Raw genomic sequence first — 288,358 nt, forward strand, 5'->3', positions numbered from 1 at the left:
ACCCTGTAACTTCACTAAATACAGAACTACAATCTCAGTGAAGTAATCTAGGTAGAGTGGCCCTGTCATTTTAACTAGGCAATGTAAAACAAAACATGTTTTTCAGAAACTGATTTTTTTATATTGCAGTGTTACATCTACCTCTAGTGCCCGGCACTGACTGAGTAAACCTGATTCAATTCTTTCCCATCGGAATGTTTGAATGCATGCGCGGGCCCCACTATTAGATGCATTGCATATTGGAGAAGGTTTCAGACTTCGCTGAAGGTGCAGACATAAGCAGTCCAGAGGGAGTCTTGTCGCTAGCAAAAGGTAAATAAATCTTTATCTTCTTAACATTTTATTGCACAATGGAAGGGTGGGCAGGGAGAGGAAGGCAGCTGACTACAATAGGAACAGGGGCACTACAGAGTGAGGAATACAGATTTGTATTCCTAACACTATCGTGTTCCTTTAAGAACAATACTTGGAATTGTGGTAAATAATCGAATGTTCACATTCTATTATGCCTTTTATGTACTATGCTGCTTAGAGCAAGTCATTGAGTTATGCTGGGCAAATAAAAAATAAAGAAAGAAATAGGTATTTCAGTGCAGGTGGTCTTACAGTGTAATAAATAAATCTAAGACAAAATATTTTGTGTGCTCAAATCATTAACGAATAAATTGTCCATGTCTCTAGCACAGGCGCATATAAACACAAGAATAATGCTGTATGCAGAACTGTATATTTTAATACATCATATATGGAACAATATTTGAGTTTATACAGACATTGCAGAGGATAATGTAAGGTTGCAAAGTATTTTCTAGATCCAGTTTAACACAGAAAAAAAAAAATCAATTGAACATAATAAATTGTATCTGTTTAATAAAAAAAGTGCATTTATACGATAGATATACAAATTATTCGCTTGCTTAGCAAATCACTTTTAAAATCAATACATTTTTCCAGTTTAGCATGTGTAGTAAATATGATTGATCTCTAGTTAATTACAAGTCCAAGTTCATAATCACACGAACGGAGGCAGCGCTTACAATCGGCAATGCTTCCGAGCTGATACCAGATCAATTATAAAAAAGAGGCTACTAAAATATCTTCTAAAAGTTGCATGTGTTACATATCATTTGGTAATAGTAAAAATTGTAGTCATTGTTTAACTGTTCCACAGTATTCTTCAAAACCAGTTGGTGTTCATTGGGGCTTATTATTAAATATAGATCAAATTACTCTCCAGCTAAAGTTTTTGATCCCTGTTAGCAAAGTATAGGGTCCATGTGTTTTCACGTAGTATTGATAGTATAAAACGGTACCCATTGCTCTGGAGGTATATCAGTAAACAAATGTTCATGCTTCCATAAATATTGCAAATAGACTGTCGGGTGGTGAGCAAATCATTTATCGGTGATAAACGTTGGTGCTCATTTGGACATAAGCACACCAGATTATTCGGAAGGGTTTTTCGGTTGTCGCTCTTCTTCATTAGTGCCAATTTTTAGCAAATCACAATTTGGCTTCGAGGTATACATTTGAATTGCACATTGATTAAGAAGGTTCTCATTGTATTATGGAAATTATTTGGTACGGTGAATTAAATGATACGGGACATCTGAATGAGAACATTTTTCTTTTTGTTTTTAAAACAGTCTGATCTGGTCACAGTTGTTTATCTTTCATCCTTCAATAAAAAAAATCTCTTGGTACAAACAGATTTAGGGACCAGAAACTCAACTCATAACTTAGGGTCTCTATATTTGCTTCATATTGAAATAGGAGCTGTGCTGGAACTGAATTAGTTCCCCTTCAAAAAGTCAAATGTGGTGCAACAACAAAATAAACTTGAACTTAACGAGGGGTGCTGAAGTGCTACACCATAATTTTCTTGAATTATGCCTATGACTATCATAGAATTATGGGCGATGTAGTCCAAATACATTCGGCATTCTATATTTAACCATTTGGATTGTCTGTTAAGTGGTTAATCACATGAGGCAATGCTGCAGTGTTGGTTATATAGATATGTAGCGCTAACATACAAAATTCCAGCAGCAGACTCAGCGCATTGACTTCAAATTGATATGTGATTTACATGAAAATTATAAGAGGAATTGGTTTATTTGTAAATAGAAATAAAGAACATCATTTGGGAACCTGGGTAATTGTTTAAACATCTTTTTTTCTTTCCATGAATCAACTTTTGAAACAGGAATATATATATTTTTATATATATATATATATAGATATATATATATATATATATATATATATAACGACACTGTATGATGGCAAAAAACATCAAAAACAAAGGTCTCTATAATTTCCTCATTCTCTTATCTTTCAAAATACCTTAGGATAGCTGTATGTATATTCCAAACCACATCTACCCGGTCCTACTACTAGGGTCCTTACATCTTTGGTGGAACTCTCATGGACTGATAACAACTCTCAGAGTTCTTACTGAAATCTTATTATACAGAGAAGGCCAAACTTCAGAGTATGGGTTTGAGGATTCAAAAACTTTTTTTTTTATCAATGAACCAATTTCAATGATATTATATTCAATGTATGCTTAATGTATGGAGATTTGTTTGACTAGGTACGAAGATGACATCTTTTAAATGAGCTCCATTTCCAACCTCACAAATTCAGGCTCTTTCGATTGCATTGTTGCCTAAAAATGACAATGTTGCCTATTGACGAAGCAATGTAAATGAGCTTTATCGGACATGGTAAGTTAATGATCAAATTCCTTGTTTTCTCTGGTTAATTTGTTGTCCCTTTGTGTAATTACCCCTGATGAAGCTTCCAAAAGTCAGTTATAATATCCACCTGAAACAAGAAAATGAACTACTAACATTAAGTTATTTACTGTCAAATCCTACTCCGAATTTTGTCCCACCCTGTACTTAAGACATATTCGTAAGTCCATATTGTAGAGGAAGGATGTACATAAGGGAACATGAAGGCATATGCTGTCTTTACATCTCAGACAAAATATCGTGTTCACCACAGTGTGTTAATATAGCTTATGTATTAAACCAAGCCAACTTTTGGTAACGAAAAGACCACTGACTATGTTGTTGTAATAGTAGGGCAGGAATCACTTCAAGAACCAGTGCAAATATTTCAATAACTAACATGGACATAAAACGAAAAAAAAAGAAGAGAAAGTCGCCATGGAGTTTGTTCGGTTACTTCAGTTTCCAGAATATTGCTCTGTTCATAGCTGTAATAAAAAAAAATTGAATAATTATCAGCTTATGACTACACCTAAATTCATAGCCATCACGTATCCATAAAGCAGAGCACAAGTTAGAGGAAGGGACACTCCACTGCACAAATTTAAAAATAAATAAATACACCACTGTTTAGAAGATAAACCAATTCAATTATGCATTATTTTCATTGGTATATCTAAAACAGCTTGCAAAAGCTGCAGGTGCTCTAGGAATGTATCTGTCACCCGAGCTTAGCTCCACTGAACTAAACAACCAGGAAGTAGCAGTACTGATTGTCTGACTGACAGCCAGGGGGGAGTATCAAAATTGGTTTACAAAAGTGACAACTTCTATTGAAATCTGCACTTTTTGTAAAATGAAAAAAAAAAAGAGGACAAACTCAAGCTGAGGTGCTTTAGTGGTCTGAAGTGACCCTTTAAATATACACCTAATATGTTTAAAAACCCTGCATTTTTAGGACTAATTACTTGTTATATAATTTGATGGTAAGCTCTTTAGTGCAAGGCCGTAACCACAAGGGTTAATCCACCAGGTTATTCCCTAAACTCCAAATTAAATCTGAATAACCAAGTTGATATTATGGCTGAAATTTTATTATTATGGAGAATTTTTTCCGAAATCAGTTATTTTTGTCCCCGTGTTTCCTTTCAGAGATTAGTAAATAACCCTGTACCGCTTGCTCTAAATGAAACTTGTGATGTTGAATTTATGACTATTTCTTTTAAACCATTTGTACAACACTGTTGGCACTTTATAAACAATAGGAAAAAAAACCTGTAATCATAGTTCTTGGATATTGTCTCTGGTGGTATCACATATGAAATGTTCCTAGATGTTCTAATGATCTATTTGATGGTTACTGAACTGTGCATTTAGGATGAAGAATACTGCTTCAGCCATATTTAAATGCTGGAACTAAACATTACTTACACACACACAGTAGCTACTTTAGGCAAATGGATTTCCAAATGGATCCCCAAATGGATCAGATGAAGTTATTTGATGCTGTGTTTTCTGTAAAAGATACATATTTTCAAGAATTAGAGACACCATAGGAATGAGGCTGGGGTGAGAAGTCTCTCCTGGACAAAGAGATGGCTATAAACTATAATTCAAGCTGCAGAACAGGAGTTTTATTATTTATATTATTCAGAAAATGCATGTTTTATTGTAAGGCTATTACAATCGTTATTTTGCAGTGAAATGCGTAGGTTGTCTGTAAGTAGATCTCGAAAGGGTGATAAGGGCACTTTATACCAAACGTTTGTACAGAATGAAAATGAATTCAATGAAATGTTATTCCTTGTGGCAGGCCCCACTCCTACCCCTACTTTACAGGAAATAAAAAATGCAGAAGATCCTCAGACTTTTCATTCTAATTCATGCCAAGTGTGTTAGCCTATGGGCTGCTGCATTGACAGGAGAAAATATAGTTTTATAATCACTCCTTCCTAATGATTTGAGTGTGTATCTATTGCTTTTATTAATTAATTAATTTTCACACTCCAAACATATGGAAGTTTTGTGATAAATAATTATCACATTTTTATATTTAATGATTTTATTTTATTACATTTTTTTTGACAATATTAGTCTACTGATATTTTACAGAGCCAGATATTCAGTGATTATGGATAAGATGTTAACTATTAGAGAATTACTCACAATAGATAGAATAATTAAATGGACTTTGTATTTTTACATCTGCCAAGTTTGGATTTTGATGTTAATGGCAAGTACAAAGGTGAAAAAAAACATTTGTCTATACTTTGTTAAAAGGTTTACATTTTCACAAACATTATGGGAATCATTTTGGCATGTGACAAATATAGTCAGACTTACAGAGTTTTGTAATGATGCATTGAAAGGTTCTGATCCAAATGGATATTCAAACAACCCTTCCATGGGTTTTGACACGGGCATAGTGTGATTCCGAGGGGCAGGTTTTGGTGGTTCTGCGAATAAATCAGACAGTAGTATTAGTAGTAAATTGAAATAGATAAATAAATCACAAAGTTTGTGTCAATTACTATTTTTTATTATATGGCAGAAGCACATTGTATTATACACCTTGTTCTCAACACAAAAATCAACTTAAAATGGACACAAGAGGCACCAAAGCAACTTTAGATTAATGAAGCAATGTTGTTGCATAGGTTGTGCCCCTGTAATCTCACTGCATAATTCTCTGACATTTGTTTATGTTTATGCAGCCCCTAATCACCCCCTCGTCCCTGGCTGTGACTCACACAGCTAACATGAAGAAATGCATTTTTATGTTAAGTCAGATGTTAAGTTACTTTAGACGTTTTATATCCTGCTCTGTAAATTGAACTTTAACACAAACAGAACTCCTGCAGTATCTAGCAGCCTAATAATAGAGCAGGGTATAAGATATTCTAAATAAAACACACTGTGCAAAAAAGGACATTTACACATCAGATTTCCTTTTACAGAAAGTGTTCACAAGAGCTGTGTGAATGATTTGTAGCTAAGCTGCATAAACAATGTGATTTAACTTCTAAATCACAAAGAATTAAACAGTGAGACTGCAGGGGCAGTCTAAAGTTGTTTTGGTGCCTTTAGTATCCCTTTAATGGCCTCTCGAAGATGTAATACTAATTAAATTACAAGAGCACATACCGTATGCTTATGCCATTTAAAACAATCTATTGAACTTGCAGGCACTGTTATTTCTGAGTAATTGTACATACACATAGCACTCTTCCTTACCTAGCTCAGAATTCTGTGCTCACTTGTGCTCTGAGCACCTAGACTGACTAACATTTGACTGTCAGATAATTAAATACAAATATAATATATGTCCAACAACCTATGACTTATGTCAATAGATTCTGCAGATTTCTGAAATACAAGTGCATTACCAGGACAACTTTAACTTAATTAAGCACTTTTGATGTATAGATAATGCCCCCGAAGTTTCACTGCTCAATTCTCTGCCATTTAGGAGGTAAATCACATTGGTTTCTGTTTATGCAGCCCTATCCACACCTCACCTGCCTGTGACTGACACAGCCTGCATGAAAACAAAATGGTTTCATTTTCAATAACATTCTTATTTTAAAAGTGTGTATCTCCTGCACTGTAAATTAAACTTTAATCACCCACAGGAGGGTCTAGAAAGCTATTAACAGAGCAGGAGATAAGAAATTATAAATTAAACAGAATTAGCAAAAAAGGAAGTTTAAACATTAGATGACTCTTTACAGGAAGTGTTTAGGAAAGTTGTATAAGTCACATGCAGGGAGGAGTGGCTAGGGCTGCACAAACAAAGTGATTTAATTCCTAAATGGCAGATAATAGAGCAATGAGACTGGAATTTTTTCATCTATTTGTTTCCATAGTTTCCTTTAGAAAAAATATCTATTACTATGATGAATTTGAGCAGAATTATGTCAATATACATTTTATTTGTTATTGGACCATAAAGAGTGCTGATGATTAGGGTTCTTGTCATAAAGTAGAAGTACAGCTGGAAAAGTATACTTCTCTAAAAATAAAGCAATTTTTAGGGAAATAACCAGAAAATAAACACATAATTACCATTAATTTTAGAAGAAATCTGCTTAATGTCAAAGTCGTCATGATCTGCATTTTCTTGGGGAATTCCTACTTTGCTATTAAAGTAACTGGAAAAGGCTCCAGATGCACTGGCAACATTGTTTTGATGATGTTCTCCACGTCTGGCAGGAACAGCAGGTGGCTTTGTAAGTTGGTAGTCTTTGAACATGTCTTTTACATTCTTTTTTTCTTTTTCACCAAGTGGATCCAGAGCTGTGAAAGCATCACTTTCTTTCTGAGGCGTCTCTTTTAGAGGTGCTGGTCTGGGTGGTGGCTGAGGAGGTGTTGAAATGGCACTTCCTGATTGTAGTAATCCAGAAGATAGAGTTGGTGGTGTTGGTGGAAACATGTTGACTTGGAAAGGATTGCCCGTATTTTGTTGTTGAGGCCAACCATGAGATTGGATTGATACTGGCTGATTCCATAGTGCAGGATGATTTTGCACAGGTGGTGGTGCTATAAAGTTTGCTGGTTGATTCCAAGATCCTATAGGTTGTGGAGTTGTGAGAACACTGGGCTGATTAAAACCAGTCTGTACATTGACTACTGGGTTTGCTATCGGTTGAGTGAAACCTAAAGCCCGGGGATTCCATTGTGTCTGAGATGAACTGACTGGAAGTGTACCTAGAAATATCCAAGCATATAATTGACAGTTTTAATTCAGGAATGTTAGGTTCAAGTATTGCAACATATTTTACCAAGTTTTAGGAACAAATGCCCATCTAATTGTTCAGAAAGACCTAACCATATATATCAGATCACAAAACAATATTCAGAAAGTTGACTAGAAAAATAAGTGACTGTTGTGGTATCTCACATGATTATCTAATATGTGAAGATACATCCCATCTAGAACATCAAAAACTCTGGATGAACATTTAGAAAAATTAATCGCTGAAAAAAGCCATTGTTCATGATGAATTGCACTGAGATGCTTACTAATCGCCTATCAATATCAATGTTATGTACTTACCAAGAGGTCCAGTGGCAGTTACCCCTGAGAAGCTGGGAGTTTTAAATAGATCCATAGGGTTTACTGTTGTTGAGAGTGTTTGGGCAGGTAGGGATACAGATGAAGCTGGTTCAGAGTTTATCACAGAGCTCGATGAAAAGAGGTCTGAGCCAAATATATCATCAGATGATGGCTGTGCATGAAAAATAATGAATGTGTGTAAGTGACACTGTATTGTGTCTCCTAAAGAGGGATAGTTGTGCTTAATGCATTTATTGAATGTGTTTTCTCACGTACAACATATGTCTGAAACCAAAACCACACCAAGACAAAGCTACAAAAAATAAGAAGCAACATATGGAATCAAAATAAAGTACAAAATATTTTGTTACATCCCAAAATTTATTTTGCAAATCTACTTCAGTGTCCCTTTACAGATCTATGATACGGCTTCATATTATTTTTGGATCAAGTTTTTTGTCTTTAGAGCCCAATTATCTAAAATGATGCTGTGTTCCACTACAGTTGGGTAAAATGTCTTCCTTAGTATAAGTGTTAATAATGTACAACGCTAGGAAAATAAAGGCTTTTTTTGTAAATTCTAACTGCAAATAGGGACTGTTCATTGCTGTTTGCAGATGTAAATAGTAAAAATAAATAAGTAATACATTTAATAAAAAAAAAAAAGGCTAAAAAAATACTTAGCATGTCAGAAAAGAGACCCATTTCTCTTTCTCTCAAAATAAAAAATAGTCATCAAATCTTCTGTCTCTGAGGCAAGATGGGCTCTACACTATTAGTTGTGCTAAGGTAAATCATTTACTGCATGCTATCAAATGTCCATTTTAAATGTGATGGTTATATACCAAAATTATATCCTGCAGTATATAATGTATATACATATATATTTTTTTAAGTGTTCACCCTTAATGGGCAAATAAGGCCAATTAATAATTGTCATATATGCTAATTAATATATAAGTGGATTTAATTAATTTAATTATGCAAAAACAAAGGGCTTGTTATGTCTAAAAACTTTTTGAATAAAAGCATCAGTTGTATACACACCAGCAGGACACATACCTGCGGTCAAGGCAATGAATATTTGCAGTTATCCCTGGTTGCTCAACTCCTTCTAAACCTCCCAGCACCTGATAGCCATTCTAACTAGTTGAACAATATTTACACCATAATAAACCTTGGAGCAATATAAACAAATACATGGAATGATGTTGAGATATATATATATCTAATCACTTTAAAAATCGAGATTTTAAAATCGGAATTAGTTGACTATAATCCATTTGCCAGTCTGTGAATAAACAAATAGTTATGGATCTATTAAGAAATAAACAACTATCAAACAGATGAAGAAAGCTTAGAATGGAATCTATGATTTTAAGTATAATGTAGCAAATCAGTTCTACTTACCATACATACACAAATGTAAGGCAGCATAAAATAACAAAATTGAAATATATTAGTGAGAAGCAGTGTTAAATACAAATTTAAAGAACAGGTATGCTTTAAAGGGACACTCCCATGAATATTGGTAAGTTAGCTTATACATACCAAGACTAGCATAATGCTGTATACTTTATCAGCTATGCCTTTTTAACATTGGGTGTAACATCCTACATGTGTATCGGAAAAACATTACATAGTTACTAGGCTGAAAAGAGACATGCGTTCGGCCTTTCATTAACTTCAAAAGTTTCAGATAACTGTAGCCAGATATTCCTTTTATTTTTGTATGCATACACGTGTCTGATCTCCATGTGCTAATAGATATATATATATAAAGCTAGAAAGCTCAGAATTGTATTACCAAGTAATTTTAGGTTTTCATTTTTAGAGACTTTCGGGCAATTTCTATCTTCCACATTTCATGACAGTGTCCCTTTAATAAGTCAAGGATCATGCACTGTTTAAAGTGTTTTCTATCAATGATAAAAGGATAGGATTCAATTGCTAACTATTTTTAATGGAGAATAAAACAAGTTGGAAAAAAGAGTCACCTTTACACATCTCCTGCCTCTTCCTGGCTTGGCACTTTGAGGTGGAGGGCTAATTGTTATAGGGTCAGAATTAACAGATTCTGCCTTTTGACTGGGACTGCTGTCTGAGTTCCTCTTTATACCATTTTGCAGATCCACTCCTTTGGGTGAGCTTTCGGCAAAAGGATTTGGTTTGGAGCTGCTGTGGCAACCATTCTGTCTATGTTCTAGAACACCATTCGGAGTCCTTGTTTTCTGAATGGACTGGCTAGCTTTAAACGGCCACTGGTCTGTCTTTGCTTCTTGCTTAGAAGACTGGTTAGAGATTTGGTCAAACTGCTGCCCAAATTCAGTATCATTTGCTAGAGCACCGTTGGTTCCTGAACCATTTACTACAGTTACATTTTCTCTTTTTTGATTTACAGAGTTTAAATCATGTGCAGAAGAAAAGGCTGATTGATCTTGAGCAGCGAATGGATCATCGCGAAAGGGATCGGGATTAGGAACAGGAAAAAAGCTGAGAGTGGCAGAAAATGGATTTTCAGGTGAGAAAGGTGGCTGTGCTTTTGGATGCGGAAGAGAAGTAAAAGCATTGATCATGCCATTTGATAAGAAGGGATTTCCTTTAACACAGTTTTGATTGGTGTCGATATCAGTGTTTAGATCCACTAACAGGATCTCGTTACTTTCCTATTTATGTAAAAAGAAATGAAACAAATGGTTAGCACTTAGCTAAATCAACATTAACTTGCACAATCATTTTTTCCACAGAAAGAGTAAATATATGAAGCAGAATGTTGACAGAATGTAACAACATGCTTAAAATTACACTTGATCAACTCAAAGCAAGATATTAAAAGTAAAAATAGAACTTTCATTAGACAATTTGTATGATTGTTAAATGATAAGATTTATGAAAGGAGTTAATTTTTCACCCCAGATGTTTATCAGAATATCATAGGTTTGTCCTTTAACCGATTCACAAATGTTTTGCACTTACAATATTAATTTTATTTGCGTCATTAACAAATCCAATGTTATAGTAAGGGAAATGATTACATTTAGATTGCCGTGACACCAGCACAGCAAAATCTGTGCAACATATAGTGTCTGGATTAAAAAGAACTGCAGATTTAGAATACTTTGTATCTTTACTAGGAGCCTGGACATTTTCAGGGCAAAATATTAAAGCGAATATGTCACAATTTGGATCCATTAATCTTAATCTACAGGACGCTAAAGGGAGGTAAGTACACATACCCTGGGCCAATGATAAAGTTGGCAAAGGCAGTGGAGCTTGACTAAATCTCCACCATTTGCCAACCTTCAAGTTAAACAGTTAACTAGTTAAACATAGTCCCTCTTTGTCCTTCTGTATAACTCTGTAAATAAAAGCCACGTGGGGGGATGGGAAGGGGTACTGAGACATGCCCAAGTAAAAAATTGACAGATCCGCTTTACTATTTCAAGCGATACACCCCATCCCTACAACATATACAGCGCTAAGCTCAATAAAAGAACACAGAAAGTAGACCATACAGAGGATAAATATTTCAATAACTAGAGAATTTGATCATTGCTGCCTATTACAGTTACTTGATTTGTTTTTATTTTCAAACACATTTCTCAGTTGTTAACTCGGCTTATTGCGCAGTAACCAGCTCTAAGTCGTAAGAAGTCATCTCCAACCATCTATCACAAAATACATTCGGCTCTGGCATTTCCATAATTAATTTACAATGATGTGGTGGTGATGTCTTAATTTTGTTGTCTCTTAATAAAGAGGTTATATAAAAAAAAACTAAAAGAAATCATCACGGCAGTCTGTCTTCTTTCCAAACCGTTCACCTGATTCTAGCATCTACTGGTGCCCAGTATCATCTTTTTTCAAGGTATGTTGAATGTATAAACTATCATAAACATTTCCAGCTCCCAAAGATCCCAACATTGAAGTGGTGTGGGATCTCTATCGAGTGATTATGAAAGGTATAGCAACATTCAGCAAATGATTGAAGGTATCATAAGTTATAGGATCTGAGATAAATGAGTTAATACCATCCAGAGCCTCATGATCTTACTCAGCATTACAAACATAACTTTTCATTACGGTTGTGAAGCAGAAAAGTTAAATAGTAAAACCAATTTGTACTTTGTACATGTCTGTTAACAGGAGATTTCACATTAATGTGAACAGTTTCAAATTGCTTAACTTTGACAAACATTAACACAACACAAACAAAATAAACTCAAAGTTTCTCTTAAATCACATGACTGAATAAAATAATCAATAGCTGTTTCACAACCAAAAACAAACAAAAAAAAATAATTCTACCGTCCTTTAAATACGTGTCTGCTTCCTGTAAGTGAAATGAAAACTGAAGATAATTTGTGATGATATTGAGATGTTCTATCAGAATATAATGATCAGTATCTAAATCTGAAGATGTGATAGGAATAGAGACATCTTGCAAACACACACGTTTATCTATACATGCAATACCTGATCTGTCTGCCTTAATTTATTGGGCAAAGTCATAGTATCCTGCTCAGACTTCTGTACCTTAACTAATTTCGTATCAAATGCAAATACAGAGATCTAGGTTTTAATGTCTCTGCAAGATCAATAAAGAAAGATTTTTATTTTTTGCTCCAGTAAGCACCCGAGGTATTCTTCTTATAAAGTGATCCCATTTGAGAATCTTCTATAGATAGTCTGCACCGTATTTTTAATCCAGTAAAACATTTCCCCTTATTCTGCCTGTTTCAGTGAGTAGAAAAATATTCAATGTGTTACCATATTGCACGATCTAGTAAAATGTACAATGGTTACATCTCAGGAAAACTGCTCATCTTTCAATTAGCCCTTTAAGAACATAGTAGAATTGTGCACAAATGCATTTCAGCTGGGACAAATCAAATTCCTTTTAATCCATGCCAAACTGGAAAGGATCCATCCTGCCAGAATTTCCCTGTGGAGTCTTGTTCATTAAATAAAACTCTGCAGGTAAATTCCAGATGGATCCATTCATTTGGGTGTAGATTCAAAAGAAATTTGATTCATTCGTATTAGCTGTCGACAATTTGTGCACAAGTGTAAAAAAAAACAAAAAACGTATTTTCTGGTACGGTATTAGGGAACATGTATACAATCTCAATATTGCACACGAGAGCATTTTAATAAAAGATTGATTTAGGATTCTAGAGTCATTTATCATTAGACGTTCTTCAAAATATACATTTATATTTACAATATGAAATACCACCTTTGCATTGTTTGAACTGCTTTTTATTCCTATACATTTATATTTGAGTTCTTGGCAGCAAACACAGTATTGGCAGCTTCGACGCTGACACCAATTCCAGTATTGATTTTTTTTAATGCTTTTAAAACACCTACAGAAAGTGACCCTGAGAAACTGCCCCTTTGTTCTCTTGTTATACCATTGTACTTGTTGTTTTCTACACATGTACATAAGACATTGAGATCTCCATTTGCTACAAGTTGTAAATGATTCTCTGACATCAGGTCCTTCTAAATGTCCAACAGAATACTATGTTCTACAAAAAGAAATTAGGAAATGTATTTGTATTCCAGTTAATAGCAACTTGCAATGCATACGGTAAACTGTACTTACAGATGGACTGTTGAGGTCAGGGGGAGTGGACATGTCACCAAACAAATTCATCTGGTCAACACCCTTTGGAAAGAAGTAATATGTTATCAAAGTGTTCAACTCTGGCATTGATTTAGACCAAAACATTAGATGAATATGACACGATTGCTAAATGTTCCGGAAGGTCAATCATAGTTAGATACTTTATCTTAAAAAAATCTACTGCAAATAAAAAAGGTACAAACTTATTTTTCCAGTTCCGCTATTTTGCTCTATATGTAAAATTCACTTTTAATTCATTTTGAAACCCCAACAATTCAAACTTCCTAAATATCCCAGCGATGGACAAATATACCACCATGAAACTGGATAACTTGTATTGCAGTATTTAACCTGGGTGGTGCTACAATGTATAGAGCTTTCTGAGAAACTAAGATATTTTTTCCTCTTTAAATCATTAGTTATTATTTAATTCAGCATTGTAAAATTATACAGCCACTCAAGTTTTCAAGCAGTCTAAAAGTATGATTTAATTTATTTAGGCTACCCATCCATGAAACAATCAATTTCATTGACTAGATTCACAAAAAAAAAGGAGTGACATGCATGCAAATAAAGGTTGCATTTAAATACTTTTCCACAGTGTGGGGTCAAATCTAATAAAATTTTTTATATAAGCAGTTTAAATCTGCTAATAAATTGTGCTAAGACACACGAGAAGAATGAAGAAAAGAAAGTTAAAACCAGAGGAAAGAAAATGTCTGAAGAGGATAAAGATTAATTAGACAGGGTACTTGTAGTGTGTTTACTAATAAAATAACATTAAGAAACTTCTATGGTCTAGGTTTGAAATATAACTTTTATTATTTTGTTAACTTACTAATAGAGATGTCCCCAACAGTTCGCCGGGAACTGTTCGCCAGGAACTGTTCGCCGGCGAACATAGCTTGTTCGCGGTCGCCACGGCGGGCGAACATATGCAATGTTCGGTCCGCCCCCTATTCGTCATGGAGGTGGGAGGGTCTGGGAGGGAGGGTCTGCTGCTGATTGGCTGGAATGTGTCTGCTGACTGTGAGGTACAGGGTCAAAGTTTACTCAATGATGACGAATAGGGGGCGGACCGAACATCGCATATGTTCGCCCGCCGCGGCGACCGCGAACAAGCTATGTTCGATGGCGAATAGTTCCCGGCGAACTGTTCGGGACATCTCTACTTACTAATCATGTTAATGTTTATCTAATAACCTTCATCAGGACTAAGAGAATAAACTCATGCCCCCAGCAATGGAATCTGGAGCGATCACTAGTTTCACAACCTTAAATAAACAAACCTCTAATTCACCAACCTTGGTCCTGCTATTGTAACCCTTTTAGGAACTGTAATGTTTCCACTCCAGGGTTAAACATACCTCTAGTGGTTGTCTTCCTGACAGCCAATAGAGGCTCATCTATAGCAGCACTCAAGTTAACCTTAAACATGTAACCAACGTAGCTCATCGGAAAGCATCAAATTCAAAACTTTCCTATGAGAAGTATTTGGATGTGTAAGAGGTGCTCACTGTGCATCAGTCTTCGATGCTCCACTATGAGGAGCATTGGATTGGCCGTCGTAGAAAGATACGGATGACGCTACTGGGGGAGTCACGGGTTGCAGTTCCCAGAAACTCTTGGTACTGCTATAAAGTTACGCAAATTTTTTTTCAAGTTTTTACAGCAAATTGGGGGGAGGGGGGGATATAGGGGAACCTAAAACTAATCGAGCACTAGGACATTATTGCATTAGGATTACAGATTTCGATCCCTAATTCTATAGTGTTCCATTAGATAAGGCCTTTACTGGTATACAGCATATTTCAGTGCTGACACCTTTAGGGGACATGCTTCATTTATTGCTCTGTATCAGTGCACAGTAATTGTAATTTTACAACCCTATATTTTAGGTGAATAAAGTTATTCACTAAATTGAGAATTCAAATTGAATTTTAAATTTAAAGTAAAAAAACAGTACAATAGCGGACTTAGATATTTTTTTCAGTTTGGCTATTTTAACCTTAAATTTGAATTACTTTGAATGTATCTTTTATTCTCATTTTTTGTGAATAACACTGTGCATCTATAACGTAATTAAGAATGCTAATCCCATACATTGTAATTCTTGTATAACAGAAACTATAAAACACAAACAAAACTGTACATGCTATAATTTCATGGAAGAAATAAAAAATAATAAAAATAAAAACATGGGAACCACAAAACTACCACGACTGATCAGTGTATATGATGGTCAATAAAGACTCAGGATCCCAAAATGCTCTCTTCAAACCCATAACAAAAATAGATCCTTAAAAAATGTTTTCCCAGATTAAAGAGACAGGGTGTCAATGCTGTTGAACAAGCATTGATGGCTAGAATAAGAATAAAAATCACTGGCCTTTGAACATAGGCATTTGAGAATCCTGATGCAGACTGAGGTCTATCGATAAAAAGAATGAGATATATCATTAAAAATAAAAAAAAACTACCACCATTTTTACAAGAATGAATACCGGTTTAGGATTGCTCTCAATAAAACAAGTGAGTAAAAATAATGGAAAATGAAATTTTAAATGTGTTCAGACCAGTGATATGCAACAGTGCAATAGTGACATAAAAAATGCAAGAACTTTAATCAAGCTGCAATTTCAAAGGCACTGAATTTGGTTACTTGTATACACACAAGCTTTAGTAGATATAAGCATACAGAATGTTTAACTGTCAATGGATTCACTAGTTAAGAATTGGTGGATATGTGTATTTGTGTATGTAGATAAAATTACAAGAGCATACACAGGATAACAGGAAATTCAGTTTATTTCCTAGATAACCTATCAATATCATTGTTACAAGCCCTTTGCATTCTAATTGCTTTGGGTTTTCTCACCCATCCAAGGGCATACCTCCCAAGTGATCTATTTTAGATAGGAAAGTCCCTCTCTGACTCTCTTTTTTTTTAATGCTAATCTCCTTGTTGGTAATAGTTTACAATCATCTGTAAGTCTGCATTGACCATAAGGTTATTGGTATCAATTCAGACATTACAAAGATGTGACCTTCAGTCATATAGCTTCCCGTTAGTCGCATGGGGTTAAAGCCTTCTCTGTTTCCTAATTGCTAACCTCTGCCAGAGAATGAACATTCTGTAGAAAATGTAAAACACTTGAAATAAGTCCCTGAAGTATTAAATTAATGTGACACCGATTACAGAGTTTTAAGTATGCCTTATCACTTGAAATCCGATTTAAATGAAAGCAAGTTGGGACTATTAAGTGCTAAAATGTCATATTTTAATACAAGGCTTATTCACAAGGAAATGACTATCTGAAATTAGAAAAGATATATCATTCATTCTGCTTTGATTATCTTAACCAAGACTGACATCACTTGTATTACAAATTATGGTTTAAGTGGCCCAAGTATTCTTGATTAGAAAGTTCTCTACTCAGGGTTTTGGAACTATAGTGTCTTCTGTGAGATTAAACCATGGCATTTTTGGTTGGCAGAAGCTCTATATAAAAACCAAACTATAGAGACATCATCCTTCTGACTTCATTTATTGCACAGAAAGTGCAGTTTATATTTTTTTCACTATTTTGCACTAGATTTATGATAGATGTAGCTATAAATTATTTAGTATATATTTCGCCCTATAATAAACCGGCTCCCAGTATCTATGTTAGCAAGCACTGTTTGCCAACTCATTCTCTATTTTGATATTATTTGTATTACTTATTTTGTACATTTTCCAATGTCTGAATGATGAATGCAATATCTTGCAAAGCACAAATATTAAATCCGGCTTCTCGATGCAATTTGTCTTTCCTGTTAGCGGTGCAAAAATATATATTTATTTTTTAATGCTAAAGAGATGCCTAGCTGAGAAGTGAAGCTCCTTACTCAGATCACATCAATCAGACAAATTTCTTTGGAAGAAAAAAAAATCTTAAAACAATTGAAAGAAATTAGGGCTCCTGCATTTTTCGTATTCGCAAACAGATATGTTAAGTCTTCAGGCTAAAGAGGAAGTGACAGTATAGTCATGATATAATGGGAATGTTTATGGTAATTTGGTAACCATTTTTAACATTGTGTAGTACTTTATACTAGCACATAGCACTTTACAGCCTATCCTCGGGGATCCACAGAAAGATGAGGACTGTAAAGCGTTCCGACTGGGGAGATGGCCATTTGATTTGTATTATGACGCTAGTATTCTGAGGCCAATATGTGTGTGTGGAACATTTTAAGGAATGTTATTTTGGCTTTAAAATTATACCACTACATGTTTGACATGTTTCCCTTTACATACTGAGTTGAAGCAAGCAGACAAAGGAAAAAGAAGATCTGAGACACCCTTGTTTTTGAGATTTGTACATTTGGATCTTTTGTTCGTCAGTGCGCTTAACTATTTTTTTCCAATACCATGTAATACCATGTTATGAGATGTATTTTCAAAGTTCCTTTAAATTTGGTATATAATGGGGTTTGCCTACCCCACTGTCATGAAGGAGTTAAGCTTACCAGAGAGGCTATTGGTATATTTGACTGATGTCTAACAAGTGTTAGAGAACATAGAAAAGCTGGCGATTTGCATTGTAGGTACACCAAGTTATTTCTTAAACAAAAATGGACCCGATGAAATGTTAAAGGAACACTATAGTGTCAGGAATACAAAGTGTACTTCTGACACTATAGGTCTAAAATAACAGTTTAGGTGGCTGCGCACCTGTAAAAAGAGTTAAAGGTGATTCTACTCACCTTTCTCCAGCATCGTGAGAGTTTCCTTGTGCCTGGTTCCTTCCCCACACTGCCCCCTTTCCCATAGGAAGGCAGTGAGAGGTTGTTGCGCCTACATGGCAAAATGCCAAGCTGCACCAATCAGCATCTCCTCATAGAGATGCTTTGAATTAATGCATCTCTATGCGGAATGTTCAGCGTATCCGTGCAGAGTGTGGAGACGCTGAATGTCAGCAGCACTGACCCAGGAAGTACCTCTAGTGGTCGTCTGATTGACTGCCACTAGAGGTGATCCTTGTCAGTAATGTAAACACTGCCTTTTCTCTGAAGGGACTGGCTATAGGCACCAGAACTACTACATTAAGCTGTAGTTATTCTTATGACTATAGTGTCCTTTTAAGATTGGCTATTTTTGTCCAGCCCTGCACAATGCAGATCTTGAGCATAAGCGCTTCAGTTCCTGCATCTACAGGCATTTGCGATAAAATTCAGTCCTACGTCTAGGATTTTAAAGACTAATAAGAAGAAAAAAGTGCTGTTTCGCATCAGATACATCAAGTCAGTGTAAATATGCCATATAATGTTCGTTGATTTCTGAGAGGTTCTTTCTTCTGTTTATGTCACTATTGCACTACAATGCTAATAGACTTACCGACACTTAATTGCGGCCCTTAACAATCTTTGTTTTTGGTCTGACAAGGGAAGGAGAGATTTGAATTAAGTCAAGAAAAGGGGACATGGGCTTTACAGAGAAAATAATAATAATAATAATAAAAAAATTAAAAAAAAAAAAAAACAACAAAAAAACAATTTGCCCATGTCAGGAAAAGGAAATAAAGATTCATAGATTCAGAGTGAATAAATATTCCTTCTTCAGATTTTACATTTTAATATTTATAAACTGATTTATTGAGTTAGGAAAGCATCCAAGATAAATTATTAGACACGTATTCTTTACAGCGTTTGTGGCTTTGTTCTGCAAGGTTATCTTTATCACGTCAACATTCCACTGGAATGCTGATAAATTACCAATAAACGTAGATGAATAATTATTATGTGTCACTATGTGGTATTCCCTATTATGTCGCTATACAGTTCTAGGTATTCACAAACAAGTTCTATGTAAATCTGCTTGCAATTCATTCAGATGCTGTAATAATTTATCAACTTTCTTTCCAGGAACATGTATACATGACACAGATTGTTTTTATTATTAAAATATCAAATGCAATATATTACAACAAACCCACTTACCGGTACCTTCACCTCCTGTCCAGCACTGATCCTCATCCTTATATGATCAGTAGTAATATCGTAATTTTGCTTATTTTTGCATTCTGACTGTATTTTGGGAATCTGCATTTTCCAAAATACCAGCAGATTTCACGCATATCAAGTAATTGTTTTTTTTTTACCGTAACACTGTATGGTATAAAAAAGTATGTTTGCTTTTGCTGTTATCTCTATCATATAGTTTCTTATAAACTCTAATTCTTTATGACCCAGTGTCTAGTGTTTCAACAAAAGATTGAATCCTTAATGCTGCTTTTACCCAATTTGCTGAGCTAGCTATGAATTCCATGTTTCAAATAATGTGAAAGTAGATGAGAGGAGATTGTTAGCGAAGAGATTAAAATGATGGCAAGACGAATGTAATAAGCAGCAGAAGTGGAACAGAGATCTGGTTATTGCTGTAAAAATAGGTGATTAAACCAAAAATAAATGTACTATAACTGTATCAAAAAAAGTGTTGTTTTAAAAATATAAAAAATTGTGCAAAACCTTTTTAGCCTTGCATAACTAGTGAAAGTGATCTAGGACTTGATTTAATATGTTGGATAGGCTTTTCAAATAATGTAATAGTTTTGAATCAACTTCTAAAATGATTTGATATTTTGAAAAAAAATATTTTTTAATGTTTTATTACTCTAATACTCTATACTTCTATTTTTTATATTTTAATATATTAAACACGTTTTTTTTTTTTTTTAAAGTTTTTCCAAAAGTATTGGAAAAAACATATTCAAAAATATTAAATCAAGGAGGTAAACAGAGTATGCAAACATTGCACCATCGGGCTAGTGAAATGAGGCTGATTCGAGAAATTCATAATGTCTTCGGAGGTAGCTGAATGCCACTAGTAAGCTGGTATGTTCCGACCTGCAAACTATCTGTAGTGATTTATAGTATTATGAATGTTTGTCGTCTTGCAAGCTCTGTTACACCTTATATATACACGTTTTAATATATTATCCGCTTGGATTGATTTGCATTTTTATGCTGTTTTTTTTTCTGTGATTGATTATTATCATATGGAGCCTCAGATTTAATATATGGACAATACCTTTTACTATATACATATGATTGCAATGCTATATTTGACCATGTTATGATTTCTGTTTTTGTTTTACATTTTCCCCTGCTCTATGTAGTTTGTATATTTTTTATGGAAGAATGCCATGTGTTATTGACAGTTACGCACTTTGAGAATGATCTAAGCTAGCAAAGAACACATTACACTTTCAAGAACTGACTAATTTTCTTGGCTGTTGCAGCTTTTTTTTCCAATTTGTTACATCTCAAATGCATTTATCTTATTTCTTTTTGAACTAAAGAAAGTAAATGCAGACAAAAAAAAAAAAAAAACAAGACGTTTACTTACCAGTTTTATCTTGTCCACTTCCTCATTAATGCTGAGCAAAGCATCAGTGCCGTTCTAAAGACAATAAAAATATTTATTTTTGCAAATACTACAACGATTGAAATATGCGAACATTAACATAAAGTTCTAACTTCTTATAAGCAAAGGGTGAATATCTGTATATTATATATTTTAATATTATATATATTATTAATATCTGCATATATTTGAAGAATCAAGACATATACTTGTTTTATCTCCTACAATGTATAAGTAAACATACATTTACAAATTTACAGCCAATTATTTATATTCATTATTTTATGATACATGTATCCCTACTACATGTTTAAATGTATCACGTCTTTTAAATATGCAGTGGGATTATCTATGTAATAATGTGATGGATACAATGACTTTGTGGTGGCTGTCTTTCCCACCTTTATTAGATGCTTAGACAGGCATTTCATGTAAAACTTTGAACTTATATTTTAGCAATAAAATAATGCAATCTTGGATTATTATATAGTAGTAAATGTGGTGATTTTATTCTTTCAAAGTCAGCGGTCACAAAGGACTTCTGTTAAAAAGATTTTAGGATCAATACATTGAACACTGATACTGTATAACTAATTGTCAATGACTAAATAATAGTGCCACGTGAACCACTATGTAGATACCTGTGTGTGACGGTAGTCACCATCACCAAGAGCTTAAGATGGACAATTCAATTAGATATCTGGATGATTCCTATGATTAAGTCACCTGTGTCCATTGTGGGTGCAGGGTGTGTGTGTCATGTGATTGTTGGGGTTAAAAGTTAATGTGTTCTCCTGTCTTGCTAATGCTTGCAATCAACTTGGTGGATTTGGCTGTGGAGCTTGTACAGTGCCACCTGTTGGTTGCAAGGATCTAGCAACAGCTATATGCAATTATGCACTACCTGAATAGCAAGGCTTTGGGTACATTTGCATATTTGGGTAAATTTGCATATTGCTAAGTCTGCAGGCAGGAGAGATATTTTCTGTTAATTATTGTCTTTCCCACCCTTTATAAATATACCATTGTGTTATAATAAGTTGCTGCATGTTGTCTGCTTTGATTTGACTGTTTGTCTGTTGACTGTTTGATTTTGACTGTTGTTACAGCAATCTTTATGTAATGAACATATGGGCTAGTCCTAGGAAAAATAACATTTTGTATGTTAGCTCCTGTAGGAACTTTTGTCCTGTGTGGATTTGTAGGAATCCCAGTGACAGAATCTTATTTTACTGGTTGCAGGATCCCTCCAGCCCTGGGATAAAGCAAGAGAGCTAGGTCTGAGAACCTCAAGTGCCTTGGTAAAGGCAATAACTATAATCATTGTGTTATGGCTTAATTTATCCTTTTCTTTTGTTATATTTGCAAAATTAATTCAAATATGTTATTGAGAAAATATAGGCAATTACCATGTTGTTGCAGAAGTTCAAATCAAAATGATAATTATCTCTCACATTATCCTCAGCTCTTACTAACAGTGAAGGTCCAAATGTCCTTAAATAGTTGTATCCATCCCCATTTTCATCATACTAGAAGATCCACCCATTCTCGTAAAAAAATTTTAAAAATACAAATTCCCCACACTCTTTAATGACCCATTGGTACACATGCAAGGCGATTCTTTGTGATGGTTTTTAAAGAGTCAATTATAGTATTCATGGCCAATAGGAATAAAAACTACGTGAACATAATACATTAGATGAAAAGAGGTGCAGCATTACCTCCACAGGCTGTTTGCTTTCATCATTCTGCAAAAGAAAGAAATACATTGATGTAACAGAAATCTCTAATTGCATATTAAAGTAATTAGTTTAATTTATAATAATTTTTACTGATGCTTTTAGAATAAATAATTCTGAACAGATTGAGGATCTAACACTGCTATATTTTAAACTCGATGTTCCCAAGTAATGAGCATTTGGTGTAAAATGGAGAAAACTGTGGGGGAAAATAGTCTCTGATGCAGTGCCATTATGGTACGAAACGCGCAAGTGTCATTTTCTGCTGTGTCTTTTTCCTTTGCCAAGTCTTAGCCTGGAATTTTAATGAAGTAATAAAAGTATATTTTTATATTGCTGTATTGGGCATTTTTTTCTCCTTTAAAAGTTTGGCATCCAATGTTTTGTTTCAGGCAAATAATGCACCTGGTTGCAGAGAAGAATGGACAAATTATGAAATTTGTTGAGTGTGGATACGAGCTGGGAATCACTCACTCTTGTTACACCCTGCTACAGTGTTATATTGCTAAGGCCTGGATACCAAATATCACAACTAAAAGAAATCCCTCTGGATTCATATATATATTCATATTCAAACACAGAATGTCTATCTACCTAAAAGATATCCAGATCTTCATCAAAAGAACGTGGTGTGTTTTCCTCAGTTCCTTCATCTTCTATGTGGAGTCCATGTCTAATACTAGTTTATCCTTTTAGGGTTATCACAGGATTGGTGTGGTTTTCTAGTCTTTTCAGTCTGGTTTAATACATTCTAGGGCCACATACTTGTTCTGTTTCTTAGTGATGATTTTGCACTCAAGAGATCTGATATACAGATAGTTGGTCTTAACTTCCCTATTAAAGGGATACTATAGTCACCAAAACAACTTTAGCTTAATGAAGCCATTTTGGTGTATAGATCATGCCGCTGCAGTCTCACTGCTCAATCCTCTGCCATTTAGGAGTTATATCACTTTTGTTTCTGTTTATGCAGCCCTAGTCACACCTTCCCTGTCTGTGACTGACACGGCTTGCATGAAAAACAATGGTATAATTTTCAATCGTTGATTTGTTTCAGAATTTTTTATCTCCTGCTCTGTAACTTGAACTTTAATCACACACAGGAGGCTCCTGCAAGGTCTAGCAGGCTATTAACAGTGCAGTAGGTAAATAATTCTAAATGAAAAAGAAGGGAAGCACAACTATAGTAGTGCACAAAGTGCTACCTCAAATCAATTTGAAGAACAAGCAAGAATACAATCATTCCTGACAGAGCCCTTTCTCAATGCACTGCAAGAACAAAATACATAAAAAAATGGGCTCTGCCCGAAACGTCTGTATTCTTGCTTGTTCCTCAAATTAATTTGAGGTAGCACTTTGTGCACTACTATAGTTGCACTTCCTTTATTTTTTCTGTATTTTGCATGATCTGTGCACTGGAAGATCTACAATGTGTGGGGGGCAGCTGCACTTCTTAAGCTTTAACTGCATAATACTTTGTGATTATTATTATTATTTTCCTATAGGTACCATGGTAACCCTTGCCTCTATATAACTGTAAACGTGCAATAAAGGAAGCTTAAACATTAGATCTCACTTTGTAGGAAGTGCTTAGGAAACATGTGTAAGTCACATGCAAGCAGTGTTCATTTTGGCGGCAAATTTCAATTTAGTTGCAATCATAGTCTTTTGATCTGACTTGTTTTTGTTTTATTCTAGTTTTAGTCGACTAAATCTTAAAAAAGTTTAGTCGACTGAAATCTGACTAAAATTGTTAAGTCGAAAAAACTAACACTGCATGCAGGGAGGTGTGACTAGGGCAGAGAATTGAGCTGTGAGACTGCAGAGGAATGATCTATACACCAAAACCGCTTCATTAAGCTGTTTTAGTGGCTACAGTGTCCCTTTAACTACAGTGTATAGATCAGCCTTTCCCACATCTAGATTGGCTTGTGTGTTATTCATAACATCATTTTTGCTCATATTGTTTTTCTACTAGAAATCTGTTGTCTTCACAGACAGATAATGATATCCCCACACCTCAGAAATTTAATCATTCCAGATATCCTTGATAATCTGTAAGCACCCAAAATCACAGTCTGCTATACCCCAGCTACCCACACGGACTAGTTACTATAAACCCCAGTAACAGTGTAACCCAACAGCTCAATCTGAAGATCCAGCCAGAATGTGGCTTTATGGACCTTTCCCTGTGTCCAAGAGTCTTGCTAGTGAGGTTCCTCTAATCTTACCAGACTTGCTTAGTTCCATAAAACATCACACTTCCTGTACATTGTATGTGTTACTTTATTCCTTTGAGAGTTTATTCACGTTTGTTTTACTTAAAGTTTCTTGAATATAAAACAATATTTAATATGTTTACCTTACATTTCACTTGCTTTCTGTTTTCTATATAAAGTATTTCAAGGTTTCAATCATTTTCAGGAATTTAAAGTTACTATCAAATTTAAGGCCAATATAGTTGAATATGAAACAATCTCCAAGTCAGCTATGCTTCCAGTTCAGTTCATTTGTTTAAAGGACCACTATAGGCATCCAGACCACTTCAGCTTAATGAAGTGGCCTGGATGCCAGGTCCATCTAGGTTTAACCCTTTCTGCTGTAAACATAGCAGTTTCAGAGAAACTGCTATGTTTACAAATGGGTTAATCCAGCCTCTAGTGGCTGTCTCATTGACAGCCGCTAGAGGCGCTTCTGCGCTTCTCACTGTGATTTTCACAGTAAGAAGATGCCAGCGTCCATAGGAAAGCATTGAGAATGCTTTCCTATGAGACTGGCTGAATGTGCGCGCAGCTCTTGCCGTGCATGCGCATTCAGCCGATGATGGCGAAAAGGAGGAGGAGAGTTCCCCAGTGCCAAGGAAGCCCAGCGGGGGAAAACAGGTAAGATTTAACCCCTTCCACTACCTAGAGCCCGGCGGGAGGGGGGCCCTGAGGGTGGGGGGGACCTAGTGACCCTATAGAGCCAGGAAAACGAGTATGTTTTTCTGGCACTATAGTGGTCCTTTAAAAGTTGAAATTCACTTTTGAATTCAATTTGGATTCTTAACAATTCACTTTATTAAACAGCTCTGTTACTGTTTGTTTGCATGTGCGGTTTCCACTTACCCCACTATTGGCCTGTCTTAGCACTATTTCAGCATAGCCCAGAAACATCTTTACTCTATTTATAGCATGCAACAATTCAGAGCCCTTTCACAAAAGTATTCAAACCATTTAGAATTTAGAATTCAATTTGAATTCACAACAATTTTCACTTCACTTAACAACCTAGAATGAATTCACAGTTTATGTTGCTGTTTTACAATGTGTCCAGCAGGTGGAGCTCCTATAATGTGAAGCAGTCTTGTATAGGTAAGGTCATGTAAATATTATCCATAAACCAAGTAGTCTATGATATATGAGAAATTAAATAGTTAATAAGCCGTTATGTATCAGTTATATTAAAGGAATGTGTGAAGTCTGAAAAAAACAAAAATCAAACGTATAAATCTACACAACTTTGTTTGCCTCTCTCAGAACTGAGGACTGCAATTTTGGCTCCTTGTCAATGATTGTTATATGTCAGGGTTAGGTAACCTTCAGCACTCCAGATATAATGGACTACGTCTCCCATAATGCTTGTACAGCCATAATGCTGGCAAAGCATCATGGGAGATGTAGTGCACAACATCTGGAGTGCCAAAGGTTGCCTACCCTTGTTATAAGCTCTGCCTTTACATCTGTCAGTCAGCATTGAGAGAGCATAGACCAAAGAAGAGGAACAGAAACAATTTTTCTATTTCTCCTCTACAGATGCAATGTGTGCCTTGGTTTTGCCAGGACTGAACTGAATTATGATGTTCCAAAATTTTAAAAGGGATAATATAACAGTTTCTCACACAAAGATTTTTTAAGCTAATAATACCGTCAGTCAGTTCTTGTATTTCATGTGTCGGATGCTGGCAAAATAGGCAAGTGAAAAGATCTGAGTGACTTTGACAAGAGCCAAATAGTGATGGATAGACGACTGGGTAAGAGCATCTTCAAAACTTAGCAAAAATGTTGCAAGGAAAGACAACTGCTGAACTGGTGTCAGGATCATTGTTGCACGTAGGAAGCAAAGGCTAGCCCATCTAAGAAACCTTGGGTCCTGGCATTCATGTGGATATGTTACTTTGACACATACCACCTATCTAGAGATTGTTGCAGACCACGTAACCCCTTCATGGCAATGGTTTAACATGAAGACAGTGGTCTCTTTTAGCAGGATAATTCACCCTGCCACACAGCAAAAAATGTTCAGGAATGGTTTGAGGAACATGACAAAGAGTTCAAGGTGCTGCCTTGGCCTCTAAATTCCACCGCTTTCTATGCGACTGAGACTTTGGGATGTGTTGGAACAGCAAATTTAATCCATGAATGCCCCACCTCACAGCTTGCAGGTCTTATCAAATTAACATATTGAGCAGGAGAGTCCAGTACTCCAGCAGACATTACAATATGTGCGAGTATGTTCTGCAGTTATAACAGAGGTGTCCGCATCAATCACTAGAACAAAGATCAAATATAAACATTTTGTGCTAGTGGAATGCCAACAAAATAGAGTATGGAATTTATGATCTTATGAACCATATGGATGGGGATCTATTCACAAAACATCTAATTCACTTTTGCAATTTTGACTGATTGCGTTTAGATCAATTTTCCTGTATCTGGTCATTAATTATCATCTGTGATCCACGATTTCACTATATTCACTAATAACCAAATGGTAACTGAATTAAGCTGAATTACAATATCAGATGGATCCCATTGCTGCCGGCAACAGACAAGCAAACTGCAGCCAAAGTATATATTTAAAGATCCTCCCCTGGCCCTATGTGTATTCCGATACTAGATTTCATACCTGTGCCTTCTGCCTTATCTCTAATTAAAGGTACAATCCCTCAAGCTATATCTCCGTTACAATGTGCTAGAATAGCACAATGAATATTCTAAACAACATTGCTTCTCTTATTTATAGAGATCTCTAATAGAATTCCAGTTGCATACAAGAGGGAAACGGAGAGCAACAAACGAGACACATTATTAAAGATAATTAAATGGATCTTATTTTTAGAGGTTAAATTCCCTTGAACAGGAAATCGGCATTGCAAAACCAACATTAGATTTTGCAATTTAATCACTAGAGCAGTGTAAGACAGTAATGGAGGCCTGTGATAATAATATAACATAATATAAAGTAGTTGATGTATGTAAAATAACTCTGCTGGCAGACTGGTTTAAGGAACAAAAACTGACAATGATCTGAAAATGTGTAAAAAATCCTTTATCAGAAAAGCAGGTTACAGAGAAGGAAACAGGAGTCACAGGAAAAGGAAGGGCGTAGTCTATTTCGGTCAAGGTTAAAGCAAGTCACAAATGAAAAACTAAAATTGGTGACACTTGTAAATAAATGCCAAGGAAAAATGCATGGCTAGTTAGCTTTTTTAAGATATGATTTATTAATGAATATACTATTTTATTTAAAAGTAACTATTTCGGGGGCGTGGCTAACCACGGAGAAAGATGGCCGCCTGAGCCTTTAGCTCTGCACCACGAGCCAGGCATTAACAGCGATTTGTGAGACCCCTGTGGAGGAAACAAGCGTAAAACTGCAAGATGTCACACTCTAAAACTCGCCGACAGCAGGACAAACCTGACAAATTAAACTTCTTCGCTCAGACGAAAGTGGCGGCTTTGGCGAGACAATCCGCAGCCGCGGGAAATCAAGATGGCGCTGAGCTGTCTGGTGGTGGCAGTCCGGGATCGGAAGCGGGTACGCCACTGGACGAAGAACCACTTACCACAGCGTTCCTAAAACGAGCCCTGGATGATCAATCCCAACGGCTAATTACAAACTGGCAGGCCAGCGTCGCTGAAATCAAAAGAGACCTACAAGACATAGGATCTCGTACGACGCAAGTTGAAGCCAAAATGGAGGATCTGGTTGAGGCCCACAACGAATCGGCGGAACAAATTAAATCTCTTACAGATCAATTGCACCAATGTGAAGCAAAACTTATGGATCTCGAAGATAGGTCCAGAAGAAGCAACATACGAATGAGGGGGATACCGGAGACAGTTCTCCCGGCAGATTTGCCAAACTATGTACACGGCTTCTTCAAACTCCTAGCGCCTGAGATCCCAACAGACATGTTGCTGCTGGATCGCCTGCACCGGGTGCCAAAGCCCCAACATATATCAGCCTCCTTACCTCGAGATGTGCTCCTAAAAGCACACTACTTCCACGTAAAAGACCTGCTGATGAAGAGGGGCAGAACCGCGACAGATCTCCCCGCGGAGTACTCGAAAGTAAAGTTATTTTCCGACCTCTCGGCAGCCACGCTAAGACAGCGGAAAACGTTCCAGAAGGTGACAGACACTCTCCGCTCCCACCACATTCTATACCGCTGGGGCTTTCCAGTCCGATTGATCATATCCCGAAACGGAACCACCACTGTGATACCTACAGTCGAAGACGGGATGAAGCTTTTGCATCAATGGAACCTACCCATCTCCAACGAAGTACAAGCTCCTAAACCACCGCGGAGAGTGGACAAGGACTGGCACACAGCCCGCTAAAGATCCACGCAAGTATTACCGCTCAGGCGGTGCATGGTTGAAGGGACTCAGTCGTAGTCTCAGGCTAATGACATTTGCTAAATCCTACACCCTTTTAGCTTTCCATGGACTTACGTTTATGCTGCACTACCACGAGTAATTTGTTTAGAACAGGTCACGTTGACCTAATGGGGTTCTTTTTAGTTTAAAGATTGTGCACAGATACTGAGCTTTAAGCTAAATTATGGGTTTGGCATATACACTGACATCGGGGGTCCGGGTGGGCGCATACACCCCAGTAAAGGTCGCACTACACACAATGCGTACATGACCTTCTGAAAGCCGAGGCCTTCAACGGCCCTTGTCCCTCCTTAATTACTATTGGGAAGCCCTCATAGAGCACTAAGCCTTGGTGGGCTTGCCGGAGGCCATTTTATATTTTCTGTTTGTTAGAGGTGCGAGGTGGGAGTTCCCATCCGAGTCCCGTCTCCCCAAGTCTGTTGACTCTGTATGGTCAATCGAAGGTAGGGAGAGGCCGGACTCGGGGGATGTAGGGCCCACGCTGCAGTCGCACCACACATCAGGACATGGCTTCTGATTTGCTAAACCTCGGCCACTACAACAGGGTGCTGATCCCCTAGGTACAAAGGCCCTGCGTCGGTGTGTGAGCTGGGGGGCATCGCGGGGGTGCCTCCCTTCCGGGCCCCGTCTCCCTGACACGCTACCTCTGCAGATGTATCTGGATACCATGGGGGGCTGGGCTCGGGGGATGCATTACCCGTGGTGCGGCCTATGCCGCACGACTGCGAAAGGGGGATAGGGGAGAAATTAAGTAGAATATAAGGTGACACCATAAGCTAACTGTAGATACTGAACATGTACGCTGCCAGACGCCCACTTGGAGCCCCTAGACTGAAAAAACCTGAAACCATGCTGAATTACAAACTGTTAGTTTTCCCCCCCGAGTGATGTAAACCCACAGGGATATCCCTTCTCACAACATGTAATCACAGGTGCTATGACCTATCTAAAGAACCCAAATCACGCCCTAGGAGCTTGCTTCCGAGTTGCACGGCCCTAGCAATATGCACATAGCACCTAAAACCGATAGCCTGCTCAGGTCGTCTCCTATCCACCACCTCCGATCCCATGCCCCCCACGGCGCTAGACTCTAGTGCCTTGCACCGAGATCGGGCTATATTTGTAAATACTTTGGTTTATAGTTTTTACTCCCCCTTTGATCCCATGTTCATCCTTCCTGGTTTTGTCCCAACCCCACACTGCTCAACTGACCCTCCAGATGCTCTGGGAAGGGTATCCACAACCCTTGGCCTGTATATCACTGAGTACACACGACAAAGGGCACATCACCATGCTCAAAATTCTGCAGCGACTACAAGCAGAATCACTAACACCCTACACTGAAGATCTACTCGCATAATGTCAGGGGATTAAACATGCCCCATAAGAGGCATATGCTGCTGCACGAAACCCGTAAACTACAGGCGGATATATTATGCCTTCAAGAAACCCACTTCCCCAAAGCAAAGATCCCTCACTTTGGCACGCAACACTTCCCCCACCAATTCCACTCCGCTCACGTCTCTAAATCTAGGGGAGTATCTATATATATCCACAGATCAGTTGCCTTTGAATTGTTACAGAAAGTATCAGACACGCAAGGCAGGTATTTGATTGTGATATGTTTACTGAATAATGTTCAATATACCCTTGTGAATCTATACGCACCAAACGAAAATCAGAAAAACTTTCTGCTTCATGTACTCACAAAAGTGGAAGCCAAACAGAGGGGTACCACTGTGATATGTGGGGATATGAACCATATCCTAGATCCGACCCTGGATACCTCATTGCCGCCACAGGTAAAGCGACAAAAATCCCTTTTACCAACATGCAAAGCGCTGACACAACTTCTGACGAAGTTCAATTTATACGATGGTTGGAGAACTCTACATCCATCAGATAGACATTACTCATATTACTCTAGACCGCATAAGTCCTACTCTAGAATTGACATGATACTCATACCTGGGCCCTACCTTAACTTACTGCAGTCCTGCATCATGGGTGAAATTAATTGGTCAGACCATGCACCTGTGTTAGCAACTCTTAAAGACGGATTCATGTACAGAGGTTGTAACCCATGGAGGTTAAACGAATCGACATTGCAAGACGAGACATTTAGTTCGGAAGTAGAGTCTGAACTTCAACACTATTTTATAACCAATGATACACCAGATGTGTCACAAGCCACGATATGGAGCGCACACAAAACAGTGATGAGAGGTTTGTTCATAAGACGTACCTCTTTCCTCAAACGAATCTCACAAACCAAATCTCTAAACCTGCTGAGACAGCTGAGGGACGCTTCGGCTTCCCATATGCTCAACCCGACCCCTGCAGGCGAGACAGTCATTACACAACTCCAATCGGAACTCAATGATCTCAACATAGCCAAGACGACACGCACACTTAACAGACTTAAAACTAAAGAATATCATATGGGTAATAAAGCGGGTTCGCTTCTAGCTAGCCGTCTCAGAGAGGTACAAGCCCACACTAAAATCTCACATATCTTAACACGTGATGGGAAGAAAGTGATTAAACCCCAAGAAATTAGCAACCTATTTGCAGAATTCTATAGCAAACTATATAATTTAAAAAACGACCCTGCAACCCACCAACCCACCACAGAAGAAATATCGAGTTTCCTAGCTGGCGTACAATTGCCCTCATTATCAGCCACACAACAAACCATTCTAGCAGACCCAATCTCACAAAAAGAAGTGGAGGACGTCATACGTAACCTACCTCTAAACAAATCACCAGGCCCAGACGGCTTTCCCAATGTATATTATAAGAGATTCTCCTCCCTCCTTGCACCTAGGCTAGTTTCACTCTTCACCTCAACTACTGCCTTGGAATCTATGCCATCTGACATGCTTGCAGCTAATGTGGCCACCCTGCCTAAGCCTGGGAAGTCGCCAACCCAATGCGCCAACTTTAGGCCCATTTCCCTATTAAACTCAGATGTAAAGATCCTTGCCAAAGTTTACGCCAATAGACTGACTGATATATTACCTACCATTATCCACCCCGATCAAGTGGGTTTTGTACGCGGAAGACAGGGATCGGATGGTACAAGAAAGGCCCTTGCACTATTACATACCATGCACAGACAGACCCCAAACAGCCTCCTATTATCCTTGGACGCTGAGAAAGCCTTTGACCGCCTGCATTGGCCGTTCTTGCAGGCGGTCATGACTAAATTTGGTATCCCCACACAATTTATCTCAGTGGTCAAATCTCTATACAGTAACCCCGAAGCCCGAGTATTCACGTCAGGGTTCCAATCTACACCTTTCCCTATCACTAATGGCACCAGGCAGGGATGCCCCTTGTCACCACTTCTCTACATCATGGCCCTAGAGCCCCTGGCCGAATACATCCGATCGACAGTACAGATCAAGGGGATCCGGGTAGGTGGGGAGGAACATAAACTGAACCTCTTCGCAGATGATATCCTACTCACAATTGCTGATCCACTAGAGTCCCTGCCAGCGTTCCACTCTGTTCTGCAGAGATACAGCCGTTGCTCCTATTATAAATTAAACCTCTCTAAGACGCAGGCTATGGGTGTAGGGATGGAGGAGGGCTACTTGTCTAACTTGAGGAGCCGTTTCCTATACGATTGGCGAACTGACTATTTAACATTCTTGGGCATCAAACTCCCACACACTCTAACTAATTTATACCATCTAAACTATGTCAAACTAAGCAAAGAGATCACCAACACTCTCCTACGCTGGAGACATAAGTTTATCTCTTGGTCAGGCCGTATCGCAGCAGTTAAGATGGTGGTTCTACCCAAATTACAATATCTATTTCGGACACTCACTTTGCAGATACCATCCACTTACTTCAAAACACTCCAGAAACAAATCAACTCGTTCATTTGGCAAGGCAAAAGACCTAGAATAGCTTTATCCACACTATACCAACCTAAACAAGCGGGGGGAATGAGCCTTCCCAACGTGCAATTATATTACAGAGCGGCAGTATTAGCCAGCCTATTCTCTATTACCCAAACCGTGCATTATCCTCAATGGGTCCATATAGAACAACACTGGCTGCCTACAAAAGACATGCACACGACACTGTGGCTGCCTCCTCAAAAAAGGGGTGACACCTCACAAGTACTCCCAGCTACCCTAACGTTGCTAAAAATATGGGACGCCACCCGGGCACTCTTGTGTGGACGCCACCCAACCCCTCTCTCGATGCCCATTAAAGCATTAACACACATGATCCCAGACTTTAATTATAGAGCATGGAACCGGTGCGGGATACTTTATGTAAACACTCTCTTAGATAAAGACAGGCTGGCAACATTTGAGACTCTCAAACGAGACCACACACTACCAAACACTATGCATCACTCCTACTTACAAGTGTCCTCCTGGTGGAAAGCCCACATATCTCGGTCTCAACCCCATACTGAACCGGACCTAACACACTTTGAAAAACTTATTATGACGGGCAAGCCGGCAACAAAACCCATATCTACTATATATAGATTGCTAATGCCTAAAAAGACTATCAAATCCATGACCTGGGCACAGTCCTGGGAGACAGATCTAGGTCAGGTAAAGACAGAACAAGAATGGTTAAACTCGGTGAATGCGGCCAAGGGTATGTCATCCTGCGCCACTCACTTAGAGATCACCCGCAAGCTCCTCTACCGATGGTACATGGTCCCCACAAGACTCGCAACCATGAACCCATCCTTATCTAACGTTTGCTGGAGATGCAAACAAGATACAGGATCATTCCTCCATATCTGGTGGAAATGCCCGAAACTTCAACCTTACTGGAGAGCAGTCATATCATTGATACACCACCACACATCGGTAACAATACCAAACTCTCCAGCCTCTTTACTCTTATTCATGTATGATGCCTACTACCCCAAACCAATCAAATACTTAATATTCCATATACTGGTCGCAGCCCAACAGCTCATAGCCAAAAATTGGTTATCACCCAATAATGCAACCACACAAGAAATAATAAGAAACCTTTCCCAAGTTGGGAAATACGAATCTAACATAACACAGATCTCGCCACAAGCGAGCTGGAGGCATGAGGTGTGGGAGAACTGGGCACGGAAACACCCGACATGAGTAAACCCCTGCGAAACAAAATACAAATCTACACACAGGTTGCAAAGGTACTTAGGGGCAACATAGACTGCAGACACTAAGGGTAAACATTACAACTGAAGACTCTCGAGGGCCTACACGAGGTACCAGGCGCATTTGAATGTGTAATATGAACTTGTTTGTTAACTGCAACAAATAGAAGTGATGTGAAGAAAGGTATAAATGTATGGGTTGAGCACTTACCTCACCCTTAACCCCCCCCCTTCTCTTCCTTTCTGTACCCCCACTGGTTTTATTCATGACAAATAAAAATAAAAATTGTCAAATTGAAAAAAAAAAAAAAAGTAACTATTTCATACTTTTGTTTCCTATCTCATTCAGTAAGCAACATTATTATTTCATTCTTCTTATAGTAAAAAGTGTATTTACAAGTCAGCGAGTGGAAATAAACCGACAATTTCATTGCAATCTTTGGGTCAAGATAATCTACAGTTAGTAAGTAGATATGAATTGGGTTTAATGAGAATAAGCTTGAAAATAGAGATATACCTTTTTCTTGTCTTCATCCTCCCTTTTCTTAACGTTGTAGATGACTTGGAAGAGATCCTTAAGGTCAACCACTAATGGTTCTGCCTTGGGGGTAAAAATACATAAAGATTAATGCACTTATCCACTTTTTTTTTTTTGCAAGAAAATTCCAAACAATTGATGTTATTTTTTCTTTCACGGTGGGGGGGACTCAACATTAATGTAAAGTGAATTATACATTTTACACCAAAATAGCTGAACTGGAAGCACAGCCGACTTGATGAACTGTTCCAACTCAGATATTTTGGTCTTAAATTTGAAATTCACTGTGAATTTACTTTTCTGATAATTCTCACCAGCTCAGAACCCTGCAAATGTTAGACAGTGGGGTGCATGATACTGATTAGCTCTCTATTAAAGGCCCAATATAAACCAGCATTTCTTGTTTTTTTGACAATCTTTATTTTTGCTGAACAATAGATGTACATAACAGGCATTCCAAACAATTTAGCTGTGATACACAATAGAAAGAAGAATTACATACAGCAAATACTTTTATAGGCAATTGAGTAATTAAACCAAATCCTTATATGAATAATCCCATTCTAAACCACTGATCAATGCTTATGTAATGATTAAAAAGTTAAACTGCACTTTGCCCTCCCACCTGACTTTGCCTAAATCAAGCGTGCCCATTACGTCTCCCCATAGAGGTGAGCATGACAATCCCAACATAGTCTCTGTAGATACAGAGAATGTTCAAGAATAGAAGAGAGAGGAAAAAAGCAGGTGGCGGGGGGGAGGTGGGGGTGGCGGGAGGAGGTAGCAGAGGAAAGGATGGGTTGTACAGTAAGATGCAGTGCAAGATGACATCTGACCTTTACCCCAACACTCTAGCATTAATTGCTGTATGGACCCATGAAGAGACCACCTAGCCAGGGATGTGTGTGTCTACTCTATTCCCCCAATATTAGTTAATAAAAATCCATTCGTGGTAGTCAGATCTCATTAAATTTCTCCTCCCCACTTACAGGCTAGTCGTCATACACTCTATCTGCCTGATCTCTTCCATTTTCTAAAACGGGTGTAGCAGACTGCTTCCAGAGGGCAGCAATCAACATTCTAGCATTCAAAAAGTGCTGTGTTAAAGGTTTTTTAAAGCTGCCTGGGTGAATGGAACACTATCTCCTACCACGCATACCAGCGTCTCATGAATATGTGATCAAAATGATCAGATCTGTGGGCATTGCCACCATATGTGTAAAAGGTGTCCTCTAACCTGTTTACATTCACATGATCTTTCAGGAACATCTCAGTAAAAGCTGAGGTGTCTGATACCACATGGATAGTAGTTTGTAGTTTGTTTACTGTATTGATAAGCACAGAGACAAAACGTGTTGAAGAATGCAGACCATTGTTCTTCTGATGTCACTAAATCATCATTTGAAAAACTTAGGGGAGGGTTGGGGAGGGTTGGCTCCACTGTGGTGATTAAATGTTGGTATAAAACCGAAATCACTCTTAATAAGCATGTATCAACCCCCTGCAGAGAGTGTGAAATATGTCTTGAACAGTGCTCCCTGAGGGGCTGCGTGAGCTGCGTGATGGATAGGCAAACTGGTGTGCATTCATGCTAACCTTACCTGCCATTAACTTGTCCTATCTCCTTTACCTCTACCTTTACCTCCCTCCCACCTATAAATATAAAATACACAGAGCTGAGTAGACTACAGATTTAACCATGCAACAGGTAGAGCTGAGAAAATACAGAGAAGTACAGAGAATATGGGCATTAAAAGGAGATGCCAGTAAACAGTGGCATAATGGGGGAAGACGGGGATGGGTGAGAGACACGTGGAGGGGCTGAGGGGGAGAATGAAACACATGGAAGGTTTGGGTGGGGGATGAGATACATGGAGTGTTTGGGGGAAAATTACATATATGGGGGGAGAATGAGACACAGGGAATGTTTGGATGGTTGGATGAGACACATGGAGGGTCTGGGGTTTGGATAAGACACATGAAGGGGCTGGGGGAATAAGACACATGGAAGGGCAGGGGGGAAATTAGACACATGGAAGAGGTTGGGTGGAGAATAAGACACATGGAAAGTCTGGAGGGGATGAGACCAGGGCCGGACTGGGAATTCAAAGCAGCCCTCGAAAAATAAATGTATGCCAGCCCCATAAGTCCTTGTGCCACGTATTGTGTATATATATGTGTATATATTACATTACACACATACATATATATATATATATATATATATATATATATATATATATATATATATACAACATTGTCCAATGCTTGTACTCCAGTAAAAATTTAAATATAGCCCGGTGCTTGTCAGCAAAAATTGATAGAAATAGGATAGGAAAAGCACTCCAAGGACTTCATTTAAAGTATGAAAAAAATAACTTAACTTTATTCAGTAACTGCCACGAGTGATCAACGTTTCAGTCCTATGTCAGGATATCTGATGAAAGTCCTGACATAGGACTGAAACGTTGAACACTCGTGGCAGTTGCTGAATAAAGTTAAGTTATTTGTTTTCATCCTTTAAATGAAGTCCTTGGAGTGCTTTTCCTATCCTATTTATATATATATATATATATATATATATATATATATATATATATATATATATATATATATATATATATATATATATATATATATATATATATAGTTCAATCTTGCCTTGCACTCCTGCTTTAATATAATCACTGTTTAAATACCGGTTGCTAGACTGTGGTCAGAGGCAGCTCTCTAATTAGGCAATTCCCTAAATCGCCTTAGGGCAGACTATGTCGGGTCCTCGGTTACTGACAGAGGACCCGACACCAGGAGGGGGCCCGGCGGCCTGCTCTGTGTTAGGCCCCTCCAGTCTGCCTGGCCAGAGTTCTCCAATCGCAGATACAGGCAGGGCCGGTGCAAGGATTTTTTGCCGCCCTAGGCGAAAAAATGTTTGCCACCCCATTTGTTTCACCCACTCATGCAAACTTACATACACTGACCCATACACATACACGCTGAGCCATACAGACACACACTGACCCACACACATACGCTCACACTGACCCCCCCTCCGCACACACACACTGACCCATGCAGACACACACTGACTCATAAAGACAATCACATTGACCTACACACACAAACAGCCCCATACATACACACACACTGACCCATGCAGACACATGATGACGCATACACAGACCGATACATACACATACACACTGACTCATAAAGACACAAACACTGACTGATACACAGAAGCTGACCCATGCAGACACACACTGACCCATACAGACACACAGAGACCCATACATACACACAGACCCAAGCAGACTAACATACAAAAACATACTAAAACTGCTATTATTACACAATTGATGTTATTCATTTACTAACCTCAGAAGGATGAAGGGCTACGTTTGAACCTGTGTCCTTGCATATTTTTTTAACTGTCTCTATAGTCAGGGAATTTACCAACTGAGCTACCTCGCAATGCTGTGCAATGCATGTTTTGAACTTACTATGGAAAAAATAATATTACTGTGAAAAAAAAATGTTTTCTTCGTCTTGTAAAAACCTTTTTCCTGACTAATATAATCCCCTGTCACAGACTCTGGCTACACACCTAAACACAAAAGTGTCAATTTCTGACATTTTAAACAATTTTGTGATACTATTTTGGGAGGGAGGTAAGCAACATAATCAGTAGCTTGTGAAATTATTATAATTATTGTTTTGACAAATGGAATCAGAAACAGACCAGTAATCCTAGTTCTTATAATAATGATTAATTGTAACACTGGGATGTTCCTTTAATTAGCACTTTAATAAAAATGTGTATATATTTGTATATAAACAAGAAAAACATCCTCAGTATATAAACATAAAATACCTGTTGTGATGTTTTTATAGCAAAGAACTGGTGCTGCCCTTCAGCTCCACAGACATATCCGAAGGCCCGATTATCAGTCACATCTCGAGCAATAAAGGAAATTTTGTTCACTGGATGTTCGTGCTCTATTACCTAAAAATAACAAAAATCTGATTACAAAATACTCAGTGATAGAAAACATATGCTTAGGAGTGTAGGGCCCAATTTGGGTGACACCTCTCCCCCCAGTCAATGAGTTTAGGTGTATAACTATTGTATCAGTATATATAAAAAGAAGGAACATGAACGTCTGAAAGCACTACTCAAATGGCTCTTTACTTTTCTAGACGATAAGACCAATGGTTTCATTCACTAATAGTGATGTCGCGAACATAAAATTTTCGGTTCGCGAACGGCGAACGCGAACTTCCGCAAATGTTCGCGAACGGGCGAACTGGGCGAACCGCCATAGACTTAAATAGGCAGGCGAATTTTAAAACCCACAGGGACTCTTTCTGGCCACGTAAAGCACGTAAAATAAGGGGGGGGACACCTACTAAATAACAATAAGGGGGGACGACCTACTGTCCTCCCCCCCGGCCCCCACCCCTGACTGGTGGGTGGGGGCCCTAAATAAAGATAGAGGGGGGGACCTACTGTCCTCCCCCCCGGCCCCCCCGGCCCCCACCCCTGAGCGGTGGGTGGGGGCCCTAGATATGAATGGTGGGGGGGGAACCTACTGTCCTCCCCCTGGCCCCCACCCCTGAGCGGTGGGTGGGGGCCCTAAAAAAACAATAAGGGGGGACCTACTGTCCTCCCCAGCCCCCACCCCTGAGCGGTGGGTGGGGGTCCTAAATAAAGAGAGGCGTGACCTACTGTCCTCCCCCCGGCCCCCACCCCTGAGCAGTGGGTGGGGGCCTTAGGTAATAATGGTGGGAGGGGACCTACCATCCTCCCCCTGGCCCCCACCCCTGAGCAGTGGGTGGGGGCCCTAAAAAAAACAATAAGGGGGGAATCTACTGTCCCCCCAGGCCCCCACCCCTGAGCGGTGGGTGGGGGCCCTAAATAAAGAGGGGGGGGGACCTACTGTCCTCCCCCTGGTCCACACCCCTGAGCAGTGGGTAGGGGACCTAGATAATAATGGTGCGGGGGAACCTACCGTCCTCCCCCCCAGCCCCCACCCCTGAGCGGCGGGTGGGGGCCCTAAAAAAAGAATAAGGGGTCTACCTACTGTCCCCCCCGACCCCCACCCCTGAGCGGTGGGTGGGAGCCCTAAATAAAGAGAGGGGGGATCTACTGTCCTCCCCCTGGCCCCCACCCCTGAGCACTGGGTGGGGGCCCTAGATAATAATAATGGGGGGGACCTACCGTCCTCCCCCCCGGCCCCCACCCCTGAGTGGTGGGTGGGGGCCCTAAAAAAAAATAAGGGGGGACCTACTGCCCCCCCCCCCGGCCCCCACCCCTGAGCGGCGGTTGGGGGCCCTAAATGAAAATCCCTCCTCCCAATGAAGGTGACTAGGGGTCCAAATCCCCTAGTCACCCCCCCCACCCAAATCAAGCTATTCCCTACCTACCACCCTCACCCTAAAAATAGTGAGGGTGGAATAAAATAACTAACCTGTAAAAAAAAATGTAACTTACCATTTGACGTCTTCTTTTTTCTAAAATCTTCATTTTTCTGCCCCAAAAAGGCCAAATAAAAAGCCATCATACCCGACGAACTTAAAATAAAATAAAAAAACCTGAGCGCAAAAAAAAAAAAAACAGACGAAAAAGAAAAAATCTGAGCGCAAAAAAAGAATCCATCTTCACCCATGGAGGGCTCCGCGCAGACTGAGCTACGCAGGGCGGGGGAAGGCTTATAAAGCCTTGCCCCGCCCTGCAATTAGACTAAGAACACTCTGATTGGTGGGTTTAAGCCAATCAGAGTGCTCTTTGTCATTTTACACAGCGTGGGAAAGTTCTTTGGAATTTTCCCACGCTGTGTAAAATGACACAGAGCACTGTGATTGGATGAACCATCCACTCACAGTGCTCTGTGTCATTTTACACAGCGTGGGAAAATTCCAAAGAACTTTCCCACGCTGTGTAAAATGACAAAGAGCACTCTGATTGGCTTAAACCCACCAATCAGAGTGTTCTTAGCCTAATTGCATGGCGGGGCAAGGCTTTATAAGCCTTCCCCCGCCCTGCGTAGCTCAGTCTGCGCGGAGCCCTCCATGGGTGAAGTAGGTAGTAGGTCCCCCCCTTATTGTTTTTTTAGGGCCCCCACCCACTGCTCAGGGGTGGGGACCGGGTGGAGGACAGTAGGTCCCCCCCTCTCTTTACGGTAGGTCCCCCCCACCATTATTATCTAGGGCCCCCACCCACCGCTCAGGGGAGGGTGGGGGCCGGGGGAGGACGGTAGGTCCCCCCACCATTATTATCTAGGGCCCCCACCCACTGCTCAGGGGTAGGGGCTGGGGGGAGTACAGTAAATCCTCCCCCTCTCTTTATTTAGGGCCCCCACCCACCGCTCAGGGGTGGGTCCGGGGGGGACAGTAGGTCCCCCCCTTATTGTTTTTTTAGGGCCCCCACCCACCGCTCAGGGGTAGGGGCCGGGGGGGAGGACGGTAGGTCCCCCCCACCATTCTTATCTAGGGTCCCCACCCACCGCTCAGGGGTGGGGGCCAGGGAGGACAGTAGGTCCCCCCCTTATTGTTTTTTAGGGCCCCCACCCACCGCTCAGGGGTGGGGGCCAGGGGTGAGGACATTAGGTCCCCCCCAAACACAGTTTACTGGCTATGGGGGGATAATGTATAATAAACACAGGTTACTGGCTATGGGAGGATAATGTATAATAAGCACAGGTTACTGGGTATGGGGGGATAATGTATAATAAACACAGGTTACTGGCTATGGGGGGGATAATGTATAATAAACACAGGTTACTGGCTATGGGAGGATAATGTATAATAAGCACAGGTTACTGGGTATGGGGGGATAATGTATAATAAACACAGGTTACTGGCTATGGGGAGGATAATGTATAATAAACACAGGTTACTGGCTATGGGGGGGATAATGTATAATAAACACAGGTTACTGGCTATGGGGGATAATGTATAATAAACACAGGTTACTGGCTATGGAGGATAATGTATAATAAACACACAAAAAAAAAATGCAGCTTCAGAATTTATCTAAATTGTATGCTGTCTAGGAGGTGGGAGGGTCTGGGAGGGAGGGTCTGCTGCTGACTGGCTGGAATGTGTCTGCTGACTGTGAGGTACAGGGTCAAAGTTTACTCAATGATGACGAATAGGGGGCGGACCGAACATCGCATATGTTCGCCGTCCATGGCAAATGCGAACATGCTATGTTCGCCAGGAACTATTCGCCAGCGAACCGTTCGGGACATCACTATTCACTAAACTGTGAATTATATCAATTGAAAATCAAGTTGCAAAAATTAATTTTTGGGCTGATTTGGAAATATTTTTAAACTATTTTAATTATACAAAAGTGTTTTATTAAATGTGCTTGGTCAACATAGAAGGCTGTCTGTCACACACCCCACACTAGTCCCCAATTAAGCAACAAAGTCTTGAATTCGGGCTCTTGTCTTGTAGTTTGGAGTTTGCCATCCAGTGTGCTCCTTCTGGGGACACAACACTGTGGGCATGTCAAGAAGTACTCGTACTGTGTGAAAAGAGATAAGGGCATTCAGCCCGTACAAGAGCACCTCAGAAAAACTCATAGACTACTCTGAGTGGGAATAACAAGCTCAGTTACCGACCACTTTGGTGAGTATGCATGCCAGGCTGTCACTATGCCTATCAAGGACCTGTGCCACACCCCATCCCGCCTTCATGCTAGCCAAGAATTGTCAAAGGCTTGTGTTGTGAAAAGTGGTGCAAAGATGTAACAGTAGAGGTGCTACCAAGGCAATTTGCCCGTTGGTTCCACTGGTTTTCACAGTGTTTACAGAACATTTTATTTCAGAACAGGACACTTAGATAAATCCCCCAATGTATGTGACTCCAGCCTTGTATTCCATTCACATCACATGCCTTATACATAGATATCTTACAAACACTTTAAGGGCTATTCACTAAAATGAGAATTGTCAACAATTCAGCCAGAATTCAAATTATTATGGTTTAGTTAGTTCTGCAGATACATTCATACGTGTTTGCACGCCTTACTCTTTACTACTATAGTTTATTTTATATCGATATATAAATAATGTCATAGCTGTGACCCTGCCCAAATTATGATTAATTTCACACTTTGAGAACATGATTGTAGCGATATGAACATTTCTTGATGATTTCAATAAAATCTATATAATTTTAAACCTACAGTATAATACAATCAGTCATGAAGCTCTTATCACTCATCATCAGTTTCTAACTCCTCCAACTTGTGTCCTAATGGGAACTGTTAATTCTGGAGCATTCTCACAGTTTTACAGTTTACTAAGACCTCAATTTAATATTTTTGGTAAGCTTTTTGAAATGATTTAATATTTTTGCATAAACTTCAAAAATGTTTTTTTCCCTCAAGAAACTAAAATATCAAAATGATATCACTATATAAAAAAAAAACCTAAAATATTTTTCAAAATATTAAATCATTTGAAAAGATTATCCAAAAGTATTAAATTGAGGCCCAAAAATAAGATATGGGTAGGATTTTTTTACAGGAGAAAAAAAACAAAAAAACAAAACAAAAAAAACAATTTCAGATTTGGGTGAGGGAAAAGGGACCATTACATGCCAAAAAAGTGTCAGTTTTCATTTAAAAGAATTAATTCTCTTTAGAATAGTTGAGTCACGACTGATGTTTACATAGAGGATATTTTTAATAGCCTCAACAACCCCTGATAGATGTTGTTAATATTAATTATGAAACAATTATCAATGGAAATCGAAAATAGCTGAATTGGTGACATTGACCTATTTCGACCCAGTTTTTTTATTTATTTATTTTTTGCCACTTTACAATAATACACTCTATAGTGGATAATTGTGGTTCATATATGCATGTTATCAGAGCATATTGCTCACACACTGCTTAAGGTTTTTCAATTTTTTTAGGGATTAAACATGCAAGCATTAACAGAACTTCCCGTAAGTTAGAATTTAAACAATAAATCACGTAGTACTTTTTATTAGCTATTTTGGAGCATCAATTAGTTTAATGCAGCAAACCTACGTTTTTTTCGATGCTAAACATATCCCATATTACTATCTTCTTGTATGATTTTTCTGTAATCATTTCCACAAAGACTGCTGTCAGTTTATTCAGCAAAATGACATGGTACAATAAGCATTTAATGGCATACTATTTTGAATGATATGACTGATAGCAACAACATGTCTCTGTACGTTTTGTGAAATGTTAACGATCATGTGTCGGGCTTATTAAACAGCACGCGGCTCGGTTTTAGTGTCTTAGATCACCTGCATGTTAAAGAGACAGTAAATCTTATGTCTTTACTGATTAGTAGAGCAAATCAATTCAGCATTATCGGTTGCATAAACCAGTAGGTCATGAAGTCACCTAGTGTCTTGGAATAGATTTAAACCATACAATTTCTCCAATTACACATCATCACCTGAAAACCTTCCATCTTTGATCATCTGAATTACTGGGAGGTATGAAACCGCTGCAAGTCTGGGAGCGTGTACTGCACTTCGTGATTTTTGTATTTCCTGTACAATAACCACTGCATGTGGTGCTTTATATATGTAAGGCAGCAAGATTTTCCTCATTGAGAAATTATACAGAAATGCAAGCATTGAATCTTAAGTTGAAAACTCATTTGAGAAAGACCCTTTTATGTCATTTTTTAGATTTTTGTTTTTGCATTGCATAGAAATTTCCACTATGTTGGTTGCAACTCTAAATGATAACTACGTAGTACAGGGGTCCCTAATTTCAGGGACATGTTGGAAAATTACTGCCATTTGCAACCGCTGCCATTTAAATTTAGCCATCTACTGATAACGGTATTGCAGAGAAGATCTAAAGTGACAGAAGCAGTGAAATGCTTTCTCCGTGGCTCCTAGCCAACATATCACTATTGGGAGAGGAACTAAAGTAATGGAAGCAGCTGCAAAGTTCCCGGTGCTGCCCTAACTTTAAACAAACGATAACCCGTATTTCCCACCATATGTAAATTGGGACTGGATGAGCCGGACATGTGAACTGTGAGGTCCAGTTATGCGATCTCCATCACTGGCACAGTCCAAAGGGGTGGACCTCCCCATTTCCAGGTAAAAGGAGTCAGGTCAGCATGGTGTGAATAAGCACCAGACGGATGGTCAATCAAGCTGGTTGGCTCACTAAGGGTGCACCATGCAGAGAGCACTGTCACAGCACTGTTCGTGTTCCTAGTGCTTTGAGTATTGCAAGCACATCTAATGATTTGCTCTCGCTACATTTTCTAAGGAAAGTTCCCTGGTGTCCCCAAAAGTGAGATTCCAGGCAACAAAGATGGGACAGCAGGAAATGACCCTGAAACAGAGACTGTCCTGCAAAATATATGGAGAGTTGAGGAAGGGCTGATAACCTTATCCCTAACCTTACTCTACACGTTGCTCCAACCCTAGACCAGGGTAAAAAGGCAAGATACCACTAGAGTTTGATTTGAGTTGTTTATTATGCCGAGTTCAGAACCCTGGATGCATTATTTTCACATATTACACAGCACACTGTACTATACATATTTGTACAAGAGTTCTCCCTTATGTGCTCCTGTGTTTTTGCTGAAGGCTGCACCAGGGATTTTTTTTTATCTCACTGGAGACAATATGTGGAAGCACTGAATATATATTTATATTTCAAGAAAGACAGCACTCATGGGTCTTATACAATGATAAAAAGACTAATCTGCTACTTAATTAGATAAGCAGACACAAACACAACAAAGCGTATTGACATTTCAATCCATATCCTAAGACTATTTTTCCCAAGATCTTGATTTTTAAGAACTTCAAAAAATTTCAAGAGTATGGATTGAAATGTCGATACACTTTGCTGTGTTTGTGTCTGCTTATCTAATAAAGTGTCATCTCCTGATTGCATTGAGAACTGTGTGTTCTCTTTTCTTTTTTGGATTCTGTTTATCAGCTGGAGACTGAACCTGGGCACCGACATTCGCTGCATACTTTGAGTGCATAGTACAAATTAAATATAACTAAATAGATGTGTTCCCAGTCACAAATTACAATACACAGCTTGTTTATTGTCTTATTGTACGACAAATTGACAAACTGGAACTGTCCGAGGTTGTTGGTGGTGGGCACTTAATGGTTGACTTGACGTTAGTCATTGACTTACCGTCATCTTTATGTTACAAGGAACAGCGATGAGAACAGAATCATACAGTCAGGTGCACAGCCATGATCACATTATTGAAGAGGGAATTAATTCTGGCAGTCAGTCCCTATTGTGAGGACTGAAGTTTCCAGGAATCACAAACATCGTACTGTCTTGATATTGCCCTAAAGGATTTCTGGGATGGACTGGACAATGGAATCTGGCATTAAGAAGTCATTGTTGAGTCTATTAACTGCATATTGGAAACAAAGCTTCTTTGACTCACAAGAGACAAGAGAATGTGAGAAGCGCCTCAAGATTGCTACAAGTAAGTCCTGTCCTGCTTCAGAATGAGGATTGGATGTCCATGTGAAATCCCATATTCTCATATACTCTGGACCCTAGCAACAGCCCAGTGATGCTGTTTTCTAAGCATTTACTGTCTCTGTGTTACCGTAGAATGTATCTCTCATCTGCCCATCACGGCAAGTTGTGGGATTTCAGATGAAAGCAACTGTCATTACTTCTCTAATACTATCCTTGCCTTTTGAGTTACTATACTCCACTACCTCTAGCATGTAAGGTCATTGAGCATGTGTCACGACACTCCTTAGTCAATATGCCCTCGTGCAGTACTCGCACTCACCACTCTTTCTGTTTGGCACTGTTTCTCATTTAATTTCGTTAGGCACTACACCTGGCCCTTGTTTAGCACCTATATATTCTGGTTTCTCCCCTCACTCCTGGTCAGATCATTATCCTCTATCCTTGACCCTGTACCTGCTGTTTCCTGGCTCCCGTGATTCTGGCTCCTGTCTCCTGTCTCCTGTGTCTTGTTTCCTGAGTATCCTGAGTATCCTGAATATCTTGAATATCTTGTGTTTCCTGATCCGGTGTTCCGATGTCCTTATGGTCCTGTGTCCTGTGCCTCCTGTTCCAGTGTTCGCCTGCAGTGTTCCTGTCTAGACTCCTTCTCCAGTGATTCTGACCTTGCTGCATTATTTCTGTGTGACCTGCTTAGGACTTTGCCCCTTGATGTTCATTTTGTACTTGGTGGCTGCACTAACCTGACTAAGCCTTTACCTTTGCCTAGGACTATCGTGGACTCTGCCTGCTCTATTGTATATATTGGGTTATTGTATATATTTGTATATTTGTGGCATTGTCATATTTTGTTTTGTATATATTATATATATCTATATCCTTTTGGTTTGCCTTAATACATTTTCTTTATTACTCCATTTATCGTGTCCTAGAATTATTTCTCTGCTAAGTTGGTTCCCACACTTAAAGGGACAGTGCTGTTGCAGGGCAGCACCCCTTCATGCCATGACAGAATGATCTGACCACTTGGAACCGGCAGAGTATAATGTCTAGGATCACTATGAAGAACCTTGTTGGTATTCACGCTGATTCACAGCAAGAGTGTGCTCTCATTGAGACTTGTTGTAATCAGTTAGGAAAAATTCAGCGGCAGATTGGAAAGGCCTCTAATTTATGCTTATCTATTATAGATGTCTCCTGTCAAATCCAGAAATCTGTATTATGTGGATTTATCTATGAACTTCAAACTTTTCACAAAAACATATGTGATTCATTGCTTTTTCAGTTACCTAATTGCGATATATGGTTGAGAGAGCCTCCTGTGATAAGTAGGGTGTATACACTTATCCGTATGTCTCTTAAAGAGATATCACATAAAAAATCTTTATCATATTTGCAGAGACAAGTGAGAGTAATGCACAATAATCTTGTTGCCTTCTTACCTGAAGTGCAATTTATTATTGATCTTGTACAAGAAAGAATGACTGTCTTTATGCCTGATAATAATGATGGTATTCTCTTTTCTGATGTACATAGCATAACCAATCCTCCTGACTCTGACTTGGGAAAATGGCTTGTTGGTCCTCCCGACTGCAAAACCGAAGTCCCTCTGGAAATTAAAGCTGAATGCCTTCCTGCCCAAACTAAAGACGAAGATGTTGAGGGGTTATACAGCACTGGCGATCCCCTCATGGACCAAGTCTTTGATGAACTGGGTGCTCGTTGCATAGCAGCTTTAGAGGACGAGCAGTCTGAATGGGAAGGTAGTACCAGTACGCAGTTTCCTAATGTTGTCTCAGTACCAGAGACACATAGTACCCATATATTACCGTCTCTTTTCTGCAAGATCCACTCGCCTATTCCCAAGGTGAAGCTACCGGCTACCAAGATGAACGATCTCAACACCGTTCAAGAGGGTACATGTCTGGTCAGAGAAAGTCTCAAGCAAACTCTGCCCAACCACGAAGCAGAAACAGACTCCCCTGAGTCTGCAACTAGAGATACGAATTCCTACCTCACCGTGCCAATTGAGGAGACCACCAGTGACCTGAACCAGGTAACGGGATCTGATCTGAAGGCCTGTCCCACAAAGGATAATGCATCCGAACTAGAAGAGTCACCTATAAAATGTGCTCCGGGTGATGCAAGTGACGACAAGGTTGGACCATTGAAATTGGGGACCAATCCCGTTGAAGGTGAATCTCCTGTCAAAAAGTCACCACGTAGGAGACGTGGTAAACGACCTACTTCTTTCAAGACACTGGCTGAGAAGGCTGAAGAACCAAAAGTGAAAACTTCAGAACAACCAGTGAAAGAAGAGGCTATTGTGCCAAAGGCAGCTCATGACGTTGATGTGGGGAGGCTTGATGATTCCAATTTTAACCCTTCTACCTCTGGGGGTTTGAAGATTGGCACCCCTCTCACAACCGCAACTGTGGAAAATGAGTTGTCGCCAAGTAAAAAAGACAGTTATCTTCAAATAGAAGACAAAGACTCAGACTGGGTGCAACGTGACAAACCCGTGATGGATCAAGCCCAAGAGAAGAATCTAAATGAGACCAGGCTTGTTCTAAACCCACAGCCTGAAGAAGACTCTACAGTTCTTCAAGTTACATGCTCTGGTAGAACAATTTCTCTGCTGCAAGAGGAAACCCCAACTACCAAACTTGTACCTGAACCAAGCGCCGAAGATTATTCTAATCAGCCGCTTAACCAAACGCCAAAGGAAAGGAGTGTAACCGAACAAGGAGGTACCTGTTCCCATGATGAAGGAAGCTCCTTCTATGACATTTCAGTTACCATGATGTCTATCACTCCACCTAAACTCCAGCAAGTATTAAATGAAGACTTGCCTTCAGTTGAAAGTCTATCTACGACAAATAAAGAACTACCTCGAGCTGAGTTCACAAGGGAAGAAGAGAATGATTTCATTAACCAGGTATCTCTAGCCGCTACAGAAAAATGTCAATTTGAGAGAGAGTCGTCTCTGCTTCGGTTAGCCCCGTGCTCGGAGAAATTTGGGGAACCCTTCCTTGATGCATATCTGCGGTCTGTGGAGGAAGGCTCGCAGAATGTTCTTGATCCGGTACCTATTAATTTAGGGGATTCTCCTTGTTTGGTTCCAGTGGTGCCTACCAAAGATTACGCAGAGACTGTTCTCCCTTCGACTGAAGTTGCATCGCAGACTTTGTTCCGAGGATCCCACAAGCCAGAAACCAAGTCAGACCCAGGACTTCTGAGTGATGAACCTGTTACTAGCAATAGTCCCAGATCAAGTGGGTTAACACATTTGTCGGTCACTGGTATGGAGTGTTTCTTATCTTATGTGCCTTTACCTTCTGTTTCTGTGTCTGCCCTTCTATTGCTAAATGTTACTCTACAGTCCTTGCTTTTGTATGTTTCTATTCTGCCTCGTTGGTTTCTCCCATGGGATTGTCCACCTCTCATTCCTCCTAAGCCTCCTCCTTGTTTTCCTCTACTGGTTGGGTGGCCCTGATTTTCTTCTGTCACCCGTGGGGGATCTTTGGGTTTTGGAGCGCCGGGAGTCGCTCCTTAAGGGGGGGGTACTGTCACGACACTCCTTAGTCAATATGCCCTCGTGCAGTACTCGCACTCACCACTCTTTCTGTTTGGCACTGTTTCTCATTTCCTTTCGTTAGGCACTACACCTGGCCCTTGTTTAGCACCTATATATTCTGGTTTCTCCCCTCACTCCTGGTCAGATCATTATCCTCTATCCTTGACCCTGTACCTGCTGTTTCCTGGCTCCCGTGATTCTGGCTCCGGTCTCCTGTTTCCTGTCTCCTGTGTCTTGTATCCTGAGTATCCTGAATATCTTGTGTTTCCTGATCCGGTGTTCCGATGTCCTTATGGTCCTGTGTCCTGTGCCTCCTGTTCCAGTGTTCGCCTGCAGTGTTCCTGTCTAGACTCCTTCTCCAGTGATTCTGACCTTGCTGCATTATTTCTGTGTGACCTGCTTAGGACTTTGCCCCTTGATGTTAATTTTGTACTTGGTGGCTGCACTAACCTGACTAAGCCTTTACCTTTGCCTAGGACTATCGTGGACTCTGCCTGCTCTATTGTATATATTGGGTTATTGTATATATTTGTATATTTGTGGCATTGTCATATTTTGTTTTGTATATATTATATATATCTATATCCTTTTGGTTTGCCTTAATACATTTTCTTTATTACTCCATTTATCGTGTCCTAGAATTATTTCTCTGCTAAGTTGGTTCCCACACTTAAAGGGACAGTGCTGTTGCAGGGCAGCACCCCTTCATGCCATGACAGCATGGCCCTCAACCCCTCTGTTCCCGTGTGTCCAACTTCTCTGGTTACAATTACATATTTGTTAGTCCACCCACTGCAAAGCGCAGTGGAATTTGTTGGCACTATATAAAAAAATTCTAATAATAATGAAAGATAATTATGCCAATGACTTCCCCATAAGTACTCAACAGTAATTGATCAGGGACTGCGTGGGTGCTATACTTTAAGCCTTTTGTCTAGATTACTTCTGTACAATAACTGCTTAGGTTTTTTTATTTTTTTTATTAATTCATTATTTTATTATGTCTTTTATTTAAAGGAACACTCTACGAACTACAACCATTTTATCTCATTGGAGTAGTTATAGTGCTTGGACCCCCCTGGTGATGGCCCTCCATTTAGTGTTAACCCATTTTGAATGGTTTAAAACTCTGTCTAAGCCATACCGTCCATACCAGCAATGGGTGATCACGAGGCTGAGAGCAGTCATGTGACATTCTCAGCCAATCACTGCTGCCCATTGTTGTTTGGGCTAATGCGTCCACCTTAGTCCGAGCAGCACAGAGGGGTTGGGTTGCTGGGGACTCACATTTTGCATTAAACCATTAAAAACTGTTTAACACTGAACAGAAGCACAGTGCCAGGGACTCCAAACGTTATAACCACTTCAATAAGATTAAGTGATTGCAGTGCCTAGACTGCCCCTTTAATAAGACAGTACATTTAGCTCCCTATTTTTGGCAAATTGTCATTTATGAAACATGTTTTATGTAGTCAGCTCTGATCTGTAGCAGGTATTTGGAAAAAGAATGCTTCCCATTTACTTTTATTGTTGCTCCCAGTTAACCTACGCGTTTCAATTTGTTTACTTCAATCCACTGCCCAGTTTACCTACTAATATGTTACATATTTTAGGCTTCTGGAGAACATACCAATGGTTCAGTCTTTTAGCATGTTTTGTGTGTAACATATCGTTTTTCTGTATTTTGCATGATACCTGATTTTAACACAACTTTATGAAAAATATAAAATATAGATTTAAATCTACTGAACCAGTTGAAAAAAAATAATAACACCACATAACAAGATGGTTCACATTAAGTAAGGATAAATTTATTTTTCATATGACTTTTAAGGCCTCTTGGTTGTTTCATGCCTTTCTTTCTAACGCTGGATAATAATAATACTACATCATCTGCTTTTGTTCATGTCAAATGAATGTATAGCTATTTAAATATGAATTATTTACAACTACAACCATTAAATGACATGTCATTTACAGAACCTGTCTAATTGTCTGTAAGTGCACAAGACTAACTGCATCGCAGATCTGTGTCAACGCTCTTAACTGCAGCAACATTATCAGATCAGGGATACTGTGCGCATATCAAAGAATAGCACTTTTCATCTTGAAAAATTATCGCTTTGCTTTGAATTGTTTGGGCAAATGTCTTTGTAGTTATCTGTCTTCTAAAATATTAAATTTAGCAATGTACTGCTAAATTAATAACCAGATTACAACTCCTGTTACCCTCAGGTAATTTCCAACATTTGCAGGAATTGTAGTTCAACAATAGCCAAGTACCAATTGGTACTGCTGGAATATAATGGATGCTCAAATCGTTATTCTAGAACATATGGGACAAAGATTTCCTGTGGGATAGCAACCATTGGAAGACTTGGATCTGTGGACTCCTTCACCACCAGGTCATTAAATATAGTAAAAATCGGGAAGGTAGCTTTCGGTCTCTGTGCTGACGATAAACTTTTAAAATTAGGAAGCAGTTGTAATTGGTGACACTGTTTCAGCAATAAAATAACATTAACCATACTTGCTAAAGACAGCCACACAGTTTCAAGAATGTTCCTTATGTGATGAATCTATCTACATCCCCTTTAGCCCGCTCCTGGTGTCTGTGCACAGAAAGTAGTTATAGAAGAAAGGTTAGATAATGCGAAAAAGTGTACCCAAAGGAGAAGAGAAATGGCCAGATTTGTAGACTGCCGCCCACTAACTCGGCCATGTGTCCATTTGAAGCCATTAATATAGAGAGTAAAACGCATAAGGTTGTGTCATACCTACACTGCCCGTGCAAAAAAAGCAAAAGCGAACACGTGAATACTAGCCAAGATCAGGATTCCAGAAATACGGGAATACAATAGAACTGGCCAGGTCAGGTTTACCGAGGTCAGGAGAGTCAATAGGACATGGCCTGCGTCACGCCTTAGGCCCCAAAAAGTGAAGGAACGCAGTTACAGTGAACCGGAAATTATGTTAGGCATCATTTTAGTGGATGTAGAAGGGTGCCGCAAGCGTGCAGCATCCCTCCCTGCAGAAGACCCAGTAGAAGACTTCCAGTAGCATTCGCCTCCTGATCGTCATATGTGGCGTGTTTGGGAAGTCCGAATGCAAGCGCTGATTGGCAAAGCAGAAGAAGACCGGAAGGTATGGCTTGTGTAAGTAACACAAAAGGTATGTTAGGAAGCATGTGTTCTTTGTTCAGAGGGATATGAAGAGAAGCTGAAATAAGTACATTCTGTTAGGGGTAGATGTACAGGTATGAGGCTGGGTTTATGGTCCATACATATGGTGGAGGTGGCATCATGTTGCATAAAGTCTATGTCCTCTTGTTGTGGTAGTTTTTCTTCTTTTAAATATAGTCTCCTCCTTTACTGGGTTGATTCCTTTTATGTATTTAAATGTTTCTATCCTCCCTGTCTCATCTTTCCTCCAAGCTATACATGTTAAAGATATATGAAATTATATGGTGAATTTCATACATCTTTAACATGTATAGCTTGGAGGAAAGATGAGAAAGATGAGGATAGAACACTTGAGTACATGCAGAATGTATTTTTGTTAACTACACACAATTTAAATCTCAAAAATAAAATTTACAGTATTGAAATGTCTGCTTGCAGAGTACTGTAGGAGTGGGGCAGCAAGCAAGAATTGTAATGAGCCTTTGCTTGTCCAGCACTATCTTTAGATTGGTGACTGCGAGCTTTGGGCTCAAAAATGCCATTTGTTTTCCTCCAAGCCAAATTCACCCCCTCTACCCTCCCACCAAACCACACTGGACTTAGCACTAACTGGACAGGGAGAAAGCAAAGAACCATAAAAAAACTTTAGAATCTATACACTGATCAGCCACAACATAAAACCCAATATATTACAAATTATAAGGGATACATCGATTAATACATTAAAAAAATACATTAAAATAGGCTGATACAGTAAATTCAAATTAATGCACAGCAAAGACTGAAATGCATTCACAGAACAGATGATGCTTATATCACCTCAGGGTGCCTCCCCTTAGATTTTGTTTTGATTTATATATATATGTTTTTAACTTTATTTGACTAATTTGTCAAATAAATTAAAAGCAGAAAATCTACCCTGAGTCACTGAGATTGTGCTTGGAGAGGAGCTTACCACTGGGAGCCATAAGAGAAATTGGATAGCCCCCCAGAAAATCTAAGGGGAGGCATCCTAAGGCGATTTAAACATTATCAGTTCTTTGAATGCATTTCAGTCTGCGCTGTGCATTAATTTGACTTTACTGTATCCCAGTATTGTAAGGTTGTTTTTATAGATTAATGGCTGTATCCCCTATGTTTTGTTATATATTGCCTGTATCATAAGGGATAATTCTAGGATAAGTCCTGGTGAAGCTGTACATCTACTCAACTTTTTTATACATTTATCCTTTAAATTATCCTAAGGACAAGAAGTAACTTTTAAATAAGTATATTTGCTTTTTGTTACCACGATGACAAAATAATGGCTTCATTATTCCCTGTATGTATTAAACATCACTGGAACACCTACTCGTTATCCGTGCCTTTGCTTAACATAATATTTAGACAGCTGTGAATCATAAAATTTGGAAACAAAAAATTAAAAGCAGAGGTGTCCAGTCCCAACACGAAGCTGCATTGCCTTCTGGAAAATCTTGATCTAAATAACTAAAGTCCAAGCTTATCCAAACCTTAAACTTTTTCTCTTTATCTGTTTTGTTAATTTACTATACTTTTCATCATATTGGCATCTGGTCAAATGTTTAGTACACTTTTTCTGTTTGTTTTGTAGAAACAGCAACATTTTTTATTACAGGTCTAAACATGAGTCTAGTGACTGTCTTCCTGACAGACTCTGTTCTTCAATCAAATGCTTCGCATAGACGGCATCTGATTGGATGACTATGGCGTTTTGTCCATGCATGCGCATCTCATCCCAATGCTTCGCTGCAGCGTTGGTGAGCCAGTGTTGGACACGAGGTGAGTAAAACATAGCTAGCTTAACATTTTGTCAATCTTTCTTTTATTGAGACATACGAGATGGGGTACAAAATAAAGAGAGGGAAATGCAAGAACGTTTTACAGTATGGGGTTAGTACATCGTTAACGTGAGAAATTACATTTCCTGAATAGTGATGCCTCATTTTTTGTTGTTTTGTTATGTCGTGTAGCAAAAACATATTCAAGTCCAACAGTGTAGTAATACGTAACGAAAGTCAGGTAGTTCTGCGCTGTATACACCATTCAGTCTAGATAACAGGGTGTGCTATGAGATTTTATGCTATATGAACTGAGGAATAGCATTATTGTGCTTCTAGTGGGTCAGTGGGAGCAAAGTTAAACGTCAGGCATGCAATGTACTATATAAAAGGTGCGGTGGTAAGCAGTAACAGAGCGATACATCACGTGACATTTAAAATAGCACTTAATAGTAGTGTACAGGTTAGTATGGTTACGCACGTTATGGTACCTCATGACTAATGTAAACAATTATATAACACATGAGTCAGGTGTGAGGGGTAACGCCTGGACGGGCTTGCTTAAGCTCAGTTTAAATGGTAAGAAGCATGCTAGCCCAGGCACTCCCTCATTTGCTTTTATGGGTACCGTTCAGGTACATGTTAATTGTGTGCAGGAGTGTATTGTGGTATTAGATTAGCTCTGCAAGAGCAACAATGCTGCCCAAGCTATAAGATTAGTCATATGGCTAAGATTTGTCCCACAAAGTAAACTTAAAGTAAACAGCATGTGGCAAACCTAGCCACTTCTGAACTATATTCATTACAGGTTGTCCGTAGGCTGACTGCATATTATGTACCGTTAAATGTATATGTGTTGTATTATGGCCGTTCGCATGCTGGCAGCCGTACGCTGCCAGCACACAAAGCAGTAGTACGACGAAACACGGCTATCCTGGCCGTTCGCCGTACGAATGCGGGCTCCCCAGGTCGACCACACATTCACAGGTCGTGTGGTACCAATTAACCGATTGCAACAATGTTGCAATCGATAATTAAGGGTTCTCCTAGGTGGCCGCCGATCGGCTACCGACCATGCGGCGGTCGGCCATCTTGGATCCTTTGTCTATGCAGCGGTGTTCGGTCGTCGAGAGCCTGGAACTGAAAACGGCTACTCAATGATCCGAACACCGCTGGACTTCCAGAGCGCTCGGGAGTGCCGCGTTCGGTACATTATGTTCTCCATACTTATTCGGTACTTTTAAACTAACTTCAATGTTAAAATGTATTCTGTGCGGCGTTCGGTTAATTCAGCTGGGATTGGAGCGGTATTCTCACAAAGTATGCGCCTCGACCCCAGCTACCTACCGAACGTTCGGTTATTCCAAAGTACCGAATATGGTGTGAAATATGCATTTTAAAGTAAATTGTCAGTTTTGCTGCACGAGGGGATAATCCATTTAATCGTCCATTTTAGTGGGAGTACCCTTCTCGTGCAGCAATACCTGCTGGGAAAGTCACATTGCATGATGGGAGCAATCCCCTGGATTTACTGTATGGAAACCCCTTGCATGGGGAACTGTATAAATATGCCAGCTGTGAATAAAGCCAGTCAGTTGACTCCCAAACTGTGTTTCGTCCGGTTATTGGGAGGATGGGGAATATTGCCGTGCTTTCTGTCTTGACTGTGGATTTCCTGAAGATACCAACGGATATCGTGGACTATTATACTGCGTTCCGTTACAATTGGTGGCAAGCGACGGGATCCGAACCTTACAGCCGAAAAACAGCGTTCGTGTAAACTGGAACTACCGAACAAGGAAAGCAAGGGCAATTCGTATGGAGATTGATTATACCATACTGAAACGACAGACTTTAAAAGAGCTACTGGAAGCCAGGGGTAAGATAGCCAGCAACAAATCTAAGGCTGTGCTGATCGCTGAACTGATGGAGGGAGACAGAGCCCGCAGCGCTACACCTCCACCAGCCATGGAAGAGACCCCATTCCAGAAAGAGCTACGAACCAGGTTGGCGTTTCTACCGCAACCAGTACCTTTGGAAATATTGACTGTGCTGGTATCGGATGTACATGATTATGTGATGACGACCCGCACACCGGAGACACCGCCTAGGGCAGAGTCTGTTACTGCCTCCACCTACGGACAGGTAAAGCCCAAAGTTCCACATCACGCATTTAAAGCGTTTTGTGAAGAAAAGGACGAAATTGATGGGTATTTGCAGGATTTTGAGCGGCTGTGCGATTTGCACGATTTGGAACCCGCAGTATGGGTGCCGCTGCTGGCAGGCAAATTATCGGGTAGGGCAGCTGAAGCCTACCGTGCTGTGCCTCGAGAGGACAGCAAAGATTACCCTAAAGTAAAGAGGGCGATCTTGGAGAGGTATGCTATTACCCCAGAGGCATACCGGCGCAAGTTCAGGGGCTTGCGCAAACCTGAGAAAGATTCTCACGCAGAGTGGGCGCACAAGCTGGATCAAGCATCGCAAGGATGGATACAGGCCAGCAACGCTACTAATATGGAAGAGTTGCGACAGTTAATGCTGCTGGAACAGTTCTTCAATGGTTTGTCCCCAGAGGCACAAGAATGGGTGAGAGACCGTAAACCACTCACCCTAACCGAAGCCGCTAGATTGGCGGATCAGCACTTTGATGCCAGGAGGCATCACGGATCCCAGAATAAGACTCTCCCTCGGATTACCGGGCCAACCAATACTTTTACTCCTACCGGCCAGCACTGAATACTCCACCACCCCCCTCCCGATACAACGGCCGGGCTAACATTCAGTGTCACACCTGCAAGCAGTGGGGACACATTTCTCGGGAGTGCACCCAAAACCGGAGACGACAAGCGTGGAACCAGGTGCGACAAAATTTAGCACCAAGGGCTGCTGCACACCACTACCAGGTAGCACCCGCCACCCAGGAATTACTGAGCACTCAAATCGAGGAGCCTCTAGGGGTGCTCCACGAAGTAATGTTGGTCCGAGCCACCGACAACCGGCAACATCACCGGCAGCTAGTAACCCTGGAGGGGAAGGAGGTACAAGGGCTCTGGGATTCGGGAGCCACTCTGACTTTGGTTGCACCACATCTGGTACCAGGCGCAACCCACACTGGCGGCTCAGTGGCAGTACGGGTGGCCGGGGGAGCAGTATACCGGCTACCCACCGCCAAAGTGCATTTGGATTGGGGTGTGGGAGAGGGCACTGTGGAAGTGGGGCTTATGCAGAATTTACCTGCAGATGTTGTGCTAGGGAATGACTTGGGCCAGATGACTTCCGCTTTTATTCCCCAGGCTCCATACCAAGAGGCCCACCCCGTAACCACCCGGCAGCAGGCTCGCACCACGGCTACACCGATACACTCTGAGGCTCAGGTAAGAGACCATGACCACCAACCGACCCCCATGTCTTGGGATACCCCGACTACCTTTGCGACCGAAGTCCAGACAGACCCTACCCTCCAAATATATAGGGACCGGGCACAAGCGGACCAAGCAGGGCTAGAGGGGGAGCGGTACACATGGGAGAAAGAGCTATTATACCGGGTCACGGCTAAGGATGTGGGGGGATCGGTCACCCTGACTAACAAACAGCTAGTGGTACCGCAGAAGTATAGACAGGAGCTGCTTAGAATCGCTCATGATATCCCCTTGTCCGGACACCTAGGGATGACCCGTACCCGATACCGATTAACGCATGCCTTTTTATGGCCCGGGATCTCTCAGGATGTGCGCCAGTACTGCACCTCCTGTGACGTCTGCCAGCGAGTAGGTAAGCGAGGGGATCGCCACAAGGCCAAGCTATGTCCCCTACCCATTATCGCAGAACCCTTCAGCAGGGTAGCGGTGGATATCGTAGGGCCCCTGCCAAAACCCAGTCCCTCTGGCAAAAGGTACATTTTAACTGTGGTGGACTACGCCACCAGGTATCCCGAAGCTGTGGCCCTCACTAATATCCATGCAGAGACCGTAGCTGAAGCTCTAATTAAAGTGTTTTCCCGGGTAGGGTTTCCCCAAGAGATAATCTCAGACCGAGGGACCCAATTTACGGCCGAAGTTACTCAACATATGTGGAAGGTGTGTGGCATTAAGCCAATAGTTAATTCCGCCTACCACCCCCAGTCCAATGGACTATGTGAGAGGTTCAACGGAACGCTGAAGCAGATGCTTCGGACGTTCGGAGAGACCCACAAAGACTGGGAGAGGTTCCTACCTCACCTACTCTTTGCGTATAGAGAGGTCCCCCAGGAGTCGACCGGATTCTCACCGTTTGAGTTACTATTTGGGAGGAGGGTGCGGGGACCCTTAAACTTGATTAGGGAACACTGGGAGGGAGAGAGTACTGCTAACGAAACCCCTATCGTATCATACGTACTGGAGTTCAGGGACCGTCTGGAGGCGCTCACTCAGGCTGTGCACACCAACCTCCAGGCGGCCCAGAAGCGCCAGCGACGCTGGTACGATAGGGGAGCCCGAGACCGCAGCTTTCAGGTGGGACAGAAGGTTTTAATTTTAAAACCTGTCCGCACAGATAAGCTGCAGGCCGTCTGGCAAGGCCCATACCAGGTAGTGGAGCAGCGATGCGACACTACTTATGTGATTGGCCCCTGCTCAGGGGTAGGGAAGAGACGCATGCTCCACGTGAACATGCTCAAACCCTACCATGAGAGGACTGAAGATGTGACGGCAATCTGTGCCTCCTCCTTAGAGGATCAGGAGAACCTACCCTTACCTGACCTACTAGAACCAGAGGAGCCGATAGATCCCTCCCGGGGAGTTCAGCTGGGGGAGCGGCTAAGCCCCCAGGAGCGTGCCCAGGTACAAGCGCTGATTGTAGCCAAAGGGGCTACCTTCTCCAATTTACCTGGGTACACTCCGCTAGCCACCCACCGAGTGGAAACCCCGGGACAGCTACCTATGCGGCAGGCTCCATATAGGGTTCCGGAATCGGTCCGTACCCATATGAAAGCCGAACTAGATGAGATGTTACAGCTAGGGGTTATCGAACCCTCAGATAGCCCCTGGGCATCGCCGGTAGTCCTGGTACCTAAAAAGGATGGCACCACCCGATTCTGCGTCGACTACCGGAGGCTAAATGACAAAACGGTGTCTGATGCCTACCCGATGCCCCGGATAGACGAGCTGTTAGATAAGATGGCACGGGGCCAGTATCTCACTACCATTGACTTGTGTAAGGGATACTGGCAAATTCCCCTAGCCGATGATGCCATCCCCAAGTCGGCGTTTGTCACTCCGTTTGGCCTGTACCAGTTCAAGGTCATGCCTTTCGGAATGAAAAACGCTCCGGCTACCTTTCAGCGGATGGTAGATCGGCTACTGGATGGTTTTCAGGAATATGCCTGTGCCTATCTAGATGACATAGCCATCTTTAGCTTGACCTGGGAAGACCACCTACACCATATAGGGGCGATTCTAGATCGTATTGGGGAGGCTGGGTTAACGTTAAAGCCTAGCAAGTGTCACATAGGTATGGCCGAGGTGCAGTATCTGGGACACCGAGTAGGGTGTGGGCAGCAGAGACCCGAACCGGCCAAGATTGAGGCCGTAGCAAAGTGGCCTACCCCCAGGACTAAGACTCAAGTGCTGGCGTTCCTAGGGACGGCCGGCTATTACAGAAAGTTTGTTCCCGACTATAGCACCCTGGCCAAACCCCTAACGGACCTGACTAAAAAGAACCTTCCCCGACAGGTTGTCTGGGCCCCAGAGTGTGAACAGGCATTCCAACAACTCAAGACAGCTCTAACTAATGCTCCTGTGTTAACTGCTCCTGATCCAACTAAAAGATTTCTTGTTCACACAGACGCTTCAATGTTTGGATTGGGGGCAGTACTGAGCCAAGTGGGAGCAGATGGCGGAGAACATCCCGTAGCTTACTTAAGCCGCAAGTTACTGCCTCGTGAAGTGAGCTACGCCGCCATTGAGAAAGAATGCCTGGCCGTGGTGTGGGCCCTTAAAAAGTTACAGCCATATTTGTACGGACAACCTTTTTCCTTACTCACAGATCACAACCCGTTGGTGTGGCTAAACCGTGTATCTGGAGACAATGCTAGGCTGCTGCGCTGGAGTTTGGCGCTGCAGCCCTTTGACTTTACCATCCATTACCGGCCAGGAAAACAAAACGGTAACGCTGACGGGTTATCCAGACAGACTGAACTCGAGAAGTGATCTGTGAGTACTCTCCCGGACATCCCCAAGCCGATCCGTTGGGATCAGACTGTGTATGCTGGCTTGGTTCTGGGGGAGCATTGTGGCAAACCTAGCCACTTCTGAACTATATTCATTACAGGTTGTCCGTAGGCTGACTGCATATTATGTACCGTTAAATGTATATGTGTTGTATTATGGCCGTTCGCATGCTGGCAGCCGTACGCTACCAGCACACAAAGCAGTAGTACGACGAAACACGGCTATCCTGGCCGTTCGCCGTACGAATGCGGGCTCCCCAGGTCGACCACACATTCACAGGTCGTGTGGTACCAATTAACCGATTGCAACAATGTTGCAATCGATAATTAAGGGTTCTCCTAGGTGGCCGCCGATCGGCTACCGACCATGCGGCGGTCGGCCATCTTGGATCCTTTGTCTCTGCAGCGGTGTTCGGTCGTCAAGAGCCTGGAACTGAAAACGCTACTCAATGATCCGAACACCGCTGGACTTCCAGAGTGCTCGGGAGTGCCGCGTTCGGTACATTATGTTCTCCATACTTATTCGGTACTTTTAAACTAACTTCAATGTTTAAATGTATTCTGTGCGGCGTTCGGTTAATTCAGCTGGGATCGGAGCGGTATTCTCACAAAGTATGCGCCTCGACCCCAGCTACCTACCGAACGTTCGGTTATTCCAAAGTACCGAATATGGTGTGAAATATGCATTTTAAAGTAAATTGTCAGTTTTGCTGCACGAGGGGATAATCCATTTAATCGTCCATTTTAGTGGGAGTACCCTTCTCGTGCAGCAATACCTGCTGGGAAAGTCACATTGCATGATGGGAGCAATCCCCTGGATTTACTGTATGGAAACCCCTTGCATGGGGAACTGTATAAATATGCCAGCTGTGAATAAAGCCAGTCAGTTGACTCCCAAACTGTGTTTCGTCCGGTTATTGGGAGGATGGGGAATATTGCCGTGCTTTCTGTCTTGACTGTGGATTTCCTGAAGATACCAACGGATATCGTGGACTAATATACTGCGTTCCGTTACACAGCACATCTATGTGGTGCGACATACCAGGAGAAAACAGTGCAATTATAACGTAGGCTGCGTTAAAGGCAATAATTATAAACATAGCGTTTCATCGTTTGTAAGTATGATATAGAGAAATAAAAAAAAAGAAAGTGAGAGAAGAGAGTTAGAAATCTCTGCATGTTTGCAAATCAGTCCCGTTCAGCCCATGCCGGTTCGCGGCAGGTTGTCATCAGGGATGGAAAGGCAAAGGGTGTCGGAGTGACAATTGCGGGGCGAGGACCCCCTCCAGCCACAGGCCCTTATAGAGGGTGGCATCGTCTGACCACTGACTCGAGGGCTCTGTGAGTTCGAGGCATTCCCATATCGGGTGCAGTTGGAGCCGGTTTTCCATCGCCGCCTGCGGCGGGCATTCCTCCTGCAAGGGTGGTCGATGCAGTGGAGGCAGTCTCCTCGCGGCCCTCAGCCTGGGTGGGCTGCGTGCTTAGCTTGGGGATAGTCGCTGTACCCGGAGTGGGGCACCTCTTCCCCCCAACCCCAGCTCCAGTCTTGCGGTCTGGCTGCCCTTGTGGTGGTATCTTTTTCCGCTCCCCGTGGGCACAGTCTAGCTTGCATTTATCTGGCAGGGAGTGGAGGTTCGCTTGAGGTGCTTGCAGTCGTTTTCCTAGCCTGTGCCAGAATCGGACAAAAGCAGCATCTATTCGCCGCTGGATGTTGCTGTGATCCTCCATCTCAGGTAGGCATTTTGGCTCACTTGGTGTGCGTGTCGCCGCCATTTTGGGTGCGCCATGTGCTCGGCTGCCCTGGCGTTGCGGTTCGTCGAGTTGTATGGTTGTCCCATTACTGCCACTCCAGTCGCTTGATGTGGACCGAGATGACCCCCATTGGTCCAGAGGGGGGGGGTAGGAGGTGACAATCTCGAGGGATCCATGTCCAGGTCAGTCAGCATGGGGAGCGGCCGTCTCCCCGCTGCTCGATCTCCGGTAGGCCTCAGTGCAGATTGTCGTGTTCCCAGGGGGTTATAGGTTAAATTTGGTATCGGGTGATACCCCCGGGTGTCCCCTTCATGGTAGCTCCTCTCCAGTGTGCGATTGCGCTGATTTGTTGCGGGATTACCCCCGAAAAGTGCAGAGTGAAGCTGGAGCTGAGGTTCAGCACAACCACTCTGCCTGGATGCTAGGCTCCGCCCCGCTAGCTTAACATTTTGAACATCAAAGGTGAACTTCAAGCCTCAAAATTTTTATTTTTCAGGACTATAGGTACCCTATCTTACTGCCCAGTTATTTTGAGATCTGTGCACACAGTGACACCGACATTTTTATATCAGCATCCTAGTTCAGTGTATGAGATGCTGATAAGAAGACCTTTTTCTGCACATTTATTGATAATGGACAGAAACGTGTTCTAAATGCAATCCAACATTGACTGCTGACTGCTAGATAAACTAAGAACTAAAGACTATATTTCCTTTCTGGAACGCGGCATTGTATTACAACAAATAAATTATTACATTTGCAGCAGTTCCACTGCAAATACAGCTTTCATATAAAGTAAAAAGTGCAGAAAATAATATAACAACAACAAATGAAATGAATTTTAACCTGGATGAGAGATTTGTTATCTCAATGGGATGGAAAACAAAACAACACATTTTTTAAGAATGATAAGAATACTGATACACAATGAAGTTGAAATTGTGAATTAATTAGTTATATTCTAGTATACAAATCCCCAAAACACTAGCTTGTCTATCTTGTATACCATCCTCACATTGTGAAAACAAAAAGCTGCAGGGCCGCAGGCTAGCCTGAAGGTTGGCTATGCATCATGGGAAAAAACATAATAGATTAAATGACAAAGATTACCTGAATGGCCTCTAAGTATCTTGGGGAAAAAACAGCTACAAGTGCCAAAGTCTAACCATCATATAATTTATAACCACAGCATAGCAAATCATTTCTAATATTAAACAGAGATACTCACGCCAGTCTTTTCATCAATGATTTTTATACCAGAAAGTGAAATGTTGACCCAAATTCTTTGTTTATGCTGTCCCTGAGAACGGGCTGCCACAGCCATTCCCTACAAGCAAGGTGGTCAAAATAATTATTTTAGTTATCAGCAGAATAAAGACACTACATTAAATAAAAAGTGATTTGTTGTTTATCTAAGAAAGTGTTTATTTCAATCCCTGGCAGGCCAGAACAAAATAATTCCCACATTCCATCTTCTCCCAACAAATACAAGTACATCTTTAGCATAAAGTTCTATTCACTGTAAACTGAGCAATTAGTAGAAAACCAATGCCTTTATTTGTCCTTTTATCTAAAAAGGGTTACTTCAAACACCATGACTACTTCAGCGATTTAAAGTGGTCATGGTGCTTGGAGTCTGTATGTGCCTCTTTAGGATAGCACCTTCTTGCAGTTTGAAATGCTGCACAGTTAAAGCCTTTTACTGGCAGATGTGTAACTCCAACTCTGGAAGCGTCATTTGTCAGCCTGTAAAGATAGTTCCGGGCTGGCTGATGTTGAATCTGTGCATATTTGGTGTCTGTCATTGAATGCTGGTGACAGACAACTAATAGTGACAAGCCCACGGTCCTCTCAGCTTGTCCGACCTGACATCCCCCTCTCCCCCCGCAGTCACAGGAGATTACATCACAGGAGGAAAACTGGGCTGCCGGAAGACCTTGGCTTCATACCAAATCTAAGTTTTGCTTCATTTACTTTATTATTATTGTTTCTTTTTGGTGGTGATGGAGGGGGGACCATGCCAGAAAGTAATACTCTAACCAAAAACAATGTTTGCTTTTTCTAAACACAGTTTTTTTGGTTGGAGTAACCTTTACGGCTACCATTACAAAGTCAAACATCACCAAATGGACCTGCTGATGGAACTTCAGAAGCATTTGCATTTAAGCTTTCTAATAGACAAAATAATCTTCATCATAATTCCTGGTAAATATAAAAATCAAGTAAACAAATGGAAATAGTATGCAGCTACACAATCAAGATAGTTGGTGGTAAAAACCTATGGATAAAAGATTTTATTTCCAATGAGTTAGTTGAATTGTTCTCAGAAAATTACAAATGTTTCCCTTGAAGAGTAGCAGTACATCTTTCTTACTTAACAACTTACCTTTAGTTTCATCATGGAGTCCTGGCTCATTTTGTCTCCTCTTGCTTCGGGAACATCATCGATTCCAATCAGTTTGGCTTTATATCGTACTCCATCTCCCTTAAATCTAGCCAAAAGAAATTCATCTGTTTTTTCTGGACCAGCTGGAACGGAGAACAACAAATGTTAAAGATACTGACAAAGTGGTCAACTGAGCCCAAACAAGCTCTTTCCATCCACGAGGACAAAGTATGCCAAATAAAAGTGAGTTGTTTGCTTTTATACTCTGATCTCGTTAACCATTTGAGCAATTAGATACGTATAACACAGGACAGCTCTGAACCGAAGAGGACTGGTAACACATGGCAAGTACAAACAAATTTATATACAGAAAAGGTGCACACCAATATATAAGCAATAATCAAAACACTTTATAATCAACATAAGCAACAAATAAAGTCTCAATATAAGCCTTACATTAAGCATCATGCTGTCCCTTTAGAAGGGCAGTATTTTAGGGGCTGAAACGTTGGAGGTTTTGTGTTGCACGTGTCAAGCCATTTTGAGGCTTAATGTAACTGATATATTGAGACTTTAGTTTGTTGATTACAGCCTCTATTACAGTTAGTGGTTGATGCGTTATTTGTCTGTTGAATTGTAATACTTGATTGTAAAACTAAGTGTTTTGATTATTGCTTATATATTGGTGTGCATTCTTCTGTATATATTAGGGCTTTTGGGCATTATATGGATGCTTAGGATAGCACCTTCTTGCAGTTTATCTGTACAACCTTTACCAATCCTTGTTTTACTATAAGTACACACAAATTGTCATTTTTGTACAAACAAAACTCACAAGTTCTCATTGTGGATGGCCCAACTCATGTGGAACATGCAATAAATATAGATTTGACACGTGGAGGTTGCTGGAGATGAGCCACCATATATCCCTGCAGTAACCTCTATAGTATGAAAGAACATTCACAGAGATCTGCACGTCTTAGAGACATAAACACAGTTTTCCACTGCCTTCAATGTAACCAATGACGTGTGTTATTAATGTTATGATCACAGTCTGATCTCACTCTGTGGTCACAGGCAAACACTTCCAGGGACATCCTACATTCTCACTATTGTCTGGCAGCCTGGACAGCCTCAGATACCATAGTCCACTGGGACATATCCCAGTGGTCCAGTCCAAACTTAGAGAAAAGTGAGAGCACAGGCCACAAACCCACACAGTTCAAGCAAAGTCACTGTACAATTCGTGCCTACTGCCTTATCCAGGTATAAGTGTACAACCAGACATCACAGTGCACCTACTGTTATTTGATATTTCATTGGTTTGAGGCTGCAGCTCACCACCATGCCAGCCTTTCGATGCTAGTGGCTGGCAAAGATGGATGTCACAAAAGAAAACTTAAAGACCTCATAAAAAATCATGACATTTAGAACTTCACTTCAATGTTGAATAATCTTGATACGTTCATTGGATGAGTGTATCATGCATGAAGCTGTGTTCTGTTCAGCAATGATCTGAGTTTATATTTGGCAGTGTTTCATTCAACAGTTATCAGCTCAGTAGAGAAATTATCTATTAAAAACAGTGATATTTACTTTTAAATTAATATGTTCGGGCACATTAATTTGAAAAGTTGCAGAATATTAACCTACGAACCAAGCTTGAAGTACATGGGTAGACATGAGGTCAAGTGCTTTTATGTTATGAGTGCTCCTCGTTCAGCTCCAAGTTACATACAAAAAACACAATTGTTATTTTTGGATAATTAAAGAAAAGTTTTGTTTCTTATTTAAAAGCACGCATTTCTATATATTTTCTTTTGAAATTAATCCTAGACTACTAGGAGTGGGCCCTCCAGACCGCGCCAGACTCAACAGCACTCCCTGCTGCCTCAGCCATACATTGAGAGGAACAAAAATAGAAGAAAGGTCCAGGCACTCCAAGGTACAAATCAGGCAATTGTATTTAACCCACTTGACAAAATGTTGTGATGGAGTGTGTTGCACCCAGCTACATACTACTTAAAGGGACAGAGTGCAGTTCCACACCCTACCATAAATACATTGAGAGGAAGGCAGAACCACATATAGAAAGACTTCATTGCAGCCCACGCAGAGCTCTTTAAGATTCAGCCGCAAGACTCACTCCTGAGGTATTGAGGGAGGAGGAGGAGCCAGACTTTGAGTAAGGAAAAATGGAAAATGAGAAGCATGCTGTGTAGGGGGCTAACTGGCTGGCTGTCACCACAGGTGAGTGGAATGGTGAGGTGAGTGGTGACAGCCAGCCCACTGCCAAGTGATTTTAAGAACTGTTATTTATTATATTATCCCCAGCTAACACAATTGACTCCCTGCAGAGGCACATCACACAGAATGTCCACCAGAACCCCCTTTCCCTGAAAAGTACCCTCAAACAAAATCTATCCCTGGAAAGCTCATCAACGAGCACCCTCACTGTCCAAATAGCACACTGAATGGAAAATCCATGTGCGACAGCGTATTAAAATTTTACCGGCTTCTCTCTGATCCGGTGAGGAGTTCCAAAGTTTCAACAGTTTAGTCCCGTCTCAGAAAAGGCATTCCTGGACCTCTTGAGAAGGGAATGTTCTTAAGCCCCAGGTATCCTCTGATGCCTTGTCTCTCCAACCTCCCCTCCAAATAACACTCTATTTGAAGGTCAGGAGATCCAGTGATATCCACTTAAAACTTTACCGGACCTCAGTGCAGCCCTGATCTGAGGAACAGGTCCAGAGTGTTTCAGGGTATCTCGATGTGTAAAAGGAGTCCAGGCGATCTCCAGAGGTCCTCAAGTCTGGCTGGGAAGTACAGTAAGCATCATGGGTCCCCTAACCCCTCACGTTTTAAAGACTCTTGGGACCAGGCCCATAGCCTGTCAGAAAGCTGGCCTTCAAGACTCTCCAAACGTCTGTGGTACTGGAACTTCCTTTACACCAACACTAAACACAAACACAGCCCTGCATTTAAATTCCAACACTACACACAAACACAGCCCTGCATTCAAGCATTCAAACACTAATACTACATACATTTAAACACACAAACATTGCTCACAAATACTACCCTGCAACACTGGGCAAATGGTATATTCCCAGCTGGCAAAGCATTATCGGAGTAGTACGACAGTTAAGGGTTTTCCTTTTGGCCACCTTTGCTCTAGATGGGGGGCACAAAAATAATTTTTGCATCAGGGCCCTTTCTACATTAGAACAAATGATAAATTAGCTGTCACAGTGGTCACCTTGCCTTTGCAGATATTTGTGAACAACATTATTTATTTTGACACAGCCGATACTAATTACTGAACCAACATAGAGGCATTTTGTAAAAATGTTTGAGGGAAAAAAAGCAAATACACAATTTACCTGTAACAGAATACTGTAATGATACTGAGTTTGGCAACAAATCCTGACAAGCAACACGCAGACTGTAAATCTGACCTCTCCAAAAACAACACTTGCTATCAAATTCTGTGGTCTCAGTGGTTAGTTAATTCAGCACCGTACATGCAGGCCAGATGTTTGTGTGTTTTTTTTATTTTTTAAAAAGCATTCATTTGATTAACACCTTCAATGCCATTGTGGCCTGTCTCCACTATACAGTATATTTTCTTAAAAGGACAGAAACCAGAGCAAATAAAAATAATCTTTGTATAAAAAGGCAGACAAGGTAATATTACTACGAATGTTTTGGTAATAGGAAACATATTTATATTTCCCCAGCTCTACACTAAGTTGCATGTATACTAGATGATTAGAGATTCTCTGTGTAAATCAGGTGAGAATCACTCTTCTCATTCACATTATACAAAATGTCTGTGAAAATAAGAGGCTATTAAAGTTGAATATTAGGCTTCATATTAAATCTTGTTTTGGAACTAGTTAATCAATATCATAGAATTACATAGGCATTTACCTAATTTAGAGGAGCACTCCAAGCACTAAAACCTTGCTCCTGCTGGGCGACCACGGGCAGATACCTTTCACCCAGATTCTCCTGCGATAAAATCTAGGGAGCTCAACTAAGCTAAGCCGAGCCATGCAGGGCATTGTAAAATCTGTGCCTAGCTGTTCCTTTAAGGTACAGCAAATCTATATGTCATGCATTAGAAGACAGTGAGCCCATTTATTCATTTGTATTTTCTGCAAGGCTTCTGTAACAACTATTTTGCCATGTGCACTTGAAAGCTCTTATCACAGAAGTAACTACAGCCAATGTGTCAGTTCGCCATCCAAAACTTATGGTCTGAGGGTGTGATGTATCATACCCAAGGAGGTTCTGGGATGCAGCAACTTCCTTCAATAATGTGAGTAGATTCTATAATAATAATTCACCAATAAATACTTGTCATTATCACTAGGTCAATAAACACATTTCTGTTCTTAAGAAAATAACTAATAATAAGTTACTATTAGGAAAATCAATGTTAATCAGAGGACAATCACATTGCATTAGATAAATCAAAGGAGAAACCAGTCCTTACAAATGTGATGGTGCCCACTAGGTGCATTCCATTCAAGCTCGAGACAAAAACATGTAACAAATAAAAAACACATTGTACATTTCCTCCACTTGTACATTTCCTCCACTTGTTTTATTGTACATTTAAAACACTTCTCACCTTATTTATTTCTTGACAGTGGCGTACACATGACCTATGGGGCCCCAGTGCGAAAATTGATCCATGCCCCCCCCCCCACTCCCGCACACTTACTCTGCGCAGGCCGGGGCCGCAACACATGGCGGCGGGCACCTGGTCGCAGGGGTTGCAGGGCTGCGACCGCGGTATGTACACCAGTGCATGCAGATGCACACATACTTAAAGGACCACTACAGACACCCAGATCACATCAGCTCAATGAAGTGGTCTGGGTGTCAGGTCCCTCTAGTTTTAACCCTGCAGCTGAAAGCATAGCCGTTTCAGAGAAACGGCTATGTTTCACTGAGGGTTAATCCAGCCTCTAGTGGCTGTCTCACTGACAGCCGCTAGAGGAGCTTTCGCGATTCTAAGACACTGAACATCCGTAGGAAAGCATTGAGTAATGCTTTCCTATGGGCGGTTTGAATGCGCGCACGGCTCTTGCCATGCATGCGCATTCGGAGCTGAGAGGCGGAGGGATCCCCAGCGCCAAGGGAGTCCGGCGCTGGAGAAAGGTAAGTGCTGAAGACACACACACACTCTCACGAACAGACGCATACACACTAGCTAAAAGACACACACATTTACTGACAGAGACACACTCAGCGACAGACATACATACACACTCACTTACAAAACATACACTCTCACTGACAAACACACACTCACTAACAGACATCAAACAGACTCAATAACAAAAACACACTCAGTAACAGACACACACAGTAACACACTCACTGACACTAGCAGACACACACTCAACAGACACACTCACTGACACTCACACTAACACACACACTAACACTCACAGTAACACTAACACACACAGTAACACTCACAGTAACAGTAACACACACAGTAACACTAACACACACAGTAACACTAACACACACAGTAACACTAACACACACACTAACACTCACAGTAACACTAACACACACAATAACACTCACAGTAACACACACACTAACACACACAGTAACACTAACACACAGACACTAACACTAACACACACACTAACACTCACAGTAACACTAACACACACACTAACACTCACAGTAACACACACAGTAACACTAACACACACACTAACACTCACAGTAACACTAACACACACAGTAACACTAACACACACAGTAACACTAACACTCACAGTAACACCAACCCATTTTTTTTTTTATTTAATCCCCCCAGCCTCCTTACCTTTTGGAGTGCTGAGGGGATTCCCTGGGGTCCAGTGGTGCTGCTGGGCTCCTGGGGGGCCGGTCACCCGGCGGGCACGCAGGCTGGCCGGTGCGCGAGGGAGCACTCTCCCCTGAGTGCTTCCACTTCAGCTCCCTCGTGCGCCGCGTACTGATACCGGCGTATCAGTGCGGTGCGCGAGGGAGCTGATGAGGAAGCACTCAGGGGAGAATTCTCCCTCGTGCACTGGCCAGCCTGACTGCCCGCCGGGTGTAAGCAGGGCCAGCCTCGGGGGGACCGGAGGTGGCCGGCTCCTGGGCCCCCCAGGAGAAGAGGCTGGCCCAGTGCGTACATACGGGTCGCAGGGGCGGCCGGGCCCCCTGGTGGGCCGGGCCCGGTCGCAGCAGCGACCCCTGCGACCCTGGTATGTACGCCACTGTTTCTTGAGTTAGGCATTCTAAAATGAATATGTTTTTTTATAAAACTGTATGATGATAGTATGATGATGCATTATGATAGTATAGTAATTCAAATTTTAATTGTAAACAAACAATAGCATTTGCGGTGTTCCAACTTTGGGTTATTGTCTTGGAGAAATGCAACAAAATATTAAGAAACCAATTGTATCAGTAATGTAGAAAAGACATTGCAATTAATGGCCAAAACAATTATATCTATACCATGAGAAGCCAACAGGATTCTTGCTGTCTATTGCTGAACTGAGACTTAAATACAATAAATTCCCTCTTACCTTCTTCTCAGCTACCATTATGGTCCTGCTCAGGAAGTTCCTATGTATGTTTTTTGGGCTGTATGCCTATATAGAGTCACAATGTTTACTTTATGAAGGGCTTTCTTTTATCTACATTCATATGAATGTAAACAGATGTATTAATACCATGTGTCCTGTGTTTTGACTTGGTTCTTCATTAGATAAACAACTGTGGCTTATTGGATAAGCTTTTCAAACTAATTACTGTTTTTGGATACATTTTAACATTATTTGTTAAAAAAAATCATATTTTTATGATATTATATAATTTGAAAATCGTATCCAAAAATCTTAAATCATTGCCGAAGTTCTTAGTCTGCCTTTGCCACAGTTGTCCAACTAATGAAGCTTCCAAGCCAAGACACATGGACACAGTCATTCTACTGGATCTGTATCTAAATAGCAGAGCTCCGAAATGGTGACAGTTACTCACATGTTTCTAAAATACATTTAGGTAAGACCCATAAACGCGTTGTTTATAGGGATGTGCATTGGGAAAAAATTTGGTTCGGCATTCCGAAATTCGGGACTTCGGTTCGGCACTTCGGAATTTCATCAACTTCGGACCTTCGGCACTTCGGAATTTCGGACCTTCAGGACAGCGGCGGGTGGGGGCCCTAAATAAAAATGCCCCCCCCAATCCCCAATCCCCTAGTCACTCCCTCCCAAAAAAATATTTAAATCCCTACCTACCCCCTCACCCTAAAAATAGTGAGGGGGAACAATAATTAAGTACCTGTAAAAAAAAAAAAAAAACATACCATTTGATGTCTTCTTTTTTCTAAAATCTTCTTTTTTCAGGCCCAAAAAAGGCCAAATAAAAATCCATAATAATCGTCGCACTTAAAAAAAAAAAACTAAAAAAAACCTGAGCACAAATGATTAATCCATCTTCACCCATGGAGGGCACTGCACAGATTGAGCTCTGCAGGGCGGTGGAAGACTTGCTCCACGCTGCAATTAGGCTCAGAGCACTCTGGTTAGTTTGAAATCCAGCCAATCAGAGTGCTCTGAGTCATTTTACACAGCGTGGGAAAGTTCTTTGGAATTTTCCCACACTGTGTAATTTAACTCATAACAACACTCTGATTGGTTGATTGCAAGTAACCAATCAGAGAGTTATGAGTCAAATATTTACTTAGTATTAGTAAATTTGGCTGAAAGACTAATTTAGGTCTTTCAGCCTTTTGGTAGATAGCTCCCTAATACTGTGGGAATTAGGGAGTTATCTACTTATTCATTCCTGTCATTCCATTGACTGGCTAAGTAACTTACATTTTATATGAATGTGTGTTACTTGATTGTTGTAAATGTTGCAAATGTTTACAGCTGAATCCTGGCTATGAGTGTATACTTTTTATTTAAACTTGTATACAGTGTAACATTCTTCATGCTTCCACTGGGTATATTAGTACTTCGGCAATACTGTGCTTCGGAACTTCAGCACTTCGACACTTCAGAACTTCGTCAGCTTCAAAATTTCAGCACGTCGGAACTTCGACAGTTCGAACTTTGGCAACTTCAGAACTTCGGCAATTCGGACATTCGGAAGTCTCTGAATGTACGAATTGCCCGAAATTCATCTGAATTGACATTCATTACGAAATTAATTGCACATGTCTAGTTGTTTGTACTGTTGTCTTGAAGATTTAGCAATCTAGTGATAAAACAACATTTTAAAACAAGTATTGTGAGTTTTGTGACTCTATGAATTATACTTGTTTCCCACTAGGAAAATGCGTCTTATTAATTTTATCATTATTATTATACAGAATTTTGTTATAATAAAATCTCACACATTTCTTTAAATTAAGCTGATCAACGTGTCTACAAATGTGTATTAATTGGGACATGCAATATAATTTAGGGTGTATGTGAAATTGTGCAGAATAAGTGATGTTTAAATTATTACCAAAGCCTGCCAACTTTATCTGTTTTGGGTGCACACCCATATACCAATTAATACGGATTAACTGATGTCTCACGGTTCTCCTTCTTTCAATAAAGTTAGGAAGTACTCGTGCAGGCGTAAAGGGAGCAAAGACGGAGCCATTTGAAAATTCAAAAATTGGAGGTGAACAACTCAATATAAACAGAGACTTGTTAGAACACAAGTTAATCCAAACCCTTCCCACAGAGCAAAGTTGTGACTTGAAAACCAGGTAGTCAACTTTTATTCCCAGAGCTTCTGGGGCAGCATCTTTTCATTAATAAATTATGTAGATAGACACACGTGCAACTAAAACTGATAGAAACTCAGCACAAACAAGATAATTGAAAACACAGATTAAATTGTCCTTTAAAAAGCAATACATGGAAAATAACTATGTATTGCCTATTGCAGGAATTCATCTTACTTTCAACTGACCAGCAAATATTCAGTATTTTGTAGAAACATACAAAACAATTATCGGGCAGATCATTTTCTAAATTTGCAAAATATGCAAAAAAATTCTACTTTTTTGTCTTGCACCTGTAATGGTACCTGGATCATCACAATGTTGTTCCACCATGAATGTTGACGCTGTGCGCTGCTCTTGCATCAGACACAAGGATTTACTCCTACGCCCATAACAATATATGAAATCACTCCATGCCCAGAGTGATGTTAAGCATCACCCCGTAGATGCTTATTATAACGTAGAACACTCTCCACAAATAATATTCAACCTAGGGGTTTATGTATACTTCTGAGGTTTCCTATTGACCCTCGCCCTATCGCGGTTCCTGTATACTCAAGACAGCGTTCCTTGTGCCTGTGGGTTATTTTGGCTTCTGACTCCAGCTTTTCTGACTATTCCTGACTTCTGTAATCTTGAATTTGGCTTGTTCTGTTATTGTGTTTTTCTGTGTTCCTTTGACCTTGACCTGTCTGCTTGCAGACATTCTGTCTATCTATTCTCAGGGCCAGCCTGGCCACTCCAAGGACTGGTAAGCACTTTTAATCTGTTTTATTGGTAGATTAGCCTTGCCACAAGCACTGCATTATTATCCACAAGCAAAAATACTAGTTTTAATACAAAATGTATGCACATTAATGAAAGACCGATAGATAGACTGAAGGAATGGTGTCTGTCTGTTATCACAGAAGAGATTTTGGAGGTTTTGATTGTGAAGCTCAAGATTTTGATTTGGTTATGCACACTTCATTTGTTGAATTACAAGTAGTTTCCCAACAACCACAGGTGCGATAACTTTTGTCAGTAATAAGGTTCTTAACTTTTATATTGAGAAAGAAGAAATAAATGTAAAGGGCAAAATAAAAAATGTTTATCTTAATAGGATTTGAATGTTAATTCAAATTTCCATTTTTATATTTCATGAAAAGATATGTGCTCTATTCATTCACAAACTGACATGATACAACTAAAAATGTATATAATTTGCATGTGCAATATACTGGTCCCAACACAGCAATCTCAAGAATATTACATTCAAATAAAACTTGTATCTGAAATGTGTCTACAGCTCATCCTTGAAATAGCAATCAAATATTGAAATTTTGATGTATTTCAACACTCAAATTAACCACTAACTTTTTGAAAAAATCAATTATATTGCCACATAATTGAAAGCACTTTTTGAAGCACCAACCCACATTAACCAGAGGTGCGCCCATACAGAGTAGTATATAGCTCATTTACCATGATTTATACCGTATCGAAAATAAAATAAAAAAACTTTAATATAGAAATGCAATAATAAAAAAAAAAACTGGGAAAGACAGTGCTACCCTCTACGGGTCTAGGTCATAGATGGAGTCTAGATATTATTGTGCAGATATATACAGGAAAGCTTAAAACAGTTATCTGGTGTAAAGTTGATTCAGATAATGTAAGAATAGTCCTGATTATCAAGGAGAAAATCGCTCCTCAAAGTAGTGGAGACAGAGACGGTAAGGGATGTCTACTTGTAGATAGAGTGCATCTGAAAAAAGCAGGTGCTGCCAGTAGTAGGGGCAACCCTGAGATAGTGTATGAGTCACGATGCGTATATCTCTAAGTTAAACGGTAATCTTAGTAAGCCTCTAGTCTAAGCTGTATGCTTAAATACGTTATCCCACAAACAGTGGGGTCAGGTAGAGGAGGCAACCCCAGATTAATAATATGTTAACAAACCAATTAACTCTTAATCTAAAGTGCAAAAAGTCTTACACCTGAAAACCGTATATCTGTGGCCACAGTGGCAATTAATCCAAAGGTAGTAGAAAACCAGCTGGTAATTTGTGGACATTAATCCGTATAGTATGGTCAGGTAAAGAAGGCAACTCCAAATCAAAAGAATATATATATATTAATAGTTTAGTTTTAACTCTTAATTATAGAGTGCCAAGTATCTTATACCCGAAAGGAATATTAGCAACTAGCTACTAGTACCCTAGTAACCACCCTTGTACAAAGTGGCTAATATTAGCAACCAGTTATTAGTACCCTGGTAAACACCCTTGTAGGAAGTGGCTAAACAGTAAAAGCTAAATTACAGCTTAGAAAAGTTTATAGAGGTAATCCTAAATGAACAAGGCTTATAGAGAATCCTTAAATCTCCTGTCTCATAAGTCCCCTATCTAGTGGTAACTCTGCTGCACATCAAACGTTCCGAACTAAGGACTAGCTAGATCATCCATCCTAATCCCCAACCCATGAAAGAAAAAACCCCAATCGTGAAAATAGAAAGCAAATAAAGAAGGCTAACTAAGAGCCTAAGTCTGGCATCATAAATTGTGAAGCCTAAATCTGGCGTCCTTGCTGACGCGCGTTTCGGCGCTATGTGGCGCCTTTGTCAAAAGCAAAGGAATACATGGACCCCGCCGGACTTATATATATATATATTGTTAGAGAAAGGGAGAAAAAGAGAACCCTTCATTCAGGCCTTGAGGGCTCAGGGTCTTGAGTTGGTAGATCCAGAAACATTCCCTCTGTCTAAGAAATTTGTCATAATTTCCTCGTCTGGGGTTTCTTTTGACTAGTTCCAACCCGCAAAACCGTAACCCTTTTGGGTTGCTATTGTGGTGTTCACGGATATGTCTTGAAATAGGGCTATCAGTCAAGTTCTTACATGATCTGTTATGTTCCTGAATCCGTTTCTTAAAAGGGCGGAATGTCTTGCCCACATATTTCTTGTTACACTCACAAGTCAAGAGATAAACAATGCCTGCTGTATTACAGTTAAAGAAGGAGGTTAAATTAAATTCCACCTTCTCTAGACTGTCTTTCACTTTCTTGGAGTCTTTTTATAAATTTACAAGAAATGCATCTTCCACAGCAGAAGGTCCCCACTAAGGGGGTTTGGAGCCATGTTCTGGGAGATGGTACAGTTTTCAAATGGCTGGGGGCTAGAAGGTCTCGTAGATTCTTACCTCTATGAGCTGTGATGGTAACGTTCGGGGCTAGCACCTCCTGCAGGTGTAAATCGCTTGTTAGCAAAGGCCAGAAACGGCCAAGGGAATTTTTGATGTTCTCCCAACCTGTGTCATAGGTGGCAATCAGACGTATCGTCCCCTTGGGTTCTTCAGATGGTTTCTGGATATTCTCACAGATCAAGTTCTCACGGTCTGAATCAAGGGCTCTCTTATATGCTCGTTTTGGGCATCTATTGGGATACCCTTTTGCCCTGAAATGTTCCCTTAGTGTTCTTGCCTTAATCTTGAATTCATCGATCGTACTACAGTTACGTCTGATCCTGAGGTACTGTCCAGTGGGGATACCCTTTTTCAGTGGTGTCGGGTGGAAACTGTCCCATCTCAGGAGATTGTTAGATGCAGATGGTTTGCGATAAAGGGTAGTATCTATCTTATTCTCAGACGTAATGGAGATCGTAAGGTCTAAGAAATTTAGGCTAGAGCCCCCAAACTCATTTGTAAACCGTAAATTTTCCCCATTGATATTAAGAATCCGAACAAACTCATTAAAGTCCTCAAGGTTGCCCAGCCACACAATTAGGACGTCATCTATATAGCGACGCCAAAGATAAATCAAGGGGAGATATTGGGAGATCCCGGTATGTTGGGATAGATGTTCCTCCCACCAGCCTAAGTGGAGGTTGGCATACGATGGGGCACAAGCTGTCCCCATCGCAGTTCCCCTAATTTGGTGGTAAAATTTGTTCTTGAAAGTAAAATAATTGTGTGTGAGTATAAACTCAAGTAGTTCGAGGCAAAATGTAGTGTGTGGACTCGCAGAAACACTTCTTTGTCCTAAGAAGTGGTTAATATGGCTAATACCATTAGAGTGAGGAATTGATGAATACAAAGCCTCAATGTCCAAACTACAGAGTTTAGCCTGAGGTGGGACCTCAAGGTTAGCTAGAAGGGCGAGAGTCTGTTTCGTATCTTGAAGGTAAGATGGAAGTTTTTCGACAAATGATCTTAAAATTTTGTCTATATAGATACTCCCATTCTGTGTCAGATTCTCAATGCCCGAAACTATAGGGCGACCCGGGGGTGAGGACATGCTTTTGTGCACTTTGGGCAGGCAGTAGAAGGTTGCTATCTTGGGGTACCGATTGAGGATGAATTCATATTCATCCCCTGATAGCAACCCTCCACTGCGGCCGTTGTCCAGAATCTCCTTGTACTTTGTGAGAAAGTCATTGGTGGGATCTGACTTTAAAACTTTATAGGTGTTTTCATCTTCCAAAACATTAAGCACCATTTTTACATAGTGGGTGATATCCATCATGACGATGTTCCCACCCTTGTCCGCAGGTTTTATGATGATTTCGGTGTTGTTTCTAAGTGATTGTAAAGCTGTTTGTTCTTTTCTGGACAGATTCATGTTTGGACAAAAATCAAGAGATCTCGTGTCTAGTTTATCTATTTCATTTTTCATAGTTTCTAGAAACAGATCAATATTACGATAGTTGCCCAAGTATGGGGTGAATTTGCTTTTTAGTTTGAGGTCAGTATATTTGGGTTGATTGGTCTCGTTATTTTCCTCCCATAAATCCATGAGATTCATCAGGCACTCATATTCTCTGTTGGACATACCATGAGATTTTGCCTTCTTTTCTTTATTGATCTCATGAAATTTATGCAATGCCAGTTTTCGTGCAAATAAATGGAGATCTTTAACCCACATGAATTTATTAAGAGGAGGTACAGGTACAAAGGATAGTCCTTTTTCTAGCAGGGCAATATGGTCATTGTTCAGGATCTGTTTGGAGAGGTTGATAACTCTTAGACCAGAGTCAGGGTCGTTACTGGGGGTATTCCCTAGCTCTCCTAAAATTTTCTCCGGTCGTTTCTCCTTCCTCTGCTCCCTTCCCTGTTTCGGGTAGAGTACCTGTTTCTGCGAGTTTGTATACCGTCTAAATGGCCCATCTCTAAAAAATTCACCCCTTTTTTGAGTATGCCTTTGGGGTTAGTGTATACTGGAGCGGTTGAGGTTTGTGGTTGAGGTTCAATTTGTGAGCTACTAGATGCATCGGTATCCGTATCAGAGGACTCATAGTCTGATGTTAGGTAGTTATCAGAATTAGTTCTTACTCTGCGATTAAAATGTTGGTAAACCTTATTTGTTTGGTAATCTTTTGAGTCTCTGACAAATTTCTGGTGTTTGCGTATTTTTATATTATTTTGGAACTTGTCAAGATTGTTCTTAAGTCTCATCTCAAATTGAGTAAATTCTGTGTTAGATTGGTATTGTTGTACTGTGGCAATCTCTTTTTCTAAATTTTGATTGACCTCTAACACTTTTTCTTTTTCAAATTTTACTAAAATCTCCATGAAGCGTTTAGAGCAGGTCCCTGCTGCAGATTCCCATTCTTTCATTAGTTCGGTATTATCTGTGTAGGAAGAGGGTAAATTCCGGACCCTCAGACCCCGGGGGATCATGTCCTTCTTAATATAATTTTCTAGAGAGGAAATCTCCCAGCTGGACTTAATTTTTTTTTTATACAGGTTCTGTAAAGTATTGAAAGACTGATTAATGTCTGGAGTAAAGTTAGAGTAATCTAGCTGTTCGACTGAAAATACATTGTCAGAGTCTCTGCACCATAGATTACTATCTGGTTTATTTGACAGAAACCCCGCCATCTTATGCAGGTACTTGAAAAATAATGAGGAATTAATTGATAATGTTTAATGTTAAAGTTGAATGGTAGGTATATTAGTCCTGGTATTGAAACCAAAAAATTAGAAATAGTATAGAAGAAAAATGGCTGAAGGGTCAGACAGAGTCCAATCCTAAAGTCACAAAAATTAGGACTAGATGGGCAACAGGATGGGCATAACCCAAAGCGATAAATAGAAAAAAAAATCCCCAATTGTCAAAGGTTGCTGGAAAGGAGAACGAATTCAACCTCCAACCCACATTAACCAGAGGTGCGCCCATACAGAGTAGTATATAGCTCATTTACCATGATTTATACCGTATCGAAAAGAAAATAAAAAAACTTTAATATAGAAATGCAATAATAAAAAAAAAACTGGGAAAGACAGTGCTACCCTCTACGGGTCTAGGTCATTAGATGGAGTCTAGATTATAAAAAAGGACTCCAAGAAAGTGAAAGACAGTCTAGAGAAGGTGGAATTTAATTTAACCTCCTTCTTTAACTGTAATACAGCAGGCATTGTTTATCTCTTGACTTGTGAGTGTAACAAGAAATATGTGGGCAAGACAAAAGGGTTACGGTTTTGCGGGTTGGAACTAGTCAAAAGAAACCCCAGACGAGGAAATTATGACAAATTTCTTAGACAGAGGGAATGTTTCTGGATCTACCAACTCAAGACCCTGAGCCCTCAAGGCCTGAATGAAGGGTTCTCTTTTTCTCCCTTTCTCTAACAATATATATATATTTTTTATATAAAATTTTTTTATTTTTTTGCAATAATTTCCTGTACCTCTGGTACTGCTCTGGAATGGGTGAATCGTTTTCACCAAACATCTCTGTAAATATCTGTAAATAGTTAATAAAGACGACTGACCACAAATATCTCTGTAAATAGCTAATAAGATGACTGATTTTTCAAATTATATGTCTGTTAATATTCAGCATACAGGTTTTAAAAAATCCCTTTTTTTCGCAAATAAGATTTGATCTTACGATATATATGACTATAACTATTAAGCAAACATGATTTAACGGATAATTTTTTCCTGCAAATCATGATCTTTGCCATCTATGTATAATACACCTCCTTTGGTAGGCATTCACAGCTCATAAAATTGCCCATGTTTTTTAACATGTACACCTTTAATTTTTTAGTAAATACAGCAGCTGCCCTTTTTTATTATTATTTTTTATTTGGGGCACAATGGACACCCCACTGTCCCTTTCTCCTACACCTATTCAGGCTAGGAGACTTTGTTCAGCGTTCTACTAAGTACAGACTTGTTTAGTCTATGTCAGTCGCCACTTTGATTAAATATATACTCTTACGTTGTGAACAATCAGGGACACTAGGGGTTAACGCGAGCCACTGCTTTATGCAGCGATCCTGCTCGCTGCTACATGCTCCTCCCGGACACACTATTCTATTTGATTTGATCGGACGATAGCTCCTCCCCTCTTTGCTCCGTGGCGGCCTACGATTGGTCGCATGACGCATGATGGGCGGGGCTAGTCCGTTTAAAAGTCCGGCGGGGTCCATGTATTCCTTTGCTTTGGACAAAGGCGCCACATAGCGCTGAAACGCGCGTCTGCAAGGACGCCAGATTTAGGCTTCACAATTTATGATGCCAGACTTAGGCTCTTAGTTAGCCTTCTTTATTTGCTTTCTATTTTCACGATTGGGGTTTTTTCTTTCATGGGTTGGGGATTAGGATGGATGATCTAGCTAGTCCTTAGTTCGGAACGTTTGATGTGCAGCAGAGTTACCACTAGATAGGGGACTTATGAGACAGGAGATTTAGGGATTCTCTATAAGCCTTGTTCATTTAGGATTACCTCTATAAACTTTTCTAAGCTGTAATTTAGCTTTTACTGTTTAGCCACTTCCTACAAGGGTGTTTACCAGGGTACTAATAACTGGTTGCTAATATTAGCTACTTTGTACAAGGGTGGTTACTAGGGTACTAGTAGCTGGTTGCTAATATTCCTTTCGGGTATAAGATACTTGGCACTCTATAATTAAGAGTTAAAACTAAACTATTAATATATATATATTCTTTTGATTTGGAGTTGCCTTCTTTACCTGACCATACTATACGGATTAATGTCCACAAATTACCAGCTGGTTTTCTACTACCTTTGGATTAATTGCCACTGTGGCCACAGATATACGTTTTTCAGGTGTAAGACTTTTTGCACTTTAGATTAAGAGTTAATTGGTTTGTTAACATATTATTAATCTGGGGTTGCCTCCTCTACCTGACCCCACTGTTTGTGGCATAACGTATTTAAGCATACAGCTTAGACTAGAGGCTTACTAAGATTACCGTTTAACTTAGAGATATACGCATCGTGACTCATACACTATCTCAGGTTTGCCCCTACTACTGGCAGCACCTGCTTTTTTCAGATGCACTCTATCTACAAGTAGACATCCCTTACCGTCTCTGTCTCCACTACTTTGAGGAGCAATTTTCTCCTTGATAATCAGGACTATTCTTACATTATCTGAATCAACTTTACACCAGATAACTGTTTTAAGCTTTCCTGTATATATCTGCACAATAATATCTAGACTCCATCTATGACCTAGACCCGTAGAGGGTAGCACTGTCTTTCCCAGTTTTTTTTTTTTTTTTATTATTGCATTTCTATATTAAAGTTTTTTTTTTTCTTTTCGATACGGTATAAATCATGGTAAATGAGCTATATACTACTCTGTATGGGCGCACCTCTGGTTAATGTGGGTTGGAGGTTGAATTCGTTCTCCTTTCCAGCAACCTTTGACAATTGGGGATTTTTTTTCTGATTTATCGCTTTGGGTTATGCCCATCCTGTTGCCCATCTAGTCCTAATTTTTGTGACTTTAGGATTGGACTCTGTCTAACCCTTCAGCCATTTTTCTTCTATACTTTTTGAAGCACTGTGCTATAAAAAAGGTGTGTATTGTCTCTCCCATTGAGGTATACCAGTATACTAAAAATGACTGAAATCGGACCATATGGGAAAAACGAGACATACATTTTCACTGCAAGTTTTGAAATAATAATGTTTAATTAGCCATATGTCTTTATAAAACCAATGATAGCTAGCCTGGGAAGCACACATGGTTGTGAACAAAAGTAATATGAATCATCAAGTGAAATGCGCTGGGGTGCCAAAATAGGCCAACTGCTCCAATAAATCTTCTATTAAGGCTTTATTCATTAAAGCAAAAAGTAAAACAAATATTTAAAAACATTTTTAAAACATACATAATACACATTTATGGTGTACTATGATATATATCATATATGGAGTCAAGGATGATCTTTATCCCCATTTTCTAGCACAGTTGGCCATTGCTTCAAATTGTGGTTTTCAACTTCCTTTGGCTCAACAGTGTAAAAAAGTAGTTTTTAAAGGTTTAACTTGATAGACTGTAGTTTTATTAACTAGATTACCATGTCAATAGGGCTATGCATGAATAGACAGTTTAACATTAATTAAAAGACAAACAAAAATCTGATATTAACTAGCACTCCACATGCATTGGATAAATGCATATCCCCCCCCCCCCAAAAAAAAATAATTCTTCAATGCTATAGCAAATTATGACCACTAAAACATTGGGACAGTAAATTAAAATAAAATGAAATTCTCCCTCATGTGTTTTAAATCTGCTCATACAAAAATTTCAAGTAACGCCCAAATTACACAGTATAAACACAACAGTCATTGTGCACATACTAAACCACGACCTTCTGTTACATGCAGAAGGACTCGAGAGAGTCTGCTAACTGCTGTCTTGTTAATGATCCTTATGAGTCATATGCTTCAAGAACTTAACCTTCTCATCCCCTTGAAGGTATCAACAAAGTTCTACGGAGAGAGATGTCTTTTAAAGTGCTTTGATACTGAGTAGAAACAATTTTATTTTTTAATTTACATCTTGATGAAAGACAGATATTCTGATGTGTTATTTACCTTTTTTCTTCTCTTTCTTTGATGGCTGTTTTGTTGGGGGTACCACATCACTTGTGGTGGTGGTGCTGGTTTCTACATCGGTGGACATGTCTGGATGCCTGCCTCACAACTTCAGTTTCATTAAAAAAATAAAAATAAAAATTAAATATTCAGATTGAAATGCAATGGCGGAACTCCCAAAAAGATTCCCTCAGCAGGAGGGCATGTTCACACCTACAAGACAAAAAAATAACATTATTAGATATTACTCAGAGTAATAAGTAATGGTCAGGCAAGTGTTTATTTTTAACCACTGGCTAATGAATTACGAGATTCAAACCACCATATCAAGTAGTTATATAATAACTTGAGTTTTAATGGTTGACAGCATAAAAACTAATTTAATTATATCCTCAGATCATCTTTGGCAACATGCATTTTTATGTTATTTTTAAACTTAGGAATTTTGTAAGCAAATGCACAGTACTTTTGGGAATTTGTGACTGAACTACATATGAGGAAATTGATTCCTCTAAGCCAGATTTTCCGGATTTGGGGAAACGTATTTGCTGATACCCAGTGTTTTTTGGGAGGCAATATGGATCAAAATTATCAATTTAAAGGGATACTATAAGTGGCAGGAATACAAAACTGTATTCCTGGCACTATAGCTCCTTCTGCTTCCCCCCTCCCTTGCGCCCGCACCCTAGTAGATAAAGGGTTAAAAACCCTTTATACAATTACCTTTTCCCAGCACCGATGTCCCTCCCTCTCCAACTGACCGCAACGAGCTGGTGGTAATGCACATGCGCAGCAAGCGCTGCGCGCACGCATTAGACCTCCCCATAGGAAAACATTAAATCAATGCTTTCCTTTGGGTAAAAATCTGATGCTGGATGTCCTCATGCAGAGGACTTAAGGTCTATTTCAATTCAGGAAGCCCTCTAGTGGCTGTCTTGTAGACAGCCAGGGTGTAGACAGCCACGGTGGCCAGACTTAGAGCTGCAATGTAAACATTACAGTTTCTCAGGAGCTGTGTTTTACATTGCAGCACTAAGTGTAAAAGGGACACAGCACCCAGACTACTTCAATTAGCTGAAGTGGTCTGGGTGCCTACAGTGTTTCCTTTTAAATAACCAAACTGTTAGAGAAGTGGAAAAAGTTAAATAAAAGTGATCAAGAAAGACAGCAAACAACTTCTATGTTTATTTCCCAGCCTACAGGTAAACACACAGGCAATAAACATTTGATCTGCATACTATCGAACATATGTTGGAGATGCATAAACTCAAACATAGTTGATTGCATCCCCACCAGGGAAATGATTTTCCCCTCGGTATGAATCCTTCTGAAGTCAATCAGAAACAAAATAAAGGCGTCTCATGCCAACTATTCTGGCTGTTGTGGACAAATGTAAATATTGCAAGTTCTCCGAAACAGCAGTATACTATAATGTCAGGCTGTGGGGACAGATTCTGTGTACAAAAACCGCTGAAGGAGAAGTGTTTTTGTGCTTAGAGTGTTCCTCTAAACTTACAATTTGAAATAACTTTTTTTTTTTGCTTTTCTGCACTATATTGTTATAATGTCGAAATTCATGCATTTTAGGCATAACTACACTACAGCCTCTCTTGAAAGCTTTATTTACATTAACAGTTCTCTTGTTTGTTTGAAAGCTTTATTTACATTAACAGTTCTCTTGTTTCTGGCTTTAAAAAAAATTTCAAATATTTATTGAGGGAAGTGCTCCGTTATACTACGTACTTTTATATTATAGACATGGGTTGGATGGTATAACCCCATGATTTTATAATTATTAATTTGCTTGAATGCCTTATGTTCTTTCTCCGGTGTAAACATACCACGAACGCCACTGTGGAAACTTCCTGTGCGTTGTTCCACCTTTTTATTATAATTTGAAATGTTTCCCCATTTTTCATTGATTTAGCCTCTTTCCAACCTATTTATGTCCCTTACCTGCCATTACATTTCTATTGTTTCCCCAACCTGTACTTTAAACCTGTATTTTACTGCAATTGTCACAAAGTTGCTAACTATACCCAACTGTGTTCATATGGCTACCTTAATATAAATTTATAGAGAAACACTGATAACATTATAATACAAAAAATATAAAGGTACAGTATTTTCTGTGCAATGTGTGTGTTTTATATCGCTACTTTTACTGGAAAATTCTGAAATGTGGTTTTCTAGAGTCTGCCACAAAATCGCAACAACATAATCCAGTCAGCGAATGACACAATAACAAGGCTGTTAAACCATTTATGCAACAAATGTGTCTATTACTAAACCTCTTATGTTCACAAATTATTTATGATCTGTTATTGCTTTAGGCTTCCTTACCAGGAAAGATGAAAGTAACTCAAACTACGGAGTTTTAGCTTTGTGGTTCTGCTCACATAATTGCTTTTATTCTGCAGGTGACGGAATCAAGGCTATCCCCACTAAATAAAGTGCATTCAAGGAATCTGAAGTTCTAAATCATAATATATACTCCCTCATTTAGCAATTTCATTATTTTGTTTTTCAGGAAAAAAGTAAATTAAGTTCAAAATTTTTTTTTTCACAATTGAAGGCAACAAATAAAAATATTTGATATGTGCAGGGCCTGCATTGAATGGGTTAATTTTAAATTCTTTACTGCCTGAGCTGGTAGCAGTGGCATGGGGATTAGACATTGGGTTTCTTCGGTTGCATGCACCTAAGCCAAACATTGTCAGTGTATCACATTACAGGAGACCATAGAGTTTTAAATTAAATCCATGTTCGTCAGATTTATACAATTGGCAGGCAGAACTAATGAGGTGCATTGACTGTTATCATGTATAACATTTGTTGAGACATTTTTATTTTTATGCATTCGCTATTTACTAAAAATATAATTTCTTGAAGATATTTAAAAAAGTAAAACAACATTAAAACTGATCAAATGTGGGGTGCGGAGCCTGACTAGCATGGAGGACAGACGTGCTTTAGCAGAGCTCCTCAGAAACCAGGGCGTCACATGGTTACTACGCAAAACGAGCAAAAGCCCCATTACTCCTCCCCCTGGACCGTCGGGGGTTATCGCGGTCCAACTAAGAGAGGCAATTCTAGATCAGTGAGAGCACAAGGCAAAGCCACCTCCATATACCTACAACCCAGTGCGACACCCATCATTTGCGGATGCCATGTGCCTCCCCAGTCCCACTGACTCACACCATGGACTCTAACAAAAAGCTGGATGCACTGCTTGCCAATTTCTGGTGCAAGATAGAGGGCAGAACTTGCCTCACAACAGCCAAGCACCCTTCTAACCAAGAGGGTGCCTCCAAACCGCAGGCCTCATCATGGCGGCGCTCAAACAAGCACAAGAGGCTAAAACACAGCATGCAACAACACTGAGGTCCCAATGCACAGTGGAGAAGCAATAATCGACATGCTCATTCACCCCACCTGGCGTTACCTGGGTCCAGAAGCCTGCAGCGGTGACGGGATGGGCCAGCCTGTTTAGATTAGTATCGCTTACATACAATGTGCAACCGCTTGAGATGCTGGTCAAAAGTATTTGCAGACCTCTTATCCCGAACAAAATCCCTTCATCTGCCGTGTCTGAGTCCTGCATAACATGATACTGCCCCACTACATTCCACCTGTCAGTGCGGTCCAGACGATCTGCTTAAATTTAATGTGCTCCAGTTATTGTTTGTTGTTCATTAGTTTGCCTAACATGTTAATCCAATTTATTATTGTGGATAGCACTTTTCCTGTCTAGAGGGTCTATTCTGCTTCAAAGTTTTCTATAGATACTGGACAGGTATGCCTAGACAGTTCCACACCATACTTTTATTCTACATATATAGACTAAAGCATATATGAACCTGACAGTTAATATGTGTGTATGTGTGTATATACAGTTGCAAGAAAAAGTATGTGAACCCTTTGGAATGATATGGATTTCTGCACAAATTGGTCATAAAATGTGATCTGATCATCATCTAAGTCTCAATAATAGACAATCCCAGTCTGCTTAAGCCAATAACACACAAAGAATGAAATGTTGCCATGTTTTTATTGAACACACCATGTAAACATTCACAGTGCAGGTGGAAAAAGTATGTGAACCCCTAGACTAATGACCTCTCCAAGAGCTGATTGGAGTGAGATGTCAGCAAACTGGAGTCCAATCAATGAGATGAGATTGGAGGTGTTGGTTACAGCTGCCCTGCCCTATAAAGTGGACATACTTTTTCTCGCAACTGTAAATGTGTATGTGTCTCGACCCTCTCATACAGGTCAGGATTAACTATTAGGTTATGCCTTTAGATAAGTAACCCGACATGTATGCCTTGCTAGCTTACTAAACAAAAAGAGAAATCTAACCTTGCTTCTACTAAAACAAAAATGTGCCTGGCTAGCAAATGTCACAACTTGTATTGCATACTGAACTTCTATATACCTTGATACTGCTGTTGTGGCCTACCAAGGCTCTTTGTTAATTTTGTGCACAACAAAAAAATAAAAGAAAAGAAAAAAGCAAAAAAAAACTGATCAAATGCATGCTTGACCTCCTTAGAATCGTAAAAAACTATTAATGAGATTTATAAGAGTTCTGAATGTTGGATTACACTTAAAACCGCAAATATCGACTACAATGGGCAATTTACACAAAGATTACAAGCATTAAGTAAAACTGATAATGCACCTGTAATAGCTGTTTAAATGTAACCTTCCATTAGCTGGTGTTATGGCTATGTCAGTTAATGGATAGTGAGAATAATGCTGTTCTAAAGTAAAGCTGCAGCTTTGGTTATTAGATACAGTTTTCAGACAGTGAAATTCCATATGTTTTAATGTTTTATTACATTTGACATTGCCTGATCTGAAAATCCTAAAAAATACTCTAAAACTGCCACAGAGCACATACGTCACAAACAAATGATACTGAGCAGCATATGGATAGAATCCAGTTAGTTAGATTTTATGCTAGCCAATGCACTGTTTCAAATGGCTGACTCAACATGTTGTAGACAGACAGACAGACCCTTCATCTAATCCCCATCAGAATCTTATTACGATTACATCAGGAGACTTAACATTATTCTGCAAGAGTCTGGCTCAAGGTGTGCCAGGTAGGTACTGACCATAGCAGCAATGAACATATTCACCTACCTTGGTAACAGCCAGACTCCAATGCCCCCAAAATGTAGGAGTTAAGAAACACACAAACGGTAAAGGGTGGTTTAAGAGACACATGAAGGGTAAAAGGAAAATTTAGAGATGCACAAAAAGGTTTATATGCATGTGCATGTTTCTGCTTGTAACATGTTTTAGATCTGTGAGCACAGTGAGTGTACAGAACTGTATGAATGCATGCAGAGGCAAAAATAATGGCCTCCATTTAAAATTTGTGGATGTGTTTTTTCAAATGATTTTTTAATAAACTTTTAAAATAAAAAATACCTAATATATAAAAAATTCTATCAATATATAAAGCAATATCAAAATGTTTAAAATATATTTCAAGATATTAAACCAATTTAAATTCTTAAAAAATATATTTGAAAAGCGAATCCAAAAATATTAAAATAATACCAATGTTAGATGTGTTTAGGGTAAAGTGGGTATACAGAGGGGTCAACATCAGGCCTAGATTACACATGGGTTATAGATGTGGTGTAAAGAGTGTTTAGGGTTAGAGTAATTTGATACAGAGGTATTTAGGATGATTAAGTCTAGGGTTAGAGTTAGGTTAAATTAGAATTAGAATAGAGGTGTTTTAAAAAGATAAACCTAGGTTTAGTCTTTGAGTACTTAAATCTAGGACTAAGGAAACAATTTCTTTAGATTTAAGAAGGGATTACATTTAGAGTTAGAAGACAAGGGGTGATTAGGGTGATGTCGAGTCTGAAGTTTTTTTTTTGCAAAGTAGTATCCCTCTGTCTTCTGTACAGTGAGGGGAAAACAGTATTTGATCCCCTGTTGATTTTGAATGTTTGCCCACTGACAAAGAAATGATCAGTCTATAATTTTAATTGTAGGTGTATTTTAACAGTGAGAGACAGAATAACAAACAAATAAAAACGCACGTGAAAAAAGTTATAAATTGATTTGCATGTCAATGAGTGACATAAGTATTTGACCCCTTCGACTTAGTACTTGGTGGCAAAACCCTTGTTGGCAATCACAGAGATCAGATGTTTCTTGTAGTTGGCAACCAGGTTTGCACACATCTCAGGAGGGATTTTGTCCCACTCCTCTTTGCAGATCCTCTCCAAGACATTAAGGTTTCCAGGCTGACGTTTGGCAACTTGAACCTTCAGCTCCCTCCGCAGATTTTCTATGGAATTAAGGTCTGGAGACTGGCTAGGCCACTCAAGAACCTTAATGTGCTTCTTCTTGAGCCACTCCTTTGTTGCCTTGACTGTGTGTTTTGGGTAATTTTCATGCTGAAATACCCATCCATGACCAATTTTCAATGCCCTGGCTGAGGTAACAGAGGTTCTCACCCAGGATTTGACGGTACATGGCTCCTTCCATCATCCATGTGACGCGGTGCAGTTGTCCTGTCCCCTTAGGAGAAAAACACCCCCAAAGCATAATGTTTCCACCTTCATGTTTGACGGTAGGGATGTTGTTCTTGGGATCATAGGCAGCATTCCTCCTCCTGCAAACACGATGAGTTGAGTTGATGCCAAAGAGCTAGATTTTGGTCTCATCTGACCCCAACACTTTCACCCAGTTCTCCTCTGAATCATTCAGATGTTCATTGGCAAACGTCAGACAGGCCTGTACATGTGCTTTCTTGAGCAGGGGAACCTTGCGGGGGCTGCAGGATTTCAGTCCTTCATAGCGTAGTGTGTTACCAATTGTTTTCTTGGTGACTATGGTCCCAGCTGCCTTGAGATCATTAACAAGATCCTCCAGTGTTGTTCTGGGCTGATTCCTCACAGTTCTCCTGATCATTAAAAATCCACGAGGTGAGATCTTGCATGGAGCACCAGACTAAGGGAGCAGAGCAGAGCAACAGGCGAGAAGAAGTAAAGAAGAGCAAAAGAAGAGGAGAGCAGAGCAGAAGGAGACCAAAAGGAGAGCAGAGCAGAGCAAAAGGAGATAAGAAGGAAAGGAGAGCAAAAGGAGAGGAGAGCAGAGCAGAAGGGAGAAAAACAGGAAAAGAGGGGAAAGCAGAAATAGAGCAAAAGGAAAGGAGGGGAAGCAGAAGGAGAGCAAAAGGAAAGTAGGGGAGAGCAGAAGGAGTCAAGGAGGAGAAGACAGTGTCAGAAGAAGGCAAAGAAAAGGAGACTGGAGCAGGAGGGAAACGTGGAAGACAAGTGATCCCTCCACTTCATCCTTGACACTAGGCTGAGCCTTTGGTACCTGACAGACTTTGGTACCTGACAGACCTGAGACTTTGGACCCTTCCATCATCCCAGGTAAAATAAAAAATACAAAATTATCAATGCATTAACTTTTTTGATTTTGTGAAATGTAGATATATTGGTTATGTTTAAAGGAACACTGTTTACCATAACAATTTAATCTAAATGAAGTTCCTATGGCACTCTATTAACTTAATGGGTTAAAACCTATTCTAGATCTTCAGGTCTCCCAGCAGGAACCAGCTTCTAAAACTGAGTTTCAGACTCTTTTTTTCAAGAAGCTGGCCTACAGAGTGAAATTTATGTTCCTATAATAGAAAGAACACACAGATTAAGGAAACCTAAGGAGGTCCCGTCTCATTACTGAACCTGCTGAGGAATAAGAATAATATATCTGAGAAATTTAAAGATATCACTACTGAATGTAATGAATAAGTAAGGATGTAATTCGACTTGTGATGTTATGTCGGTTTATGTATCTTGTGTCAAAAATGGAATAAAAGAATTTATAAAGAAAAAAAAAACTGAGTTTCAGAAAGGTCACAGATTGGGTATGGCAAAGAGCTACTGATTAGAATAACATCAATATCCGTTATAAAACCAGGAAAAGGTGGGCATGGATGTGGAGCTGATTTGGTGGTGCAATGGGCCACTTGACTGGATTTGCCCCCAAACCTAAGGCTGCAAGCCCTCCCCTGACTGTAGTTCAGTCAGCTTCCTATGATTGACAGTAGAACTGCAGGAGCTACTATAGAGTGTGCACCACTCCTGCTTTAATACATTTCATGTGTAAGAAGCTGCTCGTAGCAGATTGGAAATGATACCCTCCCCTTCCTATCCAGCATCACATACAGACACCGGAGGAGCTGTGACAGTTGAAAACCATCTTTAACTATGTATGCAGATCTGAGGTCAAACATAGGTGACGACTGATCTACAGAGGACACTGGCCAAGGCTCCTCGCCCCATCGGTCCACTTAAATTACCAAAAGGTAGATTATAAGTGTATTCTTATACATATGTAAAGTTCTCTGGATTACGATGCTATGTAATTAATATAAAATTCTATGTAATTAATATAAAATTAAGTAACATAAAGCGTTATCACCTAAATGTACCCTGAAATCGGATTTCCACAAACATAATTAACAATCCGATATATAATAACTTTTTCAAACTAAAATCATGTTTTACTTTTATGTTGTGTTCTAAACTATTATGTAAATGAACTATCAAACGTAATAGTGGTAAATGAAGCCTGTAACAGTAATACGTTGTAGCAGCTGTCACTATTATGCAAGAGCACTTTTTAAGAAACATTTTGTTTTCTCCAGTAATGAAACACAAACATTCTTTCCATGAAAGCATGTATGTGCTCTGTAACTGATTGTGAAATAGTATATTAAAAAAAAATCATTTTAATTTAGTAAAATGTTTAAAATGGAACATACATAAAAAAAAAATACAAGCTGCTCCTACATGAAAGAACATTCTGTAACAACATGACACAAATTACTTTGTACTTGGGCAGAAGTTAAAATGATGTCTCGTCTAAAAAAAAAACCCACTTATTTTTCCATGTTTTCATTCCTGAGTCAATGTGTAACTCCTGAAACATCTGCAAGAATCTGTTTTGGAAGACGTTTCAAAGACGTGTAAATATGGACCTCAGTCTTAGACTGTTTCTATCTATCTATCTATCTATCTATCTACAGACATGGGAATACTATGGTTTAACCCCTTAAGACCAAAGCCAAATGTACAAGTTGTGATCCAAAAAAAACGTAAACAAAACCTGGCATTTGCGCTATATGTCTGTCCAACCGTAATTCACCTCTTTCATATTAAATGCACCCACACTTATTATATATCATTTTATTCAGGGGAAACAGGGATTTCGTTTAACATCAAATATTTAGGTATGGAACATAATTTAATATGAAAAAAATGGGAGAAAATAAGAATGTTTTAAATTGTTTTAGTTCTACATGACATTTTAACTGTGAATGTCAAAATACTGTTTGCTTTTACTGCAATACAATACACATACTTGTATTCAGCGATGTCTCATGTGTGAAACAGTACCCCCTATGTACAGGTTTTATGGTGTTTTGGGAAGTTACAGGGTCAAATATAGCGTGTTACATATTTCAGTTTTTTCACATTAAAATTCGCCAGATTGGTTACATTGCCTTTGAGGCCATATGGTAGCCCAGAAATAAGAATTACCCCCATGATGGCATACCATTTGCAAAAGTAGACAACCAAAGGTATTGCAAATGGAGTATGTCCAGTCTTTTTTAGTAGCCACTTGGTCACAAACACTGGCCAAAGTTAATGTTAATATTTGAAAATGCAATAAACGAATTTGAACGCAAATTTTGGCCAGTGTTTGTGACTAAGTGGCTACTAAAAAAAACTGAACATACCCTATTTGCAATACCCTGGCTTGTCTACTATTGCAAATGGTATGCCATCAAAGGCAACCTGGCGAATTTTAATGTGAAAAAACTGAAATGCAAACCTTATATTTGACTCTGTAACTTTTGAAAACACCATAAAACCTGTACATGAGGGGCACTGTTATACTCAGGAGACTTCGCTGAACACAAATATTAGTGTTTCAAAACAGTAAAATGTATCACAACAATTATATCGTCAGTGTAAGTGCCATTTGTGTGTGAAAAATGCAAAAAATGTCACTGTCACTGACGATATCGTCGTTGTAATATATTTTACTGTTTTGAAACAGTAATATTTGTGTTCAGTGAAGTCTTCCGAGTAAAACAGTACCCCCCATGTACAGGTTTTATGGTGTCTTGGAAAGTAACAGGGTTAAATATAGTGCTAGAAAATTTAATTCCCTGAACTTCCGGCCTGGGTTGTCAGGCAGGTCCTGCAAATTGTAATTAATAAAATGACCTAATTATGTAAAATTATTACATAAATATATACGTAGAATTATTATATATATATGTGTATATATATATGTATATAATTTTTTTATTATTTTTATTTATATATAGGTATATATATATATATAGTGATATATACGTATATACTTATGTATATAGATATATATATTATTTCGTTCTACATGTATTTTGATATCAATATATATTAATTTTAAAATACAGTTAGAACGAAATGACGCATGTTTATATATTTTTTATCTATTTATTTTTTATTATTTTTTAAATTGTATTTTTTAACATATTTATATATTTATTTTTTATTATATATAAATATATATAATGAAAATTATATATATATTTAATCAATATCATTGTACGTGTATTTTGATATTAATATATATATATATATATATATATATATATATATATAATTATGTATATATTAATATTAAAATACACGTAGACAGTGTATGTATATTTATGTGTATATATATACTTAGATCATATATATAATAAATATATATGATCTAAGTATATATAATCTTATTTTTACACTGTTTTAACTTATTTTATTTTATTTCCAGGCAGCAGGGGGAGTACCTGTCATTAGAGGCACTCCCCCTGCTGGCATTGACATGGACGGCTATGCCGTCCATGTGATCGCGGGGTCCTCGCAAGGACCTCGTGATCACATGGCCCTGGGGTGCTGAAGAGAACAGAGGGGGACTCCCTGGGCACCCAGGTAAGTCCCCCATACCGCGATCGCCGGCTTGGGATCGCCGGCGACCGGGTAAGTACAAAAGATTGCAGGACGTTCTTTGCCGTCCTGCGGTGTTTAGAGCCACCAAAATAAGGACGGCATAGAACGTCCTGCGGTCTTAAGGGGTTAAATATCAGGATATAAACAACTTTTGTTAAATAAATCATTATACTGTCTAATGTGTCATGTGTTGCTGTTCATCTGAGGTTGTATTTACCCAATTTTAAGACCTGCTATGGAACGACCTCTTCATCTCTCGTTCCCTAGACTTAACAGAAACATGGCTTTCCCCCTCTGACACTGCTACCCCTGCATCTGCTACACCTCTGTTTCCAATCATTTGAAATTAATTTGATTCACCTTTTCAAACCCTTCTCTGCTAACATTGCTGTTATTTATCGCCCCCTGGTTCCCCTCTCCTCTTCCTTGACCACTTTGCTGCCTGGCTACCTCTCTTCTAATAGTCCATCCCTAATTCTTGGGGACTTCAATATTCCCATTAACCCACCTTTGACTTCAGCAGCCTCTAAACTACTTTCAATTACTTCCTCCCTTGGCTATCACAGTGGGCTAATTCTCCCACCCATGTAGCTGACAATACCCTTAACCTCATTTTCTCTTATGCATGTACAGTAACTATATCTGCAACTCGCCATTTCCTCTCTCTGAACACCACCTATTATTGTGTGCTCTCAAGTACCCCCTTACCCAACAACCTCAGCCTAACTCAAGAGGAACCTTAATTCTATTGACCTCTAGCAGCTGTCAGCTGATATTGATTCACAACTGCTATCCATCCCTTCCCTATCCTGTCCCTCATTCGCCATCTCCACATATAACACTACCCTCACCTCTGCCTTGAATGCTGCAGCCCGGCTCCAAACATGCAACTTGAGGAGGACACGCTCCCAACCGTGACATACTAAATCAACAAGCTACCTGTAAAGATGCTCCTGTTGCGCTGAATGCTACTGGAGGACGTTTCGCACCCAGGCAGACTATCTCCATTATAGATTCATACTGTGTTCATACAGCACAACCCTTGCCCTCGCCATACAGTTAAACATTTCATCTCTTATTAGTTCATGCTCCCACAATCCCAGGCATCTCTTTGACACCTTTAACTTTCTTCTTCACCCTGCTATGGCCACCGACCAAACTAACCTTACAGCCGATACCTTTGCATGCTACTTTACCGACAAGATGGAACAGCTAAGGAAAGAATTCTCCCCACCCTGCCTTTTTCTTTCTCAACCACACGTAGATCATGCCTTCCTGCCCTTCAGACTTGGTCCTCGGCTACTGAACAAGAGGTGGCTGTGCTTCTCCTTTCCTCTCGCCCCACCACTTGCCTGCTCGATCTTGTCCCATCTCACCTTATCAGATCTTTCTCCCTGTCTTGTGCCTTCCTTAGCACACAATCTTAACGGCTCTCTCTCTTCTGGCATTGTCCCTGCTGACCTTAAACATGCCACTGTAGTACCTATCCTGAAAAAAACATCTCTTAACCCGTCCCATATCCCTGCTCTCTTTTTCCTCAAAGCTTCTGCAAAGTCTTGTTTTTACCCGTATGTCTCACTTCCTCAATTCCAACTCTCTCTTTGACCCTCTTCAATCTGACTTCCCGCCCTCTCCCTCTACTCAGACTGCTCTTATCAAAGTTACTGACGACCTAATCGCAGCTAAATCCAAAGGTCACTACTCCATACTAATTCTTCTTGACCTCTCTGCTGCCTTTGACACTGTTGATCATGCTCTCCTTCTTCAAACTCTTCAATCACTAGATCTCTGTGACTGTCCTCTCATGGTTTTCCTATTATGTCTCCTAACGCTCATTCGGTGTCTCCTTTTCTAATGATACCGCCTCCCCTTGTCCTGTCTCGGTTGGGGTCCCCCAAGGGTCTGTCCTTGGTCCCCTTCTATTTTCTCTTTATACGGTCTCTGTTGGCAAACTTATTACCTCATTTGGATTCCATTACCACCTGTACGGTGATGACACCCAGATATATCTCTCCTCCCCGGACCTCTCCCCTGCTGTCCTGCAACATGCCACTGCTTGCCTTTCTTCCATCTCTGACTAGATGACCTCTTGCTTTCGGAAACTCAGTCTCTCTAAAACTGAGCCCCTTGTCTTTCCTCCTCCTAATATTGATCCTCCTCTTTCGCTCTCCCTTCATGTTAGTGGTATCCACATAAATCCATCCTTGGAAGTGCGCTGTCTTGGCATCATACTTGATTCTGGCCTCACCTTTGTGCCTCACATCCAGTATGTTGCTAAATCCTGTAGATTCCATCTTAAAAGCATAGCCCGCATCCGCCCCTTTCTGACGCAAGATGGTACCAAGGAACTTCATTGATTTAGTAATTTCCGGCATTGGATTATTGTAAATCTCTAATTTGTCTTCTTAAAAGCCATATTGCCGTACTACAGTCTGTAATGAAGGCTGCCGCAAGACTGATTTTCCTCTCTAGTCGGTCCTCTTACATCTCACCCCTCTATCAGTCCTTACATTGGCTTCCTGAATCCTATAGGAGTCAATTCAAAGTGCTAATCCATACCTATAAAGCACTGAACAATTCTAGCCCCTCTTATTTCTCTTCACAGATCCGTAAGTATGCCCCTTCTTGGTCTCTCTGCTCTCTCCGTGACCTTCTCCTGTCCCATGCCTGCCCCCGTACGGCCAACTCAGGCTTGCAGGACTTCTCGCGGGCGGCTCCCTTCCTATAGAATAGCCTTCCTTCCGCCATCAGACTCTCCCCTAGTCTTCAATCATTTAGGAAGTGCCTTAAAACCCATCTCTTTAGGAAAGCTTATGGCCTACCAGAGTAACCTCTACCTCACATACCTGTCTATTGCTGTCTCGTAAAGGGCAGCACTCTACTCTCTCCTCCAGCTCTGCTTCACTCCCACCTTATTTGATTGCTATTTCCTGTCCTAATGTGTTTTATACCCCACCTTCTATAGACTGTAAGCTCGTTTGAGCAGGGTCCTCTTCAACCTATCGTTCCTGTAAGTTTTCTTGTAATTGTCCTATTTATAGTTAAATCCCCCCTCTCATATACGGAATATGTTGGTGCAATACAAATGGCAATAACAATAATAATAACAGATTATTGTTAGTATGTCCTTATATGTAAAACCATAGAATTCAAAGAGGGCGTGCTTTCTTTTTCCCATAACTGTATTTACACACCCATATATACACACTGAGCAGCCACAACATTAAAGCCACCTGCCTAATATTGTGTAGGTCCCCCTTCTACACTTGCTGCCCAATATATCCCACCCCTTGACAGGTGGCATTGTAACGATCTAATCAATGTTATTCACTTCACCTGTCGGTGGTTTTAATTTTGTGGCTGATCAGTTTATATGTATAACTCTAGGCTCCAGGAAAGATACATTAAGGCGCAAAGGGGTACTGCATTGCGCACCACACTGTTTAAGATATACAGTGAATATACAAAAGGGGTGCACATATGGGTCTTGTGAATCATGAAAATGCATTTGTGAAACACATATGTTACATCGCAAGGATCGATGTTTTGACCTCCAGGGTCTTTTTAAAAATACATTTTTCAATTAGGCAAAAATACCCAAATTCCGAAGGTGCATAATTACATACATGTTTAGTATAGTGTTTATATCTAGACCAACTTAAATGCCTTTACTACTGGTTTTGACTTGAGATATAATTAGTCTCTTGTTTTGTCTAACATACAAATAGCACATAAGATAACTGTAACCATGATTGGTAGAGTCAGTCAATCTTCCTAGCCAATATCTACAGCCTCCAATTTAGGTATCAGCCAGATACAGCAGTCTTTTAGGGCCAATCCTGAGGTTAACAGTCATGGACCCACTGATGAAATTCTATGGCTTTTTAGTACCTATTAATTTATTCTAGAAGCATAACCTTACAGATAAGCTAAAAACGTCAGGTGATAGCTGAATTTCCAAAAACATTATGTAATTGACAACCTTAGTGTAAACAAAACCCCAAAACAGCAACAAAAACCCTGTTACTGCTAACTAATCGAATAATTAGGTTGTATCTATTATCTAGGTACAATAAAATATAATGATGGTTATGTGACCTGTGAGTAACTACTACCTACTGCCTATAAAGTCATACCGCCATTTTGTATCTAAAACGGTTTCCAGGCACAGAAGCAGAGAGTGGTTTCCCCCAGAAATTAAAACTATATCTGTTTGCAACAGTATACATATTCTATTGCAATTGTTAAACACGTTGATGCTTTTAAACAATTATAAAAGATGCTTTAAATGAGTTCATTGCTACAAGATTCAAGAAACTGTGGGTGTGCATTGATGTGTAGAATTTTCTGAACTCAGCTCTCCTGGTCTTTTAGCAATTTAGTTGTCAGCTCATTATGTAATGAATAAAGCCGTTTCCGATTACATTCAACTACTAGTGTGCAAATTTCATTCCCCACTTGTCCATACATCTGTCTACCCAGTCACAAAATGTTACCGGTACATGAGAAAAATGAACTTAACATGCTGTGCTTGCAGTTTTATAAGGTGGACAATCACTGTTCTAGAAATTATATCACTGGATAAAAGATTGAGATTGAATTGCAACTTGTGTGACCATGTGTTTTTTTTTTTTTTTTTTTTAACATGATGCCTATCACAATCTTGTTCAACCCAGGACAGCCAGGGCACATAATGAAAATGAGGAAGAAAACAGAAACATTGTGTCAGTTTTGCCGCTTGCATTAACTATGATCAATTCTGAAAAAGTGCAACATTTATAGGCAGTAAGCCAAGATTGAGACGTCAAGTTCCAGGATAGAGGTAAATATTGTAAATATCTACATTACATTTTATTTTTCACACCTCACAAATGCACATTTGGTAAATATAGAGGATTAGTAGACATTGGTTTAAAACATATATACGCTGCACCTTTCTCTAGACACAATTACATTTTGGGCATCTTGTAAGTATATGGTATGTATAACAACATTGTATGGACTATAACTTAGAATTTCTCATAAAATTTGAACTTTCAAGTTATTAAAGGGACACTATAATCACCAAAACAACTTTAGCTTAATTAAGCAGTTATGATGTATAGATCATGCCCGTGCAGTTTTACTGCTCAATTCTCTGCAATTTAGGAGTTAAATCTATTGGTTTATGAGCTCTAGTCACACCTCCCTGCATGTAATGTGCACAGCCTTCCTAAACAATTCCTGTAACCTGAGAGCTAATGCTTACATTTCCTGTAGTGCACATTCTGTTTCATTTAGAATTTCTTAAATCCTGCACTGTTAATAACATGCTAGACCCTGTATGAGCCTCCTTTGTGTGATCTAGGTTTATTTTAACGAGCAGTGGATAAAAGCTTCTAAAGTGAATTAACATCTGATCGAAAATAAAATCGTTTTTTTCATGCAAGCTCATTTTTTTCATAGACAGGAAAGGTGTGGCTAGAGCTGCATGGGCAGAAACAAAATTGATTTAACTCCTAAACGGAAGAGAATTGAGCAGTGAGACTTCAGAGGCATGATTTACAAAAACTGCTTCATTAAGCTAAAGTTCATTTGGTGACTATAGTGTCCTTTTAAATCTTAATACACATTCAACAAAATGTCTAACACGCAATTTAAATAGACACACTGTGAGCCTCAATAGATATTAAATACATACTATTTCTCGTGTCTTTCTGTCTGCTGTTTTCCTTTGAAGATGCAGCCAGATGAAAATGAGGAAAAGAGCGGGGTGTAGTCTTGCACCATATTGTTTATTATCAATAAAATTCATGCAAATATCAAACTTGCCTCAACTTGTTTTCTAACACAGATATTTCTGAATAATAGATTGGACAAAAGAGAGCAGCACACACAAAAATATAGGCAGTTTCCTACCATGAACGACGACTAATGTCAGATGTCTAAAGTAACGAAAAATCTGGCAATTCAGTCACACCATATAGCTACACTATTCAATGCAGGGGTAGAATGCTCAATACAAGCAGTCAGAAAACAATTAGACATGCCCAGAACATGTATTTTTTGCTAGTGGTGCCAAATGCACAACATGAGATCCACAGACACACCGAGAAAATTTGAGAATTTAAATAGTATCAATAGTAGTTTCTGCAGCTAGCATGCTCTTATACCACATTAACACTAGTGTAAGGTCCCTCAATACTGGAATACTTTGACGTAGTAGAGGGCTTCACATGCTTTGGCCAGATGGTGTGGCTAGAACCTCTTTTTTTTTTTCTGTAGGTGATTAAAGAAGTCCTGTAAGGTTGACAAGGACACCATAGGCATCCTGACCACTTCAGCTCATCGAAGTGGTCATGTTGCAGTATCCCAGGCCCCATAACCCTGCAATGGTTAATTTTGCAGTTTTTGATAAACTGCAATAATTATATTGCAGGTTTAACAACACCTCTAGTGGCTGTCTACCTGTTCCAGGTGGTTCGGCGACTTTTGGTCGCCTAACTGATACTGGACGCCCTTGCGCTATGTATGAGGACATCCAGCATCACTGTTATAATACAAGCGCAGTGAGCGCCGCACATTAGGGCGCCCCATCGGGTGATGTCGGCGGAGGAGGAGTGGAGGCGTAGCCAGGTAAGTGAAAGAAGGTTTTTCTTAACCCCTTCTGCATTCCATAGGAGGGGAGCCACGAGGGAGGAGGTAACTACAGATAGCTATAATGCTAGGAAAATGACTTTGTTACATTTGTGTGCATGTGCTGTTACCTTGTGAACTTTGTTTTTTTACAGCAACTCCATTAATAATGAATGTAATTTCAGGTACTGATCCCAAGAGTACATGGCACATACAGCTTGCATACCAAGAACTTCATTACATGTCAACAACAGGAAATTGTATTGTGACCATTGTTCTGCAAAGATCTTTCATTCCTGAATACTCTGCCCAATCTAAATACAGTAAAACGTAAAAAGCGCTCTAAAACGCAAAGCTAAGTAGTATTATATACAATAAAACAGGAACAGGTCTAAATTCCAAAATGTCTTTTCTTCTGCCACTGCATCAACATTTTATACTCACATCTAATGTCACATGCCTTATTTTATCATTAATATTGCCTGCAGAAAATCGATAGAGGCATGACCTGGGCATTCTAAATTAATAGATGAGATGTTCCCAATGCTTCATTAGCAGGATAAAAGCAACAGCTTTTTATACACTACAACAAATGAAAACTAATTAAAAATGATTTAATAATAGTATTGACACAAGTTTCCTTTGATAAGATCATAAGATTCCTTTGATATGATAATGAATGACTGTGGTTTATATTCATGTGTATATTTTTAGCTCTGTAAACTTTCACTAAGAACAGCTCAGGAATGTGTGAACCTGTCTTTGTCAATGAGTGATCAGATCGCGTTACATTGTCTCTCACGTCTGAGGTTCTTCTGTTTTTACATTTCCCGGTGTTTGTGTTGAGCTGTAATTCACCTTTTTCCTAATATTAATTTTAAACCTTTGCCCCTCTAATTTAAGACTATGTCTTCTTGTTGTGGTAGTTTTTCTTTAGTAGTCTCCTCCTTTACTGTGTTGATTCCCTTTATGTATTTAAATGTTTCTATCATATTCCCCCTGTCTCCTCTTTCCTCCAAGCTATACATGTTAAGATCCTTTAACCTTTCCTGGTAAGTTTTATCCTGCAATCCATGAACCAGTTTAGTAGCCCTTCTCTGAACTCTCTCTAAAGTATCAATATCCTTCTGGAGATACAGTCTCCAGTACTGCGTACAATACTCCAAGTGAGGTCTTACCAGTGTTTTGTACAATGGCATGAGCACTTCCCTCTTTCTACTGCTAATATCTCCCCTTAGCTGTTACTGCAATAAAGTACACGTATTTGTATTCAGCAATGTCTTATGAGTAAAACAACACCCCCATGTATATATTTTATGGTGTTTTGGAAAGTTACAGGGTCAAACATAGCACATTACATTTTACAGTTTATAAACATTGAAATTTGCCAGACTGGTTATGTTGCCTTTGAGACCAAATTGTAGCCCAGGAATGAGAATTACCCCCTTGATAGCAAACCTTTTGCAAAAGTAGACAACCCAAGGTATTACAATGGGGTATGTCCAGTCATTTTTAGTAGCCACTTAGTCACAAACACTGGCTAAATATAAGGCTTACATATATATATATATATATATATATATATATATATATATATGATCTAAGTACTTTTTATGTACTTTATAAGCTTTAATTAACTTTTACTAACTTTTACAAACTTTTTTGCATGCATGAGGGGGACAGTCTGAGAGCTCTGTAGGCACTGCACAAGCTGGCTATTCCGGCCATGTGATCGCGATCGCCGGCGGGGGATCGCCAGTGATCAGGTAAACAACCATTTTTTTGGACTTACCTAGTATGTCAGCGGTCATTAAAGGGTTAAATTTGAAACTCACTCAGAATTTTCACATTTGTAAATAAGCCTGAGTATGACTTAAGGGACCCGAAACACAATACTGTCATCATGAAAAGGGATAGTTTAAGAAGGCAGTTTTAAGTCTGTTCTTCCCATATTTAAGTACATCAGGTTGATGCAACCCAAAATGATGTTCATGGAGAAGGGATATATATTTGTGGATAAATCCCCCTATTTATATGAGTGTGCAACACACTGGTTGGAGGATGCTTTTCTAATGGAAGGCTATTTAATAACCCTCTCTGTCAAATGTGTTCCCTTTTATATTTCCCCCTTTCCCACCCCTTTCCAGTGACTTCCTAACGTTACCTCTCTGTCTATCCATTCTAGTTCTGTAAAAGGAATATTTCTTTGTTTCCCAATAGATCCTAAATATGATTGAAAGTGCCGCTATTCACTCCAAGCTAAACATATTAATGTTTTCCTGGTTGTTGTTATTTTTATAGCTCTTCTTTCATTTTTGTCTAATTAATCTACTATTCTTACAATGGCCACTAAAACGGATTATTAGTTTGCATTTAACCAGTTTTTGTATCAGAAGCTCCCAATCCCATTCATTCACACTTCATATAACAATACATTAGTATAACTCTATGGTGAATTAGAACTATATTGACTGCCTAACACCATCAGGGGTTTTCAATACTTTTTGGAGCATTTGTAAGCCCTCCAGTGTTTTTTCTATACATCCTCTGGAGGATACATGAGTCAATGAGTTTTCTCATTGGGAAGCCTCTGTGCTGGAGCTACAAGCTCTTGCGCATGCATTTACAGTTCTCCTATGATTCTTAATGAGCGCCTGCTGCTACCATTAAATTCTACAACTATATTTAGAAAATCTTCCTGCCTGTCTGATTGACAACCAGGAAGGTGTTTCTACACCCCATTATAAGATTGCAAATCACCACTGAAATCTGAACTTTTATAAACTTTCACAAATATGACAGATTCCAGACCAGTGGAGGCTCACTATGGCAGCGTGGTAAAAAATGATTTGCAGTAGGTTAGAAACACTAAGATTCTTTTTATGCGAGGGTGGTAAGTAAAAAAAAAAGGAAAAAATTAAGGGAAAAAATAGTGTCTATTTAATTCTGTAATGATTTTATTCAGACACTTGTTCATATCTGAGGAAGCCGACGTCATCGGCGAAACGTGTCATCATGCCTGCACGTCACGATAGTTGGGGCCCCGCCTCCAAGAAGCATTGAAGCGGCTCTTGGTCCCTGAAGTCTTCAGTAGTCGTCGGTCGATCGGAGAAGTGCACAGCTTCAGCTGGAGGGGTGATTAAAGTCTAAGAGGGTTTTTACATTGAAGCGATTATAGTTCAGAGCAGAATTCACTGCTCTATAATTGTGAGTGTGTCCTGTATTTTAAAGTATACTCTTTGATTTTACCGTACTGCTCTATATGTGTTTGTTCTTTCTTCTTTTATGATTATCCATTTGAAGTCTACCATCATTGTCTTACTTACTACATAAGATACTCGAGTGTAAGTAAAGTGTGTTGCGCTTTACACCATTTCGCGCAATTTTTGCTCTTATCTCACTAATTGTATGTAATACAATTTTATTGCATTCAGCGCATGCACTTTTGTTTAGGTGCACAACACATTGTTGTAATTATACATGCACTTTGTTTGCACTCTTTAAAGTGCGTTTTAATCATATTTATTATTGTATTTATTGTATTTAATAGTTTACCAAAATATTATTGACCTTAAAGGCACAGTGCACTTTGCTTTGTTAGCTTTGGGCTTTTAAAAAATTGTTTATTTCCCTGGAGTATAAAATATTTGATACTATTGTATTACTTCATGCATTTATGTAAATATGTAGTCTTGTTTTCTCTAATAAATAAAAACATATTTGGTACTACAACTTTCAGGCCACAATATTAGTCTGCAGAGTAGACCTTCATTTGCTTATATTTTATAAAGACCTAGTGTCATTTGGATTTTAGACCTTGGCTATTGCTTTTAATATAACTAAATGTGTAATTGCTGTCACAAAGTTGATAGCAAAGAGTAAAACGCTTGCTATTCTGATGATTGCATTGTTCCCTCGTTATTGTTTAGTACAAGATATGCTTGGATTCCAGCCATGAAAGTACACAACTAGGAGCAGAATATAAAAAAAACGTATCTGAAAGCAAAGAGACCAAATTAATAATAACAAAAAAAAAATAAACTAAGGACTGTTTTCATTCTGTATTCAGTTTTTTTTTTCTCCATAGCAATCATACATAGTTGCCAACAGTACCGAATTTGCCAAGACAGTCTTGTATTTTTGGGTAATGTCCCTGCAAATACCTGTCTCGCGTTTTGAAATCGGTCTGTGTGGGGGTAGGGGGTGGGGTACTAGGACTATGCACAGAATGCTTGAGCAGTGCTTTGTGCATGGTCTGCTGGAGAATTAAGGCTGTCAATCAGCCTGATCAACCTCTCTAAAGTAGGTGCCACCTCCTTGAAAGGCAGACCTGCCCATTTTGGCAGGTGGATCCATCCTCTTTGACAAGTAGACATGCCCTCTTTGACAGGTGGAGCTGCCTTTTTTTTGACAGGTGGACCTTACACCTGCATGTCTGCTCTCTTCCCTTCCCAGGACCGTGCCATATGGTGGGCACGAAATGCTGGCATATATGTTTTAGTGTCACAATCTTAAAACAATTCAGGATCCTTTAACTATACATAATAATAAAAACAATAATAATTTAAAGTAAGATTTTTTTTTACATTATTAAGCATGTTACTAAATATTACATAAAACCCATTGTGTCTTACTTGTGAAATTGGATCAAGTCCATACAGCCTTCTATGCCTTTCAAATTTACGGTTTGAGAGTTGCTTTTTGTCAAAGGAACACTATAGACACAAAATATTTTTCTTTTTCAGCCGAATTGAAATTTCTTGCCATGCTCACATTTTAGAATGATTATCCGCACCTTTAGAATTCTCTTTATTTACCATGGCCAAGTATTACTCTATGCAGTGCTTGGTCAGAACACACAGAAGGACCAGAGGTTGGGTGAACCTCCATTATATGAGAAGTGCTATTAGAAAGCTTTATAAATAAGGACATTTCCAATGGCAGATATAAGGCTTCAACGTCCGCTAGCATGCTTACTGTTGATTGACAGCATAAGCTGTCTCCACTCCCTGAATGTGATTGAGTGTAGTAAAAATGCTGACTACCTCATAATGGGCTACCATGCCGTGAGGGTTTCGGGTTAGCTATAAAGATTGAAGTCACTACATCATATATTGTACTCAGTAATAATTGCATAAAACTCATTCTTTTTATTATATAATTCTAGAACGAAACACTAATTGTGATTTACTCACCATGGGAACTAGTGGAATGTTACTGCTAACTGCTTCCGTTCTAGAACTCTGCATCTGTAGGTATTATAAATAAGCTTCTAATGTTGTTTTAGTTTGCCTTCTGATTTACATGTACATGGGCAGCTACACACATTTACAATTATTTCAAACTTATAATGGGCCACTAAGTCACTTTGAAGTTCATTTGAAGTTCATTGACATGAATGTAATTAATTTAATGATTTTATTTCATATTGCTTGTCCGTTTTAATAAAAATGCAATTATCCTTAGTAGCTTTGAAAAATCAAATCTGAACTAATATTTTTTTTCTTTTTTTTTTTACTTAATTCAGATTTTTATTTTTCTACTTCAAAAATGTTCACTACTTATACACTAAAAAGCATTGTTAAAGGGAGAAAATATTTAAGGAACCCCCCAAAAATTCTGCATAATGTAGCGTTTAAAAAAAAATAAAAAATTGTGTGTACAGATCATGCCATGGTATGCTCACTGCTTAATTCTCTTAACATTTATGAGTTAAATCACTCGTGTTTATGCAGCCCTAGCCACAGCTCCCATGGCTGAGACTCTTACAGCCAGGGCCGCCATCAGGGGGTGACAACCATAACGGTTGTCACGGTCCCGGCGGCCCTGGGGGGCCCGGCAGCCCTGGGGGGCCCGGCCGCCCAGGCCCCACGTGTAGCACAAGCTAATGGGGTCCATCGGGTGGCCCACTCACTTAGGGCCACTCGATGGGCCCTGTATCTTAAGGGGCCCGGTCAGCGCTGCAGCCGTGCAATCTCCGCCGCAAAGTACTGCTGGGAGGAAGTGGCCGTCACTTCCTCCCAGGTCCCTCCCCTCAGCGCCGCACGGGAGGGAAGAAAGACAACCGCCGCTGGAGCCACGCCAACTCCCATCAGCCACAGCCTTCCACCTGCAAAAAAAGGTACAACATAAAACACTTTAAAATACATAAAGTCACATTTACACATAACACACAGACATTTCACCTATCCCCAGATAGCTGGGATCTGCACGCACAAAACTACCGAATAGCGCGCAGATCCTACTCACACAGTACAATTGCCATGGAGCTAAAGTCTTTCCCATAGTCTTTCATTATATGAATAGGCTCCATGGTATGGCTATCTGGGGTATCACATTCCCATAAAGTCTGGTCCATAGTCCAAAGGCAAGAGGCGGGCAATCAGCCCCCTCCAAGGACACGTGGCGAGGTCGGTTTCGCCACAGTATGTCTGTATGTATGTCAGAAAGTCTGTATGTATGTCAGTATGTCTGTATGTATGTCAGAATGTCTGTGTGTATTTCAGTATGTCTGTGTGTATGTCAGTATGTCTGTGTGTATGTCACTGTCTGTGTGTATGTCAGAATGTCTGTATGTATGTCAGAATGTCTGTGTGTATGTCAGAATGTCTGTGTGTGTCAGAATGTATGTATGTCAGAATGTCAGAATGTCTGTGTATGTCAGTATGTCTGTGTGTATGTCAGTATGTCTGTGTGTATGTCAGAATGTCTGTATGTATGTCAGTATGTCTGTGTGTATGTCAGTATGTCTGTGTGTATGTCAGAATGTCTGTATGTATGTCAGAATGTCTGTATGTATGTCAGAATGTCTGTGTGTATGTCAGAATGTCTGTGTATATCAGAATATCTGTGTATGTCAGTATGTCTGTATGTATGTCAGAATGTCTGTGTATGTCAGAATATCTGTGTATGTCAGTATGTCTGTGTGTATGTCAGTATGTCTGTGTGTATGTCAGTATGTCTGTGTGTATGTATATATGTATGTATGCCAGTATGAATGAATGTCTGTGTGTATGTATGTAATGTCGGTGTATGCATGTGTAAGTCCTCATGCATGTGTGTCTGTATGTATGTTAGTATGTGTCTATCTGTCACTATGTATGCCTGTGTGTCTGTATATGTGTGTATGTCTCAGTATGTCTGTGTCAGTACGTATGCCTATATGCGTGTATTTCTGTTTCAGTATGTGTGTCTGTTAGTATGTATCTTTGTGTGTGTGTGTCTGTGTCCTTTTGTATCAGTGTCTGTTTTTGTGTCTGTGTGTGTGTATTCCTGTGGGCGGGATTCAAAGAAAAGGCAGAGTTTACATTACTGCATAGTAACACTTCTAGTGGCAGTAACTCAGACAGCTACTAGAGGTGCTTTCTGGGTCAGTGCTGCATGGTGTGCAGCACTGACGTTCATATTCTCCATAGAGACGCACTAATTCAATGTAGATACTGATTTGCTCAGGACATGTTTTGCAGCATATGCATAATAGCCTCTCAATGCTTTCCTATGGGAAAACATTAGATTGGCTGAGATCATCACAACTGATGAATTCAGCCACGGAGGTGGAGCGAGGCAAAGCCAGCCGTGGTGAGACCAGCGCGGCACTGGAAAGCGGTGATGAAAAAAAGTGAGTAAAATCACCTTTTTAAAAGTGTGCAAGGGGGGCCGGAACCCTAAATACCAATTTTACCACTATAGTGTCACAAATACATCTTTTTTATGTCTGACGCTAAAGTGTTCGTTTAAACACAGACAATACAAAAACCAGCCAGCTCCCACTTTAACACAATCCCAACACTCTGGCCCTGACAAAAAAATTCATCATATGCATAAGAATCAGTTCGATCCTCTATAATCTAAGGATTTAAGTTCATTATAAATAATTCCTCAATTTCATTAACCACAATGTAGCTCCAGCATACTGTATGATGAGGATAGCATGGCATTAGGACTCTCACCCTACTGTTATAGGATCGTGAAATGTGTACAGGAAAAGAGCTATTGAATGTTCCTGCCAAGACATTTTTTTTTTTTTGTGACAGTTCAGGCTATGAAAGAGTTAATGTATTTTTTTTATTTTTTTTTACAAGTTGTCTCTACACAAAAATTGTGGTGTGTGGTTTCTATAAAGATTCCTTTCTTGGCGTAAAAGGAACAGTGCCAGCAATTCTCAACTAAAAAGTTAAAAACAGGATTTACTGCCAAAATAACCAGTGATGTCATGCATTTTCTTAGTATATTAGATTATTAACTAGAACATAAAGCAATGCTTATACTTACCATTCATACCATTTATACTATTTGTGCTAATTATCAGGGATTTCCATTGGGACTGGTTTATTAGAGAAATGATCATCTTTGTCTGTGTTGCTAAGACCATTATTAATTAATTAATTAATTATTATTATTATTATTACTGGCATTTAAAGAGACCCTACATATACTGCAGTGCTGAACAACTGGTGTAACAAAGTACAATACAAAAGGTAAAGAGGGTCCTACTCGTGAGCAGAGATCCAGCCACTAAAGCTTCTTTATACAAAGTGTTTTGTTAGATAGCCCATGAGCTTGCAATCTAATGATTGCACGTGAGCTTGCAATCTGTCTGTGCCATTTGAATATATGTATATGTTTAAAGTAATATTTTTCCATATTTGTATTTTAATACATTTTAGGAATGATTCTAATCTTTTATTAAACCATATTTTCATATATTTTTGTCCAATCCATTACTTGTTATTATTTAATTTCAAAGCTTACATAGTTTTTAGTATTGATTGATCATGACTGGGACAACAGTGACAATTTAATTCATATTTAAACCAAAGACATAGAGAATCAATATTAATGAAAAAAAAAGTTATTTCCTAGCCTAAATTGTTCTAGCGGTTTCTCCTTAGTGAAGTCACCCATCGCAGTTAGTTTTGTTATCCAATATAATCATCCTTTTTATGTACCATGTACAATAAGTTAGAGAAATTACACATTTCTGGTTATAATATAAAAAAAATACATTAACCAAACCACAACTATTTCTCTTGTTCTGTTTTTTGCTGCTTGAAAATATGTTTTCCAACTCACCACAAAGTAAAAGGTGCATAAGATGTTTTTAGACTTTTTCTACTAAAAAAAATAGAAGAAAAAAAAAAGAGGAAAGCTACCATTTTCTTTTATTCTTATTTGTTTATGAAATAGTTTAAATATATTCTGTAATGAGGTTATCCAATAAATAATATTTCTGAGAAATTGGTGAGTTTACTGGAATTCCTGATTATAGAAATATATCACACAATGATTCATTACAACAACAAACGTTATTGTAATGAATTATTAGATATTCAAGATTTTAACTTAGAACTATTAGAACAGGACATAGTGAACATTGCTTCAACCATATCCTGATGATTGGTATCACAAGACTGATGAGATTATGAAAACAACACATTGATCTCTGAACTGGGACTTGTCCCAACCATAACTCACAATTTATTTTTACTCAATTCAAAGTTTGAGTTTTCATGGTGAACTGGGTACAAAAAGGAAGAGGGTACTCATCCAATCACAATTAATTTTAGACCGAGTAATTCACAAAAGCATCAGTGCAGTGTCATATAATATAATTGCCGTTGGTAGTTCTAGTCCTACTACATTGTCTCATCAGTTCCATTATACATGATTAAATTGTGCTAACAAGGTTATGAAACGAACAATGTCCACATTGAAACAGTATAGCGATATGTTTATCAACCCAGCCATATTTATAACATCATAACTCACAATTTTAAGGCATTTCCTGCATTTCTGTACATGTCGCAGACTTCCCAACAGTCCTGCTTTTGCCAGGACAGTCCAAATTTTAGGGTCTTGTTCTACTGTCCAACTTTAGTTCCCTGGCTTCTCGCATCTTTCCCCAGGCCGTACCATGTGAGCGCATTAATAGATGCACTTGTGGTGTACAAAAGTACACACTCTTGAATTTTTGGAGGTATGATGTCATCCTCCATTTCTTGTCCACTCCTGAGTCTGTTCTTATATTTGACATAGCACATGCACATGTTCATTCTTTTCTCATTGGAATCACTAATATACTGCTTGTTAGCACAATTATAATAGGGAGACCAATTACCCAAAGAAAGGTGCATATACCTTTGCTCCATCAGAAGCCAATAACACAGCCAGTAAAGAAATAAATACTAAGGTCATGCATAGGCAACCTTCATTACTCCAAATGTGATGGACTACATATCCACTGTTGCATTGTCTGTATTATGGCTGTCATAGAATTATAGGAAATATGGTCCACAACTTCTGGAGTGGTGAACATTGCCTGATCTAGTAGAACATCACATCAAAAGAATGTCCTTTATTAATTTGCCCACACAAAGACTGATAATGTTTTGATCTTGTTACAGATCTTTATCAAAGACCTGTGGCAACTAGCAAGGTTGAAATCTTATATTTTATTTTTCTGTACACACTTGTATAGCGGAACGCCTCTCACTTTGAGGTTCTGCTGAACACTTGGGCTTATTTCTTGATATGTCACTTTAAACTATACAGTGCTGCTAGCAATGTACCACTTGGAAAAATGAATGAAAGTAGGCAATTCTATGCATTGAATCGTGTTAGAAGACAACATTCACTTATTAGAAAACAACATTATTTGTCATGGTCATGTAAGTGTATAGTGACTGCAAAAATATTTAGGGTAGTGTATAAAGTAATGCAAATTAACATATTTGTTTTCACCAAAGCATGCACTATAATGAATTGACAGAGTTTTGAATTTAGGGCCAAAGTATCTAAATTGTAAACATAACTGAATAGATTTTTTTCTATTTTGGAGAAGCAGTTAAGCTGCTGAAACTATTTAAGACAGGCACCAAGCTGGTGACTGGTGGAACATTGTTTAAAGGGTTACTTCCTCAAATTTTTTTTTTTTACTGCAGAAAAGAGTAAGGAACATACAAACAGATGGTAAGAACAAGAATGCACACATGGCCAAGGCAGAGCTGCTGAATCATGGTTTGATTGTGATAACGAGGAATCTATAGTAACTGCAATGAAGAATTTCTTATTCCACATCGATAGACCCTCTCTTCAAGAGACACCTGTTTTGATTGTTTGCAATTTCCAGGAAAATGGAAAGCACTTTGGATTGTTTGATTTTATGAAGTCAATCTGGCCACAAATTGTATTTACAATGATAAAGCTCTTGTGAATAGAAGCAGGAATTATTGACATCTCTATTCATTGTTGTCACGGCATCTCTGCCAGCATGGCTGCACTCAAACTAAGCAGCCACGCAGTCAGAGATGTTTCAAACATACCTTGGGCTCGGCGGGCAGCTACCCGGTTTCCCTTTGTTTCCGGTCCCCAGTGGGTGTGATGTTCTTAGGAACGCCGGCCACTGTGGATCGGGCTTTTATAAGAAACTTACCTTCGCCCACATCAAAGATGACGCCGACGTTCGTGCGATGTCACGTCATAGACGCGCACACACATTTTGTGGTCAGAGGTCAGAGACAGCCAATTACAGCCTAAGGAGGGTTATTTAAACCCAAATTACCTTTTGGTCAGTGCCTTGTCGTGGTTTCCACTAGCTGGTTATCTGAGAGTGTGTCCCTGATTGCATTTTTCTGGTATTTGACATTGGCTTCGTTTTGACTTCCCTAATTTCTGGTATCCTTGACTTCTGTCTTTCCTCATCGTTATGTCTCATTCTGTGTTCCTGACCTCGGCAAGTATTTTGACTATTCTGCGGTACGTTAAGTTTGGCCATTCTAAGGTCCAGTAAGACGTTATCCTTAGTCCTAGGTGTGATACTATTCTGCATGCTGGATCAACTATAATCCTGAAAATTGTAACCAATCACTTTATAAAGGATCATCAAATTTAAGGGAGAAAATATCTGTATGTCTATCTACAACTATATATCTATCTATCTGTCTATCTATCTATCCAAAATTATCCAGCTGCTCCACTACCATTTTCTGTATCATACAGTAAACATAATGCAAAAAGAAATTTAAATACTACAATATCTGTATATGCAGTACAGCTGTGTGTCTTCATTTAAAACAATGGTACGACTTACTTGTTTCAGCCCGCCTAATGCTGCTACTAAAAGATTTCTTTGGTTGCATTTTTTGGCAGCATTATTAAGGGAAATTGCTAAGAACCAACTATGAAGCATACAATGTCTAAGATAAATATTTTTGGTTAATGAAATATTTAAAGTTTGCATAGTGTTTGCTAAATTATATGTAATTTGATTGAAAATAGCACAGGGACAACTTCACCTGTAAGTGACTTTTTAACACATGTCTACTCCTATAGTACATGATTTTGCTTGTACCTGTCAAAAAACAGCTACATCATTGGGACCATATAAGGGATAGTAAAATAAGATTTTACGCCAAGATGGTAGAACTTTGGTAAGTATGTTACCAGTTGTAGATTATTGGAAATGGAAGCATTTTATTAAGCCAGTGCAAACTTAGAGATCTAGACAGCCACAAGATAATGAATGGAAATCTTGCAATGAGACTGAAGGGTTTATTCTCTCAATGAAGAATTGTATTAACTGAAAACCAATCTGGAACATTTTGGGCTACAATGGCAAATTTGAACAATTCTTAAAGCGCAGATGTATCGTTATTTTCCAAGGCAGCATCTATGTGCAATATGTCATGGAAACTACAACGAACAACTACTAGTGAAGATTTCCAAACATCCATTGTATCTAGATTCTAAAAAAATAAAAATAAGAAACTTGACTGTTTACTAGGGATCGACCGATTATCGGTTTTACCGATATAATCGGCCGATATTTGGTATTTTCGGCAATATCGGTATCGGCCAATAGGGATACCGATATTGCCGATAATACCTCCCAGGACCGCCAGGCTCATTACAAGCCCGGCGGTCCTGGGGGGGCGGGCAGCAAGCGTTTACTCACCTCCCAGCAGCTCCTCCAGCTCCCCAGTGTAAATCTCGCGAGACCCGCGGCCAGCTCTGACGGCCGCGGGTCTCACGAGATTTACACTGGGGAGCTGGAGGAGCTGCTGGGAGGTGAGTAAACGCTTGCTGCCCGCCCCACTTCCCTCCCCTCCCCCAGCTAAGCCAATGCCACTGGACCACCAGGGATTAACATATCCCCCCTCCCTGGCAAGGCATCAAGCAGGGAGGGGGGACAACAAAAAAATAAATGATAATAATTAAATATATAAAAAAAAATTTTTTATATAAAAATTAAAAAAAAAACATTTTAATAAAAAATGCCCCCTCACACACACACTATTATTATACGCATACACTACACAAACACACTGTGTATATAATTCAGTGTGTTTGTATATATAATGCAGTGTGTTTGTATAGTGTGTGTGTATATATAATGCACACTACACAAACACACTGTATTATATACACACACACACACACAGGGCCGGTGCAAGGATTTTTGCCGCCCTAGGCAAAAACAATTTTGCCGCCCCCCCCATATGTCCTGCCCACCATGTGACATCACAATGCCCCGCCCATATGCTCTGCCATATGGGCCAACGCCAGTCTTCACAAAGTGTCTTTTATCTGAAAAGACAGTGTGTTTACATTAAAAAGCCTACAGGCAGAGGCTATAGACACCAGAACCACTACATTATGCTGTAGTGCTTCTGGTGACTATAGTATCCATTTAATGTGCGGTAAATTAGAGATTAGTGCCACTAATAATATATTGGATTGCCTACTTACCACCAGATGAGGACAAGAGGCTGATGATGGGCTCAGTCTGGCTCCACAGGTCTGGTGTAGAAGAGGCTCTCTGGAGACTGTTTTTAACAGTGCTCACAACAATTAACGAACAGGAAGCAGCTCAATTTTTTAGGGCCCCTTACACAGCTCAAGGTCTGGGCCCCCAGGGGGCATACGCCTACAATGCCCACCCATAAATCCACCTACATGGCCCATCCATGAGTTGGGGATTTTTTATGTGTGCAATTTGTGTAAGGGATGTAGTGTGTTTATATGGGATGTAGTGTGTGTTTGCGTGTAAGGAATGCATTGTATGTTTCTGTGTGTGTGTGTGTGTGTGTGTGTGTGTGTGTGTAAGGGGTGCAAGGTTTGTTTCTGTGTATGTAATTGAATGCAGTGTGTGTCTGTAAGGGGTGCATTAATTATGTAAGAGAACGTAAGGAATGTATTGTGTGTGAGTAGGAATGCATTGTATGTTTCTGTGTGTGTGTGTGTAAGGGGTGCAAGGTTTGTTTCTGTGTATGTAATTGAATGCAGTGTGTGTCTGTAAGGGGTGCATTAATTATGTAAGAGAACGTAAGGGATGTATTGTGTGTGAGTAGGAATGCATTGTATGTTTCTGTGTGTGTGTGTGTCTCACTTAGTGCTCTCCCTTGGCCCCCTGTCCCTCTGCAGTCCCCCCTTGGTGGTCTTCTCACTCCCCTCTCCCCCCCTTAGTGGTCCTCCCTCTCTCAAACCCCTTAGTAGACCTTCCCCTACTCCCACCACCCCCTTAGTGGTAATCCCCCCCCCCCCCTTAGTGGTCCTTACCCTCCTTCCCTCTCCTTAGTAGTCCTCCCTCCTTACCCCTCTTTGGTGGTCCTTCCCCTCCTTAGTGGTCCTCCCTCTCCCAAACACCTAGTGGACCTCCCCTCCTCCTCCCTCAGTGGTCCTTACCTTCCCACCCCTGTTCCCCCTGTGTTCCTTCACCCCCCTCCTCCAGTGGTCCTGACTCACCCCTCCCCTAGTGGTCCTTACCCTCCCCTCCCCTAGTGGTCCTTCCTCCCTCCTCCCCTCCCGTAGTAGTCCTTACCCTCCCTCCCCTCCCCTAGTGGTCCTTCCTCCCCCTCCTCTAGTGGTCCTTACTCTCCCCTCCCCTAGTGGTCCTTACCCCCCCCCCAGTGGTTCTTACCCCCCTGGTCCTTACCCACCCCCAGGGGTCCGTATCCACCCCCTCCCTCCCCTAGTGGTCCTTATCCCCCCCTCTCCCTCCCTCCCCTAGTGGTCCTTATCCTCCCTCCCCTCCCCTAGTGGTCCTTACCCCCCCTGGTCCTTACCCCCCCAGTGGTCCTTATCCCCCCCTCTCCCTCCCTCCCCTAGTGGTCCTTATCCTCCCTCCCCTCACCTAGTGGTCCTTTCCCCCCCTCATGGTCCTTACCCCCCTGGTCCTTAGCCCCCCCCCCTGGTCCTTACCCACCCCCAGTGTTCCTTACCTAACTCCCCTCCCCTAGTGGTCCTTTCCCCCCTCATGGTCCTTATCCACCCCCCCCCCCCTGGTCCTTATCCAACCCCCCCTCCCTCCCTCCCCTAGTGGTCCGTTATTCCCTCCCCTAGTGGTCCGTTATTCCCCCCCCCCTCGTGGTCCGTTATTCCCCCCCCCTCGTGGTCCGTTATTCCCCCCCCCTCGTGGTCCGTTATTCCCTCCCCTAGTGGTCCGTTATTCCCCGCCCCCCATCCCATAGTGGTCCGTTATTCCCCCCCCCCCACCCCCCCTCCCATAGTGGTCCGTTATTCCCCCCCCCCTCCCATAGTGGTCCTTACCCTCCCCTCCTGCCCATGTAGTGTGGCCGGGCGGCGCGGAACCCGGGACAGGAACCTCTGTTTCCTGTACCCGGCCGCCGGCGGACTGACAGGAAGTGCTCACTCAGTGAGCGCTTCCCTTCAGTCCGCCGGCGGCCGGGTACAGGAAACAGAGGTTCCTGTCCCGGGTTCCGCGCCGCCCGGCCACGCTACATGGAGAGACCGGCAAGAGGGAGCGCTCTGCGCTTCCCTCCTGCCGGTCACTGAAACCCGGCCGCCCTCCATGCAGCAGTGCTGCGCCGCCTGGGGCTTGTTAAAGCGCTCAGGCGGCGCAGCATGAGGAGGTGCACCGGGGACAGGGATCCGGCGCCCCCTGGTAAGTTGCGCCCTAGGCGGCTGCCTAGGTCGCCTTACAGGTGGCGCCGGCCCTGCACACACACACACTGCATTATATATACACACTGCATTATACACACACACTGCATTATATACACACACTGCATTATATACACACACACACACTATACAAACACACACTGCATTATATACACACACACACTATACAAACACACACTGCATTTTATACACACACACTATACAAACACACACTGCATTTTATACACACACACTATACAAACACACACTGCATTTTATACACACACACTATACAAACACACACTGCATTTTATACACACACACTATACAAACACACACTGCATTTTATACACACACACTATACAAACACACACTGCATTTTATATACACACACACACTATACAAACACACACTGCATTTTATACACACACACTATACAAACACACACTGCATTTTATACACACACACTGCATTATATACACACTATACAAACACACACTATACAAACACACACTGCATTATATACACACTATACAAACACACACTATACAAACACTGCATCCACTACACACACACTGCACAAACACTGCATCCACTACACACACATACACAGCTCCCCTGTCTAAACACACTGCATCCACTACACGTGGCATGTATATTTTGTGCATTTACCTTTAGAAATTTTTTTAAATTATTTTCCAAAATGGTAAATGTACAGAATATCGGCAAATTATATCGGCTATCGGCCTGAAAGTTCACAGAATATCGGTATCGGTATCGGCTCTAAAAAATCAATATCGGTCGATCCCTACTGTTTACATTATCACCTGCCAGTTTATCTTATTTAAAAATAAATTGATGTTCACGTTAAACCACCTGGTTTAAACCATCCAGTGACTGGATACCTGGACTGTCCTTATCTACCTCCTGGGCATAAGCAATGTGGGTGGATGATTACAAATAAGCAGCTGGGAATGTGGCGGAGCTTGTTATATGAACACAATGTCCCTTAAAGGTACAAATAACACCTATCACAAATATGCCTGAATTTGCACAGGTAGTATAACAATTAAGTACTAATTTGATTAAACATAAAGAATAAGTATACTTATTTCAGGGAAAGAAAATTATATTTTCTGGATTTCAGATGAACAGCCTGGTTACCATGCTTTGTCTTGAAAATACAACAAGAAAATGAATTTTGTTGGTTTTTAGAAAATATTATTTTTCTGTCTTTAATGATGCCTAAAATAATTATGTTTAAACATGTTCCATGTCAAGGAAACAGCATTGTTTTAACATGATGACCTTACAGTGCCTCTCTGTTTCCATGTGCAAAGTCAGCGAAAGATTTGGAAAATCTGATGACCTAGTTAGAAGGCAGAGTTTAAATGAAGTTAATAAGTCAACTAATAACACACTGATTCTGAAATAAACAGGTAAGATATACATGGCAGCTTTGTGCATATGAGCAGTTATGGATCTGAATACCATATCACATACATTTACTACATTTCAACTGCTATTGAATGGGACACTCCACAGCCCAAATATAAACAAAAATCACTGTCTAGTAGACATTCCCCCAATGAAAACATGAATTTCATTATATATATTTTTTCGTTCGGTTATATCTAAAAACATCTTGTAAATCCTGCATTTCTCAACAGCACTCTTTCCCAACCACAACTCAATGAGAAGTCTTCGTAAGGCAGTAGCTTTGAGCAATTGTCTGCCTTTTGAGTTAAATTCAACTGAGCTAAACAAACCAGGAAGTAACAGGACCTGTTATCTGATTGACAGCCAGGGGTGCAAGAAGATTAATTTATAAACGTGTCAATTTCTACTGAAGTCTGCTCTTATTGCACAATAAAAAAGAGAGGATAGACTCTTCAAATATAACGCGTTTAAGCAAGCTGAAGTGCTTTAGGGGTCTGGAGTATCTCTTTAAAGTTAACTGATGTGCATATCACTTTGCAGGTTTTCTATCTATCGATCTATCTATCTATCTATCAATCAATGCAAAATTCTCCTAGTTATACACATAGTGAGGAATCCTTAAAGGACCACTATAGTGCCAGGAAAACATACTCGTTTTCCTGGCACTATAGTGCCCTGAGGGTGACCCACCATCAGGGATCCCCTCCCGCCGGGCTCTGGAGAGAGGAAGGGGTTAAAATCTTACCTTTCGCCAGCGCCGGGCGGGGAGCTTTCCTCCTCCTCTCCTCCTTCCTAGCGACGTCATCGGCTGAATGAGCATGCGCGGCAGGAGCCGTGTGCGCATTTAGCCGGTCTCATAGGAAAGCATTTACAATGCTTTCCTATGGACGCTGGCGTCTTTTCACTGTGATTTTCACAGTGAGAAGCACGCAAGCGCCTCTAGCGGCTGTCAATGAGACAGCCACTAGAGGCTCTGGAGGCTGGAGTAACCCTCAGTATAAACATAGCAGTTTCTCGGAAACTGCTATGTTTATAAAAAAAAGGGTTAACCCTTGCTGGACCCGGCACCCAGACCACTTCATTAAGCTGAAGTGGTCTGGGTGCCTATAGTGGTCCTTTAACTTCTATACAATAGGATAGAAAGGTCTTTAGTGTAGAACTGACACATTATTTTTTTTAAAAAGGTATCCTTGAAATTAGACTGGTGAAACAAGATGCAATCTACGCAATCAACATATTAATAGTCTTTATTTTGTTTAATTGGTCAATTTAACCTAAAATAATGCATGTGCCACTTATTATAATTTTAAAGTTTATCAGTGGAGATGGTTTATTATTCCTTTACATACAAGACATAATGACTATATTTCTTGCTATACCATCATGGTAACTTTGTTACAGTAAATCGTTTTGCTAAACTGCAATTGTAACACCGTTCACTTTTTAGTGGATACAAATTAAAGGCTGAGAGTAATAATGTTATTTTAATATTCTCCTCACGTCACACCAAATTTTCCCATTCACTTGCTTTATAGTCTTTTCAAATTCCCAATTTATCAAACTAATGTTTTTTGTCTGCTGAAACATGTTTACTTTGCTTATTTTAAGCAGGACAAGCTGTGCTCAGCTTTAAGACTTTTAGAATTCTGAACATGTCACTGAGCATATCAACAATGATAAATTGTATTACTTTAATATAGTGCTGATATGCCAAAGATCATATTTTCTATGGTCACAATGGGTAGAATAGAATTATGGAGCAGACATCACAAAGTACAATAATAGACTAAACCTAACTCAATCATGAGACTAGGTACCATGAAAAAAAAAAAAGAAATTAAATCAAACCGTTTTGGCTGATTGCCGAGAAGCACAAGATTAGTCACTTACAGAAGCCACACAGTTACAATCTTCTAGTATCAACAATATATTTGATTTAAAAAGGCTATCACAATATCAAGTGAAAACATATGAGGTTATTTACTACAGTAAGCGTTCAAAATGAATTGCAAATTTAATGTGGAAATAGCCAAGATAGGAAAAGTCAGCAATGCTTTTAATTTAGCTACTCCAGCCTTAATGTTGAAATTCACTTTGAATTCTCACTTTAGTAATACGCTCTGTTAATGAATAAACCTGTAAGTTGTTGTTTTTTTTTAGCTATTCAGTGTGTTGTAAGTGTTTTCTAATATGTATACATACACACACACTAAAATATATACAGTGGGACCTCGGTTTACAAACGCCTCGGTTAACACAATTTTCGGTTTACAAATGCAAATTCATTGAAAATAATGCCTCAGTTTACGAACTTTTTCGCATTACAAAGCAAGTTTCCCCAGGATGCATTGCACCTAGGAGGTTTATAGCACCGCCCCTGCATGCTGGAGCCTGTGGGTAGCACGTGGCGTCGAGTGTGGAGGTGTTGGAGCGGCTTTTGCATCGAGTTTTGGAGCCATTCTGGAAATTGTTTGCAGTGGTTTTGGGACTTTTTGGTGTATTTCTCAAGCTGTGGAAAGGTAGGGAGCTGAGCTTCGTCATTTGCATGCCTTTTATTGTTTGTTCTGCATTGTGGCTTGGTTTCCATGCCAGCTCATTTTGACTTTTTTTCTGACCTCCAGAACTGATTAATTGGCTTTTAATGCATTCCTATGGGAAACTGCGTTTCTGTTTACAAATGTTTCGCAATAAGAAAGGTCTTGGAGAACGCATTAAATTCGTAAACCGAGGACCCACTGTATATAATTTTAGAGAGAGAATATACTGTGTACTATGTATAACTGACCCATATGTCATGAGAAAACAAGTCACCAAAGGTAAAGATTTACTTTTATGCTTAGGGTACCATAGAAGTTAATATTTAGTGTTAGTACATTGGAATATATTGTAGTGGTTAATGTGTAGTGTATAAACCCACCAGCACCATGATGCTGCAATGTTTTTAGCTCTGACCACAACTGTTGAAACATCAGAATCGCTCAGTCATGGAGTTTTCTTGGATCTGAATAATTCAGGAATCCTAGACCATAAACTGGGCACTGGGTTTAAACCATCCTTGAAGTGTTTACTTTAGATTTTCATCACATCAACATAAATTTAGCAAAATTCACATAGATTGCCAGCAGGGCACATATACAAGCTTGCTCAGTGAAATGTAGACTTCATAGAAATCAATAAAAGACATTACAAGTAGTGATGTCGCGAACATAAAATTTTCGGTTCGCGAACGGCGAACGCAAACTTCCACAAACCGCCATAGACTTCAATGGGCAGGCGAATTTTAAAACCCACAGGGAATCTTTCTGGCCACAATAGTGATGGAAAAGTTGTTTCAAGGGGACCAACACCTGGACTGTGGCATGCCGGAGGGGGATCCATGGCAAAACTCCCATGGAAAATTACATAGTTGATGCAGAGTGGTGTGTTAAGTAGTACTATTCCTATCAGTTTAATCCCTGGTTTAATCAGGGGACGTGTATATAAGGCATCGATTTTAGGAAGCGGGAGATGGAAAAAGATGGAAAAAGATGCTTGGTCGGTCCTCCTACTTCAAATTTGGGGCACTGCGCGTGCAATCTAATGTGCCACCAGATAGGAATAGTACTACTTAACACACTACTCCTATCTGGTGGCACATTAGATTGCACGCGCAGTGCCCCAAATTTGAAGTAGGAGGACTGATCAAGCATATTTTTCCATCTCCCGCTTCCTAAAATCGATGCCTTATATACACGTCCCCTGATAGGGGACGTAACAGGGATTAAACTGATAGGAATAGTACTACTTAACACACCATTCCTATCAGTTTAATCCCTGTTACGTCCCCTATCAGGGGACGTGTATATAAGGCATCGATTTTAGGAAGTGGGAGATGGAAAAAGATGCTTGGTCGGTCCTCCTACTTCAAATTTGGGGCACTGTGCGTGCAATCTAATGTTCCACCAGATAGGAGTGGTGTGTTAAGTAGTCCCCCTCATCAGGCCTTTTTTAGTCGAATGTATCGCCCACTGTCAGTCCCTTCGGGATCCATCCCTCATTCATCTTAATAAAGGTGAGGTAATCTAGACTTTTTGACCTAGGCGACTTCTCTTCTCAGTGACAATACATCCTGCTGCACTGAAGGTCCTTTCTGACAGGACACTTGAAGCGGGGCAGGCCAGAAGTTCTATCGCAAATTGGGATAGCTCAGGCCACAGGTCAAGCCTGCACACCTAGTAGTCAAGGGGTTCATCGCTCCTCAGAGTGTCGATATCTGCAGTTAAGGCGAGGTAGTCTGCTACCTGTTGGTGGAGTCGTTCTCTGAGGGTGGACCCCAAAGGGCTGTGGTGATGCGTAGGACTTAAAAAGCTCCGCATGTCCTCCATCAACAACACGTCTGTAAAGCGTCCTGTCCTTGCCGGCGTGGTCGTGGGAGGAGGAGGATTACATTCACCTCTTCCCCTGTTAGATTCCCGTTGTGCTGTGACATCACCCTTATACGCTGTGTAAAGCATACTTTTTAATTGATGTTGGAACTGCTGCATCCTTTCCGACTTGCCGTAATTCGGTAACATTTCAGGCACTTTCTGCTTATACCGGGAGTCTAGTAGCACGACAGCATGAAAGACCCAATTTGCACAAGGTTGGAAGCCGAGCTACTCATGTCCTCTTCCTCGTCCTCAGTGATCTCTCTGAAGGTATGTTCTTCCCCCCAGCCACGTACAACACCACGGGTACCAGATAGGTGACAACAAGCACCCTGGAATGCCTGTTGTGGTTGGTCTTCCTCATCCTCCTCAAAGCCACATTCCTCCTCTGACTTCTCTTCCTCACAATCCTCTTCCAGCATTGCTGCAGGTCCAGCAAGCGATGCTGATAAGACTGTTTCTGGTGGTGATGGTGACCACAACTCTTCCGTTTCACGCTCATCTACGGCCTGATCCAGCACTCTTTGCAGGGCACGCTCCAGGAAGAAAACAAATGGTATGATGTCGCTGAAGCTGCCCTCGGTGCGACTGACTAGGTTTGTCACCTCCTCAAAAGGACGCATGAGCCTACAGGCATTGCACATGAGCGTCCAGTAACGTGGCAAAAAAATTCCCAGCTCCGCAGAGGCTGTCATAGCACCCCGGTCATACAAATACTCGTTAACGGCTTTTTCTTGTTGGAGCAGGCGGTCGAACATTAGGAGTGTTGAATTCCAACGTGTCGGGCTGTCGCAAATCAAGCGCCTCACTGGCATGTTGTTTCGCCACTGGATTTCGGAAAAGTGAGCCATGGCCGTGTAGGAACGCCTGAAATGGCCACACACCTTCCTGGCCTGCTTAAGGACGTCCTGTAAGCCTGGTTACTTATGCACAAAGCGTTGTACGATCAGATTACACACATGTGCCATGCACGGCACATGTGTCAACTTGCCCAAATGCAATGCCACCAACAAATTTCTTCCGTTGTCACAAACCACTTTGCCGATCTCCAGTTTGTGCGGAGTCAGCCACTGATCCACCTGTGTGTTCAGGGTGGACAGGAGTGCTGGTCCGGTGTGACTCTCTGCTTTCAGGCAAGTCAACCCCAAGACGGCGTGACACTGCCGTATCCGGGATATGGAACAGTACCTGGGGAGCTGGGGGGGGTGCCGTTGATGTGGAGCAAGACGCAGCAGCAGAAGAGGACTCAGCCGAGGAGGTTATGGAAGAGGATGGAGTAGGAGGAGTAGAGCAGGTGGCAGCAGGCCTGCCTGCAAGTCGTGGTGGTGTCACCAACTCCTCTGCAGAGCCACGCATTCCATGCTTGGCAGCCGTCAGCAGGTTTACCCAATGCGCAGTGTAGGTGATATACCTGCCCTGACCATGCTTTGCAGACCAGGTATCAGTGGTCAGATGGATCCTTGCCCCAACACTGTGTGCCAAACATGCCATTACTTCCTTTTGCACAATCGAGTACAGGTTGGGGATTGCCTTTTGTGCAAAGAAATTTCGGCTGGGTACCTTCCACTGCGGTGTTCCAATAGCTACAAATTTTTTGAACGCCTCAGACTCCACCAGCTTGTATTGTAAAAGCTGGCGGGCTAAGAGTTCAGTCAAGCCAGCTGTCAGACCCGGGCAAGGGGGTGACTTTGTGACATTGGCTTCTTACGCTCAAACATGTCCTTGACAGACACCTGACTGCGGGCAGATGAGCAGGAACTGCTCAAGGCGAGAGACGGAGGGGCGGATGGTTGAGAGGGGGCAAGGAGGACAGCAGTGGTTAACGTGGCTGAAAATGCTGGACCAGGAGGAGGATGGCGGCTTTGAGTTTGTGTGCTGCTTGTACTCATGTGTTGATGCCATAGGCGTTTGTGATGTGCGATCATGTGGGTACGTGGCCTCTGAACACTGGGCATTATTCTAGGGCCAAAGGGAATCACAGCACCACGACCACGACGGCCCCTGCGAGGTGGTCTGCCTCTGCCTGTCATTTGTTTTTCGATTAGTGGTACTGTGCGTGCAAGCTACTGTGACAACAGATATGAGTGGCACTGGTGTGACACTGTGCCCTGGCAGGCCCTGAAACGCACACTCATAAAGGAAACTGACTGCTATTATATTACAGTCCAAAAAGTTTAGTTTTTTTAAATGCAAGCTATTGGGACACCAGATATGAGTGAGTGGTGGCACTGGGCAGGCCCTGAAACGCACACTCATGAAGGAAACTGACTGCTATTATATTACAGTCCAAAAAGTTTTTCGGTTTTGTTTTTTTAAATGCAAGCTATTGTGACACCAGTGAGTGAGCGGTGGCACTGGGCAAGTGGGCACAGTATATGCTGTGAGCCTGACACACAGGCTGGCAACTGCAATTACATTACACAGAAAAAAAAAAAGCAGACTGATGTTCTAGCCCTAAAAAGGGCTTTTTGGGGTGCTGTCCTTACAGCAGAGATCAGATGAGTCCTTCAGGACTGTAGTGGACACTGAATACACTAGCCTAGCTATCAATTTCCCTATCAAATCAGCAGCAGCTACACTGTCCCTACTCTCACTAAGAATACAGCTTCACAATGAATGAATGGATGCTGTCCAGGAGGTGGGAGGGTCTGGGAGGGAGGGTCTGCTGCTGATTGGCTGGAATGTGTCTGCTGACTGTGAGGTACAGGCAGGGTCAAAGTTGACTCAATGATGACGAATAGGGGCGCACCGAACAGCGCATGTGTTCGCCATCCGTGGCGAACAAGCAATGTTCGCCAGGAACTATTCGCCAGCGAACAGTTCGGGACATCACTAGTTACAAGCTTCCACGACGTGGCCTCTATGCTTTGAGTATTAGTTTATTTTTGTAAAATTTTAGACTTACTGTGTTGGAGGCTTGGGGGGTCTGAAGCTCCAGATGCTGAGCTCTTTAGCCCCAGATCTCTATAGTTGGTGGAGGGGGATAATAGTATTTTTATTTTTACATCAGGCAGCTGCTTTTTAAAGCAGCCATCTATTATAAAAAGAAAGACCAGTAAGACAGTGCTATGCCACGCTTCCTAGGGAGACGGGCAGATGGTGATACTGAAGAACAGACGTCTGCTGCACACCCCTCTATCAGTTATGTAGCAGGGTGGGATTGCATTGAATACCTGGATGTGCAGCATGTGCTTGTTTCTGAGTATACGTTCATTAAGATCCTGGAGAACATCAACAGCACACAGTTCATGGGTAGAAAGGAGTCATGACGTATCCCCAACTATCTTCAAGTGAAGGGGTCATCAAGTTTTTTGCAATCTAGCAATGACCCAATGCCATGTGGTCCCCACCAAATTCAGGGAGACTTAAACTTAATATAAAATATGTTTAATTCATTAACATAAACAAAATAAATTTAAAGTAAAGCATATGTGTTCAGTATACGTATACGTTCATTAAGATCCTGGAGAACATCAACAGCACACAGTTCATGGGTAGAAAGGAGTCATGACGTATCCCCAACTATCTTCAAGTGAAGGGGTCATCAAGTTTTTTGCAATCTAGCAATGACCCAATGCCATGTGGTCCCCACCAAATTCAGGGAGACTTAAACTTAATATAAAATATGTTTAATTCATTAACATAAACAAAATAAATTTAAAGTAAAGCATATGTGTTCAGAACATAGAACTCTTAATTCTGGTGAATTTGTTTATTTACAGAGTCACTGTCACTGACCCCAAGTCTCAAGGGTCCATTAGAATAAACTCCTCAGGCAGTTTTACTGTAATAATGCTTTTCCATTGACATCGACCCCAGAAAAGTACAAGGAATTATTCATATGAAACATTTTTTATCACTTTATGTAACAGCCAAAAACAATAAATAGCACATATTGTCCAAATACATCAATCCCACTCTTTTGTGTTACATCTGTTAGGACATCAATAAAAACAGCTCTGCAGGAGTGGTAATTAGCTGAAAAATGAAAAACGGTCTTAAAAATCAAACATAACAATTATAGTCAAATAGACTCACCCTTTTCATTTTATTTATAAGGCACAAATTAAAATGAAATATTTCAGCTCATACCAAAATTATAAAGAGCTCATTAAACTTAGAGTACTATACCATACAGTAGGCTGACCTTACTTCCATGTAACAATTCCGGCATTCACTAACACACTCCACTTGCTTAATGGAAGTGGTATTCCGTATAAAAGAGAACATTCATGCCACATCTATGTGGGTCTTGACCTGCACTGACAATAATTCAAGAATCCAGGAAACATTTTAATTTAATGACGCCATCCGTGGTTGCAAATAACCTATAACCCATTGCTCAAGTAAAGAATATATATTGTATAGCAAGCACAGAGCCATTTTACAAAAAAAGAGGATAGAGGATTTTGTCAACCTTCGAAGATGACCCTAGTAATGCACGTTTATAGCATATATACTACATATAAATATATATGTAATATATACATACACTCATACTATTACTTCAAAATCTATGTCAAAGTAATCATAGTTCATTTTAAATGTGATAAGTGAATGACAATCAGCAGGTCTGAGTGTTCTCAAATCATTTAATGTAACTTCTGAAGTCATAGTGCATAGCTCCGAGACTCACCAAAATTAAAATTACTCAACATGTGTTTAAATGAGAAGTGGTAAGTGCTGGTCAAGAGCTATTCTTGTGCAGGATTCACACATATTACATTGAGTCTCAACAATGCGATTTGTTGATTTTCTGAGACACTAGAAAACAGACAATAGGGGAGGAAAGATAGTGTCAGAGAGCTGCGGTGGTGCTAGAGATGTTGTCTGGTCCTATAGTTGCAGCTACATTAAATGGATTTGAATACACACTACATAACAAATAGGAACGTATTCATCGTATTCATGCTAAAAATAAACAACTGTTTTACTTGGTGTATGGTGATGCCACGTATTCATCCGCTTATAAAAATGTGATTAATGGAATTTACTGTTCAGACAAGAAAAGTTGTGCCGAACAACATTACTGTCCTGACAGGAAAAGTTGTGCCGAGCAGCAATCAAATCAACAGCAGGGTTTGTGCTGAGCAGCAATTATGCAAATGGAAACCTAGTAACTGCCTTTGGGATCAAAGGCTGATTACACCCTATCAGATCCAGAGGAGGGGGTATTTAGGCCCAGTTCTCATCCTGCTTAGTGCTCTGTTGTGGTTTCCCTTGTGGTTGTCTGAGAGCGCATTATTGATTCTGGTAATTCTGGTTATTTGACCTTGGCATTGTTTTTGACTTCCCTGTTTTCTGGCATTCCTGACTCCTGGCTTTTCCTTATCGTTGTGCCTCTTTCTTTTTCCCTTGACCTCTGCTGTATCCCGTGACCTTGGTTAGTCCGGCCATTCTAAGGTCTGGTATACGTTACCTATCAGTCCTCTGTGTTACACAATTCTACGTGCTGGATCATACTGTAATCCTGACAGGTGAGGGGTAAACCTTAATGCATCACACCAAGCAATTTAAGAACTATAGAAATTGCATACATTGGCTTTTAGAAATAAGGTAGTTTTATATGTTAGCATAGCAGCCAATATGGGATCTGTTTTATAAGATAAAATAATTGACTTTAAATGCAGGGATTATTATTATTATTATTATCACCATTTATATAGCGCCAACAGATTCCGTAGCGCTTTACAATATTATTAGAGGGGGGATTTAACTATAAATAGGAACATTACAAGAAAACTTACAGGAACGATAGGTTGAAGAGGGCTCTGCTCAAACGTATGATTTATAGATGAATAACAATATTAATAATAATATAAAAAGAAGTAGAAGAAAATTAATCAAATCAAACATTTTCCATATTCCTTTTTAAACAAATTATTAAGTCAATAAACTCCAGAGCACTTTGTTGTTTTTTTTCAGAAATATATAAACACTTCGGTTTTGTGTTGCTTTGATGTATGGGGCAGTTAAATAGTCTAATATACATAAATCAGTGTTTGGCAGTCCTAAATGAGTCCTAGTGGTCCAAGTTTTATCTGTATCTCAAACTGAGCAACTTCTAAATCCTGGAGTCTTGGTGAGTGAGTGAGAGATGGTAAAAAAAATCAAATATCAGGTATGTTTGTACATTTAATTATATTTTATTACCACGTCTCTGATATAATTTGCCAAACACTGTTTTCAGTATACCCCAGGTGAATGTATGTAAGTTATTGTTATTTAATTACATTTATTGCTATAAATTGCACAACGATAACTATTTAAACAGGGTTTCACTAGCGTAAACTATAATATATCCTGAGCTTGACCACATAAAGGTCTGCTATGTGCTTTAAACTATGAACAATATCAGTAACAAATGTTTTAGAAGATTTTTTAACCACGTATCCTCTGCATTATTGGTAGATTTGTATTATATTTACTGAAATCAATACAGGGCATGTCAAATAGGAGACATATTTAGTTACTATTCACAAAACATTATGAAATCTTAATTTGATGATTCCCAGGAAATATATAAATGTACTTTTTAAGTGACATTAGTCATGTATTCCGTGTTATGTTCCAGCAAATACTGTTGCAATTTGGCAGCAAAACGCTGTCTGTATCACGTCTACTCTCCCCAGTGCTAAGTTATTTGTGTCGGTAGTTACTTACTGCATTTCAAAAAAATTTAATTACATCTTTAAAATAACAGTATGCAGCAATTCTGATGTTATCACATTTTACATCATGGGGGATTTATTTTTTCATTTAGATTGCTTTTTTTTTTTTTTAATAACTTTTAGAATTTAGAGTCATGTTAAAGTAAAATCATTAGTTAAAAATGACCCACTGTTTTAATGCATTCTAGAGAAAATAAATAAATTTAAAAAAAAATAAACATTAAAGTTGCTAATGCCACCATGAGTAGAAGATAGACTCTGGCAGGAAGATGTTTACCGATCAGGAGTCTCTTATTCTGGTCTACAGGAGTCTGAGCTTATCCCAAAACTACACTCCATCAGGAGTTTATGGGATACGTATTTTATCCCCTATCAGCAGTTCCACTCATCAATTAGAATGAGTGTCACTGCTCAGTAAAGTGATAGCTATCATAATGTAGTTGCTATCAAATTACACAAAGTCTATGCACAATGTGAGCATATATGTGTGTGTGTGTGTGTGTATATATATATATATATATATACACACACACACACACACACACACACACACACACACACCATATAGTTACATAGCTGAAAAGAGACTTGCGTCCATCAAGTTCAGCCTTCATATGTGAGGAAGGCTGAACTTGATGGACGCAAGTCTCTTTTCAGCTATGTAACTATGTAACTATATGGTGTGCGTGTGTGTGTATATATATATACACACACACACACACATATATATGCACACATTGTGCTTCGTAAATTTGCAATAAAAATAAACTGTCATGGTGTTTAGAGTGACTCATTTACACATTTTTTTAAGCACAGCCACCTTTGCATGTTATCGGCTATGGTGCTTAGAGCGTCCCTTGAAACTTTAAGCAGCATAACCACTAAAATTCACTTTAGTGGTTATGGTGTCATGAGTCACTTTGTGACATTTATGAATGGTTTGAAACATGCTGGGTTCTGCTGGAAGCCTGCAGTGTTTTCCTTCTGCACATTAGCATGCCAATGCATACCAACTTTGTACATTTTTCATTGGGTGAGAGGGTCAGCTGTTACTTTCAGTCAATGACTAATGTTTACATTTGGTATGCTGTTGCAAACATATGAGCTGTGGTAGTCTGAGAGAGACAGGTAAGTGTTAAACCATTCATAAGCAGTTCGACAGCGGACCCTGGGATGGTGCCAGGAGTCCCCCGGTGTGCTATAGTAGTTCTGGTTCTATGTGTGTCCCTTTAAGGTTAATCTAGTGTAAACATTTGAAACAGTGTTGGCCAACAGCATGAAGTGGTCAAATGTCAGTGCTGATAGAACTATGCATATATTTTGTTTTCTGCTGGCTTATAGTCCTTACTTAATCAAAATCAGTGGGATTTCTTCATTTATTTTGGAAGCAGGAGGAAGCAAGCATAATATTTAAAGAGCAACAGTCAATCCCTAGGATTTCTAATTGTATTATTACTTATCCCTAAATGTAACAAATGTATATTTGTGGGCCTTGAAAAATAAATGAAATTTAGAAATCCACACCTCTTTATCCTGCAAATAGACATTTTAAATGGATCTTATAGTGCCAGGAAAACAAACCCGTTTTCCTGGCACTATAGGGTTAATAGGTCCCCCCCCCTCCATCGGGGTCCCACTCCCGCTGAGCTAAAGGCATTAAAGCCCTTTCAGTCACTTACCTTAATCCAATACTGGGCTCCCTTGGCACTGGTGACCTCTCCTCCCCCTGCCGACGTCAGCTACCGAGTGGAGCTGAATGCGCTCATAGATAAAGATTACTCAGTGCTTTCCTATGGGGATCTGAAATGATGCTGGACTCCGTGAGGACGTCCATCGTCATTTCAGTGCGATTTTTTTTTTTTTTTTTTTTTAAACGCGGAAACGGTGGAAAAATCGTGGAAACGGTCTCTAGTGGCTGTCAGGGAGACAGCCACTAGAGGCTGGATTAACCCTGCAATGTAAACATAGCAGTTTCACTGAAACTGCTATGTTTTCAGCTGAAGGGTTAAAACTAGGGGGACTTGGTGCTCTGGGTGTCTATAGTGGTCCTTTAACCTCATATACCTAAGGTTTTTTTTATTTTTTTATCTAAAAGCTTTATTGACATAGTATTATACATGTGCAGTAACATAGAAAAGAAGAAAAAGTTTCACGGACATTGTAGAGTGCATTGCAATATAAGAGCTTGTACCATAACATCCATGTTTAAAAATAAAACCTGATAAACAATTGTAATTGTGCCGAATGTGGTTCTACCAGAACTGTCAGTTAATGTTTGTGGCAGGAGTAATGGGAAAATTGTTGTACTGGTGGAGATGGACATACCAGCGGAGTATGGGAAGACACCAAAGGTACATGGAATGCGATGTAAACTAAAGGGGGAGGGGGGAAGGGGGTGTGAAGGTGGTGGTGGTGGGGTATATGGCCCACACACATTCCTGGGTGAGAACAGAAATTCCCTAGTAATTTACTTATAATAGGCTCCCCCTCGTGGACAGCCAATGTTATCAATAATAAGAAGGCAAATCAATGCAAATCCCTAAGTACACAAAGTCTTTTGCATAGAATTGCTTCTAAAACAAAAAGTCTGCCAGTATAATGGGAATGTTGATTTTACTAATGAAAAAATTATTTCATAAAAAGGTCTGTGTTCTTCTATGATACGCATCTCCTCTACTCTGGCAATCCAGTCTCTAATCATGAACCCAGGTATTCGACTGCAGGCGGCATTAATCAAGAATGGTGGCACTGACCTACAGTAGAGTCTGTTGGATAACAGGGAGTGGTGCAGCAAGTAAAATTCTATCATCAAAGAAATGGGTTCATCTGTGAGGGTGGAGAGGACAGTGTGTACCTGCTGCCAAAAAGGCATCCCCGGCATATGTGGAACAGTCTTCCCCAATTCACTCCCATATCACCAGCATTCTGGATCCTAATCATGTGCATACCTAGTTATCATTTGAAGGGTACTGTACCAACATTTGGAAAGTTTAAAACCGGACTCCTGGAACCTAGTACTTATGGATGCTTTGTGCGTTAGCATAAATATATCGTGCCATTCTTCTTTGGTGAACAAGTGTTGTAAGCCTTGTTCCCAATTATTTGAGTAGTATGGAAGAGGGGTGTCAAGTTGAGGGGTGATCGGTTCCACAAATATAGAAGAGGAATCGCATCAGATGGAGGGGACACCTGTTTGCACAAAGATTTGAAGCAGGTCAGAGTTTAAAACGAACCCTGTATGTCATGAAAGCTAGCTATTAAATGTGAGAGATGATGAAAGTGGAATCGTGTCAGCAGTGAGGGTGGTCAAGGTACTCAAGTCGTTCAAGGTACTCAAGGTACATTGTCGGTAATGTTTGTATATGTCACCCAGGCGTAGAGGATATGGGAGCCTCAGCAATATCACAAAAGGTTTAGCGTCTGCGAGATGGAACTGAGGGTTCCATGTTATAGGCATAAGAGGTGGGGATATGTCCGCTGTTCCTGCTATCCTCTTCCACACCATGTAGTAGCCAAGATCATTGGAATGTGTCCAGGGCCGGATTAACATAGGGTTTGATGGAGCTGCCCATTACTTAAAGAAAAAAAAAAAATATATATATATATATATATATATAAAGATTTTTTTTTACCACTCTACACATGCTCTTGCTTAAGAATGGAAACTTAAGTGGGATGTAGGGGAACAAAACTTTTGTGGACTGGCTGACAATGAAATTAATTAAGGTAAAGCTGACTTTGTGCACTATGCAAATACTCCTGCTGCTTCAGTCTCTCTAACACTGTGATATCTTTCCTTTCTTCTACACTCACTACATACACTTTTTCCCAGACTGTATAAGAAGAGCTTCTGCTTGCTAGTAAGAAGGTAAGGAGAGGAGTGGACCAGAGAGTCCTAAGCTACAGTCCTTAGAAAGCATAGAGCTAGAGCATCATCAGATGCATTTATGCCAAACAAGGGGTGCTGTCTGCAAAGTATGCCCTTGGTTGGTCATCCTGCATCATTGGCAGGCAGTCTGATGTAAATTCATGCCAGGCTGACTAATTATTTGTGTAGACAAACCCCCTTTGGTGGGCATGTTTGTCTCTTTGGGCAGTTCTGGTTACGTGATTCACATCAGTGGCCAACCCTTTTACCCCGCCCACCGAAATCCTGCTTCACCGGACACTGCTGTAAGGGGGTATGGATTCACTTCAAATCTGAAAGCAAGAGATTAGCATAGGGTATGTGTTTTCTGATAGCTGTACCTAGTGAGGTTTCCTCCAGCACCACCACCACCAGATGCATTACGTTGGTGAGGTATAACTGTTTTTGTGTTTTCTGTCGATAAGATTCTATAATTAGACCCATCATAATTGTCTGCACCAAGCCCAATGTGCTTTTAATCCGGCTCTGGCTATATAGCGTTCCTTTAATCACAATTAGTGGATTAGATGTGTTTTTTTTAGTGAGAAATGAAATATATACACTGTACAAACTAATTGCCAGCAAATGCAAAGATTATGCATCAATTATATTCACACCTGATATTTTCTTTAAATGAATAGACCGTTTGAGCACCTATGAACATTCTCAATGCACCGAGTGTATATTATATATATATATATCAAGAATGGTCAAATATATGGTGGTTATGGTGCTTACATTTATATTCTAATCTCATGCTGGCAGATTGTTTTATGCAGAGGATTGAAGCCCATTTTGTGTGTGTCTGAGTGTGTATATGTATGTGTGTATATATATATATATACTCACACACACATACATATACACACACAATGTACATATACACACTCAGACACACACACACAAAATGGGCTTCGATCCTCTGCATAAAACAATCTGCCAGCATTAGATTAGAATATAAATTTGAGCAGGCAGCTTTAGACTAATTGGGTCAGTTTAAAAGAAGGCAAATCAATGCAAATCCCTAAATACACAAAGTCTTTTGCATAGAATTGCTTCTAAAACAAAAAGTCTGCCAGTATAATGGGAACAGGAGATGTTGATTTTACTAATGAAAAAATTACTTCATAAAAATCAAGGTCTGCTGCTATAATTAGGAATACATAATACTTTCCAAAAGACAAACTATTCTTTCTGGTTTATTTATTTACTTAAGTGTGAATTCTATGTGAATTTCAAGTTTAAGAAGTTACACCAAGCACCATGACCACTTCAGTGATTTGCATCATTAGCCAGCCCAGAACAAGCGTTCCAGACTGGCTAATATCAAATCTGTGCATTTGGGACATCTGTCGTCAGCATACATAGCATGTTAGCAACAGGCATCCATTGGCAACATGGCCCCTCTTCCGTGCCGCCCTTGAACTCCCCTCAACTAGCTCTCCCACTGCATCGCTCCACCAGCAGCCAGGGGGGATGATGTCAGTGGTGGAAGATTCGGTTGAGGGGGAACAGAGGTATTTATTAATTTTATTTTTTTTTTTACTTTGGGGGCAGGATAGGAATGGTAACTAACTAAAACCAGTGCTTTTATTTTTTTATTACACCCTTTTTTCTATTAAGGTCAAAATAGCCAAACTGGAAAAATATTACTAGGCAGCTTAATTTTTACTTTGGCTAGTCTGGTCTTAAATTTGAAATTCACTTTAAAAAAAAGATGCAGAAGTATATTCAATAAATAATTAATTATGGTGAGTTGACACACCGAATTGCAATATTAAAGATAAAAAACTGTGACTATAACTGAGAATGTTTCAATTCATTGTTTAGTGAATAAACTCTTGTTTACTTAATTTTCCAAATTCTATATAGTCATATCTAACACTTCCCTATTTGTACTACTGTTCTTTCCTCCTAATACATCAAAACGTTGGTATATCGCCATAAAAGGGAAGGCACAAATCACTAACACAGATTTGTTTTATAGTTTATTGCCGTTAAGGATTTACAATACATTATTTTCTTCCCCTTAAAATCACCAGTTACACTTTTCACAAATACGTCTTGATTTACTCTCTCAAAAGTCTCCTTCCATAACTCACTCTGTTTTTGGAGGAATAGAGCCTAATTTCCTGGGGGAAATGCCTGCAGTACAGCACAGTTCCTGTATATTCTTCACACATGTTCTACGATGGAATCCCTGCCTGCAGCTAATCATTAGATTCTTAACATGAATTAAAAAGATGAATGGTGACACAAGTCTATTTTAAATTCAGGACCCACCCAAAAACTATTAAATTATAATTTTTTAATATTTTTTCAAATGTGGTTTTGTTTTGTGTTTTATTATTTATTTGACACGCCATTCACATTATGAAATTATGTTTGGCATTATCATCTGTTGGATCCCCATCTCCCCAAACTTCTTTCACCCAGAAGCATTCACACTGTGTATGTATTTCCTGTGGTTTCCAAAGACACTTCTGATATCAGACTGTACTACTAGTAATCTAAATACATTAAAAAACAAAGCCACATAAAAAAAATATACATTTATGACTTGCATTAAAATAAAAAATTGCGTAAAAATTTGAAAGTGTATTGTTTAAGAACAAATCACAAACACATACCATATGTCTCACTAACATTTATAGTTACGACCATAGATATGGATTTGATAATTAATTATGGAAGAAATGTAGGTACTACTTCATTTCTCTTGAACAGTTCCCCTCTATTTCTAAGTATCGTTAGATCTCTCATACAGAATGTGTTTTCAATTCATATACCCTTGTTGTAGTTTCTTAAAGTTTAAGTAATATGGCTCACACTCTGAAAGAAACAACTGTAACATCTGAAACATAGTATTGATAATATTTCTTTTAATTTGCAAAGGGCTAAATCTATGATACAAAGCACCCATTCATGTTACATAGCGTAAACTACACCCTCTGTCCTCTCCATGCTCCAAGTGCATTGGTACATTCCTTTTTTAAAAGTGCAATTAGTGATTTAATTCACATACATACATGTTTCCATTTAAACCAAGCATTTAGAGCAGAAACATGTGTGATGTTCCCCCCACTGTGTAAAAAAAAAAAAGTTGTTTTCATGAGCTTGAAGGAAATTTTACAGTTAAACTTTCACAATTTAAAGAATTTAAATCCCACATTTCAGTTTTTGACTAGAAGTCTAGGGTTACAGTGTTAGTCAAACCAAAAACCAGAAATAATGAAATAAAGCAAAAACGTAGCTTCGATACAAGTTCTCCCTACAGCAACCCTTTTTACTGAGGGGGGAAGAATGTTTACCTCAGAAGTGCCCCATCTAGGAAGGACAGTCCTTGTTTTGGGACCAAATCCCTATTTTCTCTCCTAAAGCCCCTCTTTTGTAGGAGCTCTATATTTATTGCTGGTGTGTCTGAGCTTCAAATAAACCTAACAGTAATGTGTCCTTAAACTACAAGTCTAGAAATCCGTTAACATCTGTGTAAATAAGATATATTGTCCTTGTTCTATGTTACATTTTTGTTTCATAAATTCTTATTAGTAGATCACCTAGAATTTTTCACAACACCCCCCTCCGCTGGTCACACTCACACCCGTGAATTTAAAGTGTCCTTCTTTGTCCTTTAGAAATATTGGGCAGTGTAGGGATGTCCTTGAGGAATAGCTGAGGGAAGAACTTGGACAGCATGGAGGAGGTTCATGTTGTCTGTAGTGAGAACGCGATGTGTACTGACGACAGACGCCAAACATGCACAGATATAACAATAGCCAGGCCAGAACTCTCATACCAGGCTGTCTATCCATGCTGCTGGAGGTAAAGTTACACCTCCAGCACGTATGTGCTCTAACTCTTTATATGCATTATTTCAAACTGATACAGACTCCAAACACCATGATTACTGACTACTTTAAATCAATTAAGTGGTCATGGTGCTTGGAGTAACCATTAAAATGGACAGGGGATCTGAAATCTCTAACCGCAAAGACACAGAGCTTTCATACAGCTCAATTGCCCTATATTGCATATTCTAACAAAAAAGAAGAAGAATGAAAATACAAGATTTACTAAAGTGACAATTGCAGGGAATTCAAACTAAATTTCAAAATGTAGGCCAAAATTAGAGTAGGCCATATTAGAACAATTCTCCAAGTGAATTCTGTTTTCAGTTTGACTATTTAGTCCTTAAATTCTTATTTAGTCCTTAAATAAAATTCTCTTTGAATTCACTGCAATTCTCCCTTTAGAAAATAACCCTGATACTGATGGCGACTAATTGTCTTGTTCAATCTCATTTCCAACTATCCGTGCATGAGAGATCGCAACCACGCCTCCATTGCAAAAACTGTACTTTGAATTAAATCACAATAAAATTCCCAATTGTAATACACTGCATACCATTTGTATGCTTTGTGCACCACCTAATCTTTAATTACTCTAGACGTAAATGCTTATCCCTTCATGGAGTTTTGCAGTGCGTGGAATAAACTATATATAATAGAAAGACCAAAAAACATATTTTTTTTGTTTGTTTGTAAATATGTTGTGTCAGTGGGACAGATATATGAATTCTAGTATTTCAAAATGTAATAGTAGGGGATATCTCTTAATTGTACGCTTCATTTTACGTCATTATAAATAAATATTACATTTGAACTTCACTTAGTATAAATTGATGTGGTAAAGGCTCTTTTGTCTCATTAACTGCGTAATTGCAACAATTCTGTGCCCATTTCATCACTAACACATTAACTATACTACATACGCCCACAGGGGAGCTGGAATGTCCCTTTGTTTGGCTCCTGTGGTAACAAATGTCTTGGCAAAACAAAGCTTATTTCTGTGTAAGTCCTAGCTTCAGCAAGCAATAGGCTACGAGCAATTAGACCGATTTAAACAAAGACAATTACAGCCTGCTGCATGTATATTAATGCTAGAATAGGAATGATAAATGCCAAAAGTTTAAAGATTCTACCGGAATCTTTGGTTGCCGTCCCCAACTGCAATATCATGAACTTAAAATGGAGACTAGAGATTCCAGCTTACAAATGTTGCAAAGTCAATTTGTCTAGAAGTATTTATCGCTCTCTCTAGTAATGCTTGAGGTAAATGTGACATTAATAGGCTGCTGATGACAATAAGAGCAAAATGAGATGTGCTTGGATCTGTTATGTGACTTGGTCCAAAAAAATGAAGAGTCCATTCTTTAAGAGTTCATGAATTAATAAAAGAAAAGGACAGAGGCAGGCATTGGTCCATACATGTTATATACCAACCACAACATTAAGAATTAATACAATATTAAAAATAGGGAAACAATGAAGGAAATAAACAAAACAAATTTATTCACAGTTTTGCTTATAATAATGCTTACATATCAAATGCAACTGAAGATGAAGAACCCAAAATAGATTCCCATTTTAGTCCTTATTTTTAAATGCATCATAATTCTTGGATCTCAATACATTATTTGTAGCTAATTCTAACCCAGTACTAACCCTACCCCTGGTCCCCTGCTCACTTTTACCTATTCCTAACCGTATCACAACATTAACCCTAACTCAACATTAACCTTTTCTCTACACGAACACCAACCCTACACTAAATCTAACCCTAACACAAACCCTAACAGTAGGGAGAGGGCTCTGATTGAAGCATGAGAGGGAGATCTACCCTCATGCTGCAGCTCCCGCATACTGTCTCAGTGGGAAGACGACAAAGCTCAGGTTGGCATGTAGGTGGCATGTATCAGGAACAGGCTGAGAATCACCGCTGCTGAGCGTAATCGGTCAGTGACTTAAAAAGCATGAAATGGCTGAATGCATCTCTCATGGTATTGCTGTAAACAGCTCATATGTCAGTCTGGAGTCTCTACATATGGCCCAGATGGCAGAGATAAGCCTATATGTTGTAAATATAGTTCATGCATGTTTCAAAAGTAATAGAGCATTTAATCTTATTTTTACATTTTGGTGGTATTTTAGGAAGCTGGATTCCCAAAAGTACAACCAGAGTTCAGATAAAGAACACAAGCAGGTTGTTTGACTATTTTTAGTTATCAACTTTTTTTTAACTTTTTTTTAATTCTTTATTTTTGCAGGTGAAGTATTATGGCATAATTGCTAAAAACAAGTATACAAGCTTGGTACACAGTGGTTACATACTCTTAACATTGTACACACATTATGTTCACCTGTATTTTTTAGTTATATTAGACTAGGTCACAAACAATTGAAACAGTGCCTCACACAACAGTCATATTACAGTGACTTGCAGTCAGGTAGACAGGACTCACTGGGATGACGTGTAATCAGGTGAAAGTGGCATGACGGGTTGTCATAAGGATAATTATAAACATTTATATGTGAAACTGTAATATGAACTGAAAAAAAAATTAAAAAACAAAAAGGTTATAACGAATATATTGCATTACATCATAGTAATCTAACGACAGAGTGCTAAAACAAGGCGCTTGGGTACACCCTGAGTTGTGGAGGTCATACAGAACCCCTAACCGGTGGGGTCAACTGGGGGGGGGGGAAGGGCTAGCCATCAATAGGCTCTAAGAGCCCTCACTTGTGGTTGTCATATTTTTAGCACAGATGTTCTCTGGACCTTAGAACTGGTTAGGAATACAAGTAGCTAGTGTTGTCGCGAACCCGGAATTTTCGGTTCGCGAACGGCTAACGCGAACTTCCGCAAATGTTCGCGAACCGCGCGAACCGCCATTGACTTCAATGGGCAGGCGAATTTTAAAAACAACAGGGACTCTTTCTGGCCACAATAGTGATGGAAAAGTTGTTTCAAGGGGACTAACACCTGGACTGTGGCATGCCAGAGGGGGATCCATGGCAAAACTCCCATGGAAAATTGCACAGTTGATGCAGAGTCTGCTTTTAATCCATAAAGGGCAGAAATCACCTAACATTGACACCTGTCCTCAAAGCCCAGCCCTGATACACACTGACACAGAGCAGAATAGAGACTGTTCCCCCTACATAGGGTCACTTGGCAGATATGGATTGACACCTGTCCTCAAAACCCCTGATACACACTGACACAGAGCAGAATAGAGACTGTTCCCCCTACATAGGGTCACTTGGCAGATATGGATTGACACCTGTCCTCAAAACCCCTGATACACACTGACACAGAGCAGAATAGAGACTGTTCCCCCTACATAGGGTCACTTGGCAGATATGGATTGACACCTATCCTAATGATCCCTGATACACACTGACACAGAGCAGAATAGAGACTGTTCCCCCTACATAGGGTCACTTGGCAGATATGGATTGACAAATCCCTGACAAACAGCTACCACATGCAAGGAAGGCAGCAGGGGCGCAAATGACCCACTCCCGACGCGGGAAGGTAGTGACGACAAATAACAATACAGGACTCTTTAGAGGCCCTGTAATTGTAATCAGTCCACTTGAAATCCTTTAACTTTGATCAATTGGAGGGAAGTCTGGTGCAGAGCCACTGACCCATGCGCAGGGCCAGCCTTAGGCCTTTGGGCGCCCTGTGCAAGAAATCTTCCCGACGCGGGAAGGTAGTGACGACAAATAACAATACAGGACTCTTTAGAGGCCCTGTAATTGTAATCAGTCCACTTGCACCAGTGGGGCTAAAAATTAGGCATGTACACATGCCTGAAAAATTTGGTATTGTTGCAGCCGCTGCTGTAGCAGCGGCCAGAAAAATTTATGTTTGTTTCACAGACAGAAAGTGCCCTAAAACATGGCGGCTTGAACCCTAGTTGGTGGCGGATAAGTCACGCAAGTCAAACGTCATTCAGAGCTAAAATACAGCAGTGGACCATTTTTAGCCCAAGGCAGCTCATCTCATCAGGCCTTTTTTAAGCGAATGTATCGCCCAGTGTCGGTCCCTTCGGGATCCATCCCTCATTCATCTTAATAAAGGTGAGGTAATCTAGACTTTTTTGACCTAGGCGACTTCTCTTCTCAGTGACAATACCTCCTGCTGCACTGAAGGTCCTTTCTGACAGGACACTTGAAGCGGGGCAGGCCAGAAGTTCTATCGCAAATTGGGATAGCTCAGGCCACAGGTCAAGCCTGCACACCCAGTAGTCAAGGGGTTCATCGCTCCTCAGTGTCGATATCTGCAGTTAAGGTGAGGTTGTCTGCTACCTGTCGGTCGAGTCGCTCTCGGAGGGTGGATCCCGAAGGGCTGTGCCGATGCATAGGACTTAAAAAGGTCCGCATGTCCTCCATCAACAACACGTCTTTAAAGCGTCCTGTCCTTGCCGGCGTGGTCGTGGGAGGAGGAGGAGGAGGATGACTTCCACCTCTCCCCCTGCTAGATTCCCGTTGTGCTGTGACATCACCCTTATACGCTGTGTAAAGCATACTTTTTAATTTATTTTGCAAATGCTGCATCCTTTCCGACTTGTTGTAATTCGGTAACATTTCCGCCACTTTCTGCTTATACCGGGGGTCTAGTAGCGTGGACACCCAGTACAGGTCGTTCTCCTTCAGCCTTTTTATACGAGTGTCCCTCAACAGGCAGGACAGCATGAAAGACCCCATTTGCACAAGGTTGGATGCCGAGCTACTCATTTCCCGTTCCTCCTCCTCACTGATGTCATTGAAGGTATGTTCTTCCCCCCAGCCACGTACAACACCACGGGTACCAGATAGGTGACAAGAGCACCCTGGGATGCCTGTTGTGTTTGGTCTTGCTCCTCCTCCTCCTCCTCAAAGCTACAATCCTCCTCTGACTCCTCTTCCTCACAATCCTCTTCCAGCGTTGCCGCAGGTCCAGCAAGCGATGCTGATAAGGCTGTTTCTGGTGGTGATGGTGACCACAACTCTTCCTCTTCCTCTTCACGCTCATCTACAGCCTGATCCAGCACTCTTCGCAGGGCACTCTCCAGGAAGAAAACAAATGGTATGATGTCGCTGATGGTGCCTTCGTTGCGACTGACTAGGTTTGTCACCTCCTCAAAAGGACGCATGAGCCTACAGGCATTGTGCATGAGCGTCCAGTAACGTGGCAAAAAAATTCCCAGCTCCCCAGAGGCTGTCCTAGCACCCCGGTCATACAAATATTCATTAACAGCTTTTTCTTGTTGGAGCAGGCGGTCGAACATTAGGAGTGTTGAATTCCAACGTGTAGGGCTGCCGCAAATCAAGCGCCTCACTGGCATGTTGTTTCGCCGCTTGATATCGGCAAAGTGAGCCATGGCCGTGTAGGAATGCCTGAAATGGCCACACACCTTCCTGGCCTGCTTCAGGACGTCCTGTAAGCCTGTGTACTTATGCACAAAGCGTTGTACGATCAGATTACACACATGTGCCATGCACGGCACATGTGTCAACTTGCCCAACTTCAATGCCGCTATCAAATTTTTTCCGTTGTCACACACCACTTTGCCGATATCCAGTTGCTGCGGAGTCAGCCACTTTTCCACCTGTGCGTTCAGGGCGGACAGGAGTGCTTGTCCGGTGTGACTCTCTGCTTTCAAGCAAGTCAAACCCAAGACGGCGTGACACTGCCGTATCCGGGACGTGGAATAGTACCTGGGAGCTGGGGGGGTGCCGTTGATGTGGAGCAAGAAGCAGCGGCACAAGAGGACTCAGCCGAGGAGGTTATGGAAGAGGATGGAGTAGGAGGAGTAGAGGAGGTGGCAGCAGGACTGCCTGCAATTCGTGGCGGTGTCACCAACTCCTCTGCAATGCCACGCATTCCTTGCTTGTCAGCCGTCAGCAGGTTTACCCAATGCGCAGTGTAGGTGATATACCTGCCCTGACCATGCTTTGCAGACCAGGTATCAGTGGTCAGATGGACCCTTGCCCCAACACTGTGTGCCAGACATGCCATGACTTCCTTTTGCACAATCGAGTACAAGTTGGGGATTGCCTTTTGTGAAAAGAAATTCCGGCCGGGTACCTTCCACTGCGGTGTCCCAATAGCTAAAAAATTTTTGAACGCCTCAGACTCAACCAGATTGTATGGTAAAAGCTGGCGGGCTAATAGTTCGGACAAGCCAGCTGTCAGACGCTGGGCAAGGGGGTGACTTGGTGACATTGGCTTCTTACGCTCAAACATGTCCTTGACAGACACATGACTGTGGGCAGATGAGCGGGAACTGCTCAAGGCGGGAGACGGAGTGGCGGATGGTTGAGAGGGGGCAAGAAGGACAGCAGTGGTTGACGTGGCTGAAGATGCTGGACCAGGAGGAGGATGGCGGCTTAGAGTAGGCGTGCTGCTTGTACTCATGTGTTGATCCCATAGGCGTTTGTGATGTGAGATCATGTGCCTACGCAAAGCAGTTGTACCTAGGTGGGTGTTGGACCTCCCACAACTCAGTTTCCTTTGGCACAGGTTGCAAATGGCATCGCTGTTGTCAGAGGCAGACACACAAAAAAAATGCCACACTGCTGAGCTCTGCAATGACGGCATTCTGGTGGTGGACACAGCATGCGTTGATTGGCGTGCTGTCGGGCTGACCCCGGGTGCCGATGCATGCTGTCTGACTGTGCCACTAGCTCCTTGCGACGACCCCCCCTGCTTCCAACTGGTCTCCTCCTCTCTGTCTCCCCATCTGAACTTTCGCCCTGTTCTTCTTCTCTTCTAGCGGGCACCCACGTGACATCCATGGACGCATCGTCATCATCAAACGCTTCGCTTGTATCTGACAACTCAGAAAAGGAAGCAGCAGCGGGTACAACATCATCATCATCACACCGTACCTCCATGTGTTTAATGCTGCCTGCCTGAGACATATCCCTGTTATCTACATCCTCTAGCAATAATGGTTGCGCATCACTCATTTCTTCAAACGGGTGTGTGAATAACTCCTCTGACATACCAAGTAAAGCGGCTGTGGTGCTAGTTTTAGTGGTGGCGGCAGGCGGGTGAGTGCTATCTTGAGAGGTGCCTGAAGCTAAGCTGGAGGAGGATGGTGCGTCAAGGTTCCGAGCGGAGGCTGTACAAGATTGGGTGTCCTGTGTTAGCCAGTCAACTAAGTCCTCAGAACTTTTCAAGTTAGTTCAGGGTACGTGGCTTCTGAAAACTGGGCATTATTCTAGGGCAAAAGGGAATCACAGCACCACGACCACGACGGCCCCTGCGGGGTGGCCTGCCTCTGCCTGTCATTTTTTTGGGGATTTGTGGTACTATGCGTGCAAGCTACTGTGAGACCAGATATGATTGGCAATGTGCACTGGAACAGTTCTGCAGAGCACACACTGTAGGCCTGAGACACCCGCTTGAAGACAAGTAACTGCTATTCAATCTATAACAGTGAAAAACAAATTTTGTTTTTAAAAGCACGCTATAGAGACACCAGATATGATTGGCAATGTGCACTGGAACAGTGCTGCAGAGCACACACTGTAGGCCTGAGACACCCGCTTGAAGACAAGTAACTGCTATTCAATCTATAACAGTGAAAAACAAATTTTGGTTGTAAAAGCACGCTATAGAGACACAAGATATGAGTGGCAACTGTCAAAGCACGCTGGCACAGGTCTGCAGAGCACACGCTGAAGTAGGCCTGACACCAAGATGCTTGCAGACAACTAACTGATCTTCTATTACAGTGAAAAAAAAATATTTATTTTAAATCGAAAGCTTAACCAATTGTTAAAACAGATATGAGTGGTGGCACTGGGCAAATAGGCACAGTATCCAATGTGAACCTCACACAGAAGCTGGCAGGCAGGCAACTGCTCTTCTATTATAGTGGAAACAAAATTTTGGTTGTAAAAGCACGCTATAGAGACACCAGATATGATTGGCAACTGTCAAAGCACGCTGGCACAGGTCTGCAGAGCACACGCTGAAGTAGGCCTGAAACACAGACGCTTGCAGACAACTAACTGATCTTCTATTACAGTGAAAAAAAAATATTTATTTTAAATCGAAAGCTTAACCAATTGTTAAAACAGATATGAGTGGTGGCACTGGGCAAATAGGCACAGTATCCAATGTGAACCTCACACAGAAGCTGGCAGGCAGGCAACTGCTCTTCTATTATAGTGGAAACAAAATTTTGGTTGTAAAAGCACGCTATAGAGACACCAGATATGATTGGCAACTGTCAAAGCACGCTGGCACAGGTCTGCAGAGCACACGCTGAAGTAGGCCTGAAACACAGACGCTTGCAGACAACTAACTGCTCTTCTATTACAGTGAAAAAAAATTATTTCTTTTAAATCGAAAGCTTAACCAATTGTTAAAACAGATATGAGTGGTGGCACTGGGCAAATAGGCACAGTATCCAATGTGAACCTCACACAGAAGCTGGCAGGCAGGCAACTGCTCTTCTATTACAGTGGAAACAAAATTTTGGTTGTAAAAGCACGCTAAAGAGACACCAGATATGATTGGCAACTGTCAAAGCACGCTGGCACAGGTCTGCAGAGCACACGCTGAAGTAGGCCTGAAACACAGATGCTTGCAGACAACTAACTGCTCTTCTATTACAGTGAAAAAAATTATTTCTTTTAAATGTAAAGCTTGACCAATTGTTAAAACAGATATGAGTGGTGGCACTGGGCAAATAGGCACAGTATCCAATGTGAACCTCACACAGAAGCTGGCAGGCAGGCAACTGCTCTTCTATTACAGTGGAAACAAAATTTTGGTTGTAAAAGCACGCTAAAGAGACACCAGATATGATTGGCAACTGTCAAAGCACGCTGGCACAGGTCTGCAGAGCACACGCTGAAGTAGGCCTGAAACACAGACGCTTGCAGACAACTAACTGCTCTTCTATTACAGTGAAAAAAAAATATTTATTTTAAATCGAAAGCTTAACCAATTGTTAAAACAGATATGAGTGGTGGCACTGGGCAAATAGGCACAGTATCCAATGTGAACCTCACACAGAAGCTGGCAGGCAGGCAACTGCTCTTCTATTACAGTGGAAACAAAAATTTGGTTGTAAAAGCACGCTAAAGAGACACCAGATATGATTGGCAACTGTCAAAGCACGCTGGCACCGGTCTGCAGAGCACACGCTGAAGTAGGCCTGAAACACAGACGCTTGCAGACAACTAACTGCTCTTCTATTACAGTGAAAAAAAAAATATTTATTTTAAATCGAAAGCTTAACCTATTGTTAAAACAGATATGAGTGGTGGCACTGGGCAAATAGGCACAGTATCCAATGTGAACCTCACACAGAAGCTGTCAGGCAGGCAACTGCTCTTCTATTACAGTGAAAAAAAAAATATTTATTTTAAATGTAAAGCTTAACCTATTGTTAAAACAGATATGAGTGGTGGCACTGGGCAAATAGGCACAGTATCCAATGTGAACCTCACACAGAAGCTGGCAGGCAGGCAACTGCTCTTCTATTACAGTGAAGACAAATATTTATTTTAAATGTAAAGCTTAACCTATTGTTAAAACAGATATGAGTGGTGGCACTGGGCAAATAGGCACAGAATCCAATGTGAACCTCACACAGAAGCTGGCAGGCAGGCACCTGCAATTACATTACACAGGAAAAAAAAAAAAAAGCAGCCTGATGTTATAGCCCTAAAAAGGGCTTTTTGGGGTGCTGTCCTTACAGCAGAGATCAGATGAGTCCTTCAGGATTGTAGTGGACACTGAATACCCTAGCCTAGCTATCAATTTCCCTATGTAATCAGCAGCAGCTAAACTTTCCCTCCTCTCACTAAGCATGCATCTTCCGAATGAATCGAAAATGGATGCTGGGAGGGAGGTTGGAGGGTGTGGAAGGGAGTGCTGCTGATTGGCTGTAATGTGTCTGCTGACCGAGAGGCACAGGGTCAAAGTTTGCCCAATGATGACGAATAGGGGGCGGATCGAACTGCGCATGTGTCCGCCCGCCGTGGCGAACGGGAACACGCTAATTTCGCCAGGAACTGTTCGCCGGCGGACAGTTCGGTAGATCAATACAAGTAGCATACAGTGGAAGTTTAGGAGAGAAGAGATTGAAAAGGAGTAAGAGACAGGAACAGTGGTGTCTTGGTCCCCTATGTCACAGCGTCCTGTTCACTTGAGGTGAAGGAGGTTATGTTTGCCAAATTCCAAGTACTGTTGGGGGCATGTACCCACTGCTCTCATGGACCATTACCTAGCCCAATCGTAGACAAGTAGGTGGTGGCCTCCACCACATTGGTGATCTTGATTTGCTTGCCATATCGGGTGACCATAAGGGATCTAGGAGTAGTTTATCTGTATGCCTCTCATCGATTTCCTCCATAACAAAGTTGAGTGATGTAGGTCTTGAAAGATCAATATGTTGTGAGACTCAAAGTCCAGTGGAGACTTGGTTTGTACAGCCCTCATCGAAGCTTGTTTGTCTTGCATAGTCCTGCCGCGTAATATTATGTCCCTTGGGGCCGTAGACAATGCCTTAGGTGATTTGGCGATGCAGTAGACTCCATAGTTTGTAAATTGCTTGGCTTGCTTTACTGGAAGTAGTGTATTCACCAAGTGCCTAATGAAGTGAGGTAGTTCTTCCATTGCCACCGAGTCCGAGACCCAGGTTTTTCTGGCGGGCTCTCTCATCCAGGGCATCCACTCTCAGTGTCAGGGTGGAGTGGCGTGTTTTTAGTTGCCTGACTGAGTCCCCAACTGCCTTAAGTTGCATTGTAGGTCGACTTTATTTGTTTCTGAGCCCTGAGCGCGGGTTGTGGCCGCCTATACTTCAGACCTCACCGCGGCTATGTCGGCTGCAAACCGCTTTTGGATTTTAATAAAAAGATTGACAGTGTCCTGTTTTGTTGCAGGGACCATACTTGCAGAGATAGTTGTGGCTGGTTTCCCAGGTGTGGGAGGCTCTGGGGCATCCAAATTCACACTTTCCTCCACCGGAGGATGGTAGGCCTCAGTCTAAGCCTGTTCCTGGCCCCTATGCCTGGGTGTTTATTGGAGCAGCGTGCTTATGTCCTGTGATTCTTTTAATGCTTGCACCTGAGATTTTTGGGTCCGCCTCCCCATCTCGTTCAGCTCTTGGTGCTGTGTCTGCTGGGATTCGGTGTAGGTCACCAGGCCGCAAAGGCATTCGTTGTGCTTCTCAGGCTGGTTGCGTGGGAGGCCTTAGTAGGTTGGCATTTGTGCTTAGCGCCCGATCAGCGTGTGCCTCTCCCCCTTCTGTAGCCTATACCAGACCATAGGTAAGTTGATGCATGATAAAAGTGTAGATTTTACAGATTGGTATGCTGAATTTGTGGAGCTCCAGAAATGGCGTCTGTATGAGATGGCAGCAAAGCCCCGTCCCCCCGTTATCAACTTTTTTAAATGAATAACAATTTGTTTTCATGCTAATATTACAGACGTTGTCTAAAATTAATACAAGATAAAGGACTACCATGTAATCTCTAAAAAAAATTAACCCCCTAAATCTCTAATTGTTTTTTTGTCATAAACGTGCTTTCTAGTTGTGAAACTATAAACTGAAAATATATTCCATGAATTGATTAAAACAATAACAGATTAACATAATTTCTATCTAAGCAAGCTACACTGTTTGTTGGCATTTGCCATTTTACTATACGATTTTCTTTCAGTGTGGAGGCAGCCATCTTGGAATTGCATCACAATTTTCAAACCCAAATTGACAATTAATGATTAAAAAAAAAGCAAGGCTGCATGTTATCTCGGCAGTTAATCACAGGCTGTGATTTGCATGGACACTGCTTTTCACAATACAGGAAACAGGATTTGGTTCTTTGAAAACTGAAATCTTTGAACTACTGAGATAAGCTGGATTTCTTTTAATACTTGTGAATATATATATACATATATTTTAGATATATGTGTATATAAAAAAGAGTCAACATGATCAATACTGAATAGACAACAAGGTATAGACAGTTGTAAAATGTATATGACACACACATTTAAAACCATAACCACTACAACTCATTGTATTTATTGTGCAATGAGCAAATAATCTCAAGGCACCAGCCCTCTGCTTTCTGTCAAAGCATTTCTTTCACAAAAATAATAGATCTCTACTGGCCTCTTGGCTACCACTCACTTAATTCATATGTTTTATTACTGTAAACATCTTCTATTTATAGCACTCTAACATTCAATGGGAGTGACAGGCTGCCATGGCTGACCTAACCTGCCCTGATTGCTCGCAGCCTTTCTTTGCTGTCCAAGGTTATATAGATAATGTGGAAGTCAAACTTCCATATCATCTAACAGGCTAAAGAGTAGCTAGATTTGGGTACCAGGGGAGCCCTTTTTTTCCCCGAACTGCTCTATACTGTGAGGCAGTGCCATTTTCCACATTTATTTTTCTAAATATGAAAAGCTTACAATTTATTTTATATTTCTGGCTCCGTATTTCCGGATATCCTGTTACTACAATTTTTGCTATATCTGGCAATCTCTAATAACTGGTAATATGATTTACCCTATTTTGGAATCTAAGCTTCTCTGTACAGCTGAGGGTCAGCTGAGCACTCTCAACCAATCACAACATCACTGGTTTACGGCAGGCAGGATATAGAGTGAGATACAAAATGTCTCTTACTCTTGTTTTTCAGCCGATATTATGAAGTTGTTTAAATGTAACATTATTTTTATTTATAATTGTATAATTGTATAATATAATTCATACTTCAAGCGACCTATGTTCACTTCAATTATTCACTTCTAAATAACAATAATTGCTTTTGTATTTCTTTGAAAAAAATTGCATTTTACTTTGATTCAAATAATGTTCAAAGCCACAAAAACGATTATGGATAATTAGCTTAAAGAATATCTCTACAGCAATGTGCACAATAAATCAGCGTGTTTATTAGCAGAACCAATAAAATACAGCAGATGGAAATATTGATTTTCTTGTTCAGAAACACCCTGTTAACTATGCTATTTTCACATGACTAAGACAATAAATAATCATGTTTAACTCATTTTGTGACAAAGGATATAAAACTAACTAATGCTTGTTTTGTTATTTTTTTTTTTTTTTTTACAAATGACATTATTATTTTAATACTAAATATTTTACTATTAATTTATTAAACCTTACGAATATATTTATTTATATAATAATATTTATTTAAAATAACTGGTGATCTTTTTTCTATCTTCTATACTCCCTCCATTTCTACTATTACATTTCCCTGTTTTTATTTTCTTCTCCTCCACCTTGATATTTTGCTCTGTCTCATTTCTCTCTTTTCATTTTATCATTGTTCCTTCCTCTTTCCCTCTTTCATTCCTTTCATTCCCTCCTTTACTTCCTTCTCCCATTGTACCTTCCTTCCTCTGGTACAAGAATATGGGAACAGCCAGGATCTAGCTCTGGGGTAGGCAATCTTCAGAACTCTAGATGTAATGAACTACATCTCCCCAAATTCTCTTACAGCCATAATGCTGGCAAAGCATCATGGGCGATGTAGTCCCCAACATCTGGAGTGCCGAAGGTTGTCTACATATGGTCTAGCTCTTTCTTTCTCTGACAGCAAGGAAACAGCCATCATTAAAGAACAAGACCATAACACAGACACCTTCTCACCAAGGCAGTCTGTGCTTCACCCCAGTTGTAAGGGCCCTGACATGAAATGAGTATACAGTGTTACTCAATAAACAACACATTTAAGCAATATAAATCCTAGTGTAAAATTAAAATTTGTCATTCAGATTCAATTTGCAAAATGGTGTTTATTGAATAAGACTGATATTGTATGAATAGCTGTGGGAATAACCTACATTTTCCACAACATTTACCTGCTTCTATATGTCCTTACTGTTAACATAGAACAACAGAGGACTAAACTTGTCCCTGCACAGACCTTGTCACTGCTGGAGCAGTGTGCACCATTGTGTGTAGTAAATTGGCATAGTTATAGATGCCATGCTGCAATGCCACTGAATATTGATAACGGAATAAAATGGCTGTGCTATTTAGTCTAAAAGGGGTGTAGGAACAAAATGAATGTGCTGTTCAGTCTAATAGGAGTGTAGGAGCAACATTGCTGAGCTGTTCAGTCTATATTGGTATAGGAACAAAATTGTTCTGGTGTCCAGTCTAATTTGCTAAACTGATAAGACAAAAAAACAAAACAAAAAAAAAAAAAAACAAGCATACACTACATATATATTTAAAGTTAAAGCCCAGACCTAGACTTTAAAGTGGATCTGTCACTTTTCATTATTTCATAAAAATATATTCTTTATCAAATACTAAACAAGACTGTATTTGAATTTCACTGACATTCCAACACAATCCAAAGTTACCACTACATTGCCTGAAGCTGACAAAAGGTGGAGCTGCGCCATCAACTTTTGTCCAATCCCAACACACATCACAAGTGACAGCTCTGGGATTCAGGCATTGATCTATGGAATACAATACAAAATAGCTTCCACCAAATCACCCGTGGAATAAAAGGTTAAACTTAACTTTGGATACTTGCTTCCCTTCAGTTACCTCCCAAAATTGTAACTATATAAAAAGTATAATATGGTACATATGGAATAGGGATCCAGCTTGTATTACTAAAACATAAATAAAAAATACAACATAGCGTAATACTGTTGTGGTCTTATGAATTGCCCAATGGTTCAAGGTTACACTCACAGATGTGTTGTATATAGTAAGCCTTCAGGTTGCCACCCCTATAGGTAGGGGGTTAAGTCCTGTTCGTTTGTAGTAACGCCAATCTGGAGACCAAAAAGTTCACACTCTCCCAATGGTTGAAAGTAGAAAACAATGGATTTAGTAAAACTAAATTAAAATATGGTTCTACGCGTTTCGTTCCCCTTAGGAAACTTCCTCAGGAACCAAAATTTAAAAAACATACAGTTTATACACTCCAAATACTAACAAGTGTATCCATAAGCCTATTGCTTCCCTCCCTTCCCTTCCGTTTAGGATTAGAGGCGATTAATTTCTTTATGTGTAATGATCAGAGTTTATCCAATCACATGAAGAGATTCATTCTGGATGCGGTTCAATTTATTTTAGAGCACAATTATTTTTTCTTTGAAGGAAATTTTTATTTACAGATCACTGGAAACGCCATGGGTACCAGGTTTGCCCCCAGTTATGCGAACACCTACATGAGAAGATGGGAAGATCTTTTTGTGTGGTGTGACCATGACTGGGTGGCGAACCTGGTCCTATGGCGGAGATTTATTGATGATGTTTTAATTATTTGGAGAGGACCACATTCCTCTTTTGTGTCGTTTGTAGAGTATTTAAATCAGAACGAGTATAATTTACAGTTTTTACCGGTTTGGAACAAAAAATAAATATTTTTTTTAGACATTACTTTGTTTGGTGAAGGTAAAGAAATAAAGACAAAATGTTTTTTAAAACCCACAGATGGGAACAGTTACGTCCACAAAAAAAGCTGCCACCAACAACCATGGTTGAGAGGGATAGCAAAAGGACAACTAAAAAGGGTGAGACGTAACTGTTCCCACCTACAAGATTTTACACAGCAGGCACAACACGTAAAAGAAAAACTGGTTAAGAATGGTTACAATAAAAACTCAATAGAAAAAGAAATTAGAATAATGTCAGGGAGAAGCAGGGATGAACTATTAATAGATAATCAGAAAGTTAAGGATAAGGGAGAGCAATTCCGTACCACATTTGTTACACAATATAATACAGATCATTTAAAAATCAAGAAAAGTCTACAAAAACACTGGCCAATCTTATTAGAGGATCATTTGCTGGGAGAGATATTACCAAAAAACAACAACATTCATTTAAATAAAAAAAAAAAAAAAAATCTAACATTTTTTCTAGCTCCAAGTTATGCCATAAAACAAAAATGTGAGTTGAACGAGGGACAAAAAGGTTTTCAAGGTTGCAAGAGATGTAAGGCGTGCTCAACAATAACTGTAGGTGGAAATACACATTTTACTAGTAAGATAACAAATCAAACTTTTGCAATAAAAAGCAAGATTGGTTGCCTCACGGACTATGTGGTATATTTACTGCAGTGTCCGTGTGGCAAGCAATATGTTGGCCGTACAAAAAGATTTTTTAAAGTCAGAACAATGGAACATATTAATAATATCAAAAAAGGGCTGTTGTCCCATTCAGTACCAATTCATTGTAACTCATGTCCAGCATTTAATTTGAAGGAATTGATATGCATAGCAATAGAAAATGTTCCTCCACATTGGAGGGGTGGGAACAGAGAGCAAAAATTAGCCCAGAGAGAAACATTCTGGATCCATAAATTACAGACTCTTGCACCTGCAGGATTGAATTTTGATAATCGACAATCCATGTTGTGAGAAAAAGGATTGAAACCAAATAAATTCAATTAATGAGATTCTTAATAGCCTTTTCTTATAAATAATGTATATATAAAAATAATTATTTTTGTTTTATTTCCTCTTCTAAATAACTGGAGAAAAATAAATTTGGCTCTATTATTGAGGGTGCAATATATGTGATGCGAAGCCCAAATATACACCAATACACAAGGGTCCACAAAAGTATATATTGATAAACAACATTAAAAAAAGAAATACAAATCTATGGTAATATCAGTCTGAAAGTGCCTGATCTTGTCAGATCTTAGAAGCTATCCAGACTCGGGCCTGGTTAGTATTTGTATGGGAGACCTACTAGGAACCTCAGGTGCTGTAACGGGAAGTATAAAATGAACATTACCCAACATATAGATCAAATTAGTTTTATAACAACTTAATTGGACCATTGTTTGTTGGTGAATAGAATAGGAATAAAGTCTATATGTTTAATAATAAAATGAATTGTTGATTCAACTCTGGCATTTTTCTTTTTTTTTTTTGCATATAATGAAATCATTGATAAATATGCACAAAGTGTATTACTTTCTGGCGACCACCAGATGGCAACATAACAAGTTCTAAGTGGAACAAAATGGAATGCATGGCCATTTAAAAAAAAAAAAAAAAAGAAGTGCATCATAAAAAGAAGACGCTGACCCATACAGGAAGTGAGTCATCGGAAATGGACACCTAAAATACCGCGAAAAAAACGGAACGAAAATCAGAACAGCTGAAACAACAGATGGAGGTAATTCACCAACGGATGAGATGTCCAATAGAAGAGGAAAAGGAGAGTACGCCCATCACACCACCAATGGACTTCCAGCACTTATTGTATTTAAGGGAAGGGAGGGAAGCAATAGGTTTATGGATACACTTGTTAGTATTTGGAGTGTATAAACTGTATGTTTTTTTAAATTTTGGTTCCTGAGGAAGTTTCCTAAGGGGAACGAAATGCGTAGAACCATATTTTAATTAAATTTTACTATATGCCAATAAATCCATTCTTTTCTACTTTCAACCATTGGGAGAGTGTGAACTTCTTGGTCTCCAGACTGGCGTTACTACAACGAACAGGACTTACCCCCCTACCTGTAGGGAAGGCAACCTGAAGGCTTAATGTAAATATAATAGGGACTGACAGTGAGAAATAAATCGACCCAATGGGATCAAATAACAGTAGGGCTGCGTCACATACAAGGGAGCGACTTATCTAATAGAACAGAAAAAATATAACTGGTATGTGAGCGCTCCAATTAATTATGCAAATCAACATAAAAATCAAAGTAAAATAAAAAGTAATAATGACCAAAATCGCTGGGATCACCACAATGACCACCATAAACCAAAATAAAATGTACTGGGAGAGTCTATCTGAATCAGAATACTCTACACGTATATAAAGAGTATACAAATATCATTTATTGTATAAAAAGTCAAACATAAAAATATGAAACAACATCTCAAAATGTCCAGTATCAGATGTAAGCGTGGTGAATAGTAAGGGGCCCCTTATTCATATTCTTGTCGACAAAGGACTGATGTGAAAAATAGGAGATGTGCACATAAACATAAAAACTATATGTAAACTTGAAATCAAGCGATAAACTCCATGTACAGTCCGTGAAAAATATAAGTAGGTAGACGGACAGTGCCCGGACGACAGAGCCGTCTCACGGAGAGGGAGCTCGAAAACCAGCCAAACACCCTGGTCAAGACTAAGGGGGAAGCGATAGGGATGGCCCCAAAAGTGAAAATCACATCCACCAGATATGGAATACTATGGGGATATCACTACGGTCACTTAGGGTAAGTTGCCGTAGTGATATCCCCATAGTGTTCCATATCTGGTGGATGTGATTTTCACTTTTGGGGCCATCCCTATCGCTTCCCCCTTAGTCTTGACCAGGGTGTTTGGCTGGTTTTCGAGCTCCCTCTCCGTGAGACGGCTCTGTCGTCCGGGCACTGTCCGTCTACCTACTTATATTTTTCACGGACTGTACATGGAGTTTATCGCTTGATTTCAAGTTTACATATAGTTTTTATGTTTATGTGCACATCTCCTATTTTTCACATCAGTCCTTTGTCGACAAGAATATGAATAAGGGGCCCCTTACTATTCACCACGCTTACATCTGATACTGGACATTTTGAGATGTTGTTTCATATTTTTATGTTTGACTTTTTATACAATAAATGATATTTGTATACTCTTTATATACGTGTAGAGTATTCTGATTCAGATAGACTCTCCCAGTACATTTTATTTTGGTTTATGGTGGTCATTGTGGTGATCCCAGCGATTTTGGTCATTATTACTTTTTATTTTACTTTGATTTTTATGTTGATTTGCATAATTAATTGGAACCTGAAGGCTTACTATATACAACAAATCTGTGAGTGTAACCTTGAACCATTGGGCAATTAATAAGACCACAACAGTATTACGCTATGTTGTATTTTTTAGTTATGTTTTAGTGATACAAGCTGGATCCCTATTCCATATGTACCATATTGATCTATGGAGGCTCCTTCATAGACCTCAGTGTTGTACATCAGTGATGCGGTTCCTGGCAAATGAAGTGCCAGACGCTGAAGAGGACCTGCAAGATAAAAAGATAAGAGGTAGCATGAGGTAAGTAAAGCTTGCCTCTCTTTACATCCTGCAGCCATCAGACACACACTGGGCATGTGTCACGTATTCATCCGCTTATAAAAATGTGGTTAATGACATTTACTGTTCACACAGGAAAAGTTGTGCCGAGCAGCAACCAAATCCACAGAAGGGTTAATGCTGAGCAGCAATTATGCACATGGGAACCTGGTAACTGCTTTTGGGGTCAAAGGCCGGTTACAGCCTATCAGATCTAGAGGAGGGGTATTTAGGCCCGGTACACAATTCTACGTGCTGGATCATTCTGTAATCCTGACAGCATGTCACTTTTGGGGGTCTGTGCAAAATATGCAAAGAGCCCAAAAGTTAGAGAACTGCTGTAATATACAAATATACCATCTATTTTTAGTGAACGGAAAAGTAATAGCTTTCACAAACCAAGGAACGTTTGTCTCTGAATTTAGATGACATCACAGCAAACATTTTCCAGGTGTGAGAATCTGCTGTTAATAACTGTGACAGACAGAGCCATGAGCTCACTGAACACTAAGAGCTTTTTTCCTCTCCATCCCTATTTTGAGAGGAAAGTAAAGGGAAGAACCATGTGTACAGAAAATTTACAGGGGTGGAGGACACCTAGTGAAATACGCTGAACAAATTGATAAACGCAACACTTTTGTTTTTGCCCCCATTTTTCATGAGCTGAACTCAAAGATCTAAGACTTTTTCTATGTACACAGTTTTACTGTATTGGAGGGGTTTCGGGGGGGTCCGAAAACCAGTCAGTATCTGGTGTGACCACCATTTGCCTCACGCAGTGCTACACATCTCCTTTGCATAGAGTTGATCAGGTTGTTGATTGTAGCCTGTGGAATGTTGGTCCACTCCTCTTCAATGGCTGTGCGAAGTTGCTGAATATTGTAAGGAACTGGAACACGCTGTCATATACGCGGACCCAGAGCATCCCAAACATGCTCAATGGGTGACATGTCCGGTGAGTATGCTGGCCATGCAAGAAATGAGATGTATTCAGCTTCCAGGAATTGTGTACAGATCCTTGCAACACGGGGCCATGCGTTATCATGCTGCAACATGAGGTGATGGTCGTGGATGAATGGCTCAACAATGGGCCTCAGGATCTCATCACGGTATCTCTGTGCATTCAAAATGCCATCAATAAAATGCCCCTGTGTTCATTGCCCATAACATACGCCTGCCCATACCATAACCCCACCACCACCATGGGCCACTCGATCCTCAACGTTGACATCCGCAAACCGCTCACCCACACAATGCCATACATGATGTCTGCCATCTGCCCTGTACAGTGAAAACTGGGATTCATGCATAAAGAGAACACCTCTCCAAAGTGCCAGATGCCATCGAATGTGAGCATTTGCCCACTCAAGTCAGTTACGACAACGAACTGCAGTCAGGTCGAGACCCCGATGAGGACGACGAGCATGCAGATGAGCTTCCCTGAGATGGTTTCTGACAGTCTGTGCAGAAATTCTATGGTTATGCAAACCGATTGTTGCAGCAGCTGTCCAGGTGGCTGGTCTTGGGCGATCTTGGAGGTGAAGATGCTGGATGTGGAGGACCTGGGCTGGTGTGGTTACACGTGGTCTGCGGTTGTGAGGCCGGTTGGATGTACTGCCAAATTCTCTAAAACGCCTTTGGAGATGGCTTATGATAGAGAAATGAACATTCAATCCACAGGCAACAGCTCTGGTGGACACTCCTGCAGTCTGCATGCAAATTGCACGCTCCCTCAAAACTTGCGACATCTGTGGCATTGTGTTGTGTGATAAAACTGTATATTTTAGAGTGGCCTTATATTGTGGCCAGTCTAAGGCACACATGTGCAATAATCATGCTGTCTAATCAGCATCTTGATATGCCACACCTGTGAGATGGATGGATTATCTCAGCAAAGGAGAAGTGCTCACTAACACAGCTTTAGACAGATTTGTGAACAATATTTGAGAGAAATAGGCCTTTTGTGTACATAGAAAAAGTCTTAGCTCTTTGAGTTCAGCTCATGAAAAATGGGGGCAAAAACAAGTGTTTATAAGGACTGCAGACACTATATAAACTTCAATAAGATTAAGTTCATATAGTGCCTACAGTGTTTGGTTAATTTTCGGGGTGAGAGTGGAAGTGTAGCGGGGCATAGCTGTTCTGAGAAATTTTAGGTGATTTACTAATAATAATTTTTGAAAATTTATTGTAATTTAGAACAAGAGATGTGTATCTTATTTAAGCAGACTGATTTCTATTGTCATTTATTGTCATTCAAAGACACATTACTGTGAGTATTATTGATGTGGAGCTCTGTTACACACCAACAATTTAAAGCTCTTTCAAAAGAGGGAGATTAGGATAGAAAAGAGGTTCACAGGGATGGTGGCCCAAAATAGGGGCTGTCCTTCCTAAATCGGGACACTTGGGAAGTAATCAATATTTCTGTTTTATACGGTCAGTAGTTTGTTTGTTTGTTTGTTTGTTTTTTAAACTGTACATTGAGTTAACATCAGATGGAGAATTTTTCACTGTCTGTTTTCACTGACATTTTTCAAGCCTGTTGTCACCTACCCACAATTCACCATTTAGTGAATAGATCCTTGGGCTAATAAAATAGTAACTGCAACGAGAAAACTGTAACGAGACTTGCTGTAATAAAAAAAATCCAGATGTGTTCTGACACATTATAATGACAGCCGTCACCATTCACTGAGATATGTGTGTACATATAACCATGAAAACGTTCAGATAATCAAAGATAGGGCAAATAACTGAAAATTACAGGAAAAAAAAAATATTTATTTCCTGGCTTGAGCACAAAATAAACACTGCACACAAAGGGCTCTTGTCAAAGCTAAGAAATGCATTCAAATAACAAAAATATATGTTGTAGAAAAGTGTGTGGGTTTTATCATACAGAGGAAAATATCTGTGTCCTTTGCCAATGATTTTTAATTCAGCAGTTTTATGCGCTCTACTTCCACTGTCTTGCAGTCAATATATAAAATCTCTTCCAAGTAATAAACCAATAGGAATCCAATAATTAAACTTTCTTACGGAACATGAATAAAACATGAGGGTTCGTAGTTACTGAGATGTGCAAACACATTAAATCTCAGACAGGTGTTTTTAATTTCTAAAAGAAATATTTTTTAATTGAGCACATCAAAATAGCTGGTACCTGCACAATTCACTAGTTATGTAGAAATATTTTACAATTTCCTAGTATAGCACCAATAAATGACTGTGGTTTACTAAACTGAGGACTGTGGAGATTTGGCAACTGGGTTGTCACAATTTGACCAAAATAGGCAAGTTGGAGATGTTCTCCACCATATTTATGAGATGTGTCCATCTGAGCACTCATGAAATGGAAAAGAGAGGTACTGGAATACCAGATGTGCTCTGCTGGAAGCCAAACCAACATTGTACTGGGTAGTGGAGTGTAGGTTGCAAACAAAACACACTCACAAACAAGTCACTGTTGGAAGATGTAAGAGCTAAGAGAATACCCTGTACACATCTGTTCCCGTCTTTCCACTGACTGCGTTTGTGACATTTTCATCATTGGTGAAAAATAAAATCATATATTTTGGAGGTGAGGTATGACAAGAAGTTTTGAAGGCATTGTAATAATCTGAGACCAAACGTGGAGTGGTTTAGGAATCGCTTTAGAACCCCAAGTTGTCATTATTTTCTCCTAATAAATGATTGAGTGAAATAGCTCAGTGGGCTAATGCATCAGCAGAATCTGTTCTAACCCTTGGGTTGCAAGTTCAAATCCTGGCCCTTTATCTACCTCTGCCTGAGGTAGATAAAATGAGTACCATTAAATTGGGTGATAGTAACAACCCCTGGATGCTAAGGTAACATCCCCAGGATGTACATGGTGAAACCAGAGTAATCTGAATGTACATTTCCTGGTTAAATACTTTGTTATTATTATTTGGTGCAATACATGATTTCTCATAGTTATGGTTGGGGTAAGGGAAATATGTCATCACTAATTCAGCCCCTCTCCTGCTAATTATACACAAAGATACACTAAAGACCCTCCTGGCATATTATTATTATTATTAAGAGACAGTGGAATAATGTGACTGCAGCAAAAAAGTAAAATAAAATGCTGCCTATGAGTGTAACTAATCTTGGACAGGGTGGGACATATGCTACAGCGCTGCACTGAGACTAGGGGTCCCAGCACAGCATAGTCTCACTCACACCACATATTAAGATTTTTCATACACAGTGTGACAACACCCCTAATTTCTGTGTTATATTAAAAATACTTATCTCAATATGTGACGGTTATTACTTACGGGATTTAATGAATGTTGTAATTTTGTGTAACTATAAATGGAGGGGTTAGTCAACATCTGGCAATGCACCCATCATTATCAGCAGGCTAATAACAACTCTGGTACTCCAGCTCTTAATGACTAAAGTTCTCAACCTCTGGCCATCCAGATGTTTTAGTCTACAATTATTATTATTATTATTATTATTATTATTGGCATTTACATAGCGGCAACTTATTCTACAGCGCTTTACAATATTAAATTACAAATATTTATATAGCACCATCATATTTTGGAGCACTGTACAATAGGTAAACAAGACAAGCATTTAATTCTAACAAAATATGATTGACACACTGGAGCAGTAGGTGAAGAGGGCCCAGCCCAAACAGGCTTACAGTCTACAAATCCAATAACATTCTGTCATTCATACAAAGTCTAATAACAGCAGTGCAGCTGACGAGCACTACGTTTCTTATAATTCTCAACCAGTAACGGATACCTTGAGACACCACAGCTTGCACATTAGGCTGATATTTGGGCAGAGCATTACTAAATTTGTCATTCTTATGAGCTCTTGGTTCACATCTGTATACATTCGGCATTTCTGAGTTCAGGTGAGAGGACACAGTGGGGGGGGGGGGGGGGGGGGGGATTTATCAAAGGTTTATGTTAGAAAAATTGGCACAAAAAATGTAAAAGAGTAGTAGTCACCAATGGAATGTGCCTGATGGCTCCACTGGTTTCCATGGAGACTGCCCCACTTTTGTACTTTCAGAACAGAACACTTTGATGATTCTCCCCCATTATCTTGAAAATGCACTGATGTGTGGTATGACAAAAACATAACAGTTTACATGAATGAATAAGCAGTTAATCAATGCAAGACACGTCGAGTGTACTCAGTATTACTAAGCAAAGCAAAATATATTCCAATTAAGAGATTTTAATCTGCCTTCACTAGTGGCAGTGTGGTATTAGGCTAAGTATTTATTTCAAAATCTTAACTGAAAACAAAGAACACAAACACACACACATTAAACCAACAATACCTGTCTTTGTTGGAAATGTATGTGAACCTTTCAATATACCATACTAACTGTATGTTCTTTCACAAGGAGCAATATTTTTAACCAATCATTCCTTTAACATTTTGATAAATTCCATATGTCAGCGTGAAACCGTTTTGGCCTATTATTCTTTAGATACTTTTTTCAAGTTATTGTTGTTTCTGGCCTGTCTTAAATGAATGTCTCACTTTAGGCAGTGAGCTACATTTGAACAGAGATAATGTCAGACTCCATTCCAAAATACTAAGATTCTTCAGCCCCTCAACCGTTGGCTTACTTGCTTATATAGAAATGTTATCATCCACATTCTACGCAGTTATTCACTAATCCATAAATGTTTTGGAGTTTAACAGGCAACTGAAAATTTTAGGCCGAAAGAGGCGAAATAGAAAAAGTCTGGAAGTCAGCTATATTTCCAGGTCAGTTATTCGGCCTTCTTGCTACCACCTGGTAAATTCCAGATAATTTACGGTTTAGTGAATAACCCAACTTTTCGTTCTCCTGTAGTTTACCAGTAAAATCTAGAATTCAACATTCCTTCAATGATTACATGCTGTCAGAGTCCCGAGTTCCAAACCACGATTCTACCACCACCATGCTTCACAGTTGGGTTGTGGTTCTTTTGTCGGAGAAACACATTTTTCCAATTGTCAAGTATAACATTTTTTATTTATGCTGAGAAGATCCACTTGTACCTCATCTGCCTGCATTGCACTTTACCAACAGCCCTCCCGATCAGCAAGGTGGTCTGAGCAAACTAGAGAGAGGCCTCAAATCTCTTTATAGAGAGCTGAGATCTCTGGTTCGCTGACCACCTTCCTGCTCCATCTTTATTCTGCATCTTCTTTAAGGTGGATTCAAAATTATGCATTCCTTACAGGAAGATCTGTCTGCAGGTTGTTAGCTGTCAGTGTGTGGCCACTGCTGGGGAGGGTGACTATTGTGCTGAATTTCTCCTAAATTCACTGTTTGCTTGGCCATGGATTAATGTATGCCAAAAATACAGACTATAACCCAATGAGCATCAAGAGATACTCAGAAATGTATTTTGATCTGAACATGTTTCACATATATATAATGAGAAGCAGACTTCAACGGTATCAACCCAAATGTTTCTATTTTATAAAAATAAAAATGTGCCCCTCAGAGCTCCATCTTAATTGTTATTTTAGTGATTTAACTTGTGATTTCCCTTTTAATTTGCCTATCCGATAGGTCTGCATATTTGAATGAATATGTCCAATGAATTGGGTTATTTGTTCAAATCAGTTTATTTTCATTTCTTTTCTTTCATGCAAGAGTACAGAAGTCTGTGCATTTGTGTGTGTTGAACAATGCAAACAGCTTTTTGAAGCACTCAGTTTTGAAGTTTGCATTGTTGTTCAACACACAATATGTAACGCCATACAGGAGAGACTATGTGTATTTTATATCCATCCAAGTGATGGCACTTCTCTAACAATGCTACAGCTTGGAAAAGTACAGTATTTTGTTAATGTGATATCAATGAACATAATTCCTAAACCCAACAGTGTGTTTTACCAATCATTTCTACACAATGTTTAATTTAAAATCAAATCACGTTCATTTTCTTTTCCTGACTTCACTGCATCAAAGTTAATAAAATATAGATTGATTGATAGATATGATATAGACAGTGGGAGGGAGAGAGAGAGAGAGGGGGAGAGAGAGAGAGGGAGAGAGAGAGAGAGAGAGGGAGAGAGAGATTCCCTTTCATTAAAGTATTTTACAATAACCCAGCAAATATATATTTCTTAAATGACATTTATTTTTTTCAGTATAGAATCAGCTTGCTGTGCTATAGAAAGACCAGTAACATTGCAAGTACGAATACCCTGTTAGCAGTTATTCTGTAATGAATTCATATTTTACAGTATGTTGTTTCAATATGTGAAGCACCAAGGACAAATTGCATTGTCCATTCAGTGCACCAATAATTAAAGTAATATCTGATTATAACTTAGCCATGTCAGTATATAGAACTGTCCCCTTAAAATACCTATCCTGCAAATGACATATTGATTTTCATGTGAAAGATGCCAAATCCATTTGCCATGCATCTAGCTAATGTAGTCATGCATCTATCATATCACATCCCAAATGCCATCCCTCTGATACATTTTATAACATTGTTTAATCAAAGCCAAGGTTATGTGTCACTGAGAGTACATTGCATGTTTTACTACATGTGGATGAAATAGAATCCTCATGGATGACATTGATCACAGTCTGACGGTGGTACTGGTCTCCATTTAGATCTTATATAACTGCCCTCACAGCCTTATGCTACCAGAGCTATCCTGGAAATTAGAAAGAACGCAGAGAGAAAAAAAAAGGGATTCTTTAGAACCAATTCTAGTTTGTGCAACCCCTTCTTGCACACAGGGGGTTAATAGCCCAGCTTTTCAGCCATGGTAACCAAACTGCAGCAAAAACCTACTGAGTGTGATGGAATGGAAGAAAGGCTGAGGTTAGGGGTTTTAATTATATATATATATATATATATATATATATTGTTTTTTTTCTCATCTGAACTAGGATTAATCTGGATCCTTATATGTAAACATAATAATTTCGTTTCCTTTTTCCATGAATGGCATATTCATTAAAATGAGTCTACAAACATGCCAACATCCTCCTATTCCATTGTTTATGGGCCAACAAATTAAACCCGACAATAATTAAACCTCAATGGATACAATATTTGCAGTTTGCTCAGTGTTCTATTCTGATATAACATTATATTCAGTCTACATGCCCTCCCTACCGTTATTCTTCCCCAAAATAACACCCTCCCCATAGTTAAAAAAAAAAAAAAGGTTTTAATAGCCTGGGGTCTAAATATAACCTGAATGGGCAGAAGTACTCACCAGTAAGCTGCAGCAGAGGGGATCTTGCTATGTGGCTATAGCTGAGTGGCTGTGTGAGGCTGTGTGGCTGTCAGATGTGAGGGTGAGTGCTTGCTCCCCGTCCTGGCTCCCCCTCCTTAGCCCTGCAATGTTTAGCCACTCACAGCCCCTTGGAAACTGTATGCCTCTAATCAGATGCTGGGAGCTCACTAAAGCCAGGAATGTACGATGATCTGACTGCTGCTCCAGCCTGGCTACTCCCCCACGGTGAACGTGTACGCTCTCCTCCACGTTTAACCTCCTGAGTGCCACAGAGGGAGCCAGGGAAGGGTTAACTAGCGCTAGTGTCCAAGCATGTCAGCCCGTGGAATGTGCCTTCACTCAGCACTGACACCCAATGGCAGGAGAGACATGTTAATAATCTGTGTTTCATGACTCAGTGAAAAAAAAAAAAAACCACTGCATCCTGTATACTTCCCAGTTACAGAGTATTTCTCCATCTCTGCATACGTGTATTATGCTCCCCCCCAGCAGCAGGGATAATCGGCAGCAGGCAGCCCTGCCTGGAATTTAAGGGATTGGGAGGACACTTCATGAATTTTGCAACTATTAAAAAAAAGAAAAATATTCATGTAATTTGACTTTACCCATGTGAGCAGCATTGTATCAGTCATCAGGGAACTAGCTGTTAGTACCAGACATAGGCAAGTACATTGAAATCACTGGCTGCCTGTGAAGCAACTCTGTTATTATTAAAAAGAGAATACACCATTTAGAATCCTTCATAGTGATGTACTTTATGCAAGAATAGGATTGTGTGCATTCTCTGAGTGATCAGTATTTACATAATATACAGTCACATATACACACTTACCCACAACTGCACAAATAATGCGCGCGCGCACACACACGCATACACACACTTTTAAAAAGATGTAATAGTTGCCTGTGAATATGTGTATGGATTTGAGCAAAGCAGAATAACATTTTAAATGTTTCTATGTTTCTGTGTTAAATCGCTATGTATGCAAAACATACATACACACTCATACGTACAAACATGCATAGCTACACAAGTATATGTAAACGTATTTTTGGACATTTAACCCCTTAAGGACCAAACTTCTGGAATAAAAGGGAATCATGACATGTCACACATGTCATGTGTCCTTAAGGGGTTAAAGTGAATATCAAATTTCACAATTCTCAGCCAGACACAGAGTCTGATAGCAAATACAGGACAGCTCATGGACAGCCCTGAGTAAAATGCACGTAATCGCTACTGCAAATAGTAAAAAAAAAAAAAAAGCCTACGCCACGCTGCTTTTTTTGCGGCTAGCATGTCTCCTTGGTGAAGATCATGGAGATACCATAGGAAAGCACTTGGAGGCTAGTGTACATGCGCAGCAAAATGCTGTGCTGCTCCAATTAAATGGTCTCTGTGGAACCATCTGATTAAAATAGCTGAGTTTCACTCTGCTTATTCCGTGGAAGTGCCGCTAGAGGTATTTAAATCCTGCGATATGTACATTGCCGTTTCTGCAGAGCTGCGACATTTTACATTGCAGGGTTACAACAAGAGGGGACCTGGCACCCGGGCCACTTCATTTGGATCAAGTGGTATGGGTGCTTTTAAGGTCTTCAAATGAATTCTAAGAATTATAATATTAGTAACCATAGGTTATTCATCTGAAGCATGGTGATAAGCAAACGGGTCAGATAATCTGTCTATGTTTAGCTCAAATGTTGCCAGAGGTTCTGCAACACATAGATTAGCAATACAGGAATGGCATGATGGGAAACGAATTGGTACAAGGTGCCATGGGAGCTTTCACTTTCCTTCTGTGCAATAATTGGTTCTTGGAAATCCATTGTTTGTTTAATCTTTTCTAATCCAGTCCAGGATGGTACATTTTAGAGCCAACCTTTAGGATAATAATAACCATTTATCACATTTGCAATAGTGCCTGATGAGTTCTGTTTTATGGATACAGGATTTAAACATTTTTTACAAAGCTTGTTATGTTTTAAGAATTTTAAATGTGAATTTGTAACTGTGGTGTACATTATTTACACATTGTATATGAATAAAACAAATTTATATAATAAATATGATAAAGAAAATTGTGGTGGACAGCTGGACACAAGGAGATTTTACATAACATCACTGTTATATGTAACATAATTTAGTAGTAATGAAATATTAGTAACTGAACGTTATCAGTTCAGGTGTGCAATATGACAAAGTGGCTTTAGGTTTCTATTACGTCAAAGATCAGGAAGGATCTTGACAAGTTCATGTTCAAACATATGAAGTTCAAAATGAGGTCCACAAAGGTTTGGCTGAGCAGCAACTTGAGGTCAATGGAAAATGAGAGGCAGCATTTGTTTTTCTGCAAAATCAGCAAATGGAAAATATATTTGGCTATATCTGCCAAGCGAATTAAAGTGAATTGACTTACTCTTTAGTCAAAACTAAGGAATCCTTTGTTTTATGATTTTTAAGCAAGCTCCTCACTAGACTGTCATCAAAATGTCTCTTGGGCAAAGGTCTCAAGAGAGTCATCCATGCGACGGTCAAAGAAAGAACAGCTCTACAGGCCTACCAATATCTAGTAGGAAAAAGCATTGTTCACGCAAAAGCTGTTTTATTAAAAAAAAAAATTGAATTTACATTCAGCTGATATTAACATGCTGAGTAATATACTTAAAGACTGCTACTATTTTCTCTTCTATTATTTTGCTCATTCTTTAAAGACAAAACTCATGTTGCCAGAGACTTTTCTCAATAGTAAAAATCATGTACAGTGTAAAGTTCCCAGCCAATCTCCTACATCCCAGAGCTGTAGTAAAATTGTGGGGCTGGGAGTTTTCGTTATGTCTTACCCCTCATTGCACATTTAATAGACTATATTCATTCATTAATTCTATTGAGAATGAGTTCTGTGCCTACTAAAATATCCATACTGGTCCATGTACTCTGTGTGCTGCATTTCTGGGGTGAGCAAAATGTATGCACTTCTCAGGTAAATGTCATGGATTTTTGGAGCAAAAATCTCTTGAATGCTCAAAGCAAATCCAGGAATTTTTTATGATTTGACTTGTAAATAGCACATTGACACTGTGAATGTATCTTAATCACAAGTAAATTGCACAAAGTTTAACATGTAAATTGCATATACGGTTTGCAATACCTCCAGAAGAAAGCAATACGTAGTTAATTTATTTTTTTGCTACATCAGGCTGCAAATGTACAAATATAGTAAGAAACCAAATAATTTTCCACAGATTTGTGCACATTTAATTTGTAGAAAAGATAGAAAAGCCAGTATGAATCTGCCCTATAAAATGTTGAACAAGAGATGGAGGAAATGAGATTGGGTGTTGGTGCAGTTAAGGATGTAAGACTTAAAAAGGTCATGACAGACGATTTTATAAAAACAATTTACATTTTAGAACAAAAAGTTAGTCCTTCTGTCTGTGTACCAGAAAATATTGGTATTAATTTATGGAACAAACCCATTGCTGTCTTTGGCTTAACTCGAAACTAAGAATAATTTAGTGGAATCTATGCTGCCGCTATCTGGAGATGACAGCCAGAACTCCGATAACGGACTCGGTCGAGCAATGAGACCTGTATGGACCGGGCCCTTTAATGGACTTTACTTTTTGCTCTCTCTTGACATTTATTCGAAGGCTGGGCTCAAAATCATCACTTTATCTGACATTAAAGTCCAATATCTATTATGTGGTTTATTTAGTAGTCACTTAATTGTAATGAATAGAAAATTAAGTTGTAGAATGTGAACAAAAAGTGCTGATATGGAAAAAGTAACTTTGATAGACACAACAAAACTGAACATTGGAGCAATGGAAGAAGGCTGCCTGGTCTGATGAATTAAGTTTTCTGTTAGATTAGGTCAATGGCCGTGTTTGCGTCATTTACCTGGGGAAGAGATGGCAGCAGGTTGTGAAGAAGGCAGGTTGGCAGAGGCAGTGTTATGCTCTGTGCAATGTTCTGTTGGGAAACATTGGGTCCTGGCATTCATGAGGATGTAACTTTGACACGTACCACCGACCTCGAAATTGCAGACCACATTCACCCCTTCACGGCAATGGTGTTCCCTGATGGCAGGGCCTCTTTCAGCATTCTGCCACACTGAAAAAAATGTTCAGGAATAAATTGAGGAACACGACAAAAAGTGTTGTCTTAACCTCCAAATTCCTCAGATATCAAACTGATTGAGCCTCTGTGGAATGTGCTGATACAACAAATTCGATGAACACCCCACTTCACAACTTGCAGGACTTAAGGCATCTGCTCTGTGCTATCCAGTGTGTATCATTAGGGAATAACAGTAGACTCATTGGAAATTTCATCTAGGTGATGATTTGGTGTTAGGAAAAAAAATGAACGCTAGATAGGTGTAAAAGTCAAGATTCCAGATTTAATACACAATGTTACTGATATATTTTTCCAAGAGATTGTCCAGTAAGTTCAAGGTATGTGTGGCTTGGAACTTACTCAACTGGCCTTGACCTTTGTTTTATTTTCTGGGTGGTCGACTACATTAAATCAAGTCTCTGGGTTTAAAGCTTACAAACCAAGCTGGCATACTTACAGTATATAATTATGTGCTATGTAATAGGTGTCCATGTTGTGCTTATAGTGGTCAATGCAGGATATGTATAAATGTCAAAAATTGTATGAAGAAAAATATTAAAAATGAAGAACCCGAGGAGTTAGATGATTTTAAAAATGTCTTTTCTCTATAACTATATAACACTACAAAAGGAAGAATGAACAGCTATATATTTGCAAATCGATGATAACATTACAGAGCAACAGTAGTGCCAAAAACGACTTTTACTCTTTATAAAGAGCATAACATTCCAGCTATACAATATGCCAGCAGTTTTGATAGAAAATTAGGAGAAAAGCCTTTTCAAAAACAATTTTCTCTCCTACATGACAATCCATTCTTTAGCACAGACTCTATGCCGAAGAATTAATTGATGAAAGAAAGCAGAAAATATCACCAACAGGCTGTCCTCCTACTTCCCACCCATAGCAACCAAAGCACATGTGTTGTGGTAGATATCTTAACTCCCTAGCTGGCACTCCTAGTGCTGACTAGGGAGGACATGAATCAAGTGACTGACATCACTCCGTTCAGGCGCCAGCATCGTGGCCATGGAGCCAGCAATATCAGTGACCTGAAGGAGGTTTGCCCTGTTTGAGGAAGTGTCCCCAAGTGGGGCAAATCAGTTATGTGAATCGGTCTGCGTCCCTTTAAAGATCTTCCAACAAGCATGACTAAGAAATTTGAGTACAGGGAGTTGCTAATGATGAATGTTTTTTTATGTGGAGTAGCTTAGTGTTCTGTACTGGCTCCACATCTCTAATGAACTTGCACGGGATTAAAAGTTGAAAGTATGTGTTTACAGACACAAAATTAGATGATGCAGTACAAAAAACACCAACAACAATTATTACTTGTCTACAGTTTTATCTGCAGTTGTGAACCACAGCCTTGTCGAAGATGTGCAGTGAGAGTGAGAAGCTGCAACACTCAGTAATGGTCCAGTTTGGTATTAACAGGAATATTAATTAATGGGATAAGTATATCCTCTACTTTACTATTACTGATATGGTTCTTAAATCAATATTCATAGGGATCGCTAAATGTATGAATCCCACAAAATGTAATGAATCATGCGCCCATTTCTGCTACTGTTGTATTTAGGGGATAGTGAACCACAAGTATTACTTACCTCCTTTCAGCTCCTGCACTGCCCACTGTCCACCAAAAACCTCTTAACAGAGACTAAGGTGTACGAATGCTGATGCCTCACATGGTCCTCAGTTCTCTGTGGCCTGCCCCTGACTGCACCTAGCAGGGTGCTGGCCCTTGCATGGGACGCGGCCTGGTCCCACACTCGGGTTGAGTGCCTGGCAACACTTTATCATGGCAACCATTCCAAAACATTATACAAATTAAGATGCAGTTTAGGAGGGCCGTCGGGGCTGTGACCTGTCAGGCACTACATTTAATAGCCAAGAACAGACTGAGCAGGTTGTTCAGTCATTCTGTGCTCTTAGTATTGTTAATTAGTGTTTTTCTTCTGTCTATGAAACTGTATTGCATTCATAACTCTCTAAACTCTTATCCCTGCCCTGACTTGACCTTGTGTTGGATTGAACCTGATCTGCTACTCCACGTGTGATATTTGTTATAGGTGTATTGACTGTGTGTAAATGTGTGATAAGTATTTAACCCAGATTTAAAAAAAAAAAGTATGTCGGCACATGTGTGAATGCAGGTGTGTATTTTGCAGTGTCACATGCTCACAGTCCCACAGTCAGATACATAGTTATACACATATACTGTCAAATACAGCCACATGCACACAGTCCCAGACACATGGTCATGCACACACAGTCACACACCGTTACAGTCAGACAGTTACACACAGTTACAAGCAGTCACACACACACACATACACACGCACACTCTTAGATGCAGGCAGTCACACAAACATAGTCACAGGCATACAGTCACACACATAATCACAGGCAGACTGTCACACAAATACAAATCTTAGGTAACTTCAAATACAGTCACAGGTAGACAGTCTCACAAATAATCACAGTCACACACATAGTCACAGGCAGCCAGACACACACACACACACACACAGAGTTACAGGCAGCAACACACACACAGTCAAAGTTATATGCAGAAAGTCACACACACAAAGTTACTGTCTGCCAGTCACACAGAGTTGCAGACAGTCACAACAGTTGCATTCAATCAAACACAATCAAAGGCAAACAGTTGCATAGACATTTACAGGCAGACAGTCATACACACAGTTATAGTCTTTATCAAAGAAGGAATGTCCCAAAAACATTTTCCCTATAACCACGAAAATAATCATTATGTTGCTTAGTGTTTTTCTTACATAACGGCAATGTATTGATCCAAAACACTGATGCTTTCTTGAAATCTTGCTTTCACAAATGCTTATTATATATAGTAAAAGCCTCAGGCCATGGATAGCAGAAAGTAAAGACACTTGCAAATATAATTGCACTTGGGGGTCTTATTCACTAAGAAGCATCTTTTTTTGTTGTTGTTATTTTCTGAGTATGATAAATAGCAGAGTTAGCATCTTGTGATTCTCATCATTTGTCACTAGTAATAGGAAGGAAGACGTATATCTTATCAACAGTACATTTCCATATCCTTAAAAGTCAGGTCATCCCTATATGTGCAGAGTTTGCTGGTGGATTTTGCTTTGGTTGCATTGACTAGCTTGTCCTGAAATTCCCTTCACACAGTAAAGTGTTCTCTCACTACTATAGGCAGAAAAGCTACAGTCATAATGATAATACTATAATAACTCTACATTTGTACTGCTAGAATTTGACTAATCAAAACAATTAAGTTTTTTTTCTTACACTTTAATGCACAGTTTTACAAAGTACTTTTTACCCTTCCTATCAAGGCATCATACAAAACTGCTGTCAAAATGGTGTGCTGCCATTTAATATCTGGTAGCCCTGTTATGTAGCCAGGCCTCCATGTTTGGGGTATTACTGCAAGGTTGTGCTATTTTCTGCATACTGAGTCTATAACCATCAACTCCTGACAGAATCAAGCCCAGGAAAAACAACTTACCTATTGATTTACTAAAGCTCAAATGGAATGTAGGCATCGGAGCAGAGGCACACCGGAGTCACTTTTTACTAACTGGAACACCTTTGCTGCTCAAACCATTAGTTTAAAATTCCATCCAGTATGTAATTACTCCATAGGAAACCACAGAAACCCTAATTCTATTTCATTTTGACTAAATAGCAATCCATTTTCAAGGACTTAAATCAGCAATTTTTCTGGTGGAAATGCTACTTCTAGTCAGATCAGGTGTATAGTCGCACACAGCGAGCTGTGCCAGTACCATTAATCCTTTCTATGCTGCTGTGGATGCTTTCCCCTAGCCCTCTGGGCCTTTTATAAATATATTGTAATTGCCCAGGAGATGTTCGGGTCTGAATTGCTGTATTTATTAGAATAAAGTAGTTTCTGACTTTAAGATCGGCGCAAAAAACTTCCTACGCCCTATATTCCATATGTGTGCCTATATATAAAGATGCAATAGTGCAGGCTTCTTTGGTGGGACTAGGGATTGTAAGGAAAAGACTATTCCTACTGTGAGCAACAGCCATTCAGAGCATTGCCGAGGGTTACCATAGAAATACCAGAGAGAGCCGGGGCTCGTGAGAACAGTATACTCAGTCTGCACCTGGCGAAGGTGCAGGCTTGAGGCCGTTACTACATACCACAGCCTCTACACCCTACAAATCCGTACACACACTAAATCTCCAACACACATTTCCTCACTTACACACACATAGTCCCTCAGTATTTACACTGAACACTGAATTTGCAATAGACATACACTACACAAACTACACCTCTCATAGACATGCACTACATTCCCTAAACACACATATCTCCTACAAGCACACAGTAAATGTACTATACACACACAGAACAGCCCCTACACACACATACTCACTACATCCCCTATACATATACATACAACATACCCAGGGGAGGGCTGGCAGCCTTAGGCCTGGGGGGCAAAACCAGTCAAGTGGCCCATTGCGCCACCAAATCAGTTCACCATCCATGCCCACCTTTTCCTGGTTTTATAACGGATATTGATGTTATGCTAATCAGTAGCTCTTTGCCATACCCGCTCCTTCACGGCTCTGACTTTCAATGTTGTCAGAGCACAGGCTGAGAATCTCTGAGCCTGTGCTCTGACTCACTAACTGAGCGCCGGAACCACGAGGGAGAGGATATGATCTGACTGCACCTACTGCTGGTGCGCACCAGTGGACCACCAGCGAATCGTTGTGCTGACACACACTGACGTTACTACTTAGACATCCCTCAATATTAATACCAGCGAATCGTTGTGCTGACACACACTGACATTACTACTTAGACATCCCTCAATATTAATACAGACATCAGAGTAAACACCAATAAACTGTGGAAACAGAGCTGATCCCCCCAAATTTATAAAGGTTTGCTTAGAGGATTTATTCAAGATTAAATCATGCCTCCTCCTCTCTCTCCCCCATGCGCTGCTCTGTAGGCTGGGAGGAAGTGAAGAGTAATCACAGTCTCCCAGCACAACGCCACCTGTGGCTGCATGGGGAACAGCTGTTTAATGTAATGCTTGCAGGACGGCTAGCTGCCGCAGAACCTCTTTGTTTCCGTCTCTGCAAAGGGCTCCAGGCACTGCTTGTTGTGAGCTTGTCACTGCGGTCAAGACGGGTCTGGGCAGAAGGAGAGTGCAGTGCAATCAGTGCACTCCACCTCCTGTGGGTCACCAGTACACTGGTGCACCTGCCCAGGATCAGAGCCGGTGCAAGGTTTTTGCCGCCCTAGACAAAATATAAATTTGCCGCCCCCCCATGTGACATCACACTGCCCCACCCATATGATCTGCCATATGAACTAACGCCAGTGCTGCACACAGTGTGTGTTTACATTAAAAATCCTGCAGGGACCAGCTATAGACACCAGAACCACTTCATTAAGCTATAGTGTCCCTTTAATGTGAGGTAAATTATAGATTAGTGTCACTAATAATATACTAGATTGCCTACTAACAATTAGATGAGGATGATGATGGGCTGCAGTTTGGCTCCACTGGTCTGGTGTAGAACAGGATCTCTGGAGGCTGTTTGCAACTGTGGTCACAAAATTCAATGTTCTGGGAGAATTGGAAGCAGCTCCCTTTTTTGGGGGCCTCTTACACAGCTCAAGGTCTGGGCCCCAGTGCCTGACGGTGAGTATGCCCATAAGGCCCACTCATAAGTCCACCTATATGTTCCACCCACCCATGAGTTCGCTCACAGGGAGTGGAGTGTGTAGGGGATGTGTTATGTGTTATAGTAGAGGATCTAATATGTGTGCTTATGGTATGTAGTGTATAGGGATACCAGTTTGTGCAGGTGCTGCAGCGTGTATTTGTGTATAAGGGATGTATTGTGTTTCTGTGTGTATGTAAGAAAAACAGTGTGTGTGTTTGCATGTGTGTGTAAGGGTTTGCATTGTATGTTTCTGTGTATGTGTGCAAATGATGCATTGTCTTTGTTTGTAAGGGTTGCATTGTGTGTGTGTGTGTGTAATGGATGCATTGTGTGTTTCTCTGTGTGTAAGGGAAGCATGTTGTGTTTCTGTGTATGTATAGGGATGCATTGTGTGTTTCTGTGTATGTATAGGGATGTATTGTGTGTGCGCGTAGTGTGAAAGAGCTCTCTGTCTTGCCCCCTGTCCTATAGAGCTGTCCCTTCTGTCCCTTAGAGCTCTCCCCTGCCCCTTAGTGGTCTCTCCTCTCCCCCACCCTCCCCTAGCGATCTCTTCTCACACTCACCCACCCCCCGTGTTCTTCTTACCCCCCCCTCCTCCCTGTGTTCTTCTTACTCCCCCCTTCTTCTTCTTCTTACTCCCCCCTTCTTCTTCTTCTTACTCCCCCCTTCTTCTTCTTAACCCTCCTACTTCTTCTTACTCCCCCCTCTTCTTCTTACTCCCCTTCTTCTAATTACTTCCCACTCTTGTTCTTCTTACTCCCCACTCTTTTTCTTACTCCCCCCTTCTTCTTCTTACCCCCTCTTTTTCTTATCTCCCCTCCTTCTTACTCCCCCCTCCCCCTCTTCTTACTCCCCTCCCCACTTCTTCCCCCTCTCTTTCTTGTCTCCCCTCCTTCTTACACTCCCCCCTCCCCTCTTCTTACTCCCCCTCCCCTCTTACTCCCCCCCTTCTTCTTACTCTCCCTCCTCGCCTCTTCTTACTCCCCCCTCCACTTACTCCCCTCTCCCCTCTTACTCCCCCCTCCCCTCTTCTTACTCTCCCCCCTCCCCTCTTCTTACTCTCCCCCTACCCTCTTCTTACTCTCCCCCTCCCCTCTTCTTACTCTCCCCCTCCCCTCTTCTTTCTCCCCCCCTCCCCTCGTCTTACTCCCCCCTCCCCTCTTCTTACTCCCCCCCTCCCCTCTTCTTACTCCCCCCTCTTCTTACTCCCCCCCTCTCCCCTCTTACTCCCCTCCTCCCTCTTCTTACTCCCCTCTCCCCCCCCTATTCTTACTCCCCTCTCCCCTCTTACTCCCCCTCGCCTCTTCTTACCACCATCCCTTCTTCCTACTCCCCCCTCCCCTCTTCCTACTCCCCCCCTCCCCTCTTCTTACTCTCCCCCCTCCCCTCTTCTTACTCCCCCCCTCTCCTTTTCTTACTCTCCCCCCCTCTTCTTACTCTCCCCCCTCTTCTTACTCCCCCCCTCCCCTCTTCTTACTTATCCCCTCCCCTATTCTTACTTCCCCCCTCCCTCCCCTCTTATTACTTCCCCCCTCCCTCCCCTCTTATTACTTCCCCCCTCCCTCCCCTCTTCTTACTTACCCCCTCCCTGCCCTCTTATTACTTCCCCCCCTCCCTCCCCTCCCTCCCCTCTTCTTAATTCCCCCCTCCCTCCCCTCTTATTACTTCCCCCCTCCCTCCCCTCTTATTACTTCCCCCCTCCCCTCTTCTTCTTACCCCCTCCCCTGTAGTGTGGCCGAGCTGCTCTCCGGTCCCGGCCGGAGTGATGGGAAGGCGCACGCTCAGTGTGCACTTCCTTTCAGTCCGGCCGGTTACAGGAAACAGAAACTCCGCGCAGAACAGGAGTTTCTGTTTCCTGTAACCGGCCGGACTGAAAGGAAGGTGCACACTGAGCGTGCACCTTCCCATCACTCCGGCCGGGACCGCGGACCGGAGACCGGCTCGGCCACGCTACAAGGGAGGGGAGAATCTGTTATGCAGCCGCCTGAGCGCTCTTTGCAGAGCGCTCAGGCGGCTGCAGCATTTAAAGGGCCGGCCTGCTGCGGCCGGTCTTAATGGGATTTAGGGCGGCCTGGGGGGCAATTGCCTCCCTGCCCCCCGGCCCAGCCCGCCCCTGAACATACCTTGTGCACATAAGCTCAAGTTTGAGTCTTACAGTCCAAAACACATGACATGTACCACATATCTTTTGTATATATATTTTTTTATGTAGCCAATATTTATCTTATTTATAAAATGCATTTAAATCTGAGGTAACTTCAAATATATAGTGTCCCTTTAATAAAAAATAAAAAAGTTGTGTATGTACTGATAGATTAGATTGGCTCCTAGCCATTTTTCTGCCATACCGGTTAACTGCTTTTTTTTTTTTTTTTTTTTAAAGGGAACAAAATGTCTCTTCTGTGCCACACACACATTCATTTTAATAATTGTATTATTTTTAGAAAACCTACAGTTACATTTATTATTTTTAGAAAACTAATGCCAGTGCTAACCTTATTCAGATTTTTCTCTTAGGAACTTCTTTAAATTATTTATTTTTTAAATATTCTTTATTTTTGTTGTGCATATAAATACAAAGATGCCTGCAATGGCACGACAACAGAAGCAAGTTCAGTTTTATCAACACAAGCTAAACAGAAGCATGGCATTTGAGTGTCCACAAGTTTGTAAATATAGCAATAAACAAGAGAACTACATGATGTGAAAGCACATAGAGTATGATTATAAGTAGTGACTAATATACCAATGCCTGAGATGCAGAAAGCTTGAAAGAATATAAAAGGCTGGTATTAACGTCTGAAATAAAAATAAATAAATACAAAAAATATATATCAATAAACAAGAGAACTGTGTGAAAGCACATAGTATAATTATAAGTAGTGAGAGACATGTAGACTTGAGATTTACTTAAGTTAGGAACCAGTGTGTCACAGTGCTTTATACTGAGGCCTTGCTGAGTAGAATAAGGCAGAGGCTGATAGCTAGGGAAATCTATCCCTTACTAGTTTAAATATGGAAGTGTGAATATGGCCATTGAAATCACAAAGAAGTCAACAAGATATGAAAGGTTCCCATGAAGTGACAAACAGAAATTACAGGAGTACTGCCTTTGTTATTGAACTTTCATCTGACCTGTACCCAAGATTGGGGAACACAGAATACATGTACTGAGGTTATTTAAAAGCAGTGGTAAGATGGGTGCGGTGTAGGCCTGCACACAATTAATTATATAGCCTGAGTGTATTAGTACGAGGCCACTCGAGTCGCTGACTTTGAATTACGTGTGGCGCCGCCACTACACAGCAAGATAAATTCAACCGGACAATTATTTCAAAGAAAGGACTGGCTGCCGTTTAAAATAAGGGGGGAAAAATCATATCAATAATATAAAAAATAAAATATATAAATAAAGAACAGGAGAGTGTCCTGTAAAGCAGATTCCTGAAACTCTGGACCAAAGCCCACTGCTAAACTTCTCCATGTTGTGTATTGAGCCTCTCGGGCGTTGAGTGTGTTGGTGATTTCCGGGTTCAGCATCTGGAGAGCGACTGTCCTTCCTGCGCCTTCCATGCTTGAAGGCCTCAAAAGTTGCCAATCAAATGAATCGGGCGAAGAGGGTTCCAGGTCCTGTATTGTTGGGTGCACCAGGGTATCCCCACTTCAAAGAAACTGCTTTCATGCTGAAATTATCAGTCTGACTGTTTGAAATCTTTGATTTATTGTGCTGAAAGCAGGAGCACACTCAGCACACGTCTGCTAAGCTTGGCAGCCAGGCTTCCCCCCGTCTTCTAAGATAAAACTCTTTCCTAGTTTATCTCCAGTGTTGTGTATTGCTCCGTCTTTAAATGGCTGAATATAAACTGGTTTAAACCTACATGGTTTAGAACCACGTTACCTTATTGTTTTCCCAATTCGTTTTTCTTGGTTATTAATTGAGGTAGAACCCAGAAGACACAACACTAAAGAAATCAGTTCCAGAGGGTAGCTATTTAATGTTGCATGCCTAGTTACGTTTGATGAAGTACCCCTCATTGTCTCTGAATGACTCACTATAAAATGAATTCACTTATTTTTCGCAATTATTAATTATGTGGTGGGTCATTGAGGAACTCAGATCCACAGGGTCTCATTAATGCTGTTTGTCTAGCTAGATTTGGAGATGCAAAATTAACCAAATGTCTTTTTTGCACTTTTGCCATACAGGTTTATAATATATTGTCTTAGATAATTGTAATACATTGCCTGAGAGATAATGTACCAAAAATATACGATATGTTACTATTATTAATCATCTTGTTCTTGGTCCTTGCATTAAAGGTGACATATCAGCATCTTCAATTTTGCACTTCTAAGTACTTTCTTATTATGCATTAATAAGGACACTAATTAGCAATCCTGTATTCATTCTTAGTTCTTTGAAGACCAGTGATGGCCTATAGTGTCATAAAGATATAGTCTCATGTAGTAACTACTGAATAGTGACTAGAATATTCAAAACTAAACACGCAAGATATAAGGTCAAATGCATGATATATATTCTCCAAGGACCAGATTGTGATGATAGCAAAGTTTAACATTTGATCCTTCCGTAGTTAACAGTAATACCAGCTCAATTGAACAGTTCAAATAAAAAAACACATAGTAGCCAGAATTTACACTTTACAACAGACCTAATGAAAAACAATAGATTTATTACTGTCATTTATATGAGTTGTTCTACAAACCAAATAATATAAAATTGACCAAATTTACAAAATGAATAAGAGCACAAGACAATAAAATTAAATTGCCGGAAAATTTAAATCTCTGGCATTGTTAGTTTGTTATCGGAGCTTAATATTAGGTGTTGCATGTTTTGAGTAACGTATAAAGGTATTTTATAACAGATACAGTCATCAGGTGCCATGTGCCGTGTTAATTTCACACAGATGTTTGTGAGTTCCACCAGTGATGATTCACTAGAATGTTGGTATACATTCCTTTGCAGCATATAATGGGAGCAGTAAAGTTTCTAGAATTGTGGAAGTTGAATGTTTGCCGCACTAAATGAGTATGGAGATAAATATAAATAATCATCTAGTCTGGCTACGGCCTGTCGTTAAAACAGAGATATTATTTAAGGCCTGAGCAATTGCTCTATGCACCATAGACACTACAGCTAATTGTAGTGGTTATGGTGCTTGGAGTCATTGTAACTATTTTTATTTTCTGCCATTGTATTTTCTCTAATTTGACGAAAAAAGATCTTTCTTAATAACAAACTGTAGCTCCTCAAGTGCTTGCTTAAGTGTTAGAAGACTCCTGAATTTTGTCAGACCAATGAAAAACTATTTCACACAGCACAGAAAGGTGCGATCCAAAGCACAATTATGCACAATAATGACTCGAATAGCAATAAATAACATATTTGTCACATATATTTTATTGCTGTGTAATTTCATTGATTGCTGCTGTTATACTTTATAATTATCCCATGGACAAGGGTCAGTTTAGGAACAAAATTAAAACCAAGTTTTGCATTAAAGTTCAAATGCCCCTGGTCCAAATCCAAACATTGTTCTCAAGATTTATCAATGCCTGGTTTTGGCTGTCAGCATCCGAAAGGACATTCACGTACCACAATTCCAGCCTGCTCAGGAAATTGGGGTGTTATTGGGTTAATAGTCGAACAACCACTTGATGCTTAATCATTTAGTATACATGATTCCATGTATAGAATAGCAAATATTTTCACTGGCAAAACAGCCAACAGAGCCATAAGACTTGTTTTGTGTGAAATAACCTTAAAGGAACACTATAGTCACCTAAATTACTTTAGCTAAATAAAGCAGTTTTAGTGTATAGATCATCCCCCTGCAATTTCACTGCTCAATTCACTGTCATTTAGGAGTTAAATCACTTTGTTTCTGTTTATGCAGCCCTAGCCACACCTCCCCTGGCTATGATTGACAGTGCCTGCATGAAAAAAAAAACTGGTTTCACTTTCAAACAGATGTAATGTACCTTAAATAATTGTATCTCAATCTCTAAATTGAACTTTAATCATATACAGGAGGCTCTTGCAGGGTCTAGCAAGCTATTAACATAGCAGGGGATAAGAAAATCTTAATTAAACATAACTTGCAATAAAGAAAGCCTAAATAGGGCTCTCTTTACAGGAAGTGTTTATGGAAGGCTGTGCAAGTCACATGCAGGGAGGTGTGACTAGGGTTCATAAACAAAGGGATTTAACTCCTAAATGGCAGAGGATTGAGCAGTGAGGCTGCAGGGGCATGTTCTATACACCAAAACTGCTTCATTAAGCTAAAGTTGTTCAGGTGACCATAGTGTCCCTTTAATCAGTATCTATAATGTATCTAACAAACAGTGTATAATAAAACAGATTACAGGAGCATGCTTGTTGAATTGAATGCCACTAACATTCTGACATTGTGTTACTAGTGTTGAAACATTTCTGCGCAGTTCAGCTACCATAATATATGCCTTCCATTATTAGCACATTAAAACAGCATCGTAACTTTAAACTTTATTCTAATTTAGGAGCAAAATTGTCTGCAGACTGCTTACAGACAGTGTAGTCATTCTGAAAAGGGGAAACCATCATTCTTGTTCTTCGATAGTTGTAAATATATATATATATGTATTATTTAATTTGTTTGTCTGAATTAAAAGAATAGTCTGCTAAGTCTTATAAAATAAATCTGTCTGACACCACTCATATTTTCCTCTTATTAAACTAATGTTCAGAAATGTATTACAATGGATGAGGTCAGTTTAAGACTGGTGCTTAAAGTCATGTTACCAATTCTTGAGCAAGCCTGTATGATGCTGTAAAAGATTTCATCTTAACACAGAAGTTTTCTCAGACAATTTTTACAGGGCAGTGGGAGCCCCAAAACAATAATGTTTGTAGTCTCTGTCACTCTTTGGTCCCGTTTAAATTCAAGAAATGGCAAATTGCAGTCTTCTCTTGCCTTGTGCTGTGAACGCCCATGTTTTGACAACAGGCAAAAATTTTGGCTGTCAAGAAACAGTAATACTACATTAATAGTACTGCAAAATACAAAGAAAAATAGCTGGGGAAATGTGGGATTTGGCCCGTGACTGAATCATTGGTAAAGAATTTCCATTCCTCCAGCTTATTAAAGTGCAATGCCCATTATTCTGAGTGTCAGAGGGGAAATTAATTTCAAATGTAAACCCATGATTTAGGAATGAGACATTTGATGAGCATGTGCCAATACATGTATCAACTTACAGCTGGAAAACTACATGTGTGAAACGGATGAATAAACATTGCATTAACCTATTTTAGATCATTTATAAGCACTTTAAAGGGACACTATAGTCACCATACCAACTACAGCTTAGTCCCGTCAGGCTTTTTGCAGTAAACACTGTCTTTTTAGAGAAAAGACAGAGTTCACATTATAGTCTGTGCAGTACTGCTATTCAATGTCTCCACCCTCTGCATGCAGACACTGACCTTTCCTCATGAAGATGTATTGGTTCAATGCATCTCAATGAGGAGATGATGATTGGCCAGGGCTGGGTTTGGCTTGTGCTGGCACTGCCCTTGATCTTCCTCATTGACAGTCTCAGGCAATCCAATGGGAAAGCATGGTGATTGGCTCAGAGAATCACTTCTATTGATGTCAACCAAGCAGGAAGATCAGGGACAGAGCCAGCAGCTGCAGACTTGAACAAAAGTAAGATTTTACTATATTTAGGAGGGCAAGGTGGAGCAGGGGAGCTAGTTGCTGATTTTAACACTATAGGATCAGGAATACATGTTTGTGTTCCTGACTGTATAGTGTTCCTTTAAGTTTCTTTTTTTTTCCTATTGCAGCAGTTTGCTACTTTTTATAGAGAAGTAACTGGGTGAAGTGGTGACTCCAGGGACAATATATGGGGAGGGAGGAGGACACAAAAGATACCACACTCAAAACTAGGGGGAACTACTAATTTACACTGGGGGAAAGTGTCACCACTGGCTGTTTTGCGGAAACCAGCTGTATATGCTGGCATGAGTCACCATATTTGCACAGAATTCACATTAGTAATCCCGAATTCGGGATTTTATCATTTTAATGGTAGGTGTATTTTAACAGTGAGAAACAGAATAACAAAAAACAAATCCAGGAAAAGGCATGTAAAAAAGTTATAAATTGATTTGCATGTCAATAAGTGAAATAAGTATTTGGTCCCCTATCAATCAGCAAGATTTCTGGCTCCCAGGTGTATTTTATACAGGTAATGAGCTGAGATTAGGAGCACTCTCTTAAAGGGAGTGCTCCTAATCTCAGCTTGTTGCTTGTATCAAAGACTCCTGTTCACAGAAGTAATCAATCAATCAGATTCCAAACTCTCCACCATGGCCACGACCAAAGAGCTATCCAAGGATGTCAGGGACAAGATTGTAGACCTACACAATCGCCAAGCAGCTTGGTGAGAATGTGACAACAGTTGGTGCAATTATTCGCAAATGGAAAAAACACAAAATAACTGTCAGTCTCCCTCGGTCTGGTGCTCCATGCAAGATCTCACCTTGTGGAGTTTCTATGATCATGAGAACGGTGAGGAATCAGCCCAGAACTACACAGGAGGATCTTGTTAATGATCTCAAGACAGCAATTGGTAACACACTATGCTGTGAAGGACTGAAATCCTGCAGCGCCTGCAAAGCCCCCCTGCTCAAGAAAGCACATCTACAAGCCCGTCTGAAGTTTGCCAATGAATATCTGAATGATTCAGAGGAGAACTGGGTAAAAGTGTTGTGGTCAGATGAGACCAAAATCAAGATCTTTGGCATCAACTCAACTTGCCATGTTTGGAGGAGGAGGAATGCTGCCTATGACCCCAAGAACAACATTCCTACCGTCAAACATGGAGGTGGAAACATTATGCTTTGGGGGTGTTTTTCTCCTAAGGTGAGAAGACAACTGCACCTCATCTAATGGACCGTCAAATCCTGGGTAAGAACTTCCTTTATCTCAGCCAGGGCATTGAAAATTGGTCGTGAATGGGTATTCCAGCATGACAATGACCCAAATCACATAGCCAAGGCAACAAAGGAGTTGCTCAAGAAGAAGCATAACTACAAGAAACGTCGAACCTCTGTGATTGACAACAAGGGTTTTGCCACAAAGTACTAAGTCGAAGGGATCAAATACTTATTTCACTCATTGACATGTAAATCAATCTATAACTTTTTTGACATGCGCTTTTCTGGATTTTTCTCACTGTTAAAATACACCTACCATTAAAATTATAGACTGATTATTTCTTTGTCAGTGGGGAAACGTTCAAAATTAGCAGGGGATCCAATACTTTTTTTCCCTCACTGTATCTGATCCACCCATGTCAAATAACTTTCTAATTTGGTATTGTTATGTGGAACTGCCATATTTAAGGATGCCAAATTAGAGAGCTTTTTGCTAAATCGCAGAGAGATCAAAATTAGTAAAAGCTCTTTATCTTAATATTGATCTTTCAACTGTTTAGTTGACTGACATATTTAATAACACCAAACAAATGAGCTATCTGCTAAATAGTGTCCTAATTTGGTATCCCTATATATGGAAATCCCACACAAGTGTGCCAATTTAGGGAGCTATCTACTAAACAGTTTGCAAATTATATTTTGAGCTGTCATTTGTTTAGTAGATAACTGCCTTTTTTGCTATCCTAATGTGGGATTGTCATATTTAAGGACACCAAATTAGGGAGCTGTCTGCTAGACAAACACACATTTTCATGCACACACATAATCACAGACACACACAAAGATACACACAAATTTAACAGATATATACATATAATCACAGAAACACAAACACAATCACAGACATACACAAACATAATCACAGACACACACATACACACATAAACACAGACACACAAAATCACTGACATACACACAAATTATCACAGACACAAACACATCATCGCAGGCATACACACACACAATCAGAGACACATTCAGACATACAACATTTTTATTTATTAAAATGTCTACCTGGCATCTTTCTCTGGAAGTGGATCCTTTCCCTGGTGGCCAGTGCCAGTAGCTGCTAGGATCACTGAGGTTCCTTGCACATGTCTAATGTGAAGTGTGCCGTGTCGTGATGCCAAAGCCAGGATGATGTCATACCCCAGGTGCCGGCACACAGCTGGAGACGCAAGGTAGATGTGCAAAGAGATCATAGTAAGTACATAACTCCCTCATCGCCCATACTTATCCCTCCCCTGACTAGACAAATAATATATAGTCACCTGTCGTGTGGATAGGCAGGTGCTTACTCTGCCAAGTGACAATGGCCACAGTGTGACAGTGGCCAGCGCCTGCTAAGCACTGGCACTCTAGGTAAAAAATAATCTTGGGGGGGACAATGGTTCCCCCCTGATCTACCTTGCGGCAAGCCCACGACTGGATGTTATCACTAAACTGTAAATTGTGATAAGTTGTCCCTCAAGTTGCAAAAGTTAGGCAAGCGTAAATATTGAACCAAATTGTGGAAATTCAGGTGTTCATTCGTGACTTACAGTATACGAAATCAAAGCAAATAAGAAAGACAGAAAACAAGTCACAGAGACAGACACAGAAAAAGAAAGAGAGAGGGGGGCAGACACACCAATAATGTTAGAGAGCGACAGATGGAAAAAGAAAGAGAAAAAAAATCAGGTTAAATTTACTCAAAAGGAGAGGCGACAAACATGTAGTTCATTTCAGGAAACAACAAACTGTCCAAGAATTTAATAATGAATTACAATCATTTCTGTTTTGTCACTGATATCCTGCAGTTAAAAACAGTATGTCATTACTTAGCAAGCATCCGTGCAATTCATTTACATTCCTGTCATCTCACAGAGAGCCTTAGAAAACATGTCTCATGGAAGATTTTAAGGTCAAGATGGAAGAGAAGAATTTATAGACGTTGGATAGCAATCTACATGGCACATTTTCTAATGAGGGAATAGGATTATAAAGTACACATACAGGAATCTAGGCATCTTGCCTTTAAACAATGTAGCATTTGATTAATACAGTAAATGCTATTCCTCCCACTCAATACTAGAATGCGCCAAGAGCAACAAATCTATGGTAGATTTTCTTTTTTTGAAGACATTTGTATGTCATATTTTTTTAACTCTGTTGAAATGCTATTGAGTACCTCAACGCACTTTGAGTACCAGAGGTTTGGTCAGCACAGTTAATTTCTAATTGGACTCCGGAACATAAAAATTCACAGCAAAGGCGTTTATTCACTAAACAGAGAATTGTGGTGAATTGAAAACAAAGTTTTAAAACTTAAACCAAATAATTCAAGTTGTAAAAATAGATGATTACTAGAATTTCTCAATTTTTTACTACTTTTTCATCTTCATCATTTTTATTTACATTCAGTTTTGCAGTTAAAATTTTAAATTTGATTTACTGGGATTTAACATTAAAATGACAGCATATGCATAACAGCATGGTCTGTCTATAAAAATCAAAATGTGTTATAGAAATATTTTAGGTTAGATTTTTGTCCGTAAAGTGAACATTTAGTGTATTCAAATTACTGAATAAAAATGCAAACAAAGATAAACCAATCAAGCAGTGTCTGGCCTGTTAGGCAGTCATGCCCGCAAACACCTGGAACAGACCCCTGGAATACAGATTGCACATCACCTGTTCGGGCAATAGTGTTCTGCAAGGGTATACTTGTTTTCTGTAGCTTTTTCCAGCACCGCAACACAGAGCCACTGTGCCCTGCCATATAGTCACTCTTCGTCCTGGGTTATTGAGTTAAAATGACACTGTAGACACCCAGACCACATCACTTCATTGAAACTCCATGAAACAATGCTTGACGTCCTCAGAATTTGTATGAGGATGTCCAGCATCTTGAAAAACCCAATAACCTAAAATCTTGAAGACCTAACACGTGCATGTCACCAGATATACATCAACCCTGGATGATCATTTTAGCCATCTTTAGGCCTCGTCAAGCAAGGTATTGCTTATACCCTTATAGATATAGGCAGAGTAAGCACAGCGTCCATGTCTATATAATCCTTTTAAATTAGTGCCTCAGTAAATGCATTGGAATAAAAAAAAAATAATAATAGAACGTTGAGAAAGGTCAAAAGCTTAGAGAAACCTCAGTAGCTTGCCCTTCGATTAGTGCCTGCTCAGGTCTCAAAAATGTTTCTGCTCACTTACGCTATTACAGAAAGAACCTATACCATTTGGGAAATTACCCTTCTAATATCCATTGCTTGTATTGAGTAACAGTTTCAGTGGCAGAGTGCTCACAAACATACTAAGCAAGATAAACTGATGCTACCCAACCAGAGGGATATATTCTGTTACTAAATGTGCTGTTGGACTGCTGTAGTAGGACAGCTTTTCACTGACGTGGCGTGTTCACCAACAGAAACTATTATGTATGTGGTGGAGTAGTAAACCAGTTGGACTGAAAACCAGTTGTTTGCTCTAGGGTTCAATTCTGACTCAATGTGCCAGAAATTTGCATCAATTCTGGCCATTCTGTTTTTAAAACACGCCAATCAGAGTGTACATCCAAGCAATTTTTCACTATCGTGAAATATACCCAGCGACATGTATTTTGAAGTCTTGCTCCTTCAGCTATTTTACCCATGCCTTCCAGTAAATTCGCTAACTAAAGGGTTCCTTCATTTGAACTCCAAAGTAAGTTATTAACACAGTCACCTCTGGACAGTCCACTATAAGTCCTGTTTAAGGCTCTTATTTTCTCTGGTCAGTTCATTGATGCGTAACACTGGATCCAGCAAGTTGTCCAGCTTTGTTTCCTACGCAATTTCCTTTCTGTATGACACATATTAATCCAGTTTAGCTTTTTGCTATCAAGTGTTTCCTATCTTTACAATGTATTATTTTCCCCCTAAAATCTCTCTTTATTTAGTTTGTGTACTTTTGTTTTAAGTATGTGGCGCAGGTTATTTGGTTCATATAGTAATTATTTTTACCCCTAGTGACGACGCTGGTCTTTTCCTGCTGTTAATCTGTTGCTGTTCATCTGTTCCCTTTGAGGTGTGTGCGCTTATTGTCTTAATCAATATTCTCGATTCGTAGTGAAAAACATAGTGATAAATAATTAGCTTCGGAAATCACCCTTTTGTAGAGTTAATCAATACAAAGAATGCCGTATGGTCCTTACACTCCAGTTGTAATGATAGAAATTATAAAGATTGTCTCCAATAAAAGTCAGATAAAAACAACATATGCAACAAAAACAAACAAAGTGAATATAAATGAACTGATTAACTTTTAAATAAGTTTACAGATCATGTAAGATAGAGGTGAGAACAACGGAAGAATTTAAGTAATCTCTGATAAAGAGATGTTAAAGCACAAAACATATAAGGCATCTTTTATCTATTGCCCCCTCCTTATTATGCCTACATTTTTTTTGTAAATAAGTAAAGTATATTTTGTATTTTCCATTGGCTGGGTATGGTATATTTTTTCCCTTCAATATCTGGAAATCACTACTGCCATCACATTGCCCTGCACTTCAATATACTGAGCAATTTTAATGGGTCACACGACTCATCTTTCCTATTCTACCTACTGCTTCCAAAGATTTTGCATTTATTCTTATATTTAATGAGGAATTGTCACTTTTCTGTTGAAGCCTGTACAGTTGTGAGTTGTGCGATGAAGGCGAGTATAACATTTTCATCCCAAGTCGCTCTCTGTGCTGATAGATGGCAGGTATATTCTACTACTTCAGTTTACAAGAATGCCCTATGATTCCAATAAGTAGTGGTGGAGCTTTTAACTCTTCACCTATAACCCTAAATCTATAGTTTAGGGTACCCTGCTGCATCCAACATCTTTACAGGTTACATAATTAAAGGTTGCAGCACTGTTTCTAGGCCTGATATGTTTCTCTGATGGTACTCGATACCAATATTAGAGAATGGGTCCAGGCACTCCAATGTCTTTAGGCACCTTTATTGGAACATGTGGAACAGTGCAACGTTTTGACCCCAAAGCGGATCTTTGTAAAGCTTGACAAAGCGGAACAGTGCAATGTTTCAACCCAAATGGGGTCTTTGTCAAGCTTGTCCAGTCTAGCAGGAATTAACACCCTCTTTATTAAAATTCATTATTCGCATGTTTTTTCTAATCCTTGCGTGTGTGGCAGATCTGGTAGTAAGGTTTTCACTCACTCAAGATTGACAAAGACCCCACATGTTCCAATAAAGGTGCCTGAAGACATTGGAGTGCCTGTTCCCTTTGTCTAATATTGGTATATTTTATCTCTTGGGCTTGTGCTGGCCCTTGGTTCAGCTAAGCACCGTGTTCAAAGTGAATTGAGTGTGATTCCTTTTTCTACTTCTGTAATGGTACTCAGCATATTAATTGGGTACTATATTTAATAAAAACATTGGAAAGCAGAAGCTGTAGGTTGACATCTTATTAATTTAGCTACTTAAATTCGTAATGGTCTTGAGACTTAATAGTGATCAATGATGGTATTATCATGTATTATACCTTACATAAGTTGAGGATGGAGACTAAAATAATACCCAGTAAGCACTTTTAAAGATTACCCACTGACGTTATTGATGTATAAACTAAATATGCTAGCTATACTTGAATTTGAGAAGAATCGCAATACTGTGTACTGTTCAAAATAACATACTTACCAAATATATAAAATATATCGTTTTTGACCAGCCAGTCTTGATCAGGAAGTATAGTCTACTATGTTATCTGACTTCTTATCCCATTCACTTCCTCTGTATCTGTATTTAACTTACAGCATCTACTTTCAATAGTACTGGTGGCAGAATGTTGATATTTAATTAATAACACATACGACAAAGGCAAAGCCATTATTAAAGTAAAGCAGTAGATCATTTTGAAAATTAGACACAGAGGACAATTACACAGAATTCTAAGCAGTATCAGATAACTAATACTTAGTGAGTAATATTATTGTTTTACAGTACTTTGAAAAGGCGTGTATAAAAGTGGTTTGTAGTGGGCAGCATAGATAACAATTTCAAACTCAATCACATGAAAACTTTGACATTTACAAGAATACAGAAACAGAAAACACAGCTGGGAAGTTACAAAATTTCCGTTGCACCAAGAATGGGACCAAGAGTGGGACATTGCCCTCCGTTAAATAATAACTGCAATCAGCAGTGCTGGCTATATTTGGCCTGGTGGCAACTTTAACCCCTTAAGAACATATGACATGTCTGACATGTCATGATTCCCTTTTATTCCAGAAGTTTGGTCCTTAAGGGGTTAAACCCATAGCCCAATCGAAGTTTAGCAACAAAAATGTGGTATAAAATACCTCTTAGCTTTAAACTCACCCCACAAATACAATGTGATAATTTACTCAAAGATACATAAAATGACAAAAAACAAGACAAAAAATAGTAGTGCAGATGGTACAAAATAGTTCTGGTTTGATATTAAACAAAAAGCTAGAACCACTCACATGTTCTGGAGCCTATATAATATTGGCTCCGTAGGTTGAACCTTTTTGCTTTTAGGGCAGCAACACACCACTCTCATGGTATAATTTCCTCCAGAGGCGATATAAGCAGAACAACAGCAAATGTGCAGTATCTTTCAGTTGTGAACTTCAATCTAATAGTAAGTATTGAGTTCACCTTTTTTAGAGTCTTCAAATCCTGGCTCTAAGGGTAACAAGCAGAGTGCCAATTGTCTTGGTATGGCACCACCCCAGTGAAGATTCTCTAAGGCTTCAAGGGACTTTGTTGTAAAAAAATATTACACTGTTATTTATTACAAATTAAAACACAAATAGTATATACTATGGAAAATAAAAAAGTTGCGCTATCACCAAAGCACTTTATTGTACCACATATTACCTCCCATCAGAGGTAATTTTCCAATCTGAATTTAAACCAGCACGCTGTTCCTCTATATAGATATTTTACTCATACTAAGAAAACTAGATTACAATAACAGTGAAAATATACTGGTGTATAATATATTTTTTAGTATTGTGCTGTTGGGCAGTAGCCCCAACATTTCCCTCTATTCTAGTGTCCTGGGGGGCAATCCCCCTTTCTCCATGCCAGACATCCACATCTGTCATCTGATTAAATGATAATATTCCCATGTTAATTACATCTTGTTTCAAATAGCAGACATATAATTTAGATTAAGGCTTGCATTGTATCGCCTCGCTTCATTTGATTTGCTAGGTAAAACAGGTTTGGAATTTCCATTTCATTCATTGGTTGGGCTAAAGACAAAAACAACATTTACAACAAACTATTAAATGTATAACTATATTACAACTCAGCTCATGAAAATATCCATCTCACTATCCCAGACACAGTTCATAATAATTTTTAATGTCACCAATCTTGAAACACAAACAGCCGTACATGTATTTCATTTTAAAACTGTAGTGCTACTTCCAAGACAGGGATGTGTTAATTTCAAAGGGTTTCTACACCATCTAAATCCAAATAAACATGTACTTTCTAATTTTCATTTTGTACAGAAGTTAACAATTTAGAAAACAGTCTAAGATTTCTCGAAGGTTTTTGTGGTGTATGTTCAGTAGACCAAAGAATAGATGACACTCGTCTAGTCCAGGTGGTAGCCGATCCAGTCCTCAAGAAAAAAAAATGGTCATGTTGTATCATTATCCCTATAGGAACAGAACAGGGAAATTCCTAAACCCTAATTGTGTGCATTAAGGAATAGGTCAGAAACCACTGATCTACTCAACAATAACCCGTTACTGCTATAGTGCTCTGAGGTTAAAACAAATCATAATTGTATATGACTTCCATATTTTTAATTGGCTAATTTACTTGCTAAGAAGGCCTACATTTTTATTTGATGTATCAAAGAAGAAGCCACCGGGGACATAATTAAGTCAATACAAACTTTTATGTACTATTAAATAGCAAATCAAATACTGATTTATACAAAGAGAACAAAAAATGAGTATGCTTTCTGGCTATTTTCAGTAATACTCTCTCACCAGCATTGTGGACACAGCCAAAATAAACCAACAGTTTCCCACAAAATGGAATAAGTAATATCCTGTTGTGAGAATGAATAGAGATGATAATGTGAAGCAGACAAGGCTACCATTCTTTTATATGTCCTGATTTATGTATGTTAATTTCCTAACGCTTTCAGTAATACAAGCAATATACACAAGATAAAAGAAAACTGGAAGATAAACAAATATTGGGGGCACTTCAGAAAATGCTTGATCAGATATATTGATTCTTATTTATAAAGGTATACCTGGCGCAAGGTCAAACAACTAAAATCAGAAACAATACAGATGAAAATACTAGTCACAAACGAAAGGGAGCAGTGACAGTATATAAAAGGGAAAAAATATAACACTTAAAAGGAACATTCTAAGCAGCAAAACCACTATATCTTATTGCAGTGGTGTACTTTACTTGGACAATGCAAGACACTGCCATTTCAGAGAACAGGGCTCTAATGGCTATAATATGGAGAAAAAAAAAATAATAAAAATGTTATGTAAAGTAAAGAAACAAACTGCTACACATGGGATCTATCAGTAGACTACCAGTGTTCTCCAACCCAGTCCAGTGGCGGATCCAGAAGCTAATCTCGGGAGGGGCACTGGCAGATTATTTTAAGAAACAATCCAGGCACAATAACCACTACAGCTCTCTGTAGTGGTTTTGGTGCCAGGAGTTGCTGTGGCGCCCTCCCAGAGTAAGTAGTCAAACTGTTTAAAAAAATGTTTGATAACTTACCCATGTCTGCCGGGATAGGGGTTGTAGTGTGTATGTGTGTGAGGGGTGCAGTGTGTGTGAGGGTCGCAGTATGTGTATGGAGGGGTAGTGCGTGTGTGAGAGGGGTGCAGTGTATGTATGGGGTAGCAATATGTATATTGGGAGCAGTGTGTTTGTGTGTAAATGGTGCAGTGTGTGTATTGGGAGTAGTGTGTTTGTGCGTGAGTGGCGCAGCGTGTTTTTGTGTGAGGGGTGCTTTGTGTGTGTATGGGGGGCAGTGAGTGTATTGGGGGCTATGTGTAAGGGGGGGCTGTGTGTGTGTAAGAGGGGCTATGTATGTAAGGGGGAGCTGTGTGTGTAAGGGGGGGCTGTGTGTAAGAGGGGGGCTGTGTATGTAAGGGAGGCTGTGTATGTTAGAGGGGGGCTGTGTGTGTAAGAGGGGGCTGTGTGTGTAAGGGGGGCTGAGTATGTAAGGGGGGCTGAGTATGTAAGGGGGGGCTGTGTGTGTAAGGGGGGGCCGTGTATGTAAGGGGGGTCTGTGTATGTAAGGGGGGGCTGTGTGTGTGTAAGAGGGTCTGTGTGTGTAAGGGGGGGACTGTGTGTGTAAGGGGAGGCTGTGTGTGTAAGTGGGGGCTGTGTATGTAAGGGGGGCTGTGTATGTAAGGGGGGGCTGTGTGTTTAAGGGGGGGCTGTGTATGTAAGAGGGGGGCTGTGTATGTAAGAGGGGGGCTGTGTGTTTAAGGGGGGGCTGTGTATGTAAGAGGGGGCTGTGTATGTTAGGGGGGGCTGTGTATGTAAGAGGGGGGCTGTGTAGGTAAGGGGGGGCTGTGTAGGTAAGGGGGGACTGTGTAGGTAAGGGGGGGGCTGTGTAGGTAAGGGGGGGCTGTGTAGGTAAGGGGGCTGTGTATGTAAGAGGGGGGCTGTGTATGTAAGAGGGGGGCTGTGTATGTTAGGGGGGGCTGTGTATGTAAGAGGGGGGCTGTGTAGGTAAGGGGGGGCTGTGTAGGTAAGGGGGGACTGTGTATGTAAGGGGGGCTGTGTAGGTAAGGGGGGCTGTGTGGTGCAGTGTGTGAGAGGATAGGGGGCAGATAAAAGATTTTTTTTTGTTTTAATTATTAAATAAATAAAGCTAATGTCCCCCCTCCCTTCTTACCTTTGCTGAGGGAGGGGGAGACATTGCTTTCTCTTCCAGTCCCTGGTGGTTCTAGTGGGGGAGTGAACTCTAACCTGCAGCTCAGGCTAGAGTTCACTCTCGCGAGAGGGGAGCGTTGCCATGGTAACGCTCCGTGCTCGCGAGAGGAGAACCCGGCGGAGCTGCAGGTAAGAGTTCCCCCGGGTTCTCTCTCCCACTCCCTCCCGTGCCGGCCGCCCAGCAATGTGCCTGTGGGCCGGGAAGGGAGATCACTTGATCTCCCCTCCGGTCCGTGCAGGCAATCAGCAGGGCTGGTGCTTGGAAAGCACCAGCCCTGCATGGGCCGGCAGGGGAGAGCCTCGGGCAGCAATATTTTCTCGGGGGGGGCAATTTCCCCGTTGCCCCCCCCCTGGATCCGCCAATGACCCAGTCCTCATGGACCACCAACAGTCCAGGTTTTGTCAGTATCTCCATTGGAATAAAATAGGGAAATACATAAACCCTGGACTGTTGGTGGTCCATGAGGACTGGTTTGAAGAACACTCGGCTAAAGAATATATGCGATTGATACTCATTGATTGATTGATTAGCACACCTGAAAGGCCTAATGCCAAACAGCACATTGGATGTAGAATGGAAAAACTAAATGTATTTAAATTAAACAACTTTCTGTATCATTGAAACCCATGCATTGATTGAATAGAATGAAATTCCATCTCCAGGCAGGTGAAAATCTATTGGACGAGACCAGCGTAGTCCTAATTTATGTAATTAAAGGGACACGCCAGATTTCTTTATGTATAAATAGTGTGCCCTCTTTTTTAATTTTAGAAAAAAGTACAAATTTCAATATAAATTGACACTTTTATAAATGAACAGTGGGATAGAGAATATATACTGGCGCTAAAATTCAAAAAAATCCGATCCAATATGGAGCAATTTCCAACAAAGCAACTATAACACCTAGATGTAATCTTTCTTATTTACACCAACTAACATATAACCCAACAAAACATAAATGAAGGTGTAGCGCTACATATATATATAGGAGCTGTGTAGTATTACGTCATAAGCGGAAGTATACACATGAGAAGGAGGCTTGGAACACAATTTACGAACAGCTGTTAACATTGAAGAATCGTCGAAAGAACAGGTGAAAATTAAAGCAGCACGAGGAAGATATAAAAGCAGGACTCCAGGAAGGTGGAGGATCATATTGGACCCAGCTGAGGAAGCCATTGGAACTACGGTGAAACACGTTCTGGGGAAGCTCCAGTGATGACCATATGCCCTATAGAGATTTTTCAAGTACCAATTTTATTTGGAATTTGTTTTTTACTATTTATCCAGTAGAAGATTTTGCTTTTACGTTAATAAAGTGCAACTTTTAATTTATTTGGGCTGTTGGTTCCTGCATATGGGCGTGTAGTCCTTAACTACACTTAGTGCTGTGACAGAGCCGAACGGAGAGGCTCTATGTTTGTGAGTATACATCAATTCGAGTGTGCATAATCATTTGTGATCTGCAATACTGCACCATATATATATTTTATTCAAGACTACATAATCCAAAGAAGGGGAAGGTCGCCTCTACGGACCTACTAGCGTTTATCCCTGAGCTTAGGTGTTAAGCTCAGGAGAATGTGAGTGTATTGACTATTAGCAATATAAAATCACACATTATCACACTATCAGAGATTTTTTAATTATAGGTGCACTCTGGGATTCTTTGTGGAATTGTCACCTATACGAATATTCTCTGGTTCAACTCCTATATATGTATGTAGCGCTACACCTTCATTTATGTTTTGTTGACTTTTATAAATGAACCTTGTTACATCCCCTGGCTGTCAATCAAACACCTGGTCCTGTTACTTCCTGGTTGTTTAGCCCATTTTAGCTAAACTCAAGAGGCAGACATTTGCCAGAACAATACTTGCAAAGAATGTCTGGGCTGGGTTAGAAAAGGAAGGCTTGCAAAAAGCTTCATTCAAAAGATTTGCAGCTATGGCAAGCCCAGAAAACAATTTACGCTCCAAGCTGTGATAATAGAAAACGTCCATGATATCAAATAATATTGAGCTAGGGAGTCAAGTATATGCTGCCATGCTTTATACAGCGATGCAGTATAAATTAAAAGTGTAGAGTGCGTCTCCATATATTAATCTATTTGAGGGATTTTTCCAAATGGATAATACATTTACTGTGTTGTGTGCATGTGATCTGAACCGGCGAAACTGTCCAATCACAGGATTATTTTTGAGAAGTCTGTGATTGGCTCATGTGAGGCCCCCTATGACGTCAGAATGAGGCGCTTTGCCCGGCGCTGGATTCCGGGTAAGAAAAAAAATATTTTTTATAGGGAGGGGACCTACGAGTAATGGCCTGTAATAAATTTTAAAAAATGTTTAGCTTGCATAAGGGTTGTTTTAACCCTATAAGAAATCTAAAAAGGTATTTTTTTTTATTGTAAATGATAAGTGTTCCAAGGAAAAAATAAATAATAAATAAATACATCCAATTCTGTGTTAATTGATTACCATGTAACTAGTAGTGAGTATTTAGTGTTCTCATAGTACGGTTAATATATTATTTTATATTTAAACATTACAAAGGTTTAACCATACTGAAAATGAAAAACTCAGTGAAAGCCAGTAAAACATCTACTAAGGTCAAATAATGACTTTCCAAATAATCATGGCAAAAAGATTGCACTGAAATAATAAAAAAAAATAAAAAATACTTTGCAGACAGCTATGCTGAAACGATTTACATAAATATACAGGAAACTTTTGCAGGAAAATTCCCAGTAAATAGAGAGTGAAAATTAATGTTAACTTGAACTTGTCATCGACCAGCTATGGCCGGTTCATAAATATTAAAATGTTATTTATACATTATGATTGAGAAATCACTACAACTATTTTTTTTTTTGGGGGGGGGGGGAGGGGGGGAGGGGAGAGGGAAAATTATACAAAAAGAAATTAGGGATACAGAGAGATTGATTTAATAATCTCGTGCTTATACCTCGGAAAACAAAAATCACACTTTGGTACTTTTGAACTTACTTTCTGTCACAGATTATCCAATATAATACCCCAGGGGCTCCTCTGTCTTTCCCAATGCACACACCACTTATGTCCTATATATATGCTAGATCCTTTTATGTATGGACATTCTGAAGTGTAATTCCTGTGTATGTGTTTTGGAGATGCACAGGATATGTGATTACATGACAGAGTTGGACATTGTTCTATAGTGGTGACTTGTCATCTAGCTCATACATTGCCAGACATGTGTCTATTGATCCCTACACTCTGCCACCAATCTGATGTCTTCTAACCTAACCTTTGTTTCTTCTGCTTCATTTTTAGAGAATACCTTAGTCCATAATCAACCACTTCTTTAGGTAATTGCATCAAATAAATAATTTGACTGCTATCAAGCTCATAAGGTTTTTGTACTCGTTAATTAAAGCTTATATTTTCTGAACTAGCGCTGTGAATTACCATTATTGGCCCGTGAAATGCCTTGCTTCCTCTCTTCTAACATCATACATTTTCCCTTTCACTTAGTGTATGTGTATTTTCATTTATTTGATAGAACCAAAACAACTGTAGTCCTTTTTTGAATTAATTGACAAAAACTGGGGCTCCACTGGGTGCCCACAGTTTGGCTGCTCGCTTTGCATTCTGTTAATATGAAATCTACACTTCAACATTAGCAATATTCATTTTGTCAAGATTTTGAGTGGTATTTGTTGGCTCTGCATATCAGCTGATGCCTGTAAATGCTATCCAAATATGGGTGATATTGCTATTGCTAATGCATAGGTCAATAGAGCTGGACCATGGGGGAAGTTTAATTTAAGTCAAACAGCTTGAAAATTGTTAAACAAAGAACCAAGGGATGGCGCTAGGGGTGTAGTGGCATAAAAAAAAAAAAAACACTACAGGGTGCTGTGGAGGTCATGCTGTTTAGAGTGCCCTTTCAAACTAACAAGTTTACAAATAACCGAAATTTGTATTAAGTACCTTAAAGACAGGAACACCCACATGCTGGTTTATTAATCATTCCTGATGAAGAGGCAGCAGATTATTTGGAATAAATTCTCTCCCTGATGAATCAGAATGATTTGTGTTGCACAAAATTTCCGTAACAGACTCCTGATTTACTGTGTGTGAGCGAATAAAGTATCTTTTAATTGAAGGGGAAATAATCAAGACAAACGAGCAATATTTTTTAGTGTAGGAGGTCTATTCACTAACTGCTGAGTTTCAAGTAATGGATACAAATGAGGACAGATAGGATGCAGTTTCAGCTGAGTGTGTTCAATTTATTGTCACCCAAGCTGCTGAAAAACCTGGTAATTTGAAATAAATTAAGTTCCTTTGATGACTATTTGAGTTTAGCTCTGTAGTTGGTCCTCTGTTGGAATTTACAGAAAGAGGGTCCTGATGAGCTGAACAGGGAACTTATCAAGTTCCAAGATAACAAGGTGTCAGTATGGATCAAGTGAATGATCAGCTTAACTGAATATGGTACATACTGGTTGTAATGTTAGAGTATACTGAACAGTTATATACCTGCAACCTCTCAATTCACTTTATCCAGAGTTCAGCTTTCAAATTTGTGTCAATGTGCCGAGGTTCAACCACAACTCACAAGCAACAAAAAAAAGCAGATAAAAGCATTGTATGCTACCTACAAATAGAAGTCAATATTACAAACAAAAAAAATAAATAAATGCTGCTATCAAGGAAAGATACATGTCATAGACAGATAGACAGAAAACTATAACATTTGTGTTTTTGGTATCTATACGTATGTGGATTGTGTTTCAGTTCTATAAAATATTAATGTACAAGCTTGTATTGACTTGCAGTGTTTCAGTTTTATTTTCTAAAATGTATTAACCAGTTAGAAATTTAGCATACTATTAACCTCTATCTAACCTCTATCTTACGGAGCTTATAGCCATTCTTAGATGTTGAGGTAATTTTTTTTTTTTTTTTTTAACAATAACTGGAGTTACCATAATGTGACCATTGCTCATCAATCCTGCAATGTAAACTATGTTTTGTTGTGGGGAAGGAAGATAAGAAATGTGAACTAACTCACCCCATGTGATAACACACTGGTCAAAAAGAAAAAAAAATGAATTAAAATGTCATTGAAACTGTACATTACACACAAAAACCTGTTACTACATTTAAACTTTAAGAGACTGGTGGACCACCGCATTTTGATAAAGGGTTTGGCTATTTACATTAAGGGATGGGAGCGAGCGTCATGGCACCATAACCACTACACAATGTTTTAGTGGTTATGGTGCATGGAATATAATTTAAAAGGTCTGCATCACATACAGATATCCCAACATGACATTGATTATCTAGTATACACTGGGCATATTGTAAGTAATTATATGACTTTCCATAAAAGCTATATGATCACGCATTCTAAAAAATACATACGTGCAATCTTTATAATATGATGTTTGATAATATATAATAATACAATTAAATTAAAAAAAATAAAATATAATAATGTTTCAAGATGTTGAGATCTAAATAAAGCAAACACACCCATTACATGGTGTGAATATTAAATTAAAGATACTTACTTGGTGGGGCGGGGCCTGACTGATGACCAGGACGGTCGCATGGTGCTGGAGCTCTTCAGGAGAATTAACCTCTGGAGCCCCAAATTTGACTTTATTGTCCCATTTATGGCACCAATCCTGCATATATACGAGGGGAGTGTCCCACTGATATCCTGGTACCTGTCTACCTGCAACTGGTGTGACCAGCCTGTGCCTGACTTTCCTGTGGTTCATACTCACGTTCCAGGAGGGGAGGTGGCAGATCCTCAACCTTGAATAAGAGCTGGCTCACTGTCCCCCCTCTGTACCATCGGGGATATCCTAGTCCCCACTGATATCTTAGTGGGTTCCTATTGCCAAGCTCTCCAGCATGCAGCTAAAACAGAGGATCGAGGCCTGCCATACAAGATGGCCACTAAGATGAGTCCTACTGTTGGAAGCAACCAACCAAAGTCATTGCTGCTTGAGGACTTGCTCTTCTTGAATTTTGATCAAATTTGTGTGACTTTCTGGGCCATGCTTCATGAATGAGATCTTACCTCAATGTCTGTCACTCAACTTGTGGCTCCTAAGGTCGGTCCTGCAGGCCAATGCTGTGTGAGTGGACCTCTCCCACCTGCTTTCCAAAGGGAGCTATGGAGGAGAAAAAGCATGTTTGGCTCCCATACATGCTATAATCTGTCCCGGTGCCGGGCAAGTGAGCGTGCACAATCCCAAAACACACTCTATCCGCACCAGAGACTTACTGTCAGGCCCGGACTGGCCATCAGGCATACCGGGCAAATGCCCGGTGGGCCGCGATGGCCGTGGGGCCGAGGCCGGCAGGGGAGATCACAGGATCTCCCCTGCCAGCCCCTGCAGGGCCAGCGCTACCCGAGCGCCGGCCCTGCTGTGTGCCTTCATGGGCCGGTGGGGAGATCAAATATCTCCCTCACCGGCCCACAGGCACGGAGATGCGGCCGCCGGCTGGGGTGTGAGGGAGGAAGGAGAGAGGACCGGCGGAGCTCTAGCCAGCTGCTCCGCCGGGTCCTCTCACGAGGTCTGAGCGTTGCCGCGGTTACCACGGCAAACCTCAGATCTCACGAGAGTGAACTCTCACCACTGGACCACCAGGGAAGGAAGCATGGCTCCCCACCCCCAGGCAGAACGGATCCCCCCATCCCCTCCCAGGATAAAGGTAAGAAGGGAGGGGGGGGGATATAACTTTATTTTTATTATTATTAATAAAAAATATATATTTAAATTTAAATAAAAGACATTCACACACATACAACCCCCAGACACACACAGCACCCTGACACACACAGCACCCTCAGACACACAAAGCACCAAACACACACAGCACCCAAACACACACAGCACCCCCAGACACACACAGCACCCTCAGACATACAAAGCACCCCAACACACACAGCACACCCAGACACACACAGCACACCCAGACACGCACAGCACCCTCAGACACACACAGCACCCCCAGACACACACCGCACCCCCAGAAACACACAGCACCCCCCAGACACACAAAGCACCCCAACACACACAGCACACCCAGACACACACAGCACACCCAGACACGCACAGCACACCCAGACACACACAGCACCCTCAGACACACAAAGCACCAAAACACACACAGCACCCAAACACACACAGCACCCCCAGACACACACAGCACCCTCAGACATACAAAGCACCCAAACACACACAGCACCCTCAGACACACACAGCACCCCCAGACACACACCGCACCCCCAGAGACACACAGCACCCCCCAGACACACAAAGCACCCGCAGACACACAAAGCACCCCAACACACACAGCACACCCAGACACACACAGCACACCCAGACACGCACATCACACCCAGACACACACAGCACCCCCAGACACACACATCACCCAGACACACACAGCACCCAGACACACACAGCACCCCCAGCACACACAGCACCCTCAGACACACACAGCACCCTCAGACACACACAGCACCCCCAGACACACACAGCACCCAGGCACACAAAGCACCCTCAAACACACAGCACCCAAACACACACAGCACCCAGACACACACAGCACCCCCAGACACACACACAGCACCCAGACACACACATCACCCAGATGCACACAGCACCCTCAGACACACACAGCACCCCCAGACACACACCGCACCCCCAGAGACACACAGCACCCCCCAGACACACAAAGCACCCTCACACACACAGCACCCAAACACACACAGCAACCAGACACACACAGCACCCTCAGACACACAAATCACCCAAACACACACAGCACACCCAGACGCACACAGCACCCCCAGACACACACAGCACCCCCAGACACACCGCACCCAGACACACACAGCGTGCCCCAGACACACACAGCACCCCAGACACACACAGCACCCCCAGACACACCGCACCCAGACACACACAGCGTGCCCCCAGACACACACACCGCACCCAGACACACACAGCGCACCCAGACACACAGCACCCTCGCTCACACACACAGCACACTTCCACATATATATATATATATATATATATATATATATATACCTATATATATATAATATATAAAATAACCCTCAGTGAGTTAACAAAGAAAATTAAAAACCTAGAATGTGACGGCAGATAAAAACACCCTCACACACAGCACCCCTCTTACATACACACACACACACACTGCGCCCCTCACACATACAATACATCCAAATATATATATATATATATACACATAATCTCCTATACACACTCTGGGTCCTTTACACACTAGATCTCCTACACACACACACACACACTGAATTCCTTGTCAGCAAACACATACAACATTCTCTAAACACACCCTCTCTACAACCCCTACACACACTACGTCACCTATACACACACACACTACAGGCCGTATACACACACTCGCTACATCCCCTATAGCACTATGCCCGCTATACACACACTATCTACAGCCCCTAGCCACACATATTACACCACAAACACAAATGAAATTGACACAATACACAATACCACACCACAATCAGCTCACTCTACACACGCAATCCCTCAAGCAGGCTCCAAACACATGCACCATACACTTTCCTGGCCCTTTTGTCCTCTGGTATCCAACTTGTGGAGACACCAGAGACAATTTAAAAGCAAACACAGCGCAAGCATGTTATTAAATTTGCTTGCACTGCGCAGAACAAATTTAGGGCCTTTTTGTAAAGCTAGAGCTCTACAGCGCGGCTCTGTGCATTGAACCAACATGCTCACTTTGAGAGGGGGCGTGCTTGTCATTTGTGATGACAAAACACACCCTCTCTGGCCCGCCCCCTTCATAGGGGGCCGCTCTGATTGAAAAATGCCCGGGCCGAATTTTTTTCCCAGTCCGGCCCTGCTTACCGCTCCTGTTACAGCCAACAGAGATGCTGCAATCGGAGAACACGCAAGCTTATGTGCTGTATAGGTGCTTGGGCACAGTGGATGATAACCCTCGGACAAGTTCTGCGGGCATCGACTGAGTGGCCAACAGACCCTATATGCAGCTAGGCTGTTTTATAGTTGATTTCACAGTGCATGAAGTTAAACATACCCATTTTGTTCTCTTTTGTAACTGCCGTAATTGACCTTCTGCAGTAGTTAAATGTATGACATCTAGCGGTGTTTCACTCTTGATAATCTCTACAGTTTTATTCTTCAATATTTCTTTTTTCTCTCCCTGTCTCATCTGATAGAACTAGGCTCTTGATCTCTTCTAATTACAAAAAAAAAATAAAAATGTGCAACTGGACATTAGCCTGATGTATGCTATATATTGCTATATTCTGTTATTGATGTCTGCCTATGTTGACATGTACTTAATATATCCTTGCACTTCAAAAATAAAGAATTATAAAAAAAAAAAAAAGATACTTACTTGGTTTTGCATTATGACCTTGACATACTTAAAGGGACACTATAGGCACCAAAGCAACTTTAGCTTCATGAATCAGTAGGGTGTACAGATCATGCCACCTGCAATCTCAGTGCTCAATTCTCTTCTATTTAGGAGTTAAACCACTTTGTTTATACAGTTCTAGTCACACCTCCTTGCAAAGCCTTCCTAACCACTTCCTGTAAAGACATATCTAATGTTTAAACTTCCTTTATTGCACATTCTGTTTAATGTAGGATTTTTTTTATAGCCTGCTATTTTACTATTGCACATTGTATTTAACGTAGAATGTATTATCTCCTCCTCTGTTAATAGCTTTCTAGACAATACAGAAGCCTCCAGTGTGATTAAAGTTCAATGTACAGTGCAGGTGATAACAACTTCTAAAGCACGTTAACATCTTATTGAAAACAAAACAATTTCTTTGCATGCAGGCTGTGTTAGTCACAGTCACGGACAGGGTAGGTGTGGCTAGGGCTGTATACACAGAAACAAAAGTGATTTAATGTCTAAATGGCAGAGAAATGAGCAGTGAGACTGCAGGGGCATGATCTATACACAAAAACTGCTTCATTAAGCTACAATTGTTTTGATACCTATAGTGGCCTTTCTTCTTTATCTACTGTGATAACTCACTACGATTTGTAAAACTAAGGATGGATCACTACGAAACCATGAAATAAAAATTAAACCACTCTGCAAGAATGAATTTTGTTGCTGACATTTGCAATAAGCCAGCTTGCCAAGCAATAAAAACTATTAGAGGTCACATATAAAACCCCAGATCACTTTAACTATTCATTTTATTGCTTTCACTCTAACTTCAAACAAACACTTAACGAAACAAAAACATCAGGTTACAAAATGAGAAGAGATTTTTCATGTCATATAATAAAACTTTAAAATGTTTTATTTTTATTTCAGATGTATTATAGACAATTATTTCACAGCATTCCTGCACACACTTATGCTTACATGTACTAAGTTAAAGTGTCCATTAAAACTAAGGCTACCTTCATGGAATTTATGTGTTAGAAAAGATATAGAAAACAAAAAATGCATGTCGCTGTCAGCTATATCATCCATCCCTAGAACCATTTTTTAAATGAGCTAAATTCACAGGATACACCTGGTAAGTTAGGAATCCGGTAACACCTAAAAACTAGTAATGTGGTCAGATTAATCTTATCATTACCATTATGTAAACAGACCAATGTTGCTGTCATGGACCGCCTGGCACCCCAACCGTGTACCTCCGTCAATCGCTGAGCACTTGCGAGTACCCTAAGCACTGTACTGGAACACCATAACCACCGTAGACCCCACAAACCACCGCAGCTTGTTTGGGGTCTCGCCATCCTCCACCCACCCTGGACCCAAGACCAGGACCCAGCTTCCAGTGGGTAGACCTCGCCTAGTCCAGAGAGCGTAGCAGGAAATGCTCTTATAAGAGCTAGTAATTATACTCAGGGGAGTATTGTGATATAGCAATCCCTAGAGTGACTGTAGTTCTCTAATCCCCCAAACATGAGCCAAGACTTCATGAAGGGTAAACGAATCTCAGTTTAATGGGTGCAACACTTGGCCTTATATGGCAATCCCCATGCAAGGGATACGCCCACAGGGACCTTGTGGGGGACTGATTTTCAACTTCACAGACCAATTACAATAAGGTTACAAGGCACGACACTCCCACACTGTCAGGGTACCTGTAGTCTCTACCTCAGAGGAGGTGAGAGACTTAGACGTTTATCCTCCCAGAGGGGTTGTTTCCTCCGTTCCTCGCGGTTCTCTCGGCCATTTACAAGCCGACCGCGAGGGATCCACTTCCTTATATGACGCGACGCTCAGTAGTCGACGTCATGACGCCAACCCGGGTCGACCTGTCAGTCAAGTCCCGAGCACTAATCAGGACTCGTCGGGGGCGTGATTACCCTCTAGAATCAAGGTATAAAGTAAGGCTTTCGGCATCTGCTCATTGCCCTGTCGTGGTTCTAGCCTGTCTAGTCACTCAGTGCTCTTGTATTCTAGTTGTCTCTTTGGTTCTGACCCGGCTTGTTTGTTCTACCCTGTTTATCTCTGTTACCCTTTGACTCGGCTTGTCTCTCGCTTACCTGTCCTCTCGTTCCCTCGACCTCGGCTTGTTCCTAGACCATTCTCTACTTACTCCTTACGTTAAGTCCGGCCATTCTAAGGTCCGGTATACGTACCTACCACCTGTTTGTACTCTGCGTGTTGGTCCCTGTCCCGATCCTGACATTACGACAGGGCCAATGGATCCTGCAGGTACAAACACTCAGGTTGGTCCTTCTGACTCTAGGTTCGACGCCATGGATCACAGAATGGACCAGATGGCTCTAGCACTACAGGCGTTACTATCTCGTTCTGGTAATCAACCAGAGGAGATGCGTAATACTTCTATCTCTCCTGTGAGTTCAGGTCTAGAGGTAGCCACTGTAGGTGCTTCTTCCCGTATCACTCCACCTGTACGTTATGGTGGTTCTCCAGAGAAGTGTCGTGGTTTCTTAAACCAAATAGGTATCCATTTCGAATTACAACCCCGCTCCTATCCTACAGATAGGGCGAAGGTTGGATTTATTATCACATTACTTGTTGAGAAAGCTTTGAGATGGGCCAATCCATTGTGGGAAAATGATAATCCGTTAGTATATAATTATAATGCCTTTGTAGCTGCTTTCAGAAGAACTTTTGACCCTCCAGGTAGAAAGGTCAATGCAGCTAGATTACTGTTGCGCCTTAGACAAGAAAACCGAACACTTGTGGATTATGCACTAGAGTTCAGGTCCTTGGCGGCAGAGGTTAAGTGGAATGAACAGGCTTATATAGATGTATTTTTAAACGGGTTATCAGACATAATCCTTGACGACGTTGCTACTAGAGAGCTTCCTGAAAATTTGGAGGATTTAATTTCTTTTATTTCTCGCATTGACGAACGTTTAAGAGAGAGGCAGAACACTCGAGAGAGAAACCGTAGACCTTCCTTTAAACTAGCTCCTTCATTTCAAAGTTCTGAATCCACAACCTCACTTTTTCCAGAACCTATGCAGATAGGCAATACTCGCCTCTCAGAAGAGGAGAGACAGTACAGGAGAAGGGAGGGGTTGTGTATGTACTGTGGAGTCAGAGGTCATTTACGCCTAAATTGTCCTAATCGCTCGGGAAACGCTCGCACCTAAGTTTCTCTAGAGGACAGGCCTTGGGTGTTTCTATTTTGTCCTCTAATCTTAATTATAAAGATCACAGGCTTCTGCTACCCGTTTCTTTAACTTGGGAGAAGGGAGTACTAGAAACTATGGCATTGATAGATTCCGGAGCTGCTGGGAGCTTTATCGACCAAGTTTGTTACCAAACACGCTATCCCATCCCAGTTAAGGGAGACACCCTTGGCCATTGAGGTCATAGATGGTAGACCTTTAGTTGAGCCTGTTATTTTCCGTGAAACCATACCCGTTAAATTAACTGTTGGTATCTTACACGAGGAAGACATATCTTTATTGCTTATTTCTTCTCCTTCTGTTCCCATAGTCCTGGGGTACCCTTGGTTAAAAATACATAACCCTATTATTGATTGGGAATTAGGGGAGATAATCTCATGGGGTCAGGGTTGTCAGGACAGGTGCTTACGGACAGTGTCACCGCTTTGCGCAGTTAACACACCGATTAATTCTACCTACTCTACAGAGGTACAAATACCGCCCCTGTACCTGGATTTAAAGGCAGTATTTGACAAAAAGAATGCTGATACTTTACCTCCACACAGGTCTTTTGATTGTAAGATTAATCTACTACCTGGTACTATGCCCCCCAGGGGTAATATATATCCTTTGTCCACTAAAGAGAACTTAGTCTTAGAGGAGTATATTCGTGAGAACCTTGAAAAAGGATTCATTAGGAGATCCTCCTCTCCTGCCGGGGCTGGGTTTTTTTTTGTTAAAAAGAAGGATGGTACACTAAGACCTGGCATTGATTATCGAGGTTTGAACAAAATAACCATTAGAAATGCCTACCCAATTCCTTTGATTACCGAGCTCTTTGATCGTCTAAAAGGCTCCAAGATTTTCACCAAGTTAGATCTCAGAGGGGCGTATAACTTGGTGAGAATTCAGCAGGGACACGAGTGGATGACGGCGTTCAATACCCGTTATGGGCACTATGAATACACAGTAATGCCTTTTGGCCTCTGTAATGCACCGGCAGTATTTCAGGACCTGATCAATGAAGTTCTTAGGGAATTTCAACATGACTGCGTTATTGTATATCTGGATGATATACTTATACACTCTAGAGAGATTGAGACTCACCACAGACAAGTCAGAAGGGTATTGCGCAAGCTTCTTCAACATGGCCTGTACTGCAAATTGGAGAAATGCAGCTTTGACCAATCCCAGATAAACTTTCTTGGTTATGTGATTTCTGGGGAAGGGTTTAAGATGGACCCGGATAAGCTCCAGTCCATTTTGGATTGGCCTTTACCCAGGGGCCTCAAGGCCATTCAGAGGTTTGTGCAAATAGGATAGGGGAAAATCTGCTAAACACAAGCAAAATAAAGAAACATAGCGTATAACTGTGTGGGGACTAGTATTAATGTGTAATCACAATTGGACACTCACAAATTATTGGAGTTAAAACAGCCTTGAAAGGTATCTCTTTCTTCAATATCCAATGTGTTGTCCCTCCTCACATATTCATCAACGAATGGATGTATATATCTCAGAAGAAAAAATATATACAGAAATTGTAGTGCACTTCCAGAGTATGAGTAAAAAAAGTTTTAATAACTTACATTCAGATAAAAAATAAACAGCATGTCACCATAAGACGTCCTACGCGTTTCGTCCTTGGACTGGACTTCCTCAGGGACTTGGTGAGATAAGGTGCAATCACAAATGTTAACAGCCGTTCAGAGGTTTATTGGATTCTCCAACTATTATAGGCGCTTCATTAAGGGTTACTCTTCAATTATAGCTCCTATTACCAATATGACCAGACAGGGGGCTGACACTAAGAACTGGTCTACTGAAGCCCTTCTTGCCTTCAAAACACTCAAGGAACTGTTTGCTTCTGCACCAATTTTAGTTCACCCTGATACGACTCTGCCTTTCCTACTCGAGGTAGACGCCTCAGAGACAGGTATAGGTGCTATCCTGTCCCAAAGGTTAGGTGTGGATAAGCCCTTACATCCATGTGTTTTTTTTTCCAAGAAACTATCAGGCCCTGAGAGCAGATATGACATTGGTGACAGGGAACTACTAGCAGTTATCATGGCTTTAAAGGAGTGGAGACATTTATTGGAGGGCACCTTACATCCTGTTACTATTTTGACAGACCACAAGAACCTGTCCTATATTGGGGAGGCCAAGCGCTTGTCCTCCAGGCAAGCTCGTTGGTCTTTATTCCTCACGCATTTCAATTACGTGCTCACTTATAGACCTGGTTCTAAGAATTCTAAAGCCGATGCTTTGTCTCGACAATATGAACCTTCTGCGATATCTGAGCCGGTTTTGTCTTCTATAGTACCCAGGTGCAATATTATCGCCAACACGAGTCTTAAGATTCACTCTCCGTTGCTTGGTCAGATCATGAAGTTGCAGCATCTGGCGCCTAGACAGACTCCTGGGGCAAGGCATTTCGTTCCTCCTGAACTCCAACTGGAACTCTTACAATGTTTTCACAACAGTAAGGCGGCTGGGCATCCGGGTATTCGCAAGACATGTTCCTTGATCTCTAAAGATTTCTGGTGGCCTTCTTTACGGAAGGATATTAGGGATTTCATCGGAGCATGTGAGGTCTGTATGAAGACTAAGCAACCTCATACGCTTCCATGTGGGTTGTTACATCCCTTGAACATTCCAGAGAGACCATGGTCCTGTTTGACTATGGACTTCATTGTAGATTTGCCTGTTTCTAAAAAACAGACTTTTTGGAGATCCTTCTGTTCTCAACTAGGCATCAAATTGAATTTTTCTTCTGCCTATCACCCTCAGTCTAACGGAGCTGCTGAATGTACCAATCAAAAGATTGAACAATATTTGCGTTGTTTTGTTTCTGAACACCAGGACGATTGGGTCGGTTTGATTCCTTGGGCGGAGTTTGCACACAATAATCTCGTTTGTGATTCTACTCGTTCCAGTCCCTTCTTCATGAATTATGGCTTTCATCCTTCCATTCTTCCCTCGGTTTCTCCTTCCCAAGGGGTACCGTCGGTTGATGTTCATGTTGTCAATTTGAGGAAGTTGTGGGATCAGACTCGACAAATTCTCCTACATAATTCCATGTTGTTCAAGAAACACGCTGATAAGCACAGAAGGGCGGCTCCGTTTTTTGTTCCAGGTGATAGGGTATGGTTGAGTACTAGAAACATTCGTTTGAAGGTTCCTTCTATGAAATTCGCTCCTCGTTACATTGGCCCTTACAGGGTTCTGACTCGAATTAACCCAGTTGCGTATCGCCTAGCTCTTCCAGCTGCCTTACGCATTCCTAACTCCTTTCATGTTTCTTTACTAAAACCGCTAGTCTGTAACAGATTTTCCTTCACTATATCGTCTCCTCGCTCTGTTCAGGTTGAGGGTCAGGAGGAGTATGAAATCAACTCCATCATCGATTCTCGAATCTCCCGGGGGAAGTTACAATATCTTATTGACTGGAAGGGATATGGTCCTGAGGAGAGGACTTGGGTACCTCAGGAGGATGTACATGCTCCTCGCCTCCGCAGGGCTTTTCACTCCCGTTTTCCATCTCGTCCCGGTTCCTTCCGCCCGGTGGGCGTTTCTGAGAGGGGGGGTACTGTCAGGGTACCTGTAGTCTCTACCTCAGAGGAGGTGAGAGACTTAGACGTTTATCCTCCCAGAGGGGTTGTTTCTTCCGTTCCTCGCGGTTCTCTCGGCCATTTACAAGCCGACCGCGAGGGATCCACTTCCTTATATGACGCGACGCTCAGTAGTCGACGTCATGACGCCAACCCGGGTCGACCTGTCAGTCAAGTCCCGAGCACTAATCAGGACTCGTCGGGGGCGTGATTACCCTCTAGATCAAGGTATAAAGTAAGGCTTTCGGCATCTGCTCATTGCCCTGTCGTGGTTCTAGCCTGTCTAGTCACTCAGTGCTCTTGTATTCTAGTTGTCTCTTTGGTTCTGACCCGGCTTGTTTGTTCTACCCTGTTTATCTCTGTTACCCTTTGACTCGGCTTGTCTCTCGCTTACCTGTCCTCTCGTTCCCTCGACCTCGGCTTGTTCCTAGACCATTCTCTACTTACTCCTTACGTTAAGTCCGGCCATTCTAAGGTCCGGTATACGTACCTACCACCTGTTTGTACTCTGCGTGTTGGATCCCTGTCCCGATCCTGACACACACACAGCACACAATCCCTCCCCTATGCTTGGGAGATAATTGGATCAGTAACTGTACAAATTGTAATCCAATTATCTCCAAACACAGAAAAAACATACTTTTTTAAAACACCCCAAAAGTACCCTAAAATACATAAAACCCCACAATGTTACATAGCCCTGATCTGGGTGACAAACATATCCAAAAATCACCCAGATCAGTTCATGGGTTCAGGAATTTCCTGGAAGTAATTTATTTGACCGACCGCAGGCATGGTCCCATAGCCGAAAATAGTTCCAGGGCATTCGCGGCTAAGTTCCCCTGAAGTCTATTCATGGTTTTGGTCCATGTGAACAAGATGGCTGCCACCTCGTGGTCATCCATAGGAATTGTGGCCACCCAGATGAACACTTAGACCATTGCGGTGGAAATTGCAACAATGTATCAATTAAGCTTAAAAAAACTCCAGGGTGGTCTCCGGTTTGTGCGGCTCCTAAGTTACGAACCATATAATTCAAATAGACAAACAGAGACTTTTATATCACAGTCCCGCTTTAAGTGGGCTTTAAAGCCGTTGCGGCGGCATAGAACGCCGTAACGGCTTTGAGCCCGGGAGCGCCCGGTATAATTACCTTACCGGCACTCCGCTTCGGAAGGACTGCCTCACAGCCCAGGCAGCCCTCCCCCGGCAGGCGGTTGGCAAGCAGGCCCCTCCAAGAACCTGTGACGAGGTTCAGTTCGTCACAGTTGCATAATGCCATACTCTGCCATCAAAGAATGAACTGTCTGATAATTGAATATATTATAAAAGGCATACAATCATATGGGGAATCCATGGAATGTGCAACTACAATACAGCTATTTCACCCGCATCGTGTATCTGGCCTTAGAGAGGAATCCGGATATATGATTTTATATAAACGTGAAATAGAAATGGAGACATTTTGGGACAGAGGATACCAAAGGATTGGTAAAACCAAAGAGGAATATAAAAATAAGTAATGAGAACCAGTAGGGATAAAATACATAATTTTATAACTTTAGAGATGTCTATAACGGTTTTGTTCCGGGGCCAGAGTACCAGGGCCAACCCTAGACTTAACGTAAAATATGCATTCTGGACACCTTAGCAAGTTTTAGAAGGATGAATGGCATCCATTGACCTTCTTCCAAGAAAACTTAAGTCCCACTGTGTCTTGACGCCAAACTGTTCAACTAATTACTTGATTACAGCATAGCTTACAGACAGTGGCGTACACATGACCCATGGGGCCCCGGTGCGAAAATTGATCTGTGGGCCCCCCCCCCTCGCGCTTACTCTGCGCGGGCCGGGGCAGCAACACATGGCGGCGGGCACCTGGTTGCAGGGGTTGCGACCGCGGTATGTACGCCACTGCATGCAGATGCACACACACTTAAAGGACCACTACAGACACCCAGATCACATCAGCTCAATGAAGTGGTCTGGGTGTCAGGTCCCTCTAGTTTTAACCCTGCAGCTGAAAGCATAGCAGTTTCAGAGAAACTGTTATGTTTCACTGAGGGTTAATCCAGCCTCTAGTGGCTGTCTCACTGACAGCCGCTAGAGGCGCTTCCGCCATTTTAAGACACTGAATGTCCATAGGAAAGCATTGAGTAATGCTTTCCTACGGGCGGTTTGAATGCGTGCGCGGCTCTTGCCGTGCATGCGCATTCGGAGCTGAGAGGCGGAGGGATCCCCAGCGCCATGGGAGTCCGGCGCTGGAGAAAGGTAAGTGCTGAAGACACACACACACTCTCACGAACAAATGCATACACACTAGCTAACAGACACACACATTTACTGACAAAGACACACTCAGCGGCAGACATACATACACACTCACTTACAAAGCATACACTTTCACTGACAAACACACACTCACTAACAGACATCAAACAGACTCACTAACACACACACACACAAACACACTCAGTAACAGACACACACAGTAACACACTCACTGACACTCACTAGCACACACTAACACAAACACTCACACTAACACTAACGCTCACACACACACTAACACACACACACACACTAACACTCACTCACACACACACACACACTAACACTCACTCACACACACACTAACACTCACACACACTAACACTAACACACACTCACACACTAACACTCACACACACTTACACTTACACATGTTTTTTTTTATTTAATCCCCCCAGCCTCCCTACCTTTTGGAGTGCTGAGGGGATTCCCTGGGGTCCAGTGGTGCTGCTGGGCTCCTGGGGGGGGCGGTCACCCGGCGGGCTGGCTGGTCCTGCGGGCGCGCGAGGGAGCACTCTCCCCTGAGTGCTTCCTCTTCAGCTCCCTCGCGTGCCGCGTACTGATACCGGCGCCGGAAGATGACGTCATCTTCCGGCTCCGGTATCAGTGCGGTGCGCGAGGGAGCTGAAGAGGAAGCACTCAGGGGAGAGTGCTCCCTCGCGCACCATCCGGCCGCGGGTGTAAGCAGGGCCAGCCTCGGGGGGCCCGGAGGTGGCCGGCTCCTGGGCCCCCCAGGAGAAGAGGCTGGCCCAGAGCATACATACCGGGTTGCAGGGGCGGGCCCGGTCGCAGCCGCGACCCCTGCGACCCTGGTATGTACGCCACTGCTTACAGAAGGAGCCCCTAACATAGTCTGAAAGTCATTTCCAACATGCCAAATGGTTTGGTTTTGCAGGTTGGAGGGGGAGGGCTCCATTGTGGAGTAGACATGTCCTCTGAGAGTGGCAGCTAATTGTCCTCAAAACTGGGACATTGTCAATATCCATCCATTCATGCCCATAGGTCTTTCTCCTACGTTTTGCCTACCTTCATAGTTATTCTTATAGGGTAATGCTTGCTTATACCCAATGGATCTACTTTTTCTTTAATTCTCCTTTAACCCCTTAAGGACACATGACATGTGTGACATGTCATGATTCCCTTTTATCCCAGAAGTTTGGTCCTTAAGGGGTTAATTTCAGATATGTCCTTTCCACCACCCCAGTGCAAAAGATGCAGCTAATCAATAGTGAAGGGAATAAACACATGAGATAAATGGGATAGCTATACTGCGAAAGTACATTGAAGTAAAATATTAAAATGTTGATGCGGAAGTGGGGGTGGCTGCTTAAATGATTTTGGGGGAGGGGGAACGGGAAGGGGGGGCGCTCTGAAGATTTGTCGCACAGGGCGCCTAAAGGCCTAAGGCCGGCCCTGCAAACAAGGCATCTTCCCATGATGGACTGTGAGTTGCTAGAAGTGGTTGCTTCAGGTCTCGGTATGGTGTCAGGTGCGGGCAAGTCTAGTGCCTTGAGAAATCGTTTTGCTTCAGAAATCTGTGTGAGGGGAATACGCTTCTCATTGTGCAGCACCGACAACTTTTATGCCGGGCCCCAGCGGTACCTAACCCCTTTGTGTCTCAGCATCCTAGTGATAGGATTGTCTCCAGAGCATTGTAGACCTAGAGGTCATTAAAGAATGGTCGTTAAAGAGGTCGTTAAAAAATGAAAGGTCTGAGCCTTTAAAATGGTAGGTAGATGAATCATGGCTGGAAGCTTGTATGAGCTGTTTGCTCTTAAGTGACTGGAAGCTTAGCAACAAGTCCTGTGGGACCCTGGCCGGGGCTTTGGGTGACTTAGGGACCCTGTAGTGGTGGACTAACTGTATGGCTTTGACCTGAGAAGGTGTGAGTATAGCGCTTAACAACCGTCAAAGATAGTGAGGTACCTCAGCTTCTGTGATGTCTTAAGGGACTCTGCGGAGCCTCAGATTTTGCTGCCACCTTGAGCCCTCTAGCCCAGCTATTTTGCCCTTCATGGAGAGGGCGGTCAGCTTCCATCGATCTATGTCAGTTTTCAGGTCCTCCTGTTTGCCTCTAGTGATGCCTCTAGTGATGCCACTCTCTTCCTCCAGGGACTGCAGTCTGGCAGTGATGGCCCCCATGTCTTGGCGGACTAGCACAATGTCGGCTGAAAAGTAGGCCTTCATCTCAGCCAGCATGTTTTAGATGTCGGCCTTACTGGCAGGTATGCTCTCTGGGCAGGTTGCAAGCTAGCACACTTGGGTACCGTTCTGTCTCTGTATAAGTAGGTCTCTTACTGGGTACAGATTGCCTTGGTGGAAGAGGCCACATTGCTTTTATGGAGTTTGGTTTTCTTCCCCATCACGTCTGGCTAATTTTAGGTAAATTTGGGGTGCCATCTGGCTTGCAATTAGCAATTCTCTCTCAGGAGCTTAGCATCCGTTTAGGTCAGTGGCTGGCTCCACCCCCCCTTTATGTTGGATTTGTGTAAATATAATGTATCTGTTCTATCTCTCCATTCTCAGATTGCCTTTTGACGCTGCAAAAAATCATCCTGGCTTTATTTCTTCTTTCTCCTTGCAGTGAGCCTGCCCCTCCTCCCTTCTTCCCCTTGTAAACATTGCTGTACTGTAGGCTGAATTCAAACAGAAGAGATGACCAGAAGAGGGATTCCATGGTAAAAGACATGCAGAACACAGGCTGAATTGACTCTTTTTTAATATTTTATTTTGAAGAAATCTAGACATTTGCTAACAATTCTGCTAGTGCATTGTGTAGATGAATTCTGATTCTATATAATTTAAATTGTATTTGTCATGACTGCTTTTTCTGACAGGGACAGGGTATATAAAAAGTAAGTGCTTGTATGAACATTGGTCTTCAGATAGATTCTCAGAGAGATTAAACATATGTTGTTTGGTTTCCAAGAGGTAATATGAAGATCTGGACAACTGCTACTAGCCATTTTGTTTCCTAAATTCTTGATTAATATTCTGGGTGCTGTCAGACTTTTCTCTGTTATCTTTACCACAATGTTCTTTGATACAGAGCTCCCTTGATATTTACCATAATATGACTTCATGACAATCATCTCGGTTTTTCTAATTTGTGCAATAATATCATAATCACTGGGTGCCTTCTATTGTAGCCTCATATGTAATGGATTATGTCACCAGAACAACATAGACGTGTTCTGTTATTTATTTTATCATAATGATAATCCTGCCAGTGCCATATTTGCATATCAGCTGCTTGTAGGCACATAATTACAAAGTGCATCTACACCCCCCATCAAAGCCCCCCCCCCCCACTTCTTTATGATATTTGTTCATCTAGTAGGAAGACACATCAGAGAATCAAGAACACCATCACTCATTTAGTCCCTCCGCAAACTAATACAATTAAGAACGATGTAGGAAAATGAAAGTACATGAAAATATATCTAAAACGGAAAAATGTACATTCCTACTCAGGGTAGGCACCCCTTGTGGACAGGTGTTTAACATCTGCATCTCTGAGTCCTACATCAAAGGTACTGATTATTTCCTTTAGTGGGTGAATTCTCTAGTTCCCTTTACCTCTGCTGTAGTGTTTTATTAGTTAATCAGGATTAGTGCTCTGATCTGGTAATCAGCTCATCATCTCTTAATAGATATAAGTAAAGGGATAACAAGCTTGGTGTGTAGTTGGAACTCTGTTCTAGCCTTTAGAAGTGCTGTCACATAAGTGGTCTTTTTCGCCTCCTTGCAGCTCAGCGTATCTTCAGCGACTTTATAAGCTCTCTTTTATCTGTTTAAATTTTATTACATCAGAAGTTGTCTTCCTTTCTGTCAGTCCCTCTTCTGTACAGTTGTACAGTTTGTATATGCTACAATGGTTAGGTATAATAAAAATGATTCATACTTAATTTTCTTTCCCTGGCTTTTACCCATGGAAGCATATGGTTTCTCTCCAATGTTTAGGCTTTAAATTTACTTTTGGAGATTTGGAACACAAACTGAAGATGACCTTATATTAGAAAATGTTAAGGGTTTTCTATTTTTCCTTTGCTATTCTATAGGAGTTTGATGAGCTACCTAATTATGGCCGCAATTTAATGTGTTTGGATAAGCTAAACAAAATATTTAATACTTTTGGATAAACTTTTACAATTATTCAAAATATTAAAATAGTAAAAATTTATCATATATAAAACAATATTGCAACATATAAAAAGAAAATCTAAATTTTAAAATACTTTTTCAAAATACTAAATCATTTAAAACGTTTATTAAAAAACATGAAATCATTTGAATAGCTTATTCAAGAATACTGTATATGCTGTTTTAGAAAGCAGCCAATAGATATTTTTTATATATTTTTTAAACATTTTCATATAAGTGTAAATAAAAATGTCCTATTTACGAATAACATTTGGACTTTCCTTTTTATTTTTAGAAAATAGTGTTACAATAAATAAAATGTTTTATTAGACTTGTATCATAACAGCATGTTGTGTTGTAAAGTTCCATAATACGGATCCAGAGATTTATAGTATGTGGTTATAACGGAAAACTGTAATACAGTCAGCAAGTCCTTGCGAAAGATAATTATTCAGTCTTCAGCAAATTGTTTAACCCAGCTGATTTGTGTTATGCAAAGTTTATTTACACTGGGCAGAAAAGTAAACCTTGGACACTTTTTCCACACGGAACAAAGTGATGGAACATTCTGATGAAAGTTTAAAACACTCAGTCTCTAAGAGGAAACAGCAGGAGCATCCTGTATTTCTCTGTGGATCAGCAAAACTTAATACACTAGCAACGATTTGGACTAGTATGACAACGGCAAAAGCGTCAGCTGCCATATATAAAAAATAAACAATCAGTCTGACTTTAAAAATAATAGCATGTCATTTTATCCTTCAATATATGGCCTGACTAGTATATGATTTATATAACACCGAAATAAACCGATTCAAATAAATAAATACATAGAACTATTAATTACTATTCAATGCATGGGTAATTTTATATCAAGCTTGCTAATATATGATGTTTCTAGATTTTTAATTGCAGCAAGATAGAGAAACGTATTTGTTATTTCGCACTAAACTACACAGACAAGATAGGATCATTAGAACAGATTGCTCGGAGAATTGTGTTTTTATTTTTTAGCATAGCATTTATTTGAAACCTGGAACACACTGTGAGCTTGTGTAGTTAGAGCAATAAAGCTAAACTGTAATTTTGTGTTTAGATGTTATGTTGAGATGTTGAGGGATAACTTATACTTTGATTATTTTTAAAATTCCTCTGTGTGATGTATGTCGCAGTATGTGATGTGTGGGTAGCTGTGAGTGATGTATATGACAGTGTATGATGTGGGTACCTGTTCAAGACATTTCATGGCACAGCAGCCCACTTTAAAATTTTCTAAATTTGTTCTTACGGGTTCAACATACTTTAATATGAATAAATAACACAAGTCACACATGTAGAGACTGCAGACCATAACAAAGGTATTCATGTGCAAATGCACATACTCACAGATGCATAATACACTCTCACAGTCATACAATGAGATGCATTCACACATTTACATATAAGCACACACACAAATAAACATATAAAGACTCAAGTATAAATATAGACATGAACCTAATACAGTCATATATAGCTACACCAGGACACACACATACATACACTTGCAGAAACATTCATGTTTTGGCTTGCAACCATACTCATAGATATACAAATACATACTCACAGATACACACACATGGGCATGCACAGACACACACAGATATATACTCACACATATATACATTCAGTCACACATGCAGACATATCCACTCACATATTGTAAAATTAGTGTCACAGCTCCCTCCTGGGTGCTCCGGTGTGGCGAGTTCCGGTGTGGCTCATGCACATGCTGAAGCTGTCACGCTCGTCTCCATGTCCTCTGGCCTCGCTGTACTCCGGCATTTTGACTGTGAAACTGAGTCTTTTTATGGCACTGAAATCTCCAACTAGATTCTTGATGCAAACTGGCATGCGTTGTCATGCAAACGTTACTAACTCACGTTCTGACATCACATGACAGCCAAGAACCTATCCCTGTCCTCTTAGTTATTTGAATCTTTTCTCAGTGCCCTGTCGTGGTTATATTTATTGGTTCTATTGTATTTTCACCTGGCTTGAACATTGGCTATTCTTCCTTCTCTATTACTTGATTCTGGTTTATCTTGACGTTTATGTACTTTCTGTCTCCCTGGCCCTGCAGCACAAGGTGCGACTCCTGACCTGCAACTGCAGCAGGTAGAAACCAGGAAGTGGCCTGCTGTCCAGACTACGTTCAAGATAGTAAGCCATCAGCCCATGTGTACCTGCCTGGTGAGCTCTCGGCTCTTGTACAGCAACTGTCACACCAGCTGCATTAGGGTGCGTATACCTTTATACTAAATATAAGAATAGTGCTGCCACCATCATTTTTTTTTAATATAAATTAATCATTTTGTGTTCATTTAAAAAAACTCTTCTTACTTACTAATTTACTTGCCTCAACCAGTTTTGTACCAGGTGAAGAATACATTCAACAACTTGGGAGTGTTAATTTAAATATCATCTGCATAAGGTTACCATTGTTACATGTATTAATGACTTTCTTTCATCTTTAAAATAAATATTCATCCACATTGATTTTTACCTCCTCCAACTTCCAGTGCCTTAAAGGGTTACTATAACCCTAAGGGTGGACCTTTCTGGCACAATATGCCCTTCTAGGCACTGTGTCGAAAATCCCTGTCAGTTGCCCTAATATATGTTGCTTGCTTCCTGGTTTTTGATTATCCTTTTGCATATGTCAGCCGGGCCTTGACTGAGCCATTGCAAGTGACCTTCATCCATCCTTTTCTGCATCTGTTAACTGCCTCCAAGCATCTATAAGAAATTATTCTGCTGCATATGCAACTTTCAGCCAACCCTTTATATTGCTGACGGAGGAAAAAGATACTGTTAGTTTTAAACGTGCAACAGCCACTAAAGCATTCCACTGGGAGAAATGGTGCTGCCCGAAGCTGTGACATTGTATAGCTGGCTCCTTATCTCCCGTGGTTGACCAATCAATGATGAGCCAGAGGTGCTTACCACATATCTCTCAAACATTGTCAGTTTGAATTACAAATGATTGCAGAATACTCAATACTTGTAGTCTGCGTCCTTTTTTTTTTTTGTTTTAAAAGAGTTTTAATAGCAATGGAGGAGTAAGCAATGAGACAGATAAGGAGCAATAAATATTCAAAATTACCAATAGAGAATAAGAGCAATAATAATAATAATAATAATAATAATAATATATGAAAATAAATAAAAAGCGGCATATAGATAAAAGCAGAGAAAATAAAGAGTAAGGCAATATGAAGACCCTTTATTAAGCCATGCTGAAATGACTTCTCCTTCCCCCCCAAGATGTTTGTATAGTACGACTCACATTGTGAGCTAGAAGAAAACAAAGAAAAAATAGTGAAATAGAGAAAAGTTTAATGACAGGTTTACTGCCGTTTGGTGTCCGAGCAAGGAAAAGTAATTAAGGATGGAAGCAAAATGAGTGAGGAAGGGAGAAGATTAAAGAAGAGATGAATCAGGCCAAAAAGAAGGAAAGGGATGTAAGGGTAAGAAAATGAGGAAGGAAAAAAAAGGTGGTAGAGGAAGGTGGAACACCAACACATTGGCAAGCGTCAAATTTGAGACAAACATAACCATACTGGTAAGTTTCCGCAGGGGAGGCAGGGACCGGCTGAAAATCAGTCACAGGTCAGAAATGCCAGATATTCTTGCAGAGTGTACAGATCTTACTGTGTGATATGAGCATATTGAGGAACCTTGTGGTTTAGTTCCTCCATATTAAATACAAATCTAACCTTGGCCAGCAGGATTTCACTCGACGAGGGCGTCCTTTGAATGTTTGGTTACAAGTCTTGCAGCTGTACAAATTTTGTGGGCTGTTTTCAATGTGGAGGAGAAAGCAGGACAGACCTGGCTATGAGAGCCATTTAGCAGGGAAAACAGAGGGTTGGGGATGAGCCGTATGCACAGTATATTTACTTTTTAAAACCGTGTGGATGTAACACAGACACGACAGACTACTTTTGGTAGTAATTTCCTTAGGCACAATTTGGGTTTATAGTTTTGTTTCTTAGTACCCATGATAACTCATAAACATAACTTATAAGCATCTGTTTTGCACTGGAAATACAAGGAAATTGCAAACTAGAAATTGCTGTCTTACTTTTCTTGGGTTATTTATGAAAAAAAAACCACAAGTAAATCTAAATCCATTTATGCTCAATGTATACATGCACAAACTTTGCTCACTCCATGCTTTTTGCATTCAGTTCCAAATAGAGTGGTATATACGTCGAGAGATTATTTTACACTATTTTTCTTTGAAAATTGATTTTTGTCTTCAATTAATTGTATGAATTAATTAAAATCAATTAATTGCAATCACAAATATGTAACATCCTTAGCATTGAATTAGATATTTAATTGCATGCTATTGTAAACTACTATTTAACATGCTTAATTAATTATGATTAATGCAGTTAATCAATATACAATCAGCATCACATCTCTTAATATCATCATGCTCATCATAATTTGTATAAAATGCAGTCTGCCTCCTTCTTGCTGCTGCCAGACTGTATTTCCCATCATCCTTATTATTTTTTCAGTCTTGAAAGGCATTATATTCTACAGTGGAGTATCATATTAAAATCTAGATTTTTTTTTATGTATGGATAATATTTTCTATTATTCACATATTTATAGAGTGCCAAGATATCCCTTGGCAGTCTCGAGAATGGTACTGAGAAACTGGTAATCCATTAATGTGGTATAACAGTTAAATCTCATTTTTCTGAGCTTTTAGCAAGGTATTAGGTAGGTCATTTTGGCAGCCTGCCCAGAATTTAACAGTGGGTGTCTTGTGAAATTTGACACTAAGTCTGTAACTGTGTCCCTACTCTCAGCCAGCCAATCCTTGAAGACATTTACTGCTTTGAAATCATGTTCTCAAAATAGGCATATGGAAGTTATTAGTCAGTTTCAGTGCGGGCCAAGTTTATCCACAACATGAGTTATAACAAAAAAAGAAAAATCTATTTCATATTAAGTTTAAAAACCAGCTGTTAATTTTTTATTGATTGCCTGTAATTAATGTTGTAGAAGGCCAAGGTCAGAATTGCCATTTTAGAAGAAGATCTAGCAGATCAAATGAAAACTACAAACATTTAAGTCATATCAATAAACTAATAGATTAATTATTGCTTGTTTAACAGGAGTATTCACTAAATACTGAAAGTTCTGATATTTACTAAAGTCATATCTGGTCGGAATTCAGTCTGTTAGAGCAAATCTGCAACAATTGGCCAGATGCATTCAATGTCTGGATTAAAATCAGTGCTTTTTGCGTGTGAACACTACACAAAGTATAGGATTCAGAATATTTACAAACCACCGATTTTAAATAAAATCGAGTCAGAGCATTTTCGGTTGAATGCAAGTTTGCAAAGTATCATTCACTGGCTTTTTGCAAGTGGATGATAATTTCAAGTACTACAGGTGATACTCGAAAAATTTGAATATCGTGCAAAAGTTCATTTATTTCAGTAATTTAATGTAAAAGGGGAAACTAACATATGAGATAGACACATTGCATGCAAAAGCAAGATAGTTCAAGCCGTGATTTGTAATAAGTGCGATGATTATGGCTTACAGTTCATGGAAGGTAAGAGTTTAGCGGTGTTCGCACCATCGAGTGTCCATTTTGAGTCCCATGCACTTGACGACCAAACACAGCTCATTTTGCTCGCAGCTAAAGATGGCCGCCGCCACGTGTTCAAATGCCGCTTCGAACCACTTTGACCATTCAGGAGTTCGAAGTGCCGCTTCGAATTTTCAAAGTGTTGCCATATAAGTCCAAAAAGGCACGAACAGAGACTTTAATATTATATTTCACAGCTTCCTGATAAAAGGGGAGTTTGTCACAGTATCCAATGATTTAATTGTGGCCATTACTCTATCCTTATTCTCCTTGATCTTTCTGTTGCCTTTGACACTGTTGATCATCAACAGCTTCTTCTCAATCTCCGTAATCTCTGTCTATGAGATACTGCTCTCTACTAGTGCTCCTCCTACCTCTCCCAGCGCTTTTTCAGTGTTTCTCTCTCTGGTTCTGCCTCTTCTCCCCAACCCCTCTATGTTGGCATTCCCCAAGGTTTTGTCCTTGGTCCCTACTGTTCTCCATCTATATTGACTCCCTTCGTAAACCCATAAGCTTCTTTGGCTTCCAATATCATTTATATGCAGATGACATGCAAATCTACCTGTCCTCTCCTAAATCTCTTTCTGCCCATCTTGACTCGTGTCTCTGACTACCTCTCCGCGATATCCAATTGGATGGCTTCTCACTTCCTTAAACTCAACCTGTCCAAAACAGAACTTCTGGTCTTTCCTTCCTCAAGTGTTGCTACTCCCGTGTCTGTCTCCCTCCAAGTCAATGGCGCCACTATCACCTCTACCTCGCAGGCTCGGTGCCTAGGTGTTCTCTTTGGCTCCAACCTCTCATTCACCCCTCATGTCCAGTCGATAGCCAAATCCTGTCGCTTCCATCTCAAAAACATAGCTCGCATCCACCTCTATTTAACACCAGACGTGACTAAGGTGCTGGTCCATGTTGTTGTTCTTTCTCGACTTGACTACTACTGCAATCCCCTTTTCAGTGGTCTTACGTGTTCCCAGATTGCACTTCTGCAATCTATAATGAATGCAGCAGCAAGGCTCATTTTCCTGTCCATCCGCACCTCCCACGCCTCCCCTAACTGTCAGTCCCTACATTGGCTTCCAGTTAGATGTTGTCAGGATCGGGACAGGGATCCAACACGCAGAGTACAAAGAGTGGAAAGGTACGTATACCGGGCCTTAGAATGGCCGGACTAACGTACCGAGAGTAAAGAATAGTCAGAGGCAAGCCGAGGTCGAGGGAACGAGAAGACAGATAAGCGAGAGACAAGCCGGGTCAAGGGATAACAGAGAAACAGGGTAGTACAACGAGCCGAGTCAAAACCAATGGAGCAAACTAGAATACCAGAGCACTGAGTGACTAGACAAGCTAGAACCACGACAGGGCAATGAGCTGAAGTAAGGAGTAAGCTTAAATACCCTGGCTCTGGATGGAAATCACGCCTCTGACAAGTACCGATTGGATATCGGACACTTGAGTGACAGATAGCTCGTGCTAGCGTCATGACGTCACGTATTGAGCGTCCTGCTAGAAAAGGACGTGGATTCCTCGCGGCCGGTGTTTAAGTGACTGGATGAACCGCGAGGAACGGAGGAAACAGCTCGCCTGGACGGATACACCACCAAGTCTCTACCTCCCTTAGAGGTAGAGGCCTCAGGTACCCTGACAGTACCCCCCCTCTCAGATACGCCCACCGGGCGGAATGAACCGGGGCGAGATGGGAAGCGAAGGTGAAATGCTCTGCGAAGGCGAGAAGCATGGACGTCCTCCTGAGGTACCCAACTCCTCTCCTCAGGACCATATCCCCTCCAGTTGACCAGATATTGCAATTTTCCCCTTGAAATTCTGGAATCAATGATGGAGCTGACCTCGTACTCCTCCCGACCCTCCACCTGAACAGGGCGAGGCGAGGAGACCTTAGAGGAGAATTTGTTGCAAATGAGGGGTTTCAACAAGGAGACATGAAAAGAGTTAGGAATGCGTAAGGCAGGTGGCAGAGCAAGGCGATACGCAACCGGATTGATACGAGTGAGAACCCTGTAAGGACCTATGAAACGAGGAGCAAATTTCATGGACGGAACTTTTAGGCGAATATTCTTAGTACTCAACCATACCCTATCCCCAGGAACAAAAACAGGAGCCGCTCTTCTATGTTTGTCAGCGTGTTTCTTGAACAGCGAGGAACTATGTAATAGAATTTGTCGAGTCTGATCCCATAATTTCTTCAGGTTGGCGACATGATCATCAACCGACGGTATCCCCTGAGAAGAGGAAACCGAAGGAAAAATCGAAGGATGAAAGCCATAGTTCATGAAGAAAGGGCTAGAGCGAGTTGAATCGCAAACAAGGTTATTGTGTGCGAACTCCGCCCAAGGAATCAGACCGACCCAATCGTCCTGGTGTTCGGAAACAAAGCAACGCAGATACTGTTCGATCTTTTGATTAGTACGTTCAGCAGCTCCGTTAGACTGAGGGTGATAGGCAGAGGAAAAGTTCAATTTGATGCCCATTTGAGAACAAAAGGATCTCCAGAAACGTGAGACAAATTGAGAACCTCTATCAGAAACAATCTCTGAAGGGATCCCATGTAGACGAAAAACTTCTCTCGCAAAAATCTCCGCCAATTCAGGAGAAGTCGGAAGTTTAGGTAATGGCACGAAATGGGCCATCTTGGTAAATCTATCCACCACCGTGAGAATAACAGTCTGTCTTTTGGAAGCAGGCAAATCAACGATAAAGTCAATGGACAAACAGGACCAAGGTTTCTCAGGAATGTCTAAGGGGAGTAACAGGCCACATGGGGATGCATGAGATAGTTTAGTCTTGGCACAAGTCTCACAAGCTGCGACGAACTCCTCAATATCCTTACGAAGAGAAGGCCACCAGAAATCCTTGGATATCAGAGAGTACGTCTTGCGAATACCAGGATGACCAGCTATTTTACTTTCATGAAAACATTGTAAGAGCTCCAGTTGAAGTTCAGGAGGAACAAAGTTTCTTCCCTCAGGAGTGTTTCCGGGAGCTAGATGTTGTGACTTCAAGATCTGGTCAAGTAGCGGGGAATGAATTTTGAGACTGGTATTAGCAATAATATTGCATTTGGGTACAATGGAAGACAAAAGTGGTTCAACTGAAGCAGAGGGTTCATATTGGCGAGATAGCGCATCGGCTTTAGAATTCTTTGACCCAGGTCTGTAAGTCAGAACGTAATTGAAATGGGTAAGAAACAACGACCAACGAGCCTGCCTGGAGGACAGACGCTTGGCCTCTCCGATATAGGACAAGTTTTTGTGGTCTGTCAGGATGGTAACAGGATGTAATGTACCTTCCAATAAATGTCTCCATTCTTTCAAAGCCTTGATAACCGCTAGTAATTCTCTGTCACCAATGTCATACCTGCTTTCAGTACCGGTCAATTTTTTAGAGAAAAATCCACATGGATGTAATGGTTTATCAACACCCAACCTTTGAGATAGAACAGCACCTAAACCAGTCTCTGATGCGTCTACCTCGAGCAAAAATGGCAGAGAGGTGTCAGGGTGAACTAAAATTGGAGCGGAAGCGAAAAGCTCCTTGAGAGTCTTGAACGCAAGGAGAGCTTCAGTAGTCCAATTCTTAGTGTCAGCCCCCTGTTTGGTCATGTTAGTGATAGGTGCAATAATGGAAGAATAGCCCTTAATAAAGCGCCTATAATAATTGGAAAAACCAATAAATCTCTGTATGGCTTTAAGACCTGTGGGTAAAGGCCACTCTAGAATGGATTGGAGCTTATCCGGATCCATCTTAAATCCCTCCCCAGAGATCACATAGCCGAGAAAGGTTACCTGGGTTTGATCAAAGCTACATTTCTCCAACTTGCAGTACAAGCCATGCTGGAGAAGCTTGTGCAAAACCCTCCTGACTTGTTTGTGATGAATCTCAATGTCACTAGAATGAATGAGTATATCATCTAGGTATACAATGACGCACTCTTGCTGAAATTCCCTAAGAACCTCATTAATCAGATCTTGGAATACTGCCGGCGCATTGCATAACCCAAAAGGCATGACAGTATATTCATAGTGGCCATATCGAGTATTGAATGCCGTCATCCACTCATGTCCCTGCTGGATTCTCACCAAGTTATATGCCCCTCTGAGGTCTAACTTGGTGAAAATTGTAGAGCCCTTCAAACGATCGAAGAGTTCGGTGATCAAGGGAATCGGGTAGGCATTTTTAATGGTTATCTTATTCAAACCTCGATAATCAATACAAGGTCTCAAAGAACCATCTTTCTTTTTAACAAAAAAAAATCCAGCCCCGGCAGGGGAGGAGGACCTCCTGATGAATCCCTTGTCTAAATTCTCGTGAATATATTCCTCTAGGACTGAGTTCTCCTTTATAGATAATGGGTATACATGACCTCTGGGAGGCATGGTACCAGGGAGTAGGTTAATTTTGCAATCAAAGGACCTGTGTGGGGGTAAGGTATCGGCTTTCTTTTTGTCAAATACTGCCTTTAAATCTAGATACTGAGGCGGAATTTGTGTCTCTGTAGGATTGTCAGAGGTATTCGATGTATTAGTTAATCCAAGAGGTAAGACCTTCCGCAAGCATTTTTCTTGACAATTCTCTCCCCACGAAACTATCTCCCCTGATTCCCAATTAATAATAGGGTTGTGTCTCCTCAGCCAGGAGTACCCCAGAACTATGGGAATAGACGGAGAAGAAATGAGCATCAAGGATATATCCTCTTTATGCAGGATGCCAACAGTCAAGTTAATCGGTATGGTCTCATGAAAAATAACAGGCTCAAGTAACGGTCTACCATCGATGGCCTCAACAGCCAGAGGTGTCTCTTTTAACTGGGATGGAATAGCATGCTTGGCAGCAAAACCCTGATCTATAAAGCTCTCAGCAGCTCCAGAATCGATTAGTGCCACAGTCTTAACTACTCCCTTCTCCCACTTTAAAGAAACGGGTAACACAAGCCTGAGCTCCTTGTAGTTGTGAATAGAGGACAAAGTAGAAACACCCAAGGCCTGTCCTCTAGAGGAACTTAGGTGCGAGCGTTTCCCGAACGATTGGGACAATTTAGGCGTAAATGACCCCTGACTCCACAATACATACATAAACCCTCCCTTCTCCTGTACTGTCTCTCCCTTTCAGTGAGATGAGTACTGCCTATCTGCATAGGTTCAGGAATACGTAAGTCTTCGAACTCAGAGATTTGAAAGGTAGGCGCTAGTTTAAAGGAGGGTCTACGGGTCCTATCTCGAGTGTTCTGCCTCTCTCTTAAGCGTTCATCAATACGAGATATAAAAGAAATTAAATCCTCCAAATTTTCAGGGAGTTCTCTAGTAGCGACCTCGTCAAGAATTACATCTGATAACCCATTCAGAAACACATCTATATAAGCCTGTTCGTTCCACTTAACTTCTGCCGCCAAGGATCTGAACTCTAGTGCATAATCCACAAGTGTTCGATTGTCCTGTTTAAGGCGCAACATTAATCTAGCTGCATTGACCTTTCTGCCAGGAGGGTCAAAAGTTCTTCTAAACGCAGCTACAAAGGCATTATAATTATAGACGAGTGGATTATCATTCTCCCATAAAGGATTGGCCCATCTCAAAGCCTTTTCAATGAGCAGAGTAATAATAAATCCAACCTTTGCTCTATCTGTAGGATAAGAGCGGGGTTGTAGTTCGAAATGGATGCTAATCTGGTTTAGAAAGCCACGACACTTCTCCGGTGACCCGCCATAACGTACTGGTGGGGTAATACGGGAAGAAGCACCTACAGTGGCTACCTCTAGACCTGAGACTGCAGGAGAGATAGAAGGAGTACGTGTCTCCTCAGGTGGATTACTAGCACGAGACAAAAGTGCCTGTAGTGCCAAAGCCATCTGATCCATCCTATGTTCCATGGCGTCAAACCTGGGGTCCGAAGAACCAAGCTGACTGTTTGTACCTGCAGGATCCATTGGCCCTGTCGTAATGTCAGGATCGGGACAGGGATCCAACACGCAGAGTACAAAGAGTGGAAAGGTACGTATACCGGGCCTTAGAATGGCCGGACTAACGTACCGAGAGTAAAGAATAGTCAGAGGCAAGCCGAGGTCGAGGGAACGAGAAGACAGATAAGCGAGAGACAAGCCGGGTCAAGGGATAACAGAGAAACAGGGTAGTACAACGAGCCGAGTCAAAACCAATGGAGCAAACTAGAATACCAGAGCACTGAGTGACTAGACAAGCTAGAACCACGACAGGGCAATGAGCTGAAGTAAGGAGTAAGCTTAAATACCCTGGCTCTGGATGGAAATCACGCCTCTGACAAGTACCGATTGGATATCGGACACTTGAGTGACAGATAGCTCGTGCTAGCGTCATGACGTCACGTATTGAGCGTCCTGCTAGAAAAGGACGTGGATTCCTCGCGGCCGGTGTTTAAGTGACTGGATGAACCGCGAGGAACGGAGGAAACAGCTCGCCTGGACGGATACACCACCAAGTCTCTACCTCCCTTAGAGGTAGAGGCCTCAGGTACCCTGACAGATGTAGGGCTCAATTTAAGATTCTGGTGCTTGCTTACAAGTCCCTACATAATGCTGCTCCAACCTACCTATCCTCCCTAATAAACAAATATGTCCCGTTGAGGCCCCTGCGCTCTGCCGAATACCTACGTCTATCCTCTCTCCGTACTCCCACATCTGATGCTCATCTCCAAGACTTCTCCAGGGCTGCACCTTTTCTGTGGAACTACCTTCCCTTCTCCGTTAGACTTTCACCCAGTCTCCACTCCTTCAAAAAATCTTTGAAAACACACTTCTTCAGGAAAGCATATAATTTAAACTGTTAGCGTGTTTTTATTTCCCCTCCCACCCCCATGACTCCTCTCCTGCAACTGTCAAAAATAACCTAAGTTCTCAGTGAATACTTTTCTAGCAACCTATTTCATTACCACAACTTTGGTGTCACAGAAAACCCTGTGACATGTGAGCATTCAGCGCTGCAGAGAACGCCTGGGGGTTCAGAGGAGAGGTAAGCGATCCTGTCAGGAGAGGAGGAAACATTCGCCTGGGGGTCAAATGTAATTCTATGATGTAGCTCTCCACCATCTGGAGAATCCAGGCACCTAAATTAATCACCAATCATGATTATGGAGGGTTTGTCCAGATGGCCAGAATTGGCTGGTGGCACGATCCCTCTGCCAATCAACCATCCCAAAAACACCCCTGCTGCATAATGGATGTATCACCTGCTGTAGTGAGGTCTGTTCCATGGTAAGTGTGGTAAACAGGTTCACATGCCACTTCAGCATCTTTTCCAGGGGCATACGTTTTTAGAGTTTGGCAGGCATGTGTTCTTGCATCTCTCAGCACGCAGAGTCACATTAGTATTATCTAGCAGGCAAATAGAGTGTTGAACCCATACCCTTATGGTGTTCAGGTCCAGTTGAGAGCCCTGTGACAAAACCAGGTCTGTGAAGCACAAGATCTTTGCCAGTGGTCCGTGCTGGTCCAGGAGTTTGTCCTGTGTTGTCTTTAACCCCTTAAGGACACATGACATGTGTGACATGTCATGATTCCATTTTATTCCAGAAGCTTGGTCCTTAAGGGGTTAAATCATATTCAATCCCTTTGTGTGAGTTGTGTCCTGTCCAGGACATGAATGTCACAACCGTTGTGTCAAACTCTGGTGTGTTGGCCATCTTATCTGGGAGTAAAGGTCCAAGCCATTCCGCTCTGAAGCAGGCCCGTACCTCATGTTCCAGAGGTTTCATGAGCCAGAAATTAATTAACTTATCTTTTCTTCATCCTGTGTGAAGGACAACTATGTGTTGACCCAATGGAGGGTTTCTGCTACTACAAATTAATTTACGGATTCTTTTAGAAGGATGTCATTCCTCCTCCTCTTCCAACACAGACAAGTCTACCCACCATTTATCCAACACAGTCAACGGAGGTGGAGGGTAAGAGCCTTCCTCATCTGAGGAAGGAACGGGTGGAGGAGGCAAGCCATGTATTTCTACGCATTTGGAGCACTTGACCAGTGCCTTACCTTTGGACCTAGCAGAAGCTCAGCCAGCACCTTTCTAATAGTGTTTGGCAGAACAGGGTTAATCACTGCTGGAAGCCTCTGAGCCAATGGTGTTGTCCAAGTTTGGTGTTGTTGTGAGTACCGTCCCATGAACAGAATTCAGGCATTCTTGGATAGAACTTTTGCCACTGGGCTGCTATGGCAGTGTTAATCATGGGCTGGAAGTCCTGCGCCTGTTGAGGGGAGTCCCCCTGGATAAACAATATATAAAGTCCAGTCCGGAAAGAGATAAGAGTCAATAGGATTACTAAGGCATGTAGGGGTGCCTACCCACTTATTACAACTGGGACTCACCTAGGAAGATCCAGGTTAATAACAGAGCACAGGGAAATGGTAGCGGTGGTAATGAAATGATGGGCTTCCCCTCAACTAAAGATTGATAAGAGCGGTCAATTGTAAAAAGGGGGGTTTACACCTAACACCATACAGTAGATGCTGACGGTGGAGAGCGCTCATCCCTATAATGCCCCAGTAGAATGGGGAAGGCACCACCACAGGGGCTCATCCTTAAAACCTGCCACTAGCATACTGGTGAGGTAATATAAGGGGGCTCACCCCAGGGCTACACCAAGTTTGCACTTACAGTCACCCAATGTAAATGTACACAGTAACAGTTATATGGATAGATATAGCCGGTATCAGGAAAACAGCAGATGTTCCTGTAATATGACATAATCCTGTTTAAAATGAGGGTGTCCGGTAAGCACACAAGCCCAGTTTGTGTAAAATCTTATTCTGGAACAGATCCAAGATGGCAGCGACATCAGACAACCTCTTGCAAGCCTGAAGCAACTGAACAAGCTAAGGAGAAGTGCCGCAGCCACCCACAGTATCCAGAGCAATATGTGCTCATACCACAAATAATGATCTATTCAGTGTTTTCAGCAATTAAGTATTCAGACAGATTTGACACATTCACTAGCCATTAGCTGCATTTGTGTTAGAAAATGCCAAAACTATATGTAAAAAAAGTTACCCAGGTGCTCATCAATTTTTGTGAGTAACAAGATTTTAACATTTTTTGTTCCAGCACATCTCACAGATGCTCAATTGGATTGAGATGTGGGGAATTTGGAGGCCAAGGCAAAACCTTGAACTCTTTGTCATGTTTCTCAAACCATTCCTGAATTTTTTTGCCATGTGCCAGGGTGCATTATCCTGCTGAAGGAAGCTACTACCATCAGGGGACACTATTGTCACAAAGGAGTGTACATGGTCTGCAACAATCTCTAGGTAGTTGGTGTCAAAGTAACATACACATGAATGCCAGGACTTAAGGTTACCCAGCAGTACATTGCTCAGAGTAAAGCACTGCTTTTGCCGATCTGTCTTTTTCCCATAGTGCATGAACACACATGCACCCGGTCATCCATCTCATCATGAGACCAGGCAACGTTCTTCCATTGCTGCATGGTTCAGTTCTGACACTGATGTCCCAACAAAGGTGCTTCTGGCAGTAGACAGCGGTCATAATGGCCATTTGACCAGTCTGCACCTATGTACAGCAAACTGTGTTGCACTGTGTGTTCAGACACCTTTCTATCATGGCCGTTATTAAGGTTTTCAGCAATTTGAGCTACAGTAGCTCTTCTGTGCGATCAGACTTAATGGACAAGCCTTGGCTCCCCACGTGCATCAGTGAGACTTGGGTGCCCATGAACCTTACACTGTTTCACCAGTTGTTCTTCCTTTCACCACTTTTGGTTGGTACAAACCACTGCATACCGGGAACACTCCACAACACTTGCCGTTTTGGAGATGCTCTGACCCAGCCATCACTATTTGGCCCTTGTCAAAGTCACTCAGATCTGTTTTGCCCATTTTTCCTGCTTCCAATGAATGAAATTCAAGAAGTGACTGATCACTGCCTGCCTCATATATTCCACCCATTGACAGGTGGCATTGTTACGATATAATTAATTTTATTCACTTCACCTGTCAGTGGTTTTAACGTTGTGGCTGATCAGTTTATATCAGACGCGATTCACTAAACATAATTTTATATATATATATATATATATATATATATATATATATATATATATATATATATATATATATATATATATATATATATATATCAGGCCCTTTCCTAACTGCTGAGAAGACAGGATAAAAGATAAAAGGGGGTGGTTATATTCCTAATAATTTACAAATTCTGTTTCCTGTCCTTTATGCTGTGAGGGGAGGAGTTACTTCATTGTTTAATGCTGCCATGGGATGATCAGGAAATTTGAAATGCAACTATTCATCTGTTTTATATCCATTAGCACAGTATTTTAAAGGCAACTGACAGATTTCAAGATGATTACATCATTGCATGTCCTCAGAGAAAGGGCATCAAATGCGTTTTAAACATGTTTATATAAATGTTTTTGTACTAAAATGTATGTTTACATTGTGTACTTTAATGAATTACAGTTTAATGTAACATTTATCTAATTTACATTTTATACATAGTTATATACATTTTAATTTATAAATAACGCAATATACTATTCCTTTAGGGAAATGATGATATAATGGGTGTATCTGCCAAGTTTCTCATAATGTTTAAGTGGTGTTCATACATGCTTTTTATGACTCAAACCACTGAGGGACTAGTGAAAGCTTCATAACTATAACTTAAAATTATTGAGGGACCTGTTAGAACTGGCCAGTTTGTACTTCATCAACTAGAAACAGACAACTCCCATCATTCTTGGTTAGCCTATAGAACCAGAGCAGTATCTGTTTTTGGGATGCAACATAGCAAAATAGTTGTATTTATAAACTCCATACCCTACTAAAAACATTTTGTTTGCAAATGAAGTTCTTAAAAGCGTTGCCAATATTTTTTTCCATCTAGTTTTTGGTATATTTTTGTGTAATTTATGACAATTCTCAAATTTTTGTTAATCTGTTCCTTTTTTGTACCCATACCATTTTTTTTTTTAAATATGTGACATTTTTTCACCAACAAAATGTATATAAATATTAATATTTCTTCCACTGGCTGCATTTTTCAGGCCCAATACATTTGGTGGTTGTCTAAAATGGAAATTTCTGAAACTGATGGAATCTACTATGAAGAGTTCTGGTAAGAGTTCTAGAAGATACTTGACTCTTGGTTTTTAATTTGAGCATTCTAAAATGGTTATGGTATGCTCATTGATCTATGCAACTAGAGAGAACTATGACAATAAGGCCTTACTGCTCCACTGACATATAATCATGTTTCCCAATGCTGTTGCTGAGCAGAAAAATTTAGAATGTGAATACATTTTAATATAAATTATATTTAGCTCCTAATTACAATAATAGATAGTAAATCAAAGCAGAAAATATTTTTCTGTATTTTATAAAGATGCAATCTTTATAAAATGCTGATCAAGACTGCATTGGAATTTCAATAGAATTCCAATGCAATCCAAAGACACCATAAGACAAAGTAGGGAATGTTTTATGGTAAAGCCTGATGGAGTTCCGCCATCAACTTTTGTCCAATTTCAGCACCTGTCACAAATTATGGCTGTGGAATTCGGGCTCGGTACATGGAGAATCCTCCATAGACCTCCATGTAGAACTCTCACGTTTGCGTGAAATTATCTTCTGGTGACTAAAGTGCCAAGAGCTGAAGAGTACCTGCTAGATGAAGATGGTTGTGGCAGCTGGGCTAAATAAAACATACCTTACTTTGCACCCTGTGGCCACCGGACCCACATAGGATCTATCAGTTTTGAGTGTCTGTGCATATTTACCAAGTGAAAGTGACAGATCTGCTTAAAGTTTTACTGATGAATCACAAATTGCATAGACTTTCTGTCATCTATCATGTATAATAACAATGAGGGCTTTTCGTAAAAGGTTCTATGTATAAAATGTAAAGGGACACCAAGACAACCTTAGTCTAATGAAACATTTATGATGTATAGATCATTCCTCTTGATTTTCATTGCTCAATTCACTGCCATTTAGGAGTTAAATTACTTTTGTTCTGTTTATTCATCCCTAGCCATGCCTTCTCTGGCTGTGACTGACACAGCCTGTATGAAAACAAAATGGTTACACTTTTAATCAGATGTAACTTACTTTAAAAGTTTGTATCTTCGGCTCTGTAAATTCAACCTTAATGACATACAGAAGGCTCATGCATGGTCTAGCAAGCTATTAAAATAGCAGGGGATAAGAAAGTTTAAATTAAACAGAATGTACAATAAAGGAAATGTAAACATTAGAGGACTCTTTATAGGAAGTGTTTAGGAAGACTGCGTTGGGTCACATGCAACAAGGTGTGAGAATTGAGCAGTGAGACTGCAGAAGCATGATCTATACACAAACATCTTTAAAAGAAATGTGCAATTACATGTAATTAAAATGATTCCCCTTTGAAAATCAGGCTTATTGTCAAACTTTACAGACTTTCAGCTGTTTACAATGAAAAAATCAAACAAAGCAAATCAAAATAGCTCAACACAACGAATTCAAGTGGTTTCCCCAAATTCAACTGAAAATGAAATGTATAATGACTTACAACTTATAAACTGTAATACAATTATATATAATAGCATAATAACATATTCTGAGTTCTGACAGCTAACTGTTTAGATACATTCTATTGCTTTCCATGGTTATTTAGCATTTTGCCCCAGAATGGCACCTGTTTGTCTAGAAAAAGTTCCCCCATATACACTACTCCTAACTGAAGAAATATTAAATATGTGAGTCTGTAGTTTTATTTATTTATTTTGTTTTACCTTAGTCAAACTCTGACTATTGCTTGGTTTCTGTAAAGATAAAAATTTATCTACACTACCCCACAGTGCTCTTGGAGGCCCACAAATGTGTGATACGGGGAGAAATAATCAAATTGGTGTCTGCCCAGAAAAGGGAAAGGGAGGCAAGGGTAGCGAAGCTGGTAGAAGACATTAAGTCGCTAGAAAGGCAACATGTTGGAGACAACTCATTAGACATTTTTAAATCCCTGATGGCCAAGAGGTCGGAATTAACTGATTCAAATTCAATCAGCAAGATGCCTGGTTTAGATCCAGAACACTACTGGAGACCGATTTGACATGATATGGGAGACTGGTTACGGTGACACCCCGCACTACACATTGCTGGGTAATTTGTGAGCCCTATGCCCCCGCTGTCTCTGGTGGGGAACCCAACTTGAGGTGCGCGCGCACGCGGGTTCTTCCCAGGTGACACTAACAGGGCTATTATAGGGCACACCGTGGGTAGTCCCACGTGAGCGGAGTAGTAGGATAACTTGGTTCACAAGTAAGGCCCAGACAATATCACTATGACCACATAGCCTCTTAACAAAAACAGGGTAATCCCCGCGATGACAGGGGAAGCTGAGACCAGAGAACACCCTACCTGATGAATCGACAAGACACTAAGGGACCTATAATGGAGCACATAGTGCCCTTCATTTGGGCTACGGTTATGCCATGCACAACTATCAGGGTACGGACCTAGGGCTAACAGCAACCCATAACTTATGATGATGTCAAATAATGAGTACCTCAGTGATTGCTAACCCCCCCCCACCCTTCCCCTCTTTATTCTGTACCCACCCCCACATTTTTTACCTTTACCTTTATCTTTGAAACACTTTACATGTTATTGTATGACTTTATACATAATAAAATGTTTTTTAAAAAGGTAGCATATCAATATTACAAGCCAGGATCCGATATATAGTCATTAGTGGGGAACGTAACCCCACATCTGTACTGATTTATATTAAAAGCAGTAAGATCAAAATAGTAGCAAGAACGTAAAACACTAGTCAAGTTTAACACAACAGAGAAAACAATCAATGAATGCATTTAGGTAATGTCCTGGTTGATAGAATGTTATTACTCTCTACTTCCTCCAACAGCCTTTCTGGTCGCTGTATTGACAGCTACCATCTTTAGTATAATTTAACGTGATCGACCTTTGGTTAAACATAGTGGCTGATGAGAAATTAATATGCTATTTCTTGCGCAATAAATCTGATTATCCAGTTAGGGATGTGCGGCTTTATTTTTAGTACACATTATTGTATCTGTGTGGATGTTACTGAATCCTAGAACATATATTATAGAGTTAGCAACTGATCTCACGATTAACTTCAGTCTTGGCACAGGCAGGGCACACATCGCATTTGGTGAAGCAGACACTGAAACATTGTTTCTGTGTCTGCACATAATTGTCTTTATCTTGACTGACAGGTGCAAAGGGCAGATCTTATAAGAAAGTATGACAGGGAGCCAAGATGGAGTGAGTCATTTTATTAAATATATAGATTCATATTGGTGTATTGAGACGCTAAACTTTCCCCATTGAGATGCATTGATTCAATGCATCTCTATGAGGAGATGCTGATTGTCCAGAAAAGCGTTTAGCTCCCACCACCCCACCTTCTAATCAGAATTTCCCACAGGAAAGCATTTGATTAGCTGAGATTGTCATTTCTGCCAGGATCTCAGCCAGGTAGGGAGATAGGGATCAGACAAGCTCTTTTTTAAATCCTATTTAAGGAGGTAAGGGGGGTAGGGCGGCCAACTAAATAGTGTTTTAAACACCATAGGCTTAGGAATACATTGACCCTATAGTGTTTCATTAAGCTAGGGAGTTTGCATATAACTGCATGGCATAGCAACTGCAGTCAGAATGTGCTATATTTTTTAACTGTGTTCTCTGATAACCCAAACTCTACACTGTTATATATCTTATCTAATGTTTTGGTTGTATCACCATAAGTTGAATGTTGTGTTGTTGGAGGCTGGTGTTTGTTCAATAAAGCATTTTGGGTGGTCTTTCTCTTTAAACAGCATTGTTATTTCTGTTATTCAGGGGGAACATGTTGACAGAGTATCTGGACTTGCATGCTGAGAGCTTAATCACTTGGGCATGTGAGCTAAAAATGTCTTTGTCAAGACTGAGTCAGGAGCAGCCAGAAGAATAGGTTCATGCCTGAAGAAGGAGCGGTCATAGGATGCGATATCTGCTTGTCCAGTAGGCAGAGGACAAGACCTTACCCTGAAGAATCATTTTGGCAGTTGTCTTTGGTTCCAGACAAGAAATGACAGATGATGTAGTAAGACAGGTTTGGATCCCAAGCTGTAGGTCATACTGCTTTGTTACATATGGATTTACACTTCATTTTATTTCATAGATATCACATATTTGATAAATATAAAGTAAATTAATACATCAATACTACATAGCTTAAAACAACCAAAAGAAAGGATTGAGTAAACATACAATTACTTCTGTTTTTGGCTATTACTATATTAATTTACACTAAGAATTTATCCATAAAGCGCAAGACTTTTTTTGCAGTTTTGTGCAATTTCTAGGGAAGTGTTTTTTAAATGGCATGGTTGCTATTTAACATAATGTACAGAGTATGGAGAGAACATTAAATAATACAAACATAGAAAGTAAACAAACCTTAGGGTGCTATCCAATACTGGTACTCCCCCAGATACAAAATAAACCAATAGTTAAATCAAAAATGAATGCAAACCAAAAAACCTTAAGAAATCTCTATCTAGATTTATTAAATCAATAATACGTATACATAGCTGTTACAACAGTCAGTGATACAATATAGGCTACAAACAATAAACAAAAATATTTACCACAATTCACAAGCCGAATCAGGCAGAAACACGACTCAAACAAAAAAAAAAACCTGGTAGCCTTTATCAAGGGTGTCCATATCAAACATTTACCATGAAACCTTTTATATAGCTATATCCACAGCTGATGGTCATCAGTAATAATGTGAAAACCCTGGACCGGAAGTGACACCATCACCTCCAATCCTGGTTTCACTCACATAATATAAACATATATTAGTAAGACATCCCACAGTATAAAGATCATAATCCCTTATATAATCTCAAATAAATTCTCATATTCCATGTATATATACAATGTCTAATCATTGAAAACAGAAAAATTGAAAGAAACAATTGGAAATAATGCCCACACGTATGCGCGATCAGCTTTTCACAATTTCCCCATATTGTTTAATGGAAATCCGCCATAACTGCCTTAACTCTGATCAAATCGGTGGATCTACCTTCCACCACCAAAGGATTAGTTTACATTACAGTACCTACACCATAGCACTATACCTGTAGGGCAAAGTATAAAGAAACCGATGATCTCCAAAATAGTGGGTTCCATAAATCATTCAGTCGCGCGCATGCGCAATTGCTAAAGCGACCGGATGCCTATACCATCCAAACTAGTCCGTTTCGCAAAATACTCAATTATACTTGTAGCGGAGAGCCGATCTTGCACAGCTATTCTCCACTAGAGATCCCAGTGAGGCTCAGGAACAAGGTGATGTTAAGTCCACAGGCAAGGTTTCCAGCAGGTAGAGTAATACAGCAATATCCCCATCGCAATCCCAATAACTGGACGACACACAGTTTCAGGAGTAGAACTAACTAGCTTTATTTCACAGTTCCTTATAAAGCCCTCTCCCATGCAAGGGAGGAGGTTCTATCACTTAAGACATTATCCAATCTACAAGCAGTAACCTCCCACAGATCTCCTCCCCTCCTCTAGCATCATAATCCCCTTATCGTGTACACAGTTTTCCCCGAGTTTTGGATGTACCCTAAATACTTGGGGTACATCCACAAATCCAACATCCCCAGATAGCTCTATTCTGGGGGACCAACATACTTTAAAATTAGCCCATTCGGATAAAGCGTTCGGGAGTTATGGGACTTTGAAGTTTGGACCGACCGCAGAGGTGAAGTATCCGAAAACAGTTCCATGTATTCTGGCCCTGCGGTCGGTCACAAACAGGCGAATGCAAAGGGGTGAAATATTACTGTTAAGTGGCCTGACGGGGATTCGGATGAATCCCCTAGTTTGTGGGGTTCTTTCTACCGAACGGCGGGCCGTTCGGTAGTTTCCCCACGAAGTATTAGGAGTCTGGAGGTCTCAGCGGTGTTTGCCTAGTCAAGTGTCCGATTTTGGTTCCAGACACTCGACGGCAAAACACCGCTGTTCGGCAGTCCAAGATGGCCGCCGCCACGTGTTCGCATCCCGAATGGCGGCCACCCAGAGAACAAAGACCACACTGCATGAATAGGTAATTACCCGTTTGCAACATTGTTGCAAACGGTAATTGAAGGCACACTTTACACAGGGTGGTCTGGTTGTTCGGTAGTTTCATTCCCTTGTTTTATTTGAATGATTCTACCGAACAACTAGAGGAATACAGTTCTTTACATACATTCAACTGTCAATATAACCGGATACCATGATTTCTATACATGTTCACACACATTAAACCAGCAATATGACTTAATACACTTATTCTCATACAGGTTGTGGGACAGCCCGGTACCAATCCGCTACACTGCTCCCCCTTGCCCACAAGCCGGCATACACAGTCTGATCCAACACGGATCGGCTTGGGGATGTCCGGGGGCTCACGGATCATTTCTCTAAGTCAGTTTGTCTTGACAACCCGTCAGCATTTCCATTCTGCTTACCCGGCCGGTACTGGATATTAAAGTCAAAAGGCTGTAGCGCCAAACTCCAGCGCAGCAGCCTGGCGTTGTCCCCAGCCACCCGGTTCAGCCAGACTAACGGGTTGTCATCCGTGAGCAAGGAAAAGGGCTGTCCATATAAATAGGGTTGCAGTTTCTTTAGGGCCCACACCACAGCCAGGCATTCCTTTTCGATGGCGGCGTAGCTTACTTCTCGAGGTAACAGTTTGCGACTGATGTAAGCCACTGGATGTTCTCCGCCATCGGCCCCGACTTGACTCAGTACTGCCCCCAATCCAAACATAGAAGCGTCTGTGTGAACAAGAAAACGTTTAGTTGGATTGGGAGCTGCCAAGACAGGGGCATTTATCAGTGCATTTTTCAATTGTTGGAATGCCTGCTCACACTCCGGGGTCCAGTTTACTTGGCGGGGAAGGTTCTTACGGGTCAGGTCAGTGAGGGGTTTGGACAGGGCGCTATAATTGGGAACAAACTTCCTGTAATACCCTGCTGTCCCTAGAAACGCTAAAACCTGGGTCTTAGTCCTAGGGGTGGGCCACTGGGCTACAGCCTCTACTTTGGCGGGTTCGGGTTTCTGTTTACCGCACCCTACTCTATGTCCCAGGTATTGTACCTCAGCCATTCCGATACTACACTTGGCCGGCTTCAAGGTCAAACCTGCTTCCCTTATCCTATCTAGCACAGCTCCTATGTGAGCTAAATGTTCCTGCCACGTATTGCTAAAAATGGCAATATCGTCCAGGTAGGCACAGGTATAGTCCTGAAATCCATCCAGGAGTCGATCCACCATCCTTTGGAAGGTGGCTGGGGCGTTTTTCATCCCAAATGGCATGACCTTAAACTGGTACAAGCCAAATGGGGTGACAAAGGCCGACTTCGGGATGGCGTCTGGGGCCAGGGGGATTTGCCAATACCCTTTACACAAGTCAATAGTGGTGAGGTATTGGCCCCTGGCCATTCTGTCCAGTAACTCGTCTATCCGGGGCATCGGATAGGCGTCGGATACAGTCTTCTCGTTCAATCTCCTATAGTCCACGCAGAAGCGGGTCGTACCGTCTCGCTTTGGTACGAGGACTACAGGAGATGCCCAAGGACTGTCTGAGGGTTCAATCACCCCCAGTTGGAGCATTTCGTCGATCTCCTTATGCATGTTTGCCCGTACCGCTTCTGGAATGCGGTATGGCGTCTGGCGCATGGGTAGTTGCCCTGGGGTCTCGACCCGGTGAGTTGCCAGAGGCGTGTATCCAGGTACATTAGAGAACGTGTCGCGTTTCTCTTCTAATAGTTGCTGTACCTCGATCCGCTCCTGTGGGCTCAGCCGATCTCCCAGCGCAACCTCCCCTAAATCCCCGGACAACTGCCCATCCCCCAGCAAATCGGGGAGGGGTACGCTGTCAAACTCTTCCGTGTTAGGGGCACAGATGGCGGTTACCTCCTCAGTACGCTCGTGGTAGGGCTTCAGCATGTTCACATGGAGCATGCGTCGCCCCCCAGTCCCTGTGCAGGGGCCGATAATATAGGTGGTATCACATCTTTGCTCCACCACCTTATATGGGCCCTGCCAGGCGGCCTGTAACTTATCATGTCGGACAGGTTTTAAAATTAGTACTTTCTGCCCGACCTGAAAGCTACGGTCCCTGGCTCCCCGATCATACCATGTACGCTGGCGGGTCTGGGCCTCCTGAAGGTTTTCCCTTACCGTCTTGGTCAACGCTTCTAGGCGGTCCCGAAAGGCCAACACATACGGTATGATGGGAGTGCCATCTGTGCTCCGGTCTCCCTCCCAATGCTCTCTAATAAGATCTAATGGGCCTCGGACCCTCCTTCCAAACAATAATTCAAACGGGGAGAACCCTGTGGATTCCTGCGGCACCTCCCGGTATGCGAATAGGAGGTGCGGCAGGAATCGTTCCCAGTCCTTGTGGGTCTCTGCGAAGGTTCGGAGCATCTGCTTCAAGGTACCATTGAATCGTTCGCAGAGCCCGTTCGTCTGGGGGTGGTAAGGGGCACTGATAATAGGCTTAATGCCACAGATCCTCCAGAGGTGTTGGGTGAATTCTGCGGTAAACTGGGTACCCTGATCCGAGATAATCTCCCTGGGTAATCCCATCCGGGAGAATATCCGCATGAGGGCATCCGCGACCGTCTCAGCGTGGATGTTGGTCAGAGCCACTGCCTCTGGATACCTGGTGGCATAATCTACTACCGTTAAAATATACCGTTTTCCTGACGGGCTAGCTTTATTGAGGGGGCCTATCAGATCCACCGCTATTCGGCTAAAAGGTTCCTCTATTATGGGTAAGGGGTGAAGCTTAGCCTTCCTGCGATCCCCCCTTTTTCCCACTCTCTGGCAGGTATCGCAAGTCGTGCAATATCTGCGTACTTCCTGGCTAATCCCTGGCCAGAAGAAACTCTGGGTTAGTCTGTACCTGGTGCGACTAACCCCTAGATGTCCGGATAGCGGAATATCATGCGCTATCCGGAGTAATTCAGCCCGGTACCGCTGTGGTACCACTAATTGTCTCCTCGCTATCGGGTCTAACCCCGTAATCTGTTTGCTTGTTTCCCTGTACAAAAGTTGTTTATCCCAGATAAACCTCTCTCCCTCCGCCCCGGGGGAACCCGTGCCAACCTTGTCCCTATACACCTGAAGCGTGGGGTCTGTTGCGACTTCGGCTACAAATTCATTAGGTGGAGCCCAGGGGACACATTCTAGAGGGGGGGTAGGGTTGCTTACCTGGACCTCCGGCAGTGTGTTGTTGTCCTGGGTGCGGGCCTGTTGTCGGGTGACTACAGGGTTGACCTCCCCTGTGGTGGGCGACTGGGGCTCAAAAGCAGAAGTGAGCCTCCCCAGATCGTTCCCCAATAAAACCTCCGCCGGTAAATGCGGCATCAATCCCACCTCCACTTCCCCTGCCCCCGCTCCCCAATGTAAATGTACCCTTGCTGTAGGTAGCCGGTACACTGCTCCCCCAGCTACCCGGATGGCAACAGTTTTGTTCAGTTTTGCCTGATCTGAAATCAGGTGGCTCTGTACCAAAGTGATGGTGGCTCCCGAATCTCGTAATCCCCGGACTGCTGTACCATTCAGATATACCGTCTGTCGATGGTGCCGTAGATTATCCACATTGGCCTGGACAGGATCTGCCTCGTGCAGTACCTCCCATTGTTCCACAGTAGTAATGGGGACTGCGGAACCATACGGGGTGGTAACTAGGTCCTGGTAGTGGTGGGCTGCGGCCGCTCTGGGTGGAGGTGGGCCTGGACGAATCCAGGTGGAACGGTCCCGTAGCTGTGGGCATTCCCTTTTATAATGTCCCCACTTCTGGCAGTGATGACAGGGGCCAGCGGTGGGTTGTCGGAACCGGGGCTGTGCAGCGGGTGGTGGTGGTGGTGGTAGTGGTCTCGGTGGAGCTGGGGTGTAGGTGGTTCCCCCGAATGTTTTAAAGGTTGCTTTTGGAGCTGCAGGTTTTTGTGACCTGCGTGCATCCAGGTAGTCATCCGCTTTCCTAGCAGCCTCGGTGAGGGAAGTAGGGTTTCTGTCCCTTACCCATTCCTGGACCTCACTGGTTACTCCCTCATAGAACTGCTCCATCAGCAACATCTGTATTACATCCTCCATAGAACGTGCCTTGCTAGCTTGCACCCACCCGAGTGCTGCCCCCTGTAATCGGCATGCCCACTCTGCGTGCGAGTCCTTCTCTGCTTTCTTTAGATCCCGGAACCTCCGCCGGTATGCCTCGGGTGTTATAGCATACCTGGCGAGTATAATTTCTTTCACTTTACTGTAATTCCTTATTTCGTCATTAGGTACAGTCCGATATGCCTCTGCTGCCCTCCCGGTTAACCTTCCGGCCAAAATAGGTACCCAGTCCTCTGCGTTAATTTTATGCAGTGCACACAGTCTCTCAAAGTCTTGCAGGAAAGCGTCTATATCTTCCTCTGCCTCCACATATGTTTTAAAAGCCTGGTACGGTATTTTAGGCTTACCTTCCTGTGGCACATTAATTGCAGAGCTTTGTTCTGGTGCCTGTGTCCTTAGGATGAATTCTTGTACCTCGGCCATTGTCCTGGTAACAATTTCTGCTGGGGGGTTTTCCCCATAAAGGGATAGCCTGAACTGAACCTGCCTCTGGAATTCCGATCCTTGTGGTGTTCCTCCCGGCTCCCTCTGTGCCGGAACTGAATCGCCCTCCATTCTGTACTCTGCCATGAGTTCTGTAACAAGTACTGCTTTCTTCTTATTGCTGGCTTGTATACCCCTTGCCTCTAGGAGGTCCTTTAGCGTGGAGCGTTTTAGCGCAGAAAAATCAATCTCCATCCGTACTCCATTTACGCTTGTTCCTCTGTGAGTTTGGATCCCACCGCTGCCAACCAATGTAGCGGAGAGCCGATCTTGCACAGCTATTCTCCACTAGAGATCCCAGTGAGGCTCAGGAACAATGTGATGTTAAGTCCACAGGCAAGGTTTCCAGCAGGTAGAGTAATACAGCAATATCCCCATCGCAATCCCAATAACTGGACGACACACAGTTTCAGGAGTAGAACTAACTAGCTTTATTTCACAGTTCCTTATAAAGCCCTCTCCCATGCAAGGGAGGAGGTTCTATCACTTAAGACATTATCCAATCTACAAGCAGTAACCTCCCACAGATCTCCTCCCCTCCTCTAGCATCATAATCCCCTTATCGTGTACACAGTTTTCCCCGAGTTTTGGATGTACCCTAAATACTTGGGGTACATCCACAAATCCAACATCCCCAGATAGCTCTATTCTGGGGGACCAACATACTTTAAAATTAGCCCATTCGGATAAAGCGTTCGGGAGTTATGGGACTTTGAAGTTTGGACCGACCGCAGAGGTGAAGTATCCGAAAACAGTTCCATGTATTCTGGCCCTGCGGTCGGTCACAAACAGGCGAATGCAAAGGGGTGAAATATTACTGTTAAGTGGCTTGACGGGGATTCGGATGAATCCCCTAGTTTGTGGGGTTCTTTCTACCGAACGGCGGGCCGTTCGGTAGTTTCCCCACGAAGTATTAGGAGTCTGGAGGTCTCAGCGGTGTTTGCCTAGTCAAGTGTCCGATTTTGGTTCCAGACACTCAACGGCAAAACACCGCTGTTCGGCAGTCCAAGATGGCCGCCGCCATGTGTTCGCATCCCGAATGGCGGCCACCCAGAGAACAAAGACCACACTGCATGAATAGGTAATTACCCGTTTGCAACATTGTTGCAAACGGTAATTGAAGGCACACTTTACACAGGGTGGTCTGGTTGTTCGGTAGTTTCATTCCCTTGTTTTATTTGAATGATTCTACCGAACAACTAGAGGAATACAGTTCTTTACATACATTCAACTGTCAATATAACCGGATACCATGATTTCTATACATGTTCACACACATTAAACCAGCAATATGACTAAATACACTTATTCTCATACAGGTTGTGGGACAGCCCGGTACCAATCCGCTACAATACTCATTATTTCCAATTGTTTCTTTCAATTTTTCTGTTTTCAATGATTAGACATTGTATATATACATGGAATATGAGAATTTATTTGAGATTATATAAGGGATTATGATCTTTATACTGTGGGATTTCTTACTAATATATGTTTATATTATGTGAGTGAAACCAGGATTGGAGGTGATGATGTCACTTCCGGTCCAGGGTTTTCACAATATTACTGATGACCATCAGCTGTGGATATAGCTATATAAAAGGTTTCATGGTAAATGTTTGATATGGACACCCTTGATAAAGGCTACCAGGAGGAGCCGAAACGTTGGGGGGTTTGTTTGTTTGAGTCGTGTTTCTGCCTGATTCGGCTTGTGAATTGTGGTAAATATTTTTGTTTATTGTTTGTAGCCTATATTGTATCACTGACTGTTGTAACAGCTATATATACGGATTATTGATTTAATAAATCTAGATAGAGATTTCTTAAGGTTTTTTGGTGTGCATTCATTTTTGATTGGTTGCTATTTAAAAAACAAAATATTGTTTATTTATTCTTATTTTCAATTTCTTTGCTCCTTTGTAATTTGTATTATACATATTTTAATATTGTCTGATACATCATGGAAAGCCAAAAGGCAGATGTCGATAGAATACACCTTTATACCCAGGCAGTCTAAATCTTACTTTTATATTTAAAGGTTGTCTGAGAATCATGTGAGTTTCTCATGAATAAGAGCAAGCATGCTATCTGTCATCGTTACCTGATATAAATGATACCTAAATTGCTTACCAAACCTTGGCTTTGAATCATAGACGTTATTAAATAATACGTAACTAGAACGTGGTACTTTTGGGGGTGGGGGTTTTAAATCTGTTAGATCTATTATTAAGTATAAAACATTTTCTTCCCATCTTTACAGAGAATGTGATTAGTTAGGACCACAGGAATGTTTTTAAACTGGTGGTATTTAAGGATATTTTTCTACTGTTTAAGAAACAGGAAGCTGATACATCATGTGATTTTAGGTTTGGTGTGAGGACATGCTAAATTTCTCTTCATTGTCCTCGTTTTCCTGTCCTGTTTTGAAGGAAGTGAATGCTGAGGAGAAAGGGAAATTTAACTGATTGTTTTCTAAAATATATTATCCTAGCAAGTGATGACAAAAATGGGAAAATCTCGCCAAGAGGTAGCAGAAACATTTCATGTGGTCAGTCCTATGTAAGGACTAACCTCAAAACTAATTGCATTATTATTCCTTATAACTGATTTTTTTCTGCTAGGTACAAGAAACAATTTTAAGGGGTATTAAAGGAGGAATTCCATATTTTAAAACTTGGAATATCTGGGTTTGACCATATTATTATTATACCTAGAATTATCATGATTAGGATTTTCCCACTTTGCATACCTCTAATGTGTATAGATTCCATTCACAACATGTGTTCTCTTCAAGGAACAATCTCTTTTTGTGACCTGCATTTCCATGTTCCTGATTCCTATCCAGATTTCTGTCCTTTTTCAAGAAGATCGGGTAACTATTCCCAACATAAAAGGCAAGTTCATTACATATCTAAGATCTGTGCAACATTTACAAAACCACCCAGTCAGGCTGCTCAGTATCATTAATCTGTCAAATAACCTGTTACTGCAATTCCAGAAAGGTTCATGGGCAATCCTATCAGGAGGCTCAGTAACATGTACAGGATTCTGTGGCAGCAAAGTTTGCAAGTGGTATGTACTGTAACGACTACATTTCTACAATCTTCTTATTTTCCATGAAGCCTGTCACTTATCATTGCAATATTATCAAGGTCTAAACTACTATTTCTTTCATGAGTAAATGATTATTCACATGAACATCTCTACTCCCAATTTATACTCAACCCACTGTAGTATTATTGATGAGTCTCTAATGAAATACAATCCTGCTGTACATGAAATCAACATTTTCGTGCAGGGTTATTCGCTAAAATGAGAATTCAAAGTGAACTGCAAATTTAAAGGAACACTAAAGTCAGCCAGACAACTTCATCTCAATGAATGAAGTGGTCTAATTGAGGTGTTCTGATAGTCGAAACCCTTCAAGGTAAAATATTTCCATTTTGCAGAATGAAAATTCAGCCACAAGAGGCCCTTCCGTTGTAACTACCAAGTAAAACTCAGCCATGTGACTTGCATATAGGAAAAAGAAGAATTGGATTTGACCAACAACAAGGAATCTACGCCTCCTTGATTACTTTACAGGAGGTGGAGAGGTCAGCAGCACCAGGGGAGTCTCAACTCTGGAAAAAGGTGAGTAAAATTATTTTATAAAAAAAATATTTTAGTGCAAAAATGGAGAGAGGGAAGGGCACTATGCTAGCTATGGAATATGGCATAATATATTGCATAATATATATGTTTTTTGTTTCTAATACTAAAGTTCTCTTCTGATGTCAAAATACCAAAACTGGAAAATTATCTAACTCAGCTTTGCTTCCAGTTCAGCATTAAATGGAAAGTATAGGCACCAAATCACCTTTAACTTAATGAAGCAGTCTTGGTGTATAGATCACGCCCCTACAATTTCACCGCTCACTTCTCTGCCATTTAGGATTTCTGTTTATGCAGCCCTAGCCACACCTCCCCGGGCTGTGACTAACATAGTCTATGTGACGAAGTGCCCTTCGCCACTTTGTCCTGGAGAGGCCTGCTTGCCTGCCTCCTCCCCTGCGACTATGGTCCTGGACTATATTACACTGTAAACCCTGTATTCAGGCATATGGACTTGTATTAGACTGTCTTTTTCCCTTTATCTATGCTGTAGGTTTGGACTACTAATATAACCTAACAGCCAGGAGATTTAGGCGAATATATTGCATAAGAATCACATTACTGGAGAATACAGCCGTTCGCATGATTTCATGCGAATTCTTTGTGCTCTGAATAGGTGGCCGCCATTTCGGGACTTTTCCACGTGTTCGCGGCCATCTTGCGTGCGAACAGCGGTGTTTGCCTGGGAACGCATGGAACTGAAATCGGCAGCGCAAACAGGCGAATACCGCTAAGACCTCCAGACATCCAGAACTTCGCACGGAAACTACCGAACGACCGGCCGTTCGGTAGTTATACTTAACTTAGTATGGGGATTCTAGCGACCACAAAGATGCGAATGGATGGCAAGAATTTCGTCTATTTTACCGTGCGAACGGAGACCGACCGCAAGGCCAAAACTCATGGAACTATTTTCGGCTAGTTGGTCTGTGCGGTCGGTCAAAACTTTGGAGCCCTGTATCTCCCGAACCATCCATCCGAATGGGCTGATTTTTGGACAGACTGTTCTCCTGAACAAGGGCTATTTGGGGATACCAGATTTAAAGCTGTACCCCCTGTTTTTGGGGTACATCCAGAAACTGGGTAAAATAATGTATGTTTTAATTGGGTTATGTGCTTATCTGAGGGGAGGAGACGTGGGGGTGTTACCATGCATGTGATTGGTCAATTTCATCCTCCCCCTGGGAGTGTCCTGTATGTACCTGATCCTAATAAAAAGCAGGCTGGGTGTTCCAGTCCTCAGACCTCTTCTGACCCTCAATACGTAGCCGTGTCTCGTTATTGGAGGGAACTGCTATATCACACTGGGGATTGCTATGCTCTGCATATTCCCCTGAGCTCTTAATCACTTAGCTCTTTTAAGAGCTTGTTCCAGATACGCTCTCCTGGAGGAGAGGTCTTCCCCACACGGTCCTGGAGGACAGAAGCCGATCCAGGGTGGAAGGAAGACGGCGCGGCTCCAGTTAATCTACGGCGGTTGTGGAGTCTGCGGTGGTTGTGGTGTCGTCTGCAGTGCTTGGAGTCCTCTGAGAGCGCTAGGAGCATCCATCAACGGAGGGTACTCGGTCGGGGTACACGGAGCTCCGTTACAGTGGTGGCAGCGGTGGGATGGCGTCCTAGTGCGAGGAGAAGCAGCTCAGAGACACGGGTAACGTTTGGAGTTACAATTGAGGGCAACGCTAGCCATTGGGCAGCGCCCCTAGCTACAACAGGATGGCTTCCCTAGTGCGAGGAACAGCATCCTGGGAACACCAAGCAAAACTGGACTATTGGTATAGTCACGTACAGTTTGACGCTATGCTGAAGCGGCGGTTGGCTATCTACGGGCCCCTTCTAACCGAGGAAATTGTACCAATAGTGAGGAGAGAACTGGCGGAGTATCTGCAGATGGAAGCAGAATATCGGGCAGTAAGGGCAAAGTATTCCGTCCCTGCGCCCCAACAACAGCGTGAGTTACAGGGGGCCGAAGGTGCCGTCCTTCCCCCCCAGCAGCAGTGTGTCCTACAGAGAGCAGAGACAGTTGGTCCCTCTCTACAGCAACAGGACCATGGTAAGGGAGTGGAGACAGGCGGTCTCCCTCTCCAGCGGCAGTGTGTACCCCAGGGGGCCGAAGGTGCCGTCCTTTCCCCCCAGCAGCAGTGTGTCCTACAGAGAGCAGAGACAGTTGGTCCCTCTCTACAGCAACAGGACAATGGTAAGGGAGCGGAGACAGGCGGTCTCCCTCCCCAGCGACAGTGTGTACCCCAGGGGGCCGAAGGTGCCGTCCTTCCCCCCCAGCAGCAGTGGGTCCTGCAGAGAGCCGAGACAGTTGGTCCCTCTCTACAGCAACAGGACAATGTTACGGGAGTGGAGACAGGCGGTCTCCCTCTCCAGCGGCAGCCTGTGTGTCCGGGAAAGGAGCACAGCACCCCCTCTCCCCAGCGGCAGCTTACCCTAACAAGGGGAGACACCAATCCTCCAGACGGCGCAGATGGGACCGTGGTCTCTGTGCCTGACCTACAGGGATGCTGGACAGCCCTTCCAGATCCCCAACTACCCTCACCGGGACACCCAGAGGAGGGGGTAAGTACAAATTCCCCTCCCCAGCTAACTCCTAGCGTGGCACCAGGGTTAACGGAGGCGATGCTAACCCCTCCTGACGTCCATGTTCCCTTGACTACTGAGCCGGACTATGGTCTCAGTACCCCAGCGGAAGAGCTGGCAGCTGGACAGAGCGCAGTCGGCCTCTGCCCTACCTTTGTCCCTGGTCCAGAGCCTGATGTCCTGCAGGCTACCCCAGCGGAAGAGCTGGCAGCTGGGCAGAGTGCAGTCGGCCTCTGCCCTACCTTTGTCCCTGGTCCAGAGCCTGATGTCCTGCAGGCTACCCCAGCAGAAGAGCTGGCATCTGGGCAGAGTGCAGTTGGCCTCTGCCCTTCAAGTACCCTCGGCATGTGGCCTCATTACCACAGCCAAATACCCAGGTGCAGTGACTGTGTGTTGTGGGTGGGCTGTTCCTGTACTTTGATGTTGTGGGGGGGCCACTCGGACATCTGTTTATTGTGGGTTGGTGGATCGACTAACGGAGGCACTGACCGACAGAAGGTCAGGTGCCTGGTTAGTCTTCCCCCCAAAGGGGAGATGTGTGACGAAGTGCCCTTCGCCACTTTGTCCTGGAGAGGCCTGCTTGCCTGCCTCCTCCCCTGCGACTATGGTCCTGGACTATATTACACTGTAAACCCTGTATTCAGGCATATGGACTTGTATTAGACTGTCTTTTTCCCTTTATCTATGCTGTAGGTTTGGACTACTAATATAACCTAACAGCCAGGAGATTTAGGCGAATATATTGCATAAGAATCACATTACTGGAGAATACAGCCGTTCGCATGATTTCATGCGAATTCTTTGTGCTCTGAATAGGTGGCCGCCATTTCGGGACTTTTCCACGTGTTCGCGGCCATCTTGCGTGCGAACAGCGGTGTTTGCCTGGGAACGCATGGAACTGAAATCGGCAGCGCAAACAGGCGAATACCGCTAAGACCTCCAGACATCCAGAACTTCGCACGGAAACTACCGAACGACCGGCCGTTCGGTAGTTATACTTAACTTAGTATGGGGATTCTAGCGACCACAAAGATGCGAATGGATGGCAAGAATTTCGTCTATTTTACCGTGCGAACGGAGACCGACCGCAAGGCCAAAACTCATGGAACTATTTTCGGCTAGTTGGTCTGTGCGGTCGGTCAAAACTTTGGAGCCCTGTATCTCCCGAACCATCCATCCGAATGGGCTGATTTTTGGACAGACTGTTCCCCTGAACAAGGGCTATTTGGGGATACCAGATTTAAAGCTGTACCCCCTGTTTTTGGGGTACATCCAGAAACTGGGTAAAATAATGTATGTTTTAATTGGGTTATGTGCTTATCTGAGGGGAGGAGACGTGGGGGTGTTACCATGCATGTGATTGGTCAATTTCATCCTCCCCCTGGGAGTGTCCTGTATGTACCTGATCCTAATAAAAAGCAGGCTGGGTGTTCCAGTCCTCAGACCTCTTCTGACCCTCAATACGTAGCCGTGTCTCGTTATTGGAGGGAACTGCTATATCACACTGGGGATTGCTATGCTCTGCATATTCCCCTGAGCTCTTAATCACTTAGCTCTTTTAAGAGCTTGTTCCAGATACGCTCTCCTGGAGGAGAGGTCTTCCCCACACGGTCCTGGAGGACAGAAGCCGATCCAGGGTGGAAGGAAGACGGCGCGGCTCCAGTTAATCTACGGCGGTTGTGGAGTCTGCGGTGGTTGTGGTGTCGTCTGCAGTGCTTGGAGTCCTCTGAGAGCGCTAGGAGCATCCATCAACGGAGGGTACTCGGTCGGGGTACACGGAGCTCCGTTACAGTGGTGGCAGCGGTGGGATGGCGTCCTAGTGCGAGGAGAAGCAGCTCAGAGACACGGGTAACGTTTGGAGTTACAATTGAGGGCAACGCTAGCCATTGGGCAGCGCCCCTAGCTACAACAGGATGGCTTCCCTAGTGCGAGGAACAGCATCCTGGGAACACCAAGCAAAACTGGACTATTGGTATAGTCACGTACAGTTTGACGCTATGCTGAAGCGGCGGTTGGCTATCTACGGGCCCCTTCTAACCGAGGAAATTGTACCAATAGTGAGGAGAGAACTGGCGGAGTATCTGCAGATGGAAGCAGAATATCGGGCAGTAAGGGCAAAGTATTCCGTCCCTGCGCCCCAACAACAGCGTGAGTTACAGGGGGCCGAAGGTGCCGTCCTTCCCCCCCAGCAGCAGTGTGTCCTACAGAGAGCAGAGACAGTTGGTCCCTCTCTACAGCAACAGGACCATGGTAAGGGAGTGGAGACAGGCGGTCTCCCTCTCCAGCGGCAGTGTGTACCCCAGGGGGCCGAAGGTGCCGTCCTTTCCCCCCAGCAGCAGTGTGTCCTACAGAGAGCAGAGACAGTTGGTCCCTCTCTACAGCAACAGGACAATGGTAAGGGAGCGGAGACAGGCGGTCTCCCTCCCCAGCGACAGTGTGTACCCCAGGGGGCCGAAGGTGCCGTCCTTCCCCCCCAGCAGCAGTGGGTCCTGCAGAGAGCCGAGACAGTTGGTCCCTCTCTACAGCAACAGGACAATGTTACGGGAGTGGAGACAGGCGGTCTCCCTCTCCAGCGGCAGCCTGTGTGTCCGGGAAAGGAGCACAGCACCCCCTCTCCCCAGCGGCAGCTTACCCTAACAAGGGGAGACACCAATCCTCCAGACGGCGCAGATGGGACCGTGGTCTCTGTGCCTGACCTACAGGGATGCTGGACAGCCTTTCCAGATCCCCAACTACCCTCACCGGGACACCCAGAGGAGGGGGTAAGTACAAATTCCCCTCCCCAGCTAACTCCTAGCGTGGCACCAGGGTTAACGGAGGCGATGCTAACCCCTCCTGACGTCCATGTTCCCTTGACTACTGAGCCGGACTATGGTCTCAGTACCCCAGCGGAAGAGCTGGCAGCTGGACAGAGCGCAGTCGGCCTCTGCCCTACCTTTGTCCCTGGTCCAGAGCCTGATGTCCTGCAGGCTACCCCAGCGGAAGAGCTGGCAGCTGGACAGAGCGCAGTCGGCCTCTGCCCTACCTTTGTCCCTGATCCAGAGCCTGATGTCCTGCAGGCTACCCCAGCAGAAGAGCTGGCATCTGGGCAGAGTGCAGTTGGCCTCTGCCCTTCAAGTACCCTCGGCATGTGGCCTCATTACCACAGCAAAATACCCAGGTGCAGTAATTGTGTCTTGTGGGTGGGTCACCCTTGTACCTGTTTGTTGTGGGTGGGCTACTCTGGCATTTGTTTATTGTGGGTTGGTGGATCGACTAACGGAGGCACTGACCGACAGAAGGTCAGGTGCCTGGTTAGTCTTCCCCCCAAAGGGGAGATGTGTGACGAAGTGCCCTTCGCCACTTTGTCCTGGAGAGGCCTGCTTGCCTGCCTCCTCCCCTGCGACTATGGTCCTGGACTATATTGCACTGTAAACCCTGAATTCAGGCATATGGACTTGTATTAGACTGTCTTTTTCCCTTTATCTATGCTATAGGTTTGGACTACTAAAATAACCTAACAGCCAGGAGATTTAGGCGAATATATTGCATAAGAATCACATTACTGGAGAATACAGCCGTTCGCATGATTTCATGCGAATTCCCTGTGCTCTGAATAGGTGGCCGCCATTTCGGGACTTTTCCACGTGTTCGCGGCCATCTTGCGTGCGAACAGCGGTGTTTGCCTGTGAACGCATGGAACTGAAATCGGCAGCGCAAACAGGCGAATACCGCTAAGACCTCCAGACATCCAGAACTTCGCACGGAAACTACCGAACGACCGGCCGTTCGGTAGTTATACTTAACTTAGTATGGGGATTCTAGCGACCACAAAGATGCGAATGGATGGCAAGAATTTCGTCTATTTTACCGTGCGAACGGAGACCGACCGCAAGGCCAAAACTCATGGAACTATTTTCGGCTAGTTGGTCTGTGCGGTCGGTCAAAACTTTGGAGCCCTGTATCTCCCGAACCATCCATCCGAATGGGCTGATTTTTGGACAGACTGTTCCCCTGAACAAGGGCTATTTGGGGATACCAGATTTAAAGCTGTACCCCCTGTTTTTGGGGTACATCCAGAACTTGGGCAAAATAATGTATGTTTTAATTGGGTTATGTGCTTATCTGAGGGGAGGAGACGTGGGGGTGTTACCATGCATGTGATTGGTCAATTTCATCCTCCCCCTGGGAGTGTCCTGTATGTACCTGATCCTAATAAAAAGCAGGCTGGGTGTTCCAGTCCTCAGACCTCTTCTGACCCTCAATACGTAGCCTCGTCTCGTTATTGGAGGGAACTGCTATATCACACTGGGGATTGCTATGCGCTGCATATTCCCCTGAGCTCTTAATCACTTAGCTCTTTTAAGAGCTTGTTCCGGATACGCTCTCCAGGAGGAGAGATCTTCCCCACACGTTCCTGAATGCTGAAGGTTCATTCCAGGGTGGACGGAAGACGGCGCGGCTCCAGTTAAGCTACGGCGGTTGTGGAGCCTGCGGTGGTTGTGGTGTCGTCTGCAGTGCTTGGAGTCCTCTGAGAGCGCTAGGAGCATCCATCAACGGAGGGTACTCGGTCGGGGTACACGGAGCTCCGTTACAGTCTACATGAAAAAAGTAGTTTGATTTTCAATCAGATGTTAACTTGCTTAATAAGTGTTTCTCTTCTTCTCTGTAAATTGAGCTTTCATCACACACAGGAGGCTCTTGCAGGGTCTAGCAGGTGATAATGATTTTTAAATTAAACAGAATGTGGAGTAAAGAAAGATTAAATATGAGATCTTTATTTACAGGAAGTGTTTAGGGAGGATGTGTGAGTCACATGCAGGTTGGCATGACTAGGGTTGCCTAAACAAAGCGATTAAACTCCTATGTGCCAGAGAATTGACCATTGAGACTGCAGGGGCATGGTCTCTACACCATAACTGCTTCACTAATCTAAAGTTGATTTGGTGCCTATAGTGTCCCTTTAATTTTGAAATTCACTTTGAATTCTCACTTTAGTGAATCATCTTCTCAGTCTTTATAGTACTATGTTACACTGAACTCTTGCATTTTGCTATAAAGAGTATTCTTATTCCTACTGAGACTAAAGTCATCCAATGCTTTCTCCTAATGGCTCACTCTTCAGCCTCATTGAAGACATTGAAAATTATAAGAATTAATCCATCCATGATTAGCATTTGCAGCAAGGAACACTAAAGTGACAGGAATATAAACATGTATTCCTGTCATTATAGCTGTGAAAACTTAGTTTAGGTCACCGACCCTTTGTCAGCTAAGTGGAAGGTGATTTTACTCTATGGCATATCTCAGCTAATCCAAGGCTTTGCTATAGGAAAGCATTGGGAGGCTATCACATATGCGTGGCAAAACCATTGGCTGCTCCAATCAGCATCTCCTCATAGAGATGCATTGAATCATTGACTGCATCTCTATGATGAACGTTCAGCGCCTCCATGCAGAGCGAGAAGATGCTGAATGTCAGTGCTGCAAATTATGCAACACTCACCCAGGAAGCACCTCTAGTCGCCTCGAGTGACTTCCACTAGAGGTGTTACTATGAAAAGGCTGTGTTTACAGTAAAATGCTTCAGGGAAAGACTATACACACCAGAACAACTACATTTAGCTGTATTTGTTCTGGTGACTAATACACTAGAACAAAGTACTTCAGCAGAGCTCCCTGCATGGTCCTGAAGGCGTGGGGCCAGCCAGGCTGTATTTTGCATGCCGAACCCGGTAACAGACTGTGAGGGACTGTGTGGAGAGAGGGAGAGAACTGCTTAATATCAGTGGATCTGAGAGGACTCCTGATAGGACAGAGAACTGAGCTGCATATACCAAACTGCTTTTTCTTGTGTACAACAGAGTGGATTTTAAGTTTGAATAACGTTTTGGAAACATGGTTATCGGCTGGTGGTGAGTGATTTGGATCCTACGCACAGTTATCCCCCGGAGCCTTATTATTATTTTATTATTTATATAATGCCAGCAAATTCCACAGCCTGTACAATGGGTATAGTTTGGGTTGGTACTATAACCACTCAATGTTTGTGAATTGCATTTTCTAAAAACTAATTTATTACATTTTAGTGTATTACAACATTGTTCTCTGTACTTTTACCTCTTGCAGATTTATGAAAGAACAATATATTTTGTTTGTGCAAGTGTATCTATAGGTTTTGTTTGCAAATTACCACATTGGTGATCCACCTGTGTGAATATTTAAATAGTTTGAATATTTAAATAGTTTGCACCCCAATTTATCATAGGCTGTATATTGCACTTTATCATCCTTTGTTTTACCTTTTCGCCTATCTGAATTTGGATTGGAGGACACCCATAAGGCTCCTTTTTTTCTACCAGTATTCATATACGACCAGAAAGAAGATACAAGCGCTAGGAACTTTTCTAAACAGTGCTCACTATGAGAGCTGCATAAAGCTCATTTGTCAGTCATTCTTTAGACCCAAGTGACAGAGTGCCATAGGCATTTAAACGGTATATGTCACATCTGTCAATCTGACGCAGCTGACAGAGTTGAGCCCCAGGTATCAATTGATACCTGGGTATCTTGGTGTTAGCATGAATTTAACTCTGCACACACCAAGATGTTAGGATGTTCCCTGTGATCCCACTCTTTGTTGGACACCACGGAAAGAGCAGTTTTGTAAACATGGGTAACCAATATAAACTAATTATGTGGAACATTATATTACTGCAATTTTAAGGAGGAATGTCCTACACTAGCTAAGTCGCACACTATGTGTTGGTGTTTGTGCATACAGTGTGGGGAGCAGTATGAGTAGCAGTGTGTGTATAACAGTGTTTGCAGTGTGTGCATATCTCCCAACTGTGCCTACACTTTTCACCTAGTGTGTGGGTGCCTTGAGTGCCTCTTTGAGTGCAAAAACTGCAGCCCGTTCCATACCTATAGGTATTGGCCTAAATAAAGTATAATTGAATGAATTGGGATTTGTGGTCCATAAACACATCATCGGCATTGTTATAATGAGCAGAAAATTGTTATTTGCAGGCTAGTGTCCTATGCGTGTTATAAGACTTTAAATATGAGTCAAACAGAAAAAGATTTTGTTACTTGAGGCGTATTTCATTGCTACACATGTTTCATTGTTCTGGCAATCATTCTGTGATTCTTTGAAAATGTTTCCCTGTCTGAAGTCATTTTCCTCTCCATTTATTTACATGTGTTTTTTTGCATTTCTCCATTTCATTTGATCATGCTACAGTGAAGTAAGAGCATTTGATTAGGAGACCAGCATGCTGGTAGGCTTATGAATTTTGCAGTAGTTCAACTAATGGATTTGATCAGAGCGAGGAAGTATTTCACATAAATATTTACATTATATTAGAGCATTAAACTGAGGTGTCAGAACGTGGATAGAGATAACACTGATAGTATATACAGTGTATATAAATTACATTTGTTATATATATATATATATATATATATATATATATATATTAGTTGTTAATATTACGCAAACAATACAGATTGTAGCGTTTTGACTGTGCTAAGGTAATAAAATTATTACTTTCCCATGCAAAATTTATAATTTGACCAGGTGGTAAGACTCTTTATGACATTTCTTGTCTGAAACAAACACCCAAAATAAATTATAAATATATGTAAAACCCATTCTTGACTTGCATACGGAAGACGTCAAGTATGGGCAACAGCTACAATCATCTTTGATGCTAACAGGGAGTCTGGGTTTCTGCATATGAGTAGATGGGGATCCCACTCTAAGTGACCCATCATCCAGCTATTAGGTTTAGTAGACATGCTCCCTCCTGCTGCATGGCAGGTGGGGACGTAGGGAGGAAAATACCTGCATTATAGTAATATGGGGTCTTATTGACCCCATAAGATTTGTTTTTTACTTTCATAATGTGGCGGCTGGCTAGCAAGCGCTGGCCAGCCACTACATAATTAATTATTATGCCACAAAGTTTTTTTTTAACTATTTGCCCGATATATTTTGTTTGTATATCTTTACATATCTGGGCCAGGATTCTAAGTATCTAGGCCTAGATTTGCAACATTCGGCCTGGATTTCAGCCACCTAGCGGCGTTCAATCTGACTTAAAGTCAGACAAAATTCAAGCCTGTTTGGGGCCAGAAAATTCAGACATTATTCAATCGAATTAACAATGTCTATATTCAACATTCCGAACGGCCTTTAGTGACTTCAGACTTCAATGAAATACCCTGTGATGCGGTTTTAGGTGTTAGCCTTTTTAAGCCATTCACCCTTTACTATTAAGTTTTGGGAAAGCAAAAAATATTTTTAGTTTTTGTATTTTTCAGTTGAAAGTTAGCATACCATTTAATTTGTAGAAAACATTTTTAGAGAGTTATCTGTTGTATGTCTGTTATACAGTAATAATGATTGTGCTAGAAAAATATAAAAAATAACTAATAAATTGCATGCTGCCCCATGTGTAGCAGGAATAATTGTTTATTATTATCAGGAAAATGACTGACATACCAATTGATTAAAACATACAATTTCTGGTTCCAACTTTGCTGCTTCCTAAAAATAATTAGGCAGACAAAAAAAGATGAGAATATATTTGACATTTATTTCAGCATATAGACTAATCGATTCCGATTTACTTTAACCAAAATTCAGCTTATTAGCAGTTGTGTAAGTTAGGGGATTATATAAAAATCAATATGTCATCAATTTGTTCTAGTTAAATACATGTATTATCTACAAGACTTTATATACAGATTGGTGTACCAAAAGACAACATTTGAGAAACATCTTTGATACATCAGAGTTCATAAGAAAAAGTGTAAGCGATTAAACTGTGAGCATAGTGGGGTTATTCTTTAACTTATAAAAGTCATTATGACTTCCCAAAATTCTAGTAACTTTTAAGAAAAAAACATTTGCCTTTGTAAAAGAAGCAAAACATATGTTTTAAGTTTGCTGTCTCTTTAGCTATTTTTAAGCAGCTATATACTTTTCGAATAAGAAAACTGAAGAGTATTGTTTTAAATTATATAATATTTACTTATCCCTTATTTTACAGCCTTGTAGTGAATTTTCATATGAGTTTACGAATTTATATAAGAAAGAGCTGAATTGTTGTGAATTTCCAAATTTAAGGCCAAAGTTTCCAAATTGGAAGCACAGCTGACAGGGGAACTTTTCCAATTCAGTTATCTTGTCATTAAAGAAACATAGACAGACAAAAATAAGGGATGATCTGCTAAACCAATTACAAATAAAACAACATAGTGTATAACTGTATATATAGGTTTAAATAAAAATTTCGTTCACAAATGGCCACTCACACTTTCACAGAAGTTTGCAAGCCTTGAGATTTTTGTTTTCTTTTCAGAATAGGAGTTCCAAATCTTCTATCTGGGTTGAAATCTCCATAGATGTATTTATATGTGCTCAAGAAGAAAATATAAAAAAGGAGATGCACATTCAGAGTGAAGTACAAAAATAAGTATTTAATAACTTACATCAAGGTTTAAAATCATCAATGAAGTCCCTCTGTCACCACCAGGGGTCCTACGCATTTCATCCAACAAAATAGGACTTCCTCAGGGACTTGTGTGGTGTTTGACAAATACAGATAAACAAACAATGAACAATAATATTCCCCTCCCTCCCCAGTCCTTATATACACCCCTCTGTGTCCACATAATCGATGATATCTTGCAGGTGCTTCATTTTTCTATTTTCTCGGCTTAAATTCCGTGATTTCCACATATGACGTCATCACGTTCGGCGTCCAATGACGTGTGCGTTCCAATATGCGTTCCATTGCCGAAACCCGGAAGTTGGCCGAGAATGGCTGTGTTTCTGCTCTTTACTCGGTTCAGACATATATTAATTCTCGGCCAACTTTCCCGAAACCACCCAATAAAAACACTGATACCAAATTAGGAGGAAGGGCTTGACCACAGTTTTATTTAACCAACATTCTTTACCTGTCAGCTTTAAGACTATGGCCAACAGGCAGGCCTCATATAACCAAAAGTTCAGTTGCTGTCAACCAACAACAGGAACCCACTCATCCATCGGTCTAGTTTTCATTACCATGTAACTCAGGCTTTGGCCAGGGCAAACTCTGAAGCTCTGACAATAACTGAAAAACAAAACCCAAAAATTGACAGGAAAGAGCAGAAGAAGCAACAAACCAAAAGGACCAAAGAAAAGCTAGCAACTCAAGAAAAAAAGGTGTGGGCGGGTGGGAAAAGATGGAGGAAACATTTACACATTCCTACAAAAGTAGGAAGGAAACATTTACACATTTTACACCCCAACATTGTATCCATCATTTCTCCAATTCATAACTGCCTTGTAGGACTGCCCCAGACCGGCATGCAATGCAGTCACGGCCAATCTCACCTAAAAGGTGCACGTTGCTTTCTTGACTTCCAAGGCATGCCTAAAAAACATAATGACCACACCAAGCCCAACATTCAAAGACCCGATAATTACACGTTGGACAACCATTAGGGCCAAGGAATAACTTCTGATCAAACCAAAGACATCTCGCTAAGTTTTGCCTCATGGCTCTAATTAAATCAATGGTGCACAACCTCCTAAGATCGTTACCTAACTAAAATGAGTGGGCTATACGACACAAAGTGCACTCCTTGATGAATAGCTGAACCACAAATTCCACACCAGTGAAGACAAGCCCTGTGAGATGGAAAACTCAATTTCCTCCCATAACTCCCCTCCACTCCACAGCCCACCAACTAGTTCAATAAATATACAACCAAACCATAACTGGCAAAAAACCCCTGAAAAAAACTATTGCAAGAGATAAGGAAATACATAGAACAAAGCCCTATTTAATAAAACAAGGGAAGTGAATGGCGCTTACACAGTAAAAACCAAAACACAGTACTGGAGTGAGAAAGGTGTTCCCCAACACCCTAAAGTCAAAATGTACAGAAGGTATTAAAAGCAACAAGTGCCAAAATACACACAACACTCCCTGTGTATAAACATATAAAACAATACTTATGCATGTACAGGTATATGTGAGGGATGTCCCATGTAGTCAGTACCTACAATAATAAAAAAGGTACATAGTATAGACTGTACATACAACGAGAGAAATACGGAGGTAATTGGATACACTCACGGATTCCAGAGCCGTACCAGGCTCTGTATTTAGTGCCCAAAGGTGCCTCAAAGGGCTTTGCTGGAGAATCCTGGATGGTATCCCCCAGAGGTAGAAGGAACAGCAGCAGAGTGATGATAAAAAAATATAGATTTATTATAAATATAAATTAAAATAATAACTGTGCAGGTCCCATATGGTGACTCACGAAATCACAGTCATGCAGACGCGTTTCAACTCAGTCCGAGTTTTCATCAGTGCATAAAATCATCCGGTTGCTGTTCCGTTTTAAATTCACCGCTATTTTGATTGCCGGTCACATGGGCGGAAGTTCGGGTGGCCGGCGTCTGACATCACTTCCGGTATTTCGGCGTTCATTTTCCAGCTTGATTATGTTTAGTGCGATTGCCCATTCGAGGCTGGAGACTCCATCTTGTGAAAGGGCATCTATTATAGTTCTTAGCATGCTCGCATAGAAAAAAAACTTGCAGTATTGGAAGTGGCACAATGACATATACGAAATAGCGGTAATAATGCAATGTTATGCATAAAAGGACATTATAAATACATAATGTGCAATATCAGTATGGGATTAATTAGTACATTTGTCCAACTAGAGCAGAAAAGTTTCATATTAAGGATGGACATCTATCATATCTTAAAGGATGTATCCATATAAACAATAATTACTGAAGTACAATGAAATAAGAAGTGTGGTATAAAATAAAATAAAATAAGAATACACAATGTTAAAGCAACAGCAGCAGTATAGTAATATATATAAAAAGAGAAAATATGTGTATACATTAAACAGCATGTGGGTATTTGGTACAGAATGATCCCATCTAGGTGGTATGAATATAGCCCATATAGAATAAGATTGGTGGGTGAAAAAAAGACTAAAAGAAGAGTCTCTATAAAAAACTTAAAAAATATATAAAAAAATGTAAAAAATATAATATAAAGTTATAAAAAATGTACCAACTCAAAATCTAAATTTAGACCGTAGGGGGATAAGGTATTCAATTAAAAAATCCACCTACTTTCAATTTTACAAAGTTCTTTAAAGTTATCTTCACCCCTCCAATCTTTTTTCTTCTTTCTTCTTTCTTCTTCCATAACATCGTTCTGACTAGTCAAATTAGCCAAACATCAGTCCAGTTCTTAGATTTGGATATCTACGTCTCACACAATCATATTTCCACCAGAACTTATTTCAAACCAGTGGATGTCAATGGGTACATTGACACCACGAGTTGTCATTACGATCCGTGGTTGCGCAATGTGCCTAAGAGCCAATTCAACCGGATTTTCAAAAATTGTAGTGACATCAAAGAATATGAAGAACAGGCGGGACGTTTGAAAAATTTCTTCATTGAAAAGAAATTGAAAAGAAATATTTCATTGAAAAGAAATATGATCCAAGCATCTTGGACCATCAAATTCAGGAAACCGGACAGCTAAATAGAATAGAATAGAATATAAGGATAAACAAATAACTAAACAAACAGAGGAACCTCTTCTAATTTTAGATTATAGCGGTGACGCTAAACACATAAAATCTATTGTCCAGAAGTACTGGCACATTCTGAGAACCGATGAGGGTCTTAATAACATCATTGGTGAAAAACCAAAAATTATATATAGGGGTACTAAAAATTTACAAACGTTGCTGGTCAGAAACCACATAAAAACACATACCGCTAATACCAACGTTTTTAATCAAAAACATGGTTTTTACCCATGCAAAATGTGCACAGCCTGTAAAAGAACAAAATTTAAGAAAGATACACAAACCAAATTTATCTCCAATATATCTAAAAAGGAGTATAAGATGAATTCTATTCTTACTTGCCATTCTAGTAATGTGATATACCTCCTCTGGTGCCCTTGTGGACTCCAGTATGTGGGAATGACCACGAGGACTTTAAAAACCCGCGAACTGGAACACTTGGGCAACATACAGAGGGGGTATGCCAAACACAGTGTCTCTGCACATTTTTTACAATGCCACAACAGTGACCCTTCATGTGTCAATTTCACTGCCATTGCTCAAAAGAAAAAAGATTGGAGGGGTGAAGATAACTTTAAAGAACTTTGTAAAATTGAAAGTAGGTGGATTTTTGAATTGAATACCTTATCCCCCTACGGTCTAAATTTAGATTTTGAGTTGGTACATTTTTTATAACTTTATATTATATTTTTTACATTTTTTTATATATTTTTTAAGTTTTTTATAGAGACTCTTCTTTTAGTCTTTTTTTCACCCACCAATCTTATTCTATATGGGCTATATTCATACCACCTAGATGGGATCATTCTGTACCATATACCCACATGCTGTTTAATGTATACACATATTTTCTCTTTTTATATATATTACTATACTGCTGCTGTTGCTTTAACATTGTGTATTCTTATTTTATTTTATTTTATTTTATTTTATACCACACTTCTTATTTCATTGTATTTCAGTAATTACTGTTTATATGGATACATCCTTTAAGATATGATAGATGTCCATCCTTAATATGAAACTTTTCTGCTCTAGTTGGACAAATGTACTAATTAATCCCATACTGATATTGCACATTATGTATTTATAATGTCCTTTTATGCATAACATTGCATTATTACCGCTATTTCGTATATGTCATTGTGCCACTTCCAATACTGCAAGTTTTTTTTCTATGCGAGCATGCTAAGAACTATAATAGATGCCCTTTCACAAGATGGAGTCTCCAGCCTCGAATGGGCAATCGCACTAAACATAATCAAGCTGGAAAATGAACGCCGAAATACCGGAAGTGATGTCAGACGCCGGCCACCCGAACTTCCGCCCATGTGACCGGCAATCAAAATAGCGGTGAATTTAAAACGGAACAGCAACCGGATGATTTTATGCACTGATGAAAACTCGGACTGAGTTGAAACGCGTCTGCATGACTGTGATTTCGTGAGTCACCATATGGGACCTGCACAGTTATTATTTTAATTTATATTTATAATAAATCTATATTTTTTTATCATCACTCTGCTGCTGTTCCTTCTACCTCTGGGGGATACCATCCAGAATTCTCCAGCAAAGCCCTTTGAGGCACCTTTGGGCACTAAATACAGAGCCTGGTACGGCTCTGGAATCCGTGAGTGTATCCAATTACCTCCGTATTTCTCTCGTTGTATGTACAGTCTATACTATGTACCTTTTTTATTATTGTAGGTACTGACTACATGGGACATCCCTCACATATACCTGTACATGCATAAGTATTGTTTTATATGTTTATACACAGGGAGTGTTGTGTGTATTTTGGCACTTGTTGCTTTTAATACCTTCTGTACAAAGCCCTATTTAAACCCCACCTACCCACTCTGCGCAACTGCTCAACTGAAAAAACATGCGGCACCATTGCTGCGCCAATATGGAAAGAATGGGAGCAAAAGCCTTAACATCCAAACCCATTGTAAATTGATATCTAGGCAAAGGTAAACTGTCGCCATAAAGTAAGAAGGAAACTTCTGAAGGATTGTGAAATAAAAGCAACCACAAAAAAGGAGCAACCTCGTGCCGTGACCTACCTGATCCGTTTTGGACTGCCAAATCTAAATATGGACTGTGCCTGCTATGAGTGAGACATCCAAACTGCAGAGAAAAGAATCTGACCTTCTCCTGCCTGCCACAAACTCACCCAAACATAAAGTAAAAAGCCACAGAAAGCAAAGCTCAAAGGCTGCCACCCATAAAGCCCTAAATAATCCATGAATAATGTCAAGGGATACCAGGTGCTTGTCATCTTGAAGCATCCGGAATTGCCACCCCCTAACCAACCGCCTAATGATAAACACATTCAAAACATCATTCCACTGCTCTTCTGTAGTCTTCCAGCAATCTCACTCTGTCTGGGCCTCTAAGCTGGCCAGGTAGGTCGGAAAGCTGTGTAGGCTTTGAGGCTGACACTTCCTACGCCGTGATGTCACTCTACAGTGCGATGGAAGTTGTGCGGTGGCCATCTTGCAAATGTGCAGAACAGGCACCACAAGCAAAATGGCAGCCACCGAAGAAAGAGAACCAGAAGTCCCAGGGACCACTGCTACCTTCCCTGTTCATCTGAAATCTCTGCTGGAGCAAACTACATGGGAAGGCCTCACAGGTCTTGGGCTTAGTTACGAAGGAGGTCATGAACGCCTGGTCCTTCTTCCAGTTGTCTTTAGGGGGGTGGGGCGGGAGCAGGAGTTTTTAGTTAGGATAAAGCTGCAGCCCTGTCCAAAAGAGGAAGCAAAGATGCAGCACCAAGCGCTCGGCAGGAATCTTCCAGCTGGGCCAGGATTAGGGACCTATGGGTCTCATTAATCACATTTTTCTGTCTTCCACAGGGAGAGAAAGAGAAAAGCTGCTTGTAGTTTTCTGCGCAGGATCAAGAGGAATTCACCTATTGTATGCAGACTGTCTCCGTTTTTGAAGGCCCTCATCAAGAATCCCTGGTACTGCAGACAGTTGCTGGTTTCCGATTGATTTCCTGTCGAGTCCATTACTGTTGATTCCTCTGCAAGCACTTCAGATAAACAGGGAGTTAACCATGCTGGTCCGCACAGAAATTGTGGGAGAAAGGAGTGATAGAATGGGTTCAGGGCCCACCTTGCGTCGTGCGTAACATCTTCCTTGTCAAGAAGAAGACAGGGGACTTCCATCCACTGACAGACCTTCAAGATGGAAGACGTCCACTTATTCAGCAACTTGCTTTGTGAGGTCAGTTGGGTCTCGTGTTTGGACTTGAAGGACTCAAACCTTACCATGCTGATGCACCGTGATGACAAACGCTTTCTCCAGCTTTCATGGCAGGATCATGAATCGCAATTCACCTGCCTACCATTCGGTCTTAGTTTGGCTCCCAAGTACTTCACCAAACTGTTGAAACCAATTATGATGGCCCTGAGGGCCAGGGGGATTCCAATCGATTATCTATCTGGATGACATCCTGCTGATGGCACAGGACCCAGTCATCCTGAGAGAATATACGATCTTTACGATCCGACTCCATCAAGACCAATTTCTGGGTTTTTCCGTGTATTCTGTTCACGTGGTACTGCGTCTTCCAGCATCCAAGGTGGCCTCGATCAGGATGGAAATCATATGCATGCTTCACAGTCCTCAAGATTAAAAGGTCTCCTCTCCCATTTTTCTGGGCACTCTACATTATCAGGCCATGCGACACTTGAAGGCTCATCATCTCAGGGCCTTGGCTTCCAACTATCAGGTCATCCATCTCTCAGACAAAACCTGACTTAAACGCCACTGGTAGCTTCACCACATGGAGGCCTGGAATAGCAAGGCGATCTTCAGTTCATGCCCGGACTTTGTTCTGGAATCAGACACCAGTAATCTGGGCTGGGTTGCGACCTGCAAGGGCTCAGTGACAGAGGGGCCTTTGGACCGTCGACGAGAGGAACCTGCACATTAACTGCCTAAAATTAATTGCAGGTTACTTCAACATCCACAGTTTCACCAAGTTGGATGTTATCTTTTACCTTGTGTCCTTTAGACATGTCTTAGATATTTGTGCATTTGACATGGATTCTATGGACAGTCTGGATTGACATGGACAGTCTCTCTTTTCTCTATCTCAATGGACAAAGTCTAACTCTACATAGTAAAGACAAAAGGGAATTGGGAGCACAACCAAAATATGCATTTTGCAGGAATGATGCTGTCATAGTGACCAAAATATATACATAATACAAAATAAAGAACAGAGCACACATACAATTTTTTTTTTAATTCCATTTTTTTAATGCATTTATCTTATTAATTTTGCACTATATATATTCAAAATGCTCTTACAACGGATTATTAAAATACACTTTAGCTTATTTAGCACTAGCACTATTTAATTTGTCTCCCATTTTGGAATTAGTGTAGGACCTACCGATATTGGGGTACTGTGAAGTAGTGGTGGGCTTAACACAATATGGCCATATGGTGGAACTGAATCCCCATATTTGTTTGTTGAGATAGGTAATTTTAAGTATCCTTTTACAATGTATTAATGTATTTTTATGTCTGCACTTTTCTTTAATCTGTATTATGAAGTCTAACTCTACGTAAATTCTGGATCGGTCACTTTGTTTGTTGCTCACTGTTTTCGCCATTAAAGCTTTGTGATTTCATCTCTTCTCCACTCTCCATGTGGTCAGCTGTTAATTTCCTAAGTGCGTCCATCTTGGGCGGTTTCCATTCATACATTTGCTCATTGAATCAGATGGCTCCTTGCAGCAGCTAGTGTGGAGCGTTCCTTGGGAACTCACTTGGTTTGTGGCACCGCAGCTTTAGCAGCTTTTGGGGGGATTTGGGGTTTTCTTTGTTGAAGATCCTTGTAGGCATTAAAAGAGCAAATATGAAGCCTCCTGTCTTGCTGACGAAATGGGGATTATGGTGAACGAGTAATCTAAATTTTTATTAAGAGGAAGCAATTATTTTGCCAACCCTGAATGTTTTGTTTGTTATTTTCTCTTGTTTCTTTCTTTCTTTTTATTGTACTGTAGTGTGTTCTTATACATATCATACATATCTTCTTGTGCATTTTTTAAATTCAGTTGGTCTCTTGTGTTTACCTCATTAGATGTACTATATTGCATTGTTGGGATGATGTATTTTATGGTGTTTTTGCATTTGTTGTTATTGATTGTCATGCCACTCTGCTATTACAGTTTACTTTCACAAAGTTTCTCTTTCTTTCCAGTTTTACCCAGACTTCTGGTTGTGTGAATTCATTACTCCACTCATCTTAAAAATCTACTGCTTTCCTGCTCAACCTCATCAAAAAAAGAGGAAGTGGGATGGTCTTGCTGGAAGTAATATTTGCCTGTCTTGCTGATTGGTTGTTTCTTTTCATGTTATGTTTACTGTTTCTTTGCTGCTGGAGATTTCAGTAAAGAAGGTAAAGCAAACAATTACTTCCTGTCTTTAATAACATTTAGATTATTCATTCACCAAGGCTAGAATAATCCTCAATTATAGCCTAAATCTGAAATCCACTTTGAATTTACTCTGAATTCCTAACAATCCCTACTTTGTCTGTCGTTCTTTCTTTTGGTAAGTAAGGCGCCAGTACAATCAGTTCTTAAGTCATACTCTTTTCTAAGTGAGTATGATCAATTTCAATGAACTTTTGTACACAGATTGTTAATTGTTTTACTAGATTCTCTCAACAACTAACCCCTTAATGACGGGTTACGGACAGGGTCCATCATCCTGAGGAGACCCTTAACTACGGGTGATGGACCCCGTCCGTCATGCGTTAAAATTAACCCCAGATCGCGGCGATCGCGGGGTTAACAGTGCTCCTGTCTGCCTATGGACTAGAGGCAGACCTGGAGCACCCGATCGCGCTGCCCCTGCAGCAGTGATGGCTCTGACAGGCTGTCAGAGCGGGCACATTTGCTGCAGGGACTCACAATCCGCCTCCCTGCACTTCCGGGTTCAGCGTGAAGTGCAGGGAGACGGATCAGTGATGATCTGCTTCCCTGTGTAAAAAAATAAATAAATAAAGTTTAATTAAAATCCCACCCCCCTTTACCAATTTTAAATAAAAATTAACCCCATCACTGCCAATTGATCACTGACTACAGTAATCAATTGGCAGGGTATACATCATTTTACTGTGATCTGATTTTTTTTATTAACCCCTGAGGGTCAACTTTTATTTTTTGTAACCCTCAGGGGTTAATTTTATTTTATTAATTAATTTAAAAAATATTAAAATGGTATATTTAGCTAGCTGTGGTGGGTGGAAGTTAGTGGGGAATTGGGGAATTTGGTGTTAGGCTAGCTAGGGGTTAACTTTAAAAAAAAGTTTTAAAAAAAGTTTAACCCCTTAAGGACCAAACTTCTGAAATAAAAGGGAATCATGACATGTCACACATGTCATGTGTCCTTAAGGGGTTAAAGTAAAAAAAAATTAATAAACATTTTTTAAAAAGTAAAAATCCCGCCCTCCTTTACCCAGTCCTAATAATTAACCCCTTCCCTGCCAGTTGATCACTACCTACAGTGATTAAAATACAGATCACAGTATTATACTGTGATTCCATTTTTTTAAACCCCTTAAATATTTTAAAATGATATATTTTGCTAGCTGGGGTGGGTGGGAGTTATGGGAAATTGGGGAATTTACTGCTGCTTACTGCTAGTTAGGGGTTAACGGTAAAAAAAAAAGCTTATAAAAATGCTAAATCTGTATAAAAAAAAGTTTTAAGAAAGTTCAGGAAAGTTTAAAAAAATTAATAAGCAAAAAAATAGTTTAAAAGCTAGTTTTAAAAAGAAAAAAAGTTTAAAAAAAGTAAAAAAAAAAAACACATTTAAAAATGCTCATTACCACTACACCTGGAACAAACTAGAGAAAAAATGATCCCACGCTAAGGTACAAAATACGCCTTGTATCCTTTAATAAATAGTATGTGTTTGTGGGGAGGTTTCAATAACCAACCATCTAAACTATTTCAAAATGGAACATGGACACAGCGTAATACTTCAAAGTTAAAAAAAAGTGAATGGCGGCGTCTCAAATGTGCCCCTTCAACATCCACATATACCTGGCAAAGGTACATACGGGGGTATTTATAAAATAGAAAGGTGAACAGCGCTAAAGATCAGGAATTGTACATAAGTTTAGTAGAAATACTGTCCAGCGGAGTAACTTAAAAAAAGGAGAAACAAAGATACAAATAATGGTACAGTATGTATGAACGATATAATTCCACAAGAACAAAGGTGTTATATTCACACTCACACTTTGAGGAGCTATATCAGCTCAGTGTTAAGAGCTTGGACGGAATAATCCCCGTCTATGGATTTCTTGAGGTTCCGGATCGTTGGTGAGTTTATAGGTGTAAGTATTCGTTATATGAAAAACAAGAGTAAAATACGCCACATGGTCTAGTACGTAAATATAAGATATTGTAGTAAGAGTAGATGATCCTACTTACATATAGTAGAGCAACGACCTGCTCTAGTTTGGAGAATTTCAGGTGGAATAATCCCCACCTCGGGATATAGTGGACCCAGGTATAGCAGCAAAGCAGTATTAAATAGGAAGTGATGTGGAATTATTAAAAATTACTATTGTACTTGTATTGAATTATTGTACTAACTCCATTTTAACCTTATACTGTGAGTTCCTCCTCCATTTTGTCCCCCTAACCTGACTTCTTCAAATCCTCCATTTTGTCCTCATGACTTAACTTGTTCATTTTAAAACTACATTACGTGACTGAACTTCTCAACCCAATTAGTACAGTAGACAAAGACTGTGTTTTCCTGCAAGGACAAATACCAGGAGGTGCTGGTTACTCCTTAAGACTTGCCGGCTACTCCTTAGAATTTGTAAGATAGTATAGTTTGAAGGCCACAGAACATAGTAGTAATGAAATGTTCTATTCATAAGAGACCTTGCACCTGGACATAAAGCCTGATATCATTGACCGTGTAAAATGACGCTTAGGACCCCCTTATCCCCACCCGTGTCCAGAATAATCCCACCTCTGATGGGTGGGCACGGGACTAACCTTTCTTATTTTTGAACCAATAGGTAAGACACTAACACCGACACTTAACAATTAATCCAATTGATGGTGTTTATTTGCTGATATTCTAATAATCAATGATGACGCAAAATGCCTCTTAAAAGGGCCTGCGCGCCCGCTTTTTCTTCACTTGCCAATAAACTTTCTCGAAGTTATTTTAACCTGAACCTTGCGTGTCAGACTTAATTACTTCAGCGTATATACGCAATTTAATTCTATTGATTTGGACAGGAACAGATAGACATTTGAACATTTTGGTTTACTTTCAAAAAGTACCATAACAACTTGGCGCCCAACGTGGGGCATCGGGCTATGTCCGGCCGGTGAGCCGTCCTAAGGAAGACAAGGGTGGACGGAGGAATCCGGGGGGAAGGAAAGGAGATTGATCACCTCCAGGTACACGGTAGAGACTTCTGCAGAGCCACCGGTACGTTCCGGCCCCTTTGATTGACCCGTCCACGTGTCTGTGACTGCTTCCCGGGAGGACATCAAAGACAGGTAATATCTTGCCCGGTGCCTCGTTACTCACTTTTTTACCTGCATTTTAGTCTATCTGTTGCCTGGGTGTGTTTGAATTGTTTGCCTGTTTCCCCATTTTGAGATAAAGGGGGGGTGGACCTGCAGGGGATTTGCCTGGGGTTCTGTCTTGCTTGTTTTCCCCTTTTTGGGATCAAGGGGGGTGGACCTGAGGGGACTTGCCTGGGTCTTCAGTGTGTGTGTCTATCTGTTGCCTGTTTTACCTCTTTTAGGAACCACGGTGTTGTGGTTGTAAGGAAAAAGGGGGGTTGACCTGCGGATGCGTTCCTGGGGGTCTTCTTTGCCTGTTTACCTCTTTTAGGAGCCTCGTGGCTGTGGCTGTAAGGAAAAAGGGGGGTGACCTGCGGATGCGTTCCTGGGGGTCTCTGTTGCCTGTTTACCTCTTTTAGGAACCACGGTGTTGTGGTTGTAAGGAAAAGGAGGGGTTGACCTGCGGATGCGTTCCTGGGGGTCTTCTTTACCTGTTTACCTCTTTTAGGAGCCTCGTGGCTGTGGCTGTAAGGAAAAAGGGGGGGTGTTGGAACTGTGGATTTTGTGTAGACTCATAATTTCCTGTGATCCTTCTTGTGTCACTTTGAGAGCCTAGCTAGCTTCTTTGTGCACATGGTATTTCTGTTTATTTGTGAGGGGGCTTAGTCTTGTGGCAGAGGACTCTGTTTCCTGGGGGGATTCAAGTAGGCATTGCTTGTTTTCCGCATCACGAGGTAGTGAGACTTATAAGTGGGTTTTATAGGGGCACTACGGGAGTGAGGATAGAGGTGGCCACATTCTTGTGGACTGCTGTGTAGAGGGAGGCTGACGGAACTCGGACCGGTGTCAGTTGTTTTCCGTGGCCGCTGGTAGTGAGACTTACGAAAGTCGTTCTCCGAGCAGAGACACTACGGGGTTGAGGGAGGTGACTTTGGAGTAAGCACACGAGTAAAGGAAAGGGATTATTGTTGATTTCATTTGAACTGTGATGCATGCACTGTATTTCAATTGTATTGTTGTCTTGTTTGTCTAACTAGGAGTCTCATGAACTCCTGTGTCTGTCTCTAAGGATTTTCCTTGCCTTTCATCTTTTCTATACTTCCTATATTATTATACTATCCACTCCCATTCCTCTTAAAAGAGAAGTGATTGGTCACACACTTCTCACCTCGCTCCAATCCGTGTCTACCACCCCGGGTAGGCGGATTCAGTGACTAGTCTACGTTTTGGGAAGACGCACCTGAGAAAGTCCCACGGTTCTCGGGTGGCAGTCGAGCATTGTAGACGTTCTTGTTCAGTCTTCTCTCTCTCTCTCTATATCCAGGACGCTGGTATAGGGGTAAAGGGATTATGGGACAGGATTTAAGCAAGCCCAGTAAGGGCTGGTTAGCATGTGATTTGGTAGAAAACAGAGAGGGTGAGGAGATGGTTAAAGGTGTTGAAAAGATTGCAAAAGTATGTAAAATTATTATACCAACGGGTGGAAGATTGCAACCAGAAAGTTGGCGCAAGTTACTGGCAGAAATGAAAGGCAAGCTTACAGATAATGGTTTATTAAAGACTGCTGAAGCATGGTACAGAGTAGCGAAGGCTATTCAGCTAGAAGGTTGGGTTGAGGAAGAGATAAATCACAAAGGTGTGAAGTTGTTTGTGTATCATAATAACTGTGTTGCTGGGGTTCACCCTCAGCCAGCGCCCCAAAGTGGCGCCCAGGGGACGTCTATCCCCAAGGTTCAGTCAGCAGTAGGTGATAGCCAGCTGACTATGTTCCCCACTCCCAATCCTCCTAACACCCATCCCGTCACCTCCCCTGTCTGCCCGGTCCTGAATTCTGATGGATCTTTCTTTTCCCCCTCCCCGTCTCTAACATTCCCAACATCCTCATCCATCCCTACACTACCTGCTGTACCTCCCCCTAAAATTTCACCTGCCATTCCTTCCCTACACTCTCTCTCCGTTAATGATCCCCTCCCCTCTTCCTCCGCCCAACTAACCACCTCCTCCACCCTTGCCCCGGCTCCTCCCTCTACACCCACCCCTACCAATCCCTCTCCGTTCCCTCCCATCTCCACCCCAGTTCAATACCCCACCTCCTTCCCCTCCCCAGCCTGGCCCTACCCCTTCCCATATCCCATGGCCCTGCCCTATCCCGGATATCCACTACCCATTCCCCAAGCCACTCCCCAGGTTCCGGTCATGCCCAGTCCGGCACAGTCTGCTTCGGATGTGCCCACATCCAACATCCGCCACTTCTTCCCTTAACCCTATTACAATACCCTTTCCAGCCACCAGTATGGCGGCCCCCAGTACAGCCCTGATGCCGGTAATTCCCGGTGACTACCTATCCCCCGGTTATGACTCGCTAGCCACCCCCGCATCTGGGACCCCCGCTCATCCTCCGGTCCTGTCACCTTACCCAGGCCCTGCACGAAAGAAAGCTCAGATCATAGAATTAGATGAGAGAGATGAGGATAGTTCATCCCAGGACTCGTCGGAGGCTGCAGGAGCCGCTGCAGGAGCCTCAACTCATCGTTCCATCGATGATCCCTTTGGACACAAGGGCCGGGGTGAACGGACCCCTCCCAAATATGTTGCCTTTAACCCCACTCAAGCTAGCGCATTAATGAAATCACTCCCTGACCCAGAAAAACAGCCTATGCCTTTTTACCGAGGGATAGTTCAAATTCAAAAGACTTATTCCGCCGCATGGCGTGACTTACTGAGCATTTGTGCTATTAAAGCGGGGGATGCATATTGGCCGAGCATGGCCCGTCACCTCAGTACAGATCTGCTTTCCAGTGATGTTGATTACCCTTCCGGGGTAACCTTTTGCACCCAATTAAGAGAATGGGCTAAGGATAAACTTGCAGATCAGGCTGCTGGCCTTACTGATGTTATTCAAGATAAAGGAGAATCAGTGGAAAGGTTTCATGCAAGACTGTATCAAATGTTCACAGACTTGGGATTTGATCTTACTGACAAAATTCATTCACAAATGCTGTCAGGTGCGTTTGTCCAAGGCGTTAAAGACTCTATACGCAAGGGAATCATTGCCGCACGCCCTGAATATAAGGTTGTTCCCCTAGATACCCTGCTTTTAGTTGCTAGAGGTTTGGAATCTGTTCAGACCCCAAGAAGACCTACTTCAGCTCCTCTCATGGTATCCCGCTCCGCTCCAGCCCCAAGAGGTCCCAGACCGGAGGAGGGAGGACATTGCTTTAATTGTGGAGCAAAGGGACACTTTAGAAATGACTGTCCAGAACCTAAAAGGGAGCAAAGGGAACCCAGAAAACCACCCAAGCCTGCCCCGGCTCCCAAAGCCACCAAACAGGTTCCAATAGTTGAGGAGCCCGATGAATAGGAAATTGGCAAGCCTGTGTCTGTGACCCCTGTCATGGCAGTGTCTACAGGGGACAAAGGGGGGCCACTTGCCACAGTGACTTTACCCATTGAAGGCCACCCCACCACATTTCTAGTTGACACAGGTGCAGCCCGTAGTGTTCTGCGAGAACAAGACCTGCCAGACCCATCCTTCCTGTCCAATATTGATGTCTCTTGCGTTGGAGTGGATGGTCAGCCAAGACATAGCCCTTTAACAACTCCACTACGAGTTGGCTCTAGCCTGCTTGCTCGCTTTGTGGTATCCTCCACATGCCCAATTAACCTATTAGGTGCTGATGTCCTCTCACGCCTGCAAGCATCCATCACCTTCACCCCAGACGGGCAAGTAGAAATGTTCACACCTCTATCTGTATCAGATACCTCAGCCCTGTGCTCCTTGCCTCTGATGCTGCATTTAGAAAAGCCCCGTGAGGAAGCAGCAGAATTAAGGTCCAATTTCCCAGAGGAATTAAAAACACAGGTGCCCGCCAAGTTATGGTCCTCAGGCCCAGAGGACATAGGTCACCTAAATGTTCCCCCTGTGGTGGTAAAGCTTATTCCGGGAGCTAAGTTACCAAGAAAACCACAATATCCGTTAAAACCAGCCCAGTCTGCTGCTATTTCTGTCCACATCAAGGCACTCTTGGAGAAGGGTGCCCTGGTGAAATGTAAATCTGAATGCAACACCCCATTATTTCCTGTGAAAAAGAAGACTCCAAAGGGTGAGCCAGAGAAGTACAGGATGGTTCAGGATCTCCGTGCTGTTAATGAAGCTACCGTCCTGGACACCCCTCTTGTACCAAATCCCCATACTCTGCTCTCTGGAGTCCCACCATCTGCAAAATTCTTCACAGTTATTGACCTGGCCAATGCCTTTTTTAGTGTCCCACTGGACCCATCCTGTCAATACCTGTTTGCTTTCACTCATGAGATGCAACAGTATACCTGGACTGTCATGCCCCAAGGGGCACAAAATTCTCCAAGTCAATTTGCAAAGGCCATGGGTACCATCCTTGACCCATGGCAAGCTGAGCACCCAGAAGTTGTCCTGCTTCAGTATGTGGATGATCTACTGCTGTGTGGAGATGATATTCCCACTACTGAAAGGTGTTCAATCAGTCTTCTTTCCTATTTGGCAGAACAGGGATGCAAAGCTTCACTTATCAAGCTACAATTCTGTCAATCTTCAGTGATCTTCCTTGGACATTGCCTATCTCAAGGTACCAGACATCTTACTCGGGACCGGGTAAGAGCTGTTCTGGACATTCCACCTCCAAGGACTTCAAAGTCTCTTCATGCCTTCCTAGGCCTCATTTCCTACTGCAGAGCATGGATCCCAGAAGCCTCTCTGCTTATGCAACCTCTCTATGACGCTCTTAAGTCTGACCCGTTTTGTCTGACCAATGAAGCCCTGGACAATTTTGATGCCTTAAGACGTGCCATTGCTTCAGCTCCTGCCTTGGGCCTACCTGACTACTCCAAACCTTTCAAATTATTTGTCTCTGAAAGACAAGGCCATGCAACAGGAGTTCTCACCCAAACTAATGACTTAAGAGGCCGTCAGAGGCCTATTGGATATTTCTCATGTCAACTGGACATTGTGGCCAGAGGGACCCCTTCCTGTCTCAGGGCTGTTTTTGCTGCTAGAGAGCTCATAGAAAGAACCTCGGACTTGGTCCTTGGCCACCCTCTGGTTGTTCTAGCCCCTCATGACATTTCTGCTATTATCAACCAAGTCCAGCTCAAGCACGTGTCTCCGGCCAGACACCTGCGCCTCCAGTGTCATCTTCTTTTGCCTGACAACATTTCCATCCAAAGATGTCAAGTGCTTAATCCATCCACTCTTCTTCCACTCCCTGAGGGGGGTATCTATTATGGATTTATCACAGATGAAACCTACATTTATCTGCTCTGTGGATGTATCAAGAAAGTCATGCATCCACATTTGACATTTTATGAAGATGAGACACCTCTTTGTGAAGGCCCGGATTACGCCTTCTGTACCATGTGGTACAAGCCAAACATTACTCCCGAACCTTGCTATGAAGATGAGCTTTACCACTGGACCGATGTAAAGCTCACTGCACAAGATTTCTATTGTGACTCTGAAGGTAATAGCATGGTCTTAGTCCAGCTACCTCAACAACTCAACTACCTCTACCGCCATTGGGATACTGCTATCCCACATATTCCTGTTACCAAGTTGAAGACAAGGTCATGGAATGATCTTGGGCCCATGGCAAAACTATGGGCCACCATGAATGAAGAACAGCTACAGGAAAATGGTATTGGCAAATACCCAACAACTGACCTTCTAGAAGCATGGCCACGCCATTTCCTGGAAAAGGAATTTCAAGACCTGGTCATAAAGAATGATTATGACCCAGAAACACCTCATGACTGTTTTGAACAGATGAAAATGGAAACAGTGCACTTACCAACTGTGCATGAGAATCCATTACCAGATCCGGATTTTACCCTGTTTGTGGACGGATCAAGATATGCCGATGAAGGAGGAACATATCACACAGGATATGCCGTAACCACAACAGACGAAGTCATCAAATCATCATCCTTACCGCCAGCAATGTCTGCGCAAGAAGCTGAATTACAGGCTCTGACCTCAGCATGCAAAATTTCCGAAGGAAAACGTGCCAACATTTATACAGATTCAAGATATGCTCTGGGAGTGGCACATGACTTCGGCCTAATTTGGAAGACAAGAGGATTTCTTACCACCGCCGGTACACCAGTCAAACACAGCACTGCAATCAAGGAGCTAATGGATGCCCTCCTACTTCCCAAGGAAGTGGCCGTTTTGAAAGTCAAGGCCCATGGGAAATTGGATACAGATGAAGCAAAAGGCAACCATCTAGCTGATCAGGCTGCCAAGCTAGCAGCCAGGGATCTGCAGGAAGTGGATGAAGAAATGTCCGGACAAGAAGAAGAAGAAGTTCCTATTTTTGCTCTGCAAACTCTTCCTACTGATTTACGAATTTTACAAGAACAGCAAGCTGCAGTCACTCCTGAAGAAATCCAGAAATGGAAAAAGAAAGGAGCTGTCCAAAAGGACGGAATATATTACAACAACTTCAAATTTTGTCTCCCCAGAAATTTGTATCCAGCAGTTGTCCAATGGGCACATGGGCCTGCACACCTGTCAAAAGAATTGATGGCCGCCCTCATACAGAAGTATTATGAAGCACCTGGAATCACAACATTGATCAATAGCTTCTGCAAGGCCTGTGTCATTTGTGCAAAATGCAATCCAGGTAGACCAATTAAGGTACCTACGAAACACCTGGCAAAGCCCATGTACCCCTTCCAGCGAATTCAAATTGACCACATCCAAATGCCCAAGAGTGGGCCCCATGAATATGCACTAGTAATAGTGGATATGTTCTCAGGCTGGCCAGAAGCCTACCCAGTGGCCAATATCACTGCAAAAACAACCGCAAAGCGCCTACTTACAGATATTGTATGTAGATTCGGACTCCCAGAAGTCATTGAGAGTGATCAAGGCCCAGCCTTTACAGCAACTGTGACTAAAGAAATTTGGACTGCTCTAGGGGTGACTCTAGCCTTCCATACCCCTTACCACCCACAAAGTAGTGGTAAAGTGGAGCGCATGAATGGCACTCTAAAAACCAGAATGTTAAAAATGTCACAAGAAACAAAGATGCCCTGGCCAGAAAGCCTACCAATAGCTTTATTTAGTGTTAGGCACACACCTAGAGGGAAGCATTCACTGTCCCCATATGAGGTTCTATTTGGGACAGCACCCAGGCTAGGTTGTTATTATCCGCAGCAGTTACAACTCCAATCAGATGTTTTAATAGACTATGTAACTGAACTTGCAAGTGTCCTAAACAAAATACATGCCCAAGTTTTCTCTTCAATTCCAGATCCCGAATTGGATACAGGTTCCCATAGCCTACTTCCCGGAGATTGGGTCCTGGTCAAGAAGTTTGTGCGGAAAAATACCCTAGAACCAAGATTTGACGGTCCATTCCAAGTTCTCCTGATTACCGCAACCTCCGTCAAATTGGCCGGTAGGCCAAATTGGATCCACGCTTCCCACTGCAAGAAATCTCCCGCTCCAGAGGAAGCGAATATCGCACAAACATGTATCTCTGGTACATCTTCTCCTTAATTAGCCTTATGAAGGCCCAGCAAGTAGCCATTACCAAAGACACTAGTGGGTACACTTTCTGGTATAATTCATCGTGCACCCAGGTGGCTACTTATACCTTTGACTACTGTGATATTGTAGAATGCCCATTTCCCACACCACAAATCCAGAGCATCTATAGAGATATCCCTCATTCGAAAGACCCATATGTTTGTGTAGTTGACAAGCAATGGGGGCACAATTGTGACCATTGGGGGGCGGCGGGATGGAATGCCGGGCCTGCCTGGGGTTACAAACCAAAAAGTGCCGTATCTAAAATAGATGATCATGGTAGATCCCTCCTCCAGAGGATGACTTTGAGAAAGCCTGGGGGGAGTACACCAATGAAATTAATTCTTAACATTGAGCACCCAAGCCCAACAGATGCAGACCAGTATGTGATGGGAATGTATTGGAAAAAGGGTTCCTATAAAAAATTAGGGCATTTCTACCCATATGGTCCCTAACCCATTAAAACCTCATATCCAGACCTTTCAAGACATGATGGCCATTGCTAACCCCACTTTTGAAGATACCATGGCCGCTGAAACAGGTTTTAATGATGTAAATTTATGGTTAGAATGGATGAAATATAATGCTAATAAGCATAATAGAACTGCATGTTATGTGTGTGGCGGTGCCCGGCCTCACCTGGGTACCGTGCCTTTAATCCTACCAGTAGATATAGAAGAATGTGTTTTAAGCCTTTTTGCCTATCACTATAATTTTAACAGGTCCATATGTATTGCATGGACAAAGGAGTATCCTCTCCTAACCCAGGATGTCAAACCCCCAGATGGTATTACCGTGTATAAAGGTAATTACACTTGTTATGCTAATTACGATGGAATAGGTAAATTCTTGGGTAACTTCTCTAAGGGGTATTGTGCTACCTACAGAAATGTCTCTATGGACTTGTTGCAGTTTCACACCAGGTCATTAGGGGATATCTACTGGTTGTGTGGGGATTTACAGCTAAGATCCAGAATGGACAAACAGTGGTGGGGGGAGTGTACTTTGGCTAAAGCTATTATGCCTATACATATCATCTCTGACACACACCTCGTCACCCATGGGTCCAAACACACTAAGGTTAAGCGTGACGCCCCAGTGAAAGGAAGTTTTGATCCTCATGTGTATATTGATGCCATTGGAGTGCCTAGGGGGGTGCCTAATGAGTTTAAAGCAAGGGATGAAGTTGCCGCAGGATTTGAATCAATTTTTACCATAGTTACCGCAAACAAGAATTTAAATTGGATAAATTACATTTATTATAATCAACAGCGTTTTGTTAATTACACCAGAGACGCCCTCCAGGGGTTGGCCGAACAGCTGCAGGCCACATCCCAAATGGCTTTCCAGAATAGAATGGCCCTAGATATGATCTTAGCCGAAAAAGGAGGGGTTTGTAAAATTTTGCCCGACACCATGACATGTTGTACATATATCCCAGAAAACACAGGCCCTAATGGTAAAGTTACATTAGCCATAGAAAAATTAAATGACCTGTCTGAAGAGTTAAAAAGGAATTCTGGGATAAAAGATCCCTGGGAAAGATGGTTTGGTTGGATGACAGGATGGCAAAAGGCTTTAATGCAGATTGGTATGGCTATACTAATTTTTCTTTTTATCTTCGCTCTTCTCTTTTGTTGTATCCTCCCATGTCTGAGAAAATCCCTCATGAAGACTGTTGACCAAGCGGCACCCACTTTCACCCATCTCGAAGTTGATGACCAAGAATCCCAAGACATCAATTCACCCTGTCTGCCGCTGCAAACATTCCCCTTTGTTGATAAAGTGCAGGAATTCTAGGAAGGGACTAGCTTAGGGACAGCATCTGTCAGTGAATGGTAAAGGCCCCGTGTTGGAGAAGTGGTGGATTAGCTGCCATGGGATACCCATGGGTGTGAAGTGTTCGAGAGCCATACTGACGGATGAGTTAGCCTATCAGGGTCAGATCTAGGGACAGACTTGCACTTTGCATTAACACCTAGCTAGCGGCCACGGGGTTTCTGTGCCTTTGGGTTAACACGTCTTCTGATACTAACATAATAAAGTTTTTATCTCTTAGAATCTAACATTTCATAGGGGGGACTGATGTGGAATTATTAAAAATTACTATTGTACTTGTATTGAATTATTGTACTAACTCCATTTTAACCTTATACTGTGAGTTCCTCCTCCATTTTGTCCCCCTAACCTGACTTCTTCAAATCCTCCATTTTGTCCTCATGACTTAACTTGTTCATTTTAAAACTACATTACGTGACTGAACTTCTCAACCCAATTAGTACAGTAGACAAAGACTGTGTTTTCCTGCAAGGACAAATGCCAGGAGGTGCTGGTTACTCCTTAAGACTTGCCGGCTACTCCTTAGAATTTGTAAGATAGTATAGTTTGAAGGCCACAGAACATAGTAGTAATGAAATGTTCTATTCATAAGAGACCTTGCACCTGGACATAAAGCCTGATATCATTGACCGTGTAAAATGACGCTTAGGACCCCCTTATCCCCACCCGTGTCCAGAATAATCCCACCTCTGATGGGTGGGCACGGGACTAACCTTTCTTATTTTTGAACCAATAGGTAAGACACTAACACCGACACTTAACAATTAATCCAATTGATGGTGTTTATTTGCTGATATTCTAATAATCAATGATGACGCAAAATGCCTCTTAAAAGGGCCTGCGCGCCCGCTTTTTCTTCACTTGCCAATAAACTTTCTCGAAGTTATTTTAACCTGAACCTTGCGTGTCAGACTTAATTACTTCAGCGTATATACGCAATTTAATTCTATTGATTTGGACAGGAACAGATAGACATTTGAACATTTTGGTTTACTTTCAAAAAGTACCATAACAGAAGGAGGACAAAAAAAAATGACTGGATAGTTTAAAAATTATATATACTTTAAAACAATAAGTAAAAAGTGAATAATACACTATAAAACCAGTCCTGTATTGGAGTCCAAAATTCTTCCTCACTTGACGCGTTTCGCCGAAGCTTTCTCAAAAGTGAAAGGCATTCACTTTTGAGAAAGCTTCGGCGAAACGCATCAAGTGAGGAAGAATTTGGGACTTTTATACTCTAGTATAAGTGGGACATGGGCACAGCGTAAAAAATTTAAGTTTGAAAAAAACTGGAATGGCTGTGTCCCAAATGTGCCCCTCCGATGTCCACATATACCTGGCAAAGGTACATACGGTTGTATTGCTGTACTCAGCCGACATAGCTGAGCAACATATGAAGTATTATACAGTCGTAGCACACATACGATTTGCAAAATATACTGTGCAAACTCACTTTGTGTGTCAAAAAGGCAGAAAAAACGCTTATTCTCACTACACTTGGTACAAGCTAGTGGAAAAATGATCCCACGCTAAGGTTCAAAATTTGCCTTTTGAAATACCCTGGGATGTCTTCTTTAAGAAATGGTATGCCTTTATGCTCAAGTGCTCCAAAGTGGGACCCGGATGCATCAAAACCCTCCATGAAAATTCACACTTAAAAACCTGAACTTGGAACAACCCGGGGGCGTGGCCTGACCAGGGAACAAGCTGGACGCTCGGGAGTAGAGCTCCGGCACCCTAGCGCTGAATATAGCCCACAAAAGCGAATTTTGCACGCAAAAACATTCCATAATGGACAGGAAAAACACCAAAAAGCACCCTAAGAAAGGACCGGACACTGGGACATCGGTGCTGGACATGCTCACAGTCCAAAAGTCGGGGCCGGCGGAGAGCCAAGATGGCGCCGGAGCGGGCCTCTCTTCGAGGTCCTCCTCACCACGCACAGCGGAGCCCTCTGGCCCCAAGGCAGGTGATTCAGCACAGATCCTAGCCAGGCTGACAGAAGTGCAGACATACCTGGCAGGAGAAATAGAACGGGCCACCTCCGTCCTACGCACTGAAATCTCGGCGCTGGGCACCAGGACCTCCCAACTGGAGGATCGCATGGAGGATACGACCCGGGCCCATAACTCAGTGGTGGCGCACGTGAAGAAACTCGAGGCCCAAGTTGCAGAGATGGAGCTGGCACTGGAGGACACAGCAAACCGCTCCAGGAGGAATAACCTCCGGCTGCGGGGGTTACCGGAGCGGGAAAACGAAGGCCCACTGCAGGAAGTGCTTCTCTCCATTTTTCGACCGCTGCTACCAACGTTGCCGGCAGAGCAGTGGTGTATGGAGAGAGCACACAGGGCACTCCGAGCCCGAAGACAGGACACCAACTCCCCAAGAGACGTGATCATCCGCTTCCTCCACTTCCAGACTAAAGAGGCACTAATGCGGAGAAGCAGAGAAGAGGAGATACAACATGAGGGAGCCACCCTGCAGCTCTACCAAGACCTAGCCCCCAGTACTCTGCAAAGGAGGAGGGAATGGAGACCGGTGACTGAGGCCCTAAGAAAAGCGGGAGTCCGGTATGCCTGGGGCTTCCCGTTCAAGCTGCTGGCTTTCCGAAATGGCGAGGCTCGGGTGCTGCTGCCTGGCGGAGACCCGGAGAAGTTCCTCAGAGGCCTTGGAGTGCAGATTCCGGCGCAACTGTCACTGGGAGCGGAGACCAGAGAGGAGCTCTTACCTATGCCGACGGAGTGGCAGGATGTCGGAGGACGGAGACGCCAGCGACCGGACCGGGTACAGTAACTAATGGCGCAACGAGGAGAAGGGGGACTTGTAAGCAGAGGAGGGAGGATCTAAACTTATTTTTGGGGCTGGGGGTAAGGGCCCATGTAGCAGCCACGGTGTCCAGAGTGTGGGAGCCCCCGAGGGTATCCCCCTCTTCTATGGGCCCCTGGGGAAAGGGGTCAGTGGCCATTTGGGAGGGGGGACGGGGGGGCTCGTACCTGGGGGTCCGAGTTTGGACGGAGGACTAGGCAGGATGGGCATGGACGGCCGCAGCCTCAGCTCCACAGGACATACCACCGCTGAGGGACAGAGAGCCCGACCGTCATACCGGCCGACGGAACTCTAGGCGGGAAACAAGTGGGGTAGTTAATAGAGGCGGGAGGCAAACGTTTGCAATATAGGGGGGATTTAGCAGGCATACACGTGGAGAGCGGGGAGGGTGACTCCTGATGGCGGGAATTGACGGGGAGCCACATACTCCCACAGTATAACACCTCATACAACAACAAACGGAAAGGAGATGGAATTCAGGGGGACACGAAGAAAGAGTGTAGCAGGGAGATTAAACACCCCCCCCCCCCCAAAAAAAAAGCACCCACTGAACAACAAAATGCTCGCCCCTGTCCTGGGGTCCCTGCCCCCCGCCCCACCCCGACAGAGACAGCCCCCTTTCGAGACGTTTCAGAGCAGTAAGGGAACCGCCCTCCCAGACGCCTAGTTCTAATGTTATGAAGTTATAAAATTACAAAGTTACGGGCAGGCGCGAGCAGCTAGCATGAGGTATACCATACAGGAATACAGAAGGGGCCATGCCGCCTGCCTCGCAACCAATATGATCAGGCGGCCTACCCCTCATCACGCTAGGCACACAAGCCGGCCAGGAACAGTTGTTCCTACTTGTTTCTCTTTCTTTCTTAAAATACGCAAGAGTTCATATCCTTCATTGCAAAATCGTTCATTTCAAACAGCGCAAATTGGTCAGTTAGCCATACATACCCACCTCGCTCGAGCGCGGAGCGCAGACGAGATGGGGAAATGTACACCCCATACCAGTCTGGCAACAGATAAGTCCAGACGACCACAACCGAGCACTGTACGTGCTCACCTATTGTTTTCTTCTTCACCCTTTCTCTCCCTCATTCTTTCTACCCCCTCACCCTATCCCACCCGCTCCCAGTTGCCCTCCCTCCCACCCTGGGGGTTGTGACTTTCACTATAGGATGCTATACGGTGGAAGCGAACAGAGGTGGGCATGCCATAGGCATCATCCATAACCTGCCCACATGTCACTAAAATTATCTTCTTTAAATGTAAAAGGGCTCAATACGCCGACCAAGAGACGCCTCCTATTCAGGGAACTAAAGAGAATGCAATCTGATATAGCCTTTGTACAGGAGACCCGCTTACCGAAACAAGCCTCGTTCCAGCTAAAAGATCACACGTACCGAACCACTTACGAAGCCAGGGCCCTCACTAAACACAACGGAGTGGCCATAATTATCCGTAATAGCTGCCCACTGCACATAGACACCATAGACGCAGACCCTAAAGGAAGGTACATCATAGCCTCCGGCGCCTTACAGTCCCACAAGATACACCTCCTTAACATATACGCCCCGAACCAACCTGACCCAAGATTCTGGGATGACTTAAAGTCCAAACTACAGACACTAGGACACGGCCTCACTATATTAGGTGGAGACCTAAACGCAGTAGCAAACCCCGTAGTTGACAGGAGTGCGCTAGGGGACGGCCCCAGATCGCAGGGAAGGGGAGGGCAAGACAAATTGCTCCATGGGTTCATCACGGATACCGGGTTGGTGGACGTGTGGAGAGCACATCATCCAAGCACGAGGGACTACACTTTCTATTCAGCCCCACATGGTACGTACTCAAGAATTGATATGTTCCTCATCAACGACAAATCACTAGACAGAGTCACGGGATCTGACATAGGTTCCATATCGTGGTCAGACCACGCCGACATCCACATCACCATTGGTAACTTGTGCAGTAGCTCCCCGTGGACATGGAGGTTGAACGCCTCACTGCTAAATGACCCAGAGATTGTAGAACAGGTCCGCAAGGACATAGTGGAGTATTTCGAATACAATACCACCCCAGACTTGCAACCAGAGACAATATGGGCAGCACATAAAACGGTTATACGAGGGACGCTCATTAAATTAGCGACCGCTAAAAAGAAGGCAAAAGCCCAAACCCTGACGAACTTACTGACTAAGCTACGGATGCAAGAACAACAACACAAGAGACAACCGGACGACGATTCATTTCGACGACTAGAAGAGACTAGACTAGCCATACGCACCCTCATGATAGATGAAACTGTTAGAGCAATGACCTGGTCCAAACGCACGTACTATGAACGTGCCAATAAAATGCATACCCTCTTAGCTAGAGTCCTAAAGCCGAGAATGAGACGTGGACACATAGCATCCATCCGACATCCAGATAACTCTGTTAAAACCGCACCTAAGGACATAGCAGAGGTATTCACGGAATACTATAAATCCCTATACAACCACTCTCCATCCACAGAGACGATGACGAAAAAGGACGAAGACGCCACCCTTAGGTTTATTAGGGACCTAGGACTCCCGACGCTCCCAAGAGAGGCAGCGGAGGTACTAGCCGCAGACATTACCCCCGACGAAGTAGATCGGGCGATAACTACCTTAAAAGGCAATAAAGCCCCAGGACCCGACGGGTACGACGGTAGTTATTATAAGGCCTTCCGTGAAGAACTGGTGCCACACCTAACGACAGTATTCAACAGGTTCCGGATGGGAGGCACCCCGAATCCGGATATGTCACTGGCCACCATAGTGCTTTTGCCAAAGCCAGATAGGGACCCCCTCGCTCCAGGTAATTATAGACCAATATCCCTCATTAACCATGACATGAAACTTTTAGCTAAAATCCAGACAGAACGACTGAACCCATTCCTAAACTATTTGATAGATGCTGACCAAGTAGGTTTCATACCTAACAGGCAGTTATTCGAAAACACTCGAAGAAACATCGACCTAATATGGCGTCAGGTGGCCACAAGGACCCCAACGATACTCGTTTCGCTAGACGCTGAAAAAGCGTTCGATAGAGTGAAGTGGCCCTACCTCTTTATGCTACTGACTCAGCTCGGGTTTCCTGAACAGTTTATGACCTTACTAAGAGCCATGTACAGCAATGTCCGAGCACAGGTGAAGATAGCAGGAGCCCAGCTCCATCCCTTCCAACTCTCTAACGGAACCAGACAGGGGTGCCCTCTCTCCCCTCTACTTTTCGCCCTATCGTTAGAGCCGTTACTGCAAGCTCTGAGGAAGCACCCACGGATACAAGGTATCAGGGTGGGGGGTAAAGATTTCCTGGTATCAGCATATGCGGATGATGTCCTCCTTGCGCTCACCGACCCGGTGCCCTCAATGAGGGCCCTAAGTGAGGTCTTGGATGAATTTGGGACCTTCTCCGGTTACAGGGTAAACATGACGAAGTCTAGTGTTCTCCCACTAGGAGTACCGACAAACGCAATGAATCAAATACAGGACGCACATAAGATAAGAGTAGAACACCAAACACTCAAGTACCTGGGTATACGTCTGACAACTAAACCAGAAAACCTATACGAGCAGAATTACACCCCAATGATGAAACAACTGATTCGGGAGATGGAGACGTGGATGGACAGACCGATCTCCTGGATAGGGAGAATACACGCTGTTAAAATGAATATCTTGCCAAGAATTCTGTTCCTGTTTCAGGCGCTGCCCATCCGCGTCTCCAGATCCTCCCTACAGCCCCTACAAAGGGCGATAGAAACCTTTGTCTGGCAAAACAAAAGACATAGAGTCTCTAGATTTATCCTGTACCGATCTAAGACGAGAGGGGGTCTGGGCCTACCGAACATCTACTACTACTATATAGCTACTCAATTAGCACAAATAGCGATGTGGCACTCCCCCCCCGGCGAAAGAAAATGGGCAGACATAGAATCCTTAATGACGGGTGTTGATCTACCGCAGCTATTAATGTGGGTCCCCAGGGAACATAGGCCACCTACTAGGATCACATGCCCGACCATATCAAACTCTCTGAGGGTGTGGGACACCTTCAAATTAAAATTCCACTTAGCGTCCGACCCCTCGCCCCTTACACCATTCTTACGCAATAAGGCCTTCATCCCCGGAATGACAGCTAGAGATTTCAGGAATCTAGAGAAGATAGGCCTACAACGCATTTGTCAATTATATGAGGGGACGGAAATTATCCCCTTTGACACATTGAGATTGCGAGGCCACCTTACCCCAGCCGATTTCTTTAGGTACCTCCAAATCAAAGATTTTGCAAAAACACCAACCATACACACAGCGGCCCGAAAAAAAAAGACCTTCTTTGAGCGCATTTGCCTCCAAGAAACTATACCCAAAGGCATGATTACGCTCCTGTATGCCCACCTCTGTTCCGAAGCCAGGGACTGGGGTAAATTAACCTACACAGATCAATGGGAACGTGACCTGGGCGAAAAGCTGGAAGGTGTGGAATGGCAAGAGATATGGGAGGCTAACCACTCCTCATCAGTGTGTGTTACCCTCCAGGAACAATCTATAAAAACAATGTTGCGCTGGTACACCACACCAGTTAAGCTGAATCAAATGCAAAAAAACCCAACAGACACCTGCTGGAGGGGAAGCGGCCAGAGGGGAACGTACA

The 288,358-nt window shown here is 41.3% G+C and overlaps 1 protein-coding gene across 3 annotated transcripts; it reads right to left on the bottom strand.

Annotated features, from left to right (window-relative positions):
- Window positions 1-2,396: 2,396 nt before the first annotated feature.
- DAB2 (DAB adaptor protein 2) lies at window positions 2,397-165,392 on the bottom strand. 3 transcript variants are annotated; one of them, XM_063453998.1, is made up of 15 exons: window positions 165,045-165,392; window positions 83,923-84,135; window positions 65,297-65,439; window positions 64,139-64,237; window positions 38,785-38,916; window positions 34,893-34,976; window positions 22,559-22,585; window positions 20,820-20,873; window positions 13,406-13,468; window positions 9,792-10,460; window positions 7,795-7,966; window positions 6,804-7,445; window positions 5,082-5,194; window positions 4,170-4,253; window positions 2,397-3,226 (listed from the first exon to the last, which is right to left on the bottom strand). In XM_063453998.1, exons 2-14 carry the CDS (start codon window positions 84,008-84,010, stop codon window positions 4,188-4,190), a joined length of 2,352 nt encoding a protein of 783 aa, XP_063310068.1. In that variant the 5' UTR covers window positions 84,011-84,135; window positions 165,045-165,392; the 3' UTR covers window positions 2,397-3,226; window positions 4,170-4,187. The 3 variants fall into 3 exon arrangements, with proteins under 3 accessions (XP_063310068.1, XP_063310067.1, XP_063310069.1); XM_063453997.1 differs by having other exon boundaries at window positions 5,082-5,197; XM_063453999.1 differs by lacking the exon at window positions 9,792-10,460.
- Window positions 165,393-288,358: the final 122,966 nt, after the last annotated feature.

Source organism: Pelobates fuscus, chromosome 5 (assembly GCF_036172605.1).
Source record: "Pelobates fuscus isolate aPelFus1 chromosome 5, aPelFus1.pri, whole genome shotgun sequence".
In the NCBI taxonomy this organism is placed as follows: Eukaryota; Metazoa; Chordata; class Amphibia; order Anura; family Pelobatidae; genus Pelobates; species Pelobates fuscus.

What these genes read in the sequence shown, in the direction of transcription:
- DAB2 (XM_063453997.1), bottom strand. Translation starts at nt 84,010, where the DNA reads ATGTCCACCGATGTAGAAACCAGCACCACCACCACAAGTGATGTGGTA. An exon ending in ACTCCATGATGAAACTAAAG is followed by an intron (nt 64,238 to 65,296) that starts GTAAGTTGTTAA and finishes CCTTGCTTGTAG; the next exon opens with GGAATGGCTGTGGCAGCCCG. An exon ending in CTGACCTCAACAGTCCATCT is followed by an intron (nt 10,461 to 13,405) that starts GTAAGTACAGTT and finishes TTACATAAATAG; the next exon opens with GAAAGTAACGAGATCCTGTT.